The following is a 288,358-nucleotide window of genomic DNA, read 5'->3' as shown; positions in this document are numbered from 1 at the left end:
TTTCTTTGTCAAAAATACTACTTCCGGTTAGTCATAAGTTTCGGCAAGTTTTTTGAGATCATGCGTCCCCTTTGACGTTAATGGGGGCGGAATTTCCTTGTATGGGCCTTACGGACAATTCTACCGGAAGCGCGTGAGAGAGAGAGAGAGGGAGAGAGCGAAAGCAACAGGCTACGCCCATCAAAGCGCTGGCTTGTAGGATGGTGCACAGGTGATGTGCACATAACAATGTCACCAAAAAAGTGCGTTTTTGGTTGCCAGACCAAGACAGTCCTGCACAGATTCCCCAAAAACCCCGCGTTAAGGCAACAGTGGATGGAATTTGCTTTTCCGGATCAGCAACTGAGTTGCGCGGATGTTTATATTCGCTGCATTTCGGTGCCGACTGTTTCATAAACAAGGCCCAGCTCGACGCCGGATTTTCCCGATCGCCTAATGCTGAATGATGGAGCAGTCCCAACGTTAGAACCGCAGGCGGTGAGTAAGACTGCTTCAAATGTCTGTGTTTTTGCCTATGCTCATCAAGTAGCCCAAACATGATCACGTATAGTTAATTGATCAATGGAGCATGCGATGTGTAGTGCGTGTACATTTGTTTAGCTGGCCACTATATGTGTAACTTTATGTTTGTGTATTGTAAAAGCACTCCAAACAACAATACACAAAGAGGGGGGAAATATGTTGAACTAAATAAGCACGCTTCTTCATTCAAATGTGCTACTATTCCGTGTCTTTCTATGTAAACACTAGCCTGCGGTGCAAAACCGGTCCGCTTACTGTCTACACCAACCACGCGTAAACACACAAACACACGTGCACAACTGCACTTCCCACATGTACACCTTCAAAGACAAAAATACGACGATATAATTCAAGTATAAACATGTAAATAACACAAACCGCTAAGCATATTATATAGTTAGTGTATAACTTGTACCACATAGAGACGTCCTGCTCTAGTCGTTTTTGCTGCTGCTCCTGTTCAACTGCAGCCTCTGGGTCTGATTCCGGATCATAGATGTATGGCTGTATCTGATTAAAAGCCATATTTTTATTTTGAATAAAGTTTTTTTCCCGCTGTTAAGGATGACACAGCTTTACGACGCACTCGACTCAACACAATAGCAGCGGCGCGCACACGCACACGTCATTATTTAGCTCCGCTCACACAACACGCCCCCACCCGCTCGGCTTTTTTCGGAAAGACTCGGAACAGCGCATGTTTCTTATATAATTATTAAAAAAATAAAGACTTTTCGGAGATATGCAGGATGCAATGCTACTCTATAGGTACTCAAGATTGACATGACACTGACTGAGTGTTTCACCCCCCCTTTAACATCAAACAGATCGCACTTTATTCCCGCGCTGAACTCTCATCACAAACTTCCTTTCCGTCCACAGCATTACTTAATAAAACAAAATAACTGACTGTCAGCAACAGAAAACAGAAAATAATCCCCACACATGGGAGCTCAAGACTCAGTGCGAAAATACACAAAATGCAAACTTCGTTTGCAGGGAGCGCGCGCAACTCTTAAAGGGGCCACACTATATTTCTACTCGTTACAGCGTGCTTTAGTTTCATCATCATGAAAAGGTCAAAGCCATCAGGAGCTCAGTATCGTAAAAAGAAAAAAAGAGGAAATATAAAAAAGAAAGCGAAATATACAGGTATGTTAGCCTACTTATTGGTTACTTGTTACTAATCTGGTCTCTCTATCATAACGTTGAGCAAAACATTACACTGAATATTAGTACTGGACGGACCACACGCCATGCTCATTTCAGGTGCAGAACATTATAACAGTTCATTTGAATTTAAAAAAAAATGACATCAGGGATAGCTGTTTATGTAAATTGATCAAGTAGGCTAATACTGTCATAACCATGGGCGTCACTAGGCCATTTTTTGTGAACTTATGCCTCAGCCCCCCACCCCCACCCCCCCTAAAAAAATATGTGATTAACTTTTAAAACATATGAAACTGGCGCAAGGCTTCGGCTACGGATTCGTCCCGTCTTTTAGTCTTTGTGTAAGTGTTCTTCAATCCGCACCGGTGCCGAGTGACATGGTTTTCAAGCTATTGTTATCTAATTTTTTGCCCTTCAGAAAATCTTAAAATACACATATGTAGATCATAGAAATCAAAATGTTCTCGATTAATGCATTTACAATATGCTCATGCAATAAGGAAGTTATATTTGTTTTATAAGTTATAGGTTAAAGGGGGGGGGGGGGGGGGGGGTAACATATGAATCTTGCCTAGGGTGCCAGAAAGGCTAGAAACGGCCCTGCGTGTCAGTTTGTTTATTGTAAAACCACCCAAACATAAACCTAGCGTTCTCACAAAGCGTGCTTCGTCATTCAAATGCGCTAACGGTTACTCCATTGTTGTTCTATGTATAACGTTACACTAGTCTGACGTGCAAAAACGTTTTGCTTGCTACTGCTAAGGTTTAGTCACATACAATAGTCCATAAACCGAATCATGTCATCATAGACTGCGAGTAAAGACACACAAATGTTGACAGGCCACTAAATACAGTACATACCACAGAGACGGACATCCTGATGTTGTTCCTTCTCCTGTTCAATTTATTTCAGCCTCCGAATGATTCTGGATCATATATCTATTAGTTGAATCTGATTCATAGCCATGGTTTATTTAGGGTAGCTTTTTCTTCTCCACGCTTGCCTAGACTTTCAAAATAATTTTCAAAAGAATTATTATATAAAAATTAGGGCTGGGACTCGATTAAAAAAATTAATCTAATTAATTAGAGGCTTTGTAATTAATTAATCAAAATTAATTGCATTTTATTTTTATATGTTTGACCTGGAACAATGAGAAGTATTTTTTCACATGGATTTTTAGTATACCATTGAATAATGACTGAATACATAAGCTTAATCTACAAAATATTGGTTATTTATTTCAGTCCAGCAGACCAGCGCAATGTTTGCCATTAAGTGTAGCAAAAGCATGTTTGTGATATCTGAGGCTCGATGTGCTGCGGTGATACGCAGATTCCTTGTTGTATAGCGGCACACAACCATGCTCTTGACGACGCTTCCATTCTTTCGTTTATTAAAACAAAATTTCCCATCCACGGGGCCAAGCAAAGCGGTCTCATCAGCTTCTTCGTTCATGTTCACTATGGTTTGTTGCAAGCCTGCAGTCTCCCTCTCATTTACTGAAGCTTTCGCGCCTCGATCGCCCCCCGGTGACCGGTCCCAGTATAGCCGCCCCTCTGTGTTTTCTAATGGACGCGAGGCAAACTAAATAATAAAATTACACTTTAACATTTTTTCCCCAAAGTTAGTTTATGTCACTGAAGGCAGTTATCATCACGATGATTTCATTTCTGGTGTTCGTTTTAAAAATAAGTTTAGTTTGAGTTAGTTATTTGATGCTATAAAAACGGGGGGGGGGGGGTGACGTCATGATTGACAGCTGAGACTGACGGCTTCTCTGAGTGAAGTTGTCACTGAGGCACTAACGGACTATTGTCGAAATTTTTGGGAGCAGATTAGAGCTTTAGCTTTAATTTCTACATTTCCATAACTGTTTATTTCACACCAACATGATTAATTGTTCTGCATCTGCGAGAGTGTGGGCGGGCTTTTGATATCGCGACTGTACTTCCTGCTCTACTTCCTGCGCTCTACTCCGGTCCCGAAATCGCTACTGCGCAGACTCGGTCCCAAGATGTCAGCGCCGTGTACCTCCGCCTGAAAGCTTCAAATATGGCAAGCGGAAACGGATGATGTCGAGTCCATAGACAGTAAAAGAAATGGACGGAGCGATCCCATTGACTTCTACGGCGTTAAGTGATGTCAGTATAGGAGCACTCACTTCCTGATGGCTGAGCGAACTGCGCAGGCTCAGACTGAGCTTGACGACGTAGATGTGACGTGAGCCTCCTGTCTGACAGTTGTAGGTCTTCTAGTAGTTGTGGAAAGTGGAAGCTGAATCACGTTTAAATATTTTCTCCCATTGCTTTTGGCTCACTATCGGCTTCTCCCCATCCTTCTCCCTTGACTTTATCAGACTTTATGTCTCCACGTCCCCCCGACTGTCTCATAGACAGTAAAAGATTGCCTGCGAGCGTCTCCTCAGGTCTATACGGTAATTTCTCAACTGTGCGACAGAGTCGCGTTGGTTATGACGCAATCGTTAGCCTATTTTTACAAAAACAGCTTCTACGGGGCGATAGTGTAAGATACAAGGTAATGGAGCCTTTTATGCATTGTCGTGTTTCTTTAGAAATAAACAATGGACAAATGGAGTCTTTAAACGTCTCAGATGTAAAGTTATTCACTGTCAAAGTGACTCAAAAATGAATGGGAGTCAATGGGATGCTAACAGCAGGTGATGGCTTGGTTAGCAATGGCAGCCCCTAGGGGTGGAACGCTTTCCGAGCGCTAGATTACCCCCTTGGTCGAGTCGTCCATATTTTTTTTACGGTCTATGGTTTGTTGTTGTCGTGACGCGTGAGGTGAGCGGTAGTTGGTGTTCCAGTATAATCGGTCCGTCGAAACTCATTTATTGAAAAACGTTCCGCGGTGCAAAAATAAGTGCGGTTAAAATTGTTAGTTATTTTTTTGCGTAATTAATTAACGCGTTAAAGTCCCGTAGTTAATTAATCTTAATTAAAGTGTTAAAGTCCCGGCCCTAATAAAAATATCTATTTGATAGTATATGCAGCGTTTTTCCCCCGTTCTATCGAAAATAGCATTGAATATCGATGTGACAGGTTTTGACTCCACCCCTCAAAGAATCGGAATCGAGAATCGAAAAGAACCGGAATCGAAAATAAGAATCGGAATCAGAATTGTTCAAATCAAAACGATTCTCAACCCTAGGTATCATAGTGTCGAGTGGCGGCGCGCTGCATTTTAGCTGGGCGCCAACCCTCGTGTGATGCGGAAAAGAGAGAACACTCTTTTGTTGAGTTTTTTATTGGGTTCACTATAAGAGCGGTCGAGTGGAAGGGAGCGCACATTATAGCGTGCTCGCTGCTTGCACTCACAATGATAACATGTTCCCTCTCGGCCGGAACTCAAACGGCCAGTTGAGGGGAAGCTCTGAGCCTTTTGGAGGGTGGTCCGGCCTCGGAGAAACTTAGCCTTTCCCTCTTCCTTCTCTGCATATCAGGACTGCTTTTTCTGTTCAGGGTCCAGCATTACCTTTGGCTGGAGTCCCTGATGCTTGGATAAAAAATTGTGTTGCCTGACTTGGGCATTGCTCGCGTGCTGGGCATGGATGAGTGGCTGCCGGCACTGCCTTTAACTGCTGCTTATTCAGCATCCTTTGGCGACTCGAGGTAGCAGAACTGTTTGTACCGTTTCGCAAAAAGTGTTGCATGGCCTGGGATGCCTTTTGTGCCACTGCTCTGACAATCCATCCACAGGCTCTGCATGTGCCACGGCTGTGGCGCAACATTTATAACAATGCCGTTGCTCTTTTGTGAATAGCACAAAAATGATTCGCTGGTGTTTTCGCCAGAGAGCGCAGGGAAACAGGCGGGCTCTGTGCTCAGCCCAGTGGGCTCCGAACAGATTGCTTTAAACAGTTTGTCAGCAACACTGAGCAGCTCTGCCATTGGTTCATGCAGTTCCCACTGACCAGCCAATAATGTGCGAGTAAGTCTAAGCACTGTTGTGGCTGTTATGTCATTATTTTATAAAGGCTTCAGCATTTTTGAGTAAAGGAGTTTTCCCACTGCACCTAGCTAGACGTAATATGACTGACCGTTCGAAAGGGAACTAGGAAAAGTCATCAGACCCCTGATTTAATACTTTGAAGAATAGTTTCACACACCTTTTGCTTCATTTACACCCATTCACCTTTTTGTATATGTATGTTCTAACTCTGCATTGGGGAATATTTGCCCATTTTTACTTGCAGAATTGCTCAAGTTCAGTCAAATTCCTCGGTGAGTGGCAATGGAACGCTGTCTACAACTCGATTCACAAATTTTAATCCTGTGAAAGATACTGATAAGATTTTATTGGGAGAGTTAGTTGAGGATCTGAGCCGTGCACTGAGCAGACTCCCAAAGGAGCCCACGGTAAGATTTAACTTTAGTATGGTAATTATAGTAATCCAGATCGGTCTATACTTTCAGATACTGAACATAGCATAATTTGACTTCAATATTCATTTTACCTGTTATGTCTAGGGGAAAGAACACCGCTTGAAAGATCTGGGAGGAAATGGCTTGTGCCCTAAGGTGAGATGAATTTTCATTGACTTAAATACTTCAAATTGATTATAGTCTGTTATTTGGAAGCATTTATGAAATATTTTTCCAGCTTTTGTAATGCTAATAATTGAATTCAAAGAGCCCTGGTTTAACCTGTGATTTCAATATCTGTGCAGCATATGTTCTGCCAGGCTGAGGATCAACTGTTGAAGCTTTCTGGGCTTAATAAATATAATGATTTCCGTAAAGATGGGCGACTAATGCGGACATTAAATCAGTATAACCAGCACCATAAGGTAAGTTGAACTCTTGAATACCTACGTTCAACATCTTCATCTTGTCGGAGTTGAATAACCGTGATGTTTCCTGTCTCACAGAAAACCGGCAAACCTGTTGATGAAGACCAAGATGAAATCCTCGTGCATGACTTCTTGGTAGAGCTCAAGAAATGTGTCCAGAATGCTTACAGCAAAGCAAAGTAAAAATAAGTTATTAAAGATTGTATTTATTTTTTGTCTTTATTTTATTGTTTTGTTTACATTGACTGTAGCAATATTATTTGTTCATATTTTTTGTAGTGATACGAGCTGTTTAATTCAGCAAATTAAAAAAAGGATCTACAGTACCTATAGAGAGTCTTTATACTCTGAAAATCTTCACCTTTTGTCACATTACACCCTGGAAAAAAAGTTAATTATGTCTAACAGTTTTTTAAGTGTGTTCACATTATAACCCTCTTTATCAAAGTCAAAATAACATTTTAAAATGTAATAAATTGAAAACCTAGAATAACAGGGTTGGAAAAGTCATCAGACCCCTGATTTAATACTTCGAAGAATACTTTCACACACCTTTTGCTTCATTTACACCCATTCACCTTTTTGTATATGTATGTTCTAACTCTGCATTGGGGAATATTTGCTCATTTTTACTTGCAGAATTGCTCAAGTTCAGTCAAATTCCTCGGTGAGTGGCAATGGAACGCTGTCTACAACTGCATCCGCAGATTTTAATCCTGTGAACGATACTGATAGGACTTTATTGGGAGAGTTAGTTGAGGATCTGAGCCGTGTACTGAGCAGACTCCCAAAGGAGCCCACGGTAAGATTTAACTTTAGTATGGTAATTATAGTAATCCAGATCGGTCTATACTTTCAGATACTGAACATAGCATAATTTGACGTCAATATTCGTATTACCTGTTATGTCTAGGGGAAAGAACACCGCTTGAAAGATCTGGGAGGGAATGGCTTGTGCCCTAAGGTGAGATGAATGTTCATTGACTTCAACACTGCAAATTGATTATAGTCTCTAATGTGGAAGCATTTATGACATATTTTTCCAGCTTTTATAATGCTAATAATTGAATTCAAAGAGCCCTGGTTTAACCTGTGATTTCAATATCTGTGCAGCATATGTTCAGCCAGGCTGAGGATCAACTGTTGAAGCTTTCTGGGCTTAATAAATATAATGATTTCCGTAAAGATGGGCGACTAATGCGGACATTAAATCAGTATAACCAGCACCATAAGGTAAGTTGAACTCTTGAATACCTACGTTCAACATCTTCATCTTATCGGAGTTGAATAACCGTGATGTTTCCTGTCTCACAGAAAACCGGCAAACCTGTTGATGAAGACCAAAATGAAATCCTTGTGCATGACTTCTTGGGAGAGCTCAAGAAATGTGTTGAGAATGCTTACAGCAAAGCAAAGTAAAAATAAGTTATTTAAGATTGTATTTATTTTTTGTCTTTATTTTATTGTTTTGTTTACATTGACTGTAGCAATATTATTTGTTCATATTTTTTGTAGTGATACGAGCTGTTTAATTCAGCAAATTAAAAAAGGATCTACAGTACCTATAGAGAGTCTTTATACTCTGAAAATCTTCACCTTTTGTCACATTACACCCTGGAAAAAAAGTTAATTATGTCTAACAGTTTTTTAAGTGTGTTCACATTATAACCCTCTTTATCAAAGTCAAAATAACATTTTAAAATGTAATAAATTGAAAACCTAGAATAACAGGGTTGGAAAAGTCATCAGACCCCTGATTTAATACTTCGAAGAATACTTTCACACACCTTTTGCTTCATTTACACCCATTCACCTTTTTGTATATGTATGTTCTAACTCTGCATTGGGGAATATTTGCCCATTTTTACTTGCAGAATTGCTCAAGTTCAGTCAAATTCCTCGGTGAGTGGCAATGGAACGCTGTCTACAACTCGATTCACAAATTTTAATCCTGTGAAAGATACTGATAAGACTTTATTGGGAGAGTTAGTTGAGGATCTGAGCCGTGCACTGAGCAGACTCCCAAAGGAGCCCACGGTAAGATTTAACTTTAGTATGGTAATTATAGTAATCCAGATCGGTCTATACTTTCAGATACTGAACATAGCATAATTTGACGTCAATATTCGTATTACCTGTTATGTCTAGGGGAAAGAACACCGCTTGAAAGATCTGGGAGGGAATGGCTTGTGCCCTAAGGTGAGATGAATGTTCATTGACTTCAACACTGCAAATTGATTATAGTCTCTTATGTGGAAGCATTTATGAAATATTTTTCCAGCTTTTATAATGCTAATAATTAGGGCTGCACGTTTTCAAGTTTTTCATTAACCGTTAACCGAGGCCCTTAGCGGTTAATACTCGGTTAACCATAGTGTGCGTCAGGGTTATTTTTAGTTTATTAATTTGACGACCACCATCTCCGTAGTGAACGCGCCTATAGAGAGAAATGCACATCATGGATTACCTAATCAGAGAGTAGCCTATTTCTTTTCGTTTAAAATTGTTAAAAGACATTTCAAGTTTCTTAAGATCTATTTCATGTCTGCGAGGCGTACGCTGAATTTCGTTAAATTAGGATGAGATGCGCTCCAGTTCACGAGCAATGCAAGTGGCCGCGAGGGCGCCTGCATGATTAGGGCATTAGTAAAATATGCAGCGGAGAATGATTCACACAGCGTTTGACTCGCGCGGCTGAGCCTCTCCCGGCAGAGAGATCAAGCATCTGTGGACTCGTCCCTTCAGCTCTGGCCATCTTGCTTTCAGTCCGCGATTAGCTTTTTTTTGTTTTCTTCATTACAGTTAAAGTAACGTCTGCTTTTCTCTAGTCATTCACAAGTTTCTCACTTCAAACTTTCTTTCTTCTGATCCGTTATGCACAGCGCGCGCTGCTCCCGCTCTGCTTCTGCCCTAATGCGACTTATAGTCCAGTGCGACGTATGTTATTTTCCTCTTCATGACGCATTTTTTGACTGATGGCGACTCATACTCTGGAGCAACTTATAGCCTGAAAAATGCGGTAAGCACTGCATTGCAATACTTGCATTTTGCCCCGTCACTCTCAATTTTAAAGTGCTCCCACGCTTTCTTTGCCCGCTTCATTGCCCGCTTAGAAAGCTGGTCATGACTTCTTCTTGTGGATATTACAAATGTCTGGGAGCGCTCTGGCGGTCTCTAGGAGTGCAAAAATATATTACAACTAAATTCAAAGCACGTCATTGACGGCACTTAACCGAGCAAAATGTTTCACTCGGTTACGCAATTTTTAACGGTTAATCGGTTAACCATGGACACCACTAATAATAATTGAATTCAAAGAGCCCTGGTTTAACCTGTGATTTCAATATCTGTGCAGCATATGTTCAGCCAGGCTGAGGATCAACTGTTGAAGCTTTCTGTCCTTACTAAATATAATGATTTCCGTAAAGATGGGCGACTAATGCGGACATTAAATCAGTATAACCAGCACCATAAGGTAAGTTGAACTCTTGAATACCTACGTTCAACATCTTCATCTTATCGGAGTTGAATAACCGTGATGTTTCCTGTCTTACAGAAAACCTGCAAACCTGTTGATGAAGACCAAGATGAAATCCTCGTGCATGACTTCTTGGTAGAGCTCAAGAAATGTGTCCAGAATGCTTACAGCAAAGCAAAGTAAACAATAAGTTATTAAAGATTGTATTTATTTTTTTGTCTTTTTTTATTGGTTTCTTTACATTGACTGTAGCAGTATATAACTTTGTACCTGAAGAAAAAAATAATAATTCTAAAATATGATCTGATGTATTTTGTAAAGTACAGATTTTGTGCGGTATTTCTGTCAGTGGTTTAAACATTTTTTTTTTTTACTTGCAATAAAACTAAATGATTCGTTTTACTAATCCTGATCCTGATCCTGAGCATTACTAAGGATCTTTTTAGTGTATCTTAAATGGTTGGGTTTAAGAAAAATGCATTAAAAATAAAATTTACTATTATTATTATTATTATTATTATTATTATTATTATTATTATTATTATTATTATTATTATTATTATTGACTGTGCAGGATCTTGACTGATGGATTAGGTGACCTCACAATATAATAAAAGCAACTATAATATTAATTTATTAGGTGTCTTTATTTTATTGATGTATCCTATGCACAAAATAATAACTTTTATAATGCTTCTTAAAAAGGGTTATATAAAGAACTCTAAGGTTCTTGACTCAAATTTAAAGAACCCTTTATGCCAAAAAGGTTCTATTTTTTTCCATAGGCACACTGCACCAAGAACAAACCACATGGACAAACAACAGGTTACAGAGTGTCATTCCACAAGGAAAACATTCCTTGTGGAATGACACTCTGTAACCTGTTGTTTCTCCATGTTGTTTGTTCTTGGTGCAGTGTGCCTATGGAAAAAAATAGAACCTTTTTGGAGTAAAGGGTTCTTTAAACTTGAATAACCATTAGGGAATATTTGCCCATTTTTACTTGCAGTTCAGTCAAATTCCATGGTGAGCAGAAATGAACTGCTGTCTTCAAGTCCATCCACAGATTTTCTATCAGATTGAAGTCAGTGCTCTAAAGTTGACCTTCCTATCCTCAAGCCATTGGCAGCTTTTGGCAGTATGTTTAGGATCGTTGTCGTGTAGAAGGAAGGTAAATGACCTGCACATCTTCAGCTGTCTAGCAGAGGGATGCAAGTTTTCCTCAAGAATTTGGATATACTTGGCAGCATCCATATTCCTATCAATCCTGAAAAATCACTCAGTCCCTGCAGAAGGGAAACACCCCCACAACATAATGCTGCCACCACAGTAGATGTGGTGTGTTTTGGGTGGTATGTTGGGTTAGATTTTTTAACATAATGTTTACATACAGCTCAAAATAGTTAGACTTAATTTAATTTTTAGGGTGTAATGGGGTATGGGGGTCATTTGATGCCAAAACCATTGAAAATGGACAGACTAAAAGACACAAATAGATATTACAACTTGTAAACACAAAACACAATCTACAAATAGATTAAGTCCTCATGATCCGCAAATGTAAAACAAGAACTACAAATAGATACAAAGTCCTCAAACAACTGTGATCCACAAATATAAAGCATGGTCTACAAAAAGATTAAAAATCCACAAATAAACATGTCCTGATTCACAATAACAAATCAGTGACTTGTACTTGAAACCCAGAATTTGAATGAATGTTAAGTGACTATTTACAAAATAAATAGATGTATTTATTTATTTAATTAATATTTAATTAAATTAATTATTTAATCTATTTGTAGATCTTGTTTTACATTTGCGGATCATGAGGACTTTGTTTGTGGATTTTTTTTTTTTTAATCTATTGTGGATTGTGTTTTGTGTTTACAAGTTGTAATATCTATTTGTGACTTTTAGTCTGTCCATTTTCAATGGTTTTGGCATCAATTACCCCCATAGGGGTAATGTGACAAAAAGTGTCAGGGATTGTCACAGACTAAGATGGCTTTCTATAGGCACTGTGTGTGTGTGTGTGTGTGTATATATATATATATATATAGTGCCTGACAGAACCGTTTAAGGTTTTATTTAACATTTTCTTCTAAGAGTGTGTACAAAACTACAAAATTATGAAAAGGAGTCTTTATTAGATACGTATATCTGCAATCTTAATATTTAATGTGCATGCCCCCTACAAGACAAAAGATGCATTTTTGCTAGTTAACACACTGATTAATAATCATGCATGGAGCTATTAATATTTAATTTATTCATTCAATACATAATGTATGCTTGTTAAATATTTCATGATATGTTCACTGTTAATAAGGGATTAGTGTATTTTTTTATTTATTTTTTGTCTGCGTTCCAGAGGGCATATATCATATGCAAGGGATCACAGAGTCTTTGATACACCTTGATCAAATACTAGTATTTATAGTTCAATGGTGCTTTTTTTTCTTTAGTCTAGTTTTCACTGTACACTATATTGAACATACGCTATATTGCATAATAAACATTTTATTATGGTTTTCTATGGGATAAAAATATTGTGATAAAAAAAATGTGTTCATAACCTGATTTAATCTGCCTGCCTATACAAAGTATGCGTTATTAATACCTTTTTAATGTTAGCCTACTGTTAAGTTTCCTCGACTTCATAACGAGGATTGGAAACATTATTAAGCCTTATAAAGGCAGAAGAACGCTTACGGTGCCGGTGTCTGTTTCTGCAGGATACCGCCATCTAGTGGTAGCAGGTTTTCGTAGACAGCTGTGTGTGGATCGTGCAAGGCTAAACCGGCGAAATTAATGTCTCAAAATCCAAATGAATCAATTTTTGTATTCACAGTTATGACTCTATTTGTACAAAATGCTGCACATTCATGTATATCTGGATTTTGCACACAAGAGTGGTAAAGTATTTGTTCAAATGTAGAAATGCACATTTGGTATTTGTGCATGCATTAATAATGAGTACCAGGCGTATTCACTGGTTGTTGTTTGTGTGGGGGTTGTAAAATGCTTGAATATGCTAAATGAAAGTCTCAAAATCCAAATGAATGAAATGAGATCAACGCAGAAAAGACGCCAATTCGGGTGCGAACTACGGGGGAGCTTGGGGGAGCTCGGCTCCCCTAAACAAGACATGGGCTCCCCTGAAAACATGATTTGTGAGATTTTGGGGGGTCTCAAAAAATATTGGCACTGTGCTATATTGAGGTGCAATTTCAGTTTTGTGTAATGTAATCATCGTGGATTATTATATGTAAAATTGCTAAAAATATATAATTAATTCATGCATGACGGCGATTTAAATCTAATTCACTTCAATAAAGATAATGCATGCTGTTCTTGTCATGACCATCAAGGTGTGGTGGCGCTGCGGTGCAAATTCCACTCATGTTAGTTCCCATTTCAAGGGAACTCGAGCTGCGTCACTGCGGCGGGAACGCCTCTGCGTGATTGCGTCCTGAAGCACGTATGTAACCAACCAATGAGATGACGGAACGACATAGGCGGGTGACGTCATCAACCGGAGGCTCCGTGAACACAAACAGGAACTAGCTTCTGTGCCTTCAGTAGCGCTCTGTGTAACCATTGTCTGTCAGTTCGGTGTTTTTGTCTTGTAAAAAGAGAGTTTTTCACCTGCATTTCACAAAAAAAACAATATACTGACTACACACACATTTAAGTTAAAATGGCGAGCGAACAATCACTGCATGAGTTCCATAAGTGTGTTCATCCCTGCCCACGCTACATCACGGGTGGGGATACACACAGCATGTGTGTTGTTTGCCTGGGAGCGCAGCACGCTCAGGCAGCCCTCGAGGGGGCTGCTTGCGAGCGTTTACCATTAAGAATGCTGCGCTCCCGCCGGGCGCTCTTCGAGGAGGGCGCTTCGGCTCGCGTTTCCCGCGGCTCTGGTCCCGCGGTTGCCGAGGCACAGCGGCGGCTGCAGTCGTAGGGTTCGCAATTAGATCTGGCAGCGGGGTTAGAGACGGGCTCTGCCTTATCTCTGCCTTTACCTGCCAGATCCATTGCCTCTACTCAGGGTTTAGAAGCACGCGCTGCGGTTTCTTCCGCCCCGAGTGAAGCATCGATGCTGCAATTATCCAGCTCCGAGGAGGTGGATATTGTCAGTATCGACGCAGGTGGAAACGAGGATTCGCCACTTCGTTCCCCTGCTAGTGAGGAGTTGGTGGATGTGTTGAGCAGAGCAGTGGCCAGACTCAGTCTGGACTGGCCACTAGAAAGAGATCAGGAACGTCCATCTGTTAGAAGCAGATTAGATGAACGTTTCCTTCCCGCGCACTCTGCTCAACCACCACGTCGGGGCTTGCCGTTTTTTCCCGACCTCCACACTGAGGTGTCGAGGTCGTGGAATCATCCGGTTTCATCTAGAATTTTCAGTCCACAAACATCGACCTATAGTTATATAGTAGGGCTGAAAAGACATGGATATGGGTCGATGCAGAGGGTGGAGGAGACGCTTGCGAGCCATCTCTCTCCCGAATCGGCATCATCCATTAAAGCCCCGACATTGCCCACCAAGCCATTAAGAGCTACATCGGCTTTGGTGGGCAAAGCGTACTCGGCAGCAGGTCAGGCTGCGACATGCTTGCACACTATGGCTATAGTGCAAGCATACCAAGCTGACCTGCTAAAAGATCTGGGGGAAAGTGAGGAGATCGGAGCTGATGTCATCAGAGAGCTCCGGTCTTCAGCCGATCTTGCTCTCTGTGCCACCAAGGAGACGGCCAGATCTGTTGGCCGTTCTATGGCAGCCCTGGTGGCCACGGAGAGACACTTGTGGCTAAACCTCACTGACATTAAAGAGAAGGATTAGAGCTTTCTGCTGGATGCGCCGCTGTCTCCTGATGGTCTGTTCGGTGACGCCGTCACTACGGTCACCGACAGATTTCAGGAGGCCAAGAAACAGTCTGCGGCGCTCCAGCAGTTCCTTCCCCGTAAACCCCAGACTTCTGCTGCTGCTGGGCGGGAGCAGCAGAAGCCAAGTACCAGCTCCTCACACCGAGCGTAACAAAAACAGAGCGTTGCCACCCGTACCCCTCCACAAAAGGGGTACGACGCTCTCAGGCGCAGCCTTCGAAGGGTAAGGCGGATCTGAGTACAGTCATTATCTCCAAGAAGGCTGCGTCGAAAAGATCCTGACGCCATGGGAGTCAGGGTCGTGAGGGTGGTCCCCTCCGGAGGCAGGCGGTGTTCACCTCAGCATACGGTGCCCGCCTCCCTTCGGTGCCCTCACAGGGTTGATCTGCCAACCCTGCCGCAATGCCGGGGCACAGAGAGCCCTCTCACGAGGGTATTATTACAGTTGGGCCAGTCGTTCCCTGCCGATTCGCCGCTTCAGGGCGCTGCGCTCGCTGTGCAGACTACATCAGAGGCCAGCCTCGAGAGGCTGGTACCCTTAGTAGATTCTTTGGCAGAGTGGGAGAATCTTCCAAATGTATCTCGGTGGGTCCTGCGTATTATAAGAAAGGGGTACGCCATCCAGTTCAGATGTCGTCCACCCAGTTTCAATGGGGTTCTGCCCACAGTGGTGGGCCCCGAGCAGGCTCTGGCTATGTCTCTAGAAGTACAGACACTTTTGCAAAAGGGGGCTATAGAAAGGGTCCCTCCTCCTAGCAGGGAGTCAGGGTTTTACAGCCGGTACTTCATTGTGCCAAAGAAGGATGGGGGGCTGCGGCCCATTTTAGATCTGCGTGTTCTAAATCGAGCGGTAGCGAAACTTAGTTTCAAGATGCTTACACTCAAACAGATCGTGTCACAGATCAGGTCCGAGGACTGGTTTGTCATGATAGATCTAAAAGACGCATATTTCCATGTATCCATCCTTCCACAGCACAGGAAGTTCTTGAGGTTCGCTTTCGGGGGAGAACCGTACCAATATCGGGTTCTTCCGTTTGGCCTAGGTTTGCATGAGATTGAACACCAAGAAGAGTGTTCTTTTGCCATCTCAGAGAACTACTTATCTGGGGGTCGTGTGGGATTTGATCACCATGCGGGTTCGCCTATCAGAGCCTCGAGTGGGATCGATTCTCTCAGCGGTCAAAGGGGTGAAACTAGGTCAACCACTCACTTTCAAACAGTATCAGAGACTGTTGGGTCTGATGGCAGCGGCATCCAACGTGATTCCTTGCGGCCTGCTGTACATGAGACCGCTGCAGTGGTGGCTCAACACCAGGGGGTTTTCCCTGAAGGGAAATCTTTCTCGTATTATCAAGGTTACACAGCGTTGCCTTCGTGCATTGATTATATGGAGACAGCCTTGGTTCTTGGCTCAAGGCCCAGTGCTGGGAGTTTCTTGTCGTCGAGTCAATCTAACGACGGATGCTTCCCTCATGGGTTGGGGAGCGCTAATGAGTGGCCACTCGGCCCAGGGCCACTGGCAGGACCATCATCGCTCATGGCACATAAATTGTCTAGAGATGTTGGCGGTGTTTCAGGCCCTGAGACACTTCCTGTCAGAGCTCAGGGGCCATCATGTGTTGGTTCGCTCGGACAACACATCGATGGTCTCCTACATAAATCGCCAGGGGGGGTTGAGATCGTGCCCGTTATACAATCTGGCTCGTCAGCTCCTCCTGTGGACCCAGGGGAAACTGAGTTCTATCAGAGCAGTTTACATCCCGGGGTATTTAAATGTGGAAGCAGACAGCCTGTCGAGACAGGGGCCGAGGCCCGGGGAATGGAGACTCCACACCAAGGTCGTGGAGCTCCTGTGGGAGAACTTCGGCAGAGCGGAAGTAGATCTGTTCGCGTCATCAGAGACGTCTCACTGTCGCCTGTGGTTCTCCCTTACCTATCCAGCTCCGTTGGGGCTGGACGCCATGGTACAGGAGTGGCCGAGGCTGCCTCTGTACGCTTTTCCCCCGATTGCTCTGCTTCCGGGAGTTCTAGGGAGAGTACGGCAGGATGGGGTCCGTCTATTACTAGTGGCCCCGTTCTGGCCGGGCCGAGTTTGGTTCTCGGACCTAGTATCTCTCCTGGACGGCTCTCCTATGGAGATTCCGATCAGGGTGGACCTACTCTCTCAGGTGAAGGGGACAATCTTGCACCCTCGCCCGGAACTGTGGAAACTGGGCTTGGCCTCTGAGGGGGCACAGCTCATGAGTTCAGGTCTCTCTACTGAGGTTGTGGAGACCTACAGTCTAGAGCTCCCTCCACAAGAAAATTGTATGCCTTGAGGTGGAAACTCTTCACCTCTTGGTGTAGAAATCGCCAGTTGGGCCCAGTTAACTGCCCTGTGGCTGCAGTGCTGGAATTTCCGCAGGAAAGATTTTCTACAGGATTAGCTCCCTCCACGCTAAAGGTATACGTGGCGGCCCTAGCAGTGTACCACATGCCTCTGAGTGGTGTTTCATTTGGGCGACATCCACTTATTACTCGTTTCCTTCGTGGCACTTTGAGACTTAGGCCTCCGGTTCGCACCAGAGTGCCAGCATGGGACTTAGCCATTGTTTTGCAAGGCCTTTTTTTGGCACCTTTTGAGCCAATTGGAGAAGTTCCTGATAAATTTCTCACTCTTAAAGCAATATTTTGCTGGCTATTTTGTCTCTAAAAAGAATTTGAGACATTCAAGCACTTTCTGTGGCTCCCTCGTGCTTAGAATTTGCGCCCGGTATGGTTAAGGCTTTCTTATTTCCCAGAACAGGTTATATTCCTAAAGTCCCTACTAATGTTGTGGGGCCGGTTATACTGCAGGCTTTTTGTCCTCCTCCTTTTCGGACGTCAGATCAGGAAACACTTAATCTGCTCTGCCCAGTGTGGGCACTTGATGCTTATGTCCACAGAGTTGCCCTGTGGCGGAAAACTGAACAGCTTTTTGTTTGTTATGGGCCACCCTCTCGTGGGGGCCCGGCATCTAAGCAAAGAATGAGCAAGTGGGTGGTTGAAGCTATCTCACTTGCTTATGAGGCGGCCGGTCAGCCTTCTCCTATGGCTGTCAGCAGGGCCGTTTCTAGCCTTTCTGGCACCCTAGGCGAGATTCATATGTTACCCCATCCACCCCCCACCCCTCTGTTTTTTTTTTTAAAACTAGGCCTACAACTTATTAAGTAAATATGACTTCCTTATTTCATGGGCATATTGTACATGCATTAATCGAATAATGTAGCTAGGTTTATTATCACTGAGATCACAGATGTTGGGGGGTTCGGGGGCATGCTCCCCCGAGAAAATTTTGATTTCTATGATCTACATGTGTGTATTTTAAGATGTTCTGAAAGCCAAAAAATTAGATAACAATAGCTTGAAAACCATGTCACTCGGCGTCGCTGCCGATTGAAGAACACAGTGACACAAAGACCGGACGAAGCCGTAGCCGAAGCCTCGCACCAGTTTCATATGTTTTAAAGGTTAATCACATATTTTTTTAGGGGGGGCTGATGCATAAGTTCATAAAAAAGGGCCTAGTGACGCCCATGGTGACAGTGAACCTACTTGATCAATTTACACTAAACAGCTATCTCTGATGTAAAAAAAAAAAAATATTCAAATGAACTGCTATAATGTTCTGCACCTTAAATGAGCATGGTGTGTGGTCCTTCCAGTACTAATATTCAGTGTATTGCTTTGCTCAACGTTATGATAGAGCGACCAGCTTAGTAGAGAACAAGTAACCAAGTAGGCTAACATACCTATAAATAAATATATTTCGCTTTCTTTTTTTATATTTCCTCTTTTTTCTTTTTACAATACTGAGCCCCTGATGGCTTTGACCTTTTCATGATGATGAAACTAAAGCACGCTGTAACGAGTAGAAATATAGTGTGGCCCCTTTAAGAGTTGCGCGCGCTCCCTGCAAACGAAGTCTGCATTTTGTGTATGTGCGCACTGAGTCTTGAGCTCCCATGTGTGTGGATTATTTTGTTTTCTGTTGCTAACAGTCAGTTATTTTGTTTTATTAAGTAATGCTGTGGACGGAAAGGGAGTTTGTGATGAGAGTTCAGCGGGGAATAAAGTGCGATCTGTTTGATGTTAATCGCCTCTGTGTTTGCATCCACTCCAGTTAAACATTTTTGTTGTTTAAACACTCTGACACAAGCGCTACAACGCCACGGATGACGACGTTCCCTGCCGCCCTCTACATGATCTCATTTCATTACAACAGTGTCACTATCACCATGGCGACTTCACTCCAATAATCGCAACTAATCATAATGCCTTGAAATAGCAAAAGTACGAAATATTAATAATAAAATATATATGAAATAACTAAAAAATCTTGTTGGGGCGGGGGCTCACTGGCGCCCCCCAGCTGTTGGCGCCTTAGGCGACCGCCTAGTTTGCCTATGCCTAGAAACGGCACTGGCTGTCAGGGCCCACTCTACTAGGAGTATGGCGGCTTCTAAAGCTTTGTTATCAGGGGCCTCCCTGAGTGAAGTCTGTGATGTGGCAGGTTGGTCCTCGCCGCACACTTTTGTGAGGTTCTACGAGCTTGACCTCAATGCCACCCCTGGGGCACGGGTGCTCATTCATTAGCCAATGGTGGATGGGCATCTGGCTCGTATGGGGACGTGGGTATTGTTGTTCCCGCAGCGGTGAAGCAGCTCGAGTTCCCTTGAAATGGGAACGTCTCGGTTACGTACGTAACCTTAGTTCCCTGAATAGGGAACGAGATGCTGCGTCACCCGGTCATACTCCCTGGGTGCCCGTGAGCGCTTACTTCAGGCTTTTTCGAAGCGTTCCTGTTTGTGTTCACGGAGCCTTTTTAGTTTCCGGTCGATGACGTCACCCGCGTATGACGTTCCGTCATCTCATTGGTTGGTTACATACGTGCTTCAGGACGCAATCATGCAGAGGCGTTCCCGCAGCAGTGACGCAGCATCTCGTTCCCTATTCAGGGAACTAAGGTTACATATGTAACCAAAGCGTTTTTTGTACGAATCTTTGCGTTGACATGTACTGAACTGTTCAGTACGTGTCAACGCAAAGATTCATAGAAAAAGACATAAACGAATATCCACTTCTTGATCTTGGATTTCTGGACGAACAGCAAAGGAAGCTAAACCCAGGCCTCTGTGGTCGATTCTGTGTTAAGGCATGTTATTCCCAATTATGTGTTGTGGCTGGGTTGATATAGGTATGTGTGACTATCGATGTCTTAAGCCTAGTTGAAGGGAGGGATTATTGTATTCTTCTGTAGCCTGACGAGTAACTTTAATTGTTTTTAATGTGAACTCAAAGACAGCCGGATGCTTTGCTTATAGACTATTTGTGGGTGGCTTTTTGACCTATCAATTTGTGTTTTTTTCCGTTTATTAAAATCAAAGATGTTCTTCAATGATATACAAGTCTTCATACAAGTTGAAAGGCATTTGTTTGTGGATAATAAAACGTTCATGGATAATTGTGTGTGAATGTATTAATCATTTTGAGTCTAAATTCATCCCATAGATAAAATAAGTAAGTATATGTTGTCTAAGCTGTAAGAACACCCCAAAAGGTAGGCGCTTTTTGATTCATTTTTGAAAGTGTGTAATTCAGGCCGTGTGCTATAGAAACCTGCAGGCAGTTTGGGCTATTTCCACTAAATTCTAGAAAATAGTGGAAAAAAGAAGTTTGTCTGTCATGTTGTATGCAAGATTTATTCAAATCGATCTAAAGGATCTAAATGTAATTTTAAAGGGTTTCCTGTAAAATGACACCAACATTTTGAACCTACTGTATGTATGTATGGGAAGCTTTTCAATTTGGGTAGGCCAAATCCAGGCAGAAATTACCAGAGTAATTTAGTGTAAATACATTACTATGTCTTAAACAAATCCCACTCGACATGTGATGCATGTCTCCAGAAAGTAGAGTTGTAAAGTTCAGAAGTGTGTGATGTGATATAAAGTCAGAATTGCGAGATATATAGTCAGAATTGTGTGATACAAAGTCAAAATTGCGTGATATAAAGACAGAATTGTGAGATCAAGTCAAGTCAAGTCAACTTTATTTATATAGCACTTTTACAATGACGATTGTTTCAAAGCAGCTTCACAGTGTTAAACAGGACAATATTGCAACTAAATTTGATTCGGCTGTACAGTCGTTCTGGAGAAAGGTGATGTTATCAGCTTATTTTAATTATCATATAGAGAAAATGTAGGCAGATGAGTAATATAGTTGATACAGTTCATTTAGTAATTAATTTTATTTTGATATTTAGTTGAATAACTTAGATCGAAATTTTTGTAACCCCAACTGAGCAAGCCAAGCCGAAGGCGACAGTGGCAAGGAACCAAAACTCCATTAGGGCATGATGGAGAAAAATAAACCTTGGGAGAAACCAGACTCAGTCAGGGGGCCAGTTCTCCTCTGGCCTATTAACAAACAGTGTATGATTATTATTCTGGCAACCTTACAGGTCAGAAAGCATATTAAGCCCCGTTTCCACCAAAATTACCCTGAACATTTTGTACCAGGAACTTTTTTACAGGAACTGTAAAAAACTGGGGACTGTCAGTAAAAAACTGACATGTCTTGTCAACATGAGCGCGGCGCGCGCTGTCACGTCATGTAAGGACACACACTTAAAAGTAATCTGTCAGGTCGTTTACATGGTGAAAAGTAGTCTTTTAAAAAAAATAATAACGAGTATGGAAGAGATTCAAGCTGTGCTGCTTTTGCTGGTTATGTATAGGTTTCGACAGAAAAGAGCACTAATATGCAAATTCAGCAGCACTAGCATATTCAGAAAGCTTGTAAAGCTAGATTTAAAATGACAATGTATATTATTATCAGCTATTACGGACATTGCAATTCAGATGGCTGAGACGAACGCGCGCCATCAGACAGAGAGCAAGACCTCGCAAAAGACTTTTAAAAATGCAGGTTAAAATAAAATGCTGCGTGAGCTAAACCAATCAGCATGTTCAGCGCCCAAGTCCCGCCCTCGAAAGTTCCTGAACTTTGAAAAAGTACTACCTCGTGAGCAGGGCCGTTTGGAGGGGGAAATATTTACCCGGAACTTCATTTAGACCCTGGTTCCTGCGGTCTAAACACACCGAGTACCACCCAAAGTTCCTGGTTCCTGGGTAAAGTTCCTGTGGTGGAAACGGGGCTTTAGATCGGAATATTCTAAAGTTCGAGGTATCACGCAAGAGACGGGTTTATTGAGCATAACGTGCCGTTTAGGCAAATTCAGAGGAGACACCAATTGACATGGACTAAGCAGACACTCCAGGATGAGCTGGTCATGTCTGGGCACAGGTCCACCATCCGATCCGGACACAGCCTGGATCCGGCCGACTGCAGTAAACCTCGGGATAAACAGAGAGACTAACATTAGCGTAGATGCCACTCTTCTTATGATGTAACGAGTACATCAGGTGTTATGGGAAGTGTTCCCGGTTCCGGCTGACCTAGTTAAGGCAATTCTATTGTATTTTTGTAATTGCATTGTTCTATGTGTATGCCATAGTAAAGAGATGCATTTTTAGTCTAGATTTAAACTGACAGAGTGTGTCTGCTTCCTGAACAATGCTAGAAAGACTGTTCCAGAGTTTAGGAGCTAAATAGGAAAAGGATCGACGGCCTGCAGTTGATTTAGATATTCTAGGTATTATCAACTGGCCAGAGTTTTGAGACCGCAATAGACATGATGGGGTATAATGTGTTAAGAGCTCACTTAAGTACCGGGGAGCTAAACCATTTAGTGCTTTGTAAGTAATAAGCAAGATTTTAAAATGTATGCGATGTTTAATAGGGAGCCAGTGCAGTGTTGACAGAACTGGACTAATATGATCATACTTCCTGGTTCTAGTAAGAACTCGAGCTGCTGCATTTTGGACCAGTTGGAGTTTGTTTATTAAGCGAGCAGGGCAACCACCCAGTAGAGCATTACAATAATCTAGCCTTGAGCTCATGAACGCATGTACTAACTGTTCAGCATTTTGGATTATAAGCATGTGCTGTAATTTAGATATATTTTTAAGATGGTAGAATGCAGTTTTACAGATGCTAGAAATGTGGATTTTAAATGAAAGATTGGTATCAAAGAACACCCCCAGGTTCCTCAGAGACGATAAAGTCAGAATTGTGTGATATAAAGTCTTAGCCTGACAAGCCAGACCCACATCAAGATGTTTGGTCTGGAAACTCACCATTGACAGGGCTCAATCTGAGGGGCGGATAAACGGTTGTCTTTTAAACTCCCTCTGCACGCAATTGGATATCGCTACAACCAACCAGAGCAATGAAGGTGAAGCAGAGCTTGTTGACAGATTAAACTTTCACGTTTCAGAACACAACTCAGAACACATCTTCCCTTTTTAAGAATGACTTCAGTGCCGTTCTTTTCTCAGAGAAAAGCTTAACTCCAAGTCTTCCAGAGTCGCGGTCAAAGCTGATTCGAAAGACCGCCGTTCGCCAGCTTATGTGTTTACTAGAAGCACACAAGCGCAACTCGGCCGTCATTATGTTAAGCCCCGCCCACCGACTCTTTACACGATGAGATTTTCCCGACCAGAGTTTGACTTTTACAGCTCAGCAGATTAGATGTGCTGCCACTAGGGTGTGTCTAGATTTCTAGGCTAATAATGTCTGAATTGAGTGATATAAAGTCAGAATTGAGATATAAAGTCAGAATTGTGATATAAAGTAAGAATCGTGAGATATAAAGTCAGAATTGAGATATAAAGTCAGAATTGAGAGCTATAAAGTCAAAATTGTGATATAGAGTCAGAATTGAGTGATATAAAGTCAGAATTGTGAGATATAAAGTCAGAATTGTGAGATAAAAAGTCAGAATTGAGTGATATAAAGTCAGAATTGTGAGATATAAAGTCAGAATTGAGTGATATAAAGTCAGAATTGAGAGATAAAAAGTCAGAATTGTGAGATATAAAGTCAGAATTACAATTTAGAGTCAGATTTGCAATTTAAAGTCACAATTCAGAGAAAACAAGCTTCCATACAAACGCCCCTTGTTTCACATGTGCTTATAGCAGTAAAATGTAGACCCATGTCCCGTAGTGGGAGCTGAAGAGAACCTGTGGAGTGATATATACACTGCGTGGGGGCATGTATTATTCAAAGGCAATTCAAGAGCCAAGTGTGCACACGTCCCACAATCCAGCACGCTTAAAGGGGCGCGAATGATCAGATACCTGCGCCTATCAGCCACAGGGTCAACTCTATTACAGTTTTGGTGTCACGTAGCCTGGGCTTACTCTGGGTTAAAAAAAACAAAACAAAAAACAACGTTGTGTCTTTGTATATGGCAGGTGTATGTTAATGCAATTCCACTGACTCCTCACCAGTACAGTTGTACATTAATTGATTACAAAAATTATTTATTTATTTTTTTTCCAAGCTTAAAGATTGTTTTTTTTTTTAACATTTAAAATTGAAAGTTCATCAGAGTGGTCTAAGACCCTAGGACTTTTGTCGCACTTGAACCACAAACTCACAAAAAAGTAACAGATCCTTCCCTCACGGTTTAATTTGACCCCCTTTAGGAATTAATGGAATGTGAAGAATGCTTCAGTACATATAGCAAAACCTAAAAATGGTAAAACTTAAAAAAATATATATAAATTTTTTTTTTTATAATGTCTACATGTGTATCTGAATGCATACTGAAGAGAAACTGACCATCTAGAGCAAGAGTCATGAAATATCATCTTATATATATATATATAAATCCACAAGAGGTCGGCAAAGACACCCAATGTAATATTTTGAACTGATCTGCAAGGCAAGGATTTATTATAAAGTGTGAGGGAAGGATGAGTGTTAATAAAGTGAGATTTTATGCAAATTGTGAATAAAAACAGAATGCAATGATGTGGAAGTTTCAAATTTCAATATTTTATTCAGAATACAACATAGATGACATATCAAATGTTTAAACCGAAGAAATGTATCATTTTAAGGGGAAAATAAGTTGATTTTAAATTTCATGGCATCAACAAATCTCAAAAAGTTGGGACAAGGCCATGTTTACCACTGTGTGGCATCCCCTCTTCTTTTTATAACAGTCTGCAAACGTCTGGGGACTGAGTTGATCAAGTTTAGGAATAGGAATGTTGTCCCATTCTCATCTAATACAGGCTTCTAGTTGCTCAACTGTCTTACGTCTTCTTTGTCGCATCTTCCTCTTTATGATGCGCCAAATGTTTTCTATGGATAAAAGATCTGGACTTCAGGCTGGCCATTTCAGTTCCCAGATCCTTCTTCTACGCAGCCATGATGTTGTAATTGATGCAGTATGTGGGCTGGCATTGTCATGTTGGAAAATGCAAGGTCTTCCCTGAAAGAGATGACATCTGGGAGCATATGTTGTTCTAGAACTTGGATATACTTTTCAGCAGTGATGGTGTCTTTCCAGATGTGTAAGCTGCCCATGCCACACGCACTCATGCAACCCCATACCATCAGAGATCAACCTGGTCTCACAGAATTCCGTGAAATGAACACGGACCCTTAACTCAAAATCTGTGGTAGTTTCTTGGAATCGCTGAGAATTCCATGATGAGTCCTTGGAAGTGATGCCTATGTAAGACAATGACAAGCAGCATCCCTGGTCCACACACAGATTCCCTGTTCCAACACTTTATTTGTCAGTTTGATTCAGTCAGCATAATTTTATTTACATTATGTTCTTTTTACTTAGACACATTTTGAACGCGTAACTCAAACCCTTCCCCAAACCTACCCATTTGTGTATTATAAAAAACAGGATATAACAGGCAGATATGACTGCAGACACACTTTATTCAGAAACTACAAATATTCCAAGTGTTCCGAGGCCAAAGAAATGATTTGTGTGAAGAAAATGCATTAATGCTTTTCAAATATTGCTGCCGGAAGAAATGCCACGTCATCTTTGACAGCATTGGCTGTCGTATGTCTCGTGACCAATTGCGTTATTATGTCAGCTTTGATTGAAAAATGCCACTGGCTCTTGCGTGTCTCGTGACTGATGGCGTCATACTAAAGAGTCGTGTGGTTATTTGAATGAGAAATATGAATGAGTGTGTTTGTTCTGTTCACAAAGGGGCACGATCATCATTTCAATGACTAAAACGTTAAGATCAACTCTGTTATTCACATAAAGATATCGTATGACTTCAGAAGTCTTGGAATGCAACAAGAGTTAATACTTTTATACGTTTTTTTTTTTTTTTGGTCCGTTTTTGCAATAAATACATGTGACTGAGTTAAGGTGATTTTGAGTTAAGGGTCCACGTTCATTTCACGAAATTCTGTGAGATCAGTTTGCAGAGATAACAACTTGGGTTGTCCTTGTCCTCTTTAGTCCGGATGACATGGCGTTCCAGTTTTCCGAAAATAATTTACAATTTTAATTTGTCTGACCACAGAATAGTTTTCCACTTTACCACAGTCCATTTTAAAATGGCCCAGAGAAAACGCCTGCACTTCTGGATTATGTTTAGATGTGGCTTCTTTTTTGACCTATAGAGTTTTAGCCGGCAACAGCGAATGGCATGGTGGATTGTGTTCACGACAATGTTTTCTGGAAGTATTCCTGAGCCCATGTTGTGATTTCCATTACAGTAGCATTTCTGTATGTGATGCAGTGCCGTCTAAGGGCCCGAAGATCACGGGCATCCAGTATGGTTTTCCACCCTTGACCCTTACGCACAGAGATTGTTCCAGATTATCTGAATCTTTGGATGATATTATGTACTGTAGATAACGATGATAACTTTTTCTCTGAGAAACTCCTTCCTGATATCACTCCACTATTTTACTATTCTTCGCCGCAACATTGGGGGACTTGGGACTTCTGAAAAAGACATGGCCACTGGTGACAAATTGATCACAAGAATGGTGAGCAAAAATCCCAGAACCACACGGGGGAACCTAGTGAATGACCTGCAGAGAGCTGGGACCAAAGTAGCAAAGGCTACGATCAGTAACACACTACGCCGCCAGGGACTCAAATCCTGCAGTACCAGCCCTTACGAAAGGAAAATATATTTACCAATATATTTTCTTTAAATATATTTTAATATATGGAATAATATATTCATGGTATTATAAAATATATTATATATTCATGCAATATATTGCAAAATATACAAATTAATTGCAATATATTGGAAAATATAAATATTAAATCCCATATATGTAAATATATTGCATGATATTTTCAAATATATTGCAATATATTTTTGTTTCGTAAGGGAGACATGTCCCCCTGCTTAAGCCACTACATGTCCAGGCCCATCTGAAGTTTGCTAGAGAGCATTTGGATGATCCAGAAGAGGATTTGGAGAATGTCATATGGTCAGATGCAACCAACCTTTTTGGTTAATACTCAACTTGTCGTGTTTGGAGGAGAACGAATGCTGAGTTGCACCATACCTACTGTGAAGCATGGGGGTGGAAACATCATGCTTTGGGGCTGTTTTTCTGCAAAGGGACCAGGACGACTGATCCATGTAAAGGAAAGAATAATTGGGGCCATGTATTGTGAGATTTTGAGTAAAAAACATCTTCCAACTTCCATCAGCAAGGGCATTGAAGATGAAATGTGGCTGGGTCTTTCAGTATGACAATGATCCCAAACACACCGCCCGGGCAATGAAGGAGTGGCTTCTTAAGAAGCATTTCAAGATCCTGGAGTGGCCTAGCCACTCTCCAGATCTCAACCCCATAGAAAATTTTTTGAGGGAGTTGAAAATCTGTGTTGCCCAGTGACAGCCCCAAAACATCACTGCTCTAGAGGAGATCTGCATGGAGGAATGGGCCAAACTACCAGCAACAGTGTGTAAAAACCTTGTGGCGACTTACAGAAAACGTTTAACCTCTGTCATTGCCAACAAAGGGTATATAACAAGGTATTGAGATTAACTTTTGTTATTGACCAAATACTTATTTTCCACCTTGATTTTCAAAGAAATTCTCTAAAAAATCAGACAATGTGATGTTCTGGATTTTCTTTTTTCTTTTCTTTTTTGATTCTGATCTGATCCTGTCTCTGATAGTTGAAGTGTACCTATTATGAAAATTACATGCCTCTCTCATCTTTTTAAGTGGGAGAACTTGCACAATTGATGACTGACTAAATAGTTGTTTGCCCCACTGCATTTGTGTTATTTAACATTTCATTATTACAGGTGTGCGTTTTTATCCATTTTGAGGAATACTGAATCTGTTATTGTGCAAGTGAGATGAGTAAATTGATGTTCACATTTAGTCTAGAACTACAGGAGAGCTTTTTATTTGAAAAAGTAACTCAGATATTTTGTTTCTTAATTTTATAAAGTAATGTGTACTTTACTGAGTTACTTTACTGGTTACCTTGGAAAAATTAAATCTTATTACATACATAATTAAAAATCGTTCTTACATGCATTTAGTTTTATACTTTTGATCTGACGAAGCATGTCCTATAGCTTAACCTAATAGTTTTATAATAATTATCATTGTCAAAAAGACGTTTTTTGTCAGTCTAAAACTGTGCTGCAGTCTCACAAGTCAACAAGGAATCAAAATTGACAATTCTTATATTTTTTAATGGAATAGTGCAGTATTTATCATAAATTATTTATCCATGCATATCTTTCTTTTTTTAATGTGCCCTCATATCAATTATTTATCCATGCATCTTTCCATTCTTTTTGTAAATGTGCCCTCGTAATCTTAAATCAAAATAACTTTAAAATAGCCCCTCCCTCTTGCTGCAACATCATCTTTGATTATGCGTTTATGGGCAGGGCAACCTGTCACTCACATGAGATCCACCAATAGCAAACCTCAAGCATCCAATCAATTCCCAGTGGACAAAATCGAGTCCTGCTTTACATTTATTTTCTTATTGAAGCCCTTCACTGTGTGTTCAAGTCAGAAAAATTGCATCTAGGAGTTAAACGCATGTGAATGCCACCACATAGTCTTAAAGCTACACTGTGTGATATTTTCCACCATCTAGCGGTGTAAAGGTATATGACCGTCCAGCGAATAATAGTTTTTGTTCCTCTCAATTCTGATTTTGTTTGAACTCCAACGGTGGCTGATTTAGTCCAAGATTATCATGGTATTCGAACCCCTCACCCGTATGTATTTTAAATATACACTGTGTAACTTTTTTAGTTTATTCTTAGCTAAAAACACTTAGTTCTTTCAAAAATATATGTGCTCATTAATGTATATTTACTTCTTTCAAGTAATAAAGTATTCTCGTAAGTTTATAATATGCCATTGAAAACACATACGGGTGAGGGGTTCGAATGCCGGTCGCCATGTTGCCCCTCCATCTTGAAAGTACATTAGCCAAAGAGGGACATACCCGTAAATTCAAGCTTTGCTTTTCGCATTTTAACACTCGATGGCACCGTGTCGAATGTGAAGAAGGGGATTGCCATGTTAATCTTGGACTAAATCGGCCACCATAGGAGTTCAGACGAAATCAGAATTGAGAGGAACAGAAACTATTATTCACTGGATGGTCTTATACCTTTTCACCGCTAGATGGGGGAAAATATCATGCAGTGTAGCTTTAAGAAGAGTTTAAAAACTTTGCTGTATTTTTAGATAGACATAGTTAATTAAGAGAAGTTACACCGTCATCTTGCTCTAACGAAAGTGACTTTGACTTCCCAACTCGTAAATGCGAACTTCACAGGACCTGAACGCACCATGTCACAATATAGGGTGAATTCAGAGTGATTGGGAATCTTTTGGCCATTGAGATGACTTGGGAAAAGTTTCCTAATCAACCTGAATTCACCCAACCCAGACAGCAACACTTAGTGTTGCCCAGATCCGGCCCACATCTGGTAGCCTATGTGTGGAATAAATCTACATGCCATATGTGGCAAGGTTCTGGGCCGATGCTATGTTGCTGTCTAGTTAGGGAGGAAAAAACCTTCCAATTTCATGAATTTAGAAATAGTTTTAATTACTTTACATTTTTTACACATTATGGTTTTAAGTTAAACCAGGCTATATAGCCTCCATATACAGTATTGTTCAAAATAATAGCAGTACAATGTGACTAACCAGAATAATCAAGGTTTTTCGTATATTTTTTTATTGCTACGTGGCAAACAAGTTACCAGTAGGTTCAGTAGATTCTCAGAAAACAAATGAGACCCAGCATTCATGATATGCACGCTCTTAAGGCTGTGCAATTGGGCAATTAGTTGAATTAGTTGAAAGGGGTTTGTTCAAAAAATAGCAGTGTGGCATTCAATCACTGAGGTCATCAATTTTGTGAAGAAACAGGTGTGAATCAGGTGGCCCCTATTTAAGGATGAAGCCAACACTTGTTGAACATGCATTTGAAAGCTGAGGAAAATGGGTCGTTCAAGACATTGTTCAGAAGAACAGCGTACTTTGATTAAAAAGTTGATTAGAGAGGGGAAAACCTATAAAGAGGTGCAAAAATTGATAGGCTGTTCAGCTAAAATGATCTCCAATGCCTTAAAATGGAGAGCAAAACCAGAGAGACGTGGAAGAAAACGGAAGACAACCATCAAAATGGATAGAAGAATAACCAGAATGGCAAAGGCTCAGCCAATGATCACCTCCAGGATGATCAAAGACAGTCTGGAGTTACCTGTAAGTACTGTGACAGTTAGAAGACGTCTGTGTGAAGCTAATCTATTTTCAAGAATCCCCCGCAAAGTCCCTCTGTTAAAAAAAAGGCATGTGCAGAAGAGGTTACAATTTGCCAAAGAACACATCAACTGGCCTAAAGAGAAATGGAGGAACATTTTGTGGACTGATGAGAGTAAAATTGTTTTTTTTGGGTCCAAGGGCCACAGGCAGTTTGTGAGACGACCCCCAAACTCTGAATTCAAGCCACATACACAGTGAAGACAGTGAAGCATGGAGGTGCAAGCATCATGATATGGGCATGTTTCTCCTACTATGGTGTTGGGCCTATTTATCGCATACCAGGGATCATGGATCAGTTTGCATATGTTAAAATACTTGAAGAGGTCATGTTGCCCTATGCTGAAGAGGACATGCCCTCGAAACGGTTGTTTCAACAAGACAATGACCCAAAACACACTAGTAAACGGGCAAAGTCTTGGTTCCAAACCAACAAAATTAATGTTATGGAGTGGCCAGCCCAATCTCCAGACCTTAATCCAATTGAGAACTTGTGGGGTGATATCAAAAATGCTGTTTCTGAAGCAAAACCAAGAAATGTGAATGAATTGTGGAATGTTGTTAAAGAATCATGGAGTGGAATAACAGCTGAGAGGTGCCACAAGTTGGTTGACTCCATGCCACACAGATGTCAAGCAGTTTTAAAAAACTGTGGTCATACAACTAAATATTAGTTTAGTGATTCACAGGATTGCTAAATCCCAGAAAAAAAAAATGTTTGTACAAAATAGTTTTGAGTTTGTACAGTCAAAGGTAGACACTGCTATTTTTTTGAACACACCCCTTTCAACTAATTGCCCAATTGCACAGCCTTAAGAGCGTGCATATCATGAATGCTGGGTCTTGTTTGTTTTCTGACAATCTACTGAACCTACTGGTAACTTGTTTGCCACGTAGCAATAAAAAATATACTAAAAACCTTGATTATTCTGGTTAGTCACATTGTACTGCTATTATTTTGAACAAGACTGTATATGCCTACTTTATTGATACATAACCTTTTGTTTGTTTCAGTTAGACTGTTATGCCCTAGTATTCATAGGCTGCATCGCTGTTCCGTCTTGCATTGCGGCCGTGGAGCTGCTTGGACTTCTGCGCCGACCCCGGTGTGTCCACAGAAGTGCCCGGAAAATTTTATCTGCCTTCTGCATGGTGCTGCGGAAATCCTCATCATCTGAATCGTCATGGAGACCCATCATCTGGTCTTCAGCTGTCATGCCTCTTCGACGTCATCAGGACATTGCCGCTGGGAGAAATGTAAAACTTGGAGTGGACCACAGTGTGCTGCGGAGCTTACAGAGACTTCCACCATCAGCTCTGTTTTCTGTTCACCATCAGCTCTGTTTCTGTTCACCATCAGCTCTGTTTTCTGATCACCATCAGCTCTGTTTTCTGATCACCATCAGATCTGTTTTCTGTTCACCATCAGCTGTTTCTGTTCACCATCAGATCTGTTTTCTGTTCACCATCAGCTCTGTTTTCTGTTCACCATCAGCTCTGTTTTCTGTTCACCATCAGCTCTGTTTTCTGTTCACCATCAGCTCTGTTTTCTGTTCACCATCAGCTCTGTTTCCTGTTCACCATCAGCCCTGTTTCTGTTCACCATCAGCTCTGTTTTCTGTTCACCATCAGCTCTGTTTCTGTTCACCATCAGCTGTTTCTGTTCACCATCAGCTCTGTTTCTGTTCACCATCAGCTCTGTTTCTGTTCACCATCAGCTCTGTTTTCTGTTCACCATCAGCTCTGTTTCTGTTCACCATCAGCTCTGTTTTCTGTTCACCTTCAGCTCTGTTTCTGTTCACCATCAGCTGTTTCTGTTCACCATCAGCTCTGTTTCTGTTCACCATCAGCTCTGTTTTCTGTTCACCATCAGCTCTGTTTTCTGTTCACCATCAGTTCTGTTTCTGTTCATCAGCTCTGTTTTCTGTTCACCATCAGCCCTGTTTCTGATCACCATCAGCTCTGTTTCTGTTCACCATCTGCTCTGTTTTCTGTTCACCATCGGCTCTGTTTCTGTTCACCATCAGCTGTTTTCTGTTCACCATCTGCTCTGTTTTCTGTTCACCATCGACTCTGTTTCTGTTCACCATCAGCTCTGTTTTCTGTTCACCATCAGCTCTGTTTTCTGTTCACCTTCAGCTCTGTTTCTGTTCACCATCAGCTCTGTTTTCTGTTCACCATCAGCTCTGTTTCTGTTCACCATCAGCTCTGTTTCTGTTCACCATCAGCTCTGTTTTCTGTTCACCATCAGCTCTGTTTTCTGTTCACCGTCAGCTCTGTTTCTTTCACCATCAGCTCTGTTTCTTTCACCATCTGCTCTGTTTTCTGTTCACCATCAGCTCTGTTTTCTGTTCACCATCTGCTCTGTTTTCTGTTCACCATCGGCTCTGTTTCTGTTCACCATCGGCTCTGTTTCTGTTCACCATCAGCTGTTTTCTGTTCACCATCTGCTCTGTTTTCTGTTCACCATCGACTCTGTTTCTGTTCACCATCAGCTCTGTTTTCTGTTCACCATCAGCTCTGTTTCTGTTCACCATCAGCTCTGTTTTCTGTTCACCGTCAGCTCTGTTTCTTTCACCATCAGCTCTGTTTCTTTCACCATCAGCTCTGTTTTCTGTTCACCATCAGCACTGTTTCTGTTCAGTTTTTGTGTTGGTTTATTGTTAGTAGTAGGCTATTCTATATTTTTACTTATTCATTTTTTTTTGTGTGTGTGTTTTTTTCCCTTTGTTGCACTTTGAGATTCTTCGGAATGAAAAATGCATTATAAATAAAATCTATTGTTATTATTAGGCTATTATTATTATTCAAGAAAATGTGTTGATTATCATATATTCGAGAGAACAGCAAAATGTTGCTTTTTTAAATTTATTTTTAAATATAGTCAGTGGGGGTGAAGGTAGCCTAATTCATACAAATTAGCCACAAATTAGCCAAAACGTAAAATAGTTACGAATTCCCATGATGAAAGGGAGCCTGACATTGATGTATAGGCTACAAAGAGATTCTAATACAACGGAGTCCGTTGAAGACGCGCCCAAATTTCACCTCTGAAGGACGGCCTCAAGTTTCCCGGTAACAGTATCCCCTTGGATAACCCCGTGAGTTATCGCTTTGAGACACCGCGGGCAAATGCCTAAGGTGGCTTGGCGTGTGATGATGATAGGAACGGACTAATAAAGCACACCGGGTTCGCTGTCTGCCTCCGCATTGGCTACATTCTCATGTGTTGCTCCTGGCACTGTATGAATAATTAAAGCGCCGGTGTCTTAACTCTGCCATTCTCGTACGTAGAGTCGGAGTGTCGGCGAAAGAACAACCGCTTGTCCCGCAGAGGGAGAGGGGGTTCGCCACATCTTCCGGGCTGCATGGCCTCCACCCTCATTCTGTCAGATCTTCTTTGCTCTGAAACAAAAAACATGAATTCTCTCTCTCTCTCTCTCTCTCTCTCTCTCTCTCTCTCTCTCTCTCTCTCTCTCTCTCTCTCTCTCTCTCAGACACGCATGTCTAGCAAGTTCAAGTATGGGCTACTATAAAAAATAAAGGTAGTCCTTTAAAGCCATTTTTGAACATTCTAGAGAGTTTTATAACAAGCGTTTTTTTAATATATTTTTTTTATATTCTACGTATTGTCAGTTAGGCCAATTCCCATAATTATAAAATGCTAAATGATTCTTCTTGAAATTATAGGAAATGTTATTTATTTTACATAGGCATATTTCAACAAGGCCTAAAACAAAACGTCCCTGTAGCCTATAGGACTGATAGAAACTGTCGAGATAGCTACTCCAATCAGAGTTATTCAGTGATATTCCGGATTATACGAAACAAGTAAAATCAGGTGTGTTCAGGTGATTATTATAGAGTGTTTCGTGGGTTCCAAATTATTCCAAATGAAATCCTTTTAGAATGTTCGATTTGGGAAAAGGTGACATAGTGGCCTTACTTGACGCAACAGACTCATTCTTCGAACATTAACCTGTAACATGCCATAGGCTGCTCATTATGACACATGAGTTGCTGGCCTATAGGCCTCTACCTTTCAGCAGATCATCAATAATTCAGCCCCACCACTGGCCACATGCCTCTGCTCTGTGCTCAACTTAGATTGGTTTACATCGTTGTTTGAGGGTTATGATATATAAATTAAAAAAAGGTATTACTGCTCTTTATTATTCATGAGTGAATTTAACCCTCCTTCATAATCCCATTAGTTAACTACTTGAATTTGAACTGAGTGCAGTGCTATAATTTGGTTACTCTACGTATTTAATTGTTAGAAGAAAAACTTAATAAATAGCCTAAAAGTAGGCTAATTTTTGAATAGGCTTTTGAACTTAATACTTGATACATACTAAAACGAATTTGTGCAACATACATTTGTCATGCAATCACCCAGTTATTACAAAAAAAAAGAAAGAAAAATAACCGTATATTGATGCTACTTTTGAGCATTGGTAATTTTTATATCGGATGCATTTCCAAACGTTTGCGGGTTTTCCTTATTTTTATTTTTATTTATTTTTTAAAGGGAAAATAACTAGAAGACGTTTAAATAAAATAAAACACCCCACACAATTATTTTAAAATTACATAAAAATGTGAACTGTTCGGATCTAAAAATAAAACTATAGGCTATTAATTTAGTCAAACGGAAACGTGTTATCTAGGCTATATGTCACATTTATCAACCTTTTTACTTTTAATTTCACACCGAGACTTAAATAGTAATTGTCTAACTTCCTCAAGATGAAATCTATTTATAATTATCATTTTGTATACAGTAGGCTAACACATAAATCTGCAACGACATTTAGAAGGACTTCACAATTACTTCTTGAAACATGACAGTGAACTGGAATGATCATCGTCTTACCTGAAGCGCGTCTCTTCCTCCTTCCCTTGAGCCTGTAAGAAGCGTTTCCTGACTAACAACTCTCCCTTCAGCTCTCTGCCTGTTTTATACCAATATACAATTAATATTGCATCGTCATTACTTAATAATTTCAAATCCCTCTCTGCACAAAGCCGTGACAGACATTTATTATTAAGCGGTGGCTCAGGCTCATAAGTTGCCAACCAGAGTTAGAAAATAGAAAAAAAGACTTAAAGTTGGCGTTCATTTTTCTTTTTGTTCTCTTTAAATATCCTTTAAATTGTGTGGCGATTGTTCTATATTATTTCATTAATGTTTAATCACAATCGAACTGAAGCTCATTAATAAAACAACACAAGTCTTAAAAATTCATGATATTACAATGATTTTTGACGCTAGTGGCTTCCGTTGTGTGTATGTGTGTGTGTGTGTATATATATATATATATATATATATATATATATATATATATATATATATATATGCGCATGTTCATCCTACATAAACAATGTTCATCCTACATAAACAATATTATTCATATATATATATATATATATATATATATATATATATATATATATATATATATATATATATATATATATATATATAATATTATTTTTGAAATGTAAAAAACATTTCTTATAAAAAACGTGATATGAAACCAGACACGTTGTCCTTTTTTAAGTGTAATTAAAATAAAAAAAATAAAACGTCCACAGAAGTTTTGAAAAAAAAAGCAACAATTTATTAAATAACATTCAAAGTCACACATTGAATTTGTAAAGTGAGAGTGATTGCAGTGGCTACATTAATGCAAATCAAATAGCAGCATTCTTTACACCATCAGTTTTTGCATATTAGGATCACTTCAACTGATGATCGAAAAAATATAAATATAAAATATATTTCGTGACAGTTTGTGAGAACGTGATTTCCACCATTTATTCAGTCACATCTGACAAGACATTCAAACGAATATTACAAACGCTAGTACACAATTTCAAAGGACATTTTGTGATAACTTGTGCGCAAAATGTTTAGTAATATAAATAGGTCTTTAAATACCAAAAAACACACGTACACACTTCAAAATATATTTTCACGTGTGATAATACTGAAACAAAGTTTTCTTTAGTATCCGTTCAGTTAATCTCCTGGGGGAAAAAATGTATTCAAAGTTTTTAAGGATTAAACAGTATTGTAGTGCTAAATTAATAATTTTGTTTTACTAAAAGAATAAATAATTTACATTACTATGTCCATGTTTGCTTTATAACCATAACGCTGTGTAACCACAATCAGCTTCATAAAATAATTACACATTAAGTGCTGCATGTTTTTCATTAGTGTTAGCTCGTATGGATAAATACAAAGTAAAATGGACTCTGTAAAGTAAGATTAATCAATATAATTTCAAGATTTTTTTATATTTTTATTTTATTTTGTAGATTGTGACAGTGTGCGAATTATTGAAAGGGCTTTTGTGGGTTGATTTGGGCGTTGAGAAGTTTCTGTCAGCTCTCGGGTTGAGGTTTCTTGACCTCGCACAAACCAAAATGACTAGATGCTTTTAAAATGAAGGTTCCAAAAGGAGGGGTTCGCAGTGAATAGAATAGCCATTTTTGGTTCCCCAAAGAACCTTTCAATGAATAGTTCTTAATAGAACCCCTTTTTTTCATATAGTGTCATTTTAAATTTCTAAAGAACCTTTTGTGGAATAGAACGGTTCCTTGATGTAAAGAATTATAGGCTACTGAAACATAAAAATACATACTTTCAAGATCATCCTTTACACGGTGACTTTGTTAAGACTGTGTTGTGAATGGGAGTCAAGCCTTTATTGGGGGTACAGGTCCCCTGGAATAATTCGCACACTGTTTACATCGATTGGAGGCCGTATGAAATGTCTTTATGAAGGGTTATAACGATTAAGAGAAGATATTTAGATCCCTGTGGTGTTCCTAAAATGTCTCCTGTGCTCTAACAGCAGCACTAGTGTACTGCTGAATATTTCATCCGTTTCTGTTTTTGCCGTTGATTGCAGAACCAAACCCGAACCACGTTCTTCTTAAGATCCAACTTCTCCGCGATCGCCGCGATTTTCTCCGACGACGGTCGCGGCTGGATGGCGAAATACGCCTCGAGCGATCGCTTCTCCGGAGCCGCGATGGACGTTCGCTTTCGTTTCCTCTCGTTGCCGTTAAAAAGGTCTGGTTTCCCGTTTTTCTCCCGGTAAGCCGCTTCAGCCTCCTCCAGCCAGGCTTGAAGGACGGGTTTGAGGGCGATCATGTTGTTGTGGGAAAGGGTTAGGGACTCGAACCTGCAGATGGTGCTTTGGCTCAGCGAGCCGACCCCCGGGATCTTCAGGTTGGCGAGGGCAGAGCCCACATCCGCCTGGGTCACCCCGAGCTTTATCCTCCGCTGCTTGAACCGCTCCGCGAACGCCTCCAGCTCTCTGGGATCGGACTCCACGTCGTTGACGCACGCCATCCCGTTGTGGACCGACAGGGTGTGCGGGTGGCCCATGGCCATGGCTTGGTGTAAGTGGCCCATTTGCAGGTGGTGCTGGTGGGCTTGAGTGGTCATCACCGACGGATCCGGCGGCGCACCCATGCCGCTGACCGATAAACTCGAGGAAATGTGGTCGAGCAGATCCCCCTCCAGGGTCTGGTGGCTGAGGTGGTGGTGGTGATGGTGCGAGGGGAGGTTGGATGACGGGTGGGATATGGGCACTGTGGACGAAGAAGAGGTGCAGGGCACGCTGCTCATGGTATGGTAGGTGACGTCCGTCTTGAAAGGGTGACTCTTGCCGTGAGACACAAGGTCAGCCGCCGCCAGAGCTTCAGCGCGGGCCAGCAGACTCTCATCAAAGCCGCTGAATATATTGCCCTGGAGCTGCAGGGAAGAGCGCGCATATGGAAGTCAGTGGGGAATTGTGTCAACTCTGGATTAAAGAACATTCCCAAGTACCCTCCTCAAAGCACAGGTCATAAAAATTAATATGAAAGCAGCAGCTTTGCTTGGATAGGCATGTGGGTGAGAGAGAGAGGGAGTCAGAGGAAAGAAAAGAGAGGCTGGGGAGGGAGGGATGGAAGCTGGAGCAACTCAAAACACCTCAAAGTGACAGAATGGAGACGAATTTAGCGTGAGACGTACCTGCGGGGCAGGTAGGCACACCCGCCGCATGCCCTCGGAGCTCGGGTGCAGCGCAGGGTGCATGGAGAAGTGCTGCTTGCCGTTCATGGCCATCATCTTCGTTGCGCACCTTGCAGGTGAGTGGACCTGACATGGAGGCGACGCGGCGCTCTGGCTCGACGCTCCTCGTGTGTGCTGTTTCCATTGGCAGCGCCTCCCGGGCTCTTCTCCCCCCACCCCCCCAAACTCACACCGCCCTCCCGCCTCCACCTGTTCCTGTGTTCAACTTACAAGATGCGAGTCGGGACAGCGTGCTTCTGTAGCCTATATATATAATCAACGCTAGCCATTATTTCAATAGCCTTTTCGATATATATATATATATCGAATATTCGATATATATATATATATATATATATATATATATATATATATATATATATATATATATATATATATTTTTTTTTTTTTTTTAAACCATGACCATACCAAATTTATATATATAGCCCATTGTATAGGCTATACCTATTTGTATTGTTGATTACTTTTTTTCTATTTATTTGACAATAATAGGCTATATTGTCATTTATTTATTTCATATTATTCTACGCTACTTTATTTAAAATGGAATTAATAGGCTAATACAATTTTATTGTTAGCCATTATTATGTTATTTTCGTTTCGTACTTATTAAAGTGTTCCAAAATCATTAACAATGTTTAATGCGTTATATAACCTAGTATAATAATTACGTGTTTTTTTGTTTTTGTTTGTTTTTTTGTTTTCAAAATTCTAAATGGAAAACCAGATTTAGGCGGTTTGCTCTTTTTATTGAACAATACATAACTCTTAAATTGTATTCTATAATCTATATTAATTAGGCTCTGTTACATAATAAATAATGATTAGGTAGACCTATTCTTGGTTTTGTATTGTCAATATTGTATCCCATGAACTACATAATCTCACACTATCAAATGAAATGCATAATCAAAGAAAAATGTGTCTATTTTAGTTCGCAGGAAGTCCAATAAATATTAAATGTAGCCTATTAAAACAAACAATGAACTGCTGGATTTTTATTAACTAACATTATTAGCGATTAGTTAATGTATTGCTGAATGCTTATTGTTAATGTTAGTAAGCTATGTTAACTAATGGGAACTTATTGTAAATGTTACTGTAAAATGTTTAGTGTATTAGTAAAATAGGCTACTAAATTAATACAGCGCCAAAAAACTCCATATGATCACACTGGAAGGAAAGTCTATGCGAACTTTCACCTTGGCTGACCCCTAATCTTCACTGAGGAGAGCTGCTCTCACCTGCCCTGTCACCGGCTTGAGCCATAAGACACGAAAACACCAACAGCTCTATAAATATGGAGATTCATCAAGCTAAAGCTGCTTGATACCAAAGTCAAACGAATGATTTTCACATTTCATAGAAGAAATAGACTACAATACAAAAGTTGGACTAGTAAAACAAACAACAACACAAACTCTTAGAATATATTTTTGATTAAATGATTTTATCCGAGCACCACTGAATTGCCCAGCTCAAATTGGTTTGGTGATTAAATGAATGGCGTTGCAGTTGGCCACTGGAAGTAAACACCTGTTCTTCTTCTTCCGTGGCTGGTTGACGTGGCGACTTTGCCGGTGGCTGCAGAAAGAGAAGCCAGGCAGTGCAGTGACACAGATGCACCATCCGATCTCATCCACCTCTCCTGTTCCCCCAGACGCTCAATTATTTATCTGCTATGTGGCGGGCATCCATTACCTCTCTGGCATTTTCTCATTCATTACGCAGATTAACAGTGCATACTCTCTTTTTTTAAGTCTTGGCATAATTGTCAACAGTGTCGTTGTGCCAACTGTGTCATGATATTCCCTAATCTCGCTTATGATACCTTTTATGATAAAGTCATGCACCTATCCTTGCGAGGTAAAGTTTCAAGTCATGAATATTTTACAAGCATAACCTAAAAATGCCCCATTCATAGCCCATCAGTTCATCTTGATTTACATGAACGGTTACTTTTCCGCGTAGTGTTTGTGTAATCTTAAATTGAGCGTCAAAATAAATTGAATTGATTGTTCATTCTTTTTTATTTGTGTTTAAAAGCTTTTTTGAGACTCTAAATATGAAAAACTTTATATATACAATTGTAACCCTGTTACTTTTTCAGGGCACTTTACTACAAGACATATATACAAGACATGATGACCTAATAGATCAATCGGGTTTACCTTTCTGGATCTAATCAAACTATTGCTAAATTAAAATGTCAGTACTAAACTTAACCAAGTAGTTAAGCATAATATTAATTATTTCCTTAGAAAAAAAAAGTAATAGCCTAGTATTTTTTTAAAAAATATGATTAATATTTAAAGCTACACTACATGGGACATCTTATCAAAGCAAATATATACACCGATTAGGCATAACATTATGACAGGTGAAATGAATAACACTCATTATCTCTTCATTACAGCACCTGTTAGTGTGTGGGATATATTAGGCAGCAAGTTAACATTTTGTGCTCAAAGTTAAAGGGGTGGTTGCATGCGATTTCGCTTTGTTACCTTTATGTGTGTAATGTTGCTGCTTGAGCATAAACAGTATCTGCAAAGTTACAGCGCTGAAAGTTTAATGCAAACCGAGATATATTCTTTTAAAGTTATGGCAGTTTATTGCCTACAAAAACGGCCAGTTTGGACTACAACGAGCTTCTTCCTGGGTTGGTGACATCATAAACCCTTGCTAGTTAATGAAGATATGACTTCTGCCCGTAATGGGAAGGGCCGTGGCGTTTGCGGACAACCTGTGCTTGACACTTCAGCCAATAAAAATACAGGAAACTACATTTGGCCATCTGACCAATCTAAGACCATTGCGTTTTTCAGAGGGATGGGCTTCATAGAAGCAGGAAGCAAACGAGCCGCTCAAAGGACACAGGAGACAGCGGTGTGGAATAAAGGTCAAATAGAAGAAAAAAAAACAAGTATTAATTAATGTTATACTGCACCCCATAAACACAACCAAGACTAGAAAAAACCATGGAACCACCCCACCCACCCCCCTGCAAAAAAAATGGGCAAGAGTAAGGATTTGGGGAAGTTTGACAAGGGCCAAATTGTGATGGCTAGAGGACTGGGTCAGAGCATCTCCAAAACTGCAGCTCTTGTGGGCTGTTCCCGGTCTGCAGTGGTCAGTCTCTTTTAAAAGTGCTCCAGGGAAGTACAAGTGATGAACCGGCCACAGGGTCATGGGAGGCCAAGGCTCATTGATGCACGTGGGGAGCTAAGGCTGGCCTGTGCGGTCTGATCAAACAGATGAGCACACAGTGATAGCAGTTTGTTGTGTATGGGTCTGCATAGCCGCAGACCAGTCAGGGTGCCCATGCTGAGCCGCCAAATTTTGGCCACCATATATATATATATATATATATATATATATATATATATATATATATATATATATATATATATATATATATATATATATATATATATTGTCAACCAGTGATTTCCCGGACATTAGCTTTTTTTTATGCTCTATGTTCATTTTTTCGTAATGGTCGCAACAACAAACTTTCACCTTCATGCTAATCTAAAGCCCTTGCTATGTTTCTCTGTGTACAAATGACCTGACATGCATGCTTAGTAGACCTTTGTATTCAATTTACTATGAAAACAGTCCAACAACTCCAAAATATGATTCATTATTATAGGTTTCTCAGTGTGTATTAAGGCGAAGACAACATGCAGGAAGCTATTTTGTTGTAATGTGATAAAACAAAAATCATTAATTATATAACACCAACATAGTGTTGGCCCAGATCCATCACTCATCAGGTACGTGTTGAATGCATATGTACCCGATCTGGCCCAGCGCTATGTTGCTGTCTGGGATATATGTCTAAAGCTATGTGTGATGTTAATTTTATACAAGAAGAAGTTAATATTGAGTAACTAAAATTTTAGAAACAATAGAATTCTAAAAATAGAATCCAACTGTAGTGGCACAGCGCCATACATCAATGCATTTTCAAGAACGCTGTGCCAGGCCAGCTGTCTCAAACTGGAGGTTATAGCCTCATTAATGTTCGGTTGGGGTAGGGTTAGACATCTGTTTGGGGGGAGCTCAGTTGTAGTAAATTAGGGTCAGTGGTGGGCTCGGCAATTGGACATATATGCTATATTTCCAAAAGTATTGGGACATCCCTCCAAATCATTGTATTCAGTTGTTCCAATAAGTTCCATGGCCACAGGTGTATAAAATTGCCGTTGATTGCAACGGCAAGAACCTAGGCATGCAGATGCTACAAACATTTGTGAAAGAGTGGGTCGCTCTCAGGAGCTCAGTGAATTCAAGCATGTTACTGTGATAGGTTAGCCTGACAAGCCAGACCCACATCAAGATGTTTGGTCTGGAAACTCACCATAGACAGGTCTCAATCCGAGGGGTGGGATAAACAATTGTCTTTCAAACTCCCTCTGCACACAATTGGATACCGCTACAACCAACCAGAGCAACGTGAAGTGGCGCTAGTCAAAGATTAAACTTTCGCCTGTATTCGGTCGGCAAAACTCAGAACACATCTTCCCTTTTTAAGAATGACTTCAGTGCCGTTCTTTGTTCTTTTCTCAAGCTTAACTCCAAGTCTTCCAGAGTCACGGTCAAAGCTGATTCGAAAGACCGCCGTTCACCAGCTTCTGTGTTTACTAGAATGGCCGTCATTATGTTAAGCCCCGCCCACCGACTCTATACACAATGTGATTGGCCCGACCAGAGTTTGGTGTTTACAGCTCAGAAGGGTATTGAGAGTTGCTAGATGACACTCGCGGCAGATTAGATTTGCTGCCGCTAGGGTGCGTCAAAATTTTCAGGCTAGTGATAGGTTGCCACCATAATAATAAATGAATAAGCAATATGTCCATATGTGAAATTTCCTCACTACTAAATATTCTATGGTCGACTGTTAGTAACAATTTGAAACAGCGGGGTCGGCGCATGTTGAGGCACACAGTGAGAAGAAATCACCAACTTTCTGCTGAGACAATATCTACAGACCTCCAAACTTCATGTGGCCTTCAGATTAGCTCAAGAACAGTGCGTAGAGAGCAGAATGAGTGGCTAACTCAAGCCTTACATCACCAAGTGAAAAACAAAGTGTCGGATGCAGTGGAGTAAAGCACGCTGCCACTGGACTCTAGAGCAGTGTTTCCCAACCTTTTTTCAGTCATGGCACCTTTAGAAAATTTCATATCATGAAAAGGTTCTCTAAACGAGCTATTAACCTAATCATCTGATCAACTAATTAACTCTAAACACCTGCAAAAGATTCCTGAGGCTTTTAAAAACTCCTAGCCTAGTTCATTACTCAAAACTGCAATCATGGGTAAGACTGCCGACCCGACCCTGTCCAGAAGGCCATCATTGACACCCTCAAGCGAGAGGGTAAGACACAGAAAGAAATTTCTGAACGAATAGGCTGTTCCCAGAGTGCTGTATCAAGGCACCTTAGTGGGAAGTCTGTGGAAGTCTCCAATAATAATTATACAATAATTATTTAATGTAAGTTAATGCCTTAGCTAACATTATAAAACAGTTAGTTTCAGTCCTTGATTCTGATTGGTCAGCTGTTTTATTTATGATAAATCACATTAAAGGCCTATTAAATGCAGGCACTATGCATACAAAATTCAAAACATATTTTTATATAGCATATTTTTTCCAACATTATTCTCATATCTGTTTTACAGGGGGCAAGTTATGGGGGGAGGGGGGGATAACTTCGAACCTAACAATTGACTCGTATACTAAATAATTTTTTATATAAAAAATATAGGACTACTGTCACGGAGCAATCCAGGAATCATGCTTTTTTTTGGGGGGGGGGGGGTATCCCTGTAAAACAAGGTTAATCTTTGGTAAATCATGTGTTGTATTATTGTATTGCATTATAGTGTAACTTAATCATGGATAGATGGTTGCATGTACTTAGGGTGATAAGAAGTGGAAATGTGAGGAGGTAAAACTTTCCTCCTAGAATGGTACACTCCAGGGTGTGGCCTAGGTTATAAATGGCTGCTGGAGTTTGTACATTGAAGGCAGAGTGAAGTTGAGTCTAGAGGATCAGTTTTTCAGAAAAAGCTTTTGCTCAAGAACATTTGTTACTTAAACAATACTACTTGCAACTTGCCGACAAAGGACTTGTAGTTTTCCAACAGTTATTTTGTTATTTTCCTTTTTAAAAAAAAAAATGTTTGTACATAGTTCTTTGTTTTGACTTCGCTGTGGGATTTGCACTGTCTGCACAATAAATTCACCTCAACCGGGATTCCTGTCACCTTGGTTATAATGCCTCTGATCGCGAGTGCGATTGCTAACAACTACAAAGAACATATACAATATTAATACATTGTTTAAAAAAAACTCTGTAGAAGCTCACCGTTTTGTATTTAATAGTTTTCTGGTTGAGGTATGGTCCTATATGTCCATCAATTTACACTTATGATGATCTTCAATGGCTGTGCAAAGTTGCTGGATATTGGCAGGAACTGGAACACTCTGTTGTATACGCCGATCCAGAGCATCCCAAACATGCTCAAAGAGTGACATGTCTGGTGAGTATGCTGGCCATGCAAGAACTGGGATGTTTTTTAGCTTCCAGGAATTGTGTACAGATCCTTGCAACATGGGGCCATGCATTATCACACTGCAACATGAGGTGATGTTCATGGCACAACAATGTGCCTCAGGATCTCATCACAGTATCTCTGTGCATTCAAAATGCCATCAATGAAATGCACTTGACTTCGTTGTCCATAACATACAACTGTCCATACCATAACCCCACCACTACTATGGGCCACTTGATCCACAACAATGACATCAGCAAACCGCTCACCCACATGACCACCCACACGGCTCGCTTTGACAAGTCCGCCAAGGTGATGGCCTCCACTATCCAGTGGGCCAACCTCTCATTGGAAATGGCCTTTTTCCTTTCTGCTGACCTCTAAAACAAAGCTCAGAGCTTATAAAGCTCTATGTACGGTCGACATATATATGAAGTGCACGAATGGGACACAGCAATGCAAGGGCTGGGTCTCCCTCCTCCAGGGACAATGCTTGCAAGTTCACTCCCTGGTCTTTAAAGGAGTGGTGGCAACTTTGGGCACATATACAGGCTAGGGACCACAGAATCATGTGAACTCAAGGCATGATTCGCTGACCCAAAAATGCCTGCATTGTCTTTAGAGAGAGGGTCTTAAGCTCAACTGACTCAATGGGAGCTCTCTGTACACCAGAAAGAACCACAAAGAGGCTCAACCATCAAGACCTGCTCCTTGTCCACACTGAGAGACTAACTGGGAGGAAAGCACACTTGTGTAGGCCTTGTGGCCAGCTGTGTGCCCTTTCCGAGTGTCCCCTCTATCAGAGAATAGAACAACTGGAAGTGGGAGGACTCATGGGAGAAAAACAGCTCTACTGTGCATCCCCGAATCAACTCCAGATCAGCTAGACCACCTGGGGCTGGTGTCTCCATTCTCCCGGGTGCGTGAGCTGTTATAAGAGTGCATCGGACCCACGATTGAGCTCGCCCGGAAAGTGAACGGAAGCAACTTGAGCCACTGCTGACTCCAGATAACTCCACTCCTTGCTTCGTGCGAGTGGTACCAGAGGATCACCAGAGTGATAACAGATGTACAGCAGCGAGGACCATTGGGACCTAACCCAGAAAGAATAGCGTCCCAAAGTGCATCAAGGGTTTAGTGGGGTTTATGGGTTGTGTCACCTTCCTGCAGGGAGCTTGACGTGGTGGCCGGGATGAGGTCTCCGGTCATGCTGGAGCTTGTGTAGAAAGGGATCTTTGTTGATGTCCTTCATCTCAGCCAGGTCCAACCAGAGATGGTGCTCTTGGATCATTAATGTGGACATTGTCTTGTGCCATGAATTTGTTGCACAGAGGGCAAGGTCAGTTGCCGTGCACAGTTCCTGCATCAACCCTGGCTCAGAACTCCCTTGTACAGCTATTTGAGAGCTTTTGCCTGACGAACTTGCAGGATGGCCGTGGCATGTAGGCGGAGGCGGCCTGTCCAGCTGCACTGTAAGCCTTAGCAGCCAGGGCTGCTGTCATCTTACAGACCTTGAACTGGTGTTATAGGCCATTGTGCCAGGTGGCAGCACTTTGTGGGCATAAATTAACTGAAACTGAACACTCCACCTGTGGAATCTCCACGTAACACTTGGCAGCCCCGACATCAAGGGTAGAGAGATTGGAGGAGGCTGCAGAGTTGCTTTGAGCAGTAAAAGGTGCCTTTCTACGAACCTCTCTGAACCTCCTCATGCATTTGCGGGAAGAAAGGAGGAATGCAGCTTTGAACCGCGCGCCAGAATGGTTGCACAACAGGACCGATTATCTGTAATTGCTCCGGACAAGATGGAGGGTTCCACTCAAGTGGGATGCCTGCGGCAGGCTGGGCAAGCATGGCCAAAAACTCTGAATCCGTTTGGAAGTGAGCAGTCACCCCTGAGGGTGAAGCATCTCTAGGGGACAATAACCCACTCTCTGATGCAGCGATCCAGTGCATCCAGAAACACAACGACAGAAAGACATCTTTAAAAAAGATGCTCACTGCCTGTTCTTGTTCTTCCAGGACAACTGCTCTTACATGTCGAAGCACTGAAGGGGTGAAATGCTGCACTTCTCTGTGGACTGCTCTCTCATTAAGTGAATCAAAGCTGAATCCGTCCTTACGCCGGCAGGAGAGATCTTCTCAGAAATAAGCTATTTTTTGCAATGAAAATTGCTGTTTTTCACAACAGGAATCCACTTTATGGGTCCTGCACACTGTGCGATTTTTCAAAATCCTTTGCGAATGTTGCTTGTCAGACTGTACGAACATGATCGCCACTGTAAGCCATGTCACACTGTAAGATCTCAGTTGTCATTAATGTCAGACTGCACGATAGTGAAGGCGCGCTAAAAACGGACACGCAAGAAAACTTGTCTAGAGTTTTATATCATCAACGAATGACGCGTTCGGTGACGGTGAGCTGCATTACACTCGGGACTGAAATGCTGGCTACAAAGAAATCTCTAGCTCTCGTTTTGGTCATAGTTTGTCTTGAAAAAACAGAGATATTTGACAATCGTCGTAGGAGAAGTCACACTGCAGGATTGTGCGCCAAATCTTCTGACACTGACAGATTTTCATCTGAGGTAAAATTTGATCACAGTGGTCATTAAACGGCTGCCAATTAACATGTCAAACTAACGACCAAAGACGTCAGATTTTAGCCAAGGATCAGAGGAATCTTTTTGGATCTGCAAAATTTGTCAGTGTGCTGTGCACAGTGTGCACCCGGCTTTAGGTGAAGGATGAATGAGTGATCGCTGTTCACAACCGATAGGCTCTGAAGCAAAATATGACTTAGTGAGTGCGAGTCGGCCTTACATGCCCGTAGGGATAGGAGTTACCACCTGAAGGTGATTGGGCTACCAGACGAGTCCCAACTATGTCAGTATTGGCATAACATCGAACATGACTGACTGAATGGGAACAATTTTTTAAGCAAAAGGATAGCATTTAATGATTTATACTTTGAATAGTATAATAACACACATTTTTGGTTTTAATAATTGTATCGTGTGATTACCGCTTTATAAAAGCAAAGTACTTCAGTGCATGCTGTTGATAAACCAGATAAAAGTCTTGATGCAGATGAACAATAAAATAACATTTAATCAACTGTAGGAACCAAACATAGATACATAATTGAAATAATAACTTAAGACAAAGAGCAGACAAAGATTTAAATAAATAAAAAAATGACTAGAGGCTGAATGAAGGACAGGTGTAGGTAATTAGTCGACATGGTAACAAACAACGGTATCTATGGAAATAAACAAGATGACAATCACAAATCGGCAAATCACAGAAACTAAAGAAAATCAAAATAAAAGTCCTTGAACACATAGACACAGGGAATCGTGACAATGTGATTAGGTAATGCTTTAGGAGTATTTTTCATTCTTAGTTCATGTAAACTAATGTAGTAAACTGATGTTAAAAAATTAGTGTTCTGTAATATTTAGACTATTTCACATTTAAGGTAATTAAATAATCCATTGTTAATTACCATATGTAACCAAAATGGAAACAAAAATGTCAGGTCAGTACAGACATCCATATTTGAAATTTATACCTTTAATACCAAATATTTACCCTATAATATTTGCATTTTGGTGAATTATTATTGGTGAATAAGTACACTGACATTTTTTTTACATAAAATGAAATAAGAAAATAACATTCAAATTACTTATTAATTATTATAACATACAAAAAATTTTGTTGTAATGTTTTTTATTTTATGGTTTAATCAAAGTACAATAGGCCTACTTGTTTTTTTCATCCTCATTTTTCCTAATGTTTTAGTTGAGTCACTATTTGTGAATGTAACTTACAGTGCAAACTAATAAATAATTGTTTTTAAAAGCAGAAACAAAAACTTTTGAATTGAAAGGAGCATCCAAGTCATTATAACGTGTAGGTATATTGCAGACGAACCAAACAAACACATGTTAAACGAACTAAAGAGATGAGAACCAAATGGTGACTATGTGTCACTGGGCCTTGACAGCCAAATCACCTGACTGATGCTTCTGTATCATCAGGTCTCACATTGCATGCATGGAAAGATCAGCCTCACCGTGACTTCACAAGTCTCTAACTCTGATAGCCGTGCATCTGCCCACATCATCTCAAAGCCTCCCATTGTCATCTAAAAAAAATAACTCCCAGATTTATTATTTAACGGTTGCGATGGTATTTGCGGGCTTGTCATCAGCCGGCAACAACATGGCAGTGATTTCAGGTGACATGTTTTATTGATTTGGTTTTGGTGAGCTGTGACAGGAGTTTGCTCTTCTGCAGGCATTATAGCTCTGATCTGCGGAATGACCTCGCCGTTGTCGTCAGTATGTTTGCTCCATCCATTTCCATTCGTATCCAGGCTCAAAGCAGGCTCTGAGTGCTTGTCGCTCCAGCAGCAAGGGATGAGAGAATGACGAGCGGGTAAAGCTGGTGGTTGACGTGCCTTCCCACGGGGCAATCAACACTGCTTGCATTAAATCAAATAGACTCTGAGTGTTTTTCACTTGGCTTCCCAAAGTAAGGGGTGGCTGTGCATTATTCATGAGCATTTGAATATGTCAAAGCCACTGAAGCCAAATTAACTTTTACACTGTGTTGAAAGTTTGGGTAGGATGGGCGGGATTTGTTGCACAAATATAAGGCCTCGCCACACAACTCAAGGTTATGAGCGGCAGCTGAATAAAAATATTGTTCAAATATTTAGAATGCTGAATTGTTAAATGTGCAGAATTTTCCATTATTTACATCCTTCTTATTGAGTTGTGGCTCCAACAACAATTTTAACAAGTATAGCATTTGATTTTCAATGGTAGTTAAAAGTCAACTTTTAATAGTAGTTATTGCTTTCCTGTAGCTCAACCAGTAGAGCGTGGTGCTAGCAACGCCAAGGTCATGGGTTCGATTCCCAGGGAAAGCAAGAACTGAAAATAATGTTAAATCTGTACCTTGAATGCAATGTAAGTTGCTTTGGGTAAAAGTGTCTGCCAAATGCATAAATGTAAATGTTAAAGGGTTAGTTCACCCAAAAATGAAATGTATGCCATTCATGACTCACCCTAATGTTGTTCCACTTAGATACGCTCTCGGACTAAATATAAAATATCTTAAATTGTGTGTCTTACGGGTGTGGAACAACATTAGGGTGAGGAGTTAATGACAAATTTCATTTTTTGGTGAAATAACCCTTAAATGGTTGTTGTTTTTTTACATTAAGCAAAAGCATTAAGTAGCTATAATGAACAAATGTTACATGCATTACTCAATACATTAGATGGTTAAGTATCATTCATTAAAATGTGTCCAATATCCAGTGGAAAATGTACAGAATAGGGTATTGAAATGTGTAATAAGCTACAGTGCGCTCCACAAATATTGGCACCCTTAGTAAACATGAGCAAAACTGACAGTTTGTATTTATTACAGTTTTTTTAAAATCTGTTATTCATTCAAAACATTCACAACAAATTGGCACCTCTTCATTTAATATTTTGTGCAACCTCCCTTTGCCAAGATAACAGGTCTGCCTGGATCTTCTCCTATAATGCGTTATAAGGCTGATGAACATACGGCAAGAGATCTGAGACCAATCCTCCATCTAGAATCTCTTCAGATTCAGAGATATATGCTTGTGGACTCTCTTCTTCAGATCATCCCACAGGTTTTTATGGTCAGGGGGCTGTTACTTCAATGGCAAAACCTTCATTCTGTGGTCAGTGGACTGTTCTGTTGTTCATTTTGAGATGTGCTTTGGGTCATTGTCATGCTGAAAGATTCAACCACAGCCCAGTTTTAGCTTCCTGACAGTATCAGTCAAGTGGGGTGAATATAGACACACATCCACTTCCAGGTAGATTGTCATCATCTCCGGTTGATTTAAACTTCTTAATTATTGGCCACATAGTGGAAATGAGTATTCCAATAATTGACTCATCTTAGCCATTTCATGATTTGTGCTGCTCAACATCCTTTTATCACATATCATTGCTGTATCTGCAGGTGTTTCAGTGATGGATGACTGTAGGAATTTGGCCTTTGTCACTTCATATTTAAACCGGAAGTCATGACTTATCGCTTAAAGGGCAACTCCGGTGAGAAATGAGCCTGGGTAATTAACAGATGGTTACCGAGTAGATCGTTCTCTGGGATGCGTTTTCTAGAAAATTTAATGTAAAGAGTTTTATCTCTAAAAACAGATTAGCTTATAACGCTTGTCTATTGGGCACAGGTTAGTGAAATTAAATTGCTAGTTAATACCACTAACAAGGCTCAAAATAGCCTCACACTAACACAGTAGCATAATGAGGGTCCCTACAAAGTTCTCAATGCTTCAGTTTGCATGTAGGGACCATCATTATGCTACCGTGTTAGTGTGAGGCTATTTTGAGCCGTATTGGTGGTATTAACTCGTGATTTAATTTCACTGCCCTGTGCCCCATAGACAAGCGCTATAAACTAATTTTTAGAGATAAAATTCTTTACATTCGATTTTCATGAAAACGCATCTCAGAGAACCATCTACTCGGTAACCATCTGTTAATTACCCCTAGGTTAATTTCTCACCGGAGTTGTCCTTTAAAGGGATAGTTTAAAAAAAAAATATTATTCCTTACCCTCATGTCCTTTCAAACCCGTAAGACTTACGTTAATCTTCAGAACAGAAATTACGATTTTTTTGGATGAAATCTGAGAGCTTTCTTTACCTCTGTTGACAGCTACACAATAACCACTTTGACACTTCAAAACATTCCTAAAGGGATTTTAAAACGTATCCATATGAATTGAGCGGTTTAGTCCAAATTTTCGGACTTGCCTTGAGTTGCTGGCTGTATGTCTTTGCCTGCACCGCTGTTTGAGCCCTACTGAAGGGCAAGCACGTACATGTCCATTCAGACAACACAGTGAAAGTAGCGTACATCAACCATCAACACTCCTGCCAGATGTCGCAACTCACCTTCCACCTCCTCTTGTGGAGTCAGAAGTATCTGAGGCCACTTTGTGCAATTTACATCCCAGGAAACCTGAACTGGCTTCGGCATCTTCTGGGATAATGGAGACTCCATCCCCAGATGGTTCAGCTGTTTTGGGAACATGTTTGGATATGGATGGACTAGCACACAGCTAGCTGCGGGACCCACACAAATATGTTTCCCCCGGTGAGCCTTCTCACACAGCTCCTGTGCAAGATCAGGGAGCAGGTCCTTGTGGTCACCCCGCACTGGCCCGGCAGGACCTAGTTCTCCAAACGCATACTCCTTGCGACAGCACCTACCTGTGCTGAACCTTTGCAAAAAAAAGAAATTTGTTTGTTTTCTCGAGGTGGCAAGAACAAGAACAAAGTTTGTTATGGCCAGTACATTCATACTTCACGAGAAAAGCAGGTGCCAATCATCTGCGTTTCTCTGCATTAACCACGGCCACTTTAAATGTCTGACCAATCACAAACTAGTTCTCGGACACCCGCAAGAAACAAGTTCTGCTCAGGTGATGTGTCGAGAACAAGCTGCGAGAACTCCCAAACCAGGGCTGCGAGAACAAAATGACGTCATTATGTTCTCAGCCTTGGGAGCGAGAAATTTTTGCTCTGTTCTTGCGGAGTATGTTGCAGCCTTTAGGGAAGGGGCACCATAAGGCACGAAGACCCCACAAAAAAGAAGACCCCACAAAATACTTGATCGGGTCCGTGCTCTCCTTTCTCCAAGAAGTGTTGGAGAGAAGGCTGTCTCCATCCACCCTGAAGGTCTATGTGGCCGCAAGAGTGGCTCACCATAACTTGGTTGATTCAAAAACAGTTGGACAGCACGACCTGGTGCGCTGGTTCCTTAGAGGTGTGAGGAGATTAAATCCACCTAACCCTCTACAAGTACCCTCTTGGGACCTCGTAGTGGTCTTATCCGCCCTGCGCAAGGCTCCCCTTGAGCCTCTGCAGTCCGAAGAGCTGAATTTCTTGTCTATGAAGCCCTTGACTGCTCTGGCTTCTATCAAGAGGGTTGAGGACCTGCAGACATTTTCGGTTGATGAAGCGTACCTGGAATTTGGGCCAGCTAACTCTCATGTGATCCTGAGAACCCAGCCCGGTTATGTGCCCAAGGTACCCACCACTCCCTTCAGGGACCAGGTGATGAACCTGCAAACGCTGCCCTTTGAGGAGGCAGACCCAGCCTTGGCACTGCTTTGTCCAGTACGCGCCTGACTCAGTTCACAAAGGTTTGTAGAAGCATCTGCATGGCTAGGTACTTAATTTTATACACCTGTGGCCAATTTGAACACCTGCATTCAATGATTTAGAGGAGTGTCCCAATAGTTTTGACAATACAGTGTACTTTGGCGAAAACCATATTATTTAATTTATTCCACATTTAGATAGTGTGTTTACAAGTAAATGTTAAATTTGTTATCAATATTTTGAATGACTAAGTAGAAATGGCAGAAACAAAATTTCAAAAAGTTTTGCTCATGTTCACTATGTGAACATGGTAAAATCTGGTAACATCTTATGGTAAACTGCTGTGTAATTTCAGCTTTGCCGGATGTATGAGGAAAATACATTTCCAGAAAGATACCTGGCATACACTGATATATGGCAGTTAAGGGTGAACCAATGAAGTTTCACAAAACATAAGTTTACAGCTAAACACAAAAGTTTTGAACTCAAATATAGCGAGCTTAAAATTCAAATTATTAATAAAATTCATTTTTGTCAAGAAACCATCAGTGACAGACTGGCTTACATCTCATTTCAGTAATAGCATATCAACCCTGAAATTGTTTCTCCTATCAAACTGCATAATATTCTGTTGAAAATCTCACAAATGTTGGCTTCCTAGTGTAATAAGAGCTCAGACTCAGAAATGATACGTTATAGACGTTTTGTAGCTTCGCCCCTTTTCAGCACTGTGCTCATTGTGTTCCGTCTTCCAGTTTGTATTTCGACAGCAAGAAAGTTAGATCTTATATTTGTAAGATTTGTCAGTCTCCGAAAGCTTTCAGGCGATATCCCCCTCTGGTGCTCCGTGAGGGTTGAAGGAGTAGTATTTGGCAGAGAGGGAGGAAACACGTTTCTCTCTTGTCCATTGCTTGGCATGTACTTTGGATATAGAGGTTAATAAGTTGTTTTGAGTTGTTTCGAGGCCTTGAGTAGCCTAGAGACTATGCAACATTTTGCACAAATCACATATGCACTCGTCACTCTAGCCTTGTCCTGAGTCACTTTGTTTGAGTATATTCACAGCTTAGTGAGGCAGGCATTCCTTCAGCATGGCACAGTGTGTATTGAGTTACACAGAGCATCTACAAGACACAGCTTTGAAGTTCCACATCGAAAGGGAATGTCTCAGGTTGCCTATGCAAAACGGTTCCCTGAGAAACTGTCTCGTTGCCATGTCTTGCCTGCATGTCTCCTTCAGACAAAAGAGTTGATGGCGTGTAACTCAGGTGGCCTTTTATACTCACGGGCCCTCAACATCTCACAGACCTCCATCTGCCAATAAATATGGCCATGTGCCCCAAACCTGAATGATTTCATATGATGTTTTATATAGTTTAGTAAAAATAAATAAAAATAATGACATTAAAATGCAGATATGTTGTAAATTTGTCCTTTTATATTTCTGATAGTATTTCATATATACTCTTCTGTAATAACTCCACTATTGTCAGATGTGTAACTACGCACACACCCATCAGTCATACCATTATGACCATCTTCCTAATATTGTGTTGATCATGGCATGGGTTTCATTAGACCCCTGAAGGTGTGCTGTGGTATCTGGCACCAAGATGTTAGCAGCACATCCTCTAAGTCCTGTAAGTTCTGAGGTGGGACCTCCATCTGACTTGTTTGTTCAGCACATCCAAAAGATGCTCGATTGGATTGAGATCTAGGGAATTTGGAGGCCAAGTCTTCAAACCATTCCTGAACCATTTTTGCTTTGTGCCAGGGTGTAGTATCCTGCTGAAAAAGGCCACAGCCACCAGGGAATAATGTTTCCATGAAATGGTGAACATGGTCTGACACAATGCTAAGGTAGGTGGTACGTGTCAAAGCAACCTCCACATGGATGGCTGGACCGAAGGTTTCCCAGCAGAACATTACCCAAACACTGCATCCGCCGGCTTGCCTTCTTCCCCATAGTGCATCCTGGTGCCATGTTTTCTCAGGGAAAGTGATGCACATGCACCCGACCATCCATGCAATGTAAAAGAAAAGGTAATTCATCAGGCCACCTTCTTACATTGCTCCAAGGTTCAGTTCTGATGCTCATGTGCCCACTGTTGGCACTTTCGGCAGTGGACAGGGATCCACATGGGCCCCCTGACTGGGCTATACAGAACCATACATAAACTGCTATCACTGTGTATTCTGACACCTTTCTATCAGAACCAGCATTAACCTCGCGAGTAATTTGAGCTACAGTAGCGCATCTGTTTGATTGCTTCCCACGTGCATCAATGAGCCTTGGCCGCCAATGACCCTGTGGCCGGTTCTCCACTGTTCCTTCCTTGGAGCACTTTTGATAGATCCTGACCACTGCAGACCGGGAACAGCCCACAAGAGCTGCAGTTTTGGAGATGCTCTGACCCAGTCGTCTAGCCATCACAATTTGGCCCTTGTCAAACTCACTCAAATCCTAAGGCTTGCCCATTTTTCCTTCTTCTAACACATCAACTATGAAGACAAAATGTTAATTCGCTGCCTAATATATCCCATTCGGACATAGAGCAGGGTTTTTCAGCTGTTACTTCTTGGTTCTGAAGATGGACGGCAGTTTTAACATTTACCTCATCATAGGGAGGTTCAAAATGCAAACACTGAAGTCTATCATTTCCCAGGTTCGTTTCGATAGACCTGAAGGATGCTTATTTTCATATTCAGGTCGTTCGGCGACACAGGAAGTTCCTCAGGTTTGCCTTCGAGGGGAAGGTCTTTTAGTACAAAGTACTCCCCTTTGGCCTTGCTCTGAAGATAAGAAGATAATCATTCTCATATATGAAGAGCTAATCATTCATTTAACCTGTCAGTGGTCATAATATTATGCCTCGTAAATATTAAATTATGCATAAATTATCCCATTCTCTCCTACATTGCAAACAATTTCCTCATTTAAAGTCTCTTTGTAAACCTCAAGTGTTAAAACAATCACTTAATAAACAACCTAATATTAGAAGTCCGATAACAAAAGTCCGATAACATCCATTTCTTAAAAACACTAAATATTACTAAATGTTTTTTTTTTTTTTTTTTTGATTATGCAGCACCATCACAAAGAAAAACACACAAACAACTGTTTCAGAGGGGAATAATTCTTGGAATGGATCATGATTTTTTTTCTTCCTTTTTTCTCTCTTTTTTTTCACTGAGACTTCTTTTTCATTTTTTGTTTGTTGCGAATCGTTTTACTTTCAGCCAATTGAAACTCATTTTTTTTTTCTTTTTTTTTCTTGATATTCTTCTTGCTCACCCCCATTCCGTTATCTTTATTGATTAGCAAACATGCAACTGTTAGAAATTCATTTTACAAACAAAAAACTGAAAAATACATCCATAGATATTTAAATTTATAAACAGTAATAAAGTCAAAATCTATTTACGCTAAATGTATGACTTCGTACTAATGTGGTGTAGTAAAACGCTTGTACAAATGAGCAAAATCCATTCTTTAAATTCACACACGGTCCAGAGTCCTTCTATCAGACTTGTGTACAAAACCAACATTAAGACCTCCCAGACCTTAAATGAGCAACTGAGTTATCGAGAAATCATTGTGGAGGTTATGACAATAATATGTACAATCGATCGGGAAGAGCGGGCAAAAAGTAACGTGCTATTAACCGTCACATCAACAGCTTACATAGGAAAGTTTTACACTGGTCCTTCATTAAAAGGAACTATAAACTTATATCTTATTTTAGCAAAGTATGTAAATATGAACATTAAAAAAATATATATGCAAACATACATATATTTTCTTTCTTTTTTTCAAATGAACACACGCATACATATGCCAGCATGCTAAGGTTACAGAAACGGGTGTTTTCTCGACCCATTTCTGCAGGACCAGGCTTTTGAAATGAGTGGAGTGTCAAAAAACAAGAAAACTGATTCTTTTTTCAAAGCATTGTGTAATTATATAAGACTGTGTTTTTAAGTCATATGCTCACTTAAATAAGCCTCTAAGAGTTATGAATGCGATTCAATCATTCGACCGGCTAAAATAATGAAGAGAACAGTCATTACCACTGCAAACATTTACAAAATATACACAAAAAAGGAGGGGAAAAAAAGTGTCACAAATCTCATAAAACGTCAGGTGTACACTGACGATAAGGCGTAAATGAAGTGTAAATCAATATTGAATACATTCACAACACCTCTGTTCATATTCTACCTCAACTAACAATAATCATTTTCTCAGACCATCATCCAAAGCTCTTTTTGGTTTTGGAACATCACCTAGATGTGAGAAATAAATATGAACACGGACACACTGACCAAAATGAAGTGTGCCACATAAATCTTCTATAGAGTCCATATATATACAGGAAGTGGCACATTAATATTGAGAAGGAAAAATCCACCTGGGGATAAATATTGCCTAAACGTTAGAGAGCAGATACAAAAGTGTTTAGTTGTTTCGTTTTTTTAAATGTTTGACATCATGAGGGCATTTTGTTTCTTCCCAAAGGAAGAAATGCCTTTAATGGGAACGATGCCAAAAGTGTGCATCCATCGGGAGAAATTCTACCAAAGTGGCACAAAGTGCAGATGAAGTTTCATGTAAAATCATATTAAACTGTGAAAAGAAAGTGAAACAATTTAGGTATTTAAAAACAAAAAAAATTCACAGTAGTCACAAATGTTGTGAGTTACTGATATCTGCTCATGCACAGTGAAACGAAACGTTTCCCCGCGGAAACATTCCGCATTCAATCTCAGCAAAAGTGAGAGTTTGATTCATAAAGCAGAAATTTCAGAGTGACAGAAACACTGCGAGTCTCCACAGACGTCTCTCATATTCTCCTGTACGGAGAGCGCGGTTTGCCTTTTCCTTTTTCCACCTCTCAAAATACTGAAAACCGTCTTTAAAAAAGAAAAGAAAGACTCTTCGTCTTAATCAAATATACTTAAATTAGCTTTCACAAACAAAAACTATAAATGAGAGTCCTCGAACAAAAAGCGGTGCCGTTTGCCCTTCCTCATCGCCTCCATGAGCGGCTCTCGTATTCATCTTCTTCGTCATCATCTTCTTCCTCTTCCTCTGGAAGGAGAAACGGGCTGACTGGCTCCTGGAGAGGATGAGAAAAGATCAACAGCATTTGAGTTTCAACTTTCGTTTTTAGAAATGTAATATTCATGTTGGGTTTGAAAAACCTTCATACAGTTGAAGTGGAAAAAGTCATGTGGTGTAACCAAGTAAAAGGTAGTTCATCATATTTCCCTTTTATCTCGAGTAAATGTGCGTGCACTTTTGCTGGACTTTCATAATTAAAACACTATGTAGTTATGCCGTGCAATTACCGTCATTACATGGATGCCTGCAGCGTTGACCTCTTCCTTCGACTCTTCCTCTTCTGGTTCAGTGGACACAGATGGAGTTTTAGGTTTGTACCATGAGATCTGTAGAACTCGACCTTTGAACTTTGCTCCTTGGTTTGCAGCCTGAAAAAAAAGAGAGATTATTTAGTGTGGTTAAAGTTTTCTAATGTCTTAAAATAAATCTCAAATTGAAAACAAAAACAGCAGAATTAAAAAGCCACAGTACATTTTCTGCTTCACTGCGGGTCTTGAAGGTCATTATGACGCTGGAAGCATCATGGTCACGAAGACCCTCGATCTCGCCAAACCTCTATAAAACAAGACATATGGACTGATCAAACTAAGTACTAACTTAGACAGACAGATAGATGGATGACAGAGACCGATAGATGACACAAACAGACAGATAGATATACAGTCCCTGACAAAAGTCTTGTCGCTTATCTATTTTCTAGAAATACCTGATATTAACCTGACTTTTAATTAATTAATTGGTGTTAGAAATAGCTCATATGGAAAGCTAAAACCCTCCCAAATGATGTTTAATGCACTGAAATAAATTATATTCACAGAAAAAATATTTATCATTTAATCAAGACAGAAAAGTCAAATTTTGGCAAGACAAACGTTTTGTCGCCTATACAGAAATTGAACAAATTTACTGCAAATACAAAAATATGTCAGCAAATTAAGTTGTGGTGCTGTGAGATCCAAATTTAATATCTTGGATGCAGTCCTTCAAGCTCATGGAAGTCATACATGCGGTTTGGCAAGGATTCATACAATTTATTGATGAAGTCATCAGGAATAGCTAAGAAAGCAGTCTTGCATGCCTCCCAGAGTTCATCAATATTCTTTGGTTTCGTCTTCCATGCGTCCTCTTTCATCCTACCCCACATATGCTCAATGATGTTCATGTCTGGTGACTGGGCTGGCCAATCCTGGAGCATCTTGATCTTCTTCGCCTTGAGGAACTTTGATGTGGAGATGGAAGTATGCGATGGAGCACCGTCCTGCTGCAGAATTTGGCCTCTTTTATGGTTGGGAATATAAGAGGTAGCTAAGAGATCTTGGTATTTTAGACTATTGATGTTGCCTTCCACCCTGCAGATCTCTCACACTCCCTCCATACTGGATGTAACCCCAGACCATGATTTTTCCGCCACCAAACTTCACTGTTTTCTGGGTGAATCTCGGATCCATTCTGGCTCCAGTAGGTCTCCTGCAATATTTGCGGCGACTGTGGTGTAATTCAACAGAAGATTCATCTGAAAATCCACCTTCTGCCACTTTTCCTGCGTCCATCCTTTTAGCAGGCTGTGGGCCTTGGCAAATGCCACACGGTTTTTTAATTGTCTTTTGTTTAGTGCTGGCTTCTGGGCACTGATTCGACCATGGAGGCCATTTGGAGACAGAATCTGACAAACTGTTCTGGTTGACACAGGGACTTCAGGTGACCAGGTCTCGTGGAGCTCTGCTGCAGTGGAAAATGGGCTGGCCTTGGATTTTCGAGCCAACAAACGGTCCTCTTGAGCAGTTGTCTTGCGGGGTCTGCCTGACCTGGGCTTGTCAAAAACGTCTCCAGTCTCTTCAAATCTTTTTTTTATCCTCTGTACTTGACTGCTGAGACACATTGAAGGTGTCTGCCACATCAGCAGTGGATCTGGTCTTCAGCCTCTTGATAATCAAAACTTTAGTCTCTGGGTGAATCTTAGGCATGTTTGCAGAGGTCTAGTTGCAGTTGATGTGAAGGTCTAGCGTACTGGGGTTCTTTTTATACACACTTGAGACCTAATTGATCCATTATTAATCACAGGTGAAGCTCGTATGACAAGGTCACAACACTTATGTCTTTGCAAAAATTGACTCAATGGGCTTTACCAAGCTGTGAATATTAGAATACTTTTTGAAAGTTTAGTTTTTCAATGAAACATTATCACAAAAGCTGGTGGGATTAAAATGAGCCATTTCTTGTAAAAAAATCTTGATTAGAAATATATTTCAGCGGCACTTTAGGTCAATTTGTACACAAGCGACAAGACTTTTGTCAGGGACTGTACACATAATGACAATGTGAAAGAAGTTTGTATGAAATCTTTGCAAATTTATAAAACACATTTTTTTATTTACATGTACATAAGTATTCCCAGCCTTTGCCTTGACACAAAATGAAGCTCAGGTTCATCGTGTTTCCACTGATCATCCTTGAGATGTTTCTACAACTTGATTGGATTCCATCTGTGGTAAATTCAGTTGATTGGACATGATTTGGAAAGGCACACACCTGTCTATATAAGGTCCCACAGTTAACAGTGCATGTCAGAGCACAACCAAAGCCATGACGTCCAAGGAATTGTCTGTAGATCTCCGAGACAGGATTTAGTGATTCTCACACATAGACTAATTTGTGGCGGTGTGCCACAGTATCCACACCGGCCGCCACATATTAGTCATAATTTTTTTAAACGCTATTTAAAACATCTATGCAGCGTATTCGTTCAGCTGCATTTCTTTTCCCTGCTCTCCCTCCATCTCTCGTACGTCTCTCACACTCACACACGGTGCGTTGCATTCGATCGTAACAGAGTTGCGACATGCGTTCATCTGGATCACGGTGCTCTCAATTGTTTTAAACAAACCAGCGCTCTCAATACATTTGAATGGCTCAAGCGGACAGACAACAGCTTCACTATACAGGTATTTGCAGCAATTTTTGGACAGTACAGTATAGTGTGCATTGATTATTAAATCAACCGCATTTACAGTATAATTTTATTATGGAGTGATGGAGATGCAACATTGTTAACATTAATGCTATGCTCTTCTTGTATTTAGCCCTGAGGTATTCCTTACTATTATAGTCACGTGACCGTACAACTATTTTTCAATTAAATAAATGTTCTATATTTTAGTTTAATAATAATTTTTCAATATTTTGAGGAGCTCTTTTTGGTACTAAATACTATTTGTGCAATAATTATGGTCCATTAATGACCACTAAAATATTTTACAAGTAGTGTAGTAATTAAGGTTAAAATAGAGAATTCCAAAAAGGCAAATCATAGTCATTTTGTGGCTGGAAAAATAACTGCTTGGTTATTTTTAGGTTTTGCATTTGAATAGCCTACATGTTTAGATATGGTCAAACACTAGATTTCTGTAAATTTGAAATGTTAAAACTAAATCCTCTGGTCACCTGGCACTGCTCTTGACCTAGCCAATACCATTGCTATAGTTAAGCATGGTGGTGGCAGCATCATGTTGTGGGGATGTTTTTCAGCAGCAGGAACTGGGAGACTAGTAAGATTGTAGGGAAAGATGAATGCAGCAATGTGCAGAGACATCCTTAATGAAAACCTGCTTCAGCGCTCTCTGAACCTCAGACTGGGGTGAAGGTTCATCTTTCAACAAGACAACGACCCTAAGCACACAGCCAAGATAACAATGGAGTGGCTATGTGACAATTCTGTGAATGTCCTTGAGTGGCCCAGCCAGAGCCAAGGCTTGAACACGATTGAACATCTTTGGAGAGATCTGAAAATGGCTGTGCACCGACACTCCCCATCGTGATAGAGGTTGAGAGGTCCTGCAAAGAAGAACGGGAGAAACTGCCCAAAAATAGGTGTGCCAAGCTTACTCAAAAAGACTTAAGGCTGTAATTGTGCCAAAGTTGCTTCAACAAAGTATTGAGCAAAGGCTGTGAATACTTATGTACTTGTGAATTCTTTCGTTTTTTTTTATTATTTATTTATAAATTTGCAAAGATTGCAAACAAACTTCTTTCACGTTATCATTATGGGGTATTGTTTGTAGACTTGAGTGAAACAATAATATATTTGATCCATTTTGGAATGTGGCTGTAACATAACAGACAGACAAATAGATGACAGACAGACACAAAGATGACAGACAGACAGACAGACAGACAGACAAATAGATGACAGACAGACACAAAGATGACAGACAGACAGACAGACAAATAGATGACAGACAGACACAAAGATGACAGACAGACAGACAGACAGACAGACAAATAGATGACAGACACAAAGATGACAGACAGACAGACAAATAATGACAGACAGACACACAGACAGACAGACAGACACAGACAGACAAATAGATGACAGAAAGACAGACAAATAGATGACAGACAGACACAAAGATGACAGACAGACAGACAAATAGATGACAGACAGACACAAAGATGACAGACAGACAGACAGACAGACAAATAGATGACAGACAGACAGACAAATAGATGACAGACGGGGGGGGGGGGGATGGGGGGAGGAGAGAGAGAGAGAGAGAGAAAACCGAGCAGTTATGGTCCATAGGCCTCAATGAAGAGATGTGTTTTAAGCTGTTTTTAAAGGTTGCTAGAGATGATGCAGAGCGGATGGAATGAGGAAGCTTGTTCCAGAGTGAAGGAGCACCAACACAGAAAGCTCTATCACCAAACGTCCGTAGCCTGGACTTTGGGACAGCGAGCAGCGAGCAGACAGACAAATAGATGACAGACAGACAAATAGATGAAAGACAGACAAATAGATGACAGAAAGACAAATAGATGACAGAAAGACAAATAGATGAAAGACAGACAAATAGATGACATACACACAAATAGATGAAAGACAGACAGACAAATAGATGACAGACACACAAATAGATGACAGACAGACAGACAAATAGATGACAGACAGACAGACAAATCGATGGCAGAAAGACAGACAAATAGATGACAGACAGACAGACAAATAGATAACAGAAAGACAGACAAATAGATGACAGATAGACAAAAAGATGACAGACAGACAGACAGACAGACAGACAGACAGATAGATAGATAGATAGATGATAGACAGACAAGTCTTACCATGAAATGCGGCATGAGCTCCTCCTTCTCTTCCTGTGTGAAGCCAATAATAGAGAGGGCTCGAGGCCGGTGGTCTACCACCATGTGATTGCCTCCACCACGCCCCCTAAGGCTCCGCCCTCGGCCCCTCCCTCTGCCTCGAGTCGGTGCAGCTGGTGGTTTGCCCCGGCCCGCCGGAATCAGTCCCAGCCGTGTTGCCTACATGAGTTAAACACAGAGGGTGGATGCGTGAACAAAACTTATAACTAATAATACAGAGTTTAATAACATATAAACACAAACAGACACATACATACATACATGCAGTCCCTGACAAAAGTCTTGTCGCTTGTGTACAAATTGACCTAAAGTGCCACTGAAATATATTTCTAATCAAGATTTTTTTTACAAGAAATGGCTCATTTTAATCCCACCAGCTTTTGTGATAATGTTTCAGTGAAAAACTAAACTTTCAAAAAGTATTCTAATATTCACAGCTTGGTAAAGCCCATTGAGGTAATTTTTGCAAAGACATAAGTGTTGTGACCTTGTCATATGAGCTTCACCTGTGACTAATAATGGATCAATTAGGTCTCAAGTGTGTATAAAAAGAACCCCAGTACGCTAGACCTTCACATCAACTGCAACTAGACCTCTGCAAACATGCCTAAGATTCACCCAGAGACTAAAGTTTTGATTATCATGAGGCTGAAGACCAGATCCACTGCTGATGTGGCAGACACCTTCAATGTGTCTCAGCGTCAAGTACAGAGGATAAAAAAAAGATTTGAAGAGACTGGAGACGTTTTTGACAAGCCCAGGTCAGGCAGACCCCGCAAGACAACTGCTCGAGAGGACCGTTTGTTGGCTCGAAAATCCAAGGCCAGCCCATTTTCCACTGCAGCAGAGCTTTACGAGACCTGGTCACCTGAAGTCCCCGTGTCAACCCGAACAGTTTGTCGGATTCTGTCTCGAAATGGCCTCCATGGTCGAATCAGTGCCCAGAAGCCAACACTAAACAAAAGACAATTGAAAAACCGTGTGGCATTTGCCAAGGCCCACAGCCTGCTAAAAGGATGGACGCTGGAAAAGTGGCAGAAGGTGGATTTTTCAGATGAATCTTCTGTTGAATTACACCACAGTCGCCGTAAATATTGCAGGAGACCTACTGGAGCCAGAATGGATCCGAGATTCACCCAGAAAACAGTGAAGTTTGGTGGCGGAAAAATCATGGTCTGGGGTTACATCCAGTATGGGGGTGTGCGAGAGATCTGCAGGGTGGAAGGCAACATCAATAGTCTAAAATACCAAGAAATCTTAGCTACCTCTTATATTCCCAACCATAAAAGAGGCCAAATTCTGCAACAGGACGGTGCTCCATCGCATACTTCGATCTCCACATCAAAGTTCCTCAAGGCGAAGAAGATCAAGATGCTCCAGGATTGGCCAGCCCAGTCACCAGACATGAACATCATTGAGCATATGTGGGGTAGGATGAAAGAGGACGCATGGAAGACGAAACCAAAGAATATTGATGAACTCTGGGAGGCATGCAAGACTGCTTTCTTAGCTATTCCTGATGACTTCATCAATAAATTGTATGAATCCTTGCCAAACTGCATGGATGCAGTCCTTCAAGCTCATGGAAGTCATACAAGATATTAAATTTGGATCTCACAGCACCACAACTTAATTTGCTGACATATTTTTGTATTTGCAGTAAATTTGTTCAATTTCTGTATAGGCGACAAAACTTTTGTCTTGCCAAAATTTGACTTTCCGTCTTGATTAAATGATAAATATTTTTTCTGTGAACATTATTTATTTCAGTGCATTAAACATCATTTGGGAGGGTTTTAAGTTTTCATATGAGCTATTTCTAACACCAATTAATTAATTAAAAGTCAGGTTAATATCAGGTATTTCTAGAAAATAGATAAGCGACAAGACTTTTGTCAGGGACTCAATATATATATATATAGAGGAATGGGAATATTGAGCTCTTCTAAACTTCAAAAAAGACCTTGAAACTTGCCTAACCTCTACCCTGAGTTCAGATTAAAAAATGAAAAGCCAAAGAGTGACAAAAGCCACACCAAATGCAGATCATTTCTCTTTCATGCCCTGGACAGTCTTACACCCAGTGTAGTTTCGTCCATTAATTGTCTTCCCTCAATCTTTCTCTCATTTCTTTACATGGGAACTGCTCAAACTTTAATGGAATGAAAAGCATGAGCGTGAGGAGAGGGATGCGTGTTGTTTTGGGACTGCTCCTTGGGGTTTGGGAAGTGCTCTGAGTTAAATGTGCAAGAGATGAAGTGTAATGACATGCATATTTCACACCAGCTAATTTAAGCCCTGTTCCAGCCGTGATGTTTCTGTTGTCGCACTTGTTTTAGGAACGCTAATGTTAGGGCTGAGTGTGAGACTGTGTTTGAATGAAATGGATTATGCTGGTTCAGGTTGGGTACATCAGTATCTTTTGCTTAGGTAATAAAAAAGCTGCAAATAAGTATGGTGTCTTCGCAACTAGCACATATGACGTTTTATCTGGGACCAAGCAGAATTAAAAAAGTATTGAATATTTTAAAACAAGCCTCCCAAATAATCGACCCATCTGCAACTGTTTTGGAAAGTCCGTCCCGTTTTAGGATGATATGAGGGCCACACATCTATCGCTACTTCAGTTATGCCTGTCAGGTAATGGGGATATTGTTGGTACTATAAAAAGTTGAGAGGTCAAAATTTAAAAGAATACATTATTTTAAATGTACAATGTTTTATTTTATGTTATGTAAAATGTTATGTTTTGTATATTTTCATAACCCAGGGCGCTACAGTATGACTATTTCAGTGAAAAGGACTATGAAAAGGATTTAGGAGCAGCAGTGCGACCCGATCAGGCCCGCCTCTACACTGGTGCATCCTCAGCTTAAACCAGCAGCATACTGGCCAAACAGAGTTTACACTCTGGACAGCGTGGAGCGAGAACATGTTTTTGCAGCGGAGCAGTGAATAAATAGTGAATAAAAAAAAAAAAAGTAATTGTAATTTTGATTTCAGACAACAATTCAATAAACATGAAGTCAAGTCACCTTTATTTTACAAGTCCAATTGTTATAAAGCAGCTTCACAGTGATGACAGGAAAAAAATGCAACAGAATTTGATTCGGCTGTACAGCTGCTCTGGTGAAAACGGTGATGTTATCCAGTTAATTTCAATTATTATATAGAGTCAATTAGGGGTTGAACGACTTCCATTTTTTTAAAGTCGACATTTATGTGATGAAAGTCGAGTCGAGGTCGACTAGTCGCTGATGACCTCATTACTAAACAAATAACCATGAGCCTCGAGCTGAGACTCGAACTCGGGTCTTCTTGTGCACTGGACAGCTTTGGCATATGACACAGCGCTGCTCATAAGGTTATTGGACCTACATAACAGCTTTTGTATCAGTTCTTTTGTCTTATGGTCATTATATTTCTCACAGATTTCTGCTCGTTCTGAATAAGATACAGATAAAGTAGCACAATAAAGATTACATGTATATGAATGCATTAGTGAGTGATTGTGTGTGAATTAATTCTACCTGCCATCATCTCTCTACTGATAGTGAAGCTGTGAGTTTTAGTTATCAAGAAATATATGCTAGAACTTTTCAGTTTCTAAGCTATTTTATTGATAAATCACAGAACAGTCTTGACAATACATTTCTGCGCTACTGAATGGTTTTGAGGCGCGTGCGATCTCCGCGTGATCAGGCTATGTGTGTGTGTGTGTGTGTGTGTGTGCGTGCGCGTTCCAATGCAGTACGCAGTTTAGCGTGATGATTAACTTACGTGTACAATAAGCCTGCATTCTCCCAATCAATTTTGAGCATCCAGATGGTAATCAAACTTGTCTTGTGGATAGCTCACGGAGTATGCATTTATTTGTCATTGTTAACTGTTCAAAACAGAGCCTGCGTGTCAGGAAATTTTTTATCCTGTTGTCAAGCTTAAAGCGTCATGACAGAGCATTAAGGTCGACTAGTCGATTAGTCGGTGCAACCCCGAGCGTCAATGCAGGCAGATCAGTAATATAGCTGAAATTTAGGTGTCCCCAACTGGGCAATTGACTGAATGATTCAGTGTCAAAGACAGTGACTTGCTGTTGCCGCCCCCTAATGGCGGCCCCTCATTTTTAAAGTATAAATTTCAGTTATTTAAATCATTTAATATTTCTATATTCAAAAGTTTCTATTTAAAAAATCTCATAACACTGTTATCATGAATTTAAATGCATTCACTTCGGAGCCTCATTAAACACTTTAAATATACCGAAATGCCACCTTTTGGTTGTCCTATGCCACCTCTGCAGTGCAAAGAGGAATGTTGTTGATACTGATTTCATTTGATTGGTAACTTATTCTACCAGATTGTATCTTATTAATGTAACTCAATTTATAAATATACATTATGAATTTTACATAAAAGATTACATTTAATAAGGTAAAAGGTGGAAAAAAAAAGTAATTTTAAGGAGTCAAATTCAAGCGGTTGTGGATCAGCTTATTGATTCATGATTCAGGTACGCTGATTCACAACCGCTTGAATCTTTATTTGAGGTTTGAAAACAAACGCGGAAACATGACAATGCAGAATAAAGTCGTAGTTTGGGTTATTTTTGGACCAAAATGTATTTTCGATGCTTCAAGAGATTCGAACTAACTAACTGATGTCACATATGGACTACTTTGATGATGTTTTTATTCCCTTTCTGGACATGGACAGTATAGTGTGCCTAGTCTCAGATACGCTCTCGGACTAAATATAAAATATCTTAACATAATGGCTATGTTTATGCAACTGGCCGAAGATCAGTGACAGAAAATGTCCGCTTACCTCCACCTGTAACTGACCCAGCCTCCTCTTCAGGTCTGTTGTGTCTTCTCCTGACGTCAACTTCTTATGGAAGTCCAACTCTGCGTCAAGTAACTCTTTCTGTGCCTAGAGATAAAAAAGATGTTATACTTAAATTCAATAAGATCTTTTAAACTAAAATTGATGTAACTAGATTCTACATTTTAAACAAAAATAACATATTTTAGACTACGACCTGTGCTGTGCTACCAGAAGCTACTTGTAACAATTACACCAGCTATAAATGAATGGTCTTACATCAGTTTTTGACTTTGATTGTGGCGTGTTGGCAGTAGCTTGTGCGGTCGGGCTGATTTCATTCTTCAGCTGAGAGATCTTTCCTGTCAGTTCTTTAAGAGTCTTCATGATGTTTGCCCTCTCCTCTGGCTTCATCCCTCTGTTCTTTTCCAGGCGGTTTATCAGCACCTGCAGAAGGTGGTTCAGATTTAGGTCCATTAGACTGCCTGTACACAACCACTAGCAGTTCTATTACACACTTTTTATATCACATCATTCAACCAAGATTGAATCAGCACACGCACGATAACTTTAGAGCTGTCATGATTCCTTGATCAATTTCAAGTGCTCGACTGAAAAAATTGTACCCGTGTTGAAACGATTAACGGCAAAATACCAAAAGTGACGCATTCTACGGATGTGAACTGCATTAATCAGGGTTTCCACATCTTGGTTAACTTCAAATTCAATGACTGTCCAGGTCCAATATCCTCATATTCAAGAACTTAATTTGGGGACACATTTCAAGTGTGAGCAAGGTTACATCATGTTACCTTGTAAGATATTGTAACAGTTTTCACATATATTGGATTTTAACGACCCGTGGGAACCCTGATTATTAGACAGTTTTTTAAGGCTACACATTAAAAACAAAACAAAAATTCATAATATAGCATACTACTATTGTGGAAATACCAAAGGCTGCCATTCAGTTAAATAAATGTATCTGCGCTGCAGATTACAGGTTAGTGAAGAGTGACGCTTTATTGACGTACGTGCAGGTTACGCATTTGGTCCAGCGTCTCAGACTGGTTTATATATTTAAACAAGGATTTGAGTATGATGTAAAGTGTAACAATCTCCAGGCAATTGGCGCCCCCTGCAGGCATGTGATATTATACATAATGTACATAAGTTGGTTATTACATTATATTATATATTAGGGGTTTGACGAGAGACAGCTCACGAGACAAGCCCCGAGATTGAGTTCATGAGAACGAGATGAGAATTTTGCCCAATATTTTTAATAAATCCTTAATGACAATGTTCATCACAGGAAAATTAGTCTGCAGGTGAATTTTGTAATGTTTTAACTAATCATCTTGTAATGAATGTAATTTCAGTTCTACTTCCTGAGAATGAATCATCATAAGCATTAAAAGACCACAATATACAAGCAGTGTGAGTGGTTTTACTGACTGGCTTCTCCCCTTGTGGGCCAAACTGAAAAAACGGCCAAATATCAGCCACGGTAATATATAATGTGATTTGAATTGAAAATTTGAATTTACAGTAATGACTAAATAATTTTAAAAATGTGTGTGTGTGTTCAAACATTAACCTGGTGGTACATACTGTATATATTTATTTTACTTGAGTAATCCTTCCTACCTTCTGACATTCGATCTGTTTTTCAAGCATTTCTTGTTTCTTCTTCCTCATGTCTTGCTGTAGTTTCAACGCCTCCTGAAGGCCAGAGGTCAGAGGTCATGTTAGCTCACTCATAAGTAAATTCCAGACAGTGCCATCCTAGTAGGTGGATCTGCTGCTATCAGATTACAGCGGTGAGGAGGAGAAAGGAAATACTGACCTGCTTCTTTTTCAGAACCTCCTGAGCTTCCAGCGCTTTGCCCGTTTTTCCTAACGACTTGGATGCGGTTTTCAACACAGTGCGTGAGAACGGACCCTTCGGTAAATTCGAGGGTGGCGTCAAACCCTTGTAAAACAGAGAAATTCAAGCAATTTTAACATATATTCCATGTTTATGTGATTTTTTAATATATAGACACACACACACAAAGGTTTGGGCTCAAATGTTGCAAACTGACAACTTGAGATTTTAAATCCATGGTGGAAGGAATTAGTTCTCATAATAGAGTGCTTTTAAAGACACTTTGTGGTTGTTGCTGATTTATTTACACACTTGTGCCGTGGAACCGTTGTATAAACACTAGGGCTGTCCTCGACTAAGGATTTAGACATTCGAATCAGAATTGTCGAATCTCTCTATGGTCGACCGATAGTTGAATCATCTATGTGTGTGTGAATGGGTTGGGAGGGGCACGACACTTGTCAGCAGAAGGGTAAAACTATTTTTATTTTCCTTTACACACTGCACACAGAAACAAATTTTAATAAAGCGACCAAAACTGCCTGCCAACTGACAGACGAACTGACAATGGCTTTCTTATTTAGGTTTAACGTTAAATAGCCTAAAAGGTAATGTGGCGGATAAACATTCATAAACCGTTTTCTCATAACATGTTAAAGCCGCGATCGAAATACAGAACATCACACAAATATATAAAAGAACATTTTGATAAATACCCTAAAAAAAATACCTGCCTAGAGAGGAAAAGAACACTTTGAGTGTGTTTACAGGCACGTTCTGAAGCCGATTGTGCCTAAAGGGGGTGAAGGACGCAAAGCTTAGCCCCGCGCCTCAGGATCTCACACCGCCACCTGACTCGCACCGCAAGCTCAGTTTTGAATTGACTGACAAATGAGCTGCACGAAAGCGCTCTGTGGTGCGGTAGAATTTTAATCAACTTCCTTAGTGGCCGCGGACAGGCGCTGAATGCTGCTGCCGGTGTGTGTACACTCATTTAACGTGTTCTAATTTCAAATTGCACAACTACAAGTGTGATATTGCTCATATACACTCACCTAAAGGATTATTAGGAACACCGGTTCAATTTCTCATAAATGCAATTATCTAATCAACCAATAACAAGGCAGTTGCTTCCATGCATTTAAGGGTGAGATCCTGGTCAAGACGATCTCCTGAACTCCAAACTGAATGTCAGAATGGGAAAGAAAGGTCATTTAAGCAATTTTGAGCGTGGCATGGTTGTTGGTGCCAGACGGGCCGGTCTGAGTATTTCACAATCTGCTCAGTTACTGGGATTTTCACACACAACCATTTCTAGGGTTTACAAAGAATGGTGTGAAAAGGGAAAAAAACATCCAGTATGCGGCAGTCCTGTGGGCGAAAATGCCTTGTTGATGCTAGAGGTCAGAGGAGAATGGGCCGACTGATTCAAGCTGATAGAAGAGCAACTTTGACTGAAATAACCACTCGCTACAACCGAGGTATGCAGCAAAGCATTTGTGAAGCCACAACACGCACAACCTTGTGGCGGATGGGTTACAACAGCAGAAGACCCCACTGGGTACCACTCATCTCCACTACAAATAGGAAAAAGAGGCTACAATTTGCACAAGCTCACCAAAAAAAGACAGTTGAAGACTGGAAAAACGTTGCCTGGTCTGATGAGTCTCAATTTCTGTTGAGACATTCAGATGGTAGAGTCAGAATTTGGCATAAACAGAATGAGAACATGGACCATCATGCCTTGTTACCACTGTGCTGGCTGCTGGTGGTGGTGGTGTAATGGTGTGGGGGATGCTTTCTTGGCACACTTTAGGCCCCTTAGTGCCAATTGGGCATCGTTTAAATGCCACGGCCTACCTGAGCATTGTTTCTGACCATGTCCATCCCTTTATAACCACCATATACCCATCCTCTGATGGCTACTTCCAGCAGGATAATGCACCATATTACAAAGCTTGAATCATTTCAAATTGGTTTCTTGAACATGACAATGAGTTCACTGTACTAAAATGGCCCCCACAGTCACCAGATCTCAACCCAATAGAGCATCTTTGGGATGTGGTGGAACGGGAGCTTCGTGCCCTGGATGTTCATCCCACAAATCTCCATCAACTGCAAGATGCTATCCTATCAATATGGGCCAACATTTCTAAAGAATGCTTTCAGCACCTTGTTTAAACAAAGCCACGTAGAATTACGTCAGTTCGGGGGTCAAACACAGCATAAGTTGTGTAATGGTGCTCCTAATAATCCTTTAGGTGAGTGTATTCACTCCGAATTAAGGGATCCATGCATTCAGACCACTGACAGCAGCCTAATAAACACGCAGTTGTTTGTGTCACCAATATTAATCAAACAACAAAAGAGAAAATCACTTTTGTATATTTAACAATGATACATTGCATTCATTTAATTTAATTTATACAGTGAAGACTATGATGTGTTATTTTACATTTGATTTTTCCATTTCTGTACCTGAATATTGCTAGATTTAGGCCTAACAGGGAAAAAAGCAACGCTTATTTCATTTCCATCTTTTTTCACCATCACCAATAATTATTCATTCTTTACAAATAGAGCTATTCAAATCATCTGGTGAAATTATTTTCATATCGCAATATATAATTCAGACAAAAAATGTCTAATATAATGCAGCCCTACTCTAAATAGATGTGTGCAAAAATGTATGCGTTTCTTTTACCACTGATGGTTCTTGGCTCGGGCTGGTAGGTTCAGTGCTGCCCATGATGCCCGTGGCTCCTGTGGCAGTCTGGTGTTTGGGGAAGGTATTATTCAGCACGTAAGATGCTGCAGGGTGCTGCTTATTAATGACCTGCGGACAAAATATAATTTAGTCAAATATGTCATCTATGGATGAACAGTCAGTCACAGTATGGATATCATCAATCCTTTTTGAGTGAACAGTCTCTTAAAAACTTTTCTATTAGAAAAAAGGGAACTATAAATAGTAGAGCTGGGTGGTAAGAGCTCATTCTCCAAATTTTAGAAGAGCACCATAATGAAATAGCATCAGACACTCCTTCCAGACCTTGTGTGCTGTGGGCTGTTGTTGGCCAGGGTTTGTGTTCTGACTGAGTCCCTGCTCCTGTGTGTTGGATGTGGCCTCTCTATGCCAGTAGACTCTGATGAAGCGGTTATTCAGAACGGCTTCTGTGCTGGAGATGGCCCTCCGAGCCTCGTCATTAGCTGTATATTGGATCAATGCCGCCTCTGGGTCGCCTCCAAACACCACCTGTGGAAATGACAATAAAGCATGCAGTTTTACTTCAACACTCAATCAATCACTACAACTACACTCATTGACCAGTATAACAAATGCATTACATGACATAAATACAATTTAAAATGATAGTTCGTAATCTAATCTATACAGTTTATTACATTTTTAACAGCATGTTAGCATCAAGCTATTTGGCAAAGACAAGGTCAATAATCACAATCCATAAATTCTAAAATAATTATATAAAACATTTCAACTTGACAAGATAGAAAATGTAATATACAGTGCATCCGGAAAGTATTCACAGCGCTTCACTTTTTCACTGTTGTTATGTAACAGCCTTAATTCCAAAATGTATTCAATTCATTATTTTCCTCAAAATTCTACAAACAATACCCAATAATAGTGAAATTGTGAAAAGTTTGTTTGAAATCTTTGCAAATGTATTTTTTATTTTTTTTTAAAAAGAAGAAAAACAAATATTCACAGCCTTATCTCGATACTTTGTTGAAGCACGTTTGGCACCAATTACAGCCTTATGTCTTTTTGAGTATGGTGCTAAAAGCCTAGCACTTTGCAGGACCTCTCAAGCTCCATCAGGTTGGATGGGGAGCGTCAGAGCACAGCCATTTTCAGATCTCTCCAAAGATGTTCAATCGTGTTCAAGCCTTGGCTCTGGCTGGGCCACTCAAGGACATTCACAGAGTTGTCCCATAGCCACTCCATTGTTATCTTGGCTGTGTGCTTAGGGTCGTTGTCCTGTTGGAAGATGAACCTTCACCCCAGTCTGTGGTTCAGAGAGCGCTGAAGCAGGTTTTCATAAAGGATGTCTCTGCACATTGCTGCATTCATGTTTCCCTACAATCTTACTAGTCTCCCAGTTCCTGCTGCTGAAAAACATCCCCACAACATGATGCTGCCACCACCATGCTTAACTATAGGGATTGTATTGGCCTGGTGATGAGCGGTGCGTTTTCCTCCAGACATGACACCTGCCATTCAGGCCAAAGAGTTTATCTTTGGGTATTTATTTTCTCATGGTCTGAGAGTCCTTCAGGTGCCTTTTTGGCAAACTCTAGGCAGCTTTTCACTGAGGAGTAGCTTCCATCTGGCCACTCTACTATATAGGCATGTTGGTGAAGTTCTGCAGAGATGGTTGTTCTTCTGGTTGGTTTTCCTCACTCTACAGAGAAACGCTATAAGGTTCTTGGTCACCTTCCTGACTTACATCCTTCTTGCTCGATAGCTCAGTTTGGCCGGGTGGCCAGCTCTTTAGGTTCCAAACCTCTTCCATTTATGGAAGATGGAGGCCACTGTCCTCATTGGGATCTTGGGAAATGTTTCTGTACCCATCCCCAGATCTGTGTCTCGATACAATCCTGTCTCGGAGATCTACAGACAATTCCTTGGACGTCATGGCTTGGGTTGTGCTCTGACATGCACTGTTAGCTGTGGGACCTTATATAGACAGGTGTGTGCCTTTCCAAATCATGTCCAATCAACTGAATTTACCACAGGTGGAATCCAATCAAGCTGTAGAAACATCTCAAGGATGATCAGTGGAAGCAGGATGCCCCCGAGATCAATTGTGTGTCAAGGCAAGGCTGTGAATACTTATGTACAGTACATGTGATTTAAAAAAAAAGAAATTTTCAAAGATTTCAATTTTTTTTTATGTTGTCATTATTGTGTATTGTTTTTTGAATTTTGAGAAAATAATTGGATAAGGCTATAACAAAATGTGGAAAAAGTGAAGAGTTGTGAATACATTCCGGATGCACTGTACGTTCAGGTGACTCGTTCCAAAATATTCCACATAAACATGTTTCTGAATAAAAATGTTTTCTAATATATATATATATATATATATATATATATATATATATATATATATATATATATATATATATATATATATATATATATATATATATATATATATATACACACACACACACACACACACACAGAATGTTTACCTGAATGTTGACTATGGTTCCAAACTTGCTGAAGTGCTCATTGAGTTTGGTGATGTTGTTGAGCTCCCGGGGGATTTTGCGGACCTCTAGTTTGGTGTTGACATAATAAATCTTTTTCGGGAAGGTGGGTTTATGCTGGTTATTGAAATTTTGCCTGTAAAACAGACAAGACACCCTTATATCCTATCAATAAGGACATCCATCTGTACCATTGTAGTTTCCTTTGTGTTCCAAGAGATCAATATTTGTTAATAGACACTAAAAATAATGTAATTAAAATGTATAGTTATTAATGAACATTTAACAATACAAAGATTTCAGAATAAAGGTACTAAATAGCATAATGATCCATAATTGAATACATTTATAATAAAGTAAATTCAGTAAATATAATTTATAATTGAATATATAATATACAGTACCAGTCAAAAGTTTTTGAAGGTAGTCTCCTCTGCTCATCAACCCTGCATTTATTTGATCAAATACAGGGAAGAAAAAAACATTGTGAAATATTACAAATTAAAAGGTTTTTTATTTGAGTATACGTTCTGTAAAATAATTTTCTTTCAGAAAAAGAAAAAAGAAATACCCCAAACTTTTTAACAGTGGTGTATATTGTTAGAAAAGATCATAAAAGCTGTTTAAATAAATGCTGTTCTTTTTTACTTTTTATTCATCAAATAATCTTGAAAATATTCTCACACATTTAAAATAATTTATTTCTGAAACCTATATTCAAATATAAAATTACTGTGTTCAAATAAATGCAGGCTTGATGAGCATAAGGGACTTTATAAAAATATAAAAAAATAGTAATAGTACACCGTATGTGTGTAAAATATTCGATTGTATTCATGATTAAAAGTTACCAAGGGAGCAGTGTTCCAAGATTTTAGCATCAATTAATACATTAAAAATGCTGCATTAAAAATGGAAATAATAATCATAATAATTAGCATAATAATCAATAATGGACGCTTTTCACATTTCCAGGGTTCTCAGAAGTGGAAGTCATCATAGTCGTGTAAACGTCTATAGCAGTGAATGGGAGACAGCAGCAAATATACTTTTTGTATTCATATTTGGTCCAACAGCAAAAAAAATAAATAAAAATTGTCTTCATCTAAACATTTTCCCTTTTGCTTTTTCAGAAGGACCAGAAAGGTAATAAAAACATCATCAAAGTAGTCCATATGTGTCATAAGTGAGTTAAATAGAATCTCTTGAATCATCGAAAATAATTGAATCGATTCAAGATTTGGATCGTGTCAAACTGCTGAAATCACGTGACACTGGCGATACGAATCATGAATCAATACACTGATTTTTAATTGATCAAATCTTTGTTTGAGGATTGAAAACAAACCCGGAAGAGAAGACAATGCAGAATAAAGTCATAGTTTTTGTTATTTTGGGACCAAAATGTATTTTCAATGCTTCAAGAGATTCTAACTAACTAACTAACTGATGTCACATATGAACTACTTTGATGATGTTTTTATTCCCTTTCTGGTCCTTCTGTAAAGGGACAGTATACTGTGCATACATTTTTAATGGAGAGACAGAATCTCTCTGTCTAAATATAAAATATCTTAAACTGTGTTCTGAAGATGAACGGAGGTCTTACGGGTGTGGAACAACATTAGGGTGAGGAGTTAATGACATCAATTACATTTTTGGGTGAAATAACCATTTATTATTTCTTTTTTTATTTAGCCAAGGTAATATTGCACAAAGTATAGTTTTTTTAATGAAAATATTGAAAACTAGATTTGCTAGGTTGATAACGCAGCCCTGTGGAAACGCATCAGTCTGTGAAAAGGGTCCATTGAATACAATTATAATTAAAGTATAATAATACAAATTCAAAAGTGTAACACACCACATATGTGGGGAATTTTTAAAATACTACAGCTCATATACTTTCTTAAAAAGATTGCAAAATAAGATCTATAACAGCTTGAGTCGCTCATTACTCACTTGTCCATCCAGGGTTTTTTGGCCTGTGGGCCGTCTGCAGACGGCAGGCACCTCTTCCTGTTTTCCTGCTCAGAGCCGTACCTCATCTCGCTGCTCGACACACTCGGGACAGATGGCTCCGTCTGAATCACTATGTTAGCTGCTAAAAACACAATCAAATAGTTCAACACCAAGTTCAAACAGATGTTGTCATTATGAATAAATGTCAAATTCTCACACAAAATAGCCATTTGTTTGGTTGGAACTGATATTTTACATCTGATACCTCGTGAGTTCTGTCCGTCACCAGAGGTAAGGCCGATGAGGTTGGGTCTCTGCGTCTGGATGCGAGGGATGAAATGGCGGTACTGAGCTCTGCCTGGCCCGGTCAGCGCCGGGGATTCTGGGTTATAGGCCTCAGGGTCATAGCTGTCTGTATGTGACAGAACAAAGACATGTTAAAGCACATGCAGAGGATAAAAACACTACATGAAGGTTCTTTCCCCTTGATTAATTAAACATTTAGCACATGTTTGAGAGAACTGAATTCTCTTTGTTACTGAGACTGTTATTTACAGGATTCATCCATAAGCTCTGAGTGTAAAATGCAACAGCAGCACATCTACATGGCCAGAGTCTGTCACTGCAGCCTCAGAAATAAACATCCCTGATATCCTACACTGGGGACAAAATGGCTTTGAAATTATTTTCACACAGAAATTGCTATCAGTTTTCACAAATAGTTACAAAGAAACTGCACGTAACATTTAATTACACATTACATTTTAAAGTAGAAAAAATGAAATGGTATTTTCTCCATCTTTGTTGTTTTTACAACTTCAAAAAATAATGACATACTCAGAATAAATAACCTAACTCTATTTGTTTTTGGTTTACTGAACCAAATAAGAATAGACTTTTTAAGTGTTTTAAGCGTTTATGCGAGATTGAAATACTTGTGTGAATTTGTAACGTTTACAGATAAGCATACAATCGTCCGTTGAGGTAAATGCGTGTCTAGCGCATTAAATAGGGCCCTATGAAACCCGTTTTATTTTGAAATTTGTATTAAATGTAAAAATTATGTTTAACAATAATTACACGTTTATGGCCTATGATATACATTTTATTTTTCTTCTCAATTTTTTTTTTTATTTTTTTTTTTTTACCAAATTCCGTTTTAGGTTTCTGGATTCCATTTTAACAGTTTAATTAAATAAATGTTTCATCAAAAAGCATGTTCAAAATAATGAGATTTTTTATTTTTACCCCAGTAATTAAGTGTTGTGTATTTCAATTTTTCTGGCAGTCATATAAAGGCATACACATTTATTTCATTTTTTTAGTCATATGAAATTAAACCTTTTTTTGTCAAACAAAGCGCTGCACATCAGAGCTTTACTGTTAAAATTAAAACATGGAATAATTAAAAAAAAAGTTAACTATAGCTCATTTGTTATTTTTTTTATTTGTATTATAATAATAATTATTATTATTATTATTATAGGTGTTAGTATTATTATTATGACATTGAGATGTAGCTTAATTCTACCGTACAACAGTAACAAATTTCTAACACAATTTCTTCAAGTTAAACCAAACTTTTATTTTGACCGGTTGCCATGAAGATCTTTGAGTTTCTGTGTGGTTTATGATATGATTATATTTTTTTCTCAAACTAAATGATGAAGTGCTCACAACGTAGCTCTCAGAGCGGATTCATGCACTCGTCTTCATAGTGAGGCGGCAGAGGCCGAAAACTGTGCGTCACGAAGCATGTTTCAGTGTGTGTGGGAAATGAGACCATTCATTCACACAGAGACAGTCTTCCTGCGTTTTAATATTCACAGACACCAGTCTATATCACGATTTGATTTAAAGGGGTACTTCAGCGCTGGGAAGATGAATCTGTATTTAAACTGGGTCATCAATGTAGTAGAAATGTGAAATTATTTTTGAATTTGGTGTCTTCTAGACTGAGAAAAGACAGAAAATGTATTTTTGTCCCATGGGGATGAAAGACTACAATTCCCAGAATGCTTCGCTGCCCTGTGAGGCCATTCCCAACACCACCAACTTCATTACTGTGACTGAGTTAGAAGACACTACAATTAAAAACTGAACGTGTCTGTTCAATATAATGAGTGAGTCACCGCGCGAGTGTCACAGCCCTGAGCACTAACTGCACGAGTGATGAGAGCTGAGGTAATCACAACTACATTCGCGGCATACATTCACACAGGAGTTCAGTCTGGCACACGTTTCAGTTCATGCCTTTGCAAGCTTAACTTTCATAGAAATGAATTTGAGATGTTAAAAGACTTACATTGCTCACCATAGCTCCGTTTAAATGATCCTGTCTGCAAGCTGAGCTCTCCCTGCCAGCTGAGTGTTATCTCCCATCCCCCATGCGCAGATTCAAAAAATGCGGAAATAGCTCCCTCTGCTGGCTGTAGTCTTTAGCCTCTGGGCAAACATTCCTCCTATGATGCAAAAATCGTCATTTTGCATCATAGGAGGAATTTTTCCAGAAATAAAATGCATAAATCTCTCGTCTCAGGGAGATATGAGGGGGGAAAGCACAATAATTTGAATATTCTCCAGGGTTTCTACTGATACAAAGCCATATGCTAATCGCTGAAGTAACCCTTTAAGTTTACTGACCTGCTTTTTATTTATTCATCAAACATTTGAGAAATTCCGTAAAATTCTGCGTTCTACAGTAAATTCCATTTTCTGACCTGATTCCGCAGGGTAGGTTTATGATTTAGTTTGAAGTTCTTAACATAAAGCAAGTCTCGTGTTTGACAAGCTGGATCGTGCTCTAATCCGGAAGCAGCTCACTCCAAGTCCTGTTATTTTTCAGTTGTGTACGCATCATTAATGTACAAAGTTAACAATATTGTACACGTGCACCGAACTGAAAGTGCCGTACTGAAATACTAATACATGTACCAATAAAGCCCTACTAAAAGATGAACACACGACAAGACCAGAACCACCACCAACAGACAGGAAAGAGGCTTAGTTTATCAACTGCTTTCTTTAAAGGGCTCAGACTTTCTTCCCTGAGGCCGCTTATTGTGTAAATCACACTGATGATTTAAATTCAAATCCATTTCAGATGGACAGGAGAAACATTAGCTTGAGTATCTGTGCGTCAAAACCAGAAATATGACGTGACCCCTTAGCGACACACACATATAGACAGCATGCTTTAAGCACCACTGCTCAAGCTGAGAAGAGAGAAGCGCAGTGGCTTACATTCAGAGAGAGTGTATTGAGGGTGGAGAGAGGCAGAAGAGGAGGAAGAAGAGGAAAGAGGTGGTGGTGGTGGTGGTGGAGGAGGAGGAGGCGGTCCCACTCCAGGCAGGGCCAAAGGGGAAGAGGTGCTGGTTCTGGAGTGGGGTGGAGTGTCTATCCCAGTAGCTGGGATTAGAGGAGGCCCTAAAACAAGACAAGAGCAAACTCAGCCACACTAACAGCTAACTCTTGCACTTTAGGACAATCTTTTCGAGTTAACATGTCACTGTCGAGATTTAGCATAATTTTACAAATAATATTCGTAAAAACCAACAAATTAAATGAAGTTACCATATTTTCTAGAAGATAAGTCACATTTTTGTGTCATATTAAATGTGCAGGGTCTTATATTCCAAGCTACTTGTGTAATGTGTGCATGTAATGTGCATACATTTTGGATTAGCGCCAAATAAGAGGGGTAAGTGAGCCCAAGTTCATTTGAACAGTGCTTTTGCTGGCCGTTTCAGTATCACTTTAAATACATTTCTTTAGGCTTGGCTTTTATAATGAATGCCATGATAATTTATGTTTGCTTTATACTTATTTTTCATTCCTGTTCTGAAAACCGTTCAATTTTAAGGACTGGTTGTGGAGTAAAGGAAACTAAAATACATGTTTGTAGTGTTTGCAATGTTTGTAAATGTGAACATTTATTTACAGATATTTTACATTACTTCTCAATGACTTAAACATATGTAATGCATATAATAATATAAAGGCATGCATGTCTTTATTTCTCAACAATGTAATTTGGGCCTGGTGTGATTTATCTTCAGGTGTGACTTATTTTCAGGAAAATAATGTTAGATTTTAATGTTGATTGATAAACATTAAAATAAAGGAATTTATTCAATAAAAAAACTGAAATAAATTAGCTTTTTTTAAATTTATTCATAAACAAAATTGAAATTAAATATAAAAGGTATATTTTTAATAAAAGCAAATTAAACAAAACTAAATAAATGTAACATTCATAATTAGCTTATTGATTGAAAAATTAATTGATTCAAAAATGAATAATTCAAAATGAAGGAATTACTTAAAATTCACCCTTTTAAGTTTTAAAATCAATTAAAACACACAACAACAAAAAACTATCATATAATGAAACAAATATAATAGAGCAGCACGATTCTCCCTCGTTTCTGAACAGACAACTGTTTTTAAATTGTTCTGACAATGTTAATTGCTGCAGTCTCTTTACAAATGTTTAATTACTTCGAATGAATTATTTAAAAGAATCGGTTTGAATGAATGATTCAATGACTCGCTCATAGCTACAGGGTTGCCAACTTTTATGTTCAGGTTGGAGTGAGATTTTTTTTTTTTCGGAGGGGAGGGGGGGAGACTAGGGGGGGGTCCTATTTCAAACTTAATTTAGTATCAATTCATATGTAGTATATACATAATAAGGAAAATTAGTTTGTTTTAGCACTATTTGAAACATTTCTATTTGAAACGGTCAAATTATGTGCTCGCATTCATTAATATTCACTTGTGCTTATATAAGTATCATTATTCACTAAAAATATAAAAGTATATTAACGTTTTAAAATGTCACATTTAAAGAAATCTAGTGTTTGATCTAAATATTTATTCAAATGCAAGACCAGAAAACATTCTAGTTTTTGAAGAACTAGATTAGATATATGTATAGTCTATTTATTCTAACATTATGTTCAATGATGTTCAACACGCATACCTCTGTTAAAATCTCAAAAATTTAGCTGAAGGGTTTCATGACCCTTTAAAGAGCCATAAGGCACCTAATGGGTAATGGTATTACAAATTAACATTATTATTTTTTAAGCAACAAAATGACTCTAATTTACCTCTTTGAATTAGAATTCTCCATTTTAACATTAATTACTACACAGATTGAAATATAAATAATAAAAATATTAGAAGAAATATATTTTAAGTGGTCATTAATTGACTATAATTATTGCAAGTAGTTTTTAGTAGCCAACCAAAAGATCTCTTCAAAATATTAAATTATTGAGCTAAAATATAGAACACTTATTTGATTGAAAAATAGTTACGGTGTATGGTCACATTTGACCATCAATGGGTATTAGTTTGACCAACTAGTAAGGAATACCTGAGGGCTAAATAAGAATAAAATGTATGTCAACAATGTTGCATCTCTATCACTCTAAAACGATCCAGTGAATATGGCTGACTTAATAATCAATGCACACTAAGCTGTACTGTTTAATAAAACTTGCAGCAAACATCTGTAGAGTGAAACTGTTGTGTACCTTGTTTGTTGTGTGTTAAGCCATTCAAATGCATTGACACCGCGCTATTGATTGAGCGCTCCATGTACTACGTGACTGCACGCGCCGCCGGTAGATGAAAGCATGTTGCCACTCCGCTTTTCAACGCCTCTGACTTTAATTAGCGCCAAAATGCTAATTATTGTTTGAATTTCGCATTAAGACTTCATAATAATCATAATAATAATAATATTAAAAAAATCTATAGGCCTAGCTTTGTTTAATATAAAAAGCAGGTTTGGCAATTTGGCGTGAGATTAAGCTGGGCAGCGTGAGAGCGTGACACCGAGCCTGAAAGCGTGTGTGTCACGCCAAATGCGTGAGAGTTGGCAACCCTGTAGCTATGCAGGATAACTGCTCTCTCTCTCGATCAGCGGATCAGACTAGTCAAAGGTTTAACAGACAGGCCAATCATTGTCATTTAGGAATAATATTGAGAAGGTGTTTGAATCAAGAAGACGATTAATCGTGCAGCTCTACAATATAAATACAACAGATACAATGCTAACATAAGATGAAAAAAAATAAATACGCAACCATCATTTAGAGCAATTTATACCTATACAGTCAAAATCTGCTACAGGGTAATAATGGAACAACAGATTTAAAAAAAAGAAAAAAGATTTTTGTTATAAGAGATAAAAGCAATCTTTTCCTGGTAAAAAAAAATGAACATGATTTTTAAAAGTCAACAGCTGAATGTAACATTTGCTGTCAAGATAATGGTTAATGCGAGATGGAAATACTTTTTTACAGACAAGAATTAAAGGTGCAGTATGTAGGATTTTTGCAGTAAAATATCCAACAACCACCAGGCCAGTATTATAAATTTGGTTCACTTAAGTACTTACTATATCCCAAATGTTTCAAACTATTTGTAAATTGTAAGAAAATTACTATTTTAACCAAGGAGCCAGGACGTCTAAGTATAGCGTCTGAGGGAGACGCCTGTCAATTGCATCATATCGGTGTTACTCTCGGTTTACGGTTTTATTTGGTAGAAGTGCTTTACTCTTAGCAGTGTGAACCAGTGTCACAGCAGCCACTGAGCAAACGGACACAATAATGTTATAACATAATTTTCAATTTACTCAAATGTATCTAATTTGATAAACAGAGCTGCGCTACCTCATACTCATTACCGGAAAAGCGGAAATGGCGCCGGTGACTGTGTCCCGTCATAATAAAAGTCCCGGTGCTCACAAGCCGTGTGTTTGGGCAACCAGCGTCCTCGGTCTGCTTCATACTACAGTAACGTTAACTATCGCATCCATCAACATGATTTCTGCCCGAGTCCTATCCCGCTTCTTTTCCACCGGCTGTGAGATGAAGACAACATGTCCCAAGATACTACACTTAAAATTGGCGTCATCAAACTATGACTTTTTTTTTAATAGGCGGCCTCTAGTGGACGGATAAGTGACATCGTGTACATCGAACTTGAAAATGAAAGAGTATTTTGTTTTATTATTATTTTGGTTCTGGTTAATTTGAACTGAAGAGCATCATAAATTAATAGACGTATTAATAAACTATGGTGCATTTCCATACTCAGTAACATAAATAATAGACTATATAATCTGGGCACACCTGGTGGGATGTCCCCACCAAAGCGGAGACCAAACCTGCACCCTTGTGCATAACGAATGTCAGTATAAATTTGTTCTTCACTTGGTGAAAATGAATGGGAAGAATATGGGAACGGAGTAAAATACTGCACACTAAAGAGAATAAACGCCAATCCAATTTAAAAACTTTGCCGGGTTTCTGAACATTGCTCAACATGTGCTGGTTTTGACGGACATTTGTTTACACAAACTACGCATTCTGATTGACAATTTAAATATTTGCAATCATCTTGACTGATCTTTTTTCCATAATTTTGGTAATAGATGAGCTAAGATTTATCTTGAAATGAGTCGCTGTAGTCGTCCAATTTGACTCTTACATGCTGATGTAATATAAATTATAAGCTTGACAGGTGATTTTGATCAAAAATATAGCTTGATCACTATCTTCTCAGTTGTTAAAAGATCAAGGCAATAATCAAACTTTTAATTGTCCATTAAAAGATGATACATTATTTAATTTTTTTTACATTTAATTACCCCTTAGCAGATTGAGACATGCACACACACACACACACACACACACACACACACACACACACACACACACACACACACACACACACACACACACACACACACACACACACACACACACACACACGCACGAAAAACCTAGTCTAGCATGCTGAAATCGAAACGATGCTTACCTGGCATGGGGTAGATGCCTGGAGGCGGGGGCTGTCCGTGGGGAGGGGGGGGCATGGGCATGCCAGGAGGAGGTTCAGTCATTGGCGGCATGGGCATCCGTGGCAGGCCTGGTGGTGGTGGAAACGGGATCATGGTAGGAAGTGTGACGTCATCCACAATCAGAGGGTCATTACCGTGGTCAAAAGGACAGAGATCACCTCGTATACAAAAACCTTTCTCTGCAAACCAAAAGAAAAAAATAATCAAACACGGCAGTCGTTCTAGACGGTTCAAAAGCAGAAATATTGTCCTTGAGGTGGGACTACTTGTTAAGGTGGATGAACTTCTGGTTGTGTTACTGAGGTCGTTCTTCAGTGGAGTTTGCTCAACATAAACAGTGCTGTATGGATAGTCACGTCTCTCTCTCGTCAACGTCTCTTTAGATCAGTACACAATCAAGCTAACCATCTGCCCTGCAGTCACCCCTGTGGACATCCGCCAATTCCCACCAGTGTGAAAAATACCCCAGCTCCAGAAAGACAGGGTAGTAAATATAAACTCTGCAGCTATAATGCGTTCCCATAAGGCCATGCACTGACTTTGCTACACCACAGTCATTAGTGACAGTTTAGAAACAGACACCCTGAAGAGTACAAGGAGTCCTTCGAGAATATCAAGACACTGCAGTGTTTCTGAAGTGATACACATCATTTGACTTCCATTTTAGAGAAATGAAGTGGCTGCAAAATAGATTTGGACCAAGTATTGAACCACTAAAACACCTAACTAATGCCAAGTTCACATTAGGGCTGGTATTGTTGGGAATTTCACAATTCAATTCTATTTCGATTCTTGAGGCTTCGATTCGAATCGATATTGATTTTAGCTTCGATATCGATTCATTAATAAGTAAATACACACGTAATTAAGTACCTGAGTATATTTTTAAATAATATGTGCAGTATTGCTAATGTTTAAGAACAAATTGACCCCAGCATGTTTCCTCTCATGGTTTATTTAGCATAAACTGTACAATATTGTTCATGTGTTGAATACAAACAGGCGCTTTACTAAGACCTCTAAAGTGCATGTAACAGTCACTGTAAGTAGTAGAAAGTATATTTCTTTTTCCTGTACATTCAAGTTATAAAAGACAGAAGAACAAAATGTGCATTTCGCAATCAAATAGATACTTGAAGGAGAAACAAATGAAGGAGCCAGTTGTAAAAAGGCCATAACTCTAGCAGCTGCTGAAGAAACGTGCACTGATGATGGACTTTATAACCCTGTGTGCGAGCCATGTCTTGACAGTCGCGTAAGCTATTATGGCCTCGTGTTGTTTCCACTAGCGCAGAACATCTCATTGTTCCTTTTAATTAATAAAATAAATATAAAACAAAGGAGAAGCCTAAAAAAAGGCCCGAAGCCCGGCCCGCGTTTTAGGCATGACGTGAAAATTGGCCCGAAGCCCTAGGGGTGTAAAAAAGTCTGGGCCCGTCGGGCTCGGGCATAAATGCAGGGCTTTAGCGGCTGTGTGACGTTTCCGGTCTTTGCACACCAGAAACGTGTCTAATGCAGTGCTGCTGCTGCGAGGTCACATACAGGGAAAACCTATACTTCATGTTAAACATAAGTATATAACCTACTAATACAGCAAAGACAATGTCGGCAGTATTGACGGCAAAATAGGCTACAGAATATTTTGTTCTGTATTGACAGGTGCAATATTAAGATAATTTTTTTAAATGTTTTAATAACAATAATATCTGCATTTATGTAAACCTAGAAACTTTTTAAAATCTAAATGTAATTTATTAATATGCATGTGTGCCAAAATGACATACACATTTTTTCCTATTCTATTTTGCCTGGAAATGCTTCCAACACGCTTGCGTTTCGTGTGGAAAATAGGCGTTGGTTCTATTTCTAGCATGTAAACGTGTTCGGCACGGCTTGAGCTGCACGTCACGCAGGCAGTGTGCAAGCTCTAACCTGTTAACATGGGAGCTGAAATAAAAACGGACACGCTATAGAGCCAGTGTGTAGCCAGCCTAAGGGAGGAAGGCATATACAAATGCATTTCTCATGTGACGCACTTCCCTAAAATTCAAACAAGCGTTTATTGGAGATGTATTAAATAAATGCTTTGTTTATAATGAGGAGGACATTTTAATCTCTGAAATTTACAGGGTTTTTTAATAGTACAAAAACCTCTTATATGTCAAGCATAAACCTCAAAAATCAAGGCAAATTAAATTTTTCATGTCAGGACCCCTTTAAATGATAATTAAAAACACTTTATCAATAAATAAATAAAAATCAATAAACAGAAAAAATAAGAATGAAAGATATCATACATTTAAAGAAGAATGTTATGTATTGATCTGGTGGTGTAACTTGTGCTTTGGACAGAGTTCTGGTATTAAAAGCTGAATTGTCACTGCATATTAGGGAATGTATATCAGAAACAGGGTGTGTGACTTAACTGGAAAAGAGAGAAAGCCATGGGGAGGAGGAGTGTGTGTCTGAAGAGAAAAGTGCAGCACCCGTGACAAAAGTGCCGCTTGAAACGAGGTCTGCCACTGACTTTAGGGACGCACAATGCCTAATGTAATACACATTAAGGCCCGGTTTCACAGAAAAGGCTTAGATAAATAGTTAAATTAGAGGCTCATTTAAGAGGCTTTTACAAACATGCCTTAGGAAAAAACAGGAAAAAAAAACAGTACTGAAGTGAGACAAATGATCATCAATCAATGGCACTGACATATTTTAATATGGTGTTTTTATCTTTCATTATTCAAATCAATTGACTGATTGTTAGGCTGCATTAACTAGGTCAGCCAGAAGCGGGAACACTTCCCATAACACCTGATGTACTCGTTACATCATAAGAAGAGTGGCATCCACACTAATGTTAGCCTCTCTGTTTATCCCGAGGTTTACTGTAGTCGGCCAGATCCAGGCCGTGTCCGGATCGGATGGTGGACCTGTGGCCAGACATGACCAGCTCATCCTGGAGTGTCTGCTGAGCCCGTGTCAATTGGTGTCTCCTCTGAATTTGCCTCACCGAAATGTCATCCTCAATAAATCCGTCTCTTGCGTGATACCCAGTAATTTGGAATATCCTGATCTAATATTATTTCTGACCTGTAAGGTTGCCAGAATAATAATCTTACACGGTGTGTTAATAGGCCAGAGGAGAACTGGCACCCCGACTGAGTCTGGTTTCTCCCAAGGTTTATTTTTCTCCATCATGCCCTGATGGAGTTTTGGTTCCTTGCCACTGTCGCCTTTGGCTTGGCTTGCTCAGTTGGGGACACTAAAATTATCATCAAAGTTGTTCAACTAAATATACAAATAAAATTTGTTAGGTCTTATTTAATTCTATATACTATAATACTGATCTGCCAACATTGTCGCTATATGATAAATTAAAATAAGCTGATAACGTCACTGTTTTTCTCCAGAGCGACTGTACAGCCAAATCAAATTTTGTTGCAATATTATCCTGTTTGACACTGTGAAGCTGCTTTGACACAATTGTCATTGTAAAAGCGCTATATAAATAAAGTTGATTGATTGATATGAGAAACCGAACAGTATTTTTACCTCAAACACAACAGTATGTATAAAAGTCACGCCCGTGCCATCCCTTCCTGCAAGTGAGGTCAAATTACACAATATGGCGTAGAGATTCACGCAAGAGATCAGTTCCGCTGCTTGTATCCCATTGAGATTCGCCGTATCGTGTAATTTGACCTCACTTTCCGGAAGTGATGGTGCGGGCGTGGCTTTTGTACATAGTGTTGTATTTAAGGTTAAAAAATTATATAAATACTGTTTGGTTTCTCATACAAACCAAACGGTTCATGTCTCAAGACATCAATGTGTCACCATGAGCCACAGGCTTTAATATGTCTGTGTGTTTTATTCTCATAGTGACTCTCATAGAAATACACCCCATTTACATGCATTATACGAGCAACAGTTGGAGTTAAAAATCTTAATTTGTGTTCTACTGAAGAAACAAAGACACCCACATTTTGGATGACCTGGGGGTAAGCAGATAAACATCACATTTTCATTTTTGGGTGAACTATCGCTTTAATAGTCGACTAAACGCTGGTAGACTAGAAAGGGTTTAGTTGACCAACATTTGCAGTAATTTGTGGTAATTACAGGAAATCCAATCCAGTCATTAATCAACCTCAGATATGGCATATCTTTTGAAACACGCAAGTAGTACCCAACCAGGGTTGAAACGTTTCTAGAAACTTTCCAGAATTTTTTGAAAATGTCAGCCATCAGGACATTTTCAGCCCCTTTGCAACTCTAATACTAACTTTACTTGGCTGTTCGCTGTAATGTTAACCTAAATAAATATGCGCTATTATAAGGCAAATATTCAAATGCAGAGTGTGGACGCTATAAGCAGGATAATAACTTGTACAAAAATTCTGATAACAAAGGAAACATTCAAGTTAACAACATTAAACTTAAACTTAAAATACATTAAACTTAAAATACTCCTTAAATAGTAATTTATGGTCATGCAGACAAGGGTAAAACATCATTCGAAACTGGGTCTACTTTTATTTGTGTGAACTGGGTCCATCTGGAGGTGAACTGGAGTGCGTCACAAAAATGAACCGAAATTCAGCATTTAGGCAACTTGCCTCACAGACATGAAAATTATAAAAATAGATTTCTCTGATTATGTCTTCTGCATGAAAGGTGCATTTTTCTCATGTTAACTATACTCTGGAGATGAGTCAGCATTGTGAACTTAATCTTTGCAGCCCACACAAACTCAGAAAACACTAATTTATTAATAAATAATTAAAATGTCTCCTCACTATTTTTCCCCCCGACATATTCATAATTATTACTTTTAGGGATGCACGATATTATTGGTACGACAACGGAATCAGCTGATAAACGCTTAAACATAAAAATCGGCATCGGGAGATATGGAAAAATTATGCCGATATGATAACACGTGACGGGTGTCACGATTTCATTGTCGACAAAAAAGCCCCAGTTTGCAACCTCTGCTATGTGCAAATAAAAATGGCCCCGCAGGCACCACAAAAACATTGATTTATCTGTTAAACATCCACTACTCTCCTGTCTTCATTTGGAATGAAACTTTCAAGAAACTCAACTCGTGCAAATACAATTACGCGCACGTTAGGAGCATTCATATTGCAGACATGCGACCTTATTCACTGGTGGAAAACTCTGTTATTAAGCATTTGATTAGCGTGCTAGAACAACGCTACGAAATCCCAAGAAGAGCGCATCTCACAGCTACAGTGATTTCCTCCATCTAAAACTAGTTATCAATGTGGTATATGTTCAACTGTTCGGAAATAGTTTAAGACACTTATTTGTTAAGAGAAGACAATCGACATGGCTGTTTGACGTTTTAATCAGGATACTAAGAAAAAAGTCTTTCACTTGCCCCTTCAAAAAATCCACTTGTCCCAGACAAGCATTAATGGCAAGCCCTGGGCTTGCTATGGATTTTTATTCCCCCCCTTTAGAATACAATTGAGTGATCAAATTAATATAAGTGTGCTATTACTGGACTAAAGGCCTGAATCAGTGGTTTACAAACCTGGCCTGGAGGACCCCCAGCACTGCACATTTTGTATGTCTCCATCTAGCACGCCTGATTCAACTCAACAGCACATTAGTAGAGATGGCCAGACCTGGGTTGTGTCCAAAATTACCCCCTGTACTCTCTTTCACTATTCCCAACATTAATCCACTAATGGTTAGTTTCCACCGAGCAGTACAGCACAATACTGGACTGTAAACCCTGATCCGGCTGGTGTTTCCACCATCAACAGTTCCCTTACTTGTTAGGCATGGCGTATGCCGCTGGAAAGAAGTGATGGATTCTCACGCGAAGGACAAAGTGACAGTAAACAACAATGGAGGACAGCAAAAAAAAAACAATGCCACTATGTGTTGTCATTTTTTGTTGTTGTAGCATACACAAGTGACGAATCTGTCAGCCAATCAACGTTCGGCAGTGAGTCTAGCTCCACCCTTTAGTACCGGACTAAAGTGGTACGGTGCGGTTCGGTATGTTGGTACCATTCACAACATCTGATAATCGAACCGGAAATCATTGAGTACCGTACTCTACCGCTCTGCTCGGTGGAAACAAGCCATAACATAGCTCACTTGAAGGAGTGAATGAAAACGAGTGAGTGAAATCGGACCCTGAGGGCACCTGAAGGGCTGCTGCTTTTGCAAAGTCTGTGTTCACTGTTTAATAATCATTTGCCTAGCAAACTGCAGCTCAAGTAATAAATGAAAAGATTTCTCTTAAACATGCAAATATATTATGCTGTACCCACATTGGACCAGTGGTTTGGAAAATGGACGACTCAGCTGCGGGTGCCAACTTCTGGTCAGACGTGTGTCTCACAGTGCATTATGGGTATTTTCTAGCCGCTGATTGTAAATCAGTTGTACACTTGTTATTGTGGTACTTTCTGGGATTGAACGAGTGCACTCGATTACATCCACTGTGGTCCTGGACAGCACTGTCCCTTTAAATAGTGCTCTATTTAGAGGTATAAATGGCGATTTCGGAAACAGCCCTGAATTGACATATCGGTAAGTCCCTCCCCTCGAAAGCAGATGAGCCAATGGAGTATCAGTTCCACAGGGACCGGAACTTTTTTATTTATTTAACCTTTATTTATCCAGGTAAACTGTTTGAGAACCACTTCTCATTTACAAACATGACCTGGAACTCAGACATCTTTAGGTTTGTTTTCAAACCTCAAATAAAGATTCAAACGGTCATGAATCAGCGGATTGATTCATGATTCGGATCGCCAATGTCACGTGACTTCAGCAGTTTGGCACGCGATCTGAATCATGAATCAATACGCTGATTCATAACCGTTTGAATCTTTATTTGAGGTTTGAAAACGAACCCGGAAGAGAAGACAATGCTGAATAAAGTCGTAGTTTTTTTTATTTTTGGACCAAAATGTATTTTCGATGCTTCAAGAGATTCTAACTAACTAACTGATGTCACATATGGACTGCTCTGATGATGTTTTTATTCCCTTTCTGGACATGGACAGTATAGTGTGAATTCACTTAGATACACTGTCAGACTAAATATAAAATATCTTAAATTGTGTTCTGAAGATGAACAGAGGTCTTACGGGTGTGGAACGACATTAGGGTGAGTCATTAATGACATACTTTTAATTTCTGTGTGATATAACCCTTTAAGTAGGGATGTCCCGATCCGGTCATGTGATCGGAAATCGGACCCGATCACGTGTTTTCAGACTCGATCAGAATCGGACGTTAGCTCCCGATCAGGACTCGGATGTATATTCTCATTATTTTTTAACACATTAATAGTTATGTGGTGACACAGAGTTAGACCCTTTTAACTTCACACAGAAACAGCAACGCGTGTGGCATGACATCACTTTTGTTGTTTAAATCAAGCCTGCAGCACCCCTCTCAGAAACTGAAGCCTCCGCACCTCGCCTCACGTTGGCAGGTCCCAGTATAGCCGCACCTCTGTGTTTCCCAACCAGGGTGCTGAGCAGGGGTGCTGTGTAAAAGGTGCGCACTTGCACATTCATCACACATCACATTGTTCATCGCACATCTGATGACGCATCAATAATATGGGTTGTAACTCGAAAATAAGGCTTTATGTATGTTTCTGTCGATGGATACACGTGCTGGCTCCTCAGTGATACATTACAACAGCGCTAATAAAATGGTCTATCTGTGTAAACTTTGTTCAATGCATGCGAGTGCTGCCGTATGTTCGTATATCACCAGTTATCACCCCCCGTGAGAGACGCGAATGAGAACGCGCGCACTGTGAGAAGATCGGTCTCTGAGCACTCATCCGAAAGCGCACACTCATCTCACAGTGCACAAACATTGAGTTCTCTTTCAAGTCTTGCGCTTAAACGGTCAAACTCACACAAGAAGTATGTCAACATATTCATCTTCAAGAAGACAGTCTGTATATGCCTTAAGAGAACTTTATAAAGTCGAGAAAGACGACGCATATCCTTGCAGTAGGTCTTAACCCTCTTGGCGCCACGGTCGAGTTTACTCGACAAGATGCGTCACTGAATAAAACGGCCGATTTTGTCAAATAGGGTGTCAAATTTCATTTAACCTCCCCTCCACTAGATGGTAGACATGTCGTACTTCATCCCTGACTCATACAAACATCATAATTCTATACAAAATATACGAGCAAGAGCGCATTGAATCAGTGTAAACAAAAGCGGAGCTGACGTGCGAGTGAGCTGTTTTATCAGAGCATTGTCAATGTCAGCGAGTATTTGCATTAGATTATTATTACTATTATTATTTCTAATGGCATCAATAAAGCTTACCCGCAATGAAGTGTCGGGTCTTCTATTCGCGGACCCTGATTCTGAAGGGAAATATGAGATGACTGATTCTGAAAGTGAAACTAAACCTAACGTTACACTAAGCACAAATGCATTTGCCCAATGTAGATGGTCCTTTGTCCAATGTCAGTGGTGGGAATAATGTTTCCCGGGGTCCGAGTGTTCATCGCGAAGTTAGCAGGTGTGTTAGTGTTGGGAAAGAGGCGGCTGCGGGAGATTTTTGCCGTGCTCACCATGAAGCGCGTCTTCTCACCGCGCGCCTCTCCGCGATCGCGGCGACAGTATTTTGGTGGAGACTTTATCTAACGCCACTGGGTATGTTAGAAGAGGTCGAAGTATTCATAAGCAAGTTCGAGGGAAACGTGGAGGCAGGGTGGGGAGTCAAAATGACAAAAACAGTGGCCTTGGCTGTACACACTCGGCGGCCGCGCGAGGCAGATCTGGACGCGAGCAGACACGCTGTGACACGGGGCAGAGGGGCTATTATGCATAATATATAATATATAATATATATGTGCCCTAATATAGAATCAGAGTGCTTACAGTTCGTAGTAAATGGAAAATCTCTACAGCAAAATGCAAACCGCTACATGTATTCGGTTTGTTTCTACCATTTATTAGTAATGATTTACACAGTTTGTTTACTATTTACCTGAACATTCAGTATTGTGCAATATAGCACACAGAAGGTGAGGGACATTTTGGGGGGAAAGAAGTGCTGCATTTTATCATTTAAACATGTGGCTTTTCATGAAAATTCTATAATCCAAGATTACCCCCACGTTATGATGTCATAATATGCAAATTAGATGGGAAAATGTAATCTCTACATAAATTTAGGGTCCTCCTTAATATTTCTCTAATTTACAGAAAGTTTCTATCTTTTATCACTTTTAAGATATAGCCTTTTGAAATTAAGATGTCAAAATCGAACGTTTTAGGAAAAAACCTCTGGCGCCTAAAGGGCAGTAACCTTTACTGCTGTCTGTTTAATGTCAAACAAAAGATAAGGAAGGACATCACTCACTGCTCTTGATTGAATAGCTTTTGTAAGTTTAATAAGGATTAATCTTTAATTTAAACAGTTAAATATGGAGTTATTTTACATTTGATTAGTAGCTACTTTATTCAAATTCTCTACCTAAAAACGAATGTAAGACCTATAAAAACCTGAAAAGCATTTTATTTTATTTTATCAGTATCTTTGCTCAATAGTATTTATTTGTGCTGCTGCTTGTATTAAAGTTATTTGTTCTTATTTTCTTTATTTTTATTTGACAGGTGTCCTTTTTCCCCTGAACAAAGCAAATACTGAACCGTACTGAAACCATGAACCTAAAACCGTGATACAAACCGCCCCGTGAGCAATCTGTACTGTTACATCTCGTATGTGAGGGAGGGAGTGCCACAACATTTTGAAAATGTTCAAAGGGTGCCATGACTGAAAAAAGGTTGGGAAACACTGTTCTGATGGAAACGATGCAAACTAAATCAAATTACACTTTAAATATTTTTTTCCCCAAAGCTAGATTATGTAATTGTAGGCAGTTATCACGATGATTTCAATTCAAGTGTTTTAGTTAGTTATTTGATGCTATAAAAACGGTGGATGTCATGATTGACAGCTGAGATCGACGTCTCTGAGTGAAGTTTTTCGGGATTTTTGGGAGCAGATTGTTTAATTTAATTTAATTTAACTTAATTTCCATAACTGTTTATTTCACACAAACTTAATTAATTGTTCTGCATCTGTGAGAGTATGGGTGTGCTTTTGATATCGCCGTTGTACTTCCCGCTCTGCGCAACTCCGGTCCCGGGCTTTTTTATATTTACTGTTGCACTAAAATCCAAAAGTGAAGAATTTATGTTATTTATTACTTGATTGTTCAAGCTACCTCACAGAAAGCACTTTGTTTGTTAGAGTTGTTGGATGTTAAAATAAGGTGAATTAAATAAAAAATAAGGAACATCCTGGTTCGTTTTTTCGCTCTTTTTTATTCTTTTTTATGTATTATAGAAGGATCGGATCAGGAAGCAGTATCGGCAGATACTCAAAATCAAATGACTGACTCGAGGGCAAAAAAAAATGATTTGGACATCCCTACCTTTAAGTGTTGAATTTCTTAAACTTCGCTGTATTAAAAGTTATTGACATGTCAATGTTATTAATCACAATAAAACATGAGGAGAAAAAAAACGACAAAAAAAAACAAACAAAACAGACTAAAGCGTGAGCAGGTGATCCCAAATTCAGTTCTTTCACAGCTTATTGTGCTTGCAAGGTCAAATACACACACAATTATGTCAAAGTGCACATTGTTTGGAGTATTCACATAAGCACTGTCTGTTATGTGCTATGTTAACGGACGTGTCACAGTATATTCAAGTTCTGTAGTATATCTTAAGACATGTTAATAAAACTAGGCTACTGTACCTCAAAAACTGTACCTAAAAAGTGAATTTCATTTATATATTTTTTCTGTTGTATTTGTCCTATTGTTTATTCATTTACCAGTTGTATATTTAAACAAAACATTTCATCAAAGTAGTTTTTCTATTTTTCTCAGGGCTGCCTTGCTTTATTACAGAAGTCAATGCCATGCGTGTATACTTGCAGTCAGCTTAAATGACATTTGTTTTATAATATTGAGTTGAATAGAATGGGAAGAAAAAATACTAAATAAATGTCAAGGTTTACAATGAATTCAGTGAGATACAACAGTAAACTACAATCAAATATATGCGTATATTGAAATGAAATTCTAAATTCATAATCAAGAACTGATTTTTTAATCAAACCGTGATCTCAGGAATCGATTCATGTAAAAAGACAGCACAAGCACACTTTAAGTGAAACATCTCACAAAATGTTAGGCTTGGCATGCTTTTAAAAAAAGTAGTAATAGCTTCCAGTCTTCCTTTTGTCATCCGAGCATAAATCACACCAAACTGTGACAAAAGTGAACTGGGACTTACCGTCGTAGTCTCTGCAGCGGTGTTTGAGCGTGTTGCTCTTGTTGAACGTCTTGCCGTCTTTGTGGTTGTTGAAGTATGTGGACCAGCTCTCTGTAGTGCTGTCAGGCAGGTGAGCCGGTGCTACCACGGTTACGGCGTTGGGGACGGCGGGACTCCCTGAGGAGGGGAACTGGTGCTGAGGAAGGGGCAGAGGGAGCAGGGGGGGCGGGTGGGTCTGCTGGTGGTGTGGGTTACCCATGTGGGCAGAGGCTGGGTTGTAAGTCTCTGCGTCCTTCCGCTCCTGCTCAAATTTGGCTCTGTGCTCTGCTGAGATAAAGCAAAAGTGAAATGATTCATTTGTTTAAGACATGTTTGCAAAGAAAGAATTCTTGTCAATATTGTTGTTTGATTAACAACACAGTCAATGATAAATAAGAAGGTCCACAGTAATATATATATTTTTTAAATCTTATCAAATGTAACTTTAAAAAACAGGTGACAATGACAATCCTTCAATAAAAAATTGATTTAATGACTCCAAAAATGTCATGAGGCTTCTCTATTTTTTTTTTTTGCTTGGTTACAAACATATTTTCATATTCACACATTGCATATATAAGAGTCTTGATATATTATTATTGATTTTTTTTCAAGTTTTTAAATATATTTTAGATCCCGCATTCATGGGTCTATATATCACATAATAGTCGCTTTAACCCGCGGACATGGAAAACAACCCGCTGACAAAACGCAGACTTGGCAACACAGTGCGTTGCTTCGTTGCTCTGATTGGTTGTAGGTCTGTCCAATGGAGGTCTTTCCTGGTTGGGTTGAAACACGCCCCATAATCACAGCCCAATGGAGCAGTTTCAGACTCATATTCTGACTAGAATTGAGTATGACCACGTCAGACTAATTGCTCTATAGATTGGCCAGTCTTACAAAGATATAAACACTACGGTCAGTTTTAAGTGTGTAACCATTGTATATCGACATGAAATATCAATTCAAAATCACCTACATGCATTATAGCTACGTATTTATACTCAAAAACACTTTTACTCTCTATCACGGCGCTTGATGCCCAAGGGAACATCTGCCAATTCCACCAAGTGGCTGAAATGTATAATTTTATGAATTAATAATAAAATTACCTTTTTTAATGTTGGAATGTCCCGGGATAAGGATTGTTAGGGGATAGAAAATATCATTAACCTGATATAAAATCAATGGAAGTCTATGTAATGTCTTCACTGATATAGTGATACAAGCGTGTAGAGCTGGGTAACAATATCGATTCATCAATGCATTGCAACTATGTTTCTCAATTCAATATCGATTCATCTAATCCTATGAATCGAGTTAGCCCACCGTGCTAGTGGCGGCGCTGTGGGCAACACTCCAGCAAGAGGATTCAGCGCTGTACAAGACGCTCTTTACCAAAACAGCAGCTGCACTCCGTTCAAGCCTGCACCACTCTCATCAGCTGCTCAGTTGTTGTTCAGTGTTATTGCACCACAGAGTCAACACCGGCCGTGTTGGTGACATGCGTTCATCCAGCGGGAACGCGCACGGTCACGTAGATCACGGCGCTCTCAATAGTTGTAAAACAAACCAGCGCTCTCAATACATTTGAATGGCTTAAGTGGACAGACATCAGCTTTACTACACTATACAGTCAATTCCTTTTGAATCTGTGGGAAACACTTTGTAATGTTATAATATCAATGCACTTTGTTTTATGAGTATGCACATTTTGTGCTTCTGTTTACATTTCTTTTATAACTTTAATATATAGGAAAAAATAAATATACTTTCTACTACTTACAGTTATGTGCACTTTAGAGGTGTTAATAAAGCACCTGATTGCTTCAGGTGTGGTTTGTATTCAACACATGTACAATATTGTACAGTTTGTTCTGCTAAATAAACCATGACAGGAAACATGCTGGGGTCAATTTGCTCGTAAACATTGATAATACTGCACACATTATTGAAAAATATACTCAGGTACTTATATACTTGTGTATTTACTTATTAATGAATCGATATCGAAGCTAATAAATCAATATCGAACCAAATTGTGAAATTCCAAACAATACCCAGCCCTACAAACGTGTGTGTGTGTGTGTGTGTGTGTGTGTGTTCTGCCACTGCACGCCTCCACAAGTTCAGCCAGTTTTGGAAAGAATTGGTACAGCATATCTGTGTTTTATGAATATTAGGGGTGTGACGAGATTTCTCACCGAGTTGAAAAGCTGTCTCGCGTCTTATTGCCATGACTGAGTGTGAGGGTGATGTTAGGATAGAATATTCCACGGAAGCGTTTACATTACGCCTCCACGGCCGTTTTGGAGGATTTATTGTGCAACAGAAGCAAATGTCAAATCAAAGGTCTTATCTTTTAAAATGCGCATTCAGCAAAACTCCCTGTTCACAGAGTACGCACGAAAGTCAAAGTAAACCCGAGCTCGCATTCAAATGCGATTTCAATACGTTAGCCTAAAGTTTGAAAGTGTCTCCCTGAGGCATGCAAATCTCTCCCAATATGAAAACTATCCGTGTAGATAACCATCTCTTAGCTCTGTATCATGCTTGAAGTAAAATCTCTATTTGCACTTTGAATATTGAGTACTTTGATTATGGTTGGACTTGGTTGTCTGCATTTAATATCTATTATAAATATGTGGAAAGGAGTTCAATTTGGAGGTCAAATTCGGATTCATCTGTTTAGCGATCGCAGAGTAAAAGGCCGTTTAATTTGCCGGTGTTGCTTTTTGAGTAATTTTGTTCCTTTAAACTCGCCGAGTTTCAGTGAAACTACACACAGCAGTCGTTTACGTGAAGGCAACAATGGCTAGCGGAGGCGCAGAAGAACTTGAAAAGCCTCTCGCATCATTCACATCGCATGTATGGGAGCATTTTGGCTTCCCCGAGAAATATAATAATGACGGAAGGAGGGCGGTGGACAGAACTGTATCAGTAGGTAACGTTACTGTGGCAGCATGAGAGAGCCGTATACCAGTGGCATTACATCGAGCATGGGCATGGCTATCTGAAGCGACACCTGCTGATGCCCGGTTTCTAAGGTAAGGCCTGTATAAATATAAAGTAATGCATTGAATAAAACATTGTTTAAATGTAGTGTGTTTAAACATGATATCTATAAAAGAGTGTAGACCTACAAAGAGAATTGCAATGATGAGAAGCCATGTTCAGTACCAACTTTTGGATTTTAAATAAAAATAATGATTGTGTGTTAAACAGGCGTGAGGTCTTCTCTCTCCCCTGAGAATGTTGACATCCTAATCTAGTTTTTGTTTTTTTCATTATATGCTCATTATATGCCATTTTTACATCACAGGTTGTATTTCACATGTTACACTTTAACAACTGAGTAACATGTGATTTATTCAGCTGGTAATTTATTTTAGCCCTTTTTTTCTGATCCGAAAAATGATTTGATCCGTGACTAGTGATCCGTGATGTGATCCGAACCGTAAGTTGTGATCCGTTACACCACTAGATATGAAGGATGCAATACTACTCTATAGGAACATAAGACTAACATGAGACTGACAGAAACTATGTGACCCTTTAAAGGGTTAGTTCACCCAAAAATGAAAATTCTCTCATTAGTTACTCATCCTAATGTCGTTTGACACCGTAAGACCTCGTTCGTTCATCAAACGTTCATCTTCTGAACACAAATGAAGATATTTGTGTTGAAATCCGATGGCTCAGAAAGGCCTTCATTGAATGTCATTTCCTCTCTCAAGACCCATAAAGGCACTAAAGACGTCGTTACAAAGCCCATCTCACTACAGCGGCTCTACAATCATTTTATGAAGTGATGAGAAGTTTTTGTGCGCAAAATAAAAACTAAATAACGACTTATAAAGTGATGGGCCGATTTCAAAACAAAGATTCAAACAGTTATGAATCAGTGTATTGATTCATGATTCGCCTCGGTTTCACACAAATGAACAAGTATAAGCGAAAGTAATATGAAGGAAGTGATTTGGGTCGGTCAATACCTCTCCTCGGATTGTGCTCTCTTTCTCGGCTCTTTCCACGGCTGCTGCTGCGGCTACGACTCCTGCTGCGACTGTAGCTTCTGCCCCGCGAGCTTCCTCCTCGTCGCTCATGTCGCTCCCGGTATGATTCTCCGCTCTTCCCGTGGCGGTCCGGTTCCCGCCGCTTGCGGTCGTCTCTCCTGCGGTCATCTCTGACCCTGAGGTGGGACGTACAGACACTGTGAGTCACTGAGAAGAGTCCGCTTTGACATTGCCTCATGTCAGGTGTGAGAGTTTTGGACACCTACCATGGTAGTACTAGGGTATACTTAGAGCACCATGTACACCAAGATTCAAAATATATTTTTTTTTTTTAAAAGAAAACACTCATTCACCATTAAATATATCACACAGAATAAAATTATTTGTGACAGTGTCTGTCTTTACATCCATTGTCACATTTCACGTTTGCTATTCATTTTAACTTTGTAGAAGAAAGAATATAAAGAATCCTGAAACACCATTGTTTTAACCAAAAATATTAAAGGGGTGGTTGCATGCGATTTCACTTTTTTAACTTTAGTTAGTGTGTAATGTTGCTGCTTGAGCATAAACAGTATCTGCAAAGTTACAGCGCTGTAAGTTCAATGCGAACGGAGATATTGTCTTTTAAAGTTATGGCAGTTTATTGCCTACAAAAACGGCCAGTTTGGACTACAACAAGCTTCTTCCTGGGTTGGTGACATCATAAACCCTTGCTAGTTAATGCAGATACGACTTCTGCCCGTAATAGTAAGGGCCGTGGCATTTCCGGACAACCTGTGCTCGGCACTTCAGCCAATAAAAATACAGGGAACTACATTTGGCCATCTAACCAATCTAAGACCATTGCGTTTTTCAGAGGGATGGGCTTCAGAGAAGCAGGAAGCAAACGAGCCGTTCAAAGGACACAGGAGACAGCGGTGTGGAATAAAGGTCAAATAGAAGAAAAATATGGCGTAAAAAAAAAAAAAAAAGTATCAAGACATGTTATACTGCACCCCATAAACACAACCAAGCCTAGAAAAAAAACACAGAACCACCCCTTTAAGTTTGCACAACTGTTTTCAACATCGCTGACAAGAAATGTTACTTGGGAGCAATGAAAGATTTCTGAAGGATCATGTGACTGAAGAGTGAGGACTCAAGTTTTGATTCTAAAAAATTCAGCTGACAACACAGGAATAAATGACATTTTAAAATATATTCAGATAGAATGTTATTTCAAATTATATACTGAAGACATTTTGACCACCAGTCACAGGTGAAGCGAATATCGTTGATCATCTCCTAAGGCTACAGATTAAAGTATATTAATGATAAAGCAAAAAATCATTTCTCATAATTAGTGTGTTGGATGCATGAGAAATGGGTAGGATTAAAGAACTGAGCTATTTGACCAGGGCCAAATAGTTATTGCAAGGTGACTGGATAAGAATTTCTCTGAAAAGGCGAGATTTGTGACGCTCCCGGCTGGATCTCTGGGCAATGTGCTGCTGGGAAGTCCGGTCTTTCATGTGGACGCAAATTTGACACGTGCCACCTACCTAAACACTGTAGCAGGGTAGATACAATATATATATATATATATATATATATATATATATATATAGTTTTTTTTTTTGGTTTTTGTTTTGTTTATTATTATCAGGACCCACAAATATTCCCCCATTGCACTTTGATACATTATGTTCAACATTATGTATAGTCGTTGTATGATTCTATGTAATAAGATAATTAATGTAGTAATGTCATTGAAAAAAATGTTTCCCTCACGCATTACTCGCGCTTTCAATGCAGGCAGCATCTCTCCCCATGCTAGCTATGCCCTGCCTCTCCCGCTATTAATGCAGTAGCCTATGTAAGAATGAACCATCTGAAATGCTTTGAATAATCATACTACTAAAACTAAATGTCTGGTGATTTAAATGTTTGCGCTTTCACAAAGGAGTGCCGCTTTAAATGGTGTTTGCATTTTGACTTTGAGGAGTGGCGCTTTGAATAATGTTTGCGCTTTCACTTTGAGGAGCGCCGTTCCTGCAGCGCGCGCACTTCAGATGATCAATGCAATCGATCACAGTTCTATTCGCAAGAAAGTGTGTGAAAATGACCGTTCTCAAACTGTCAATGTTTAGCTCATCCAAGAATTTTAATTTTGCATTTACTCCCTCTACTGTTGTTTTTGCACATCACACGATCATTTGAATGTCCATATTTACTACAGTATGTGCGTCGTGTTAAATATATTCATCATATAAAGCCATTGTGTCTCTTCAGAAGACTTGAAGACTTCAGAAGATTTGGATTAGACTACTCGATTAATTATTTTGACCATGCATGTTTCCATCTTTTAAGTTTGAGAGGACTGGACTTTAAAAATGGAGTTATAGAAATCCATCAGGTTTCATGAAGAATATCTTCATTTGTGTTTCGGAAGTTAAAGGTCCCGTTCTTCGCGTGTTTTCGAAGCTTTGATTATGTTTACAGCGTGCAATATAGCATGAGTTCATGTTTCGCGTGTAAAAAAAAACAGTATTTTTCACACAATTGATTTATCTGTACAGCGCTGTTTCCTCTGTCCTAAAAACGGCCTGATGATTTTTCTTGTTCTATGAAGTCCCTCCTTCAAAAATACGTAACGAGTTCTGATTAGGCCAGCGCTTCCCGCGCTGTGATTGGACAGCAGCTTAGCACGTTGCACGGAAAGGTCCCGCCTCTTGGGGTAGATACGCGCGCTCAATGTTATTGCAAAAATGTCTATATTGCCTTATCAATTTGAGCCGGAATCAGACCCGGAGAATATCGAAGAGGATCGATTACAACCTGCACTGGAAAGACTTTTGCTGGATGTTTCAGAATGGTAAGCTGTCTATTCAGTAGTTTAAACTGATCATTACAAACATCAACAATCGATGGTGTCTGAATGAATTACTACACTTTTATATGCTAAGTTTTTCGGATTAGTTTCAATTACCATCTAACGTTAGTTAACAAAGCTAAAAAGCGTTGCACTTTGTGTCATGAGTTACATAAACTGTTAAACGGACCGACTTAAATAATAAAATACACTTACTGTTACCGGTTGTGGCTCATAAACAACGCCTTTTCCAGACAAAGAGGGAACTGCGTCATCTTTTAAGAATAATCTTTCTGCGTTAAATGCCGTTCCGGCATTAAACTGATTGAGATTGAGGAAGCAGTCCTCAGCAAAATGTGCTGCACATAGTTTTAAATTGTGATTATAATTTTCCGGAACCGAGTTAACCATAAACTGTAGCCGCTGATCTCTACGTACAGCGTCCGTGGGAAGGCCAAACAAAGGTGATTTGACTCCGGGATGAAAATAACAGCGTTTCAATGGCATGACGACAAACACACGCTTCCTATTCTCGACCTGCGAGAGCAAAAGGACAACGCCCCCAAATTTGCGTGTTCTTGTGGGCGGAGGGTTCGTCAACAAACGGTTTTAGTGGCGTCATTAAAGCAGGAAGTGCAGGGGTGTAGTCCAAACTGGCCGTTTGCTGTAGGCTTTGAAAGGGAACTTCTGTTAAATAAAAGATCGCAAACTTTGAGCTTTATAATTTTACAGGTATTATTTATGCTCCAACAGCAACATTACACACTAACTAAAGTTTGAAAGATGGAATCGCAAAGAACGGGACCTTTAAACAAAAAACAACATGATGGTGACTAGCTACATATGACAGAATTTACATTTGTGGTAGCCTTCATTTGTTTTTGTGTTTGGGTGAATTATACCTTATAAATAGTTCTACTACAACAAGTTGAGCCTTGGATGAATCAACTATATATAACGAATCATATCGTTTCCATCAACAATACATATCATCACATTTTCATATCACGATAAATCGTTTAACGATATATCTTTACACCCCTAGTTCATACCTTAGCGGGTCGGCGCTGTTTTGGCAGTACGCAGATGACTACATTAGGCATGTGGTCATAATGTTTGACTTATCAGTGTATATCATTTTTTAATAAAACTATAAATCGCCACAGTATTGTTTTGTTTGGTAGTTGCAAAAAAACCAACGTGCACTAAAAGTGACTGGGAACATCTGACCCACACAAAACAAAACCTAACCTTTATATGTAAAGTTATATGAAGAAAATCCACAAACACAAAACAGTAAAAAGGCTCTTGGAAACCAACCTTGATTCATTGAAATCTGAGCGGTTCCTTAATGGGCTTCTTCTTCTTCTGTTCTCCCTATCATCTTCAACATGACCAGTCTGAAAACAAATGTTATTGCATAAATATTAACACTATTTATTTATGGATTTACACAAGGAAGCTGTCATGATTATTAAAGTGTATAATGCACTATATATGCATGTCAACTGAATGTGAAAAAGTTTGATAAGAAAGCACTGGTAAAGCAACACAAATGTAAATAACATTATCTTCAGAAACAGAGCAAGAAGAACTGAATTAACCAAACATTTAAATTAAGTGTCCCTATTAAGGCATGAAGTGCCCCTATTATGGCATTTTGAAGGTTCTTATTTTTGTTTTTGGAGTCCTTAACAACAGGTTTACATGCACACAAGGTCAAAAAACACATTGTCTTATAATATGAATACAATTTTACCTTATTTACTTAACGACTCCTAAAGGATCAACAATTATTTTTTCCAAACCCTGTGATTTTGATTGGTCAGATGACCCAGTCGGTTGTGATTGGTCTACTGCGTGTAGTGAAACGCCTATCACCATTACTGGATTACGGCTTGTGAAAGTGTTGAAATTGTATAGTGTACAAACAGACACAGCATCAATGTCTAGCCAGAGTCCAACTAGGAAACGTCCAGAGTTGCTGATGAACCAGAAAGTCAATCGCAAACACAACTGGATCAGGACTTTTCTCAACGGCAAGTGCCAATGCAGTGTAAGGCACTTCATGCAGAATGGGAGTAAGAATGTCTGAGAAGTAACATGCTCTAATCTGATTCATCTTGCTGTCTGTCACCATTTTTTAGTTCAGTGTAACGCGTCACAGGCAAAGTAATTGCCAAATTTATTTAGGTGCATGTGTGGGAATTTTATTATGCCACACTCGTCAGTGCCATTTTCACTTTTCTGGTCATGAGTGTGAGGTAACGCAGCTCTGTTTATCATATCAGATACATTTAAATGTGTTTAAAATTATGTTATAGTAACATTATTTATGCGTTCATCAAGCGGCTACTGTGACTCTTGTTCACACTGCTAAGAGTAAAGCGTTTCTGCCAAATAAAACAACCGAAAACCAAGGTTAACGCAGATATGACAATTGACAGACGACTCCCTCACACATCCCGGTTCATTGGCTAAAAAGGCAATTTTCTAACGATTTACAAATTGTTGGAAACATTTGGATTTTTAAGTAATAATAATAATAATACATTTTATTACTTAACTAATACCTAATAAATTAAGTACTCAATTGAACAAAAATATATAACACTGGCCTAGTGTTTTTTTGGATATTTTACTGCAAAAATGTTACATGCTTTTGAGAGACAATAACTTAATACGGTGCACTTTTTAGATGTAAAACTTTTCAAGATGTTTTCATTCACTTAGATTTTTTACACCCTTCATGAAAGGTAATTTTCAAAAATACATAATAGGGGCATTTTAAAACACATTCAGTTGCAATAATAAGAAAAAAAGAAATAACCTGCACCCATATGCCCTTTTTCAGTGACAAAAAATACGTTTTACCTCTTCCTTCTCCTCAAGCTTCTGAACTGGTATTTTACTTTCTTCTTTAGCAGCTGGATTTCCCAAATAATTTTTGGTTGTTAGACATTCAAAGAGTTTATCAACAAACCCTGTAGTCTCTGTGAAACAAGCAGCACAATGTAAGAAAGGGTCTGAATTCACTAATATTATCACGGTTATTTAAAGAGAATATCAGAGATGTGAAGAATTTTAGCTGATACCTTTCTGAAGAAACACGTCCAACTGATCCGCACACAATGCTCGGAGTTCTTTCTCTGGTTTATCCTTCTTTACTAACGCCACAACATAGTTGGCCAGTGCAGATGGGTCAGCATCACATCTGTAAAAGATCTCAGGTTAATTTGTGTAAATGCAACCCTTCTATTTAATCCAAAAGTCAAGTACATCCATGCAGGTCAATACACAACAACAGAGTTGTTTACTAGCTAGTTTACTAAGATGCACTGAGTTCAAATGCATGCCACATTGGCAGCTAAAACAAGAACCACCAAGCAAACTCACACTGACTGTCTTCCAACTGATCATACATGCCAAGGCCCTAAAACTAAAATAACTCGTGCCTGATCCTGTTTTGGCCCAGTCTATGAAAACTATCAGGCTGTTTTGATGACCACCCCACTCTGCCAGCAAACCCTCTTAGCTTAGCTTCCTGCTAATTGATTCAAACTAGGATGTGTGTTAGATTTCTGAACACTATGAACTTATAAATAAACATAACACAAATGACCTGTCATAGACCCACACAATCAAAGGAAACGATATCGGTTCGCAGCGCGGATAAGTGATTTGAACCCCAGCTAATGTGTTAGCATGTTAGCAGCGCCAGTTAGCTGCACTGCTTAAAATGTCACTGTTTATCACTTACATGGGTTCTAGAAGTTTAGCCAGCCAGGATTTCAGAGCGTCAACATTATCTATGATCATCCTGACGCGCAAGTGATTAATACTGATAAAAGGCTGGATGTGAATGCGCAACTCCAACTAGCATCGTCTATAACCACACACTGGGCCTTCTGTAGTCACTGGCACGTCGGACAAGCTGCTAGAGGTTTTCGACAACGTCACGGGGAAACGTGACGACGAGACGGCGCCAGCCAATCACAGAGCTGCGATTACAGGCTACCCGTCGTTTCCCAGAGACCGACTCAGGCAAAATAATATACCGGTAAAACTGTTCAAAAATGTTGCATGTCGCAGTTCCAACGGTTACATTATTTTTAGGTTTTCGTTTACTTTTCTGTAGTCACTCTTTTAGTAACGTATGCTACTAAATGTAAATAATTATTACTTTAAAGCTGCTGTCAGTAACCATTTTCTGTTCAAGATTTACACAAATTATTTAATGAGAATGTACAACGTGAATCCATTTTGTGTTACCCTGAATCATTATTATAGGCCTTTATATTGGGACTATTTCAGACCGGTCTGGTAGGAACCACTGCGGAGGAGCACAGTCCCTGCATGACTCGCCATAGACATAAACCAAGGGGGTAATCTAGCGCTCGGAAAGCGTTCCACCCCTAGGGGCTGCCATTGCTAACCAAGCCATCACCTGCTGTTAGCATCCCATTGACTCCCATTCATTTTTGAGTCACTTTGACAGTGAATAACTTTACATCTGAGACGTTTAAAGACTCCATTTGTCCATTGTTTATTTCTAAAGAAACACGACAATGTATAAAAGGCTCCATTACCTTGTATCTTACACTATCGCCCCGCAGAAGCTGTTTTTGTAAAATTAGGCTAATGATTGCGTCATAACCAACGCGACCCTGTCGCACAGTTGAGAAATTACCGTATAGACCTGAGGAGACGCTCGCAGGCAATCTTTTACTGTCTATGAGACAGTCGGGGGGACGTGGAGACATGTCCTGGAGACTAGTCTGATAAAGTCAAGGGGGAAGAATGGGGAGAAGCCCATAGTGAGCCAAAAGCAACGGGAGAAAATATTTAAACAACGTGATTCAGCTTTCGCTTTCCACATCTACTAGAAGACCTACAGCTGTCAGACAGGAGGCTCACGTCACATCTACGTCGTCAAGCTCAGTCTGAGCCTGCGCAGTTCGCTCAGCCATCAGGAAGTGAGTGCCCCTAGGTTGACTTCATTATTTAGCCGTTGACGTCAATGGGGTCGCTGTGTCCATTTCTTTTACTGTCTATGACATAAACAGAGAAAAGTAGTTCCGGCTGTTCTTTCACAAGACGAAGTTCTGTTGCTAGGGCGCAAGTATTGAATTGTTGAATATTCGTAATTTTTCTGATTAAAAAAAAAAATACCACAAATTGCAAAAACATTTAATTTAATAAATTGTTGGCAGTGTAGTGTTAGGTAATTAATTTACACATAAACAAAATATAACATGCCTTCATCTCCCAAAAAATTTATTAATGAACTCAAGCCAAGACAAATTCACTACCCACCAGTGTTGGGCAAGCTACTTGGAAAATATAGTGAGCTACTCTACAATAAATTAAGCTTCACTACACTGAAGCTAACCCAATGGGAAATGTAGCAAGCTAAGCTACAGCAACTTGACAAAAGTAGTTTACTACATCTAAGCTACTTTTTATTTATTTAATTTTATATTGAACCCACTTCATTCCAATCAATGCTATTTCAGTTATCAATAAAAGTCAAGCATATAGACACACATTGTTTTTAGTTATACAAAAACTGTCCGAAATCAATTCGGCAACAAAAACATGTGATCCAAAATATTAACAAAACCAGGGGCCTATTACACAAAACTAGGATATGGGATTAAGCTGGGATATCTTGGTGATCTTGTCATTTTTATGCAAAATTTAGTACACAGCTGTCATGTAAACATACCCTGAAGGCAACTCATACCAAGAATGATAACGATAATGAAAGATAACTGCATATTAGTGGATAAATTGAGCCAGGATCACCAAAATATCCCGGCTTCATCCCTGATCCTAGTATTGTGCAATAGGCCCCTGGTGTCGAGAGTGTGTGTGTGTGTGTGTGTGTGTGTGTGTGTATGTTCATCTGTATGCGTATGATATGCATACACAACTGTGTGTTTGCATTTATACACAATTTAGACTTGGGCACTTTTGCAGGACAAACTGTAAGTTAATTTACAACTCAACTTGTACAAAAAAAAGTCCAGTCCAGAAAGTACAGTAGCAAAATAATTAAGCTCTGCTCCAAACAGTAGCTACAAACACGGCAAAAAACAAAAAAACAAAAAACAGCCTGTGTGTGTGTGTGTCTCCCACACACATGAAACAAGTTTCAATCATTCATTCATTCATTCATTCATTCATATCAAGAGGTGGCCAGGCTGGACCCCGATACTTTTAACAAGAGGTGTTTATTCAAGAGACACAATAGATTTTAAAACTTTGCTGTTTCTCTTTTGTCACCGCGCGGACGATGTGCGTGCAACAGAGAATTGAGCGCTAGGAGAAAAAAAACGGTCAACTAGATAGTGCGAATATGCACGCCGTCTTTACGTGCTCACTGCCAAAGGAGTACTTTGAAAGGCTCGCGCGCGTATCTGTGCGCGTCTGCGCGAGGCAGAAAGGAACGTAGAAAGTGAAGTATATCCGTGTTCTTATCAGTTGTGTTTCCAATTTGAGCTTGATCCTCAGAAATGCTTGGGAAAATGTAACGTTAGCTTGTTGTGAACGCTACCGCACTACTTGATCAGAAGAGCTTTGCTACTGAAAAGCTATTTCATTGAGAAAACAGCGACGCTACCACGCTACTGAAAAATGTAGTTAAGCTAGTAGTGACGCTACTGCCCAACACTGCTACCCACTCATTTTCCGCCAGTTCTTTATGTGAATTGGAATCTGTGCAAAGGATTGTGGGACACGAAGGATATACTTGATGCATCCTTCAAAGCTAAATGAAGGATGCAAAATGCAAAAGGCCAAGGATCCTTCAAATTGAGGCCCTTGAAGACACGGCAGCCGAGATATGCAGCCTTCATCCCTGTCTCAAATGGCACTCTTCATGCCCACAGTACTATAGGGTGTCCCATTTGTCATTTTAGGTTAAAGAGGGTTACCCGCAAAGCCAAGCCCACAAGCTCTGCAGCAGTACTTCTACCAACAGTGAAAGCAGAATTACAGGGCCTTACAGGGATGAAAAACAAAACTCTATACATTTTACGGAAGAACACATCTACTGTTCAATAAAGTATCTTCACGACCTGTTAATATGTTTTACTTTTACAACATTTCAAGTTTTTCAGTTCTCGCCATCTCTGAAAAACAAAGCCAATGTTGATTTTTCTGTTTTTGCCAGCAGACACTGCTCTGATCAGGGTTTTTTATTTTTATTCTGGAGGTTTCCGGAGGTTGGAGATTTCCATGTCAACCTTTCTTGCTCATTGTGCGAACTAACCTGTCGCTCTCACACCAGACACGTGTAGCCAGAGCAACATTATTCTACTTACAGATACAGACAGACACACACACAGGTGAGTGATGTTCAGTCTGTATGCAGATTCCCATGAAAAACATATAAACACTCATAATCATGGAGGATGATTATAATGGGGAATCAGGGTTTGACAAAAACAGGACTGATGATTTTTTGACTCATTATTTAAATTTTAAACGTAGTATCCTAGACGCCACCCATAGGATTATGAAGTGCAGCTTCGAAGTGTAAAGAAGCGTTGCCATCTTGGCAAAGCGCATCACACCCAGATAACAGAGGCATAATGCGGGTGGAGCATAGGTGAGGCGATGACTGGCTATAATTTTGTTTGTGGGAGTTTTCTAGCAGGATTTTTTTAATTAATTTTTTTGGTCACTATTTAATATTGAATATTTGGAAGTTTGTAATGTTTCTAATTAACACACACACATCACACATACATCAAAATCCCTAGTAACTAATAACCTTTAAGAATATAGCCTAGCCTACTATAAAATATATTATTTTTATTGTTATTATTTTATTGTTTGTTTGTGAAGGGATTTTTAGTGATTACATAAATGTTTGTGCTACAGACATAAATTACATTCTAAGTGTATCTTTTTACGGATGATTTTTTATTTTCTGTCTCTGAAATACCGTAGTCAAATCGTTTAAAACTACATTACCCATAATGCCAATGGCTTTCCGGCAGCGACGTTTCTGAACTGTGTCATCAGCCAGTGCAGCGTGGGCTTTACTCTTCAACAAATCTTGCTGAAGTTATTCAGGATGACGGTAAAATACATTTATTTTATGCCGGTTTTATGGTTCGCTCTCTTTACTTCATGCGGTTAAGATTACTGCCAATTTCATGATCTCAAACTCCCCCGAAAATGTATTGAACCGGTCCATTGAGCAGCATGGTGATCTTTAGCAACTAGCTTCATGATATGTGTCTCTTAGCTTTGTTCATGTTCTTTGAATCCAGATCAAAAAGTTGAAGCAAATGTGCGAGCCACACATTGAGCGATCTCAACAAGATCACTCTTTTGCCAGTTGGAATAAGTTGGCAGAGTAATATGAAGGAGTTGACAGCTGTCAATCAATCAGAGGTGCTGATGTGTAGCTCAGGACAGGAGTTATGCTCTAGTAAAGTGTATAGTTTAGCAAATTCCCATTTTGGTATCCGGAAGTGTAATTAATTGACACAATCTATAATATTTAACAGATCACAAGATGATGAAACTTTCATTCACATGAAATTTAAATGTAAGTTTATATATATATGGGTATATATATATATATATATATATATATATATATATATATATATATATATATATATATATATATATATATATATATATATATATATAAGTATGTACACACACACACCGTACCATGTTTAAAAACTATTTTTAATGTTTTTGAAAAGTCTCTTATCCTTATCAAGGCATTTGATCATACAAATTTTTATTATTGTGAAATATTACAATCTAAAATTATGGTTTTCTGTGTTAATAAACTTTAAAACATCATTTTTTTTTATCAGCATCATTATTCCAGTCTTTAGTGTCACCTGATCCTTCAGAAACCATTCTAATATGATGATACTATCAGTGTTGGAAACTGTTGTGCTGCTTAAATTTTTTTTTATAACCTGTGATGCTTTAAAAAAAAAAAAGAGTACAATACAATATACAATAAGAGTACAATATGCACTAAAAAAAAGGTTTTGGCTCAATGATTTTTTTTTCAGCAAGGATGTGTTAAAGTGATAAAAAAGTGGTAAAGATTTTTGTTAGAAAATATTTCTATTTTGAATAAATGCTGTTGTTTTTAACACAATTGTTTCCAACATTAACATTACATCAGCTTATAAGATTGATTTCTGAATGCTGAAAATCCATCTTTGATCACTGAAATAAATTACATTTTAAAATATCTTTTTTTTTTTTTTTAATTGTTTTATTTCACAATCCTGTTTTTGATGTGTTTTGGATTAAATAAATGCATCCTTGGTGAGCAGAAGAGACTTCTTTAAAGCTACACTGTGTAACTTTTTTAGTTTATTCTTAGCTAAAATCACTTAGTTCTTTCAAAAATATATGTGCTCATTAATGTATATTTACTTCTTTCAAGTAATAAAGGATTCTCGTAAGTTTAAAATATGCCATTGAAAATACATACGGGTGAGGGGTTCGAATGCCGGTCGCCATGTTGCCCCTCCATCTTGAAAGTACATTAGCCAGAGAGGGACATACCCGTAAATTCAAGCTTCGCCTTTCGCGTTTTAACACTCAATGGCACCGTGTCGAATGTGAAGAAGGGGATTGCCATGTTAATCTCTGACTAAATCAGCCACCGTAGGAGTTAAAACGAAATCAGAATTGAGAGAAACAGAAACTCTTATTCACTGGATGGTCATATACCTTTACACCGCTAGATGGGGGAAAATTAGTCTGGATGCCAGCCGAACTTAGCCCCGCCCAAAACTTTTTTAGGTCAGGCAGTTCGGTCTGGCCTCGCTCCATAGAGGAGTAATTATCCTTGAACAGAAACTGTTCGGACCAATGAAATCATCAGGGTGGGCTTTAGACGATGACGGACAGATGATAAACAGTAACGTAATCATGCACGTTATCAAAGGCGCTTTGATTATATTTGTTTAAATCCTAAACGGAGAGCTTGTTTGTATGCATTCACCTTCACTATTTCTCTCAGAAATGATGATCATGTTTGGTAAGTACTCTGTGTATCATTCAATTATGTTATTTTTTTACAACACCAGCAAAGATCGTTTATTCCAGCACGCATGCAGACAGGTTTGCCAATTTTTTACAACAAAACCCTCCAACTACTAGCCCTAAACAATAGGTTCTCGGGGGGTTCTCCGGGGGAAAAATGGTGTTTGAGGGGTAAAATGTGTGTTATTTTGGCATGGTTGCCTGCTAAAATTCACACTCATGGGTCTATATATCACATAATAGTCGCTTCAACCTGCGGACAAAAAGACGTGGACTTAATAGCAACACAGTGTAGTTGAGCTCCGTTGACTTTAGACAGTGCGTTGCTCCGTTGCTCTGATTGGTTGTAGGTCTATCCAATGGAGGTCTTTCCTGGTTCGGTTGAAACACACCCCATAATCACAGCCCAATGGAGCAGTTTCAGACTCATATTCTGACTAAAATTGAGTATGACCACGTCAAGCTAGGGGAAAATATCACACAGTGTAACTTTAAAGGCATTTAAAAAAATCTTACTGTTCTCAGACTTTTGGCTGGTGGTTATGTATGTTTTATGTATGTATCTTGTGTATGTATCTTACAAGATAGACACAAGATTGGGTTCACCCTCACACTCTGCCTTGACAATAAGACGCAAGACAGCTTTTCACCTCAGCGAGAAATCGTCACATTTTACTTTCGCGAGATCTCATTGCACCTCATATGTATGTATGTTTGTATGTATGTGTGAAGGGATATTTTTCTGTACATTTCATGTTAAAGTTAATTATGTCATTCCAGGAACGCAAAGGAACAGCAAAACTTGACTTTTTGAGGAAGATTGAGGAGGAGGTTCAGCAGAAATGGGAGAAGGAAAAGCTTTTTGAGTCGAACGCTCCAACTACCACTGGAGTAAATATGAAGTAAGTTTTTATATATTGCACTATCTCCTGAAGTTTTGCAGATTATATTCATCATGAATGTGTTATTGTCTGTCAACCCAGTAAGAACAAGTACATGGTCACGTTTCCCTACCCATACATGAATGGGAGGCTTCACCTCGGACATACGTTCTGCCTGTCCAAGTGTGAGGTGAGTTTGAAATCCATTCAAAGAACACATCACAGACATCATGTCTTACAATTTATGACTCACTTTTAATTTCTTGTGTAGTTTGCAATAGGTTTCCAGCGGCTGAAAGGAAAGCATTGTCTTTTCCCATTTGGGCTTCACTGCACTGGGATGCCCATCAAAGTGAGTAATTTAAACTCTTCCGCACCTCGGATCTGGACAGTAGTTTTGTAATCAGCATAAAGGCTTTATGTCTGTGTTTACCAGGCGTGTGCAGACAAGCTGAAGAGGGAAATGGAGCTGTACGGATTCCCGCCCCAATTTCCAGAGGAAGGTGAAGAGGAGGAAGAGCAAAAGACCACAGATGAGGTCATCATCAAGGACAAGGCAAAGGGAAAGAAGGTAAACGTGCTGCATATGTTATGAGGAAATTTAACATAAATGTTGTAGGCAGAGCAGATCCAACACTTGTGGGGGCCCTAACCAAAACTTTGTGAAAGGGCCCCTGTTAGTGCACTGTCATTGCCGATCTCTGTATCTGCCGGTAGCACTTTTAGCATAGCATAGCATACATCATTGAATCGGATTAGACCATTAGCATCGCTCTCAAAAATGACCAAAGACTTTATTTTTTCAAAGATAATATTTTTCCTAATTAAAACTTGACTAATCTGTAGTTACTTTGTGTAGTAAGACCAACGGAAAATTAAAAGTTTAGATTTTTATACCGATTTAGATAGGACCTATTTTTTTTCATTCCTGGGTAAGAATTATGGAACTTTGCGGTCGTACCATGGGTTCAGCGGCGCGATGATGTTACGCAGCGCCTGAAAGTAGTCCTCAGATAGGTAACTTCCGACCGGCACTAAGTTTGTGTCGTTGCAGCCGGCAAATTATATAGTGGATTTACTGTGCGATTAACCATATGGTTCTGTGTGTCGTAAAGAGCTGTGATAGTGAGTCGAAGGTGTATACTACTACCGTCATGTTTCACAGACCAACGAAAATCAATAAAAGAATCAGTGGTTGACTGCTCTGAACCATAGATATTAAAACACCGGTAGATTCAAACAAGAAACTGCGTGTTTGCTCAAAGCATTTGGGACCAGATGACTATTTGGAAAACATGGACAGTGTTACCACAGTACGGCATCTAAAGGATATGGCCAGACAGGGCGAAGTGTATCATCTCCAATGGCTGTAAGTGTTACATTATTATATTTTAGTTAGCTTGAACGACCAGATTGAAAAGCACTGCTGTTGTCTTTAGCCAACCTGTGAATGAAATCACTTAGGGTGCGTTCACACTTGTCATGTTTGGTTCGATTAAAACGAACCCTGGTGCGGTTGCTCGGTTAGTGCGGTTCATTTGAACATATGTGAACGCTGCCATCCGAACCCTGGTGCGCACCAAACAAGCGGACCGAGACCGCTAAAAAGATGGGTCCGCTTCCAAACGAACTCTGGTGCGGTTCGATAGATATATGAACGCAACACGGACCAAAGACATGTAAACGGACCAAAAACCGGACGTAATCAGGGCTCTACATAACGCCCATTTTGGGCGCATTTACGCCTAAAAATTACTGCGTGCGACTGTGAAAAAATATTTAGGCGCACCGGTGCGAGTGACCCGATCGATTCTCATGAATGGATGTGTTCAATCGGAATAAAAACTAAAACACTAAGTGAATCAACACTGAGAAACTGTTAGGCTATGTTTCCTACTGCAATCAACTGCTTTGCATGCTTTCAGTCAGCAGAAGAAGTGCAAAAACGTGTGCGACGGACTAGGCAGCACTTCGAACAACGATTGTTTACAACGATTGAAGTGAAACGTGTGTGACGACGCAGCCATGCGCACTTTACCAGACGCCTCGCGCAGTTTATTTACAGCCAAATCAAAATTAACTACCACAGGAGATACCACATTTGGATTATCATAAAGAAGCCCAGAAATTAGCGGATGCTTGGGGCATAAATGCCATCAAACAATAATGTATTAATACATTTAAAAAGCCCTTGAGTTAATCTTTATCACATTAGTATTTTTTTTTTAAACAGCATGTGTGAATCACACATGCTGTTTAAAAAAAATACTAAATGTATATAATGAGCGAGTATATCATGAAGATTTTTTCCAAACCGGGTTGTCATCTCATTCTGAATCATTGTACACACAAAATAAATTATTCCCGCTGCGGATTAGCACAATATCTGCGTGACTCACCACAAACAGAGAGAAGTAGATCCGGTAGCAATGTTCTTCCGCGAGACGCATGCGGTTCTGTTTATGAAACGCCAGAGCGCCAAAAGTTACAGCTTGCTAAAGCTCTGAGTATTGGCATGATTGCATGTGTGATACTGATCTCGTACAACAATCTAATAGACAAGTTGATATTAAGTAACAAACGTTTTAGCCACAACATTGTCTATTTGTGAAAATCAAAGCCACACCAGAACTGATTCGCATCTCCAAGCGATTCGATTCAAATGAATCTTGTGTTTTGAACTATTGACTGAATGACTTGCCGCCACCTACTGGCGGTTTTTATTTTCATATTTATACTTTGCATGGACTTTTTTATTTAAAATATTAAACTTTTAAAGTTTAATTTATACATATTTCTAAATTCAAAAACGTATATGTAAAACATTCATACAACATTAACTCATGCATTAAATGCATAGGTGTTTGATTGTATGAAGTCCAGTTCTGCTTTGTGTGTGTGTGTGTGTGTATTTGTGCTGTACTCTCAGAAGTTAATGATAATATTATGTCAGAATTATGTTGAATTTAAGAAATTGACAGATGATGCATACATTTAATAAGATTAGAAAACATTGCTCTTATAATGGTAAAAAGGACCCTGGACATTAAAGGACAAATATCGTCCTGTAATAGGAAAGTTATAATTGGAATGTGTTTAATCGATTAGAACGTGCTCCTAAATTTTTGACTGTGCTCCTAAATTTTTTTAATTAGGAGCACAAGTGCTCCTCAAGAAAAAAGTTAGCGTAGAGCCCTGGTAATGTCACAAGATGCGACGCATAATGCAGCTGATTTGACGACGCGGAAAGATCGGTGTATCCAAAATGAGTAACTTTAACGTTAGAGGGCAAACGTGAAGCAACGAGGAAGTGCCTAATCAATATTTGGTCAGACGAGCATGTTTCGAAAATGCTAATAAAAACGCACAAAAAGCATACCTGGCTCTTCTCATCAAAGTTCCTGTGCTGCCCATTATTATCAGGTACAGACGACAGAACGGCCGTCTCTGTTCTGCACAACGGAGGAAATCCTGCTGCTGTTTTGAATGTTTTGAACATTTTATGAGCTCTTCATGAGTTCTCAGCGGGTAAAAATAAAACCATATGTACACGCATAAAATGATCGCGTTTAATCCAGCACACAGCGTTGTTTTGAATGTTTTGAACATTTCATGAGCTCTTCATGAGTTTTCTGGTAAAAAATAATGCCATATGTACACGCATAAAATGCCCGCGCGTGTAATCCGCACACAGCATTGTTTTGAATGTTCGGTCGAGCTCCTATGTCATATAAGCCGACCAATCAGGTTGTGAGTGTCTCCCTGTGCCTTTGGTTCGGTAACTTTAGGTTCGCTGTTAAAAATGCCCGTGTGAACGCTAAGCGGACCAGGACTATTATGTTTTGTTTTTGTTTTTTGGTCCGGACCAAACTAACCGAACTACAAGTGTGAACACACCCTTAATGTGGGGGTTTTGCGCGGCTTTTTGGTTTATACAGTATATAACATTATTCGTTTTATTTTTAGCATTCTGGTGAGGTAGTGTATAGTTTGATTAATAGAATGTTTAATTGCCGGTCTTGTTTATCTACAGTTTCTATGGTACAAAATACTACTTTAGTGATGTTACATTCTGTTCCAAGGCTTCGGAGCGTGTCTCATGCATTGAAAATAATTTGGTGGCCACAGAAACAACGGAGAGCGCGCACTCTCTCTGTCTTCATAATTCTTCGCATTTTTCATTCACATATTACGTTAACAGTTAGTCAAAATCAAAAGATCGGCAGACTGAATCCATGTCGGACCATTTTTCCTTGAATTTTGACTCTTCTCTGACTCCCCAGTTTAAATCTGCTGTCTCTTCTGCCACAGTCTGTTCAGCCAGACTTTCTCTTTCACATTTCAAAAGTTCGTCTTCAGTGTAACTGTTATTCCGGTTCAAATAGATACGGTTCGCAAAGTAAATATCTTCTGAATCGTCTCTCACAAACGTCTCCATGGTTACAACGCACGCTCTCTGAGCAAGCAGATCGTCACGCTGTTTATGTTGACAGTAGAAGGCGCTGTGTAATATCATTGCGCCGCTACACCCATGACGGCCGCAAAGTTCCTACGCCGGAATGAGAAAGTAGTTCCTAGCTATAACAGTCTAAAAAAATAGAAACTTTTAATTTTTCATTGGTCTTAGTACACGATGTAACTATAGAAGAGTCAAGTTTTAAATAGGAAAAATATTGAAAGTCTTTGGTCATTTTTTTGATCACTGATGCTAATGGTCTAATCTGATTCAATGATGTATGCTAAGCTATGCTAAAAGTGCTACCGCCAGATACAGAGATCGGCTGAATGGATTCAAAAAGGGTAAAACTCAACTGTTTAACTCTAAGGGTCATGGGAAATGAGCCTATTTTCAAAAAAAGTGGAGTGTTCCTTTAAAAACCCCAACATTTAATAACAACCCCAAGTAATAGTTTCAATGGTTTTCAGATGCACTGCCAGTTTTATATTGCCTAGTGAAATGAAAAAATCAAGGAAACAAACCGCATGAAAACGTATACATATGTAAAGAGAAACCAGTTAAACCATGATAAATTGGCTGTAAGAACAATGAAGCAAAAATTAAACAAAATTTTCATTGACAGATAAATAAATTCTTATTTAATAGTAATTTTCTCTGGAACCATGTAGCTGTCAGAAAAACTAGAACACACAGATGAATTGGCTTTTTAAATGCGTCATTTACTAATAAAATTACAGCTTGATAAACCCAAATGTGGTCAAATATGGACAAACCTAACCGTTGGGTTAAATTTTTTAATAAATTTTTTAACAGTTGGGTTTTTCCATTTTGGGCTGCAACAACTAATCAATAAAATCGATAACAATCTATAATAAAAAAATCTCAGAGCACTGATGTTATTATCAATTAGTCGTGTCTGCCGCCTGTGCAGACGCCTTCACTCAGGTCAAATTACAGCACAGAGAAACTAATTTCAAGCTCTAAGATCCAAGCGGCCAAAACATGAGGATTCTTCATTTTAAGCTTCGAGCGAATGCATTTTAGCCATGTAATGGCTTGTCCTGTCAGATGCTTTAAGCATAGATCGTAAAAAAATATGGATGACTCGACATCATCCATTTCCGCTTGCCCGATTTGAAGCTTTCAGGCGGCCTGCACGGCGCTGACATCTTGGGACCGAGTCTGCGCAGTAGAGATTTCGGGATCGGAGTTGTGCAGTAGAGAGCAGGAAGTAGAGGAAGAAGTCGTGATATCCAAAGCCCGCACACACTCTCACAGATGCAGAACAATGAATGATCTTGGTTATGGAAATGTAGAAATTAAAGCTAAAGCTCCAATCTGCTCCCAAAAATCCTGAAAAAAAGACTGTTAGTGCTTCAGTGACAACTTTACTCAGAGAAGCCGTCAGTCTCAGCTGTCATTCACGACCTCACCCCCCCACCCCCCGTTTTTATAGCATCAGATAACTAACTTGAACTAAACTTATTTTAAAAACGAACACTTGAAATGAAATCGTGATGATAACTGCCTTCAATGACACTAACTTTGGGGGAAAAATATTTGAAGTGTAATTTTATTGTTTAGTTTGCCTCACGTCCTTTAGAAAACACAGAGGGGCGGCTATACTGGGACCGGTCACCGGGGGGCGATCGAGGCGCGAAAGCTTCAGTATCTGAGAGGGAGACTGCAGGCGTGGCTTTGACAGATACGCGTGTCGTTTAATGTGCGATCTGTTTCCTCAGTGCAAAACTTTCATTTTATGGTTATATCCTTAAAGGTCCCATTCTTCGCGTGTTTTCGAAGCTTTGATTATGTTTACAGTGTGCAATATAACATGAGTTCATGTTTCGCGTGTAAATACGTAACGAGTTCTGATTAGGCCAGCGCTTCCTGTGTTGTGATTGGACAGCAGCTTAGCGCACTTTGCCCAGAAAGCTCCCGCCTCTTACCATAACGGGGAGATGCAAGAGCTCAATGCGCACTCTTCTCCACGTGGGAGAGCAACGAGACCACGCCCCCTTTTTTGCGTGTTCCTGTGGGCGGAGGGTTAGTCAACAAACGGTTCTAGTGACGTCATTACATCCCTGCACTTCCTGCCGTAGTCCAAACCGGCCGTTCGCTGTAGGCTTTGAAAGGGAACTTCTGTTAAATAAAAGATCTCGCTTGGCATTGAACTTTGAGCTTTATAATTTTACAGGTATTATTTATGCTCTAACAGCAACATTACACACTAACTAAAGTTTGGAAGATGGAATGGTGAAGAACAGGACCTTTAACTCTGTGTTACAAATTCACACAAGTATTTCCATTTTACATAAAGGCTCGTTGTGACAGACTAAAAAGAAGGAACACAGTTGAGGGAGGAAGACAAATAATATTTTGCGCAAAAATATTAGTTTTGCTGAAATATGTTTTGTTAGATGTTAAATTTAGGTCTAAATGTCAACATGTAACTCAAGAGTGCTAACGGTAAAGGAATAACAGTGTGTAATTGAATATAAATGTAAGACTTCTCGTACATTTTCAGGATAAAGAAATGACAGTAACAGGTTACTGTGTCTGTGAATGTGTGTTACTGCTCCTCTTATCTTTTTGTTTTTATTTTTCTTTTACAATTTATTTTTCAAACATGTTAATTGTGTTAACAACATGTTAGTGTCATGCTAATTGTGTTAGCATTATGCTAAAAACATGGCAGCAGTGTAGGGTAACAACCGGGTCTGAAGTTTTGCCATTGCAAGCACCACTCACATTTCTTCAGGAAATGTACATATTAGTTTGTAGTGTTGTCTTCTTTTTTTTTAATATAGGAATTTAAACTGTCCTGCTTTATAGCTCTTTTGACATATATTCATCAATAGATATGTTTTTATAGCATAGTTTTCATAGGATAGAATTGGGCAGAATGTGGAATTGTGTTTTGTCAATAGACAAAAAAAAAAAAAGGAAAATAAATGCATAACCGAAGAAAGAATCGACCAATTAATCGATTTGGTACAATGTTGCTGTCCTAACAATGAAAGAAAAAAAATTGTAAATTTTTCATAATCAAGGTAAATTGTTTAATAAATCAAGGATTTGATTTTAGGTCAAATCATTACAGCCCTAGTAAATACTTTCATGTTTATTTTATATAGTGTTGAGTAAGTGGTGGTTCGGGGCCCTACGCAACTTGCGTAGCTTTTGTATAGGGAGGATCAGGTTTGGTTGTAGGGTTGATCCATGAATGATCAATACTGTACTTAATGAAAGTTATTACAGCTTTCTTTTTCCAATGTCATACCATTGGCAGAGCAAAGCCGTAGCAAAGTCTGGAAGCTCCAAGTTCCAGTGGGACATCATGAAGTCTCTGGGGCTGCGGGACGATGACATTGTCAAGTTTGCAGAAGCTGAACATTGGCTGGATTATTTCCCTCCTCTTGCTGTAGAAGACTTGAAGAAGATGGGTCTAAAGGTAGTGACAGCTCACCTGAACCCTTGTCATTCTGCCCATTACTTTGTACTTTGCCATTTCAGCGCAAAATGCAGCGTGTTTTGACATTGTGTCTGTAAATTAAGTGACCTTTTTGATTAATGCTGTAGGTCGATTGGCGTCGTTCCTTCATTACGACCGATGTGAACCCCTTCTACGACTCTTTTGTGAGGTGGCAGTTCATCACTCTGAAAGAGAGAAAAAAGATCAAGTTTGGGAAAAGGTATGGTAAAATATTGACTATGACTTAAGTATTCAATTTGTTCATTACTGCAACTAGGGAAGCGTGCAACAACTAATTTAATTAAAGGTGCAGCATGTAAGTTGTTCACTTTACTAAAGCAAACAACGATCGCCAATATTTTGAAATTGCACTGCAGTACCTATTTTGACCACTAGCTCTCAATCCTACATACCGCACCTTTAAACATTTAAACAGAAATGTTGCAACTGACTAGTGTAAACAGTGTGTTTCTATTGATTTTATGCAATTAAAAATGACATTTGCACCATTTAAGATTGAATGTACCTGAAAATGTCAAATGGTGTAATTGCCAAAGAAGGATAAATATTTTATCCACCTAGTTGGCATGTAAGCGTACGCCAATGTTTCCCATACATTTATATAAATGTATTGTATAGTCAAATGTTTTTTTTTGTTCTTTTTTTTTTTTGGTCATTATTCATCTTAGGGTTTCAACCTTTTGAGAGTGACATTCAAGAACTTTTCAAGGGTTTTTAAGTGTTTCACAATTTTTCCAGCATTTCAAAGCTCTACAAATCATCACATTAAAAATAGCATTCAAATTGGAAAATATTTAAAGCTTAATATTTATATATTTAAAGTTTAAAGGTGTAGAACACTTTGTGGCAAACAAGCAATTTTATTTAAAAAAGGTATGAAATTACAACTATACTATAATCAGTAGATGGCGGCAGAGGAGCACTTATTATAACAATTTCCACTCCTTAAAGGGATAGTTCACCCAAAAATGAAAATTAGCCCATGATTTACTAACCCTCAAGTCATCCTTGGTCAGCGATTCTCAAAGTGTGGGGCGCGCCCCACTGGTGGGGAATAGAGACATGACAAGTGGGGCGCAACAAATGGGAGGAAATGTGTTAAAGGGGGGGTGAAATGCTGTTTCATGCATACTGATCTTTTTACACTGTTAAAGACTTGGAATCCCATACTAAACATAGACAAAGTTTCAAAAGTTAAGGTGGACGTTTGATGGGAGTATTTCTTTGTCAAAAATACTACTTCCGGTTAGTCATAAGTTTCGGCAAGTTTTTTGAGATCATGCGTCCCCATTGACGTTAGTGGGGGCGGAATTTCCTTGTATGGGCCTTAAAGACAATTCTACCGGAAGCGCGTGAGAGAGAGAGAGGGAGAGAGAGAGCAACAGCCTACGCCCATCAAAGCGCTGGCTTGTAGGATGCTAAACAGGTGATATAACCAGTAGCTACTGACTTACCCACTGATAGGCCGGCGGTCGATCTGTATTAGCACTTTCCTCACGCGACGGGCAAATCACTTTCCTCACTGAGCGACTCACTTTCCTCACGCGGCAGGCGAATCACTTTCCTCACTGAGCGAATCACTTTCCTCACAGAGCGACTCACTTTCCTCACGCGGCGGGCGAATCACTTTCCTCACTGAGCGAATCACTTTCCTCACAGAGCGAATCACTTTCCTCACGCGGCGGGCGAATCACTTTCCTCACTGAGCGAATCACTTTCCTCACAGAGCGAATCACTTTCCTCACGCGGCGGGCGAATCACTTTCCTCACTGAGCGAATCACTTTCCTCACAGAGCGAATCACTTTCCTCACGCGGCGGGCGAATCACTTTCCTCACGCGGCGGGCGAATCACTTTCCTCACGCGGCGGGCGAATCACTTTCCTCACTGAGCGAATCACTTTCCTCACTGAGCGAATCACTTTCCTCACTGAGCGAATCACTTTCCTCACGCGGCGGGCGAATCACTTTCCTCACTGAGCGAATCACTTTCCTCACTGAGCGAATCACTTTCCTCACGCGGCGGGCGAATCACTTTCCTCACTGAGCGAATCACTTTCCTCACGCGACGGGCGAATCACTTTCCTCACGCGGCGGGCGAATCACTTTCCTCACTGAGCGAATCACTTTCCTCACAGAGCGACTCACTTTCCTCACTGCAGCGCGCTGCTGCACACGTCATTATTTAGCTCCACTCACACGACACGCCCCCACCCGCTCGGCTTTTTTCGGAAAGACTCGGAACAGCGCATCTTTCTTATATAATTATTAAAAAAATAAAGACTTTTCGGAGATATGCAGGATGCAATGCTACTCTATAGGTACTCAAGATTGACATGACACTGACTGAAACTGAGTGTTTCACCCCCCCTTTAATTTTTTGTGCCCATCTCTATTAACCTTTTGAGCGGTCCCACATGGGATTTTAATTTCTATGCCCCTGAGAGTACTGACACACATATGGGATTTAGAATGTCCAGTGACGTGACACAACTGCCAGATTCAAACTGTGGGACGCTTCGGCTGGCACGTGCTCAGCTCTTGACATGCATCATGTAGTGTTTTCAACCACTTACTGTTTATTTTAGGTTTAATTTAAAGGTCCCGTTCTTCGCGTTTTTATCTTTCAAACTTTAGTGAGTGTGAAATGTTGCTGTTGGAGCATAAATAATACCTGTAAAATGATAAAGCTCAAAGTTCAATGGCAATCGAGCTCTTTTATTTAACAGAAGTTCCCTTTCAAAGCCTACAGCGAACGGCCGGTTTGGACTACAGCAGGAAGTGCAGGGATGTAATGACATCACTAGAACCGTTTGTTGACTAACCCTCCGTCCACATGAACACACAAAAAAGGGGGCGTGGTCTTGTTGCTCTCCCACGTGGAGAAGAGTGCGCATTGAGCTCTTGCATCTCCCCGTTATGGTAAGAGGCGGGACCTTTCCGGGCAAAGTGCACTAAGCTGCTGTCCAATCACAACACAGGAAGCGCTGGCCTAATCAGAACTCGTTACGTGTTTCTGAAGGAGGGACTTCATAGAACAACATCAGGCCGTTTTTAGGACCGAGGAAACAGCGCTGTACAGATAAGTAAATTGTGTGAAAAATACAGTTTTTTTACACGTGAAACATGAACTCATGTTATATTGCACACTGTAAACATAATCAAAGCTTCAAAAACACGCGAAGAACGAGACCTTTAATAGGTAACATTTAAATACACAAGTACTAGTAAAACAATACATTTAGAGTTTGTAAATACACACTGGTGTCTATGGAAGCAGCAATAACAATCCATTCAAATATAATTGGCTGACATGTTTTATTCATATCAGATACACATAGTGTAAGTAACTATAAAGTTTGCTCGATTCTTCTCCCAGTTCACTTACTTATTCCAGGAGAAGCTGATGAATATACGTGCTGTAAATCTGATTGACAGGACTCTGAACTGCAGTGCATTTGTTCAAACGGTTCAAACGTGGCAGCGCCCATCTCACATTATAGATCAAAATCAAGATCATTTATAAAGGTTTTTAAAGGCCCACTGAAGTGCCTTGAAACGCGCCGCATTATTCAATGTGTTAACATAATTTCCCCTGAAACGGCTTCAGCTGTTAGGAGCTCCTCCCCTTTTTTGAAACAGCCAATAGCGTTTCGTTAATATACAGTTTGACTAGAGCGCAAGAGCGGACCTTTCTGTTTGGTAAAGCCAGTTTCCTCTAACTCTGTTTATCATCATAATCTCCTCCATATCGGTTTGAAATGCAGCGTTCTGTGCAGAATTCAAATGGGTCGATATGTTTGTTGTCTGCGCCGACTCGCGCATATGATCCGCGCTGCGCTGTCGTGTCTGGAGTCTAAATTTAGACCTGAGCCGCTGGTGTGTGTGCGCTGCTGTGGTGCGTGAAACTAACGTGAAAACAGACTTTATTCGCCTCAAATGAAAGCATATTTACACTGAATCATTTCCTATCACATATATAGTGTGCTATGTGCCTTTCACCATGTAGAAATTAGTAAATGTGTGTTAACAACTGACCGATTTCAGCCGCAGCTTCGGCAGTATAGGGGGCGGGGTTTAGATTCTAGAGAGCATTTTGATTGGACAGAAGATTTGACGAGAGTGAAGTCTGCGATGATGTCACCAAAATCTGAGATTCGTTTTAACGGAAGTGGGAGACTGTACATTTTGAATGCTTATATCTCCTAAATGCAAATTGTCATAGTTTTGGAACATACCAGCTTATTCATAACTTTAAGGCGAACACAGTCATACTAAAAGCTAAAAAACTTAAATTTTGATTTCAGTGGACCTTTAAATGGAAAGACACACCCACAATTGGTTTATTAGATAGTTGATGACATGGTAAGCAAGTTTGTCAATATTTGGAATAAAAAAGAAAAAAACTTAATAAAAGCGATACATCTGTCATTCAGCGCTATTTTGGTTGTGGTGAGTCACGTGATAAACATGACGCGTTGCTATAGAAACATTAAGGTGAAACGTTCTAAAATAACATTGCCTTACAAAAAAAAAAAACTCACACTGGGAGTCAGCTAAAATATTTTGACTGTACACATGAAAGGTTTAAATGTGATGTTAATAAAATAAATGTTAACAGGCAAACTTAAAGCCTAGATAATTACCTTTTTGTTGGGGCGATTGGGGACAGGTGGGGCTCAGAGCCCTTCCCTACCTCCAAAGTGGGGAATGGCCGAAAAAGTTTGAGAAACGCTGTCCTAGGTGTACATGACATTCTTCTCTCAGATGAATACAATCGGAGTTATATAAAGTCCTGGGTGAATGTTTTAATATATGGAAAAAAAACTAGGAAGTCACAAAGTTTCATGAAAAACTTTAATTATCCAGAAAAAAAGTAAAGAGTGCTCCTTTTATAATCACGGTAGCTGTCGGTCAGTTCAATGTGATACAATTAAAGAGCAATGGTAGTCTACATTTAATAAGAGCAGAATATTGACATTTTCCCTATACAAAGTTTTTTGCACATTACTGTTGTTAATAAAAGTACATTTTATCTGCATATCAATTCACAAACCTTTGTTTGAATACCATTAAGACATTAAGCACGAGGTTGGTTTCTCCCAAGTTTTTTTTTTCTCCATTCTGGCCCTAAAGGGGTTTTGGTTCCTTTCCACTGTCGCCTTTGGCTTTTGGCTTGCTCAGTTTGGGACACCTAAATTTCAGCTATATTACTGATCTGCCTGCATTGACAGTATATGATAATTAAAATGAGCTGGATAACATCACTGTTTTCACCAAAGCGGCTGTACAGCCGAATCAAATTCTGTTGCATTATTTTCCTGTTATCACTGTGAAGCTGTTTGATGAATGGCTCCTTGAACGGTGGTTACCACACCATGACATTTCAGGATTTTGACGTGACTCACATGATTACCCAAATGAATTACATTATTCAGAACAACAGGGTTCTGTTTACTTTTATTTATTGTTCTAATGTAAGATTTGCCAAACTAGCTGAAATGGTGTTTTATGGAGAAGTTCGCTGTAGTAAGATTCGACAAGGAAGGAAGGAAGAGGACAAGGGGTCGGCTTTGGACTGCTGACGTCTTTTATTATTAAACTCAAAACAACAACGCGCACACTTCAGTGTGACTCTTTTCTTCATTCCCTCAATAACAGTTTAACTTCCGGGTTACATTCCTTCCGGTATCCGGGCAACTCAGAGTCTCAGGGGGTGCGTCAGCAGTCCGTCTCTCTCTCCCCTGCTTCTGATTCCGCCAGCGTTTTAATCTCTCTCCACGCCCATTACTGGAACAAGAGACAGGTGTTATCAATCTGCGTCCAACCCACTCACTTACCGCTCGTCCCGCGGCTCTCTCTCCCGCTGCAGACCTCGCTGAACCACGCCCCCCTTGCCACATTCACCTTTTTTAAACGAAATAAATTATTTGGTACAAAGTTTTTCCGGTTACACCACATTGACATTTTTGCGATTATCTCCCAAATATTCTTTAAAAATTTATTTTAATTTAGACTTGGGTCATCAAAAAGAGAATGCATGCAAGTAATTTAACAGTTGAACCCTTTTAAAGTAAATTAAACTATATGGACTGAAATAATTTGCGCCAGCTCATTGACACATATCGGAATTGTATCGTGGCATGTTTTGAGGTATTGGCAAATATTGTATCACTGGCTAAGAGAATCAAAAAAAGTGTGCGCATAATCATTTTGTATTAAATAAATTTTGTTCTTATAGATATACCATTTACTCACCGAAAGATGGGCAGCCCTGCATGGACCATGACAGACAGACCGGAGAGGTGAGAACTAATTTTATTGGGGGTTTGTATTTGGATGGATATGTGTGTCTTATAGTTATGATTTGTCTCACAGGGAGTTGGTCCTCAAGAGTACACCCTTATTAAGATGAAGATTATGGAACCTTACCCAGCAAAACTGAGGTAAAATTCCATGTTCTACGATTTTGAATGATTGCCATATATACTCCAAATAAGGGCATAGAAAAAAAAACAAGGTACTTGATCATCTTTTTTTATGTTTTCAGTGCTCTTAAAGACAAGAACATTTTTCTGGTTGCTGCGACTCTGAGGCCTGAAACCATGTTTGGTCAAACAAATTGCTGGGTTCGGCCAGATATGAAGTACATCATATTTGAGACGGCCAGCGGTGACCTGTTCATCAGCACACAGCGGTCAGCCAGGAACATGTCCTACCAGGGCTTTACCAAAGAGAACGGAGTGGTTCCTGTCCTCATGAACATCATGGGACAGGTCTGTGTCCCTAAAGCACATACTGCTTATGTTTTAATAAAGTTAGCCCATTTGACTTTGACATTACAGCATAAATTAACAAAACAGGATGGGAAAGCAATGACTTGCCCAGTAAGAAGGAAATAGAATATAAAATCAAAAATGTAGGAGTAATATTTAATTTAAATGAAAAAATATGGTAGTTTTTATTGTACTACTTTATTATTATTATTTGTAGTAGTAGCATTATTGGAATTTTAGTAATCGATATTGTTTTATAAAAGTGAGAATCGTTTAAAATCAAGACATCTATATTTTTTACACAGCCCTACAAGTTAGCCTATTCTAGTTCAGCCAAATAAACAATATAATGCCGTTTTAAAATAGCATCATATGATCTCTTTAATATTATACATTTTAATATAATTATGATAATAAAAGTTTGATGTTTCTATTAATATTATTATATTGTGGCCACTTATCTATATACATGACTATTAATAATTAAAATATATAATTCTACATAGATCAGTGGTCATTATATGTTTTTATTATATTTATATTAATATTTTAGACTATAACAGTATTGTTAACATTACTTAATATAAAAAAAGAAGAAACTACATACAAACCCGATTCCCAAAACAAGTTGGGACACTGTACAAATTGTGAATAAAAAAGGAATGCAATAATTTACAAATCTCATAAACGTATATATTATTCACAATAAAATATAGATGACCTATCAAATTTTGAAAGTGAGACATTTTGAAATGTCATGCCAAATATTGGCTCATTTTGGAAAGCTACACATTCCAAAAAATTGGGACAGGTAGCAATAAGAGGCCGGAAAAATTAAATGTACATATAAGGAACAGCTGGAGGACCTATTTGCAATTTATTAGGTCAATTGGCAACATGATTGGGTATAAAAAGAGCCTCTCAGAGTGGCAGTGTCTCTCAGAAGTCAAGATGGGCAGAGGATCACCAATTCCTCCAATGATGCGACGAAAGAGTTTCCTCTGAGAAACTCTGAGAAAGAGGAAAATTGCAAATAGTTTGAAGTTATCATCATCAACAGTGCATGATATCCAAAGGTTCAGAGAATTTGGAACAATGTGTGTAAGGGTCAAGACCGGAAAACCATACTGGATGCCCCTGATCTTCCGCCCTTAGACGGCACTGCATCAAATACAGGAATGCTACTGTAATGGAAATCACAACATGGGCTCAGGAATACTTCCAGAAAACATTGTCGGTGAACACAATCCTCCGTGCCATTTACTGTTGCTAGCTAAAACTCTATAGGTCAAAAAAGAAGCCATATCTAAACATGATCCAGAAGTGCAGGCGTTTTCTCTTGGCCAAGGCTCATTTAAAATGGACTGTGGTAAAGTGGAAAACTGTTCTGTGGTCAGACCAATCAAAATTTGAAGTTCTTTTTGGAAAACTGGGACGCCATGTCATCCGGACTAAAGAGGACAAGGACAACCCAAGTTGTTATCAGCGCTCAGTTCAGAAGCCTGCATCTCTGATGGTGTGGGGTTGCATGAGTGTGTGTGACATGGGCAGCTTACACATCTGGAAAGACACCATCAGTGCTGAAAGGTATATCCAAGTTCTAGAACAACATGTGCTCCCATCCAGATGTCGTCTCTTTCAGGGAAGACCTTGTATTTTCCAGCATGACAATGCCAGACCACATACGGCATCAATTACAACATCATGGCTGCGTAGAAGAAGGATCCGGGTACTGAAATGGCCAGCCTGCAGTCCAGATCTTTCACCCATAGAAAACATATGGCGCATCATAAAGAGGAAGATGCGACAAAGAAGACCTAAGAGAGCTGAGCAACAAGAAGCCTGTATTAGACAAGAATGGGACAACATTCCTAAACTTAAGGAACTTGTCTCCTCAGCCCCCAGACGTTTGCAGACTGTTATAAAAAAGAAGGGGGGATGCCACACACATGGCCTTGTCCCAACTTTTTTCAGATGTGTTGATGCTAACTTATTATCCCTTAACTGTACATTTTCTCAGTTTAAACATTTGATATGTCATCTATGTTGTATTCTGAATAAAATATTGAAATTTGAAACTTCCACATCATTAAATTCAGTTTTTATTCAAAATGTGTACAGTGTCCCAACTTTTTTGGAATCGGGTTTGTAAAAGCTAAGTAAAAAAAATGAATCGAGTTGGTGTATGTATGACAGTTTATGCTGTTTTCTCACTCTCTCTCCCATCTTTCAGGACATCCTCGGCTGTGCATTGAACGCCCCCCTCACCTCATACAAGACCATTTATGCCCTGCCAATGCTCACCATTAAAGAAGACAAAGGTACCCGACGGCACCCCATAATATCGTCCCATCACATTACCTCCGCATAGACGAGATGCATCTCTGAACAGGCCGCAGGGCAATGCCGCATGTTTGTAATGGCTGAAGTGAAAGCGACATTAGTCATTGCGGAGTACAGCGTAGCTCGGAGAAATGGAATATGGAAATGACCGTAATGGATGTTCCCTCAGGCTGCACGGACCACATTACTCCCATCACAAACTGCTCCTCGCCTAATGTGATTCGACAGTTCTTCTTTTTCTTATTCCCTGGGCTCCTGTTTTCACGCTGAAAGTGCCTTTCCCAAATTGATACGTTAGAAATGTTAATATTGATCTTTGTTGTTCGCCTCTGAATATAAAAGGCATTCTCTGGGGGAGGGGATGTGACGTGGAGCATTTAGAGTAAGTTATCTCACTATGGGAGGTCGTTGAAATGAATTTGTCGTTACAGGCACCGGAGTTGTCACCAGTGTGCCGTCAGACGCGCCTGATGATATCGCCGCTCTGAGGGACATTAAAAAGAAGCAGGTGTTGTATTTGTTCAGTGGCATTTCATTTTTTTTTTGTTGATTCAGTTGTCTTTGATTTACGTTAGCGAGGGAAATTCCCAAACAGATTTTTCAGATAAGATGAATGTCCCTAATACAAAAATGCTTGAACCTTTTTTTTTTTTTTTTTTTTTTTTGTAGGCTTTGAGAGAGAAGTATGGGATTCAAGATTTTATGGTCCTGCCGTTTGAGCCGGTAAGCAGCATTTTTTTTTTTTTTTTAAGTTGACCTGAAACTTTGTGGTAGTCTTTTCTTTGAGACGTGAAAAAGCTTCTCAAACAATGCTGTCTGTTTGAAATTAATTGGATAATTGGTCTGCTGTGGCTGTTTTTGCGATATGTCATTTGTAATAAAACACTGCAGTATTCCATAAAAAAATATAGTCCATTTTGATTTCATACACTGCAAAAAAATATTTCCTTACTTAGTATTTTTGTCTTGTTTCTAGTCCAAACATCTATAAATTCTTAAAACAAGAAGTATTTACTAGACAAGCAAAAGTAATTGTCTTGTTTTGGGAAAAAATAACTGAAAATGAAGAGTTTTTGCTTAAAATAAGCCAAATTATCTGCCAATGTTGTAAGCAAAGTAATCTATTTTCTGTTTGAATTAAGATCATTTTGCTTACTCCATTGGCAGATTATTTGGTTTATTTTAAGCAAGAACTCTTCATTTTCAGTTATTTTTTCCCAAAACAAGACAATAATTTTTACTGGTCTAGTAAATACTTTGCAGTGTAGTTAATTTAAAGACCACATTCAAGGCACAAAAATAAGAAAAGCCCAATGGCAGTATGGGAGACTTCCAGAGCTGCGTTTGCGTCCAAAAAGATTTGTAATACTAGTGGATCATAAAGACCATTTTGCCAATGGATTATATAATCTACTTGGGTTTACAGTACTTTTACAGTACCAGTCCTGCGGCCCAGATTCATAAAACATGCTTGTTAAAACTTTGAAACATTACAGTAATCAGTAAAATGTTAGAACTTGTTAATGTTGTTAATGCAAGTTTTTCATAGCATGTCTGAAGTTCTGGCCTGAGTGTGGTGGTTGTAACTTTAAAGCTCTTTGAGGAGATGCTGTTTAAATTAGGGATGCACAATATATTGGCCACCTTATCTGTATAGGCCTATATATGTTCAGTTTTAAAGGGTTAGTTCACCCAAAAATGAAATGTATGTCATTAATGACTCACCCTAATGTCGTTCCATACCCGTAAGACCTCGGTTCATCTTCAGAACACAGTTTAAGATATTTCATATTAAGTCAGAGAGCGTTTCTAATGCTGCGTGTACACCGCACGCGAATGATGCGAATAAATCACGCTATTCGCGCGAAGTTGGACGCGTGAACATTTTGAATCCATTCACTTCATTCGTGCGTCAAATTCGCTTCATTCACGTGTGACATTCACTACACAACAGACGCGAATTCGCGTCATGGGAGGGGTTTCTGCTAGTCATTTTGACTGGGTCACTTGACTTCTTTTCTTTAAAAAATACTACTGTTAATGTGTGACAAAACGTAGTTTGAAGACTTTTTCAGGCGATAATATTGTTGTTTAATGCTCAAATCTGTGTTTTTTTTATACAAAAAGTGCTCATTCGCGTGTGACATTCACTACACAACAGACGCGAATTCGCGTCATGGGAGGGGGTTCTGCCAGGCAGCGGCAGTCGGCAGAAAGACTATCCGAGTTAAGGCTGCTCTCACCGGGGTTGATGAGCGCTGAGCTCCGATGATCGCCTGGGTCTCACACCTCCGAAAACACCAGATCAAATTTTCAAATAGGAGCTCTCTTAATAAATAAATCACATATTTGAGCTTTAAACAACTACATTCTCGCCTGAAAAACTATTAAAAGTACATTTTGTGACACAATAGAGTAGTATTTTTAAATTACTCTGGCCTCGGGGTTCCCCTATGGGTTTCCCATCCGTCACTTCACCATGTGACAGCAGTAATCAGGCTCCTCATTGGTTAACGCGGCGCGAATATCCGCCAAAGTTCAGATTTTTCAACTTGAGCGATTCGCGTGTTTTGCGCGGTTCGCGCGAATCACGCGTGCAAAACGCTCAATTCGCGTGATCATTGCCGCTTCATTCGCGCGAATCGCGCCATTCGCACCGCCTCATTCGCGCGAATCGCGCCGCAGAATGCCTATTCGCGTCTCTGCATTGACTTAACATGTAAATCACTCGCGCGAATCGCGTCATTCGCGTGCGGTGTGAACGCAGCATTAGTGTATGCACACTTTACTGTCCAGGTCTAGAAAGGGAATAAAAACATCATCAGAGCAGTCCATATGTGACATCAGTTAGTTAATTAGAATCTCTTGAAGCGTCGAAAATAAATTTTGCTTCAAAAATAACAACTAACCCTTTAATGTTATCGGTATCGGCCTAATAAGAAAATTGGGTCGATATATTAGGGTGCTTTTACACTGGCACTTTTGGTGCGCTCCCGGGTTCGATTGACGTCAGAGTTCGGTTGGTTTGGATGATGTGAACTAGGGCTGCACGATTAATCGAAATCGAACCGCAATCGCGATTTGGCTTGTGTGCGGTTATGAAAGCTCAAAGGCTGCGATTTTAATTAAATAAATAAATGCCCAGTGTGTTAGCGAAGAGCTGCTCTGTGATAAACGCTGCTCCGTCTGAAAGTTGCTCATAACGTGCGTTTGAAAAAGCAACACGAGTCAAACATCTTCACAAACTAGTGAAGCGTTCATAAACCTGTTCAACAAAAGACGTTTAATAACATGTTTTACCTCAGTTCATATCGTCAGTCGAGTGTGTGTGAGCTGATGTGGCTTCTCATCAGAGGCAGACGATGCGTTATTTTATAGTATTCTATGCCAATCAGCACTGCATTATAATACACTTTATTATTATGAAAATACCCTTGACGGCTTGAAGAACTCAAATACTCCATATTTTGCTGCAGTCGTGTTTATTGTCGTCATGTTTAATCAAAGCTTCTCTATGTTCTGTTTACACAGCGTTAGCTTCACATCATGGATTTCCTGAAAACTAACGTCAATTACTTCTCTGACGCAAATGTGGCGTTTTCCGCTCGAGGGCGGCCTCTGGCTTTCAGTATGAATTAAAAACATTTGGCTAATCAATAAAAAAAAAAAAAAAAAAAAAAAAAAATATATATATATTACAATAACTTCTTAGGCTTAGACCTTTCTAATTTTTTTTAGTCATAGGCTGTCTGCATATTAATAGGTAACCCAGCATTTTTTTTTTTTTTTGTAAAATAAGTTTTCTTTAAAATATTACAAAATAATAATAATAATTAGTATTAGTATTATATTGTTATATTTATTCTGACATACTCTTTTTTATTTGTAATTATGAAAATGTTATTGTAATGGTAATATTTCTTATTTTTACAAATATTTTTAGCAGTAATAATAATCATAATAATTATTATTAGTCACGTTAATATAAAAACACAGTTATATACACACGCTTTTCATTTGTAAAAAATAATAATAACAATAATCGCATTTTAAATCGCAATCGCAATTTTACCCAGAATAATCGCAATTATATATTTTCCCCAAATCGTGCAGCCCTAATGTGAACGCGGTCTTCTGAACTCAGGTGCGCCCCGCGAACCGTACCCGAGTCCGCTTAAAGAGGTGGTCTGGGGTTCGGTTCATGTGAACTCTGCTACGGTTCGCTGCTGATGTGGACACAAATCGTACTAAATCGCGGAAGTGAACTGCTATTAATGACATGATTTGATAAAAATGTGTGTTTTGTGTGTGTTTCACTCATTTACCTGATGAGCGTCACTGACATACTGCTAGCAGAGAGCTGTAGATCTCAATTCTGCTCATCTTCTGCGTTCTTTAGAGCATTTGCAGTGCATTCGCAGTAGGGGTTGCACTGACTAGTCGACTTTAATGCTCCGTGACGCTTTAAGCTTGACGTCGACTAGTCGCTGGCCTATAGAGGGCGCAACAGGATAAGCAATTCCTGACACGCAGGCTCTGTTTTGAACAGTTAAAAATGACAAATAAATGCATACTCCAAGAGCTATCCACAAGACAAGTTTGATTACCATCTGGATGCTCAGATCGGGAGAATGCAGGCTTATTGTACACGTAATTTAATCATCGCGCTAAACTGCGTACTGCATTGCAACGCACACACACACATAGCCTGATCTCGCAGAGATCGAGCGCGCCTCACACACAACCATTCTTGAGCGCAGAAAGGTATTATTATCAACACTGTTCTGTGATTTATCAATAAAATAGCTTAGAAACTGAAAAGTTCTAGCATATATTTCTTGATAACTAAAACTCACAGCTTCACTATCAGTAGAGAGACGCTGGCAGGTAGAATTAATTCACACACAATCACTCACTAATACATGTAATCTTTATTGTGCTACTTTATCTGTATCTTATTCAGAACGAGCAGAAATCTGTGAGAAATATAACGACCATAAGACAAAAGAACTGATACAAAAGCTGTTATGTAGGACCAATAACCTTATGAGCAGCGCGGTGTCATATGACAAAGCTGTCCTGTGCACAAGAAGACCCGAGTTCAAGTCTCAGCTCAAAGCTTTTGTTCATTAATGACGACATCAGCGACTAGTCGACGTCGACTCAACTTTCATCACATAAATGTCTACTTAAAAAAAATGGAAGTCATTCAACCCCTAATTTGCGGCAGATATACAAAAGTGCCATTACGTACAGAAGCTTTGGTAACAAAACCAACGTTTAAAAAACAAAAATATAAATGTGACAGGAGCGACACTATGCTTTTCGCCGTCTTCACGCTGGCTGTCGTTACTAAGCAACCGAGTAAACAGCTGCTGCTTTGATGACGCAAACGAACCCTGGTTCAGACCCAAATAATATAATATGAACACAGTCCAGTGGGGACAGGGGGAGGGGGGAGCAATCGAACTCTGGTTCGGTCCATGCAATCGAACCAAATGTGAAAGCACCCTAAAAGTCGATAAATAATGGATTGTTTCCTTCAGCCAAAACACTTCAGATGTGCACCGTTCACCATGATGGTTTCGAATTGCTTGACATATGATTGGAATCACTTCAAAAAAGAAAAATATGGTTACACGTGCATCGCAAGTCTCATATAGGTTACATAATTATAATGTTATTAATGTTAAAATTATACAGTTGTGTGCTTGGAACATGGCATGTATCTGCCAATATATTGGTTATTGGCTTTCAATTATAAAGAATTATAAAGCACATTTTATCATCCGCGTCGCATTGGAATGGCTCGTGCAAATCTTAACACTTTTGGAGCGCGCTGGATAACTCGCCTACAGTGATTCGCGCGCCACTTAAACAACTGGGCTTCAGTCACTCATATTGCACAGACGATTGATCCATTATAAAAGCAGGAAGAAGCGATACGCAAGAAAAGGTGCAGGTACGCTGGCGGGTAAAATGTAGAAGTGCTACCGCTGAGTACCGCCCCACTTCAAACACTGAAGCCAACATAACACAAAATTATTAGCACATATTTAGGACACATTTACTTGCGGTTACACAGGAATCTATTTGGTTAGCAGTTTACTTGCACTTTCTTTTCTTATATCGACAAAGTAACTAAAAAAAGTGGTTGGATTTGCATGGAAAGGAAACTAGAAGCTATTGATTACTTTATACAAAAGCAATTTGCCTTGCTATGCCTGTTAAACTCATTCATGGATTCAAGGAATTTTTCTTTTCTTTTCTTTTTTTCTCACAATGTTCCTAAATTCTGAAATGTCTAAAGTGGCTTATGACTTTGTTCTACCAGGTACCCATCATTGAGATTCCAGGGTATGGGAACCTGTCGGCTCCTTTGATTTGTGATGAACTGAAGATCCAAAGCCAGAATGACAGAGAGAAACTGGCCGAGGCCAAAGAGAAGGTCTACCTAAAGGGCTTTTACGAGGGGGTGAGACCAACACCAGCAGCTCTCAAATTCCCAATTTTCCTCCATAACATAGTGCCTTGGTGGAATGCATGTAGGAGACATCTTATGAAATGCGTGAGTAGGGCTGGGATAAACGGATTCTTTTTTTAAACGATTAATCTTGCAATTATTTTTCCGATGCATCGATTAATCTAACGATTCATTTCCCCTGTCCGATTCGATTTCGATTACCGATTATCTCCCCATTAATTGCCTAATAGCAATTTATACATGTTGATTTAATTATCTGAATGCAAAAACTAATTCCTTAACATTGCAATATGTTTATTGCTCTTAAAATTCCAAAGTAAAAGAGTATACAAGAACAATGCATTCAATAAAACCTTGAAAACATAAGTACGTACACACACACACACACACACACACACACACACACACACAAATAAGTATAAACCAACAACAAAGAAACACAATATATGATTTTACTATGTATGCAACTCAGACTAATAATAATAATAATAATAATAATAATAGATTTTATTTATAATGCACTTTTCATTCCGAAGAATCTCAAAGTGCAACAAAGGGGGGGGGGGGGGGGGGGGAATAACAACAAAAAATGAATAACAAGTAAAAATATAGAATACTACAAACAATCAACCAACACAGAAAACAGAACAGAAACAGAGCTGATGGTGAACAGAAACAGAGCTGATGGTGAACAGAAACAGAGCTGATGGTGGACAGAAAACAGCTGATGGTGGAAGTCTCTGTTAGCTCCGCAGCACACTGTTAGCTCCGCAGCACACTGTGGTCCACTCCATGTTTCAGATTTCTCCCAGCGGCAGTGTCCCGATGACATCGCCGAGGCACGACAGCTGAAGACCAGATGATGGGTCTTCTTCATGATGATTCAAATGATGGGGATCGCTGCAGCACCATGCAGGAGGCAGAACATTCCTCCGGGCACTTCTGTGGACACACCGGGGCCGGCGCAGATGTCCAAGCCGCTCCACGGTCGCAATGCAGGACGGAACAGCGGCGCAGCCGAGAAGCAGAACATCCCAACATCATGCCGGACGCCGACGACGAGAGCCCGGATGACGCTAGCCCGGTGCAAACTTCAGCCACCATGCAGCCCAAGCCCAAGGGAGACCACCAGTGAGCAGTCGCAGCGAACAACATCAAATGTCCTCCAAACCAGAAACCAACCGCAGCAATTCAAACGTAAACATTAGAGAAGCGGTTGAAAACGGCGAAACGACGAACAACGACCTCTCAGTGGCTGCCAGCAATCAGCAACAGTCCCAATTGTAGCTCTGACTGTTAGACTAGTCACAAACATAAGGAAATAAAATAAAATGTAAATCTAATAGTACATTAACATGATTTGTTGTGGGTGGAGAAGCGGCGAACAGACAACGCCAGCGTCCTCTCCCCCACGTTGCCTAGCAACACTACAGGCTACAGGCTACAGGCTATGCCCATCGATTAATTATCAACAAGTTGGCTAATCAAATCCGGGGACACACTGAAGCGTGCCATGAGCGTCTCGGCTGCGTGGCGTGTCCGTTTTTGTTTCGGCTCAGCTCACATGTTAACAGGTTGGAGTTTGCACACTGCCTGTGACGCGCGGAAAACTCGTGCATGCTAGAAATAGAAGAGCACCTATTTTTCACGTGTGTTGGGAGCGTCTCCAGGCAAAATAGAATAGGAAAAGATGTTTATATATCATATTAATATTAATACATATTAATAAATGACATTTTCATGTTTGAAATTCTCTATGTTAACATAAATGCAGATATAGGCCTAATTGTAATAATAAAAAACGACAATTATCGATTTTGAAATATAGCAACTGTCAATACAGAACGAAATATTCTGTAGCCTATTTTGCCCTCAATACCATAGATATGTGGTCAATAGGCCACTGCCGATGTTATCTTTGCTGTATCAGTAGGCTATTTATGTTTAACATTAAGTATAGGGCTTCCCTCCTCATCAATAGCAGCAGCAGTGCTGCGTCAGACACACTTCTAGTGTGCAAAGGCAGAGAAAACGTCACGCAGCCGCCCCACGGCTGACAGGCAACAGAAACGCCACGCGCAGTCGCGGCATGACAGTGAAAACAGTTACATGTGGAGTGTATTACGGGCGCCAATATTCTGTTTAAAACCAGAATAGTCCTGGGATGAAACTGTGCTCACTTAGAGGATGGATACTCTCGGTCACGATAAGACATAACATTTTTTACATTTAAAACCGCTTATTATGGCCAATGTGTCCGATGCTTTCACTTGATGCAAACGTTTGTTTTTGTGATTAAAATACATAAAATATTACCAAAACATATGTTTTCCTATGTGCAGTAATTTGTTTATGTAGCCGTGACAAAACGCGTTCATGCGCGCTAGAGTTTAGATTCTCTGCCCGAACCTGACCCGAACCGACCCGCGGGCCGGGTCGGGCTGAGATTTCCCTGCACTATCCTCGGGTCGGGTTGGGCCGGGCCCGTGATTAAGCGTTTGTTTTTTTTAATCATTAGCCTACTTTACTAGTCTAATTGGGTGGGCAGAAAGCTATGCTATAATCAGAAATTATATATATTTATTTAGCAAAGTAAGAACTAATACAACAACTAAGAAACAAATGTGTAGGCTACAAAGTTGCACAAGTCAGGATTAGTGTAAAAATGCGTGTTAAACTCACAGCTCGAGCAGTGATGGAGCAGAAACGCTCTGTGTCAAGAGCTGCTCGCGTGAACACTGCACTTTGCTTAATTAAATATCTTCGAATCGTTTAGTTTAAAAGTGGTCATTTCAAGCTTTCTATACGCATACTTCTCATGTCTGTGAGGCAAGTAGCTGCTGAGTTTCGGTTTATTTATGAGACGCGCGCTCCAGTTCATGAGCAATGAAAGCAATCACTCCCACGACTTCACCTCACGATTATACTCTGCTATTTGCTTTTTATTTATTAAATCCAGCCAATTGGCCTAAGAAACCTTTTTTAAAATTAAGATACAATTTAAACAAAACGAAATAAATGCTTACTACAAAACAAAACTTAATATTAAACTATAACCACCAAAATCATTTCTGACCCACTCGCATCTTTTCACTCATCATAATCAGATGAAATGTAAAAATAATATTTAAACATAAATATGAAGGAAAAAACACATTGTTTAATGGCAACAACAAAGTAAGCTACTGATAAATGTCTGAGCTGGATTTGAGCAAACATCAGTTTACCGGTGAGCGGATCATGAGCGCGCGCCTGCGGATTATTGAGCGGAGTCAAGTCAACTTTATTTATAGCCTATAGCGCTTTTACAATGATTGTTTCAAAGCAGCTTCAAAGTGTTAAACATGAAAATATTGCAACAAAATGTTATTCGGCTGTACAGTCGCTGTGGAGAAAACTGAAAACTAAATGCAGTTTTATCATGAGCCTCACCAGTCCGCTTCGCTGCGCTTTGCTCATTACAGGCTCGTTCTCGTCAAAACAGAGAACGGGCCGGGCCAGGCTCGGACACAACGTGCACGGGCTCGGGTAGGGTCGGGCTTGATTTTTTTGAGCCCAATCTAACCTCTAATGAGTGCTAGTTGCTCCGTGCGCGCCGCGGGCCAACCCGCAAGCCTTGCACTTCTGAAAGTCTGAGGAGCCACTCGTGTTGCTACCATAGATATACATAATAAATAATATACTTATATTAATTAGTTGCTACTACACTCCGGTGCCGCCATCTTTATTTTGAGTCTGACGGATCGACGCGCATATTTTGCGTCGACGTATTTTTTGTCCCAGCCCTATACGTGAGGGATAATCCACAGCTAGCTGTGTATGAAATTATTTTAATGAACGACGTGGAGGCAAATAACCACCCGACGTGAAGCGGAGTGTATTAAAATTGTTTAATGCACAGTTAGTCATAGATTATCCCACCTATGCAATGGTCTTTTGCCAGCATCAACAAGTTAAAGCGGTCATCTCTATATTTGACTGGAAGGGTTAAAATGGTGGTTATTTTCATCAGCTACGACTCGTCAGATCTAACGTTATGTTAACTTTAAATCAGACACAGAGATAAATGCTGTAAGGTTACATTTATTTGATTGAATTATAACATTTATTTGAATGAATTAACCTATTGAGAGAGAGATGCTTGTGTGAATTACCTGATTCTTTACAGCATCTCGTTAAATTACTTAAAAAACAGTGACGTTATCACCTCCTTGCTGAGTAAAATACTGTAGCGATTTAGTGGCTGCGAAGTAGCCCCTTCTCCAAATTCACACGCAAGCTATGCAACACATGCTCCTCCCATCACATGAGTGTTTACGCCCCTTACTGCTGATTGGTTACAGTTGTGTTTTGGTGCTCGTTCCGGTCCACTTTCAACAGTTTTTCTCAGAAGTCTCTCACTGCAACTTTAATATAGAACAGTGATTATACTGATTTGGAAAGACCGTTGACCTTTAAACTGTTTTATTGCACACCTTCCAGCCAATCAGAATTGAGTATTCAGACAGACCCTGGTATAAGCTTGTTTTAAATGCTAACGGGTGGTATCTAAAGGCTTGTTTTCTTTAGATATCTGCTAGACGACTTTTTTGTTCATGTTTGACAACTTCATGCCGTCTTGTATAGTTGCACTTCTGAACAACTTTACTGAACTTTGTTTGGCTAGATCATGTTAGTGGAGGGTTTCAAGGGACAGAAGGTCCAGGATGTGAAGAAGCCCATTCAGAAGATGATGGTGGAGAAGGTTAGTGGACTACATCATAAAGCCTGACATATGAAGAAATAATCAACATTGAAGAATGTTGAAGAATATGAAGAAAATTAACATTGAGCATTTTATCCTTTTTAGGGTGTTATTTTGTCACATCACTTATTGAAATGAACTGCACTAACAAAGCAATCGCGTCAGGGTTCGTTTTAATCCAAGACAAGTGTGAACACACCCTTAGACAAAATCTAAAAAAGTGTGAATGTGTTTTTTGTTGTGTATCATACTTGATAAAACGGTGACTTTTCTTGATGCATCAAGCTTTTATGCCTCATATAGTATGATATAGAAGAATATGAAGCTCATATCTGAAGAGGAGAGAAAATGCCTGTTTTTTTTGTTTTTGTTTTTCAAGGCCCAAACTGAGCAAAAATATACAATATGGTGTGGTTGCCGATAAGTAAGATCACATTCTGATAACTGATATTGTAAATCAAAGAGATCTTTATAACTTTATAGTATGCAAATTACATAAAATGCATATACACTCCTGAACAAAGACGAGGGGATTCATTGCAAGTTTTACACATTTCGCACTTGTGGATCATAACCGGGTTGTTAGTGCTGCTTCAAAATGCCAAAAGAAGAAACAGGAGCAAGAGACAAAAAATAGAGAGTAGGCAATTTATTCAAAACTGCATTTAAACTGAAACAGGCCGTTCATCAGCTGATCAAAAGTTTAAGACCATTGCCATGAAAGCCATATTTTTGTGCAGATTTGACCTTTTTATGGCTTTGTCCTTCAAGCAGTCATACTGTCAAGATCTCCTGATGGCAAAGGCATAAAGGCTTTCTCTCTTTGAACGTGGCAGGATTGTCAAGCAGCACAAGCAAGGCCTTTCACAATGCGCCATCGCTGCTGAGGTTGGACGCAGTAAGACAGTCATTTTACATTTCTTAAAAAATCCTGAGAGTTATGGGACAAAAAAGTCAAGTGGTAGACCCGAAAAGATTTCAACTGCACTGAACTGCAGGATTCGACGGGTTGTCCGTGAAGACACAGGTCGATCCTCAACCCATATTAAGGCCCTTACTGATGCTGACTGCAGCCCAATAACCATAAGACGTCATCTGCTAGAGAAGGGCTTCAAGAACAAAAAAACGTCTTCAAAGGCCACGTCTCCTCAAACGACACAAACTTGCCCATTTAGAATTTGAAAGAGAGCACTAAACATGGGACATTGAAAAGTGGAAGAAAGTTTTATTCTCTGACGAGAAGAAATTTAACCTGGACGGTCCTGATGGCTTCCAGCATTATTGGCATGACAAGAAGATCCCACCTGAGATGTTTTCTACGCGGCACAGTGGAGGAGGCTCCATCATGATCTGGGGTGCTTTTTCCTTCAATGGGAAAATGGAGCTTCAGGTTGTGCAGGGGCGTCAAACGGCGACTGGCTATGGGGATCTGTTGCAGCGGGCATCCCTCTTGACCGAGGGCTTCTGTCTGTGCGGTAATGACTGGGTCTTTCAACAAGACAACGTTGCAATTTATAAAGCCCGCCTAACGAAGGACTTCTTCCAGGAGAATAACGTTGCTCTTTTGGACCATCCTGCGTGTTCCCCTGATCTAAATCCCATTGAGAACATTTGGGGATGGATGGCAACGGAAGTTTACAAAAATGGACATCAGTTCCAGACCGTGGATGCCCTTCTTGAAGCCATCTTCACCACATAGAGCAACGTTCCCACGAGCCTCCTGGAAACAGTCGCATCAAGCATGCCGAAACGAGTTTTGGAAGTGATCAACAAGAACGGTGGGGCTACTCACTACTGAGTCCTTTTTTGACACTTTTAGTACTGTTGTGTGTTTATTTATGGGCTGTGGTCTTAAACTTTTGATCAGCTGATGAACGGCCTGTTTGAGTTTAAATGCAGTTTTCAATAAATTGCCTACTCTCTATTTTTTGTCTCTTGCTCCCGTTTCTTCTTTTGTCATTTTAAATCAGCACTTAAAACCCGGTTATGATCCACAAGTGCAAAATGTGTAAAACTTGCAATGAATCCCCTGGTCTTAAGATTTTGTTCAGGAGTGTAGAGTATATCAGCTGTCACTCTATATCTCCCAATAATATATTTTTAATATATTTTAGCCATTAATTATTAAAGATTTTAATTAAATTCATTAAAATGCATTCAGCATTAAAGACTATTGCTGGGAAAATGATTAATTGCGATTTAATCTCATCAAAAATAAGTTTGTGTTTACATAATATGTGTGTATTGTGTATAGACGTGCCGATTTTCGATAATGCAATTTATCACGATAATGAATATGCACAATATTGTTATCGTGGGCACTTTAAGATATCGTAAATAATAATTTATTAACAATTAATAATTTTTTATAATGCACTCAAGAATACTTTGCCCATCAACCGTATAAATGCTCAACACCGCTGTATTCTGCGTCAAAGGGAAGCGTTCAGGTGTAAATGAGAAGCACATGAACGAGTGAAGGAGACGCGCTAATGAAGTGCCGCTCAGTGACAGCAGAGGGCGCTGATGAACTGCAGAATGCATCTGTTACCCCGGAAACCCCGCAAACAAAAAGAAACCCATCCGTTTTTTGTAATCTCAATGTTGTTCATCACAGCACCAAATACTTAATACTTAAAGACTTAATAGGCTATTTATTTTCAAACTTAAACATTATTTTTTAATCTGGACTACAACATGCCCTAATGATTAGAACTGTTCTGATTATTTGTTATTGTTCAGTAAAACTTTGAGGCATACGACTTCATTAGTTAACATGTTAATTCATTATTACCAAACTGACAATGAAAAATACTTATAAAGAATTAATCATTCTAAGTAATGTTAATTTCTTAGTTACTGTTTAATAACATTAAAATCAAAATAACTTTTTTAATGAACCTAAGATAAAACTAACAATGATCAGTATTTCTTAACTAACATTACCAAAAACTTTATACTTTCTGTACCAAATGTAGCTATTGCTCAATATTAGTTAAAGCATTAAATAATGAGACATTATTGTAATTTGTACGCCTACCTGTTGTTCTTTATAGCCTAATTCTTTTGCAATTTAATCTGTTTGAAAATTGTACTTCTACAGCTCTGAAAAAAATCAAGAGACCTCTTAACATTGATTTCTTATTGATTTCTTTTTTTTTTTTTTTTCCAGAGCTGTATATATTTTTGGTGCATTATTTAAACGTTCAGTTATTTTTGTTATTACAAAAATAGTTCTTAAAGCTGTTATGCTATGGCAACACTTTTTTTTGCAACTTATTTCAATATCGTCATAATATCGAATATCGTGATAAAACTTCATCAATTAATCGCAACATGAAAAATTGATATCGGCACATGCCTAATTGTGTATAATTAATTATGCATATATAAATACACACACATGCATGTATATATCTAATAAATATTTGCAAGTATATACTGTGTATATATTTATATAATTGCATGCATTTGTGCATTTAAATAAACATATTAAATTATACACAGTACACACACATTTATAATGTTAACAAAGTTTTATTTCGGATGCGATTAATCGTGATTAATCGATTGCCCAGCACACTTAAAAATATAACTGCTTTTAATTTAAGTGAGCTTAAAACAATATTAAGAAAAAAACATGGTACAATTATTGTAGATTTCATTGTGTAGGGCAAAACGTTTAATGCAATGCAATGCAATACAAATGATTGAGAGATGAACAAATAAACGTTCATAAAAAACCTGATGGGTGTTTGATACTCACATTTTAACATAAATTCTCTTAAAGATGATGTATAGATAATCAAATAAACCCAAGTTGCTTCAGTTCAGTAAGTGTTTATCTTGATATATTACCAACAATATACAGTTATTGTTTCCTTTATAAAACATAAGTTAAGATTCACAACAAAAAGACATTAGGAATGAAACTAAAACATCAACTTGCTGAAAAAGTATAATCAATTTTCAATTTTGTCCATGTTGATAATTTAGAGGACTTTGAACTTTGCGTATCAAATATGATGCAGTAGGTAGGCTTCATTGAATGTTATATCGGGAATCGTATTTAAACGAACTTCGTCTAACCCAATTTTGTTCTCATTTATTTAGGGTGAAGCGCTGATTTACATGGAGCCAGAGAAGCAGGTGTTATCTCGGTCTGCAGACGAGTGTGTTGTGGCGCTGTGCGATCAATGGTTAGTGCAGAAAACACTCATACAGATACTACGAAATGATGTTCACATCTCAGAACCACTGATAACGTCCACTTCTGTCTTGTATTCGCTTCCTGTTCAATAAAAGAATGCCTTGTCCTTGTAATCTTGTGTGAAATTAGTCCTTTTTTATCGCTTTGCCTTGCCTTTGCGGAGTCCCTGATCGATTTGACTCGTCAGACAGTGACTGGGGTCTTTATCTGGCAGGTATCTGGATTATGGCAATGCGGAATGGAAAAAGCAAGCCACGGGCGCCCTGGAGACTCTGGAGACGTAAGTCTCGCGCTTTGGGCCATTGGGGAGATTGCAGTGGAAAATTGTCAAGTTGCTATGGCTTGCCATTCTTGTGGAGAAGCTGTGCTAATGTGTGAATATTGATGTTATCGCTTTGCTCTCCAGGTTTTGTGATGAAACCAGGAAGAACTTTGAAGCAACGTTGGCTTGGCTTCAGGAGCATGCCTGTTCCAGAACGTACGGGCTTGGTACGTTGTAGCTCTGTTGCAAGCTTTTCCCGTATCCTGTCTGATTTTTCTTTTGGAATGAATAGTTGTAATAGTTAGGCAAAGTGCACACAGTTTTCTTTGCACACTTCCTTTTGAAATCACCTCAGATGGCCGCCTTTGTGTGATGCTTATCTTAATAAAAGTCTTTTTGTAAGGACAAGGCCCATCCATATTTCTTTTGTAATACTCTTATTTGTCGCTCCTCCCTTGCCCCCGAACCACTCAGCGATAGCATCAGCAATTTTCTTGCTGTTCCTCAGAGAGAACCTTTGATTTTGGAGTTCTTTTATGTGTTTGGTTCCCATAGGAACTCGGTTGCCATGGGACGAACAATGGCTCATTGAGTCCCTGTCGGACTCCACCATCTATATGGCCTACTACACCGTGGCGCATCTCCTCCAGGGAGGGGTCCTCAACGGACAAGGACCCTCCCCGCTGGGAATCAGGTATTATTTGCTCTTCCAGAAAAGGCTTGAAAGTTTAAAAGACCATTCCATCCAACAGATTTACATAATGCAAGGTTTTGTAGGCTAAACATCACTAAAGCATGGGAGAATGAGGAAAGGGAGATGATGGGGAAAAGATGAAAATGTGAAATATTTTAGACTGATCGTTTGGAGTCTAGTTTTATATGTAAATCATATCCATATTCCAGGTTTATCCAGCTTATGCCATGAGATTTTAGCACTGGCATAAGCTAGCACCCCTTAGTATAATTAAAGATTAAAACGGAGTGCTGCAGGAGTGATGTATTTTTGTTGTCCAAACCTCTGAGTCTGCATTTTAGCAAATTCTGGATTGTCCTGAAGTCAGCGGGTTTTTTAAACCAGTTTTTTGATATTAAATGTCTTAAAAGTGCCCTAGAATGAGTTAAAAACAATATGTTAAATTGTTCTTTGATATCTAGATAGAGGGTATGTGGCTTATTTAAGGGCAAAAATTGTCCAGATACAGTTTTACAGGTCTGTTTACAACCGTATAAATTGTCCCTAGGATGATAGTCTCTCTAAGAAACTTTCACATTAATCAGCAATTGTTTAACAATTGTTAAACAATCAATAAGTGAATAAATCACTACTTACTGCTTGCAGGAATATAGTTGCCTATGGAAGTAAAACTGTGCCTCTGGATTTTGAATTCTAATTTTTAGCACTGAATTTTTTTACATCGAATTTTTAACACTGAATTTTATTTTGCATCTAAATCAGACTTTGAATTTTAAAAGCCATCGAATTTCTAGCTCTGTTTTTTTGCCTATGACATTTTTTCAATGTTTTAAAAAAATTCAGTGTAAAAAGAAATTCAACGTCTCAAAAAATTCAGTGTAAAAAAATTCAACGTCTCAAAAGATTCAGTGTAAAAAAAAATGAATGTCTCAAAAGATTCAGTGTAAAAATATTCAGTCAACATCTGGGTAACCAAGGAGAAGCAATCGATCCCTGTATCAAATCATCCAACATCCAGCCAATCATTTACGCTCCATTGGTCATGAGTAAACTCACCGAAGCGCCATCGTGTGTGTTCTGAGCCATGCTGCTGAGCTCTGGAGCTCACCTGAAGTGAACTTCCCCGCCTTCCTGTTTCAGCGTCACGTGACCAATGGAGCGTAAATGATTGGCTGGATGTTGGATGATTTGATACAGGGATCGATTGCTTCTCCTTGGTTACCCGGATGTTGACTCTGAATATTTTTACACTGAAATTTTTGAGACGTTGAATTATTTTACACTGAATCTTTTGAGACATTAATTTTTTTTTACACTGAATCTTTTGAGACGTTGAATTTTTTTACACTGAATCTTTTGAGACGTTGAATTTGTTTACACTGAATTTTTTGAGACGTTGAATTTTTACTGAATTTTTTTAAAACATTGAAAAAATGTCATAGGCAAAAAAAAACAGTGCTAGAAATTCGATGGCTTTTAAAATTCAAAGTCTGATTTAGATGCAAAAAAATGTGTTAAAAATTTGATGTAAAAAAAATCAGTGCTAAAAATTAGAATTCAAAATCCAGTGGCACAGTTTTACTTCCATAGTTGCCCCTTTCTTCAGTTTAAGACGTTGAGTTAAGCTTGCTTGAAATGGGCCGAACAAACGAACGATCTTGAGTTAAAATGTTGTGGTATCCGATTATAAACATCAACCATGACTGTTGACATTTTTTATCTGTGGGAAGGGTAGAAAAGTCCTCATCTCCTGCACAGTCTGAAACATGACGTGTGTGTCCATGAGAGCTGCCGTTTTCGCTGTCCTCGAGTGTCGCTTGTTTACCTGCAGTCCTGATGATTCGGCTCCGTCAGTTCCGCCTGACAAGGAACATGTGGACATATGCAAATGTTGGGGCGAACATATAAATGATCCCCAGCGTTTTCGTCACCGGTGCCGTTATGTTGAGAATCACTTATTTTTCCGTGGTGTTTTTCCACGCACGAGATTTACATATGAAGGAGGAGGCAATGCTGTTTGAGACTCACAGTATGTGATTTCCATGTACTGAACTCTTATTATTTCACTATGGTAAGGTTAATTTAATTTTTCTTTTTCGGGCACCTTTAAATAAGGTCTGAGGTGAACACAAGCTCAAGATACTACTATATAAAATACATCAGTAATACCCCCTTGTGTTTTTTTTAAGTACTTTCTTTACTTGGACGTGGCTAAATAGGAATACAGAGGAGCTGAACATGAAATCTCATCTACTCACTAGTCAACTTTCACTCTTGCAGTTATTCTAACTCAAACGTTCACGGAAAATGTAAATAAATTTCTAAATAAAGAATTAAAGGGATAGTTCACTCAAAAGAAAATTAGATGTTTATCTGCTTACCTCCAGGGCATCAAAGATGTAGGTGTGTTTGTTTCATCAGTAGAACACAAATGAAGATTTTTAACTCCAACCGTTGCTCGTATAATGCATGTCAAAGTCAATGTTTTTTTTGGTTTTTTTTTTTTCTCTCGCTGTGTCGCTATGAGAGTAAAAAACACACAGACATACAAATCCATATTAAACCCTGCAGCTCCTGGTGACACATTGATGTCTTAAGACACGAAACACCGATCAGTATTTGTTTATTTTTTACCTCATATCAGACTAGGTCTCATCTAGTATTCCCCAGCGCCATTACTTCCGTCGAAGAAGTTAAAAACCCGGCGCGATCATATAATTATTTACATAGATGCCTCATTAGTGCCTGCTTGGATCCGTCGAATGAGCCATCTACGGAAATGTTTGTATGATCGCGCCGGGTTTTTGACCTTTTTCGACGGAAGTCTTGGATTCCCTGGGGGCAAGCAGAAAAACATAATATTTTTATTTTTGGGTGAACAATCCCTTTAATGGTGGTGATGTTGAAGTCATGCGACCGTGCTGTAGTTCATCTATAGCAGAGGCTAAAACTAACTTTTTGCCACATCTGCCATCGTGTATTACACTAAATATTAGAGATATCAGTAAAAATTCACAATTCTCTTTTCTAATTTCGGTATTTCAGCTAAAACTACTAATATAAACCTAAGAATTTTAAGGCAAAAAAAAAGTCACTTTAAAAACTTATATTAAAAGCATCATTCAATGCACATTTTTCATAAGTTGGCATGATTCTTCAGGGTCTTTATGTAAAGTCTGAAACATACTTTGGTTAAAATTCCTCAATGTTTGTGTAAAAAAATCACCCTTACCTCCTCAAATCAGCTCTGTACACAGCCACCGGTTTCAGTGCATGTCTCTTTAAATGATAATGAGCTACTTCTCTGTTCTGTGGGATGTGAAGTTCTGCCTTGGCAAACAGTGTACAGCTGACTGTGGGTGGAAATATGCTAATATGCAGTTGGTCAGCGTTCGGGGGCCGAGCATGAGCAATATGATATCATATTGCTCAGAAAATTAAAACGGCTTGATTGAGAATGTTTTTGAGGATTAATAAAGAGGAGTTTTTAAGATTGTAGGGTGGTTGTGTCCCCACACTGCAGAGACACATTTATATGCAAACCATATAAAAGTTAATTTTGCATCCGATGACCCCTTTAAAAATGTACTGGCTAATCCAAGCTTTATAATGGCAGTAACAGGCAGCCCAAAATTTGAAGCCCTAAATTTTAGATCCATCAATTACAAAAGTAATCCTCATGGCTCCGGGGGGTTAATAAAGGCCTTCTGAAGCGAGTCAACCACCTTTCATATTCAACTTACGGAAAAAGTGTAACTGGCGCAATGTAGCTAGATGTTGAAGCTAGATATTTAACTTTAAAATGTGTTAAATATGGATATTTGTCTTACACAAACTAATCAATTCACTTCAGAAGGCCTTTATTAACCCCCTGGAGCTGTGTGGAGCACTTTTATAGTGGATGGATGCACTTTTATGGCTTCGTATTTTGGGCTGCCATTCACTTCCATTATAAAGCTTGGATTAGCCAGGACATTTTTTTTTATTTAATTTAACTCTGATTGTATTAATCTGAAAGAAGAATGTCATGCACACCTAAGATCACTTGAGGCTGAGAAAATCATGGGGTCATTTTCATTTTTGAGTGAACTATCCCTTTAGGTAGGGTTTCCCTTTACCTAAGTAGACCTGGAAATATTTATCAAACCTGAGGCTGATACCAGTTATCTGAAAAGATTTGTACAAATAAAACAAACACTTTATTTAAAAAATGTTAATCAATTTGACAGCACTAATAAAAATATTACCTGCCAACTAGTGTTAATTTCAGGCCCTGGTTTATAGCCATTACTTTAAAAAAATACTTCTGCCAATTGTATTTTCCGTTCACAGTTTATAAAAGTTGAGTTCATTTTTTAAAGATTAAAACATACAGGAAGCACAAACTTTAGTTGTTCACAAAGCTTATTTTCTGCAATACTCCAAAAGCCAATGGAAAATTCCTGTTGGGTTTTTGTTGAGGGAATGAGGGTGATACCAAACTGCAGTGCTCTATATAATAAAGTAAGGAATAAAGCTGTAGTATAATGGAAAACAATTTGTTCAATTGAGCCAAATTAGAAATTTTGTAATAATTTAAAAGGTAAACTTTACTTATAGTTTTAATATATAATTTAGTTTGCATAAAACGCTCACTTTGAATCAAATTCAGAAATATCTGAACACGTTCATTGTTACTTGAGTAAAAATAGTAATTCAAAAAATGATACAGAAGAGCTCATTTCCTTCCCCCAGACCCGAGCAGATGACGAGAGAGGTGTGGGATTACATCTTCTTCAAAACAACACCTTTCCCAAAGACGGACATCCCGAAGGAGCAGCTGCTGAAGCTCAGGAGGGAGTTTGAGTTCTGGTACCCTGTGGACGTGAGAGTATCGGGGAAGGACCTGGTGCCAAACCACCTCTCCTACTACCTCTACAATCACGTAGCCATGTGGCCCAATGACAGGTACAATGGAGTATAAACCTTAAAACCGTATAAATCTGTTGTAGAGAAAAAGAAATGTAAAGTATATCTTTCATGTTTATCTCAACTTACCTTACATTTTGCAGTGCTCATTTTTTATTTTTTCACATTAAACAGATTATAAATGAATAGATAAAGATAGATAGATGATGGATGGACTAATGGATGGATGGGCAGATAGATAGATGGTTGGATAGAAGGATGGATAGATGATGGATGGACATAGACGGACGGATGGATGGATGGATGGATGGATGGATGGACAGATAGATAGATGGTTGGATAGAAGGATGGATAGATGATGGATGGACATAGACGGACGGACAGACGGATAGATAGATGGATGGATGGATGGATGGATGGATGGACAGATAGATAGATGGACGGATAGATAGATGGACAGACAGATAGATAGATGGATGGACATAGACGGATAGATGGATGGATGGATGGACGGACAGACAGACGGATAGATAGATGGATAGATGGACAGATAGATAGATGGACGGAGTGATGGATGGATGGATGGACAGATGGAGTGATGGCTGGACAGATGGAGTGATGGATGGATGGACTGATGGACGGATAGATGGATGGATGGATGGATGGACTGAGTGATGGATGGATGGACTGATGGAGTGATGGATGGATGGATGGATGGACGGACGGACGGACGGACTGACGGACGGATGGATGGATGGACAGATGGAGAGATGAGTGATGGATGGATGGATGGATGGATGGTTGGATAGACGGATGGTTGGATGGATGGGTGGACGGACAGACAGACCAACGGAAGAAGGGCTAGATCGACTGGACAATTAGATGATGATGATGGAATGATAGACAGATGGATGAATGGATGGACAGACAGATAGATTGGATAATGGATAGATGATGGATGGACAGATGGTTAGACAGACAGATGGATGGATGGATGAATAGATGGATGGATGGATGGATGGATGGATGGATGGGTGGAATGATAGACGGATAAATAGATAGATTAGCTGCAAAATTTCAACTGTTTATTTAAGTTTGTAATCTAACAGGGTTTTGCATTGCTACACATTTTCAAGCTTTTGCACTTGCAAAATTGTTTATTAATTTTTTTAATAGTGAAAAATGGCCTCAAGCTGTACGTGCCAACGGTCATCTTTTGCTAAACTCTGAAAAGGTGAGCTGATTTTCCTCTGTTTTCTTGTGCTTCAGGACGTGCGCTGACTGCTCTTACTGTAGCTTTCATAGAATGGCTTTAGCTTCAGTGATCAGCTTTATATACACTTATACAGTATTCTAATATTTAATAATATTTTAAATTGAAATAAAAATGAAAAATATCAAATAAAAGCCAATGTTAGTCCGTTTAGTTAGTGCTTTTGTAATTAGTATTATTTTTTGGTTGCTGTAATATTGCTCCTCTTGCTCTTATTTTTTAATCCACACTGCTTGAGTTTTGAACTCTGTTCTCTGTTTCTGAACGTGTGTGTTGTGGTTGGTTCTCTTCAGTGATCTAATTAGCTGTGTTTATATCACCAGATGTCCAAATCCACTGGCAACTTTCTCACTCTGAGTCAAGCCATTGCCAAATTTTCAGCAGATGGTGAGTCCTTCATAAATACCGGCTCATTGGAAGGCCAAACGCTTAACATGCGGCCAGACTCTTACCTTCCCTTATTTAGAGCCAGAATCAGGAATAGATTTAATCCTCATGCATGTAAGGGTTTGTGTAGCTCAGCGTATGTCATTAATGAGCTCTTTTAAGTGACCTGTAATGGGCCTCATTCAGTCCATCCCAATCTGTCTGTGTCTTAGGTATGCGTTTGGCTCTGGCTGACGCTGGGGACACGGTGGAGGACGCTAACTTCGTTGAGGCCATGGCAGATGCGGGGATTCTGCGGCTCTTTACATGGGTGGAATGGGTGAAAGAGATGATCGCCAATCAGAACAGCCTGAGGACCGGACCAGCGGACACGTTCAATGACAGAGTGTTTATTAGGTAACACCGGTTTTAGAAAAATTCACAGGCAGGAGGTCTATTCACACTATGGCACTTCATGAGTGCTTTACTGTTTCATTTGAGGGAAAACTATTATCATATCATATAAACGCACAGAAACTCCAGTCTTCACGGCAACCCGTCAAAATAAAAGTTTGGTTTAATTTGAAGACATTTTGACAGAAATATATTACTGTTGTACAGTAGAATTTAGCTACGTCTTAATGTAGTAGTAATACTAACACTAATAATAATAATAATACAAAACGGACAAGTTGAACAACCGAACTTTGGCAGATATTCTTTAACCAATCAGGAGCTTGCTCTAGTAGTGACAACGAGGACAGAATCAAATGTGGATTACCGGAGCGGCACGATACATCTTCATACTTTACAGAAACAGTAATAAAAAGGATCTTGTTTGGAAGAAAGTGAGTGAGGAAATATGAATGAACGAATAAATGAGGGCTGTCAAACGATTAAAATATTTAATCGCGATTAATCGCATGACTGTCATGAGTTAAGTCTCGTTTAATTGCACATTTTTATGTTGTAAATGTATCTTAAGTTAAGTTTGAATAAAGTTTTTAATAATCAACATGGGTATATGGACAAATATGCATGCTTTATGCAAATGTATTTATTATTAGTGAAACCATACTTATTTAATAATGATCAATAATACAGCATGAAGACTAGACATGTATCAAAGGTCACAGATGTTAATCAAAGAACTTGTTCATGTCTCTTAAGCCTAAGCTTAAAAATTCAGAATAAGCAGTGATTTCTCTCATTTTATGAATATAAATAAAGGGAGTTTTACTGGCAGTTTAGTTCAGAACAGGGCACAGCTCGTATGAAAAATTGGTAATGTGAAAGCTGTCGTGAGGACCTGGGAGCGCGACAGTACCACACCATACCTGAAGGAGGTCCATATTCCACCAGCAGGAATATAGTGCGGCCCCTTTAAGAGATGCGCGTTCACTATTGAACTGCAGTTATTTTGTGTGTGTGCGCCGAACTCTGCCACGAATCACGTGAACAGTGTGAAGAACACAGACTCGGGAGTGCTCTTGTTCAGAAAAGTAACCCTGCGTATTAGTTTTAGCTGATTGTAATGTATTTAGTTCAATAAAACACGTGCTGTAAGCTTGCAGTGCATCGCGCTCGGACTGCAGAGAATGTGCTCAGTGAAAAAACACACTTTTCTTTTGACCTGGAGTCTAATAAAAGTAAAGCAGAAAATATGGTATCTTATTTAGGCTATAACTGCACTTGTTTCAGAGTAATGTTATTGTTAACCCCTTTCCCTCTATTAATGTTTGCTGCTGCATCCTTTACGTCTATGGCTGATCTCAATTACTCCAACTACGGATCATGGATTAAACAGAAAATGCGTGCTGAGTTAATCACGCATTAATAAAATTAGCGCTGTTAAAATGAATTTGCGTTAATTTTGACCGCCCTAATATATATATTTATATATAGCTTATATATTTTATATATAATATATATATATAGCTCATTCGCTATATTTTAAATCCATTTCAGCGATTTCGCAACGAGACTGGAGCGCCTGGCAGAAGCCCCTTCATGACCTAAATGTGTGTCGATTGTGAAGTGAATGTCATGAGAATGAAGAGAGTAAACTGAAAATGTTCAAACTACGAGCAGATAGCAAGATTTATTCACGCAAGTTGCGTTTGGTGTAAACGCACAGTAAGTTTCATGATTTTTTAATTATTTAGACATGCTTTTTGATTACTAATTTATTTTTTATCATTAAAAAAAATTAATGGAAAAAAACAGAATTTGGTTAGAAATAAAACTAATGCCCTTTTTGGCATAATAATAATAATAACAATAATAATAATAATAATAATAATAATAATGTACTGTTGAAGTAATGGATAAATACATATAAAAAATGGTGAGAGTTAAACTATACTGTTCAAAAGTTTTGGGTGTTTTCTGAAATATATTAATATTTGTATTCAGCAAGGACATGTTAAATGAATCAATAGTGACAATAAAGTAATCTATAATTTTGTAGATTTCTATTTCAAGTATGTGCTTTTCTTTAGAACTTTCCTTTAAGAAAATGTAAGGGTGGATCGCCTACAGTGGTTCTGACTGCAGGGTTGCCGAACGACTAAAGAAATGTTATCAGTGTGATGGTAGAAAACTGTACATTTCTTGTCTATAACCACCCACTGCAACTTATACCAACAACGGAAATAAGCACAGTTACAATAGCAAAATATGTGGGAGAGCGTTGCTTTAATGTGACTATATTGTATTGCAATAGGGAGCTCTTCAAAGTCAATACCAAATCAAAACTAGTTAGCAAATCATTTATAATTGAAAGAATTTAATGACAAAATCCGGTTATGGTTACACTTAAAATAGTTACAAAATAGATGAATGAGATGATAAAACTTATACCATTAATCGTACCCAGCATGTGTAGAATGTTACCTGAGAGATAGAGAGATAGAAAGATAGAAAGAGAGAGAAAAAGAGAGAGCAAAGAGAAGAGCCAAAGAAGGCCCTAGAAGAGACAGCCAGAGCAAAAGACAGCGTCAGAGGAAAAAGACCCCCAGAGAAAAAGACCCCCGAGCAAAAGTTGCAATCTTCTTTTATCCAATCCTTGACCATGTGACTGAAACCTTGAGACATTCAAACTGACCAGTCAGACCAAACTTCCCCCACTGTACTACAGGTGTGCACCATTTGGCCTACAGGCCCTCAACATCTCTTTGTCTTTAGGAATCCCAAACAGCCCCACTGATAAGAGAGAGGGGGGTGGAACACAGTAAAACAAATGTCTTTGTTCAAAGAAAAATATCAAATATCTTTGATTATTTTGGATTCTTTCAAAAAGAATCCTGAAGAAATGTATCATGATTGCCACAAAAATATCGACGATCATATAATAATAAAGCAGTGTTGGGCAAGCTACTTGGAATATGTAGTGAGCTAAGCTACCAGTTACTCTACATTAAATTAAGCTTCACTACACTGAAGCTAACCCAATGGGAAATGTAGCAAGCTAAGCTACAGCAACTTGAAAAAAGTAGTTTACTATATCTAAGCTACTTTTTATTTATTTAATTTTATATTGAATCCACTTCATTCCAATCAATGCTATTTCAGTGATCAATAAAAGTCAAGCATATAGACACATTTTTTTTTGTTATACAAAAACATGTGATCCATAATATTATAAAAAACCAGGGGCCTATTGCACAAAACTAGGATATGGGATTAAGCTGGGATATCTTGGTGATCTTGTCATTTTTATGCAAAATTTAGTACACAGCTGTCATGTAAACATACCCTGAAGGCAAACTCATACCAAGAATGATAACGATAATGAAAGATAACTGCATATTAGTGGAAAAATTGAGCCAGGATCGATCACCAAAATATCCCGGCTTCATCCCTGATCCTAGTATTGTGCAATAGGCCCCTGGTGTCGAGAGTGTGTGTGTGTGTGTTCATCTGTATGTGTATGATATGCATACACAACTGTGTGTTTGCATTTATGCTCAATTTAGACTTTTAAAGTTTTAAAGATAAAGTTAATTTACAACTCAACTTGTACAAAAAAAGTCCAGTCCAGAAAGTACAGTAGCAAAATAATTAAGCCCTGCTCCAAACAGTACCAACATGGCAAAAAAAACAAAACAGTGTGTGTGTGTGTGTGTGTGTGTGTCCGTCCGTGTGTGTCCGTCCGTGTGTGTCCGTGTGTGTCTGTGTGTGTGTGTCCGTGTGTGTGTGTGTGTCCGTGTGTGTGTGTGTGTCCGTGTGTGTGTGTGTGTCCGTGTGTGTGTGTGTGTCCGTGTGTGTGTGTGTGTGTCCGTGTGTGTGTGTGTGTCCGTGTGTGTGTGTGTGTCCGTGTGTGTGTGTGTCCGTGTGTGTGTGTGTCCGTGTGTGTCCCAAACACACGAGAAACAAGTTTCATTCATATCAAGAGGTGGCCAGGCTGGACCCTGATACTTTTAAGAGCTGTTTATTCAAGAGACACAATAGATTTTAAAACTTTGCCGTTTCTCTTTTGTCACCGCGCGGACGTTGCGCGTGCAACAGCGAATTGAGCGCTAGGAAGAAAAAAAAACGTCAACCGGATGTGACTCTGCACGCGCCTATCCCGTCTTTACGCGCTCACTGCCAAATGAGTACTTTGAAAGGCTCGCGCGCGCATCTGTGCGCGTCTGCGCGAGGCAGAAAGGAAAGTAGAAAGTGAAGTATATCCGCGTTCTTATCAGTTGTGTTTCCAATTTGAGCTTGATCCTCAGAAATGCTTGGGGAAATGTAACGTTAGCTTGTGTGGACGCTACCGCACTACTTGACCAACAGAAGAGCTTCGCTACTGAAAAGCTATTTCATTGAGAAAACAGCGACGCTACCACCACGCTACTGAAAAATGTAGTTAAGCTAGTAGCGTCACTACTTGTAGCGACGCTACTGCCCAACACTGTAATAAAGTACATGATTGTTAAATCAGATTTATTTTTAAAGCAGTAAATCAGCATATTATGTTTTCTGAAGGATGATATCATGTGACACATGAAAATTCAGCTTTGATCACAGAAATAAATTACATTTGACTATATGTTCAATTCTTTTAAATTGTAGTAATATTTTACAGTATTAAGGCTTCAACATACTCCGCAAGAACAGAGAAAAAAGTTCTCGCTCCCCGGACTGCGAGAACAAAATGGCATTTCTTTGCTCTTGCAGAGTATGTTCCAAGCTTTAGGGTTTGTACTGTATTATTGATTCAATAAATTCAGCCTTAATGAGTATGGGAAACGTCTTTCAAAAACATTTTGAAGTCTTACAGACCCTAAACTTCTCTCATTTAATTATTTCATCTTTTCTTTTCATTCATTTCTGCTTTTAGAATAGCATAGAGCCATTTTCATCTGGATAAAATGGCCTTGTTTAAATTGAATCACGATCTGTGTCTGTCTGCAGTGAAATGAATTCCGGCATCATTAAAACAGAGCAGCACTATGAGAGAATGATGTACAAGGAGGCGCTGAAGAGCGGCTTTTTTGAGTTCCAGGTAACGGGTGCAAAATGACGTTCTTCACATCAACATCTAAATACATCTTGTGAATGTGGGGTGGAGTCATTTAGAGCATTTACGTCTGCAGTAGCAATATTCATTAAAAAGGACAATATACATTGAAGGTTTCCTGACAAATCTCATGGAATGACACTGTGTAAATTTAGTGATATATATATATATATATGTATAATAAACAAGTTCTTGATTGTTTGAAGGCCACCAAGGATAAGTACAGAGAGCTGGCCATCGAAGGCATGCACAGGGACCTTGTGTTCCTGTTCATTGAGAACCAAACGCTCCTGCTGGCTCCGATCTGCCCCCATCTGTGTGAACACACCTGGGCCCTGCTGGGGAAGGTGAGACCTCGTCTCTGAAGGATTAACACTTCATCAAAAATACAGTCAGGACAATAATAATGTCAAATCGTTTCTATGCCAAATAGGGATGTCAGTTACATAAATTCCCATGATCGATCGTCATTTAAATTAAAAATCGATTAATCGTTAGCCTAATACTGCAATATGCGTCTACAGCAGTGGCTTATAGCCGACAGCATGACAGGGTGTGCGAATGATGCTCAAAACAACATGTTCCTCACCAAATGAATGATAATGATAGCCCTCCACCTATCGACCAATCACGAAGTCCGAAGTGTTTCTGCATCCGGGTTGCCAGATCTGCTCTAGTTACCACAGCTACAAACGTTCCTGCTGATCCTGCAGCCTATCTGGCAACCTTGAGTCAAGGGGGGAGGGGGATACATCGCTCTAGTCATTTGAAAGTGATTGTAGTACCAGTTTTGGCCACAATCTTACATACACTTCCTTTAATGTTATGTAATGTGACAGTCCCAATCAAAGCTAATGTTAGTCGTTCTTTGCTGTTTGAGCTGCGTGAGCTGAAGCTGAAAAATGAACACGGGTACTCTGAAGCTCTTTGCTAGCACGTTATAGGCCTGTCAACGAATATTCTAATTCCAATATATATTCGAATAGTTTTAAAAAAAAAATAACTTTGAGGTTGAAAATTAATATTCGGGGGAAAAAAAGCAGAGGTGGACAGTAACTAAGTACATTTACTTGAGTACTGTACTTTAATACACTTTTTGAGTATCTGTACTCTACTGGAGTATTATTTTTTCTGGAAACTTATGACTTTTACTTCACTACATTTGAAAGACAAATATCGTACTTTTTACTCCACTACATTTCTATCAAGGTCGAAAGTCGTTTCTGTAGCAGCTCTGAAAGTCAGAGGATGATTTTTTCCATCTTTAAAAGGTTTTGTTGTTGTTGTTGTTTCAGACAGTCTGTCGGGAATTACTCTTATAGGGTCATATACATTTCCCCAACTTTTTTTGAACACTGATCTGTTCATAGCAAAATGGAAGAAGACGGTTCTTAGGCTCAAGTGTGTGCACGCACCCATAGCCATACTTTGAAAGTATGTTTCAGTTTAAAAAAAAAATCAAGATTAGTTTAGTTGGCATACACTTGGTGCATGTCTTATAAAATATAAAAAATATAAACATCTGGGAGAAAGCGTGCTAAAGTTGGGAGAATATCAGAAGTGTATCAGTGTATTGGATCCGTGCATTCGGCCTTAAAGTGACAGCAGCTTTGTAAAGAGCTTTGTAATTTATATACAAGTATTTAAATGAGTTTAAGTGAGTCATATGCTAATATGTCAGATGGAGCATCACTGAATGACTTAAACCATAACAGTGTGCATTTATACAACAATAATAAAATAATGCATTGACATAAAAAAGGAAATTTACTTTTATACTTAAGTACTTTTGAAAACTAATACTTCTGTACTTTTACTTGAGTAAAAATCAGTTTTTACAACTTTCACTTGTAACGGATTAATATTTAACCAGTAGTACTTTTACTTTTACTCAAGTAATAGAGTTGTGTACTTTGTCCACCTCTGAAAAAAAGTGGGAAAAAAAGCCTGTGGTAGTAAAGGCGTGGCTGTCTGCTTTGCGAGTGGGCGTGCTAGCGTGCCTCACCCACTGCGTGTGTACCATTGTATGGTGTAATGGTGTACTGTACCATTTATGTGTTAAAAAAAAAAAAAAAAGTAAAATCTTAATTTAGGCAAAAATTCCAACTTTGGTAAGCTTTTACCTTTGCTGCTTTTTTATTGTTGTTATTATTAATAATAATATTATATCATTACTTCCATTTGTCTATTTAAATTTAGATTTTTCATTTTTATTAAACTTTTTTAAAATGAAAGCGTGTGCAATTCCATTAGAGCAGGAACAAAGATACATCTTTAACTCTCACTTTTTCTGTCCTTATAGAGCAGTTCTGTAATGAAGGCTCACTGGCCCACAGCCGGCCCAGTGGACGAGATCTTGATTCGATCCTCACAGTATCTGATGGACACGGCTCATGACCTCCGCCTTCGCCTGAAAGCGTACACAAACCCAGTCAAGGGCAAGGTATGGACTTCACCGCAATTATATATATATATATATATATATATATATATACACATATATATTATATATATATATATATATATATATATATATATATATATATATATATATATATATATATATATATATATATATATATATATATATATATATATATGTGTATATATATATATATATATATGTATATATATATATATATATATATATATATATATATATATAGTCTTATTGTTGTCTTGTCATCTTAAGTTCTTTTAAGATCTCCTGGGCCATTCGGAGTGAAATGTTCATAACCACAGGGTAAAATTACCCTTACAATATTCATGCCAAATTGGCATGCAAAACAACAGCTTGTTGTCAAGTTGACAATGAAGGAACCAGAATGGAAATTAATCTTTGTTTTGGCAAATTTTTGCATATTGCAGTGAAACTTGGGTATCTTAAAAGTTGGGTAGGCAAAATTTGTATCCAAATTTGTTTAAACTTTCTTTATATATCAATACATAATTAAAATGTAAGTACTCTGAAATAGAACGTATAAAAATTGAGTGTGTGTAGACCTCTCACGACTGTTTTAAAGACAGCTCATTATTTCCATTCACTCCACCTTCTCCCGTCTGGGCTCTTTCCAAAGCCACGCCCCCAAGACACATGAACGACCGCTCGGCTGGAAGACGCATTATTGACCTGAGACGAGCGGAGTGCATGTAGTACATCATGTCAGAATCACATGCAATAAAAAATCTAACTTTATCAGTATGAATATAAACACATAAGATGTCTTTTAGTACTCACTATCAAGCTAGAATACCGATACTGGTAAAGTTTAAAATATATTTTTGTTTGATTCGGTAAAAAGCGTTATATTTATAAGGCAAAGCTAAAAACGGGTAGCATTGATACATGTTTTTCCAATAACATCAGTTATACTGTAGATGAATTTTGTGTATGATTCATTACATATACTGTGTTTGGCATGTAAGAGTTTCCATGATGAAAGCATTGTTGATTAGCAGTAGCTAAAGCTAACTTAGTTCTAAAAAAAAGTTCCTGGATGCGGTGTACTAGCTTTTACACACATTTCGTTATCTAAAGTTGAATTTTGCCAAATTCAACACGACAGCGATCAACTTGAGCTAAGCATATTGAGTATTTATCATCTCTACTAATGGCTAAGTGTATAACATTGTAATTTTATGCTAAGTAATGTTATGTTAGCTATATTTGGCAGCTACATGTGCTAGTGATACATGCTTCATGAAAACATAAACCAAAAAAATGTATAATCAAAATGAAAGATTACCTTTCCAGCAGAAATACAGCCAGCAATGAGTCATTTTTCCGTCCCTTGAGGTCCCTCAGTTCTCGCCATCTTTGGAAAGCCACGCCGATATTTACTCACCTTTCATTTCTTTGTTTATCCAAAGACTTTTTGTGCATTGTACTTTTCTTGTACTGTCTTCCTTTTTTGCATTGTTTTCCTTTGCTAACAGCAAAAGCTGGCACTGTGAATTTTGAATGCTTTTGCTCTTCTTAGGGGTGCACGCATGCGGGCAGATTGTCGCCCAAGCCAATCACTTGTTTCTACCCAGACTAAAATAATGAGCAGTGTTTATTGCAGATAAAAGTTTTTCAGAGTACTTACTTTTTAATTATGTATTGACATATAAAGAAAGTTTAAACAAATTGGGACAAAAGTGTTTTAGATAATTCTTACCTACCCTACCTTTAAGGACGTAACACGCCGAGGCGACATCAAAGGACTATCAGCAATAGTTAGAGTTTCTAGGCCAGAGTGAGAGGAAATAAATCCATACCAAGAGGTGGCAGTAGTCTGTATTCGTTACACAAAAAGGCAAACCAAAATTAGTGTAACTACGGATATACAAATACGGATATATATTTGTGCCATCTTGACTTTAACCACTTTTATTTTTATTTTCGTTTATTTGTTCGCTGAGCTGAACAGCCAATCAGTGATCTTTCTCTCACCAACAGCTCTGACCTCAAATCAGCATACTCAAATCAGCAGCCATTACAACTTCCTTGGCAGCAAGCGCGCGCTCCAGTGAGAACGGCTGTGACGTAAGCCGCGTTCTCGACATATCCAGCAGCCCGAGTTCACTCGTCTACCTTACTCTAGTATTCTCTGTCCGCCGCGGTAACAAGAGAAGAGGAAGAAGAAGAGTGAGGTAAAACTCAGTCTGTCTGCGGCGCTTCTTCAGCACGGCGCCGGTGGTATAGTGACGAGAGCTTCAGCTTGAGTTTGTTTACCTACTTTAGTATTCTCTGTCCGCGGCGGTTCTGGAGTTTTCAAAGCTGCCATGTTCGTTGTTTTAATGTCCTTCCACCTCTCGGGCATGCGTGAATTCAATGACGCGGCAAATAAAAATTCATGGGGAAAATGTAGGCCTATTATTAAATCGATCCTCTGAGTTACGGATCGATCTTTAGAAATTAATATGAAAATCGATTCAGAATTGGTGAATCGATTTTTTTTTCAACACAGCCCTAGTGCTGACAGACACTCAACGACGGCCCAAGATTGCCCGACCGTTGGCTTTGTGTAGTTGTCAAAATGGACTATATTTGCCTATTTGCATTCTTTTGATCACTCAAAAATCATATTTATACTGTTGTGACTCTTTTAATAATGCTAAAGGGGCCCCTATTATGCTATATTAAAGGCTCCTAATTTTATTTTGGAGGTCTCCAAACAGGTTTACATGCATCAAAGATGTGTGGTCTGTGTGGGTCCTAACACCCCAGTGTAGTGATGGGGACACTATACTGACAAAGAGCACCGTCTTTCAGATGAGATGTTAAACCGAGGTCCCGACTCTCCGTGGTCATTAAAAATCCCAGGATGTCTTTTGATAAAGAGTAGAGGTGTAACCCTGGCATCCTGGCCAAATTTGCCCATTGGCCCCTGTCCATCATGGCCTCCTAATAATCCCCATATCCTGATTGGCTTCATCCCTCTGTCTCCTCTCCACCAATCAGCTGGTGTGTGGTGAGCGTTCTGGCGCAATATGGCTGCCGTCGCATCATCCAGGTGGATGCTGCACATTGGTGGTGGTTGAGGAGATTCCCCCCTTCTATGTAAAAGGCTTTGAGTGCCTATAAAAGCACCATATAAAGGTAATGAATTAAAGATTAAAAAAAAAAAACCACTTTCATTTTATTATAATATACACTGCACATAACCACATTGTTCAATGATTCAATCTCTCTAAACCCCTCCTTTCCACGAGCCTACTCGGCCCTGACTGGCCAGACGTTGTGATTGGTCTACTGCGTACAATGCCTGTCGAATCTAAACACCCATTACCATAAACTTCAGCTTCGGAGGGCTCCTAAAGCTTGAGCAGGACATTTCTCATTGATACCCTCTCATTTTCAGGTTTTATGAGATATTGCAGCTGTAATTCTTCACCATCAGCATTAACAAGTGTATGTCCCTCAACAAACCGTTGTGTATATTTCTAATTTACTGCAGTGCACATGCGGGACCTGAATCAATAACAGCACATCAGTAGTCAACTGATGTAACAAACGTTTGTAAAACAAATCTTTCTCCATTCTTTGTCCTTACTCAAAGTAGTAAGAACGACAGACATTTTGCATTAATAGACATGGTTTTAGGGAATATCGGCTGAGGAGAAGTATTGCCAAAACCGTAATAATGTGAACAATCCAGTTAGCCGGAGACCTACACTATATAAAACACAAAACTGCACATTTTGAACACCCAGAAGAAAACATACATCAATAATTAATACCTACAGGTTGTGATTCTGAGGAGCAAGTTGGTCCACATAAAGTGCTGCCACAAAGATTTGAAAAGCAATTGTCAAAAGGTTATACTGATGTTGTATCGCTGTAGGGATTTTCACCACTTGCTCTTCACATCCTCATCCTTTGGAAGTGTTTACTAAGAAAATTTGCTTTTGCAGAGCAGAAAACAGCGTCTTCTCGACATGTAAACAACACAAACCAGCTACAGTGTTTGAGGGTCAAAGTTGATGTTCACGAGCAGCCAATAAAGACCTTTATCATTACTCAAAGTAGTAGGAACAACAGGGAATCTGCATCAGTGGACACAGGTTTAGGTAATAGTGGCCCACAGCTGATTAGCAGAAATACACTCACCTAAAGGATTATTAGGAACACCATAATAATAATACTGTGTTTGACCCCCTTTCGCCTTCAGAACTGCCTTAATTCTATATGGCATTAATTCAACAAGGAGCTGAAAGCATTCTTAGAAATGTTGGCCCATATTGATAGGATAGCATCTTGCAGTTGATCGAGATTTGTGGGATGCACATCCAGGGCACGAAGCTCCCGTTCCACCACATCCCAAAGATGCTCTATTGGGTTGAGATCTGGTGACTGTGGGGGCCATTTTAGTACAGTGAACTCATTGTCATGTTCAAGAAACCAATTTGAAATGATTCGAGCTTTGTGACATGGTGCATTATCCTGCTGGAAGTAGCCATCAGAGGATGGGTACATGGTGGTCATAAAGGGATGGACATGGTCAGAAACAATGCCCAGGTAGGTGGTGGCATTTAAACGATGCCCAATTGGCATTAAGGGGCCTAACGTGCCAGGAAAACATCCCCCACACCATTACACCACCACCACCAGCCTGCACAGTGGTAACAAGGCATGATGGATCCCTGTTCTCATTCTGTTTACGCCAAATTCTAACTCTACCATCTGAATGTCTCAACAGAAATCGAGACCCATCAGACCAGCAACATTTTTCCACTCCTCAACTGTCCAATTTTGATGAGCTTGTGCAAATTGTAGCCTCTTTTTCCTATTTGTAGTGGAGATGAGTGGTGCCCGGTGGGGTCTTCTGCTGTTGTAACCCATCCGCCACAAGGTTGTGCGTGTTGTGGCTTCGCAAATGCTTTGCTGCATACCTCGGTTGTAGCGAGTGGTTATTTCAGTCAAAGTTGCTCTTCTATCAGCTTGAATCAGTCGGCCCATTTCTCCTCTGACCTCTAGCATCAACAAGGCAGGACTGCCGCATAATGGATGTTTTTCCCTTTTCACACCATTCTTTGTAAACCCTAGAAATGGTTGTGTGTGAAAATCCCAGTAACTGAGCAGATTGTAAAATACTCAGACCGGCCCGTCTGGCACCAACAACCATGCCACGCGTTTAAAATTGCTTAAATCACCTTTTTCCCATTTTGACATTCGGTTTGGAGTTCAGGAGATTGTCTTGACCAGGACCACACCCCTAAATGCATTGAAGCAGCTGCCATGTGATTGGTTGATTAGATAATTGCATTAATGAGAAATTGAACCGGTGTTCCTAATAATCCTTTAGGTGAGTGTATTCATAAAACAGTAATTACATGCAAATGTATTACCACGTAGACTGGAATTTCTGACGACTCATTTGGGCGGTTCAGACTTGATTCTTTCTTTGGGAAAACAATAACTTTATTTATTGTGCACTTTCAACTGTACAACTTTGCAGGCTTTAAATTCACGGACAGCTTCATTACACACACTGCATGAAAGAGAATATTCAAAAAAGTGTAATGGGGCACTTTAAATCACAGCATATCTGCCATTGCTGTGCTGTAATTGCTGCTTGCAGCTATATTTATAGTAATTATGATGATAATACTCAATTTGAACCGCTCTGTTTTCATGAAGTTTTCAGTTTTCATCGGTATGGTGAGAACTCCCCAAACTTTGCACTCATGAATAGTGAGTGGCTGTTTTCATGAACTGAATTTGTAGTTGCATAGCAGCTAGTGGTTAACTGTGATATTCTAAACCTCAGCCCTGCTACCCCGGCATTAAACTTTCAGCAATTCTATTAGTTATGAAGACTTAGAATTTACAGTAGCTTCCTGTTGGGTTTGTACTTGAAAGTAGTCGTATATTTCATTAAATTCCTTGTAACATTAAACCGTTAGACAGAGATCCTTCACTGAAACAGAATTGACCTCAAGAATGAGTCCAGGCGACAGCTGTCACGTAGAGTGAGCTCAGAGCTGTCCCAGACCTCCCCTGGCAGAAGAGTAGTGCATTATCCCTCGCTTTTATCATGGGACGCTTCCCCCACAGTCTGTTTCTACCTATGCCGGTCCTTACGTAAGCGTTATGAGTCAAGGCTCTGAGGAAAAAGGCTTTTCTCAGTCCTGTTGTTGAGACCATGTGGTAATGGATGTCACTTTGGATAAGGAGTTGTTGTGCTGATGTGTTTTAGACTTTGAAAGAAGCTATAATGGGAGTGAATGCAAAAAAAAAAATGGATTTACTTTATTCCAGTCAAGATTTTATATGTAGTGCATACACTGCCAAAATAATTATCTAAATAGCCAAATGCTTAAGAGTCAATGATTGGATCATTATTGCAGTGATTATTATGTCTCTAGCATGTTCTATGTTTGGTAACAGTTCTGATAACCTTGGAAGAGTGCAGCACTCCTTAAAGTCTCCTCCAGCACATCCCAAAGACTTGCAGTGAATTTAAGCAACCATTTTTTCACAATTTGAGCTGATGAATCTTGACATTGTTATCCTGGAATATGACCATGATGTGTCTTCTCCTATGTGCTTGTTTGAGAAATTAAAAGCTACACACTCCATCAGTGACGGTAAGAAGAGCCAAACGTATAACATGCTAGAAATGCAATAATCACTACTATAATGATCCAATCATTGACTTTTAAGCATTTGCCTATTTAAATCCAAACAGTGACCGGGCAGTGTATATTATTTATGTTGTTATTATTACTTAAAATGTTTGTAGAACATCAGTTCTTCAGAATTCTTGACATATAATAAGATTCAAGCTTTATTTTTTTCATGTGTTGTGCGATGGGCTTTAAACCATCTTATCTTCAATTTGTTTAAGTTTGCTTTTTTTGTCAACCACAGAAGGGGGACAGCAAACCACCAGCTAAACCCACACACTGCACCATCTATGTAGCGAAGACCTACCCACCCTGGCAGCACAGCGCCCTCTCTCTGCTGGGAAAACATTACAAGGTACAAACACATCTCAGCACACTCACATATCGAAGTGTGCAAATTGAGACAAGTTTCACATATTTCATAGGGCTGGTCTTTGACACACATTTCTAATTTCATATTGATTTGATTCCGATTGACTAGCCCTTGCTTAGTTTAGATTCTGATTTAGTATCAGATCAAACTGTGCTCATTTTTCTTAAGGAAAAAAAATTCTCAGTCTCTATAAACTTTATAGTCAGTCGGTACATTGCTGTATTATTAAAGGTAACAACTTAAAATTTCACATTCAAAGAAATCTAGTATTTGACCATGTATTAAAATGTAAAATCTACAAATAACTAAGCAGTTATGATCTGCTAGCCTAGAAATCTAGACGCACCTAGCGGCAGCAAATTTAATCTGCCCGCAAGTGTCGTCTAGGAACTCTCAATACCCTTCTGAGCTGTATTCCCCTCACAATCTGGACGGGACAACCACATCGTGTATAGAGTCGGTGGGCGGGGCCATAATGACGACGGCCGAGTTGCGTTTGCGTGCTTCTAGTAAACACCGAAACTGGCGAACGGCGGCGGTCTTTTGAATCAGCTATGACCGCGATTTTGGAAGACTTGGAGTTAAGCTTTTCTCTGAGAAAAGAACAAAGAACGGCACTGAAGTCATTCTTAAAAAGGGAAGATGTGTTTGGAGTTTAGCCGACCGGATACGGCGAATGTTTAATCTATCAACAAGCTCTGTTTCACCTTCGTTGCTCTGGTTGGTTGTAGCGCTATCCTATCACGCGCAGAGGGAGTTTGAAAGACAACCGTTTATCCCGCCCCTCGGATTGAGCCCTGTCTATGGTGAGTTTCCAGACCAAACATCTTGATGTGGGTCTGGCTTGTCAGGCTAATGATCTGCAATACTTTGAGCAATTTGACTATTATTTATTAAAGAGCCATACAGGCACTTTGTGGGTAATTTCATGACAAATTAAAATGCTGCATTTTTTCAAAAAAATTATTATTATTTTTCCATCCCTAAAATGACTCTGATTTGCCTATTTGCATTGAAATTCTCTATTTTACCATAATTACTACACTAATTGTAATATAAATATTAGAAGAAAAATATTTTAAATGGTCATTAATGGACCAAAATTATTGCACAAATAGTATTCAGTAGGCTACCAAAAGATCTCAAAAGGACCTCAAAATATTCAATAAATATTACTGTCATTACTCTGCTGTCATTGAGCGTGCACTTCATTCAGCGTGTGCCTCTCATTCACTCGTTCATTCATGTGCTAATGCACGTTAGGCTTGTTTACATCTGAGCTTGTGTCCCTTTGGCGCAGAATACAGATTGAGCAATTGAGCATTTTATATGGTTGATGGGCAAAGTATTCTTAAATTCATTATAAAAAAATTGATAATTGAAGTGCCCACGATAAAAGTACCGTGTATATTCATTACTGTGACTGTGATATATCTCATTAGCGAAAATCAGCACATGTCTACTTTATAACTTGCAATTGTGAGTTTATATCTCACAATTCTGAGAAAAGAAGTCAAAATTGTGAGATGTCACAATTATATTTTTAGTGGTTTTATTCTGTGGCGAAAACAAGCAGAGTTACTAGTAGGGATGCGCGGTATACCGGTACTGGAAAAATACCGGTATATATTTTATTTAAAACGGTACGATATCATGATTTGGCACATTTCGGTATATGCTGCTTTTCCGAAGTTCACGGCTAGATGGCAGCGCTCTACCCAAACTGACCCGAAACAACCGGCAAATGTGACAACAACATAGACGAACAAAATCGATAAAGCAGTCGAATCTCACTCAAGATGCCCAAAACGAATTAATAAAGAGAGGAGTAGAAGAGACATTTGTAATGACTTTGCTTATAAAACTGATGAAGAACCATCAAACCTAGCCAAGAAGCATCTGTCACTATCCTGACTTTAAGGGTGCACACTTGTCATGTTTGGTTCGATTAAAACGAACCCTGGTGCGGTTGCTCGGTTAGTGCGGTTCATTTGAACATATGTGAACGCTGCCATCCGAACCCTGGTGCGCACCAAACAAGCGGACCGAGACCGCTAAAAAGATGGGTCTCGGTCCGCTTCCAAACGAACTCTGGTGCGGTTCGATAGATATATGAACGCAACACGGACCAAAGACATGTAAACGGACCAAAAACCGGACGTGATGTCACAAGATGCCACGCATAATGCAGCTGATTTGACGACGCGGAAAGATCGGTGTATCCAAAATGAGTAACTTTAACGTTAGAGGGCAAACGTGAAGCAACGAGGAAGTGCCTAATCAATATTTGGTCAGACGAGCATGTTTCGAAAATGCTAGAAGAAACGCACAAAAAGCATACCTGGCTCTTCTCATCAAAGTTCCTGTGCTGCCCATTATTAGCAGGTACAGATGACAGAACGGCCGTCTCTGTTCTGCACAACGGAGGAAATCCTGCTGCTGTTTTGAATGTTTTGAACATTTTATGCGCTCTTCATGAGTTCTCAGCAGGTAAAAATAAAACCATATGTACACGCATAAAATGATCGCGTTTAATCCAGCACACAGCGTTGTTTTGAACATTTCATGAGCTCTTCATGATTTCTCTGGTAAAAAATAATGCCATATGTACACGCATAAAATGCCTGCGCGTGTAATCCGCACACAGCATTGTTTTGAATGTTCGGTAAGCGAGCTCCTACGTCATATAAGCCGACCAATCAGGTTGTGAGTGTCTCCCTGTGCCTTTGGTTCGGTAACTTTAGGTTCGCTGTTAAAAATGCCCGTGTGAACGCTAAGCGGACCAGGACTATATGTTTTGTTTTTGTTTTTTGGTCCGGACCAAACGAACCAAACTAACCGAACTACAAGTGTGAACGCACCCTAAGACTTCTTAAGAGATCGACAGGTCAGTGAATCATTCAAACCATCTCATTTAGACATTTATTTTCTTTTTACACTGATCAACGCACACACACAGCCTAACATAAGATCGAATATCACAATCTCCAGCGTTCGTTTCAACCAATGACATTTAGATCTCATTATATTTGCACGCGTACTATTGCACTATTTACATTCACGTTAGACACAACCGCCTGTGTTTATGTGAATACTCACTAAAGACGGACATTTGTACATAATTCTGTGTATTTGACTGTTTAAGGAAACTTAATGTGTAATGTGCGAGCGTGACCAAGTGACGTGTGTGTGTGTGTGTGTGTGTGTGTGTGTGTGTGTGTGTGTGTGTGTGTGTGTGTGTGCGTGTCGTATGAGCTCATATCTCCTGTTATTACGAAATGCTATAAAATCTCTTGCGTGTTCAAATGATTTCCGTTCTCCATCCCGAGACGAGCGTGAAATGTTGAATCGGATTATGCAGATTGCTTTAGTGTAGTGCGATGTCTTTTGAAACCAGAACCAATTAGCTAATTTTGAGAGATTTTTGCTGAAATTATTTCTCACAAGAAAGTTTTCAAATGACTGATTTGATGTGATAAGCTTTGCTGATTAATTTACTAATAAACATTTGTGGTAATTTCCCACTTTATAAACATAATTGTTCTCATTCGCGTGCAATATACCCGCGCTAATATCAGACCTTGTGGTATCGATTTAATATCGGTACTTCGGTATTAGATTGTGGTACCGAAGCCAAAATTGTGGTATCGAGCCATCCCTAGTTACTAGACAATAAATGGCTTTTCTCATGTAAATGTAATGTTACGACATTGTTTATGCTTTCTGAAGTTAAGACACTGATCGATTACATGAGACATGATACATTTCAGTAGGTTCTACTGGTTCTTTCAACATACCTTCTGATGTCCGTTCATATTTATTTAATGCTGTAACTGGTAGTACAATAATAGGTTCATACCACATAATTTATTATTTGACTTTTGTTAATAAAATGACAGAATTTGAAAGTTCAGACTTCGTTTCTTTTCAAAAGTAACCAATCACAATGTTTTTTAAGATTTTAAGATGGTAGGGATGCTACACATATTTTTTTGTCGTTTTGTTTAAACATCAATAGAAAACAGCATATATATATATATATATATATATATATATATATATATATATATATATATATATATATATATATATATATATATATATAAATTAGGGCCGGGACTAAAAAAATTAATCTAATTAATTAGAGGCTTTGTAATTAATCGAAATTAATCGCATTTTAATTGCATATATAATATTTGACCTGAGAACAATAAGAAGCATTTTTAGTATGCCATTGAATAATGACTGAATACATAAGATTAATCAACAAAATATTGTTTATTTATTTCAGTCCAGCAGACCAGCGCAATGTTTGCCATTAAGTGTAGCAAAAGCATATTTGTGATATCTGAGGCTCGATGTGCTGCGGTGATACCCAAATTCCTTGTTGTATAGCTTACACACTTCTATGCTCTTGACGACGCTTCCATTCTTTCGTTTTTTAAAACAAAATTTCCAATCCACGGGGCCAAGCAAAGCAGTCTCATCAGCTTCTTCGTTCATGTTCACTCATGCCCTGCGTCTCAATCAGCTCCCTAGTTCACTAGTCAGGGCACTGATCAGGACATAAGTCAATAGGCTGACTCCCTGATCAGTGCCCTGACAACTGAACTAGGGAGCTGATTGAGACGCACCCATGGTTTGTTGTTGTCGTGACTCCGGAGCGCTAGTTGGTGTTCCAGTATAATCGGTCCGTCAAAACTCATTCATTGAAAAACGTTCCGCGGTGCAAAAATAAGTGTGGTTAATTTTTATTTCATTTTTTTGCGTAATTAATTAACGCGTTAAAGTCACGTAATAATATTTATTATATTATTATATTTTTATATATTATTATATACATTTTTTTAATATTATTATATACAAAATAATATTTTTATTTTATTTTTTTATATATAATTAATCTTAATTAACGCATTAAAGTCCCGGCCCTAAAATATATATATATATATATATATATATATATATATATATATATATATATATATATATATATATATATATATATATATATATATATATATATATATATATATATATATATATATATATATATATATAAAATTATTTTATTTTTATACGAAAGCAGACGTTGAATATTAGGTGTGTTGCATATGTCATTTGTATGCTGAATAGGGATATGCAGCCATTTGAGCATTTCTCTGGTACTATTTTAAATTCCACTGTTAAATTTCTAGTGTTAAATCTTGATCTGAGCGGTGAATTATTTCTTTCCCATTGTCATTTTCCAGAGCAACAGTGGAGCTCTACCTGACAATAAGGTCATCGCCATGGAGCTGGGTGCCATGCCAGAGCTGAAAAAATACATGAAGAGAGTGATGCCCTTTGTAGCCATGATAAAGGTAGAAGAGAAGTTTGGTACTTGAACACAATCTGGAAAAAATGTACATTTGTTTTACATTCAGTCAAACAATTCACATCCCTTGTAGAAATAATACTAGTATGTATTAAATGATCTGCTAGAATCTTGTTTCAACATTGCTTTTTGTGAGATACAAGTGAAACGAGCTATAAATGAAAATATGAATTATATATTGTTACTTTTTTATGTTAATGAGCCATTTTTGAAACAAATACATTAAATTGATGAAACATTACAGTAAAGACATTTTTAATTTTTAATGTTACAAAAGATTTCTATATAAAATAAATGCTTTTCTTTCGAACTTTCTATTCATCAAAGAATCCTGAAAACGTTTTGTATGGTTTCCATGAAAATATTAAGTTTTCAACACTGATAAAAATCAAAAATGTTTCTTGAGCAAAAAATCATCCTGAATACATGCTAGTTGAGTTGCTTAGGGCCAGTTTTATTGCATATTATGACACACTTCTACAATATAAAGGTCATGTATTGTACTGTTTCTGTTTTCTGTGTTTCCAGGATAGTCTAGAGAAAAAGGGGCCCAGGGTTCTCGATCTAGAGCTGGAGTTTGACGAGCGTGCCGTCCTACTCGAGAACATCGTTTATTTGACAAACTCACTTGAGGTAATGGCGCACAACTACTTAAAAAGCAAACTAAATGTCCTGTTAGTAAAAAACGAAGGATAGAAATAAAGAAAGACCGTCACTTTTGAACGCCTGAAGACATCATAAAAACTGTATTAACCTTATTTATAGCTTAATTAATGTCCATGGTCTTATTGTATAAGTCTCATTAGTGCACAAATCTCTAAACTAAAATAACTCAAATAATGCCTCAAATAACTTTTCACTTCTGCTGATGTAATGAAGTCTGTCTGGGCAGGGCAAATCACAGTCCAGAAAGTACCTGCTGAATAAAAACATGCTCCACCTTACCTAATTTCCTTTTGAAAATGGTCTTTTACACAAGAAATTATTTGCATTTTTCTTTTTTTTTTGTAACCAAAACCAAACCGCAGTGTTGAATGCAGTAAACTCTATTATTAGTCGTCTCATCTGATTGTTAGTTGTTTCTCTCTAACCCCTCTTTCCCTCTCCGTCTCCTTCATCAGTTGGATCAGATAGACGTTGCATTTGCCTCTGAAGCGGATGACAAAGTGAAGGAGGACTGTTGCCCTGGGAAACCACTCTGTGTCTTCAGATCTGAGGTGATGATGAGAGTCCACTGAGGCCCTGTCATAGCTGCAGCACAAAAGTCTCTCTCTCTCTCTCTCTCTCTCTCTCTCTCTCTCTCTCTCTCTCTCTCTCTCTCTCTCTCTCTCTCTCTCTCTCTCTCTCTCTCTCTCTCTCTCTCTCTCTTCTCTCTCTCTCTCTCTCTCTCTCTCTCTCTCTCTCTTCTCTCTCTCTCTCTCTCTCTCTCTCTCTCTCTCTCTCTCTCTCTCTCTCAATGGTCTGGCCAGTGCTCCATGCAGCAAGAGACAGGCTAATTTTAGAAGCATGCTGTGCATGGGTAATGCTTCTTAGATTCAGCTCAATGTGGTGTAGTCTAGTGTAGTTTACAGGCTTTGAGTTTTCTGAAATGTTGCAGTGCTGACACATTTTCATACAGCATTTGATATTTGGTGTTCTGACAATCATGAAAAAACATTAAATGTTAAAGAATTATAATAGTATTACACACAAACACACGTGCTTTCATATCTATATGTGTGTGTGTGTGTGTACAGGTCCTTCTCAAAACATTAGCATATTGTGATAAAGTTCATTATTTTCCATAATGTAATGATAAAAATTAAACTTTCATGTATTTTCGATTCATTGCAAGCCAACAGAAATATGTCAGGTATTTTATTGTTTTAATACTGATGATTTTGGCATACAGCTCATGAAAATTAGCATATCTTGAAAAGGTTCTTTAAACGAGCTATTAACCTAATCATCTGAATCAACTAATTAACTCTAAACACCTGCAAAAGATTCCTGAGGCTTTTAAAAACTCCTAGCCTGGTTCATTACTCAAAACCGCAATCATGGGTAAGACTGCCGACCCGACCCTGTCCAGAAGGCCATCATTGACACCCTCAAGCGAGGGTGAGACACAGAAAGAAATTTCTGAACGAATAGGCTGTTCCCAGAGTGCTGTATCAAGGCACCTCAGTGGGAAGTCTGTGGGAAGGAAAATGTGTGGCAAAAAACGCTGCACAATGAGAAGAGGTGACCGGACCCTGAGGAAGATTGTGGAGAAGGACCGATTCCAGACCTTGGGGGACCTGCGAAAGCAGTGGACTGAGTCTGGAGTAGAAACATTCAGAGCCACCGTGCACAGGCGTGTGCAGGAAATGGGCTACAGGTGCTGCATTCCCCAGGTCAAGCCACTTTTGAGCTACAGAGAAGCAGCACTGGACTGTTGCTCAGTGGTCCAAAGTACTTTTTTCGGATGAAAGCAAATTTTACATGTAATTCGGAAAAAGGTTCCCTGGTCTGATGAGTGTCGATTTCTGTTGAGACATTCAGATGGTAGAGTCAGAATGTGGCGTAAACAGAATGAGAACATGGATCCATCATGCCTTGTTACCATAGTGCAGGCTGGTGGTGGTGTAATGGTGTGGGGGATGTTTTCTTGGCACACTTTAGGCACCTTAGTACCAATTGGGCATTGTATAAATGCCATGATGGGATGCACATCAGGGCACGAAGCTCCCGTTCCACCACATCCCAAAGATGCTCTATTGGGTTGAGATCTGGTGACCGTGGGGGCCATTTTAGTACAGTGAACTCATTGTCATGTTCAAGAAACCAATTTGAAATGATTCAAGCTTTGTGACATGGTGCATTATCCTGCTGGAAGTAGCCATCAGAGGATGGGTACATGGTGATCATAAAGGGATGGACATGGTCAGAAACAATGCTCAGGTAGGCGGTGGCATTTAAACGATGCCCAATTGGCACTAAGGGGCCTAAAGTGTGCCAAGAAAACATCCCCCACACCATTACACCACCACCACCAGCCTGCACAGTGGTAACAAGGCATGATGGATCCAGGTTCTTATTCTGTTTACGCCAAATTCTGTCTCTACGATCTGAATGTCTCAACAGAAATCAAGACTCATCAGACCAGGCAACGTTTTTCCAGGCTTCAACTGTCCAATTTTGGTGAGCTTGTGCAAATTGTAGCCTCTTTTTCCTATTTGTAGTGGAGATGAGTGGTACCCGGTGGGGTCTTCTGCTGTTGTAGCCCATACGCCTCAAGGTTGTGCGTGTTGTGGCTTCACAAATGCTTTGCTGCATACTTTGGTTGTATCGAGCGGTTATTTCAGTCAAAGTTGCTCTTCTATCAGCTTGAATCAGTCGGCCCATTCTCCTCTGACCTCTAGCATCAACAAGGCATTTTCGACCACAGGATTGCCGCATACTGGATGTTTTTCCCTTTTTACACCATTGTCTTCTTCTTCTTCTTCTTTCGGCTGTTCCCTTCAGGGGTCGCCACAGCGAATCATCTGCCTCCATCTATTTCTATCCTCTGTATCCTCTTCTCTCAGAGCGACTACCTTCATGTCCTCCTTCACTACATCCATAAACCTCCTCTTTGGTCTTCCTCTTGACCTCCTGTCTGGCAGCTCTAACCTCAGCATTCTTTTACCGATGTATTCACTCTCCCTCCTCTGAACATGTCCAAACCATCTCAACCTGGCCTCTCTAACTTTTACACCTTTGTAAACCTTTGAAATGGTTGTGTGAAAATCCCAAATTGTGAAATACAGCCTTTCTGGCACCAACAACCATGCCACGCTCAAAATTGCTTAAATCACCTTTTTCCCATTTTGACATTCAGTTTGGAGTTCAGGAGATTGTCTTGACCAGGACCACACCTTTAAATGCATTGAAACAACTGCCATGTGATTGGTTGATTAGATAATTCCATTAAAGGGGGGGTGAAACACTCAGTTTCAGTCAATCTCATGTCAATCTTGAGTACCTATAGAGTAGTATTGCATCCTTCATATCTCCGAAAAGTCTTTAGTTTTATCATATTTATAAAAGAAATATGGGCTGTACCGAGTCTTTCCGGAAAAAACCGAGCGCCTGGAGGCGTATCGTGTGGGCGGAGCTAAAGAATGACAAGCGCGCAAAGCGGTGACGTCCTCAAGCGTGGAGAAACCCATCTATCTCAGCTAATACAGATAATGATCCACAATCAAATCTGAGGCTGAAATAAACTGAACAGGAGAAACGGCAACATCAGGACGTCCGTCTCTGTGGTATGTAAGTTACTGTATTTAATGGCCTCTCCACATTTCTGTGTCTTTACTCGCAGTGTATGAGGACATGATTCGGTTTATGGACTATTGTATGCGACTAGACCTTAGAAGTAGCAAGCAGAACGGTTTTGCACGTCAGACTAGTGTAACGTTATACAGAACAACAATGGAGTAACCGTTAGTGCATTTGAATGACGAAGCACGCGATCGTATCGTTTACTGATGTTTACTCATGCGACGGTAGCCAATAGCAGAGACATTTGAAGTTGATTTACTCACCGGCATCTTCCAAAGCAGGACCGCTCTGTCAAAAACACACTTCTTTGGTATGATTTGGTGAAGTCCTGTGACAGCAGTGACCGTGGAAATCCACTTTGCGACGCGACTGAAGCGATGCCTTGAAGCTTCCCGTCATTTCTGCGTTCAAATCGGTTCAAATGCAGCGCTGCCTTCCCGGGGCGCGACATAAGTGTTCACAGACGACTGGATCTGCACCTGAGAGACTGTTTACAGCGTGCATTTCCTCTCTCTCCCTCTAGTTACGCGCGCGGCCGCGCGCGCACCCTTCCGGGAGAAGAGCCCGTACAGCCCATACAAGGACCTTCCGCTCTATTTAACGTCAATTAGACCCATACTCGAAAAAAACTCGCCGAAACTTGTGAGAAACCGGAAGGAGTATTTTTAACACAGAAATACTCCATCAAACGTCCAACATTAGTTTTTGAAACTTTGTCTATGTTTAGGATGGGAATCCAAGTCTTTAAAGGTGTAAAAAGCTCAGTATGCATGAAACAGCATTTCACCGCCCCTTTAATGAGAAATTGAACAGATTTTCTTAATAATCCTTTAGGTGAGTATATACACATGTATGTACGTGCATGCATGCCCGTCATTCACGCAGAACATGCAGGAGTAATATATTTAAATAGTATTTTGCAGTTTAATATTCACATACACTAGTATATATTCGCTTAGATATATAAGCATATATATATATTATATTAGCGACTTAACGCAGCAGCAGGTACCGGATATACTCGGGAGTCGGTACTACCGGTACTACAGAAATGCTGATATCGTCACATTTTTTAAAATGTTTAAATAAAGGTACCAGTACTTGTGCCATCCCTAATATATATATTTTAGTATGTGATTAAAAAAAACAAAAAAAACAATATATATTAATCATAGGCAACTGAAATACATTGGTCAAAAGGTTTGGGGTATCCTGTATAAGTGCCATATAAATAATGTAATATTTATAAATGCATAGCCTTCACCTCCATTTCTTCCGTAGACTGGCGTGTCAGTCTCGCTGGTGAACCCTCAGCCTGCCAACGGTTTGTTCTCCACCAAGATTGACATCCTTCAGGGAGACAGCAAAGACAACATCATCCGCAGACTGTCCCGAGTCAACAGAGCCATCAAGGGTAAAGCTTATTTACATTCGCTATAGCAAAGGTTTTAATAAAACTGTTGAGATCTTCAAGGCAGTAGGCCACAAGCAACATTTTTAAGTATCTAAATACAACGAGGCCACATTATGTAAATGTGATTTCACCAAGTACAACATATTTTTTGATTCTGGAACATTTCAATCAACAAATCAGATTTAAAGGACAAGTTTGAGCCATAGACTGTAAAAAAAAAAAAAGATGGACAACGCACCTTCACTCTCTTCCATAGTTTTAAGTGAAGCCTCCAGTGTCCAAATATGGTGCTGACATCTTGGGTCTTGCGTCTGCGCAGTAGTGAGGGCAAAGAGGAGCTGTGATATCAAGGACCTGCCCACACTCTGCCTAATCAATCACACACCCCTGTACTTTTGGGAAATAAACAGTTATAGATTAATGTAGAAATAAAAGTTAAGGCTTCAATCTCCCCCCTAAGTTCCTGAAAAATCAATATCAATTATTAAAGAATGAACACTTAAACTAACATCAGTGTGATTAAAAACTGCCTAAAATGACAAACCATCTTTGGGAGAAAAAAAATATTTTAAGTGTATTTTGATTGTTTAGTTTGTCTATTCTCATTACATGGAGACGAGGGGTTTATGACCTATACTGCGTCCAGCCTCCACAAGACGCTTTGTCTTCATTTTTTAGGAGTGGTGTAGCACACTTGGTTTAATCCTCATCCTTCCCTCAGGTCATTTTGAACCGTAACTCTTTTTTTAATTTAAATTTTATTTTTTATTATTATCAGTTGTCCAAGACCCTAGGACTTTTATTTCACTTGCTTCACCACAAACGCTTAAATAAATTGACTGTTTTCGGACCCCCTTTAGGAATGAATGGAATGCAATGAATGCTTCAGTACATGTAGCAAAAGCTAAAAATGCTAAAACTTTACCAGAAAATATATAAAATGTGTGTATCTGAATGCACACTGAAGAAAAACTGACTTTAGGATAGCAAAACAGCTTATTTGCTTCAGATAGAGCTAAAAATCCATCTAGTGGCAAAAGTCATGAAATATCATCTTATATAATTTTTTCCACAAGAGGTTAGCAAAGTCTAACACCCAATCTAAGATATTTTGAGCTGAATTAAATTGATTATGCATGAAATTGTGAGTTAAAAAATGTATAAAGAATGTGCTCAAATGACTATTGATTCATTATTTATGGATAAAATCTAGTAATTTAAATGTAAATAAAATGAAAAATAACAAAACTCTTAAAAAAAAATCTTAAGTAGAAAAAGTATTATCAAAATGAAATTAAATAAGCTTTCTGGACAAATAAAACATTAAGTATAATTTAAGGGCTTCGGGTCATTTTGACCCGCGAGGGAAGGATTTGTTACTAAGTGTAAAAGGGGGAAGGAGGAGGGTTAAACTTACAACCAGGGTTAATGCTTCTACATCAGTGTTTTTCACCAATCATTTCCTTCTGATTTAAGGGATAACTAATGGGTAGGGGTAGGTTTAGGGGTAGGGATAGGACTACATTTTTGACAGGAATGTTCCATATGTCAGGAACATGTCTGTCTTGGCAAAATCATGGTGACCGTATGCTACATTGCTGTTAATGTTGCTATTGTTTTGTAATTACGCTGTTGTAAAAATTGCAGATTTATCCAAAGTGAAGCTGATGCGTTTCGAGGACCCTGTACTTGGACCCCGGAGAATCCCAGTTTTGGGGAAGGAAGAGGAAGGTAAACTGCCCATCTCCAACAGCTCAGTCTTCCACATCAACCTGCAAGAAAACAAAGTTCATGTGAGCGATAACGGCCTGAAAATGGACATTGGGGACACTTTAATCTACCTGGTCTAGTGACATCTGACATCTCTTGTTTGACTATCTGACATGCATCAATGAACAGTATTGTTCACAATGAATGCTGAGGCGCTAGTTCATCTAGCATTACCTGGCATTTAGTCTCAGTGCATCAAGTTATCTCCCGTTTCAGCATTTGGTAACTGTTTTGTTTAAGGATCTACTGTGTCTACAACATACATATTGTATTCATATTCATTTTTCTAGCCTTTTAAGTAGTAAAAGTCCAAGAGCAGCTGTACACTCAAAATACCCTTATTCTGACTGCTGACATTTGTAAGATTCATGCCATACTTTGAGGCCCATGCATATGGCATTTGAAGGTATCATAATGTTTATTCCTGTCGGTTTTATTTGTATCGTTTTCATCCGTCCTGTATTTTAAATTATTTGCATATTTCAACCACATTAGTCCAATGTAGGGTATCTTGAAAAGACATATTCAGGTCAAGATGTGAACAAACAGTCTTCTCTCTTTAAAACCTTTAATAAGAAAGCAGTTCTCTCTTCCTTTTCCCTGTCAAATAATATGTATTCAATGAACTTAATAAATACGGAAATAAAATTTACATTGGATTTCTTGAATGTCTCTGAATACAAAACCCTCCTCAAGCATGTCTTCAAGTGGCGTGACCTTGTTTGACCATGCGTGACCGTGCATTTGAATGGTTTATGTACAATGCATCCGGAGAGTATTCCCAGTGCTTCACTTTTTCCCCATTTTGTTATGTTACAGCCTTATTCCAAAATGGATTTGGAAGAATTTAGTTTGAAATCTTAGCAAATTTCTAAAAAAAAAATAATTGTACAGTATTCACAGCCTTTGCCATGACACTCAAAATCAAGCTCAGGTTCATCCTGTTTCCAGTGCTCATCCATAAGATGTTTCTACAACTTGATTGGAATCCATCTGTGGTAAATTCAGTTGATTAGACATGATTTGGAAAGGCACACAACTTTCTATATAAGGACTCAAATTTAACAGTGCATGTCAGAGCACAATCCAGCCATTAAGTTCAAGGAATTGTCTGTAGATCTCTGAGACAGGATTGTATCGAGGGACAGATCTGGGGAAGCGGACAGGAACATTTATGCAGCATTGAAGATCCCAATGAGGACAATGACTTTAATCATCTGTAAATGGAAGAAGTTTGAAACCACCGCGACTCTTCTTAGAGTTGGCTGCCCGGCCAAACTGAGCGATCAGAGGAGAAGGGCTTTAGTCAGGGAGGTGAACAGAATCCGAATGGTCACTCTGATTGAGTTCCAGCATTTCTCTGTGGAGAGAAGAGTACTTAAGAACAACCATCTCTGCAGCTCTCCACCAATCAGACCTGTATGGTAGAGTTGCCAGGTGGAAGACACTCCTCAGTTAAAGGCACATGACAGGCCAACTGGAGTTTGCCAAAAAGGCACCTGAAGGACTCTTAGACCAAAAGAAACAAAATTCTCTGATCTGATGAAACAAAGATTAAACTCTTTGTCCTGAATGGCAGGTGTTATGTCTGGAGCAAACCAGGCACTGATCATCATCAGGCCAATACAATCTCTACAGTGAAGCATGGTGGTGGCGGCAGCATCATGCAGTGGGGATATTTTTCAGTGACAGGAAATGGGAAACTAGTCAGGATCGAAGGAAAGATAAATGCAGCAATATACAGAGACATCCTAGATGAAAACCTTCTTCAGAGTTCTCTGGACCTCAGACTGGGGTGAAGGTTCATCTTCTAAACAGGGCAACAACCCTAAGCACACACCCAAGATAACAAAGTAGTGGCTACAGAATGACTCCGTTAATGTCCTTGAGTGGCCAAACCAGTGCCCAGAGATCTGAAAATGATCGAGCATGAGAAGTCCTGCAAAGAAGAATTGGAGAAACTGCCCAAAAATAGGTGTGCCAAGCTTGTAGCATCATACTCAAAAAGACTTGAAGCTTTATTTGGTGCCAAAAGTGTTTTAACAAAGTATTGAGCAAAGGCTACAAATACTTTGTACATGATTTTTTTTAAATGTATTTATTTAATACATGTGCAAAGATGTTGTCATTATGGGGTGTTGTTTGTAGAATTGAGAGAAATGATAAATCATTTAATCCGTTTTGGAATTAGGCTGTAACATAAAATGTGGAAAAAGTGAAATGTGAATAGTTTTGCGGATGCGCTGTAATACAGTACACTACCATACATGTTTTCATATCACTTGAAATCAATGTGTTTGTTGACTGCTGCATTAGTGGAGAACAGCAGTATGTTTGCAGATGAGGCTGAGTGGCCGCTAACTTTAGTAGTCCCTTAAGCAGTTTAAAACAATGTGACAAACACACACACAAGACAGACCCAGCTGTTTAGTGTCACCATCTATTTGCATTAGTTAATATCCATTTGTTGAGTACATTTGTAGCATTAAATAAGGTTAATAAAAGTATATTTTTCATAGTTAATATTAATACTTACTAATACGTTTTCTTACATTAGTTAATGCACAATGAATTAACTTGAATGATTGTGGTATAATTATTATAGGCCTATTCATATTTTTTTTATATTTTAAAACTTACAATTACTTACAAAAATGTCAACAAAATAAAACATAATTATTCAAAGAAATCAAAATGGAAGAAAGGGTTAAAACTTAACACAATCATGCTGTTCAAACTGTATAGAAATGGTTTTGCTCCTTTTGTACATTGCATTTACTTTAATAAAAAATATGAAAAAACTTATCATACGTAATTACAATAAATATCACATACTTAAACATTTTTACTCAAGTAATGTTCCAAACAGTGACTAAATTTAACATTTTCTGGCAAGTTATCTGTATGTTTATCCAAGTACGGCTTTCAAGTACTTTATCCACCACTGTGGATGGGACTATTGATTTGAAAATTATATGCAGATGATGTTATGCATGGTAAAACTAGGTGGAGGTGCATGTACGCACACTTCCGCTGACTGGGTTTTATAAGGGGGATTTTCCGCAAGTCCTGGCGGATGCATGGTTTTATAAATCTAAAAATGGATAATAATCTAACAGAACATTTTCTACATGAGGTCCCATGTGTTGTACATAATTAATGCTGAGGATAACAATTAAAGAGCTAGAAAAGCAGAAAAAAAATAGAAAACACTTGTATAATCAAAATAAAAAAGAGGAATTTAATTCTTTGTAAATGTCTGTTCTGACTGCATTGCGGTTTGAGAGTCCTTGTAAGGTTCGTTTTCATGAGCAAACTTTGCGTATTCGGTATAGAGTGGTGCAGGTGTGACGTCACTTTGTAGGCCAATCAGCAGTTAGCATCACACTGGTTCCCTCAACAAAAACCCGATAGGATTTGCCCATAGGCTTTTGGATTATAGCAAAGAATAAGTGATTGACAAAAGCTTATGATACTTGCACGTTTTGACCATCAAAGTAATTATCACAGATGAACATAACTTTTCAATCAATCAATCAACTTTATTTATATAGCGCTTTTACAATCACGATTGTATCAAAGCAGCTTCACAGTGTCAAACAGGATAATATTGCAACAAAATTAGATTTGGCTGTACAGTCGTACTGGAGAAAACAGTGATGTTATCAGCTTATTTTAATTTATCATATAGCGCCAATGTTGGCAGATCAGTATTATAGTTTATAGAATTAAATAAAACCTAAATCATCAATTTTGGTTGTATAATTAGTTGAATAACTTTAATCATAATTGTAGTGTCCCCAACTGAGCAAGCCAAGCCAAAGGCGACAGTGGCAAGGAACCAAAACTCCATCAGGGCATGATGGAGAAAAATAAACCTTGGGAGAAACCAGACTCAGTCGGGGTGCCAGTTCTCCTCTGGCCTATTAACACACAGTGTATGATTATTATTCTGGCAACCTTACAGGTCAGAAATCATATTAGATCGGGATATTCAAAATTTCAGGGTATCACGGAAGAGACGGGTTTATTTAGGATGGTGAGTCGATTACACAAGAGTATGAATACATGAAAGATAGGAATTATTGCGCCGAAGACGGGTTTTGAGCATGTCGTGCCGGTGAGGCAAATTCGGAGGAGACACCATTCGACACGGCTCAGCAGACACTCCAGGATGAGCTGGTCATGTCCAGGCGCAGGTCCACCATCCAATCCGGACACGGCCCGGATCCGGGATAAACCTCGGGATAAACAGAGAGACTAACATTAGTGTGGTTGCCACTCATTTTATGATGTAACGAGTACATCAGGTGTTATGGGAAGTATTCCCGGTTCCGGCTGACCTAGTTAATGCAGCCTAACAATCAGTCAATTGATTTGAATAATGAAAGTTAAAAATGTTCTATGTATATGCCATAGTAAAGAGATGTGTTTTTAGTCTAGATTTAAACTGACAGAGTGTGTCTGCTTCCCGAACAATGCTAGGAAGACTGTTCCAGAGTTTAGGTGCTAAATAGGAAAAGGATCGACCGCCTGCAGTTGATTTAGATATTCTAGGTATTATCAACTGGCCAGAGTTTTGAGACCGCAATAGACGTGATGGAGTATAATGTGTTAAGAGCTCGCTTAAGTACCGGGGAGCTAAACCATTTAGTGCTTTGTAAGTAATAAGCAAGATTTTAAAATGTATGCGATGTTTAATAGGGAGCCAGTGCAATGTTGACAGAACTGGACTAATATGATCATACTTCCTGGTTCTAGTAAGAACTCGAGCTGCTGCGTTTTGGACCAGCTGGAGTTTGTTTATTAAGCGAGCAGGGCAACCACCCAGTAGAGCATTACAATAATCTAGCCTTGAGCTCATGAGCGCATGTACTAACTGTTCAGCATTTTGCATTGAAAGCATGTGCCGTAATTTAGATATATTTTTAAGATGATAAAATGCGGTTTTACAGATGCTAGAAACGTGGCTTTCAAATGAAAGATTGGTATCAAAGAGGACACACAGGTTCCTCACTGATGACGAGGGCTTGACAGAGCAGTCATCAAGAGTTAGACAGTATTCTCGGTTACTACTTGTGGAGCTTTTCTGTCCAATAATTAAAAATTCAGTTTTATAGTGCAGGAAATTACTATTCATCCAATTTTTTATATCAGCTATGCATTCCGTTAATCTTGTAAATTGGTATGTTTTGTCAGGGCGTGAGGAAATATAGAGCTGAGTATCGTCAGCATAACAATGAAAACAAACGCCATGTTTCCATGTTACGCATATACAGGGTGAAGAGCAGCGGTCCTAACACTGAGCCTTGCGATGCCCCATACTGAACTTGTGTTTGGTGTGACATCTTTTATTAATGTTGAAGCCTAAATGCAGTCTCTAGAAGTAAAAAGCTAAAGGTAGGCTATAAGTGAACTTCACCACAGTCACACGACTTCAATGTCACCATCTTCCAACAACTCTTTCAGCTTTTTATCTCAAAACATTTTCCCAGAATGTTTGAATTAGAATAGTTTATAAGTGCTGAATTATAAGCACAACAGGGCTGTAAAAGTGGACTGATCTTATCAGTTTGGCATGATGGCGTTTAATCCCCTTCGCCTCGACTGCCTCTGTAGTCCAAGTTAGCAACCGCCATTTTCAAGAAACATAAGAGCTTATAAAAAAAATCACGAGTAGGGTAATACTGATTTTATATCGTAGATTAAAACATGAAAGCGATTTCAGCTTGTGTTCACCACAGACCTTATTTCAGACATTTAAACAAAACTCCATTAAAAAAAGCCTATTGATTTTGGGACGAGGGAACCGGAAGTTCTGAAATGCTAACTCCGGTCCGCGTTTTGGGCCTACGAAGTGATGTCATACCTGCACCACTCTCTAGAAACGCCCTAGAGTTGCGTCAACGGAAGTCTAAAATGCAGCATGTCACTCACTGATAACCGAGAATGGGCAAAGAGGCGGGACGTGGGTGGACTAACAGACACCAGACAAACGGCTAGTAATGATAGCAGCAGCTATCCACCTGTCACTCAAATGGCCACGCCCATAATTATTCTGAACTTTAAGGTGTAATATTATTTAAACGGATAAGTTATAAAAAAAAGAATTTGTCATGAAGAGCAAAATTAGATATTTAGATATATAGATCTAAATCTATATCTATATTTAGATATTTAAAAACTAATTTTGTAGCAGGCTGTAAAAAAAATTCTGCTGTTAAGTTTTTGGGCATTTTAACATGGGGGATCTTTGGGATTGACACCCTTTGGCACCCTGTCTATGAAGCCAGTCAATGAATAGCAGTTAAAGGGTTAGTCACCCAAACATGAAAATTTAGTCATTAATTTCTTACCCTAATGTCGTTTTACACCCGTAAGACCTCCGTTTATCTTCAGAACATAAATGAAGATATTTGTGTTGAAATCCGATGGCTCAGAAAAGCCTTCATTGACACCAGTCATTTCCTCTCTCAAGACTATATAAATTCAGTCCATTTACAAAGCCCATCTCACTACAGTGGCTCTACAATCATTTTATGAAGCGACGAGAATAGTTTTTGTGCGCAAAAAAACCTAAATAACATGTATAGTGATACATCGGTTCATGATTCGGATCGCCAATGTCACGTGATTTCAGCAGTTTGACACGCGATCCGAATCATGAATCAATACACTGATTCATAACTGTTCGAATCTTTGTTTTGAAATCGGCCCATCACTAAATAAGCCATTACTTCATTTTTTTGCGCACAAAATTATTCTTGTCGCTTCATAAAATGATTGTAGAGCCACTGTAGTGAGATGGGCTTTGTAACGACGTCTTTAGTGCCTTTATGGTAGACTAGAAATCTAGACGCACCCTGGCAGCAAATCTAATCTGCCCGCGAGTGTCGTCTAGCAACTCTCAATACACTTCTGAGCTGTAAACGCCAAACTCTGGTCGGGCCAATCACATTGTGTATAGAGTCGGTGGGCGGGGCTTAACATAATGACGGCAGAGTTGCGCTTGCGTGTTTCTAGTAAACACAGAAACTGGCGAACGGCGGTCTTTTGAATCAGCTTTGACCGCGACTCTGGAAGACTTGGAGTTAAGCTGGAGTAAACGGCACTGAAGTCATTCTTAAGATGGGAAGATGTGTTATGAGTTTTGCCGACCGGATGTGGCGAAAGTTTAATCTTTCAACTAGCTCTGGTTGGTTGTAGCGCTATCCAATTGCGTGCACGCCGTGCAGAGGGAGTTTGAAAGACAACCGTTTATCTCGCCCCTCGGACTGACTCAATGGTGAGTTTCCAGACCAAACATCTTGATGTGGGTCTGGCTTGTCAGGCTACCTTTATGGGTCTTGAGAGAGGAAATGACATTGCTGTCAATGAAGGCCTTTCTGAGCCATCGAAGTTCAACACAAATATCTTCATTTGTGTTCTGAAGATGAACGGAGGTCTTACGGTGTCAAACGACATGAGGGTAAGTAATTAATGACAGAATTTTCATTTTTGTGTGAACTAAAACGTTAAGTCTCTTCGGTATTGGATTTAGGAGAGAGTCCGGAAGGTTGCCGATCGTTCCGGTTTGAAATAATAGATTATCTGTGGTTAGTAACAATAAATAACTATTGGCTGCATTGATATAACCATATTGGATGATCACTAATCTGAAAGTCCCTCAATGTCTCAGCCCTGGTGACAAAAGTGACAAAAGATAAAGAAAAGTTGCACAAAAAAAGAAGTTTTTGGACACAAATAGCCCTGTTTTCTGAGAATGTGCCAACTCTATGAGGGATAACTTTATTTTCCGGCCAAGCCGGTCGTAGCAGATATGAAGACGGCTCAATTTTACAGTCGGATGCAAGTGGAGGCGAGATCCGCCACAAAGAAACACGTTCAGATAAACGATTACATGCACTTCAGCAGACTTGGCTGGCAAACATATAAGCGAGGCGTTCTGCATATGACGGCTACATGCAATGTTTCATTAGTGGATGTGACAGTGTGCACGAGCTGCAGAAGGAAGTGATGCGAGACTTTAACCTCAAGAGGACGTGCTATTCTGCACTGCTGCTCTTGGGGTGAATTTATGTAACATCTATTTCACACAGGCTGGATCACTGGTAAGCTTTTGTTGCATATTTGAGGTGTCATTTGCGAGGTTTTGTTTAATATTTTTGTTTGTGTTAATCGTAGGCTCCAGTGGGATATCTGTGAGTAGGCCTGCAGTCCCAAAAATGCATAATTATGTGTTGTATAATTGTATTTGAGGGGATTTTTTGAACTGTATCAGCTATTGTGTGTTGTGTGAATGCACTTGCGAGGTGTTTTCATTTGTGTGTGGGTCTCCTGTGCGTGTGTATATGTGTGTGTGAAGGCTTATCAGCCCACAGCAGCTTTCTGTCAGGGCCTCTTGGACATACGGCTATCAGAATGAACACGCCACTGTCACCATAGGAAACTCACTCCTGTCTTTTCCCTTAGTCTGTTGTCATCGTGAGGGATTGTTCTGAGCCACATTCACCATGTAAGTGTTCACCCTCATTAGTATGCATTTCATTTGTTTAATGTCACAATGCTGTAAAAACTTTCAGGTCAGGTGGGGACTCCCCTTTTGCTGCCTTTATAGGATTGTGTATCCGTGTTTTTGGTCTGAAGCAGCTTTTTTGTATCGCCTTCAGATTCGGATGGACTCTCAAGGTGGGAAAGACGTTGAAGCAAACCTAACAGGAAGTGCGACGATGGAGCTTCCCGTCCTGACTCAACCTGGCCTCGGGGAGACCACGACGACGGTGACCACCATCACACAAACTGGGGGAGACTGGAGCACAGGCCTGTTTGACGTCTGTGGTGACCGGAGCACATGTAAGAGGAAGGGCTTGAGAGAGCATTGAGTGAGATGAAGTTTACAATAAATATTGTCTCATTGTGAGATATACCAAGTCAAATTGTGATGAGAAACAAAGTTTCAATGTGACATGTAAAGCAACGTTTATAACTAATATATTGAATATAAAACACTGCAAGACATTGTGAGTCTCGTTGTGTTTATGAAAACTACGACAAACAGAGTTTAAAGAGCAATATACACCGATCAGGCATAACATTATGACAGGTGAAGTGAATAATCTTTATTACTAAATTCTAATATGATATGAATCTAAATTCATATCTTTATTACGTCACCTCTTGGTCCGCAAAGTTGATGTGGTAGAAGCATGAAAAATAGGCAAACCAAAGGATTTGAGCGAGTTCGACAAGGGCCAAATTGTGATGGCAAGACGACTGGGTCAGAGCATCTCCAAAACTGAAGCTCTTGTGGGGTGTTCCTGGTCTGCAGTGTTCAGTATCTATCAAAAGTGGACCAAGGAAGGAACAGTGGCGAACCGGCGACAGGGTCATAGGCTCATTGATAAACGTGGGGAGCGAAGGCTGGCCTGTGTGGTCCGAGCTACTGGAGCTCAAATTGCTCCAGAAGTTAATCCTGGTTCTGAAAGAAAGGTGTCAGAATAGACTCCACTTCCGAAAGTGCCAATAGTGGGCACGTGAACATCAGAACTGGACCACAGAGCAATGGAAGAAAGTGGCCGGGATCCATTTTACTTATCTAGTAAATGCATCTTGATTTGATCATTTTTAGATATGTTTGGACTGGAAACAAAAAAAGCTAAATGCTAAATAAGAAGGGCATTTTTGCAATGAAGGATCTGCTACTAACATCTTGGTGTTAGATACCACCGCACACCTTTAGGGGTCTAGTGGAGTACATGCCTCGACTAGTCAGGGCTGATTTGGCAGCAAAAGAGGGGACCAACACAACATTATGTCATAATGTTATGCCTGATTGGAGTATAATCATATATCTACATTATGTTATGTAAGGTAACATTTTGAGATATAAAGTGAAAATTGGAAGAGATGTAATTTTAAATACTGCCAGATTTAAACTCATTTGGCAAGTTATAAAGTTGCATTGTGCCGTGACGCAAAATTTTGAGGTAAAGTCGCAACTAAGAGAAACAAAGACTTTAAGCAAGTCTTGCTTAAAGACTTACACGCACTTTGTAACGTATAAAGTTGTACTGACATATGAAGTAACATTTTGAAATATTAGGTAAAAATTGCAAGATATATAAGTTGGAAAATACAAGAAACAAAGTGGCAATTATGAAAAATGGTCACATAGAAAGACATTGTAAGTGGCAATTTCACACCAAAATTACTTTGTAATATATTATCATTTTATTACATATGAAGAAACATTTTGAAATATAAAGTCAAAATCTTAATTAAAAAATCTTAATTAGACACAAAAGTTAATTACACAAAACATACACATGAAATAAATGAAATTAATATGGTTTTCTCCAAAATATGTAAGGCAAAATGATTGGCATCATTACAAATTCTAACTGAAAATGTAACTTATGCTGCGTTCACACCGCACGCGAATGACGCGAATAAATCGCGCTATTCGCGCGAAGTTGGACGCGTGAACATTTTGAATCCATTCGCTTCATTCGCGCATCAAATTCGCTTCTTTCGCGTGTGACATTCACTACACAACAGACGCGAATTCGCGTCATGGGAGGGGGTTCTGCTAGTCATTTTGACTGGGTCACTTGACTTCTTTTCTGTAAAAAATACTACTGTTAATGTGTTTACAAAACGTAGTTTGAAGACTTTTTCAGGCGATATTGTTGAATATTGTTGAATATTGTTGTTTAATGCTCAAATCTGTGTTTTTTTTATACAAAAAGTGCTCATTCGCGTGTGACATTCACTACACAACAGACGCGAATTCGCGTCATGGGAGGGGGTTCTGCCAGGCAGCGGCAGTCGGCAGAAAGACTATCCGAGGTAAGGCTGCTCTCACCGGGGTTGATGAGCGCTGAGCTCCGGTGATCGCCCGGGTCTCACACCTCCGAAAACACCAGATCAAATTTTCAAATAGGAGCTCTCTTAATAAATAAATCACATATTTGAGCTTTAAACAACTACATTCTCGCCTGAAAAACTATTAAAAGTACACTTTGTGACACAATAGAGTAGTATTTTTAAATTACTCTGGCCTCGGGGTTCCCCTATGGGTTTCCCATCCGTCACTTCACCACGTGACCGCAGTAAGCAGGCTCCTCATTGGTTAACGCGACGCGAATATCCGCCAAAGTTCAGATTTTTCAACTTGAGCGATTCGCGTGTTTCGCGCGAATCACGCGTGCAAAACGCTCAATTCGCGTGATCATTGCCGCTTCATTCGCGCGAATCGCGCCATTCGCGCCGCCTCATTCGCGCGAATCGCGCCGCAGAATGCCTATTCGCGTCTCTGCATTGACTTAACATGTAAATCACTCGCGCGAATCGCGTCATTCGCGTGCGGTGTGAACGCAGCATTACAGTTGTGGTCAGAATTATTGGCAATCTTGGCAAAACTGATCAAAGATGGCTGTAAAAATAAATCTGCATTGTTGATCCTTTTGATCTTTCATTAAAATGAGCAAAAATCGAACCTTTCATTGAAGTAGAACAATTGAAACCGAGGGGAAAATCACATTATGAAATAGATGCTTTTCTCCAAAACACATTGGCCACAATTATTGGCACCCCTAGAATTGTCTAGGAGTAAAATATCTCTGAAGTATATTCCCATTCATTTATAAAAAAAATTGCCACCAGGGTGAATAGAGACATGAAATTGTCTAACTATGACTTCTTGTTTCACAAGAGTGTAAATATGAGGAAACACAAAGGCCAAATTCCCATAATCATCATCACAACGAGTGAAACCAAAGAATATAGTTCTGATGTGCAGCAAAAGATTGTTGAGCTTCACAAAATAGAAAGTGGCTTTAAGAAAACAGCTAAAGCATTGAAAATCCCCATTTCCACCATCAGGGCAATAATTAAGAAGCTCCAATACACTAAAGATGTTCTGAATCTGCCTGAAAGAGGAAGTGTGTGTATTGTCCTAATGCACGGCGTGGAGGAGAGTTTGAGTGGATGAAGACTCTCCAAGATCACAGAGATTAGTTGAGTCTTGGGGTCAGAAAGACAAAAAACAATTGATCAAACACCCCCTACATCACCACATGTTGTTTGGGAGGGATTCAGTAAAAATCCTTTTTGCTCATCCAAAAACAACCTCCAGCATATTCAGCTGTCAGACACGACTGGATCTTCAGACGGGACCTGGTTCTGTGGTCAGATCAAACTCTAAAAAGAGCTTTTTGGCCGCAAACACCCCAGATGGGTTTGGTGCAAACAGGGATAAAAAGTACCCCATGACCAAGGTTAAATATACAGCTGGATCTTTAATGTTGTGGGACTATTTTTTAGCTGGAGGTCCTGGACATCTTGTTCAGATTCATGGTATCGTGGATTCTAGCACATACAAACAGAAACAAATTTAAAACGTCTGCTAGAAGTCTTGGATCTTCCATCAGGACAACGATCAAAAGCAAACATCAAAATCAACACACAAATGTGTCACCGAACACAAAATGAAGCTTCTGCCATGACCAGAGAAGAGCTTGGGAATCTGAAGGATCTGGGGAGGTTCTGTATGGAGGAATGATCTCAGATCTCCTGTCAGGTGTTCTCCAAACTCATCAGGCATAACAGAAGAACACTCAGAAGTGTTCTCTTGGCAAAGAGGTTGCACAACGTATTTAATAAACGGGTGCCAATAATTATGGTCAACGTGTTTTGGAGAAAAGCATTTATTTCATAATGTCATTTACCCCTCGATTTCAATTATTTTCTTCAATCACAGGTTCGATTATTTAAAAAAAAAAAAAGATCAAAAGATAAATAATGCAGATTTATTTTTTTATAGAAATGATTATATTTAGCAGGGGTAAAGAAAATTCCTATGCTTTTGGTATGTTTTTAAGTTCATATCAGTAATCAGAAACACTTAAGTGATAAGTCATAACTTCCTGTTCAAATATGAGTATTCCTACAGTCGTCCATCACTGAAAGACCTAAGAATAATATTTTAATTGTTATAGCCTAGTACTCATTTCCACAATCTGGGCAATAATTAAAAGGTTTAAATCAGCTGGAGATGGTAACAATCTACCTGGAAGGGGACGTGTATATTGGCCCCACACAGACTCAGGAGGATAGTTTGAGTCGCCCACTGTAAGGATCAAAGTTGGAGAATTGAAGATGCTAGTAGGCTCTTGGGGTCAGAAAGTCTCTAAAACTATATTCAGACCTCACCTATAAACCACAACTCATTTGGGAAGGTTGCAAAAAAAAAAAATAGTATTTGGTGACATCAAACCTCAATCTCATGCACCTACTGACGGGGCTTTATGACCAAAGATGAACCCAAAATAAAGCTTTGAGAAACACCAGAGGTGGGATTTGCATAGACATAGCGATGTAGAAAAGTACCTCATCTCCACTGTGAAGAATGGTGCTGGATCTTTAATGCTGTGGGGCTCATTTTCTTTCAAAGACCCTGACCAACTTGTCAGGATACACGGTATCATAAACTCCATCAAGTAACGGCAGATATTAAATCAACACCTGTCTGATCTTGAAATTAACTAATTATTTTTTTATATTTCTTCATGATTAAATTTATAATAACAAAATGTCTTCTAAAATATTTTACTTTGTTTTGTGTTACAGTAGCAAATTAGTTTGCCACAGTTGAATGTAATTCAATTTGTCCAAAAGATATGCACTTTCCTTCTGAAAATACAAATTATGTATATTACAAGTCGCATAAATGTCTTAAAAACTCTTATGGGTCAAGCTTAGTATGTGCTCTGTCATGTACATTGGTGCGAATAGTAAATGGTGCGATGGTACCTATTGTAACTGCAAGTTTTAGTCTTCTTTTTATGGAAGACAATAGAACTGTATGGTAAAAAGTTTTGTAATTTGGCACACATATAGAGGTCAATCCAAATATTCACCACAGCAAATTTGGAGTCTCTAATTCAGTCCCTCTAGCGCCACCAACTGTCCAAAGTTTCACTTACATATATGCTAATAACATTTGCACCAAAAAAGTTAAAAACAACCTTTTCAAACTCCTAGACATTCATGAAAGTCCAATTTGCATGAAAATTGCCACAGATCATCAGGTTTTTTGATAAAACCAACCGCGCTAACAAATTTGATGAAGAGCACGCCAAATCACTGCAACACTTTAGCTTATTTAGACCAAACTTGGTACATGTCATCCCAAACAAGACCTGAGGCTACATGCCGCATTTTGGAACAATGCCACCTACTGGTCAGAAGATATGAATAAAAAAATGGCTATTTTTGCTTATAACTTCTGGACGGTTTGCCCAAATTATAAAACTGATCTTTTTAAAGTCAGTGCATTATGCAGAGTCAAATGATCCAATTTTCCCATATTGACTTTTTGAATTTTGACCTAAAATGCTGTATTTTAAGAACACAAAACTCAGTATGTGTCATGCGGACCATGCCCTAAAAATACTCAAAAAGTTTAGAAACTGTGTCAGTCACCTTGTGGTCAAAAGTTATAATGAAATTTCCCAAAATCCTGATTAAACTTTTGATTAATTTTACCGATATTAATCCAACTGGTCTTGATAGATTTACTTTTTCGAACTCCTGCTAGTCGGTTGGTCTAATTTTCACCAAAATTGGTTCAGATCATCTTCAGACCATGATGGCAAAACAGTATCAAAAGCTTTTTGATAGACCTAACTGTTCTCGAGTAATGCATCAACAAATTTGTTGGCATGAGGATAAGCTGATTTTGACGCTCCAACTCTGCAACGCTTTGGCATATTTACAACAATTTTTTGTGTGTCATTGTCATCTCACACTGACTACACCATAATGCTGTGAACCAAATGTGAATTGAGCATCAAAATTGCATCTACCGCGTCTAGTGTGACACCTGAACATTTTGAATCAATTCGCGCATCCGCAGCGAATTGAACGCGTGTGGAGCGTTTGAAGCGAAATAGATGAGAAATATGTCATAAAACTCCACTCTGCCTCTTCATTTTCAATGAAAAAAATATTAAGCATTAACAGGCACACAAATGTGGTTCAGCCAGCGCACTAACGTTACCTGAATTACCTGAATCTTGACTGCATGTATATTTTTATATCCTTAAAAAACAAAGTTACGAAACTTCACTTTGCCCTCAGTCAGTCAAAATTATTTGGTAGGCAACAATAGATTCATTAGACCAAAGGTCACCCATTAGATGATGTTCACAAGATGAGTTATATCTGTATTATTTTATACCTCTACATAGACATCCGAGCCAGCGGCAAATGCAAGAAGGACTAGCCGAGGAAAGGCTCCTCTCGCCAAGTTTAACGAGCACTCAGCGCCCCGTGATCGCCTGTATCTCACAACTCCAAAAACGCAAGATTAATTTTTTAAATAGGCGCTGTCTTTATAAATAAACCACATATTTTAGCTTTAAACAACTACATTATCAACTGAAAAGCATTAAAACTACATTTAGTGACAAAAGAATAGTATTTTTTAATTGTGCAGGGTTTCTCATCACGTCTCTTGTGACAGCAGCAAGGAGGCTCCTCATTGGTTAAAGCGGCGCGAATTGACGGCAAAGTTCAAATTTTTCAACTTGGGAGTTGACTGGAATTCGCTTCAAACGCGTGAATGCACAAAAAAGCACCACTCGTGCAAATCACGCAATTCGCTTCAAATTCGCACTATTCGCGCGAATGAGGCAGAATCGCATCCATCGCGCCACAGCGCCTCCGGATGTGTCAACCCGCCTTTCCATGGAAATAATTCGCTCCAGACACTCTATTGGCGTTCGGTGTGAACGTACCACAATCATTTGATAACAGCGCCACCTATTGGTCAAAAAGTGATAAGCAAGTTAATTATATTACAGTGATTGGATTTGTGATTTTTCAGCCATTTTGACTCAAATAAAAAGCTCCAAGCCATGCTTTTATGTCATATTGTTCTTGTTTTGCTTGGCCCCCCGATAATTGCTGCTTGCAGCTATATTTACTGTTGTTTTCCTAATCTAGTGGTTTGTGTACTGTTTTACAGTCATTAAAAGTTAATGGCAATCCTTAATGATTATAAATTGTTTATGATTTTCCATTAATAAAAAGTAAACCTGGGAATAAAGCAAAATTCTACTTTTTTTACAAGGACATTTTTTTTCAAAGCCATATTTATCAGAATTAAATCCTTTTTTCAGGCAGTCAGTATAAGCAGGGTTAAACTGATTGCAGATGAGCACTGACGCTGCTCGTTTCAAAGCATCTCTCCCTCTTCTGTGCAGTTCTGATGGGTGCGTTTGTGCCGTGTTGTTTGGACCTGAGTCTGGCTCATCAGTATGGAGAATGTGTGTGTCTGCCTCTGCTGCCTGGCTCCACATTCGCCATGAGGGTGGGCATCAGAGAGCGTTTTAAAATCAGGGTAAGGATTCAGCAGTAATGTAAATAATGTGGCATGCTGGAAGTTTTGGTGTTTTTGGTGACTAAAAATGTCAAAAATGAACAGGATTCTGAAGTCGATTTAATCTGTTTAGTATGCCATTTAATCTGTTAAATATGTTAAAAAAATAAAACTGTATATAAAAAACTTTATGCCAGAATATCAATTCTACCAACATTTTACTTTTTTGTAATTAAAATTAAAATGACTCATTATCTATTCAAGTTAATAATTTTATGAATTCCAAGCTTACTGTGACACGTTTGAAATTATGTAGTGATTTAGGATTAGCAACAATAATTTGCTACAATAATTACCTTTTCAAATTGATTGAAAAAATATAGAAAGTTTACCGTAAACCCCAAAGTATACTTGTTTTTTTTACCTGTATATGGTGCTCACAGTAAACTTTTTGTTTCGTAACTGAGCTTTTTGTGACTCTTTGTTTCAAATCCACATCACTTGAAGACATGTGACCAGTAGAAGATCGATATGGCGTAAGATAAAGTCAAATAGATTGTATTTTTTATACCTTTTGAATGAATTAATGTTGAATTTATGTTTATAAAAAAGACACTGCAAAGTGTGATGTAGCGCGATCCAATCAGTGAAGAGCTTATTGACACATCCGGTTTGACAGGTTATCAAACTGGGCACCCGTCATCCTCAAGTAGAGCTGGATGCGGCTGTCATTCAGACGCAGTTCCTGGAGAAAACTGTGAAATTCACAGAGATACAGAGCAGTAATGGTTGTTATCTGTATATATGTTATCTGTTATATATGTTAACATGTTTGATGATGGAAAAAAATGGCAGAATTTTTTTTGCTCTTCATGAAAACACACCTCATCGCACAGTTTTTATCCGCGCGAGTAACGCAATGTGAATATTTGCTTCACTTTTGATTCACACACACCATTAGGCCACCATTAGATGTTGTTTTAGCAATGGTATTATGACCATATGTGATTATTTCTCTTTATTAGAATATAACGAAAAAAATACAGGAAAGTTGTATGCGGTATTAAAAAACAGAAAAAAGCCTGGCGTCTACAGGCTAAAACGGCAAGTATTTAGTGACCTCCCCTTACACTTGAGCAATAGCAGGAACCTGAAAGGCCAATAAAACTTTCAAAATGATGAGAAGGTCCAGGAGGTCGCATTTTTTACACTTTGCATTTTGTGTACATATTTCCTGTAAGAGACCGAAAAATAAATATGGAAGGTCAACATTGCTAAAACAACAAACTTGGTGGTGGCCTAAAGACTTTTGCACAGTACTGTAGGTCACTGTGATACGAACAACCTAAAATGTGTGAAGATTGTCTGAAAGGTAAGAAGGTGCAAAATTATGGAGCGCTTTATAAGTAAGGAGTAACATTGTATAATGTAAATGGTAATGGACAGGAAGCCAGTGCAGTTGAAAAAGAACAGGAGTAATATGATCAGAGGTACATGAGTGGGTAACAATCCTGGCTGCTGAATTCTAATTTAACTGTAGTCTGTGAAGTTTTCAGGAATACCAAATAAAAGAAAATTACAATAATCAATCTGAGATTAGGCATGAAAAAGTACTGTAGTGCTGTGGTGAGAAAGTGAAGAACAGAATCTTGCAAATTAATTAAATGAAGAAAAAAAGTGCAAATAGCCCATCTTGTTGGCAAAGGGTAATTACACTAACTCCACCCACAAACGTCTGGTTGGGCCAGAGAATAATTACAGAAGACAGTAACGATAGTGTAGGGGTAATGCATGTGGCAAAAGTTTTGATGCAAATATACCCAAGTTTGAATCCATCTTTGGCCAATCTCATTCTACTCCCTTTTCCCATTACATATCAGAATGGAAAGGTATTTATTTTCTACAAAATGTTTTGAAAATACTCAAAAAGTGAAAATAAAAGTATGTTTAGGGTTAGGGGTGGGTGTAGGGATGAGGGTGTTGTTGTCCCAATAAGGCGGCATCAGTTTAATAATTTTAATAAATATAATAATTTACACTCTATGTTATTATTGCATACCAATTAATGTACAACAAGGGGGAAATAGTATCTGCCACTAGTTACAGGTGCTGGTCATATAATTAGAATATCATCAAAAAGTTGATTTACTGTATTTCCCTAATTCCGTTCAAAAAGTCAAACTTGTTTTTTATTTTCATTCAATACACAAACTGATAAATTTCAAGCGTTTATTTCTTTTAACTTTGATGATTATAACTGACAACTAAGGAAAATCCCAAATTCAGTATATCAGAAAATTTGAATATTACTTTGAGACCAATACAAAGAAATTTTTTTTTTTTTTAGAAATCTTGACCAACTGAAAAGTATGAACATGAAAAATATGAGCATCTACAGCACTCAATATTTAGTTGGGGTTCCTTTTGCCTGAATTACTGCAGCAGTGTGGCGTGGCATGGAGTCGATCAGTCTGTGGCACTGCTCAGGTGTTATGAGAGCACAGGTTGCTCTGATAGTGGCCTTCAGCTCTACTGCATTGTTGGGTCTGGCATATCGCATCTTTCTCTTCACAATACCCCATAAATTGTCTATGGGGTTAAGGTCAGGCGAGTTTGCTGGCCAATTAGGTACAGGGATAACATGGTCCTTAAACCAGGTACTGGTTGCTTTGGCACTGTGTGCAGATGCCAAGTCCTGTTGGAAAATCTGCATCTCCATAAAGATGGTCAGCAGAAGGATGCATGAACTGCTCTAAAACTTCCTGGTATACGGCTGCGTTGACCTTGGACCTCAGCAGTCCTTTTTGTACTTAGCCCAGGCGAAATGCTTTTGACCCTGTCTGTTCTTCAAGAGTGGCTTGACATAAGGAATGCGACAGCTGAAACCCATGTCTTGCATACGTCTGTGCGTAGTGGTTCTTGAAGCACTGACTCCAGCTGCAGTCCACTCTTTGTGAATCTCCCCCACATTTTTGAATGGGTTTTGTTACACAATCCTCTCCATGGTGCTGTTATCTCTACTGCCTATCCACTTTTTTCTACTACATATTTTCCGTCCCTTCGCCTCTCTATTCATGTGGTTGGACACAGAGCTCTCTGAACAGCCATCCTCTTTTGCAATGACCTTTTGTGTCTTGCCCTCTTTGTGCAAGGTGTCAGTTGTCGTCTTTTGGACAACTGTCAAATCAGCAGTCTTCCCTATGATTGTGTAGCCTACAGAACTAGACTGAGAGACCATTAAAAGCTTTTGTAGAGGTTTTGAGTTCATTAGATGATTAGAGTGTGGCACCAGGTGTCTTCAATATTGAACCTTTTCACAATATTCACATTTTCTGAGATACTGAATTTTGGATTTTCCTTAACTGTCAATTATAACCATCAAAATGAAAAGATATAAACATTGGAAATATATCAGTCTGTGTGTAATGAATGAATATAATATAAAAGTTTCAATTTTTGAATGGAATATTCTTTTTGATGATATTCTAATTATATGACCAGCACCAGATGTATAAATTGCATCTAACTATTTACACGTATTGCAAAGAGATAGGGTAAATACAATTTATCGCTGCCTTTTTAGTTTGGCTCACGCCCCATTGGATTACATGGAGGGTCGGGTTTATAAAATACTGCAGTCAGCCACCAGGGGGCAATCGAAACGCATCACTTTTCAGGTCTTGTGCGGCACACTTGGTTCGCGCTTGTTATGCTATCAAATGGAGTAGAGTTTGAAAAGCTACTCGTTTCAACTGTATACGTAAAAAAAGTTTGTGCTTTAACCAACAACTCAACTCAGATAGACTGGAGTTTCCACTGAACAATGGATTACTGTGAAAAAGGTGTTTTACAGTCTTTCCTCTAGGAATACATATTTATCTTTGATTTATTGAGTCATATCCTTCTTGTGCTAAGAAGTAAAACACATCCAGTATTTGACAGTTAGATGAAGATTCCTTAAATGAAATTCCATAACTAGATTCCTTGACTCAGAGGGGGGTGTTAAATCAATATCAGGGAAATGTATCCTTACTTAGAAATCTACAAACCCTGCTTTGCCTGGCTATATTAAATTAAGAATACATTACATTGTGCTGTGTGTGTCTCTAGGGCAGCGTGTGTGAGGACTGGACTACGGTATATTGCTGCTACCCTTTGGCTCTCTGTCAAATGATCAGAGAGATGAAGAAAAGACTGAAGACGCAGATCTACACCGTTTCTACCATGCTGGAGAGCTCCTGAGATGCTGTGTGTGTGTCTGTGTGTGCGTCTGTGTGTGTGTGTGTACATGGCTCCGATTTTCTTCTCATCCGTGTTTTTGTGATGCTAAAAGACTGAGGGGCCGTCTCAGCTGTCAGGATGTTTATTACCCGGGGTCCTGAACTTCACGCAGGGTTAGACATATCAGTACTCTCTGCTTGAAGATTGATGCCGCTGACATTTCAAACTGACGGAGAGATGGAGTGACAGATGGGTGGAGAGACGGATGAGTGGAGAAGAGGTTCCTGATGATTTCTGGGGCTGTGTATGCTTTCAGATTGCTCTCTCATGGTATATAAAACAAATGTGGGTTTTTCTATATGAAAATTGAGTTTGGATTGGCACTTTTTAAAATCATATTTCAAACTCAGAGTCAAAACTAATTAGACATCTCATTTCTTGCTTTATCCAAAATAAAATGTTTACAAAAATCTGCCAAATTTTGTGAGATTTACTTGTAGATTTGATTTTACATATTCTATATTTATTACAGTATTACAGTGAAAAAAACGATTTTGTCTTATTTTCAGGTTCTAGAGTGTATAAGAAATACGGTGTGTAAGAGTGCAATGTTTGAAGATCACGAGTGTCAAAAGAATCAAAGAAAATCTTACCGTCGAAAGCCTTGTGCACACCGGGACAATGATCATGCCCAGCGGATGTCCCGTTGATGCCAAGGCTCAGTGCTGCCCTCCGATGTCTGGTAGAGCAAAGAAAAAAACCGTACTGCGCATGTGTTGAACACGATCATCCGCGCACATCCGTGGTGTAGTATACTTTGAAAGACGCGCGGACAGGGCTGCATGCATGAATCATCCGGGAGAGTGAAGTATACACGGGGCTTTAAAGGGTTTGTTAACCCAAAAATGAAAATTAGCCCATGATTAACTCACCCTCAAGTCATTCTAGGTGTATATGAAATTCTTCTTTCAGACGAATACAATCAGTTATATTAAAAAAGTCCTGGCTAATCCAAGCTTTATAATGGCAAGGTTTGTTGCTCTGTTTTTGAAGTCCATAAAAATGAATCTGTCCGTAAAATAACATGCTCCACGTGGCTATGGGAGAACACGTAACCCAACCCCATCCCTAAACCTACCCATTTGTGTATTATATGATATAAACACAAGATATAACAGGCAGATACGACTGCATGCACAATTTATTCAAAAAGTACAAAATATTCCAAGTGTTCCGAGGCCAAACGATTAATTTTTTTTTATGAAGACAAGGCCGACTGTACTATTATTTTCCGGTTCAAGTTTTGTATTGTTGAGAAGTGGGTAGGTTTAGGGTAGAAGTTGGGTTAGTTAGTTGCTTTAAAATATAAGAGTAGGGAAGCTTGCGCTTCTAGTAAACACAGAAACTGGCGAACGGCAGTCTTTCGAATCAGCTTTGGCCGCGACTCTGGAAGACTTGGAGTTAAGCTTTTCTCTGAGAAAAGAACAAAGAACGGCACTGAAGTCATTCTTAAAAAGGGAAGATGTGTGCTGAGTTTTGCCGACCGGATACAGCGAATGTTTAATCTATCAACGAGCTCTGTTTCACCTTCGTTGCTCTGGTTGGTTGTAGCGCTATCCTATCGCGTGCAGAGGGAGTTTGAAAGACAACCGTTTATCCCGCCCCTCGGATTGAGCCCTGTCTATGGTGAGTTTCCAGACCAAACATCTTGATGTGGGTCTGGCTTGTCAGGCTACTTCCCTACTATATAGTAGGTGAAAAACAGTACAGTCCCTGACAAAAGTCTTGTCGCTTGTGTACAAATTGACCTAAAGAGCGGCTGAAATATATTTCTAATCAAGATTTTTTTACAAGAAATGGCTCATTTTAATCCCACCAGCTTTTGTGATAATGTTTCAGTGAAAAACTAAACTTTCAAAAAGTATTCTAATATTCACAGCTTGGTAAAGCCCATTGAGTCAATTTTTGCAAAGACATAAGTGTTGTCACCTTGTCATATGAGCTTCACCTGTGACTAATAATGGATCAATTAGGTCTCAAGTGTGTTTAAAAAGAACCCCAGTACGCTAGACCTTCACATCAACTGCAACTAGACCTCTGCAAACATGCCTAAGATTCACCCAGAGACTAAGGTTTTGATTATCAAGAGGCTGAAGACCAGATCCACTGCTGATGTGGCAGACACCTTCAATGTGTCTCAGCGTCAAGTACAGAGGATAAAAAAAAGATTTAAAGAGACTGGAGACGTTTTTGACAAGCCCAGGTCAGGCAGACCCCGCAAGACAACTGCTCGAGAGGACCGTTTGTTGGCTCGAAAATCCAAGGCCAGCCCATTTTCCACTGCAGCAGAGCTCCACGAGACCTGGTCACCTGAAGTCCCTGTGTCAACCAGAATAGTTTGTCGGATTCTGTCTCGAAATGGCCTCCATGGTCGAATCAGTGCCCAGAAGCCAGCACTAAACAAAAGACAATTGAAAAACCGTGTGGCATTTGCCAAGGCCCACAGCCTGCTAAAAGGATGGACGCTGGAAAAGTGGCAGAAGGTGGATTTTTCAGATGAATCTTCTGTTGAATTACACCACAGTCGCCGCAAATTTTGCAGGAGACCTACTAGTGCCCGAATGGATCCGAGATTCACCCAGAAAACAGTGAAGTTTGGTGGCGGAAAAATCATGGTCTGGGGTTACATCCAGTATGGGGGTGTGCGAGAGATCTGCAGGGTGGAAGGCAACATCAATAGTCTAAAATACCAAGAAATCTTAGCTACCTCTTATATTCCCAACCATAAAAGAGGCCAAATTCTGCAGCAGGACGGTGCTCCATCGCATACTTCCATCTCCACATCAAAGTTCCTCAAGGCGAAGAAGATCAAGATGCTCCAGGATTGGCCAGCCCAGTCACCAGACATGAACATCATTGAGCATATGTGGGGTAGGATGAAAGAGGACGCATGGAAGACGAAACCAAAGAATATTGATGAACATGCAAGACTGCTTTCTTAGCTATTCCTGATGACTTCATCAATAAATTGTATGAATCCTTGCCAAACCGCATGGATGCAGTCCTTCAAGCTCATGGAAGTCATACAAGATATTAAATTTGGATCTCACAGCACCACAACTTAATTTGCTGACATATTTTTGTATTTGCAGTAAATTTGTTCAATTTCCGTATAGGCGACAAAACTTTTGTCTTGCCAAAATTTTACCTTTCTGTGTTGATTAAATGATAAATATTTTTTCTGTGAACATTATTTATTTCAGTGCATTAAACATCATTTGGGAGGGTTTTAGCTTTTCATATGAGCTATTTCTAACACCAATTAATTAATTAAAAGTCAGGTTAATATTAGGTATTTCTAGAAAATAGATAAGCGACAAGACTTTTGTCAGGGACTGTATGTGACAAGAGTATGACTGAATACACAGTACTCATAAACGAGTAGGCAAAAAGTACCCGGATGACTTCTGAAGTGTGCATACAATGGACACTTTACTATCCCATGAGGCCACAGGAGAGGATTTGTGAATGGAAGTGAAGTGATGCAACTGACCATGCTTGGTCACACGACAACATGCAAGTGCAGTACGTCCAGAATATATTCATACGACACACACTCATACTATACAGAACACTTTTTAGCAGTCAAAGTAAGAGAGTATGAGGTTTTGGATGCAACCTATGAGTGAAACGGATTATTGTGCAAGAACCAAGAGTAATGGGATTGTAGACGTGTTGATTAGATGGTTGTGGTTTGCAATCAGTGGATCTCATATGAGTGCCAGTTTTGATTAAAGATTAAGGGCATATGAATATTAAAATAAGTATTGATGTGCTTAAATACTTTTCCATTTCAAATATGAATTGTCAGTGATTGCGTGATGTCTCTAATGATAGCCTACTTATACTGCGGGACAGTTGAATGCTTGAATCGGATTGGTTGACGAACGCTCTAAGGTGTGCAGAAAAATGCTGCGTTCCAGGAAGGTAAGTCACGACTTCAAACCACGATTCGACTTTGTAGCTTTCCAGGCAAAGTCACGCCAAACTTCCTGAGCGTCAGGAAATGCGGTAGCTAGGTAAACAAAGCACGGTGGACCTTACGGTGCTTATGCTCACTTACAATCATTTCTATCGCCAAAGGTGCTTACACCTCGCTTATTTGAGGGAAACAGAGGAGAAAAAAATGACACATAAGACATACAAAGCTGTTATACCTTTTATTTTACGTTATTTGTATATTTGGAAATGTATTTGGTATTACTTTATTCTTGCACTCAATGGACTGAAAACTAGCTAACGCTATAAAAGCTGCAGATAATTATAACATTTGTGGATAAATATTGTTAGAGCAATACCTTATTTTAATAAATGATTTGTTTTTTTTAACATATGACTTCCATAAGCAGCACATCCGTAGAGGCGGCCATTGTAGTTTTGCGGGTTATGTGATATCAGAACTCCTAACTGGGAGTACATCGATCTAGTACGAGTTCACGGGTGGGAAGTCACAGGTTTGAGCCCGTTCCAGTGCACGGGTAGAAGGTTGGAAAAAACACGGGTTACAGGTTGCCTGGAACGCGGCATCAGGCCCCGGTTAGACAGAACGTGTTTTTGCAGGGAGAGGCGCCTTTTTAAAATTGGTTTCTACCAACAGTTGAGCATTTTGCAGTGCACTGTTCTTTTCTAAATTAAAAAAAACATCAACCCAAAAAAAGCAGTGCAGTGTGTCTGGCATTTTTAAACCAGACGCCTCCTGTTTTGAAAATTCCCTCTCCAAAAAACCATTAAAGGGGGGGTGAAATGCTGTTTCATGCATACTGAGCTTTTTACACTGTTAAAGACTTGGATTCCCATCCTAAACATAGACAAAGTTTCAAAAACTAATGTTGGACGTTTGATGGAGTATTTCTGTGTAAAAAATACTCCTTCCGGTTTCTCACAAGTTTCGGAGAGTTTTTTTCGAGTATGGATCGGTTTGACGTTAATAGAACGGAAGGTCCTTGTATGGGCCGTACGGGCTCTTCTCCCGGTAGGGTGCGCGCGAGCGTGACTAGAGCGAGAGATGAAATGCACGCCCGTAAACACTGCTCTCAAGCTGCAGATCTAGTCGTCCGTGAACACTTCTGTCGGTTATAGTCCGCGCCGCGCTCCACTTTGACATTAAGCGACTTCAACGCTTCAGCACTGCATTCCGGGAAGGCAGCGCAGCATTTGAACCAATTTGAACGCAGAAATGACGGGAAGCTTCACAACATCGCATCGCAAAGTGGATCTCCACACTCCAAGAAGTGTGTTTTTGACGGAGCGGTCCCAGCGATAAAGGTTCTGCTTTGGAAGCCGTTGAGTAAAACTGCTTCAAATGTCTGTGCTGTTGGCTATCGTCACGTGAGTAAACATCAGTAAACGACACGATCGCGTGCTTCGTCATTCAAATGCGCTGACGGACTCCATTGTTGTTCTATGTATAACGTTACACTAGTCTGACGTGCAAAACCATTTTGCTTGCACCTGCTAAGGTTTAATCACATACAATAGTCCATAAATCGAATCATGTCCTCATAATCTCCGAGTAAAGACACACAAATGTTGACAGGCCACTAAATACAGTACATACCACAGAGACGGACGTCCTGCTGTTGCTGTTTCTATTTCAGCCTCTGAATTAGATTCTGGATCATATATCTATTAGCTGAGATCGATAGCAAGGGTTTCTCCACGCTTGAGGACGTCACCGCTTTGCGCATTCGTCATTCTTTAGCTCCACCCACACGATATGCCTCCAGGCGCTCGGTTTTTTCCGGAAAGACTCGGTACAGCCTATATTTCTTTTATAAATATAATAAAACTAAAGACTTTTCGGAGATATGAAGGATGCAATACTACTCTATAGGTACTCAAGATTGACATGAGATTGACTGAAACTGAGTGTTTCACCCCCCCTTTAACCCAAAAAAAAAAAATTGTTGTTGTGCGCCTAATCGGGCCTTAGTCTGCGATCAGTTTATGAAGCCTCCTTTACTCTGTTAGCTCTAAAATGACGTTTTAAAATTAACAACAGAGGTGTGGTTTAAGATGCGTACAAATTTGGCCTACACACGAGTATTTTAAGGACAAAAACCTGACAAATGTCTTGAAATACAACATCTGAAAAATATCTTGATGCGTGATAACAGTAGTATAAGCAAAATAATTGACTCCAGTCTGTTGGATTATTAGAAAATAATGCACATTGAGGTGGTAAACGAAGTGGCTGTTATACTTTGTGCTTTATTTATGAATAATGTAATGGTCCATCGTAACTTGTTCCACAATTATAACATTATATAATATTATTAAAAAATAGTGCATTGTTAAAAAAAAAACAATAAAACAAGCAGTTTTTGTCACCAATAACATTTTTGGACAAATGATAGAAATGTTTAATATATATTTATTTAACCCAAGACATGGTATAACTTGATTAATATTCACTGGAGAAACAAAAAGTGTCTAGAAACCCTTCCTATAGAAATAATTTAAATCATGATTTTCAAAGATTGTATGTCATCTAAAAGCAATCAATACTTCCTGTTCTTCTGGTTCGAAAAATGTGTGTGCAATTGTGAGCATTTCTGTAGAGGGCACTGTTGTCACACACACACACACACACGCACACACACAGTCCTGAGGTGAAGTAAGGAGAGTGTGTGTCTTTGTATAAGACGACAGGTGTATGGTTGCCGTCAAGGGTTTTCTGTGAGGGCCCCTGGGGGACACGAGACCGCTGGAGCCGTGAGCACTGCAGATACACAACCAGAGAAGTGAAAAATGAGGACAGGAGCTGTGAGGAAAGTTTCAAGAAGCTGTTTCTCAACATAAATGTATGGCTTGCTTGGATATTTAATCATGCGATCGCATCCAGGCCTGAAATCCAAAATAAGCCTTAAATCAAAGAGATTCTTTCTGCAAATCATGTCGGAATGATCATGTTTTTACACCATGTAGAAATTGGGTCAATGAAATCTATTAATTGTTTTAAAATGCACAAAAAATGCTATTCAGACATATGACTTGAATACACCTATGATGAACATGTTTTACATTTCAATTCAGAGTCATCAATATTTAGTTTGGAGGCACAGTAAAAAAAGGTTTCCTGATATTATAATGGGAAAAAAAACTCTTGTTAAAAGTATTAAATTGAAGTTTGAAATAATATTTATTATCATGTTTTAGAAAAAATAATTCAATTAAAATGTTATGTATTCATCAAAACATCATATTAATCAAAACAGTACTTCGATACTTGTGTCCATCAAATAAAATCATTTGCAGCCAAAATGCTGAAACATTCAAAAACAGTATATATCTTCATCTTCTCTTTATATGACTAGGCAAGTTTGTTTAGGTTGTAAAATTATATTTATAAAAATAAATTAAAAAAAAACTGTTGAAAATGTTTTTTTTAATTGATGGTTACACCACATGGCATTTCAGGGTCATTAAATTCAAACTGTTCTTGAGTATGAAAACCATTATGAGATCCATATGAAGTCATGTTTTTTTAATGCATTAAACTTTCTGAATTAATAGATAAGTATTATAATGTATTTTAGCAGTGGTTACAATTATTCATGAGACCATACCGTGCATTATAAGGCATAACTAACTCAGTATCAAGTAAAAAATAAATCAAATACAAATGAAGCATCAATTACACAACTAATGTGCTCTTTATTTTATGGTATGAGCACTTAAAATCCTCTAGTGAAATATAACATTTTCATTTTTTGCACATTGCGTTGCAATCATGATTTCCCAGCTCATAAGCAGCAACTTCCCAGGAGGATCCGAGAGCATCCGTGACACTTTTTGGAGCATATAAGCCCTGGAGAGATGTTGTCTTGCTGTGACGTGTTTCAGTGTTTGCGTGTGCATCTCCTTAGCAGCCACGAGTCCACAGCAACAGCTCGGGCACCTGGGGAAGAAACCATGGACGGCCAGTTAGATGTTTGTGTGCCTGAAGCTTAATTCTGTACAGCTAAAGACAAACATCTTGTTCAGCATACAGTTGATGTGTGTCACTGCCGAGGGAGGCGTTAGAGGATCACCTATTTAAGTCAGCAGTCCTTTAACTTTACTTTGGATCAGAACTAAATTCTGCGGGGTGCCATTTTGTGGGTTTTATCTCGTTCCTTCAGGGTCTCATCTTTACTCATGTTGTATGTCTTTGATCTCCCAGCACTGATGTGTGAGCTCTTATCGGGGTGTCTCTTGCAGTGTGGTGACATGCAAGTCCCGTGGAACATTTTACCTCCTTGTGGTGCCTCTGTTTTGAAGTCTGCTGAATAGACAATGCTGTATACTGATTAATGGTTTGCTTCTATGTTACAACAATGTTTTTATTTTGTTTTTTTTGTAGGCTTTGACAATTATGTTGTCCATACAAAGACTAAATAGCTTACTATTTTTGAACACACACACACGCACGCACGCACGCACGCAAGCGCACACACACACACACACACACACACACACACACACACTTCTAGGGTTATCTCTCATCATGGGACCCACCCGGTGTCTCTGAGCACCGTCATTCATCTTCAGAACACAAATGAAGATATTTTTGTTGAAAGCTGATGGCTGAGAAAGGCTTCAGAAAGCCCTCCATTGGCATTCAGTACATTCCCACTCATTAAAAACATCGATACAAAGTCCATCTCACTACAGTGGCTGTGCAAAAATTTTACGAAGCGTCGAGAACAGTTTTTGTGTGCAATTTTTTTTTTCGAAAGAATGATTTTATCCGCCAAGTTACTGTCTTCCGTGTAGGTCTCGGACGTGAACTCACGCAATGGCGGTGCTCCTCCTCTTCCGGTTCATGAATCTGAATGGCGGAGCTGCGTCAAATTGCTCATGCATGTGTCGAGTTCACATCAATAACTTGGTGGAGTAAGTCGTTATTTATATTTTTGTGCACACAATAACTATTTTAGCCGCATTGTAAAATTATTGTCCAGCCATTGTAGTGAGATGGACTTTGTATCAACGTCTTTATTGCCTTTATGGGTCTTGTGTGTGGGAATGTACTGAATGCCAATGGAGTTCTTTCTGAAGCCTTTCTCACCCATCAGCTTTCAAAAAAAATATCTTCCTTTGTGTTCTGAAGATGAATGAAGGTCTTACGACATGAGGGTGAGTAATTAATGAAATAATTTTCATTTTTGGGTGAACTAACCCTTTAAATTGGTCAAGAAATGTATGCTATATAGTTCCGACAGAATGGTGTCAGAATACACAGATCATCGCTGCAGACCAGTCAGAACCAGACCAGCAGAACCAGAGTGCCCATGCTAACCCCTGTCCACCGCTGAAAGCATCAGAACTGAACCACGGAGCAATGGAAGAAGTTGGCCTGTTCTGATGAATCACGTTTTCTTTTACATCACGTGGATGCCCGTTTGTATGTGCGTCACCTACCTGGGGAACACATGGCACCAAGATGCACTCTGGGAAGAAGGCAGCCGGCAGAGGCAGTGTGATGCTTTGGGTAATGTTCTGCTGGGAAACTTTGAGTCGTCACCTTTATTTATATAGCGATTTTTACAGTCGCTCTGGAGAAAACGGTGCTGTCATCCAGCTAATTTCATGTACCACCTACCTAAGCATTTTTGCAGACCATGTACACCCTTTCATGGAAACGGTATTCCCTGGTGGCTTTAGCCTCTTTCTGCAGGATAATGTGCCCTGCCACAAAGCAAAAATTGTTCAGGAATGGTTTGAAGAAATGGCCTCCAAACTCTTCTGATCTCAAACTAATCGAGCATCTGTGGTATGTGCTGGACAAACAAGTCTGATCCAAAAGGCCCCACTTCGCAACTTACGGCCGTTTCACACCGCAAGCGTGAGCAGCGCGTATTTTTTTCAGCGCCTATGTTAATCAATGAGTGCCTTCACACCGGGAGCAGGAGCAGCACGTGAGCGTCAAGCAGGAGCGTCACGTGAGCAGCCGTGAAGCGGGGGTTTCGGCTGCGAGCCTATTTTTGCTGCGCTGCTGACGCTTCTGACGCTCAATTAAAGTGAAAGCACACTTTTAAAGGACAAAATAAATGTAATTTCACACAAAAAGTGCCTAAAATGCACACAGGAATCACGTGTAGTGTATTTGAACAATAACTGGAGTATGTCAGAAAAGAAAACAAAGAATAAAAAATATCTGTGGAAGATTTTAGCAATTTAAACTTGTTTTGATTATCCAGTTTGGGTGAGAGTATGGTTATGATTATAAAAAATAAAGTAAACTAGCCAGAAAATATAACAAACTTTCGTTTAGCTTAGTATTTAATACTCAGACAGGTAAAGGCTCTCGGTCTGCAGCTGCAGTCACGGTTTAAAGCGAAAGCACACTTTTGATGGACAAAATAAATATAATATCACAAAAGCATTCAAAATGCACACAAGAAGCACATGTGGTGTGTTTTAACAATACTGGAGGATGTCATTAAAGAAACCGAAGAATAAAAGTCATCTGTAGAAGATTTACCCATTTAAACTTGTTTTAATTATTCAGTTTGGGTGAAAGTATTATAAAAAGTAAAGTAAACTAGCCAGAAAATATAATAAACTTTATGTTTAGTTTAGTATTTAATACTCAGACAGGTATAGGCTCTATCATTGTGGGAGCCGCTGCTGTGACGCTGCACCAACGCTTCCAGCGTGAATACTCTCGCGCGTCTGCAGCTGCAGTCACGGTGTAGTTACGCTGAAGTGCTGCTCACGCTTGCGGTGTGAAACAGGCGTTACAGGACTTAAAGAATCTGCTGCTAACATCTTGGTGCCAAATACCACAGCGCATCTTCAGAGATCTAGAGAGTGGTTGAGCCACTGCCAAGCAAATCTCCTGTTGATAACATGACTCAGTGCTGCCCTCTGATGTCTGGTAGAATTTTTTTTTTTTTTTTTTACTGTGCAGGTGTCGAATTTGTTGTCTGGCTATCACCAGACCAAGCTCAATTTAAAATTGAACATTGGTCTGGGGAGTCTGCTCTGTATGTTCTACTGCCCAAGATCAACGGGCATTATTTGAATAACTCTGTACGCAATTGGATAGTCATTCAACCAATCAGACCACAAGAGGCGTAATCAACGGGAAACGACCCATCATTTCTCTATCTGTCATCTGTGATTGGTTCCCGCAAAAGTGTAACAGAAGCAGTAGGAATGAATGTACAGGTTTCCAGACTGTTCGACAGTTGCCGGCCGAAATCAAATCACCGGCAGATCAGGCTGGGTTTACCCAGTCTATCGAACTTGCCCATTGATTGAGTATACTGTGAAAGCTGTGTGGACACAACTGCGTGCCGAACTGGAGTTTAATCGAGGCATGACCCAGTAGGGTTTCCCGTTTGTCATTTTAGATTTAGAAGGGCACTCATGAGCATCCCCTTTGCTGTCGATATTCGCCACAGCAGACTACATGTCAGTCAAAGTGTGTTACATCATCAAAGTGCGGACTCGTAGGAAGACCTTGAGTGTTCAGGGGGCGGTTTAGGACAGGGCAATATTATCATCAATGTGAGTTTGAGGAGGAACTAGCTAAACAATGCAGTTAGGTTCTTCTATTCAGTCAAGGTCATCAGTGATAGGGATGTTGTCTCTGAAAGCCCCACTGCTCATCTTGATAAGGAATGATTTCTGATAAAAACCCAATGAAGCTGCCACGAGAGATTCTCATATCTTAAACACAGTACGATATTAACTGTTAATTTTTTTTTTACAAGATAATGTTCTTAACTTCAGCTGTGATGCTCCAGTATTCCAGGAAAATGATTGCAGATGCAGCTGATGGGCTTGCGAGGTGAATTATGGGTATTATTTCTCTGCATCACAGTGCCCTAGTGACCTTCCTTTGGACGCTATGTATCAAGCTCACTGAAAATAGAGCTCTGAAAGAAAAAACCACAGTGGTTAGTGACGGAACAAGACAAACAATGATAGCATATAATAGATCATGAGGAAACACACACACAGGGGGAAACAGAAGACAGCCCCTATTTTTCATCCACTTAACAACAAGAAATCTAGATTTAGCACCAAATAATACACAAAATGTTCACATACAGTAATAATACGTGAAAATAAAACAGCGTTTTGGGGTTATGGAAACAACAGTTACCATGGTAAATACACAATACTACCCAGGTTTGACCCCCCTACTGAAGGCTTGATGCTCTACAGGACATCTTAATAATATGAAGATTGTGGCATTACATTTAAAGTAGATTTGTTTGTCTTACATCATATTTATAGTCATTTTCTTTTACATGTAGTTTGACATGTTCCTCATTATAAACAATCACATGCTGTTCTGTTGAGTTTAGGAATGCAATGTTTGATTGCACCCAAATTCTCTCTTATCATCATAAACAACATAACGCAGAAAACCTGCAAGTAAGAGATTAATTTTGTTATATAGACTATCTGAAGTTTTTGTAAAAGTGTAGAACTCACATTAGACTGAAGTCATGTACCGTTTCTGTGTTCTTTAATCGATTTCTAAATGTAATAGCTATATTCCCAGTTTGAATATATCTATATTCCCAGTGTTTCCAGTCAGCACTGGTCAGTATCTATCAAAAGTGGTCCAAGGAAACGTCTCCATGCCTTGAACAGTGGTGAACCGGTGACAGGTTCATGGACGTTCACTGATGCACATGGGGAGCAAAGGCTCAAGAAGTTAATGCTGGTTCAGATACTTGAGCTCTGACACAGATCATCACAGTTTGTTGCATATAGGCTCAATCCAATTGAGCATCTGTGGGATGTGCTGAACAAACAAGTCCGATCCATTGGGCCCTCACCTCGCAACTTACAGGACTTAAAGGATCTGCTGGTAACATCTTGGTGCCAGATACCTCATCACAACAGCAGGGGTCTAGTGGAGTCCAGGCCTTGATGAGTCAGGGCTGTTTGGGCAGCAAAAGGGGATCAACCCAATGTTAGGAAGGTGGTCATAATGTTATGTCTGTTCAGTGTATAAAAAAACTAAACAAAAAAACAATCACGATTTTGTGCAGCAAAAACGTACAAATTGGATAACATTACAAATGGTCAAACTCTTTAAAGTACACTACATGTCAATGTTATTTAAGGGTTCAGACAATAATGAAAAGGTGAGCTTAGAAAGTAATCTCCTTACAGGTCGGTGGTCCGTTTGAAGCTCTCTTCTTCTGTGAAAGCCAGCCTTGCTTTGAAGTTTCCTCAACCCGGCATCTCAATCCATGCACCATGGGTGATCCAGTGAATATTTCAGCGCATATCAGTTGCTTCTCTTCACGATATGCTTCAAATATCAAGGTTGAACATCCCTCTGAAGTGAAATGGAGACTTTTAAGATTTTTCAAGTCCTTGTGGAAAGAGGATGAAGTTTACTCTAAAGGTCAAGGAACATTCATATCACCATGGTAGGTTCTCAAAGCTTGAGTCACTTTCCCTGACAATGACTTTTAATATGCCACGATTAAATCCCATGGCCACAGCTCACAATGCGTCTTTAAAAAGAAAGACAGTAATGAAACAGCGTGGCATTATTAATTCTGTCCTGGAAGCGTTCATCTGAAATGCACACAACACTTGCCTGAAAAAATTGCATGGTCTAAAAATAGGGCTTTAGGGGTGCATACAAAAGAAATAGACATATTTTATAAATGACATGCGAGTCAGGCTACAATAGAAGGTCCCGAGACATGAGCGAGTGGCCATCAGTCAACTCTCCAGCATTGATGTGAAAACAGAAATGGGTTAGAAGAGAGAGAGAGAGAGAGAGAGAGAGAGAGAGAGAGAGAGAGAGAGAGAGAGAGAGAGAGAGAGAGAGAGAGAGAGAGAGAGAGAGAGAGAGAGAGAGAGAGAGAGAATGCAGTGAAAACTGACAGTTTGAAGCGAAAGAAAAGTGCGGTTGGAATAATAAAGTGAAAAAAGAACAATAATAGTCAGCAAGAAACAGAGAATCATGGATGGTACAAGAAACTCAAGAGGGAGTGTGAGGGTAAGGTTGAGATAAAAGTTTTGAGCAAAAGATGAGAAAGCAAAAGAGTGCTTACCTATACAGAACTCACCCCCATGATGCTTTAGTGTGTTGTGGGCACACATACTGATTTTGCAGAGTTAGATGCAGAACATATTTGATTGATCCTGAAACAACAATCCTGTCCGAGAATGTAGTCCTAACCCTAATCCTACTACTAAACCTAACCCTACTCGTACCTTATAAACTTGAATAACATGTAGAAGCACTTAACCAGCCCTTTAGCGTGATAACTCGTCGTATCTGCATATTCAAGTGATCGCTATGCTAAAGTGGCATACATACAGTATATATATGCTGACCCCCTCCTGGCGGACCCGCTCCGGGACCCCCAGGAGCAGAGCGATCGCGGGAAATGCATACAGATGCAGCCTTGGCCACGTCTGCATCATGGTGTCCTGCCCAAACGGAGCTGGATGCGTGAGAGAGAACCACTGTGGACAGTGGGACGTCTCTCAAGACGTGAACAGATTCACTGCCACTGGGCCGAATCTCTTGCACATGGCTTCCACCACCTCTGTGTGGAGACGCCACTCCCAGGGCCTCAGCCCCTGCCTCGACAGGACGTCTGCTCCCTGGTTCTGCTCCCCGGGGATATGCATCGCTCTGAGAGACGACAGCTTTCTCTGAGACCACAGAATGCTGCGATGCGCCAATCTGCATAGAGGGCACAACCTCAGACCCCCCTGATGATTTAGATACGCGACCACTGCCGTGTTGTCCGAATGTATCAGGACAGAGACAGGAGAGACAGGTCTTTCCTAAGATCTATAATGTCCTCCGGAGAGGGACCCTCCCCCTGGCTCGTCCAACTCCTGGAGGAGGTCGGCCTGGTATGCCTGGATGGTTTTATTTGTGTACACAGTACACTCACAATAAAAACAAAACAAAACAAGAAATCAAGAAAAAAACAAGATATGCTTTCTGTGTCTCAGTCTCCATGAACCAAATCTGTAAATCTGTCATTAATTTTAATAAAAACATTTAATACACACTAAACGATACCCAACCAAGCGGCGATCTCTCTTGAAGCCAATACGGAAGTAATGTAAACTGCAATTCATCGACTGGCCACTAGAAGCAGGCTCCAAAACAGAGCAGAATCTCATTGAGCCCCATGTTAAAATTCCCAACTTTACAGCAGAAAAAAACATGTTTACAGCCTGGTACATACTGTGGTTTTGGCCTATACGGCTAATTTTGACCTTCATGACAACTGTGACAACTTCAGGTCCAAATCTTCAAGATTGTGTAACCCTGTAGGCATTTTTGAGGAAAAGTTGTTATACCACATTTTTAGAAAGTTCAATGTCTCCTGAATAAGGATCCACCATATAACATTAAAATAAGGGTCCCATTTTCTTGTAATTGTTAATTGAGACAATAGGTGTATTAGCTGAAACACTATAGGTGGATAGGGTAAAATTTTTAAGTTATAGATATCACCATAAAACTTTTACAGTTTTTCACTTACATAGAGACAAACATTTTTTGTATTACAAGTTTTCTGAAATGTAATCTTTGCATATGCAAATGATGCATTATCTATTTAAATTTGCTCATTTGCATAATCTAAACTTTTATATCGGAATGGAAATCCACAGACTCGAATAGACAAAGTGTAGTGAAATGAACAATTGTGCTTTGTATTGTTGTGCATGTTCTTTGCACTGATCTGAAGGAATACAAGTTAAGGAAGCAAAATAACACAAAGTCTCAATTGACAAGTGCATTAAAAAACAACACCAGGGTTTTTGGTTGTACTTAAAGTTAGTGCCATGCATTATGCAGGGGTTAATAGTGCATTCGGATCGCCAATGTCACATGATTTCAGCAGTTTGGCAGTTTGACACGCGATCCGAATCATTGATCGATTCACTGATTCATGACCGTTTGAATCTTTATTTAAGGAATGAACGCAAACAAGGAAGAGTAGACAATGCTGAATAAAGTCGTAGTTTTTGTTATTTTTGGACCCAAATGTATTTTGGATGCTTCAAGAGATTCTAATTAACCCACTGATGTCACATATGGATTACTTTGATGATGTTTTTATTCCCTTTCTGGACATGGACAGTATAGTGTGCATACACTTAGATACGCTGTCGGACTAAATATAAAATATCTTAAACTGTGTGTGAAGATGAACAGAGGTTTTACGAGTGTAGAACGACATTAGGGTGAGTCATTAATGACATCAATTTCATTTTTGGGTGAACTAACCCTTTAACAAACTATTGGATAAGACAAAGAACAGCCCTTTAGAAGATCTTGTGCCACTGCTTGCTGCTTGCTTCTGAAGAATTTCAAGCAGTCACAGAAGCCTACATTAAAAGCAACAACAGTCCAAGCTTCATGTTTTGGTGGAGCTACATGAAGATGGTTTCAACATTCTAGCAAATGTTGCCTTATTTTATGCGGTATCACCACATCAACTTTGCTCGATAGGGGACCATCTACCTGAACAAGATGCATTAACTTCCACAGCCTGTGAAAAAGGAGTTTTAGGCTGGAAACTTTGTAGCCAAGCACTCTTTACATCGCTTCAACCAAGTGGATCCCAATCATAGTCAGGGGTGGCTAGGCTGTATTGGAAATAAGGGAGGAGGAATTGTTGGTATCACGAAGACATCTTCAGCTCTTGGCAGATGGGCTCTGTCTTTCAACTTCCAATCCCATCTTGCCCATGAGACAAAAGTTGTCTTTGACTTTTGTCTGGATACAGATGATGACTACAATGAAACCACAAAAGGCAGAATGAAACCGGACACAATAGATGAAGATGCTTTGCTTGCAGTATTGCAGATATTTGGTCTCTTTTCGCCTAACCTGCCCCAGACAATGCAAAACATTGCAAACAACAACTTTGCCACCCAGGATATTAAAGATGAGCTGTTGACAGCTAGCCTGGTTAAAACCAGACCATTCGCAGTAGTAACTGAGTTATGGTCTGGCAAAGTTTCATAGATAAATCATTTCCAAAGTGACGTCACCAACAGATGATGACGAATGCAGAGCAACGGAGAAACATCTGACGATGTAGGAAGATGTAGCCGTGGCTTCTGACGACTTTTGCCATTGTTGTAAAAAAAAATATGACAAAAGCTGTTGTCCACCACCACTACATCAACTTTTTAGCAAAATTTGGAAAACCTAATAGCATCTCAGACCAACTGAAACATCTCGGATTGACGGTCGAAAAGAAACCATCAAGCTCTGATCGTATCTGCGCCCGTTGTAAGGCATTTGTCTCGGTTTTAACGAAAAGGAAAAGTTTAAATCGCTTAAACAGACCCAATAGCTGGTTAGAATGAGTGATGTTCCACGGTGGCATCCATCTTTGTAATGTACAAAATCTGCTTCACCGTCGCTGCGCTGTCGTCATCATGTAAAGCAACGTTTCTGATTGGTCCGCGATTTCGACAGATTAGAAATGGCCTTGAATGGGCTCTGTGCCAGACTACTTCTAGAGCAAATCTAAATTTGCCGGAAGTTGTCTGGGTTTTCCTAGGCTAGTTGACAGCTACACAGAAAGAGCAAAGTCAACTGGATACATTTGTAGAGAACAGGATGTTGTCATCTGAGGGGAGAAGAGTCACTTTCAGGGATAAACAAAAACAACAAAAAAAGTATTTCCAGTAAACAAGAGTTCTAGCAGCCATTTAAACATTAAAAACTGTCCCTTTCATATTAATGTTATTTTTTTCATTGTTTACATATTTAAATATTCTGAGAATGCAAAGTTTAGTTCTAATGATTAATGTTTTAACTGCAATAAATGCATTAAAAAGTTTTTTTGTTTTGTTTGTTAAAACATTTTTTGGCAGCCATTTTGTTTTTATTGTTTATGCCAAAACAGTAATGTTTACAACTTGTTATACGGCAGAAATGGATTCAGCACCTAAAAATCATACAGAAACATGAAGTACTTTTCCTCAAAAATGCCTACTGCATCTTATGCAGGGCTATTTATCTATTTTTGTACTTGACTGGTGAATTTGTTTTATAACTCATTCGTTATATTAAGCCTTAAAGTTCTGCATAATTAAGACGTGATTACTTTGAGTGACAGGTGAATAGCCATTTATTCACTGTCTATAGTCATTTTGTCACCTAAGCTCCGCCCACATCCCGCCTTTTTGCCCATTTTCTGTTATCCGGGAGTGACACACTTAGACTCGCTCGCAAGATGGCAACGCCCAGCTCGCCCCTACTTTAAGCTTTAGAATGGCTTATCGGAATCCTATGGGTGACGTCACGTCCACACGGAGATGCGTTTAGCTGTATACATAACAATTTTGTATCGTATCCGGCGTTTTGGGAACATGGGTCCCAGAGTGGATAAATCTGAAACCGTCATTCTTGTATTTTCGTGTGTACAGCCAATCCGTATATTAATCTGTATATACAGCTACGTGCTCTGGGTATGCGCACATCACTACATATATATGTATGCGCATATACACTACATAATTTTGAGCCGGTTTTAAGCGGTTTTGTGTGTACGTAAATATTTCTTGAGATAAAAAAAAAAGATTTGATAGGGAAAACCCTGGCTTCGTGTGGATGTGGCCTACGCATATCGGTGATCGGACAGGGAGTGATTGTGAGGGACCAACTCTAAAAAGCAAACACAAATGAGAACGACTGAGGAACACAACTGAAACATATGAACTAATGATGGCGGTAACCAGGGAGACAGGCGAGTGGCGGGAAACTGAACAAAGGAACATGTGACAAATGAAAACAACCTGAAAGTCCATGGACAAAACTAAAAAAAAAATTAATAAGCAAAAAATTAGTATGTGACTAAATAATGACATGACGAGCCAAGGGAAACACAAAACTGACCGAATAAATTGGTTGTCAAGATGCACATGCACTAAATTTGTAGCAAACTACTAGACTACTACTACTCTGTTATGTTACATGTATTTAACCAGGTAGATATAAGAGGGCTATTTCAAAGCCTGTTATATGTGATACACTTCCTGCTTCCAGTTGGTGATGATCGTGACTCACATGAGCAATCAAACATTTCAAGTTTGATCTGAATCACTCAATGCACGCAGAAGATATGAAACATTTCCTGTTTTCCTTTTTTTTACAGCCATAATCATTCTGTTATGATTCACATTCAAAATTATATGTGATTTTATTTCAATAACATTGCCAACACTACAAAGACTGCTTTCTAATTACTTCTTTTTGGGGAGCTTTTAGTCCTACTGTATCAAACGCACCACCAAATAACAATACATTTACCTTTGTTTGCTTGTTTCCTTTCAAACACAAAGGCAGTTTCTTGACAAAAATAGGTTTATTTCAGCAATTACAGCAGGAAGGCTGAAACGCTAAGATAATTCCTCTGTCACATATAATTATTGTATTAAAATAACAGACCCCAAGCACTACCATGGCATAAGTTTGATTCCCTCTCCAACAATTACATTTATTATGTTTGTAGCTGGACGTTGAACAGGTCAGGCCTTTCTCAGAGAGTTGGAGCCAGGCTTCAAAAGCACATGGAAATCAGCTTGACAGGCATTTGTAATTGAAGCTGCTTGTAAGAGGAGTGAAGAGCCAACTACTTACTCGCATGAAATTAGCCTCAGCGCCGCAGTTACGCAACCACACAACATGGTCACCAGCAGACAGTTTTTTTTTTGTGTAATGATTTATGACTGAGATTCCCGTTACCTGTATGGACACCAATGAGGTGGAAAATTACTGTGCCAAGTTTTTCAGATTGATGCGGAGCAACTATGGAGCATTGAAGTAATATTCCAATAATAAGTCTGAAAAGTTTAGCAGTTTAGTGTTAAGTTTTACACGGCCCATATAAACTGAATAGCCCATTCATACCTATGGCCTATTTTTTTCACACCTTCAAAGCCACTGAAAGATTTGAGCACAGTCACAATGTAAATTCATCTGACTAAAGATGACTGAAAATACACATACTCTTTCAACCATTTAGCACACTTTTAAAGTCAATAAACATTAAAACAAAATACTGCCATCTTCATCTGGACCATAATCCAGTATGAGGACTCCCAGATCAGCACTTAACTCTAACATTCAGCATTGCTGCCAGTCGAGACTTTCAATTGTATCGTCCAAAGCACTTTTCTCCAAAACCCTCTCCATCTGTGTTAGCCAGACGCTTGTGAATAATTCAGCGTGATGCACGAGTCCTTGCCAGTGTGTAAATGTGCTTTTCTCCCCATCGCAGACTCTGTCTTTAGCCTCTCCAGGACCGGCACCGCAGGACGTCTCTACAACACAGATAACAACCAATGAGCTCGCAGTGTGTAGGCGACATCCGTGCTTTTAATAAGCATGACGCTCTGAACCAGTTGGCAGAGACGCTGGCTATAGCGAGTTCGCAATGTGTGAAAGATGTAAAAATTACACACCTATGCAGACCAAGGATAGACCTTTTTTACATTCAGAGGCTAAATGCAATACACCTTTTTTTTTCTCAGTCTCACAAACAGACCTGAAGCATGTTGTCTGGATAGCGATGCCCTACTACAAAGCAAAGGTTTCTACAAAGCCCTACTACAAAGAAATACTCATAATTAATAACTCACAGAGCATGTTCATTTCTGTGTTAAATATTTAGGTGCTGCCATAACCGATGAGTAACTTAGAAAGGACATGTAGGGGGTGGAGAGACAGGCCATGCATAAATATAACCTCTACAGATGCAGTGTTTATGGAAGTCATACGTTACAAACCAAATCGTTTATTAAAATAAGGTATTGCTCTAGTGTTACTTATCTGCAAATGTTATGAATTATCAGCATCTTTTATAGCGTTAGCTAGTTTTCACTCCATTGAGTGCAAGAATAAATGAATACAAATACATTTCCAAATATAAAAATAATGTAAAATAAAAAGTATAACAGCTTCTCTTGTCTTATGTGCTGTTTTTTCTCTCCTCTGTTTCCCTCAAATAAGCAAGGTTTAAGCACCTTTCGCAAAATAAATTATTTTAAGTGAGCATAAGGTCCGCCGGGTTTTGTTTACCTAGCTACCGCATTTCCAGACGCTCAGGCAGTTTAGCGTGACTTTGCCTGGAAAGCTACAAAGTCGTGAGTCGTGGTTTGAAGTCGTGATTTACAGGCTCAAAAAAACCTACCTTTTGGAGCTTGGAAGGATTAGTTTGAGCAGATGTTTTATACCATCGCCGTTGCTCATGTTTGCCATCTCAAACATATTCTAAAAACTATCATTTTCAAAATCTTCCAAATTAAAACTTTGATTGCTGACAGCTTCTTAACCAGATCCACCAAGTGACAGTGACCCTACAATTTGTGCACAAAAAGAATGGGAAAACAGGCATTTATATATATATTTTTTTCATGTTATATAATTTATAATGAATTGATTGAGGAATACTAAGAATGTTAATGTCTTACTTTAAAATATAAATGAGGAGGAGGGTATTGAATGATAGGCCTGAGGTATGCATTTAAGGGTTTTGTATTATTATTATTATTATTATTATTATTATTGTTATTATTATTTGTTTTTATTTTTTAAAAAAACGATTAGAAAAGCTGTATATGCCATCAGGCCAGTAGTTGGCAGTGTGAAAAACCACACGGCCTATAGATTGAACATGTAATAGACATGCGCATGACATCACACGTTTTCACAAAATTATATTTTTGAGACCATTACGGTATTGTTTTTAAAAATTTGCACCTTGAAACCAAAAATATGTGGTCAATCAATCAATCAATCAATCAACTTTATTTATATAGCGCTTTTACAATCACGATTGTGTCAAAGCAGCTTCACAGTGTCAAACAGGATAATATTGCGACAAAATTAGATTTGGCTGTACAGTCGTACTGGAGAAAACAGTGATGTTATCAGCTTATTTTAATTTATCATATAGCGCCAATGTTGGCAGATCAGTATTTAAGTTTATAGAATTAAATAAGACCTAATTCATACATTTTATTTGTATAATAAGTTGAATAACTTTAATCATATTTTTAGTGTCCCCAACTGAGCAAGCCAAGCCAAAGGCGACATGTAAATAAACAGCCAAAAAGCATTAAAAGTTTTCCAATTTTAGTTCAAAACGGTTATAAACGGCACTTTAACCTACTAATTTGTTCTGCATTTCTTCACTAACCATTATTCTAGGCTGTTTAAGATTTTCTTATTGGCTCTTCCAATATGAATTTAGATTTCCTCTATTCTATTCTATTCTATTCTATTCTATTCTATTCTATTCTATTCTATTCTATTCTATTCTATTCTATTCTATTCTATTCTATTCTATTCTATTCTAAATTCCTGTTGTCTCCTTTTAACTTGAAGCTATCTAAAAAAATTATTGACACATCTTACCCAACGTTCTCTTATACTGTTAGCCTAGAGCTTCAAAATCAACCATTTGCATGAGTTGTAATTGCCTAACCTGGCACACTGTACTAATCTGAATGTCATTAAGCAGATTCCCTGTGTCCTTATTCTTATCTCTTGAAACACATGAGGCAGAGAAGTAAATCTGCTTGTTTAGGGGAAGAATGGCCTCATGGCAAGCCAAATGGAAGGGCTGATGGGCCACATTCCCATAATGGACTAGCGAGGTAGTGAGGGGTGTAACCACACTGCTATGTATAAATGCTTGGTTGCCCAAGAGCAGCCAAGTGTTGCGATTTCACAGAGTCACAAACTTGTGGCATATCTGGAGTTATTCTGACAAATTCTTATGCTGGCAGCTGACCTACCATTATCCATTCAGCCACAGCCAGCTCCCTGCAGGTGCAGCGGTGCTATAAGGCTTTTGTCACTAAAACTGGAGCGTTTAGGTGCTGTGAATGTTATAGAAAAACTGGGGAAAAGGAAGACGGTTCAGATGTGAAAGACCCTTTTTTTCCACCTCAAGCTTTTTTCTAAAAGCTAGTGGACTGGCCAGCTCAGAAAAAAGCTGTGGATTTCATCCTGAGCAAAGATAAGCTAGGACATAAAAAAAATAGCTGAGATTCCCTTTCTCCAGGAGACCCTTCCTTGAGGTTAATGAATTGTGAGTTGCTTTGGAGGAAAAGGCTAGCTGAATTGAAATTTCTTCCCATAATGAAATACGGCCAGGCATTTGAAAAATCAGTCAGAACCAACATAATTTGACATGGCTGCATTCAAAAATATGTTTTATGAATAATATATTTTGATATTTGTAAATACTTTAAAGGTTTTATGCTCTAAGACTCAAAATTATAATGTTTAATTGCTTAAATATTTAACCTAAAAAATAATCCACATCCATAAAATGGAAGTCAATGGAAACAGAGCCCCTGAGTTTGCTCCAGCGCTAGCTCCAGCCCCTGAGTCCGTCCCAGTGTTGGTTACAGCCCCTGAATCCACCCCAATGTTGGCTCTAGTCCATGAGTTGGCCACAGAGTCCATTCCAGTCCATGAGTCCACCCCAGAATCCCTGCCCCTGAGCCACCCCAGCGTTGGCTCCAGCACCTGATTCCACCCCAGCGTTGGCTCCAGCACCTGAGTCTACCCCAGCATTGGCTCCAGCACCTGAGTCCACCCCAGCGTTGGCTCCAGCACCTGAGTCCACCCCAGCGTTGGCTCCAGCACCTGATTCCACCCCAGCGTTGGCTCCAGCACCTGATTCCACCCCAGTGTTGGCTCCAGCACCTGATTCCACCCCAGCCTTGGCTCCAGCACCTGAGTCCGCCCCAGCATTGGCTCCAGCACCTGAGTCTGCACAAGCATTGGCTCCAGCACCTGCGTCCACCCCTTCATTGGCTACAGCACCTAAGTCCGCCCCAGTGTTGGCTTCAGCCCCTGAGTCCACCCCTGCATTGGTTATGGCCCCTGAGTCCACCCCAGCGTTGGTTCCGTCCCCTGAGTCTGCCCCAGTGTTGGCTCCAGCCCCTGAATCTGCCCCAACACCGGTTCTAGCTCCTGAGTCCACTCCAGAGGCCGTTCCAGTCCATTAGTCTGCCCCAGAATCTCTTACAGTCCATGAGTCTGCCCCAGCATCAGTTTCAGCCCTTGAGTCTGCCCAAGCATCGGCTCCATTCCCTGAGTCCGGTCCAGAGTCCGTTCCAGTCCATGAGTTCACCTCAGAGTCTTCCCCAACATTGGCACCAGCCCCTGAGTCTGCCCCACTGTCAGCTGCAGCTCCTGAGTTCGCACCAGCTCCAGCCCCTGAGTCCGCATCAGCTCCAGCCCCTAAATTCGCATCAGCTCCAGCCCAAGAGTCTGCCCCACTGTCAGCTCCAGCTCCTGAGTTCACATCAGCTCCAGCCCCTGAGTCTGCATCAGCTCCAGCCCCTGAGTCTGCCCCACTGTCAGCTCCAGCCCCTGAGTCTGCATAAGCTCCAGCCCCTGAGTCTGCCCCACTGTCAGCTCCAGCCCCTGAGTCTGCATCAGCTCCAGCCCCTGAGTCTGTCCCACTGTCAGCTCCAGCCCCTGAGTCCGCATCAGCTCCAGCCCCTGAGTCTGCATCAGCTCCAGCCCCTGAGTCTGGATCAGCTCCAGCCCCTGAGTCTGCATCAGCTCCAGCCCCTGAGTCTGTCCCACTGTCAGCTCCAGCCCCTGAGTCCGCATCAGCTCCAGCCCCTGAGTCTGCATCAGATCCAGCCCCTGAGTCTGCATCAGCTCCAGCCCCTGAGTCTGCATCAGCTCCAGCCCCGGAGTCTGCATCAGCTCCAGCCCCTGAGTCTGCCCCATTGTCAGCTCCAGCCAGCGCTGCCGACACCTCCCCAGGCTCCCTCAACTACTGGCACCTCCCTGGCTTCCTTTAATGTCAGTAACACTCAAGAGGCTTCTTGTCCCATCTAATCTACCTTGGCCACCCTCTTCTCCTGCCCCTCATCAGCCTCCCTCTTCTGCTGGACATACTATGGCATGTAATGTCATGTCTACGTACAGTTTTGATTCAGGTTTCATTGTATTTTGTTTTCTGTTTGCTGTTAGTTTGTTAATTGGTTGCGTTCTCCTCCTTCTCCAAATCCACAGTTCAGGTGTTTCTGGTTAGTTTCTCCTTTTGTTTGCTCTCTGTATTTAAACCCTCAGTTTTAGTAAGTTCCTTGTTCTGAATTGTTTAAAGGCGCAGTAAGTGATTTTTCAAAAAGGTGCAGTAAGTGATTTTTGGTTGAAAAGTTGCCGGACCAATCACCACAACAAACATGTAGCCAATTATTGGGTGTGTGATGGTGGAGGAGAGAGAGAGAGAGGGAGCAAGAGGGAGATTTGAAGAAAGTCTGTTGAAAGTGAGATAAGACCCAAAACAAAAGAAAAAATCTCAAAGTACTATCACTGGAAAAAGAAGGGTTCGAATCAGGCAAGAGCTTTAGGATTTTTTAATTTTAGAAAAGATTTCCAGCACTGGAGAGACCTTCCGGAAAAGCCTGGAAATGGATGCCAATGTTGTGTTTTTTCTGCTCCATATCATGAGTAACATTGGTTTCTATGGTTTCACAGAAGCAAGACATTTTGTTGTTGCAATGCTAGCTTAGTAACAGGACAGTTTTGAGTGCCATTGTTTGTCTGGAGCGGTGCTGCTGGTGACTAACAACCGACTCTTGCTTGTATTTACTCCTGTGTACCACATGTCATTTTTTTGCTTCCTTGTCATTTGTTCATCTTCACTTTATATTTTTATGAAGTATTGTTTTGTTTTGCTTCTGCTATGATAAATAGACGTTTACTCTTGCATTGCGTGTGTAACGGAGGCCAGATAGTAAGAGCTGTGCAATTTTATGTTAGGTGTTAGCGTCTTGTAAACGCGCCCACCTCGTATAAGGACGATTTGGGTTCAAGACTATCTCAGAGTTGGCACAAAAGTGTTTGTGAGTTTTGGAGGCGAAGTAATGAAGAGAGGGGTGGCTTTCTTTGGGTTGATTTCAAATATCAACATAGTTCAACAATGATTTTGGGGGATCACATACTGCACCTTTAACATAATTTCTAATTTGGTTGTGTTTCATTCTTCTAGGTATCACTGTAAGTTTCGAATTAAAGACAGTTTCAAGGATTTCTTGTTTTCATGCGCTATTTACTACAGCCAACCATTACAATCAGAGAGTTGGCAACACATAGTAATAATAATACTCCCATAACATGTATTAATAGATCATTAAAAAATAACATTAGTTAATGCATGCTAATGGTAATGAAGCCTTGATTCATTTAAATAAAAGTTATCTTCATTACCTCAAAACACTTCCCCAATGATTACCAGTGCAGAATAGTAGTGTACCATCTCTGTTTACACTGTGACACAGTCATAAATATTTTGTATGTCTTGCAGCTGCTTCCCCGTCCTCATCACTGCAGGCTGGTTTGTTTGATAGTCCAAGCGTGCAAATGTCAGCTTCAAACAAATCACCTGTGATGTGTAATGCGTCAGCCTGTAAAAAAGTAATACTCTCATTCTGATTTCTGGCAGGAAGTTTTTAAGAATAACTGAATTACAAAAAATCACTCTATGGGCATTATAGGCCGATTTATTAATATATTACCCTGTTGCTTAAAATAGTTTAAGAACGTTGTTTATCTAAATGTAATGAAATTTAGACATTTGAAGTGTGATTTAAATGTCTAAATAATTGGTGCCACTATAGTTTTCATGAAAAGATTGTTGAGAGCTCACACACACTTTAAATTCATAGAGCCCTTTTTAAGCAAACACTGCAATACACTCCATAAATATCAGATACTCTAGCTTGCATGGAAAATAATGAAATATTTCCTCAGATGAAAGGTTACGGCACCACATATCTTTGCCCGGAACGTGCTTTTATGACCATTTGGAAAATAAGGAACTGATGACATATCATCAGAGACATCATTAAGACAACATCTAAAGCACTCAGAAAAATGATGTCCCAATGGAGGTACCCCGCGGAAAAATAGATTTTCCAGTGACAGCTGAAAATAAGCACGCATGGAGATTAATAATCATTTAGTACAGCCTAGTTGGAGACTTGACATCTTCAATGAGTCTTTTACTGAGAGGCCCACAAAACAATTTCTCACTTGAATGATTTCATAGTAATAGCAGATATGAATGTAGGGAGGAAAAAGAGGCAAACCATCTTAGCAGTCGGTTAGAATGCAATAACAGTCAACTAGGGAGATAATTGCAAGATGGATGTTAGAATGCACAAGGGTTAATGTCAGCCATTTGTTAGATTCTGTCTCAGTAAAATGGCTCCCTACTGGCTGATCTCAGGGATTTCTGCTGTTTCACACACTGCAAGCTGCCCATATAAGATGCAAATATTGCAATACCATCTAAATATGTATGTATAGGAATATGATTCATTTGTTGAGATGTTGTAAACTAATTTAAATTCTAAAGACACTCAACACTGGTGGTTTGTTTGTGAGTCTTACCATGTAATAGCCTGAATGCCAGCCGAACTCAGTCCCGTCCACAACATTTGAGCTCCGGCGGCTTGGTCTGGACTCGATCCATAGAGGAGTAATTATGCAGGAACAGAAACTGTTCAGACCAATGAAATCATCAGGGCGGGCTTTAGACGATGATGGACAGATGATCAACAGTAACGTAATCATGCACGTCATCAAAGGGGTTTGGATTATATTTGTTCGAATCCTAAACGGAGAGCTTGTTTGTATGCATTCACCTTCACTATTTCTCTCTGAAATGATGATCATGTTGGGTAAGTACTCTGTGTATCCTTACCTTAAATTCTTTTTTTTTTTTTTTTTACAACACCGGCAGAGATTGTTTATTCCAGCGTGCCTGCAGAAAGGTTTGCCAAGTTTTTACAAAAAAAAACGCTCCAACTACTAGCCCTAAACAATATCTTCTTGGCGGGGTTCTCCAGGAAAAAATGGTGTTTGGGGGGTAAAATGTGTGATATTTTGGCACGGTTGCCTGCTAAAATTCGCATACATGGGTCTATATGTCACAACATAATAAAGTCGCTTCAACAAGCGGACATGGAAAACAACCTGCAGAAATAAAACGTGGACTTGGCAACACAGTGCAGTTGAGCTCTGTTGACATTTTACAACTAACATTATGCGTCGCTTCATTGCTCTGATTGGTTGTAGCTCTATCCAATTGATGTCTTTCCTGGTTGGGTTGAAACACGCCCCATAATCACAGCCCAATGGAGCAGTTTCAGACTCATATTCTGACTAGAATTGAGTATGACCACGTCAGGCTAACCATGTACTGCTCTTTTCTTCATATAAAAGGTTAAGCGATATCAGCACCACTTCAGAATGTGCTAACAGAAACACCAAACAGAATTTGTCTCATATGCTTATCAATTTGATCAGAAATACAGTAAAAACAAGCTGTATTTTCAGCAGCAACCCTTCAGAAATCATTCTAATATGCTGATTTGCTACTCATGAAACATTTCAGATTATTATCAATGTTATTAATGTTGTCTGTGATGCATAATGTTTTTTGATACATTAACATTACATTATATATATATATATCAACTAAACTAAACAAGCCGATCTTTAATCTGAAGAAGCCACTTTTTTTGTAGAAAAAAGTAGTGGTCACACTAGTTTAAGGTCCAATTCTCACTATTAACTAAGCGAAACACAACAAGCAAAAACACTGTTTTCTCATGCATCTGTCAATTTTCTCTAGTTCCCTTTCGAAAGGGAACTCGAGCTGCGTCAGCTGACGCTATGGGGAACGCCTCCAGCGTGACCGGTGTCTGAGCTACTATCAAATCACAGCAATCCTATTGACCAGCGACAGCCTATGATGTCATCAAGGTGCGACCAGGAAGTATATAAGGGCGTCTTGCAAACATTACACCAGCTTCTTCGTCTTCAGGGACTGTTTTTGTCTGAATGCTTCAAGTCTAAGGTAATCCAAATTCATTTATTTTCTGCCTGGGATTAAGAGCATGCACAATCAAGCTCTTGTGGAGTCATTTATTCGATTGTGTGTAATGTGAGCGATGTTTTCAATCCAAGATCGCTCCGTTCTCGTCTAGCGCTCTTCCTGAGGGAAGAGCGTTTTTGCATCTGAGATTAGTGATGTGGTCCCCGCTCAAGCCGAGGCTGAGCGTGGATGCACGTCGCAGTCCCTCGGATGGGGTCGCCGATCGCCGCGAGGGGATGTTTCCCTCCGGCGATCTAGCGACTGACGAGATTAATCACGAATGCTCGTAGGGATGGCTGGTGAGAAGGGAAATAAATTTCTCGGCCATCCTGACTGTGTATGCTGAGCCGATGGCTGTTATGAGCGCGCTGCATGCTGGCTGCGGCCGTCATGCTGGCTGCGGCCGTCATGCGGGCGCATTAAAGGTGAGATCGCTCGTTTAAACGGAACGGTTAATATAAAACCGTCCTGGTTTCTATAAAACCGTCGGGTCAGTTGAGCTTTTCCATTCCTTCCTGATCTCCTGACTGAGATCGTGAGGGTATAGAAGAACCCATATTCAGTGTATTCACGGACATCAGCGGGTGGTAAACGCTGATGTTTGGAGGATGGGTGGATATGGGTATGTGTTCTCGCCCCGGATTGCCGTTAAGAATAATCTAGAAAGATCCGGGTAGGCGGGGACACTAAGAGCTCCAACCCTGCCATCTGAGCTTCTTTCAACTATGTTTAAAGAAGTGTAGATGGCGGGGCATACACGGCAGCGGGTCAGCCTGCTGCTACTTTTACACCATGTCGGTGTTGCAAGTGTACTGGGAAGACCTGCTGAGGGATCTCAATCAGGGAAAATACCCTGACGCGCTGTGCAGCTGTGCGCCATATCAGCGATAGCAGGGCCTGAGGGCCAGTGTCGCAGAAGCGCGGGTGGTGGTGTCCAAGGACCCGCACACCGCGGAGAGCCGGGTCCCAGGCAGGCGGGAGACATCACGGTCTACGGACCAGTGACGGGGGCCTGAGTGCCAACATCGCCTCTCATGCTCCCCGCGGTTAAAGGCGGGGCGCAAAGAGGTGGACTCCCACAGAAGAGGAATAGTATCACAACGCTGTTGGCGTGAATGAAATATCCCTCCCTTAGGTGGGTGAGTTAAGAATTACATCTAATTTACTGCTCTTCTTCATTGTCTCCCCAGGCACTTCTTACATCCGGCCCTGGGTGGGGCCATGACAATGATACTCTAGACCCCGCCTGGCTGGGCTGTGAGAAGCGCACCCTCAGGCGGTTGCGCTCCTAAGCATGCATACTGTGAGTAAAACTTATGCGTGGATATCGTCGCGCAGGAGGCGAGCTGGTAAGTCCCCCTTGTGAGGGAAACATTTATTATTTATGTTGTGTGAGACTTCATGCTCCCCGCCGAGGGTTTGGGGATCACGGTATCGATGGAGGACACCATAGGGCCCTGTAGTTCCCCTGTCCGGTGGCTAGAACGATTTTTTAGATGCCATTATGTGGTATGTTTAGAGCTAGCTTTGCTAGGAGAGAATAGCCGCCATTGTATGTACAGCTGTGCAAACAGTTTTTGCCTTCTCTCTGTGTGATGAAGCAGTATTGAGGCAACCGCTCATTCTTGTGGGAATGTGCTGTTGTTTTAGGCGAGTGTGTTCTCCTGGTCAAACAGGAAGCTCTTAGCCACCCCAGGGTAAAGCGGTCAACTTTGCCCCTCGTGGAATTTCATAGACGGGAGGGTGAATTTAGGCTGACGCACGAACTACAGATTTATGTCTAGCCTCGCAGGGCTTGGACGGAGTATTATTGAGGTTTTTTCGCTCCCCCGAGCCGCGTATAATACTCTTATGTAGGCTGGCCCTCTCCGGGCCGCCGCATCTGTTTGCCTAGCTTTTCGGGATGGGGGGCATTTCTTTCCAAAGAAGGAAAGTAATTATCGCCCGAGGCCCTCGGTTTGAATAATGCAGGGCATTTTCTTTCGCATCCCTAGTCAGCCTCCTCTTACATTAGAGTCGTCCGGCCAAGGCCCGCCCCCTTCTCTGCGTTTTGGGGTTTTTAGTAATGCAGGTTGGTGTTAAGCAGAATGAACAGCGACTTAGCCAGTGGTCGTGGGGCGGGGTTTGGCGTCCCACGCTTGTACGCGGGTGGGCTATTTTTTTGCGAAAATCCCGCTTTCCAGAGCTTGTTGTGGCCGCCACCTTCTGGCGGCCCCTGGCCCCATCCTGGAGGATGTTGGGCCGGTGGGTAGCATATTTGTGAATATTTTTTGCCCTCTGCTCTGTGTCTTCTGCTCCACCTTTTAGGGCTCGGGTTGAGCTGCACTCGCAACCTGCGTGCTTCGTGATGGTTCGGTCAGATGCTCCCCTGGAAGCCGAAGCATTGCCATGGCTGACGCCCTAGCGTGAACGGTAGGCCGCTGCATGAAGGAAGAGCGGCCGCCCCGACGCAGGTGACGTAAGTTGTACTCCCCTCGCTTTGAGGGTCTAGGTACTTTCTGCTGAGTACACTGCTTTTGGCAATGTGTTTAGGCTATGTCTGTAGGCACTGCCGGATGGGACTGCGTCATCGCATGGAGGACCCCGTGAGCCTCTGGGATGAAGCCAGCCCCGGGAGGGGCAGCCAGCTTGGGCAGTCCTGGTAGTGGACTCTGAGCAGGAGGCCTCAGCAGGCCTCCTTGCGGGTGAGTCACGACATCGGGCCAATGTGCGCCTGGGAGGAATATCCCCGATGATGTCGGCTTCAGCAGTACCTCGTCAACAAACAGGCCCATCATGGCCCCCCTGGTGTGAGTCCCCAGGTGGTAATTGGATGTCTAGGTCTTCGTCAGCCAAGCAGACAGCCACTGTCAGCCCGACTTGGAGCGGCCAGCATTCATCCAACCTGCCAGCGAGCATTCGTCGCTGGCATGGCTACAAGCCCGGTTAGTAGGCCTCCCTAGGCCTCCCTGAGGCCTTGCTGGGCTTCCCTTGAGGGGGTATTCCCGTGCTTCAGGTGTTAGACGGCAGGTAGTAGGTCTCACCAGGCCTCCCTGAGGGCCTGCTGTGGTAGCAGTAAGCCTCGTCTGGCTTCCCCCAAGGGGTTGTTCCTGGGCTTCAGTCCCTGGATGACAGGTAGTAGGCCTCGCGGGGTCTCCCTGAGGGCCTGCTGGGATGCAGCAGGCCTTATCTAGCTTCCCCTGAGGGGGTACTCCAGGGAACTACCGCTGGATAACAGGTAGTAGGCCTCTTCAGGCCTCCCTGAGGGCCTGCTGAGGTACAGCAGGTCTCCTCTGGCCTCCCCTAAAGGGGGTGTTCCTGGGCTCCAGTCACCAGATGGCAGGTAGCAGGCCTCACCAGGCCTCCCGGAGGGCCTGCTGGCTTCCCCTGAGGGGGTGGTCCAGGGCCTCGGCCACTGGGTGACAGGGATTAGGCCTCGCTAGGCCTCCCGGAGGGTGAACCCCGGTTCCCGGTTCCTATGACAGTGAGCATGGTTGCTAGCCAGGGCGGCTAGCATTGTCTGCTATCAGGTAGCAGGCCTAACCAGGCCTCCCTGAGGTCGTTCCCCGGCCTTTGTGCCGGACTACGAGTAGCCTGGCAAGTAGTAGGCCCTGCGGGGCCTCCCTGGGGGAACGAGTTCCTTTGACGGAGACACATAACTGGCTCAAGCTGACAGCTAGTGGTTCCTGCCATCAGGCTTCGGTCCTAGCCGGCAGCACCTGATGGCGGGCGCATACTCTAGCACGACGAGTTTACACTGCTGCTATGCGGTCCCTACAGGACAGGGACGTGCATAGGTTGCCTACAGCATGGTACCTACCAGGCAGGCTTAAGAGCTCCCCTCTTATGAGGGTTGTCTGTGAGCTTACGGCCGCCTGGGCCTGGTCAGTTGGTCGTAGGCCACTGGGGGCCTCCCTGTGAGATCAGCCTGTAGGCCTTCTCAGGCCTCCTGAGCACCCCTGTAATGTATGTGCTCGGTAGATCCTTGGATCGAGCAGCTGACTCCCCTCGCTAGCAAGGGTCGGAAAGCACTACGCTGAGCGCTGTTCTCCAGGATAGCCCGTCTCTGAGGTCCGGCCTGAGGCGGACACTGCCAGTTCGCAGTCCCTCAGCTGGATGGCTCTCCAGCCGCGAGTTTCCAGAGGCTCTGTTGTTAACAGACTGGGCTGGCAGACGGAAGCGTCCCGCATAGTGACGCTAGGTCAAGCCTCCCTGGTGGCATTCAGTGAAGTTCTTCCCGAATAGTGACTGGCTGGGGCGCCTTCGGGTCCCCTAGCCACATTCCCTTAAAGGAACCCCTTCTGTCGAACAGGTTGGTTCCAGGCCTTTGAGCGGCCGGGGTAGGGTACATGAAGGTGCCCCAAGGCCATGGCTTGGGCTATGACCGTAGGGAATGCTGTCACTGACAGCCTAAATGTGACCTGAGGGGGAGTGGTTCAGGCATTTCAGTTGAATTTGCTTGTCCTGACAGTTGCCATGGCCAGTAGGCATGCACTCCCCTCGGCATGGCAGCGTGGGTATATCGTTCCCCATAGCGTCAGCTGACGCAGCTCGAGTTCCCTTTCGAAAGGGAACGTCCCGGGTTACGACTGTAACCTTAGTTCCCTGAGAACAGGGAACGAGACGTGCCAGCTGACGCTATGGGGAACGATATACCCACTTTTGCCATGCCTCGGGGCCTGCCTGCGAACAGTCCCTTCAGACGAAGAAGCTTGTGTCATGTTTGCAAGGCGCCCTTATATACTTCCTGGTCGCACCTTGATGACATCATAGGCTGTCGCCGGTCAATAGGATTGCTGTGATTTGATAGTAGCTCAGACACCGGTCACGCTGGAGGCGTTCCCCATAGCGTCAGCTGACGCAGCGTCTCGTTCCCTGTTCTCAGGGAACTACGGTTACAGTCGTAACCGGGGACATTTTTTGGCCTAATAAAATCTGGCAAAACAACTACCAAGGAAAACTAGCCTATGGGCTAATTTGAATACATTTACATTCATGGATGTTGACTAATCTACACTGTCCCTTTTGGATATAAATAAATGCATACAAAAATAAAAATTGTAAGATTTTGGCATTTCTGGCTTTTTATAAAGTTTTTTTTTTTTTTTCAGAATTACAGAAAGAAAACATCCAAAATACACTACAATACAATATTATTAATATAAATACAATATTTAATGCAATATTAAGTGTATCTTTTATAGCACTTTATCTATTTGTGATAAAAGGAGATATCCAAAGTCCCCTCTGTAAGGACCTTGATTCTAATATGAAAAAAAAAAGTTTTCCAATGTTCAGATTTTTGTGCTATACATGTATGCAAATTAGTGTAACACTTTAGTTTAGGGTCCAATTCTAACTATCAACTAGTTGCTTGCATTATTAGTATGCATACAATGATATTGGCTGATGATTAGTACTTATAAAGCACATATCAATGCCTCATTCTAAATGACCATATTCTACATCCCTTAATCTAACCTAATACCTATGCATGGTAATAAGCAAATGGTTAATAGTGAGAATTGGACCCTAAACTAAAGTGTGACTAAAGTACTGTAGTTATCTACATCTCACCAGTAACAAAACTGAATAAGTAAATTAATTATAAATACAACAAAACTGTAATATAATACACAGTTCAGCATGCAGTTCTGTTCTGTCTGTCTGTCTCTGAAAAAAAGTTTTAATTAGGTTATTGATATAACTTCATACAATGATTTAATATGTTTTTAGTACTTTTCATTGATTTAGGTGTAAATCTTACTTATACTGATGAGGAATTACTAAGTGCACCGACAAAGGCATTGCACTCAACATTTGTAATATTAGAGGTTTCATATAAAATGCATATTGACGTTCATTATAGGTGATGCATAAGCAAATTACACCTGCTTCTCTCCTTCAACTATCATTATTTGATGAACACATTAGGTCTCAATTTCCAGCTCTGTTGTGCACAAGATCCCTTGCTCAATAATTCATCAGGACTATGGAAAGCAGCTGGACTGCCCCAGCCTTTCCTCAATACTTATCCTCCACAGTTCTCCCTCCTGTTCTTTACAAGACCATTGGGAATTTCATATGAGAGGGACTATGGAGGAGCTACAAGAGCAACCAGGCACCTTGATTGAGGGCAAGCCCAAAAAGGTGAGGTTTAAGCTGGCCTCGTCGTACAGCGGCCGGGTCCTGAAGCACGTGTATGAAGATGGACAGGAGCTGGATAGTCCAGAGGAGCAGTACCCGCACAGCTTCATCCACAACAAGATGGAGATGGGACATCTGTGTGGCTTAGAAGACATACAGGACCAGAGTTTCTTCCCTCCGGCAGGCCTGATTGCCCAGAGGATAAATGTTTATCGAGGAGGGACGGGATGCGATTCCCTGGCCTGTGATCTTCCACAGGATAATAAAGTAAGAAAACTGCACTAAAACTGTTATTTTACTTTATCTGTAGATGATGTAGTTACACATGGCACATACCAGTACATGATGCATCCTTACAAGTAACTAACCATAAACCAAACCCTAACCAAAATAACAACCCTAAAGGAATGTAGTTAACTATATTACTCAGTATTTTTTGAGTATTTTCTCCGTAGCACCATAACCTTAAAATGCACTTCTGCTAACACTTTAGTTTAGTCTTCTTGTTACATATGACATACTTAGTAAATTATGCAAAATTACAAGCAACTAACCCTAAACCAAACCCTATTCCAACCCATATACCCTATAGTTATTACATGTTGTTAGCTGATATTACTCAGTACGTAGATGTATAATTACACTGTAACTGTCACAAGCACACCTTAAAATAAACTGCAACCACAACTTTTTTTCTTTTTTTCATGCATTAAAATTCTCTTAGCTATTTCAGGGGATTGGGCATAAAGTAAAAATGTCAGAAAGATACTGTCCTGATGTCATAAAAAAAATCATAAAAATAATTAAATTATTGAAAAGAAAACAAAGTATTTTGGCATAATGTAGTAGTATCAAAATAACATAATTTTGATAATAAAAATATATTCACTGAAAAAATAACTAAATTATATATATATATATATATATATATATATATATATATATATATATATATATATATATATATATATATATTACAGTGCTGACTGTATTGTCTCCAAATCATTGAATTCAGGGGTTTCAATCACTCTTATGGTCACACGTGTATAAAATCAAGCACCTAGGCATGCAGATGCTTCTACAAACATTAATAATAATAATAAAAAAAAGGTTGCTCTTTCAGGAGCTCAGTGAATTCAATAAGTGCAATAAGTCCATTTGTGAAATTTCCTCACTACTAAATATTCTACGGTCAACTGCTTGTGGTATTATAACAAAGTGATTCTGATTGGTCAGTCACGCATTCCAGCAGTATTTTATTCCCAGAAAACAACCCCTAAAATGAACAACACACCGCTCATCCGGGTACTACGAGTTATCTTGACCGGTACTACTCTGGTTCAACCCCTAAAATGAATAACACACCGCTCATCCGGGATCTACGAGTTATCTTGACCGGTACTACTTTTATGCTTAACGCTGTCGTTGACTGCCTGGCGCCATTTTATGACTGTTAAAACTTATCCGCCATGGGTCCAACCTTCAAGGATTTACTTTATAAAGTTTTAAATATGGATATTTTTCCTACACAAACACATTGATTTGAAACAGAAGGCTCTATTAATCCATCAGAGCTGTGTGGAGCACGTTATTTGACGGACAGCTGCATTTTTTATTGATTTCAAAAACCGATCTACAACTACTGCTTGGATTAACATTAGCCAGGACTTTTAAAGATAACTCTGATTGTTCCGGCTAATCTTGTTTTCTTTCTTTTCAATTTGTTTAGCCCTTTGAGGTAAGCGGTGGAGTCTCTTCCGATACACACGTTTACTAAGCACGCACAGAGATGCATTCATAACGATAAAGGGTCGCGGTTAATTGATTACAATATCTGGTTTACTTTCCAGCAAAACAAACTTTAAACTTTCAAAGACAATAAACGTTCATCTGTTCAAACACACGATTGAAGAAACTGTTGCTCTCCACACTCTCACCTGTCTACTCAATGACTCTCAGTTTCTATTAAGACCTGCAGTGACGCATGTGTCAAAGAGGAGGAGCAAGTCCAATCACGTGGACAGGTTAGGCCAATTATTAAACAGAAAATATAAAATTAAATAAATTAAACAAATCCCTTTTTTTTAAATCTAGATTTTCCAAATAGGGCTCCTACACAGATTGTATTTGTCTGAAAGAAGAACGTCATATACACCTATGATGGGCTAATTTTCATTTTTGGGTGGACAAATCTTAAGCAATAGATAAAGGCTTGAAGCAGTTTGTAACTGTTTTTATTCATGGAAGCTTTGCGTAAGAGCTAATAAAATATTTAAACTCATCACAATATTTTGTGTCTAAATTAAGAGACTAGTAGCCGTGTAATAAGCGGGATTATGTACATCTAGCCGGTTGTTATCGCAGAATAAGATAAGGACAAAACCTGAAAAGCATTTTTTATTTTATCAGTATCTTTGCTTAATAGTATTTATTTGTTTCTGCTGCTTGTATTTAAGTTATTTGCTCTTATTTACCTGAATTTTATTAGTCCTTTATTCCCTTAACATAGCAAATACCGAAACATACTGAAACCGTGAACCTAAAACCGTGATACAAACCGACCCATGAGCAAAATTTTTTTTTTGTGCCATGACTGAAAAAAGGTTGGGAAACACTGAGCTAATGTATTCATTCGCAGTGTTTTTATTGACAAGGCTTTTTATGCTTGTAGAATCTGCGAACTCACACCTAGTTAATTTGCTGCCTTTTATGGCTACAATACGCCTTTTTTCGCCAACTGGCAACCCTGAGTGTCAAAATACCATTGGGTAATTTCGCAGTCGGCTGGATCCATAGACTGTAAAAAAATATGGACATAGAGTCCGTGACGTCACCCATTGGATTCTGAAGAGCAGTTTTGAAGTGCAAAGTAGAGACGAGCTGGCCGTTGCCATACTGGCAGCGCGTCATAGCGAGTCACTCCCAGATAACAGAAAAAGAGGTGGGACATTTGTGGAGCCGAGGTGACGCGATGACTAACAGATAGCGAATAAATGGCTATCTACCTGTCAAAGTGGCCACAGGCTTAATTATGCAGAACTTTAAGGCTTATATAATGTAAACGAATGAGTTATAAAAAAATTCAGTTTTCATGAAAAATAGGCGTAAAATTACGGCAAAAATAGTCGTATAGACCAACACCACAATTTGTACCAGGCTGTAAACATGTGTTTTTCTGCTGTAAAGTTGAGAATTTTAACATGGGGCTCAATGATATTTTCCTCCCTTCTGGAGCCTGTCCCTAGTGGCCAGTTTAGGAATTGCAGTTAAAGTCACTTCCGTATTGGCTTCAAGAGAAACTGGGGTAGGTTGCCGCTTGGCTGGATCACAGTCAGACCAAAACAAAAACAGACAATCTGACATGGAACGCACATTTCAGTAAAATACGCTGTAAAATTGTTTTTAGGAGAAGTATGATATTCACTTATTCAAGTATTTGAACTGTTTTCTAAATCTTGCCAAACCCTAATGAAATGTGTTAAAGAAATGTGAGGAAATGTTTTGTTCACTAATGTTATCATTGCTTTCAAATTAGACCTTTCTGTTTACAATTCACGATTATAGGTGTTTCCAATGATTCCGATTTGCAGTTTTTGCTACTTTTAAACAGTTTCCTTGAAATTAACAAAGGTTTTCCTTTGAATCCAAGAATATTATCTATATTTTTTCCCCCAATTTAAAAAAAATGCCCTGTTCATAGTAATCGTTGTTTTATTCCTATGGAACATTCTTTGAATCTGACAACAGTAATTAAGTTGGCAACTAAGTTTAGAAACCGGTCAGTTGTTGTAGGCGAAACACAGTGTGTGTTATTGTCCTTCTCATTATGTTTAGTTAGTTTGATTCTGGCACTGAAAAATGAATGCTGTAAAACATTTCCTGCAATCAGATTTTATGCCACACTGTTACTAATTCATAGTTCCCAGATCTAATAATAGACCCAGACGCCAGCTTCTAAACATAGGCATGCAATTACATCCCATCCGCACGGGCATTCTCAGCTTTCCATTGTGAACTGTTTTGTTTCTCTGCCTCAAATCTGAAAAAGTAAAGAACATCATTCAAATATAGACTGATCAAACTTAAAAAATATGGATCCTTAAGTAAGATTGAAAGCTAACTTGCTTTTTTTGCATAGTTCTATGAAGCATATATTTTCATTAAAAAGTCAACTGTGACATGCCGTTGAAAGACAAAGCTGCCAAAGATCTTCCCTTGCGTGTCAACATGTCAAAAAACCTTACAGGATCTTTATCATGTTATTCATCACAAGATCCCGATCCCCGACATTTAATCTAATCCAATTTATCAAAGGCTCATAATTTTAAAAAGCAGTCATGGTACAGCGGGTAGTGCACAGGCTCATGACGCATAAAGGGCGGTTGGCCTATGGGGACACAGGTCTCAGTCTGGCCTGCGTCCTAATCCTATTCCTCATCTCTGTCCCAGTGGTTTTCTTTTTCTCTTGACTTGACTTTAAAAAGTATATTGAAGTCAAATAGATTCAGAGTATAATATAGCTGCAAGCAGCAATTAATGGGGTCAAGCACAGAAAGGAACAATGAGACATGCAAACATGGCTGGGAGCTTTAGAAAAACTGTAACAATAAGTCATTAAAGATTATTTTAAGTAAAAATGGCTGAAGAATCACAACTCCAATCAATGTAATATGATTAACTTGCTTTACTGTAGACCAATAGGTGTAAATCCAAGCATTGCAGAGATACAACCTTGCACCGTGTCATTAAATTTGGTGATGCATTATTAGAGAGCATTTTGGTCAATCAAAAAGCTTTTAATACATTTTTGCCTGCATGATCTGAATATTACCAGAGCCAATTTTAATGAAAATCGGACCAACGGTCAAAGAGAAGTTTGGAAAATCAGCATGACAGACAGCAAGTTTGACTGAATATGGCATCATTAATACCAATTCACAAGATTAAGGGAATGCCTAGCTGATATAAAAACTGGATGAATAGTAATTTCCTCCAAGTTTATTCAGAAAAAAACTTTATTCAGAATTTTTAAAATTATTATTAGACAACAAAACTCCACAAGGTTAAACCTAGAATACTGTCTAACACTTGATGACTGCTCTGTCAAGCCCTCGTCGTCAGTGAGGTACCCGGTGTGCTCTTTGATACCAATCTCTCATTTGAAAGCCACATTTCTAGCATCTGTAAAACTACCATCTTAAAATATATATCTAAATTACGGCACATGCTTTCAATGCAAAATGCTGAACAGTTAGTACATGCGTTCATGAGCTCAAGGCTAGATTATTGTAATGCTCTACTGGGTGGTTGCCCTGCTCGCTTAATAAACAAACTCCAGCTGGTCCAAAACGCAGCAGCTCGAGTTCTTACTAGAACCAGGAAGTATGATCATATTAGTCCAGTTCTGTCAACATTGCACTGGCTCCCTATTAAACATCACATACATATTAAAATTTTGCTTATTACTTATAAAGCACTAAATGGTTTAGCTCCCCGGTACTTAAGCGAGCTCTTAACACATTATACTCCATCACGTCTATTGCGGTCTCAAAACTCTGGCCAGTTGATAATACCTAGAATATCTAAATCAACTGCAGGCGGTCGATCCTATTTAGCACCTAAACTCTGGAACAGTCCTCCTAGCACGGGAAGCAGACACACTCTGTCAGTTTAAATCTAGACTAAAACACATCTCTTTACTATGGCATACACATAGAACATTTTAAAATAATCCAGTAAGGTGTCCATTTGTATTAAGTATTTCTTACTTTTTTATTACATAGTAATAAACACTATTATGTAAATTTGATCCATATACTATATTAACTATATCCTATATCCTATGAAACAAGTACTGTTAATTAATTATATACCATATAAGTTTAACCCTCAGGGTCGACAAAGCAAAATTGACTTATGGGCATACAGATAAAAAACAATAAATCTTTTGAAAAATTCTACGTTTGTCAGTGTCCAAATACAATCAAAACAAAATAAAGAAAACAAACAGGGTTTGCTTTCTGCCGTCTGAGAACCTTTTCTGGAGCACATCTCAAAAATGATACGAAACTTTGCGAATAATTGCTACACAGACATGAGCAATATATCTTTATAAACATTTAAGTGTCTCCTTTTTAATTACTTCAAGACATTTCAAAGACTGTAATAGTAGCATTATGCTACATGTTCAAAAAAACTACTGTAGTATCATGGTACTTTTTTGGAATCTTCTGCTTAGTGATTCTGTGTTTGTTTTCACAGGCACCTGTATTAGATTTCGGAAAGATTATTATCTACACCAGCAACCTGAAGATTATCCGAGCTCCTCACAAAAGGAGAGAGTCTGGAAGGAGTCCTCACCGCAGCCAGGAAAGAAAAGAAAGTTCACCAGGACGCGAGTCCCGAAGCAAAGGGAGACACAGAACAACACGTTCCCATGCAGAGGAACCAGACATAATGACTGAACAAAAGGTATCCACAGTCTGAAGTTCAGTAGACCGTTAATACTCTTGACTCAATGCGCTTTACTTCTGTTCTAGACAGACTGTAATTAGTCTGCTCATGTTATGGTTGCTTATACTTGGGATTAGGACAAACTGCTAACCCTGACTCATCCCGATATAAGCATGAATGATATCTCAAATCTTTCTAAATATTGAGGAGATGTATTTTAAGATGATTAGATAAAAAAATCTGTCAATGATTTGTCAGACATTACACTGTAAACTCTAACGCTCAAAATACTTAATTGGGTTGAGTAGGACAAACTTAAATTAAACTAATTAGTTTAGTTAAATGAAATGTTATGAGTATTTATAAAGTTTTTGAGTTCTCAGGACTGAGATATTTCAAGTAAACTGAACTGTTTCATTGTTTTGAGTTGTATGAAGTAATTAAATTGAATTAAGACTAACTTATGTTTAACTGACACTGGGCTGGGATTTTTTATTTCCCAGCATGCTTTGCCCTTGACACTAGAAAGGCAGAGTACATGCTAAAAGTTACTTATGTCGTGAATAATGTTTTGTTATGCTAATTTAGAAGGGTTTTTGTTAATGAGTTCATGGTGACAAATGGTGCATGCTGCTCTGGTGTGAGAGAAGGTAAGTTACATGTTTTAAGTTGCTGTACTCATTCATTAAGTGCTATAACATGCTATCGTTATTATGTTAGCAAATTAGCAAGTTGGCATTTTCTGAATTAGATTGTTATAGCTAGCAAAATATTTCTTAACTTAAAAAAATATATCATTCAACTTTTTTGAGTTCTAACAACCTATTAGGTTTTACAGTAAAGTGAGTAATAATTTTATTTGCAAGAACTCAAAAAATAAGGTAAATGTTTTATGTTAATTGCTATCAAAAATTACAAGTTAGCTAACTCAGTACTTTAAGTTAGGAGCAATTCACATGCATGAGTACTACAAACTCAAAACTTGATAATTCTGCTAAGTCTACTTAAAATTGGGAACATCATAACTCAAAAACATAACTGATTACCAATTTTTTTTTTTTTTTTTTTTTTTTTTTTTTTTTAGTTAGCCCAACTTCTTTGGGGTTTACAGAGTACCATAGACTTGGGGACAAAACATCACTTATGATGGCAACACATATTATAGTATTAAAAGCTATAGACACCACTGTCTGAACACTGCTTTTAACACTTTGTTCATCGATCTGTAGTTTGTAGTTCTGTATATTTGTTGTAGTTGCTCAGAGGTACATTGTACTTTTATAACTCATAAAATTCATATTCACAAAGAAATGATTAAAACATTTGCAGAATGTTATCTGCTGAAAACAGTCCGTCATGAATAATGACTCTTTCTCTGAAACGCCTTTGAAAATAATGAACCATGACATCCTTGTACATTTCTCTTTCATAAATATTTCGCTTTACTCAATCTTTCTGTTTTGTCTTTCAAAATGTAGTATAATATTAAGACATAAGCTACACCCACTGCAACATTACGTTACATATGAACATCAGGACCAATAATACACTTTAGTACTCCACAGGACGATAGAGTTATCTACAAACGTTTCTATCATTTAGCTAGTTATAATAAGATGAAAAGATTCTCTAAGATAATGCACTTAAGTGTGAACTGAATGTAATGTTTTCAGATACTTAGTTGCATGTTAATTACAATCAAATAAAATGTAATATAATTATAATTGTATTAAACACAATTCACAACTGTCAAACATACTGACAAGAATTTATGATAAACTAAAATATACTTCAATGTATTTTCTGTTGAAACTTCTGTGTCATGTATTTAAACAAATTTGTAATTACACATTTGTAATAATTAAGTTGCAATTTTGTACAATTAACACACTACAGTTACAATTATAATCAAGCACTATGCATGTGCTTTCAAGGGTTAATTCACCAATTTTTTTTTAATTCTGTCATTAATTTCTCTCCCTCATGTTGTTCCAAACCCATAAGACCTTTATTCATTTCCAGAACATAAATTAAGATATTTTTGATGAAATCTGAGAGCTCTCTGATCCCCCATAGACAGAAATGTGATTAACATTAAAATTCCATTCAATGACAGTCAATTTGGGTCCAATATTGTTTGGGCCCCAGGGTTCTTCAAAATATTTTGTTCTGCAGAAGAAGGAATTAAATACACGAGTAAATGATGAAAAAAAAAACCTATATAACATGAAAGAGCAACAAGCTGCAAGCTTGTAATGTAGTGTGCACTTGGCTTTATCATTTTGCTTGTTTGTGCACCATGCTGATTTGCAGTTGGTTTACTTGTTTTGTTTGTGCAGCAGGCAGCAGTCTCATGTGAACAGTGTGGAGGTTCAGGTTGTGCGCCGTGCTCCCTCTGTCATGGAAGCAAACTGTCCATGCTGGCCAACCGCTTCAATGAGTCAATCAGAGAGCTGCGCTGTCCGGCGTGCAACCCCCACGGCCTAGAGCGCTGCCAGTCCTGCACACACTAACACATCTACTGATGCCAAGCTGTGTCGGATGGAGATCAGACCCTTTGAGGTGTGAACGAAAGTGCATTTTGGATTAGTGTGTAAATATAAGAGTTTGAGGGTGGAATGAGCTGCTGGAAAGAACTGCAATGAACTGCAAACTCCAATGCTACACCACTGGATACAACTTTTGATAATGTAGTAGTTTTTTTTATTTATTAACATTAAAGTGAAACCCAAAAATGAAAATTATCCCATCATTTACTCACCCTCAAGTCATCCTAAGTTTATATGACATTCTTCTTTAAGACGAATACAGTTGGAGAATTTCCTAGTTCTTCCAAGCATTATAAATGGCAGTGAACGCAGCCCAAAATTTGAAGACCAAAAAAGTGCAGAACGATCCAATATAAAAGTAATGCACATGACTCCAGTTAACTCCAGTTAATAAAGGCCTTCTGAAGCAAAGTGATAGGTTTTTGTAACACAAATATCCATATTTAACACATTATAAAGTTAAATATCTAGCTTCCGGCGGACCACCTTCTGTATTCTTACAAAAAAACAAAAAAAACAAGTGGAGTGACAATGATATCAGACGTAACTTAAGTGTTTTGAACTGTGAGAGGCTTTTACACTTTCTTTCTAAGTTTAATACACTCTTAAAAAAGGGTTTGTTGGAGTTCCATATAGAACCATAAGTTTCTTTACTCAACTATAATTTACTCAATTATCTACTCAATAAATGTTATGCTAAAAAGGTTCTATAATGACAAGAAAGAACTCTTTTGTCACAAAGGTACTTTAGGCTATTATTCGTTCACATATTACATTATTCTGCAACATTTTTTTAGTTGTAATTAAATTATTGTTTATTAAACTGTTGTAGTAACTTAATATCCCATTTTAATCAAGCTGATTTTTGGAGGAGAAAAACTGAAATGGCACTCTTCGTGTGATATTGATTAACTACATAAATTTAGATAAATATACACTCACCTAAAGGATTATTTGTAACACCATACTAATACTGCGTTTGACCCCCTTTTGCCTTCAGAACTGCCTTAATTCTACGTGGCTTTGTTTAAACAAGGTGCTGAAAGCATTCTTTAGAAATGTTGGCCCATATTGATAGGATAGCATCTTGCAGTTGATGGAGATTTGTGGGATGCACATCCAGGGTACAAAGCAACCGTTCCACCACATCCCAAAGATGCTCTACTGGGTTGAGATCTGGTGACTGTGGGGGCCATTTTAGTACAGTGAACTCATTGTCATGTTCAAGAAACCAATTTGAAATGATTCAAGCTTTGTGACATGGTGCATTATCCTGATGGAAGTAGCCATCAGAGGATGGGAACATGGTCAGAAACAATGCTCAGGTAGGCCGTGGCATTTAAACGATGCCCAATTGGCACTAAGGGGCCTAACGTGCCAAGAAAACATCCCCCACACCATTACACCACCACCATCAGCCAGCACAGTGGTAACAAGGCATGATGGATCCATGTTCTCATTCTGTTTACAGCAAATTCTGTCTCTACAGAAATTGAGACTCATCAGACCAGGCAACATTTCCAGTCTTCAACTGTCCAATTTTGAACTTGTGCAATTGTAGCCTCTTTTTCCTATTTTTAGTGGAGATGAGTGGTACCCGGTGGGGTCTTCTGCTGTTATAGCCTATCTGCCTCACGGTTGTGCGTGTTGTGGCTTCACAAATGCTTTTCTACATACCTCGGTTGTAACGAGTGGTTATTTCAGTCAAAGTTGCTCTTCTATCAGCTTGAATCAGTCGGCAAATTCTCCTCTGATCTCTAGCATCAACAAGGCATTTTCGCCCACAGGACTGCCGCATACTGGATTTTTTTTCCTTTTCACGCCATTCTTTGTAAACCCTAGAAATGGTTGTGTGTGAAAATCCAAGTAACTGAGCAGATTGTGAAAAACTCAGACTGGCCAGTATGGCACCAACAACCATGCCACACTCGAAATTGCTTAAATCCCCTTTGTTTCCCCATTCTGGCATTCAGTTTGGAGTTCAGGAGATTGTCTTGACCAGGACCAAACCCCTAAATGCATTGAAGCTACTGCCATGTGATTGGTTGATTAAATAATTGCATTAATGAGAAATCAAACAGGTGTTCCTAATAATCCTTTAGGTGAGTGTATACATTTTCCAACCCCCATATCTTGAATTTTGTGATGCATTTGAATACACTGAATAATTCAGAGAAATGTTTGTCAATAATATGAAATATTTAATCAGGAAAGGACAAAACAAATGATAATGAACTAACCCCTAAAAGGTTACATATAAAACCTTTTTCCTGGTTACAAGAATTCTAAAAGGTTCTTTTGATTGAACCCTTAAAAAGGATCCTAAATAGAACCTTTTTGGGGTTTCCAAATACGTTGCGCTGATAGAACCTTTTAAGGTTCTATATAGAACCTTTTCTTCTAAGAGTGTCAGGAAGGCGGTCTGCCAGAAGCTAGATATTATACTTTATAACGTGTTGAATAAAGTGTTGAATATGGATATTTTTCTTACATAAACACATGGCTTCGTTCAGGCCTTTATAAACCCCCGAAGCCATTTTGGACGGATGCCCTTTTTTGGTCTTCGAATTTTGGACTGCCATTTCCTGCTATTTTAATGCTTGAAGAATCACCCTAAAAAACATATTACAAATGTTTTGAAAGCAGAAACATAACTGAAAGAGTCATGACCACATGCAGGACAGAACTGTTGGGTTCATCATTTTGATTTGAAATCGAATTATTGTTCATTATGTAGTTATTACTGTTGTATTAAAGGCCTAGTTGTTGTATAAAGATCAACATTGCAAAAAACTGTTGACAGGCAGCAGTGCCTAGCTACACATATCTTTGATTTGCCATGCATTAGATCCTTTGGTATGCATATTAAAATGAACTGTACTTACAAAAATGTACATGACTCAAGGGTCACTATTGTTCCTTATTGCTATTTAGGAATTCTGTCATAGTTCTTAAAGCTTTGAGCTTTTGTTTTTCAGAGAGATTCCATGCTGCACAGCACAAAGCCCTAATCAATAAAGACTCTAGTCTCCAGTTCTGATAACAACACACATATCGACAGATTTCACATCACTTCACTAAATAAAAAATAATATATAGGAGTTTGCAGGATGAGCTTTTTAAATCTTTTCAGATGTTTCTTCTACTCTATGGTAAACATTATTGTGCATTATTTTGCTATAAATATACATCTTCAATTTGCTATTTGAATTTTCTATGTGAATGCAATTTCAATCAAAAAGTCATGACAAAAAATATGGATTTTTCAGATTATGTCTTCATATGGGGCAAGATTCTCTCTAAGGCTATCTATTCTAAAATCTATTCATCAGTCCCATCCATATTTTAACCTGTGTACCGCATTTTAGCTCGTCTGAGAAATAATGCTACTGTTTGTGACAAAACCTGGTACATCCGAATGAAATGTCTGGTCAACAAACTGTAATATTTTGTCTTGTCGGAGATATTTATAACTGGTCTAAACGTTTTGGCTACTGTATTGGATCCCTTTCAGATGGGCATGATTGCTGTCTTGAATACCTGGATACCAGCATCTACTGAAGTCACTGCAATTCCCTCATATCCCAGTTGACCTTAATCGTGCATATGGTTGACAACTTCAGAATAGGAAAATAAGGGACACTCAAAATATTTGTGCAGTACCACACAGTGTATGTAATTTCAGTGTCTGCAGTTAAGTGTGTGTATAAAAGGTTCTCACACATTTGATTTGCTTTACCTATTAATACACAATTTAATCCTAAAAGGAACTGTAACGTCATAATAAATAAGGCTATTCTCACAAAAATGCGTATAAATAGTACGAGTGTGCAATGTCGTGGAATGTATACACCAAAACTCATTTTGGTGTGTCTATGGCACGCTGTTTTTCGCGTGCATATGACACGTATTTTATGGCGTATTATACATACGAACCCCCCACCCCACCATCCTAAACCTACCCAAGTGCGTGTCATATATACGCCCCACCACCCTAAACCTACCCAAGAGCGTGTCATATATACGCCATAAAGTGCGTATCATATGCACGCGAAAAACAGCGTATCATAAGCACGCCAAAATGAGTTTTGGCGTATACATTCCACGACATTGCACACTCGTACTATTTATACGCATTTATGTGTGATCTGGTTGAATAAATAACGACAAACAATAAATGTCAATTTTTACACTCAAACCATCTAAAGCTTTTGTAGAAGTTACCATTCAAAAGTTTGGGGTCAGTAAGAATTGGTTTTAAATTAGTAGTTTTATTAAAAATAATAATTTGTAAGAAATTAATCGTTTTATCCAGCAAGAATGCATTAAATGTTTCAAAAGTGACAGTAAAATTTTTTTAATGTTACAAAAGCTTTCTATTTCAGATTAATGGTGCTAACTTCTATTCATCAAAGAATCCTGAAAAAAATGTGCACAGCTGTTTTCAACATGGATTTCTCAATACAGTATGACCATGAATATCATAATAATTTGTTTGCAATATAATCTACAAATGCATACACCAGCATACTTCCTACCATATTTAAAGGCATTTTACTCGCATACACCTAGGGTTCGTGGAACAAACCACGAAAAAGCTGTGGTGTCCCGTGGCAAGAAGTTTTAGCAAAGGATAAATGTATTTTCAGCCCTTGCATTAGCTCTACTGCTAGATATACCATATATACCCGAATATAAGATGACCCTGAATATAAGACAACCCGCCAATTTTCCAGACTTATCTTTGGGGAATTTTTTTTAAATATATATATATATATATATATATATATATATATATATATATATATATTTTAAATAGTTTTCTGCAGAAAATTATTTTATTTGAAAATTCTACTGACAATTCATTGAAAAAACAAACACACATTTTAACACGATTCATTACAGGGCTCGACATTAAGCATGTTAATGTGCTTGTCCTTCGGATAAGTAAATCGGTCATTCACTCGGGACAGTTGGCAACCCTAATTGTGCAGCGGACTCGCTCTCTCGACAGGCTACGCTCTGTGGGGAGTGGAGACTCTATTCCCAGGTGGTTTAGCTGATTTTTAGTTGATTTGGAGAGACAGAAATAGATCTGTTCGCTTCCCAGGAATCCTCCCACTGTCCCCTTTATTCCCAGAAGGGCTGTCAATTTTTATATCCGATATCCGAATATGCATTCGAACATGACGTGACATATCCGTAATAAGTATAAATAAACTGTCTGGTTTTTAAAGTGCCATGTAGTGCATTTTTTTTTTTACCTGCTACAGCTCCTCCCAAGGCTACAGCTCCGCACAGGGCTACAGCTCCTGCCAAGGCTACAGCTGCTCCCAAGGCTCCAGCTCCGCCCAAGGCTCCTGACCTGCCATGGCCGGCCTCGGCTCCTGACCCACCATGGCCACCGGACGTCCTAGGTGTTACATCTTAGGTGCGAGGACGCGCCTACCAGGAGGGGGAGGCAATGTCACATGTCACGCCTGTTCCTGGACTCCGTTTCCCTTGATCTTCCCTGTTCCGCACCTGATTGCACTTCCTCGTTATCTCTCCCACTATCCCCAGATTCCCTGTACCTGGTCCTCGTCATCTACACGCCTTTATAGTAAACTCACTCCCTGCACTCCTTGTCCTTCATTATTGTTATGTCAGTCGTGTTTCGTGTCCTGTCTCTATTACTTGTTGAATAAAGCCTGTTGTGTTTGGAAGTCCTGGATCTCCTCATCTCTGCTGCACTACACCCGACCGTGACACTAACATCACTAGTATCAGGTATTGTTTCTGCTGCTGTGTGGAGTTTTCACATTGATACACCTTAGTTGAATTGCCGTCTTTGTTTTGCTTTGTGTATTAGCATAAAAGTCTGCACATATATCTTTGGTTCCTCTCGTTGTATTTTTCTGCCAAGCTGTGACAATTATACAGTATTTTATATTTGCACTGAATGCAAGGTGTTTAGCTTTTTTATTTCACTTTATTAAAACTTAAAAATGAAATATGGTTAAAGAGTACAGTTGAATACTGGCAAGCACTTATGTTACAATAAAATATACTTTAATGTAATTTGGGTTGAAAAATTATTAAAATAAATTTGGAACGTGTAAGGAAATTGCTATTAATAATATAACATGTTATATTATTCCTTAAATTTTTTTTTTTTTTTTTTATAAACTAGGGTATTTCTTTTTCATAAGGGTTAGACTCATAACATTTCAGCTTCCTGTAAGCCCGATCTGCCATCTTCAAAAAAAACAAATCTCTTGAAATTCCGCCTTTTAGTCAACGTTTCAGTGAAATGCTAGGTTTGTTCACAATAAAGCTAAAAATCATCCCTCCCCTACACACAACAACAAGAGAAAAAAAGAGAGATGAATATAAGCCTGTCAGGTAGCACTTTGCTTTGAAGAAGTGGATTTTCTCAAACCATCCAAGCCAAACTTTATCTAGTTAGGTAGCAAAAGAGTGTACAAAATGTCAACAGCCATGAGCGGGGGTGAACGAGTCTGCAGCTAATGTTTTGACAGCTCTCTGTGATGTCAAAGACTTGTGCTGTGTCGAGGATCAGAGATGCTACTCCACTTTTTGCTTAATTGTTTGAACTTGACAGGGCAGAGGTGGTAGTTGTTTTGTTGGTCAAAAGCCTCTGGTCTAGATGAGACATCATGTTGTTCATTACAGGAAAGCATTTCAAGAAATGATTGGCAGTTCCCTTTCGGGGAACTCGAGCTGCGTCGAAACGCTGTGAGAACGCCTCTGCTTTAATGCGTCGTGAAGCGCCTGTAGAACCATTCCATCGGAAAAAAGATCGATCGTCGGCGTGATGACGTCATCGACCGGAAGCTATAAAGCGTCCGTGAAAACAAACAGGAACTAGCTTCTGAGCCTTCAGCAAGCGATCTGTGTGAACCTGTCTGTCTATTTGGTGTTTTTGTCTGTCTATATCCAGAGATTTTCCACCCTTTTGTTAAATATTGCAGTATATATTAACAAACAAAGAGAAAATAAAATAGATAGAGTAAAATGGCGAGTGAAAGCAGCTTTAAGAGGTGTGTTCATCCCTGCCCACGCTACATCACGAGCGGGGATACACACTCTCTTTGTGTAGCCTGCTTGGGAGCGCAGCATGCCCAGGCAGCCCTCGAGGGGGCTGCTTGCGAGCACTGTGAGCGTATGCCACTGAGAACGCTGCGCTCCCGCCGGGCACTCTTCGAGGAGGGTGCCTCGGCTCGTGTTCCCCGCGGCTCTGGTCCCGCTTCCGCCGAGGCGGAGCGAAGGCTGCAGTCGTGGGGATCACAATTGGATGTTGCAGAGGGGTTAGAGACGGGCGCTGCCTTATCTCTGCCCTCACCTGCACCATCCAGCGGCTCTTCTCGGGGTATGGAAGCACGCATGGCGGTTTCTTCCCCCCCGAGAGAGTCGCCGGTGCTCCAACTATCCAGCTCCGAGGAGGTGGACGTTGAGAGCATCGCGACTGAAGATTCGCCACCTCAGTCCCCTGCGAGTGAGGAGCTCGTTGAGGTTTTAACGCAAGCTGTGGCCAGACTAAATATTGACTGGCCCATAGAAAGATCTGAGGCAGGAAGAAGAAAGTCTAGTAAATTAGATGAAAGATTCCTGCCCGCTCGCGCTTCAGAACCTCAGCGACGGGGCCTGCCGTTCTTCCATGATTTGCACACCGAGGTGGCAAAGTCATGGAGGAGACCGGCATCATACCGTGTGTTCAGCCCTCAGACTTCGGTCTACAGCAACATCATGGGGCGATGCCAAAGGTAGAAGAGACGCTCGCGAGCCATCCCTCGCCTTCCTCGGCATCGTCCCTGAAGGCCCCGACTTTGCCCACCAGACCATTAAAAACAACGTCGGCACTGGTGGGCAAAGCGTACTCGGCGGCAGGTCAGGCTGCTGCATGCCTGCATACTATGGATATTATAAATGAGCTCAGAACATCAGCTGATCTTGCTCTCCGGGCCACCAAGGAGACGGCCAGATGTGTTGGCCGCTCTATGGCAGCCTTGGTGGCTACGGAGAGGCATTTATGGCTCAACCCCACTGAAATCAAGGAGAGGGAGAAAAGCTTCCTGCTCGACGCGCCGCTGTCTCCTGGTGGCCTCTTCGGTGACGCAGTACACACTGTCACTGAGAGGTTCCAGGAGTCAAAGAAGCAAGCTGCGGCGCTAAAGCAGTTTCTCCCTCTCCGGGTCCAGGTCCCTGGGGCTGCCGCTGACATCAGGCAGCCCAAGCCGAGTACGAGCTCCGCTCACAGGGCGCAACAAAAGCAGAGCGTCGCCGCTCGAGCTCCCCCTCAGCGCGGGGACGAGGGGCGGCGCTCTCAGGCGAGGCCTTCGAGGGGCAGGGCTGATCTGCGGACAGTCCTGATCGCCAAGAAGGCCTCGTCGAAGCGTTCCTGACGCCAGAAGCACCAGGACGCTGAGGGTGGTTCCCCCGTAGGGAAGCGGTGTTTACCCCTGCCAACGGTACCCGCTTCCCTACGGCACCCTCGGGGGGCCGCGCTGCCAACCCCGCCGCAATGCCGGGGCGCAGTCGGTCTCCGCGGGCCACCCGAGGGTGGTCCGCACCCCCTTCGGGGGGCCCCCGAGCAGTCAAGTCAGTCGTTCCCTGCCGGTCCGCCGCTTCAGGGCACTGTGCTTGTTGCTCAAAATACACCAGAGGCCAGCCTCGAGAGGCTGGTTCCCTTAGTAGATTTTCTAGACGAGTGGAAACGTCTATCAAATATATCTCATTGGGTCCTGCAGATAATAGAAAAGGGGTACGCCATTCAGTTCAGAAGTCGGCCACCTCCTTTCTGCGGTGTCCTACCTACAGAGGTGGGCCCGGAGCAGGCTCTGGTAATGGCACAGGAAGTAGAGACACTCCTGCAAAAAGGGGCTATAGAGAGGGTTCCCCCTCCCAGCAGGGAGTCTGGCTTTTACAGCCGTTACTTCATCGTGCCGAAGAAGGATGGGGGCTTACGCCCGATATTAGATCTGCGGCTATTGAATCGCTCGGTGGCCAAGCTCAAATTCAAGATGCTTACACTCAGACAGATTGTAGCGCAGGTCAAATCGGAGGATTGGTTTGTCACCATAGACCTCAAAGATGCGTATTTTCATGTCTCCATCCTTCCACATCACAGGAAGTTCCTGAGGTTTGCCTTCGGGGGAGAGGCATACCAATATCGTGTACTTCCCTTCGGTCTAGCACTGTCACCCCGCACGTTCACCAAGTGTGTGGATGCAGCTCTGGCGCCGCTGCGTCTACAGGGCATCCGCATACTGAACTATATCGACGACTGGCTGATTCTAGCGAATACAGAGCAGATGGCGGTTCAGCATCGAGATGCTGTTCTCGCCCACATGTCGAAGCTGGGGTTGAGGCTGAACGCCAAGAAGAGTGTGCTTTCTCCGGCTCAGAGAACCACTTTTCTAGGTGTGAACTGGGATTCGGTAATTATGCGGGCGCAATTATCGCCAACACGCATAGCATCGGTCCTGGCAGCCGTCAAAGAACAGAAGCTAGGCCGGGCCGTCACTGTGAAACAGTTCCAGAAACTGTTAGGTCTCATGGCAGCAGCGTCCAACGTGATACCTTTTGGCCTACTGTACATGAGGCCACTGCAGTGGTGGCTCAAAACGAAAGGGTTTTCCCCGAGGGGAAATCCGCTCCGCAGGATCAAAGTCACGCGGCGATGCCTACGTGCTCTGGTCATGTGGAAAAACCCGGGGTTTTTATCTCAGGGTCCCGTGTTGGGGGCTCATGTTCGTCGCGTAACGCTAACGACAGACGCCTCTCTCACGGGCTGGGGGGGGCGACCATGAGTGGTCGCTCGTCCCAGGGTCTATGGCAGGAACATCAGCGGCACTGGCACATAAATCGGCTAGAGATGCTCGCAGTGTTTCTTGCATTGAAACAGTTCCTGCCCGACCTCAGGGGCCACCATGTGTTAGTCAGGACAGACAACACGTCGGTGGTCGCCTACATAAATCACCAGGGGGGTCTGAGGTCCCGTCCTTTGGACAAATTGGCACATCGGATCCTCCTGTGGGCCCAGGGGAAATTGCTGTCAATCAGAGCAGTATATATCCCTGGGGTCCTAAATCAGGAAGCAGACAGCCTGTCGAGACAGGGGCCGAGGCCCGGGGAATGGAGACTCCACCCAGAGGTGGTGGAGCTCCTATGGAAGGTTTATGGGAAAGCGGAAATAGACCTATTTGCTTCGGCGGAGAATTCCCACTGCCCGCAGTGGTTTTCTCCTGCCATGGTACAGGAGTGGCCGAGGCTACCTCTGTACGCCTTCCCCCCGATTGTCCTGCCTCCAGGAGTTCTGGAGAGGGTACGCCGGGACGGGGCCCAGGTACTTCTAGTGGCTCCGTACTGGCCGACCCGAGTATGGTTCTCGGACCTGATATCTCTCCTGGAAGGCTCTCCGATGGAGATTCCGACCAGGAGGGATCTACTCTCTCAGGCGGGCGGGAGATTCCTGCACCCACGCCCGCAGATGTGGAAACTGTGGGCCTGGCCTCTGAGGGGGATAGGCTCATAGAGGAAGGTCTCTCGGCCGAGGTCGTAGAGACCATCCTTCACTCCAGAGCTCCGTCCACGAGGAAACTGTACGCTCTGAAATGGAAACTTTTCTCAGCATGGTGCAGAGAACGCCAGTGGGACCCAGTTAACTGCCCGGTTGGTACAGTGCTGGAGTTTCTGCAGGCAAGGTTCTCGGCAGGGTTGACCCCCTCCACAATAAAGGTGTACGTGGCGGCCTTGGGTGCCTTCCACGTCCCTTTCGGTGGAGTGTCTTTGGGAAGACACCCTCTGATTACACGTTTCCTCCGTGGCACTTTAAGGTTGAGGCCTGTGATGCACTCGAGGGTCCCAGCATGGGACTTAGCCATTGTTTTACGGGGCTTGTCCGAGCCTCCATTCGAACCCTTGGAGGAGGTTTCGGATAAGTTCCTTACCCTCAAGACGGTATTTTTGTTGGCTATTTCATCTCTAAAGAGAATAAGAGATATTCAGTCCCTGTCTGTAGGGCCCTCATGTTTAGAGTTTGCGCCTGGGATGGTGAAAGCATTTCTGCATCCCAGGCCGGGTTATGTCCCCAAGGTTCCTACGAGCCCACGGGGCCCCATCACTCTTCAGGCGTTCTGTCCTCCTCCTTTCACGACGTCAGACCAGGAAAGATTGAATCTGCTGTGCCCTGTCAGGGCGTTAGATACTTATGTCCACAGAGCTGCCCTGTGGAGGAAAACTGATCAGCTGTTTGTCTGTTTCGGGCCCCCTAAGAAAGGGGCCCCAGTATCTAAGCAGAGGATGAGCAAGTGGGTGGTCGAGGCCATCTCACTTGCTTATGAGGCGGCCGGGCAGCCGTCTCCACTGGCTGTCCGGGCGCATTCAACCAGGGGTATGGCTGCTTCAAAAGCACTTTTGTCGGGGGCTTCCCTCCACGATATTTGTAACGCGGCCGGATGGTCATCTCCTTTAACCTTTGTCAGGTTCTATGAACTAGACCTGGCATCTACAGTTGGGGCACAGGTACTTTCGTAACCGTGTGCGCTTCGGCTTCACACATACGAGACACTTGGTCCTATGGCGATGTGGGTATAAGCGTTCTCACAGCGTTTCGACGCAGCTCGAGTTCCCCGAAAGGGAACGTCTCAGGTTACGTATGTAACCCTAGTTCCCTGAGGGAACGAGACGCTGCGTCGCTCTGCCATACTCCCGGCGTGTCCGTGATCACTTACTTCAGGCTTTATCAGAAGTTAGTTCCTGTTTGTTTTCACGGACGCTTTATAGCTTCCTGTCGATGACGTCATCACGCCGACGATCAATCTTTTTTCCGATGGAATGGTTCTACAGGCGCTTCACGACGCATTAACGCAGAGGCGTTCTCACAGCGTTTCGACGCAGCGTCTCGTTCCCTCAGGGAACTAGGGTTACATACGTAACCTGAGACGTTTTCTGTCCACAGACCTGCATAGTTGAACAACAGCTGTTAAATGGGTAGGTCAAAATATGATTTTTAGAGAGAAGCAAAACTGTTCATTTAACTTACATCAAGTTAAAGGCTCCATATCTTACTTCTGTGATATTCTAAACAGTCAAAAACTAAATGGAACTTTATGTGTTATTGTAATGCTTCACACAAGGCTGTAGTGAGCATTGACAAATCTTTGACTAAACAGAATAAGATCTACACCACATCTCAGCTTATAGAAATCAGGTTTTGGAAATAAACACGCCATTTATTTTCTCCATAGGGAATTTGATTTTAATGATCACCTATGAACCTTTAAAGATAGAGATACTGTGAGTTCTGTGGTTGCTAATCGATGGTAAATTATTTTGCCGAAGCCATCAGCCCTCGTTATTTTAATGTATTTTTAAATGATTGTTTCATAAATTAATTGATGGTTAGTGTCACTATTATGTTCTGATAGTTTCTGTTTTTAACGACCTTCAGTTTGTTTTCATCTATCACGTGTCTTTGGTCACGGCCATTATTAGTTAATTTGTGCCATCTGTGTTGTATTAATCATATTGTTTGCTACTTAAGTTTGCTTTCATTCTCTTTCTGCTCACCGTTATGTGTAGTTGTGTTTGCACTGTCTGTCTGTCTACCTTTCATCAGTAAACTTAATTGTTTGGAATATTATTCTGCTTCCTTCGTCTTCTTGCCTGCATACAACAGTGACAGATGAGCGAGCAAAGTTCATCAGCGTTCATCATAATTTTTTTATTTATCTGAGGGAGATTTTTCAGCTTGCCATCATTAGCTCCCTTGACGAGGAGACCCTGAGGATCTTGCGGAGGAGAAACTCCCCAAAGAATCTGACCAGGGGTGTGAGCCAGTGCCATCAGAGGGAACGAAAAACAGCGGACTGGCTGATGGACTTTGATGGGGCCTTGTTGATTCCCACCCTGTCCCACCTGGTTGTTTTGCATTATAAGAATTGTTTGAACTTTGATATGCCTGTCTGTTCGGATTTACCACTGTTTAAACACAGCACAGAGGATATTATAGACTGGGAATTCACTTTTTCAATGAGCTGTATTAACTGTGTGTTCCTGACTATGGCCTTCTCAAGACTCCTAGCTACGCCACTTCAGAACTCAGCCAGTCCTCCAGCACTATCGCTGCCGGTGGTTTGCAGGCCTGCATCATCTCCATGGAAGCCCTGCTATGACGTCAACCTGCAGGTCATGCAAACACCAGCAACATCTGCAAATGAAGATTATATGGTTCTGCCTCCAGCCTCTGATCTCTTTGCTACATCTTGGCTATCAACCTGGCAGCTTAGTCTTGACTGCTACCACATTTGGTTCCCTCGTCCTGCTGGCTCCCCCTTGGTAAGTCATCAAAAACGTTCGCCATGGACTTGCGTGCTATCCGCTGCAGTATGTCCCTTCACCCCTTCATCAATAAACTTAGTTTAATATTATTCTGCTGCCTTCGTCTTCTTGCCTGCATACAAGAGTGAAAGTGAGAAACTACATTACCCATGATGTTTTACAGACCATTCCACCAGTGAGAGACATGCAGAGAAAATTCTGTCTATAATAATTGCTTGTTTTGCAATAACCCTAAGACATATTGTTCCAGATATAAAGATATAAAACTTTAAAATTAATAATTTCTCAATTTTCAATTCACTTATGTAATTTGATGTTAAAAGGTTAGTTCACCGAAAAATGAAAATTCTGTCAATAATTACTTACCCTAATGTCGCTCCAAACCCGTAAGACCTCTGTTCATCTTCAGAACACAGTTTAAGATATTTTATATTTAGACCAAGAGCTTTCTGTTCCTCCATTGAATGTATGTACGGTGTACTGTCCCTTTCCGGAAAGGGAATAAAAACATTATCAAAGTAGTCCATCTGGGACATTAGTTAGTTAATTAGAATCTCCTTAAGCATCAAAAATAAATTTTGGTCGTAAAAAATATAAAAAAAACTACGACTTTATTCAGCATTGTCTTCTCTTCCGGGTTTGTTTTCAGTCCTCAAATAAAGATTAGAATAGTTATGAATCAGCCTATTGATTCATGATTCGGATCGCCAATGTCTCGTGATTTTGACAGTTTGACACGCGATCTGAATCATGAATCAATACGCATATTGGAACTCTGTTCCGAAGATAAACCAAGGTCTTATGGGTGTCGAACGACATTAGGGTAAGTATGACAGAATTTTCTTTTTTCGGTGAACTAACCCTTAAAGTAGGCTAAACACTTGTGTTCCTGTCTTTTTATGAAATGTTCAAATTTAAAATGATTTTTTAACTTCTTTTCATGTTCAATGGTGTTTTTGGTCACTAAAAGACCTTTAAGTGAAGACTTCTGTAAAGATTGGTGTTTGGATATTTCTTAATACAAAGAGACCAATAATATTTTACATGTGGCAACTGTTGTTTATATAAATGTTTTATTTGGAATTTGATAGGCAGAAATATCCATATTCAGGGTCTGAAAATGAAATTGGAACACCTGTTTTTAGACCACAATATTTAAAAAAAAAAAAATGTACATGTAGGCCTCCGTTTGCAGCCAATACGGCATACATTTGTTTGCACAGTGTCTAGAAGGATTTTGAGCCAATCCTCTCCCAGAACAGCTAGCTTATTTTTTTTTTATGTATTGAAATTCATGCTGGTCTAAGTTAGTATTTTACCAGATTTACCAGATTTAGTGCACTGTTTGTTTCCAACACTGCAAGTGCAATTAATTCAGTAATGTTTGCGCTGATTAAAGTATGTCCACATCCTTCCCTGACATTGCTGTATACGTTTCTGAACTTCAGAACCAGAGGTTGGGGTGGTCTGACAAATTTCCCAGCACTGATGTGAGCAGCTAGACACCGTCATAGCCTTCTAAAGCCCCCTTTTCATTTCAGCATAGAGCAGCGTGACTAGCATTCACATAATGAGAGCCCTGCAGCTGGAGTTCCAGTCATTAAATGAAATGACAACCCCCTACTCTGAACACACAAAGCTCTCCTGCCTCGCTTCCTTTTGTGAAGACAATTAACGTAAACTGCAGCCATGTGTGCTATTGTGTACAACACAATTTCATTATTCATTCATTTATTTGTTTAGAAATTTATGCCTACTTTAGTCATTGGAGCGCAAGAGTGTAAACTAGCACTACATGGTGACTTGCTCGATTTTTAGCATCGCACACTTCACTAAGACTAAAAAGTTTTTCCATGAAGTTCTCCAGAGTTAGTATTTGAAAGTTTTAATTGCCTGTTTCTTGCTTCCTCTACTAAGATTTAGGAAGTCTGCTGGTCATTTCCTTTTGCCTGCTGTCGTCATGGAGACACTGAGATCAGGTTGACTTTGCCTCTGGCTGGTCTTGTTATTTTGGTGGGTCATCATGAGCCTAATTACTGACGAGTTCAATCGACTAGTGCTCAACCTCTACAATCGACTATGAGCTTTAACTTAGAGCAACAAATGTTTGAAGGATTAGCAATGAAACTATGTTTTGTTTTGTATAATGCTGATTAAGTTCAGTTTAGAATAATGTGGTTTAACATATTAATTAGTCTCAGAGACCTAATTAAGGTAATAAATAGCAGTTTCAGTTCAGAGTAGATGAAGTCCATTGGTCCATTTCAAATTGTGAAATGTCACACAATTAACCAAGCAGAAAACACATGTTCAATGTGCAGTTATGAGAGGAGATTTTGGACCAATGGGATTTCACTATGCAGGGCTATGAAGAATGACACAGCTTAATCACAAACTTGTCACTTACTGAGGTTGTAGCTTATTAGGATAAAAATAAAATAAAAATAAAACTGTGGAAGAGATACATAGAGTAATATAAGGTCCATCTTGGAGAAAACTGCAGAACGATCAAACTTACACTCAACTAAAGGATTATTAGGAACACCATACTAATACTGTTTGCCTAAATTCTACGTGGCTTTGTTTAAACAAGGTGCTGAAAGCATTCTTTAGAAATGTTGGGCCATATTGTTAGGATAGCATCTTGCAGTTAATGGAGATTTGTGGGATGCACATCCAGGGCACGAAGCTCCCGTTCCATCACATCCCAAAGATGCTCTATTGGGTTGAGATCTGGTGACTGTGGGGGCAATTTTAGCACAGTGAACTCATTGTCATGTTCAAGAAACAAATTTGAAATTATTCAAGCTTTGTGACATGGTGCATTATCCTGCTGGAAGTAGCCATCAGGGGATGGGTACATGGTAGTCATAAAGGGATGGACATGGTCAGAAACAATGCTCAGGTAGGCTGTGGCATTTAAATGATGCCCAATTGGCACTAAGGGGCCTAAAGTGTGCCAAGAAATCATCCCCCACACCATTACACCACCATCAGCAGCAGCCTGCACAGTGGTGACAAGGCATGATGGATCTATATTCTCATTCTTTTTACGCCAATGTCGCAACAGAAATCGACACTCATTAGACAAGGCAACCTTTTTCCAGTCTTCAACTGTCCAATTTTGGTGAGCTTGTGCAAATTGTAGCCTCTTTTTCCTATTTTTAGTGGAGATGAGTGGTACCCGGTGGGGTCTTCTGCTGTTTTAGCCCAACTGCCTAAAAGTTGTGCGTGTTGTAGCTTCATAAACACTTTGCTGCATACCTCTGTTGTAACGAGTGGTTATTTCAGTCAAAGTTGCTCTTCTATCAGCTTGAATCAGTCGGCCCATTCTCCTCGGACCTCTAGCATCAACAAGGCATTTTCGCCCACAGGACTGCCGCATACTGGATGTTTTCCCCTTTTCACACCATTCTTTGTGAAGTCTAAGTCTAGAAATGGTTGTGTGTGAAAATCCCAGAACACTTCCTGTTCCTTTCAAAACAACAGATATGACGCGAGGTTCGTGTGTGCACAAAAGTATAAATGTGTACAACCTTAACAGCATCCATGATCAACCAAACTCTAAACATAGGGCTCTCACATGACGTAAGAATTTCCGGGCGCATAATGTGACGTTTGAGGACCTAAAACCCAGTTTCTCCTAGTTCACACGGCAACACATAACCGGCGTTTTCAGAAATCTCCACTTTGGCCAGAATTTTTAGAAATAATCATTTTCTGGGATAAAACCGGCGTTATCGTGTAAATGACAGGACAAAACGCAGGGAAATATCTGCGTTTTCTCCGTGTAAACGGGGCCTGAGTCTTTACTAGTAGGTTACACCAGGATCTTCACTTTATAATTAACACATTTTGTATGTCTCCCTCATCTATCACACCTGATTCAACTCATGAGCTCATTAGTAGAGACTGCAAAACCTGAAATAGGGAGACATGCAAAATCTGCAGGGCTGGTGTTACTCCAAGACAGGTTTGAAACAATAACCATGTATTTTACAACACATATCTGTTGTGATTCTTTTTGAGTGGGGGTCATTTTTGAGGATTCTTTAGCTAACTAAAGTCTCTGACATCATGACACCTTCACTTCTGGGGACTCCAATTAGGTTGCAGTTCTGGAAAATGGTGGTGCTGGAGACCAAATGTTTCTGATAGTTCACACCTAATTCTTCACCTTAATTCTTAATTATTTTGCAGTTAGCATGTGTTGTTTCTTCGCCATCTGTTTTTGTCTGACCCTGCTGAGCATTTCCTCTAGATCAACTTGATGTGGGGTACCAAAAGGCTTTAAATGTGCAAAAGGGAACAAAAAGGTGACATAATGGTTGATTAATTAGTTTGGTCTTTTTAAAAGGGCTATTGGTAGAGTGACGACAGAGGAGTCGCTCAAAATGCTGAACAGTTAGTACATGTGTTCATGAGCTCAAGGCTAGATTATTGTAATGCTCTACTGGGTGGTTGCCCTGCTCGCTTAATAAACAAACTCCAACTGGTCCAAAACGCGGCAGCTCGGGTTCTTACTAGAACCAGGAAGTATGATCATATTAGTCCAGTTCTGTCAACACTGCACTGGCTCCCTATTAGACATTGCATACATTTTAAATTTTTGCTTATTACTTACAATGTACTAAATGGTTTAGCTCCCCAGTACTTAAGCGAGCTCTTAACACATTATACTCCATTACGTGTATTGCGGTCTCAAAACTCTGGCCACTTGATAATACCTAGAATATCTAAATCAACTGCAGGCGGTTGATCCTTTTCCTATTTAGCACCTAAACTCTGGAACATTCTTCCTAGCATTGTTCGGGAGGCAGACACACTCTGTCAGTTTAAATCAAGACTAAAACACATCTCTTTACTATGGCATACACATAGAACATTTTTTTAACTTTCATTATTCAAATCAATTGACTGATTGTTAGGCTGCATTGACTAGGTCAGCCGGAACCGGGAACACTTCCCATAACACCTGATGTACTCGTTACATCATAAGAAGAGTGGCATCTACGCTAATTTTGATCTCTCTGTTTGTCCTGAGGTTTACTGCAGTAGGCCGGATCCAGGCCGTGTCCGGATCGGATGGTGGACCTGTGCCCAGACATGACCAGCTCATCCTGGAGTGTCTGCTGAGTCCTCGTCAACTGGTGTCTCCTCTGAATTTGCCTCACAGGCACGTCATCCTCAATAAACCCGTTTCCAGCGCAATAACGCCGATCTTTCAAGTATTCATCTTCTTGTGTAATCGACGCGCCATCCTAAAAGAACCCGTCTCTTGCGTGATACCAAGATTTAGAATATTCCTATCTAATATGATTTATGATTTGCAGGGTTGGCAGAATAATAATTATACACTGTTTTATATTAGGCCAGAGGAGAACTGGCATCCCGAGTCTGGTTTCTCCCAAGGTTTATTTTTCTCCATCATGCCCTGATGGAATTTTGGTTCCTTGCCACTGTTGCCTTTGGCTTGGCTTGCTCAGTTGGGGACACTAAAATTATGATCCAAGTTATTCAACTAAATATACAAATTAAATTGATTAATTAGGTCTATATAAATAAAGTTGATTGATTGATTAAGAAGTGAGAAGCTGCACTGTTTTTTCTTTGATGTGTTTGTGAAATACATTTTCTTAGAGAGTACAGATATCCATATATAAACAATACAAGTTGTCAAATTAAGTTTGTCACGAGCTTCACTTTAACTTCAATTTTTTTTAATACTTTTGAATTATAAAGTTGTAAATAAGTCATTTTCAAATTATTCCAAATTAACCTTGGATAATAAACTAGTAAATAAGTCATTTTCAAATTATTCCAAATTAACCTTGGATAATAAACTAAAGCATGAACTACTGTTTTTGTTCACTGAATACCTTTAAAATTAAAGGTATGGCGATTTGTAGTTTTGAACACAGTGTAGTTTAATAGATTTACATTTTACATTTTATGCATTTGGTAGACGCTTTTATCCAAAACGACTTACATTGCATTCAAGGTACACATTTTACATTTTTGTCAATTCTCAATTCTTGCTCTCCCTGGGAATCGAACCCATGACCTTGGCTAACGCCATACTCTACTTTTTGAGCTACAGGAAAGCTATTCATATATTCTTACAGTAGATATTATATAGATACATAGATATATATTAGATACTTATATTCTTAGTAGATTACATGTAAAGTTTGTTTTACGGGGTTTACTGTAAAATAAGGTAACCTGAACAGAAAATATGATAGCCCATGTACATACCTGTTGTGGCCCATCAGAGCCCTAGATAACACTTATATGGGTCCCATCATCAGTCCATATGGGCAGACCCGTGTAGGCCCCAAATGAGTGCTACCTGGGATACCTATATGGGCCTGGTATGAGCCCATCAGAAGACTAATCAACCCATCTTGGCTAACCCATGTGGGGCCTCCATGGAAACTGGGAACAAAATTAGCTGTAGTCCAGGTGGGCCCCAGATATCAGCCCATGTGCAACCCATTTGGGCCTCACATGGGTGTAATGGCTGGGGAGGGATTGCTCTACGTGTTACAGTAGCTCTAAATACATCAACATTTCCTATTTCCTGTTCCACCTGGAGCATTGGAACTTTTCTCAGTGTGCACATGTGTCAATTTTTAGAATATATGAATATGAAAATTTAGACCCTGTTCACCCATGCATGGGTACAGAGTGATAAAGTAGACACATTTTCCAAACCTCTATTGTGTATGTGTGGGTAGTAGTTTATACCGGAGATGACAGCATGGCTACTGTGAAGTTAATTATATGATCTATTATTGAACTCAAATGAGTACGCCTTATGACAACGGAATGTATTACAGTTCCACTCAATATTGTCTGTTATAGTTCATTCTTTGTTGTCATTGTGTGTCACAGAATTGTTTGTGGAGGCATCCAAAATGATTGAATAATGGAGTCATGATACATGCACTTCTGCAATGCAATCAAGTGAGGAAGTGAGTTTTGTTATTATTTTTGCTGAAATAAGAGACATTAAAAATCAACTCTCCAGTACACATGGATTTGAGGGTAAGATCCACCCTCCTACGTACTTCCGCTCAATCTTCATTTTCCTTTATAACTCTGTCTGGGATTGTGGTATATTCTCAGTTTTTCTCTGATCAAATTTTAACCGGTCCAATCAGCAAACAGAGGGAGGTCTGAAAACGATGACGTTGGTGTCGTCCGCTACTGTCTTATGGTTTGAGATTACATACATCACGACCAAACGTTAGCGATTAGCTATGGCAAATCTAGAGTGGCTCTGGGCTGATCCAATAGTTTTAAACTTCAACAGAGTATCCACCTTCAAGGAAGTTAATGCTTGTCAATGGAGAGTGGCCAGACTCTCTGTACAAATGAAATGTACGAGAGTCTGGTAGGACCAGGCTAGGAGAAGACACCTTTCTTATGAACAGCCTGCTAAATAATTGCTAAATTGCTATTAATTAACTACAAAATATACAACTTACATAATTAGATATTTTTATTTAAATCGTTTTTAGATAAATAATCTATTTGAGCTCATAGTTATTCAATATTAATCATATAAAGCATACTACAGTATCATATTTGATACACACATTTCTAAGGCCTCTAAACATGATCAAAACATAGCTGAAAATCCTGGTGTACACAATTTACCACATCCATCAGTTTGATAGTTTATACTTTATAAACTGTGTTTACTATTCCCATGTGGATAAACATGTCCTCACTAATGTTAATAAACAATCTTATTTTATTTTTATTGATATAAAAAAATCTAGCCACCCTAGTTACCCTATATTTAAAAAAAAAAAAGAGTCCTCTAAACTAATGCTGACTGTGTTTGTGTATGCAGCTAATGGGTCCTGCACACTGTGCGATTTTTCAAAATCCTTTGCGAATGTCCCTTGTCAGACTGTACAAACATGATCCCCGATGTAAGCCATGTCACACTGTAAGATCTCAGTTGCCATTAATGTCAGACTGCACGATAGTGAAGGCGTGCTAAAAACGGACGCGCGCAAGAAAACTTGTCCGGAGTTTTCATTAATGAATGCCGCGTTCGGTAACAGTGAGCTGCATTACACGCGGGACTGAAATGCTGGCAATAAAGAAATCTCTAGCTCTCGTTTTGGTCATAGTTTGTCTTGAAAAACTGAGATATTTGACTTTCGTCGTAGAAGAAGTCACACTGCAGGATTGTGTGCCAAATCTTCTGACACTTACAGAATTTCGTCTGAGGTAAAATTTGATCGCAGCGCTCATTAATCGGCTGCCGGTGAACATGTCAAACTAACGACCAAAGACGTCAGATTTTAACCTAGGATCTGAGGAATCTTTTAGGATTTGCTAAATTTGTCTCAGACGGCCAAATCGTGGCCAAAATCGCACAGTGTGCACCCGGCTTTAGGTACACTATGGCCGCATACGAAGTTGTATACTTCCATACTATATAGTGAAACACATCTTGTGTTGAAAGATAAACCTAATCAGTTGATTTACTCTTGTGAAGTATCCATCTACACACAATTATGCATTTGAAATAAGATATTGGTAAGTCTTTATTCTGAAATAACTTTAATAATAGTATAGTTTGACTAACTTAAAATCAGCCAATTAGCAGGTGCTGCGTAACAACATGTAAATAGGAAAATGTTGCTGTTATTTTGTCACTTATTGAGCAGTAGGCTAGATGGAGCCATTTACCTCCAGTCTTTGTGCTAAGCTAGGGTAGCGGCGATGGCAAGCACAGAGATGGGAATGGTATTTATGGACTTATCTAACTCTGGGAGATACAGTGAATAGGGTTTGAAAAGTCGGGGGGAGCCTTTAACAAGAAGCTTATGCTGTTGTTCTACATATCGGTTTCAAAAAGCATTTTAGGTATAGGATTGCGGTATGGTTTAGGAGCCTTAAATCTAAATTGGTGCACCTGGAGTTGATAGCATTGAAAATGTCTGGGCAAGAAGAACATCTTAACCATCAAGACATGAGAATTGCATTCTTAATCAGGTACAGAAGATTTCAGGTGATCAATTTCACTTCTTGTATTCACAATGAACTGCTCCCCTCTGGTAGAAGATACAGAGTCCTAATGTATAAATTAGACGGATATAAGTATTCCTTTGTACTTTAATCTGTGCGAATGTTGAATAAGTGTTTATCATTTTAATTGTTATTTAGCCGCTGAGGAAGTGTTAGCACAAACGCAGAAGGAGTCAGATTACACGCATCGTGATGAGCTGAATGAGCTCTCGTGATGAGAGCTGAGATCAACGCGTCCACACTCGCGGAAGTAGTTATCAGCGCGTGTTCAGACTGGTGCATTTTCAGTTCATGCCTTTGAAAGATTAACTTTCATAGGAATTCACTTGAGAAGATAAAATACTCACTTTGCTCCGCCGGCCGCATTGTTTCCATGAATGCCTGAGCCGAGCTGAGCTGTGCGAGCTGTGCGACCCCATCCCCCATGTGCGAGTTGAAAACATGCGGAAATAGCTCCCTCTGCTGGCTGTAGTCTTTAGCGTCTGGCCATACATTTTACAGATAACCAAATCGATGATTTTTGCCTCACTGGAGTAATTTTTCCAGAAATAAAATGCATAAATCTCTCGTCTCAGGGGGATATGTGAGGGGAGAGCATGATCATTCGAATTTACTCCGGGGTTTCTACTGATAAAAAGCCATATGCTAATCGCTGAAGTAACCCCTGTTTAACATGTATTCTGACTGTAATTCATGATTAATTCAAGTAGTTTAAACTAAACATTTAGTTGTCAGTTAGCTATTTTTGTGAGCTCATCTAAGGTGAGGACTATTTATGCCTTTTGAAGCTTTTACATGCTTTTAATGAGATTTAAAGGCTCAGATTTGTTCTAAAGAGAAAAAAGTAAAAAACAGTGATACAGAACATATATTTATTATTTATATATTTTTTATATAAAATGTATTATGTATTTGATTTGTTATTTAAATTAGCCTAATTTTGTCTTTAAATTGCTCAGATGATTGGATGAGAAATCTATGTCAGCACTAAGAGCACAGAGTGAAAGCTGCAGTGCAGAGACATGAAGCAGTGAGCTGTTTCTATATATGTAGTCTGAATCCTCCTTTGTCTCCTGCTGTGTCTCACTGCAGAGCTTGTGTGTGTGGTCAACCATTCTGTTCCTAGAGTGGTGAAACCAGGCCTTATTAATGCTGTCCTGAACTACTTCACTGCCTCCAGTCCAACATTGTATAATACCCACATTCACCATGCCATAATCTTTTCATAAACCATTCGTCTTGATGTCTTATATGACAATAGACAACATAGATCACGGTGTTGTCTTTAAAATAAGGCATTCCAGAGCCTTACGTGCACCAGTTGTTGAACAGTTGGTCATTATATACTTTGAGCCTGTCAAGTAAGCAGGGATTCTTTGCAGAAGTTTCACCTGAACTTCACTGTTTTATTCACTTTGTAATCCTAATCATTGAGGTTCCCTCAGATTTATGGAGGGTGATATCAGAAGAGACAGGCTATACGAAATAGAGTGGATCTTTTCCTCAATTTGGTCGGGAGGAGAAGCGGTGTGTAACAAATTGTTTCATCATCCAAAAACTGCCCCGTTGCTCCCCCACACACTTTCCCCCAGTCTAATCCATTTTCCTGTGTCCTCATCGCTCATATATTCTGCTTAGTGAGGTTTGAAATCCAATGGAATGCTGAGCCTTCATGGATGTATTTGGGTCAATGCTAAGTTCATTGTAAAAGGAACTGTTATTAATGGGGTGGTTGATTAGGATTTAACCTTTTTAAATTTAGTTAGTGTTATGTTGCAGTTTGAGAATAAACAACATCTGCAAAGTTATGACGTTCAAAGCAAAGGAAACTGCCTTTACATGAACATATATCTAAATGACATTCTATTCTTAATCTGTAGGGTTTAATATGGAGTTGGCCCAACCTTTATGGACCTTGTTTTGTGCACTGGTGTGCAGTCATGATGGAACAGGAAGGGGTGATCCCCAAATAGTTCCCACAAATTTGGGAGCATGTGTCACATGCCAGTCCTGTTTCGTGTGGCCCTTGTGGTGTTTTTTATTTTGGGCATGTGCCTTTTGTCTAGATCCCACTCCCCTTGTTATTTCATTATGGGTTTAAATTTGCCCCACATGTGTTCCCTCATTTCCCCGCTTGATTTGTCCCCTTTATAAGCTCCTGGTGTTTGTCAGTCCTTGTCGGATCATTGTATTGTCGACGTCTCCCGAACAACAGAATGATCTGACCAAGAGAGAAATCAGCAGGAGGAGTTTTTTGTTTCGTTCCCCGTGGACTATGGAACTTAGCAGACACTTACAGATGATGTGGCAGGTATTCGTCAGCAGGTCTTCAACCTCTCAGTCCGAACGAGATAGAAGGAATGGGGAGTCCTGAATTCTGGGAGATCGGCTAGACTCCAGTTATCATAGGACTATGGTCCCTGTTCCAGTGTACCAAGCTTATGGTGGTCTCAAAGCGGAGGAGGAGAAGGAAGGGACCATCTGTGCCTGCTCTGGTTGTCCGTGCTCCGGTAGACCCAGTTCCGGTGGATCTAGTTCCTGTGGTCTGTGTTCAGGTTGTCCCTGTACTCTAAGCAGAGGAGGAGAAGGAAGGGATCATCCATGCCTGCTCCGGTGGTCCTGAGTGTTCCAGATGCACCGCCCAGGCTGCCTAAACTTGGCGGGCCACCCGCCCTGGTCTGTCCCTCCCATCCCTCCCTCCCGGGTCTGTCCCTCCCATCCCTCCCTCCCGGGTCTGTCCCTCTCATCCCTCCCTCCCTCCCTGGTCTGTGCCTCCCGTCCCTCCCTCCCTGGTCTGTCCCTCCCGTCCCTCCCTCCCTTGTCCCTCCCGTCCCTCCCTGGTCTGTCCCTCCCGTCCCTCCCTCCCTCCCTGGTCCCTCCCGTCCCTCCCTCCCTGGTCCCTCCCGTCCCTCCCTGGTCCCTCCCTCCCGGGTCCCTCCCTCCCTTTGTTTGATGAAGAAGTTTATGAGCCCTGTGATCGAGAAAATCATTCTGGTTGTCGCTTCTCCCTCATTCTCTCCTCTCCGTCATGTGGACTGACAGCGGAGCTTAAATATGCAAATCTTATCCAATCCTAGCCATGGACGTTTACTTCCAAGTCTCCAGTGCTGCACGCCTATCAGAACCCATTGTTTTGGCGAGAGCAAGGCAAGGCAAGGCAAGGCAAGTTTATTTATTTAGCACATTTCATACACATTGGCAATTCAAAGTGCTTTACATAGAAAGGAATTAAAATAGGGCTAAAAAATGCATAAGAAAAAGAATACAATGTAAAGAGAATTAAAAATAATAAAATGATGATAACCAAAGAAAAGAACAGGTAAACTAAAACAGTTATAAAAAATTATTTAAAAAATGATGCATAGATAAGGTGCAATCAGTCGGACGTACAATGGCACAGTGCTCATTCAGTAAATGCACAGCTAAACAGATGTGTTTTGAGTCTGGATTTGAATGTGGCTACTGTTGGAGCACATCTGATCTGTTCAGGAAGCCGATTCCAACTACGGCTGGCATAATAGCTAAAAGCAGACTCTCCTTGCTTTGAGTGAACTCTTGGTATTTCTAACTGACTTGATCCTGCTGATCTGAGTGATCTGTTGGGTTTGTATTTAATCAGCATATCTGCGATGTATTGAGGTCCTAGGTCATTGAGTGATTTATAAACAAGTAGTAGAACTTTAAAATCGATCCTAGATGTAACTGGAAGCCAGTGTAAAGACCTGAGGACTGGTGTGATATGGTCATATTTTCTGGTTCTGCTCAGAATCCTGGCAGCAGCGTTCTGTATGAGCTGCAGCTGTCTAATGGTCTTTTTGGGAAGGCCAGTGAGAAGTCCATTACAATAGTCCACCCTACTGGTGATGAAAGCGTGAACCAGTTTCTCTAAGTCTTGCCTGGAGACAAAACATCTAATCCTTGCAATATTTTTCAGATGATAGTATACTGATTTAGTTATTGCTTTGACATGACTACTGAAACTCAGGTCTGACTCCAAAATCACTCCAAGATTCCTGACTTGATTTTTTGTTATCAGACCTTTAGCCTCAAGATATGCGTTCACCTTGAGAATTTCATCTTTGTTTCCAAATGTAATGATTTCAGTTTTGTCTTTGTTTAACTGAAGATAGTTTGGGCACATCCAGTTGTTAACTTCATCAATGCATTTGCACAGCGAGTCAATGGGGCTGAAGTCATTAGGTGACAGTGCTAAGTAGAGCTGGGTGTCGTCAGCATAGCTGTGGTAAGCAATATTGTTCTTTTTCATTATTTGGCTCAGTGGCAGCATATACAGGTTAAACAGGAGAGGTGCTAGAACTGACCCTTGTGGGACTCCGCATGTCATGGACGTCCACTCAGACTTATGGTCTCCTATACTCACATAATAACCTCTCCCTTCTAAGTATGATCTGAACCATCTGAGGACCATCCCAGAAAGCCCGACCCAGTTTTCCAGCCTGTCTAGAAGTATGTTGTGGTCAACAGTGTCGAATGCAGCACTGAGATCGAGTAGAACCAGAATTGATGTTTTGCCTGTATCAGTATTTAAGCGAATATCATTTATAATCTTTATGAGCGCTGTCTCTGTGCTGTGATGCGGTCGGAAACCAGATTGAAAATTGTCAAAGAATCCGTTTGAGTTTAAGAATTTGTTTAGTTGATTGAAAACAACTTTTTCGATGATTTTGCCTATGAAGGGGAGATTTGAGATTGGTCTGTAGTTGCTCAGTATGGAGTTATCTAGATTTCTCTTTTTCAGAAGAGGCTTAACTATTGCAGTTTTAAGGGCGGTTGGAAAAGTCCCATAGAGAAGTGAGGAGTTCACCACTTCTAGGAGATCTGCTTCCAAACAGTTAAACACACTTTTGAAAAAATAAGTGGGGAGTGCGTCAAGGGCGCAGGTTGATGTTTTAAGATGCTGTACTGTGTCTTCTAAAATTTTACCGTCAATTGTTTCGAAATCAGACATAGTAATTTTCTGAGGGATTGGTCTGATCTGACTGACCCCAGAGCAACTAGAGGATGTGCTGATCGCCTTTCTGATATTTTTGATTTTCTCTGAGAAGGAAGCAAACTCACTGCATTTGCTGTCTGAGAGCATTTCTCTGGGAATGTGACTCGGGGGGTTTGTTAGTCTGTCTACAGTAGCAAAAAGAGTGCGCGTGTTGTTTATGTGTTTGTTTATAATATTTGAGAAGAAGGTCTGTCTAGCTTTGCCTAGTTCAACATTGAAAGAATGAAGGCTGTCTTTATAGATGTTATAATGGACTACAAGTTTTGTCTTCCGCCACTTTCGTTCAGATTTTCTGCATTGTCTTTTCATTATTTGAACTGCTGTTGAGTTTCTCCATGGTGCCTTTTGTTTGCCACTCTTTTTCCTGACTTTCAGCGGGGCAATATCATCAATTACACTCTTAACTTTTGAGTTAAAGGAGTCAAGGAGAAAATCAACAGAGTCTGCAGATATGCTTGGTTTTAGAGATAAAGCCTTCATAAACAGCACATTAGTGTTCTCATTCATCTCTTTTTGACAGAGACAGATCTAGCTTCAATGGCAGGAGAGATTGATATGTCAAAGAAAATACAGAAATGATCAGACAGTGCCACATCCTTAATAACAATCGATGAAATGTTTAGACCCTTACTGATAAGTACATCTAGAGTGTGTCCACGATTGTGTGTGGGTCCATTTACATGCTGTGTCAAATCAAAAGTGTTAAGAACAGTCATGAGCTCTTTTGTTGTACTGGATTCAATATTATCTATGTGAATGTTAAAACCCCCAGCAATAGCAAAACAGTCAAACTCTGAGGAAATTATTGATAACAGTTCTGTAAATTCCTCAATAAAGGCTGGAGAGTACTTTGGAGGCCTGTAAACAATGATAAGCAGGATGCATGGAGAACCTTTTAACACAATACCCAGATATTCTAGAGACAAATAATCACCAAATGATACTTGCTTACATTGATAGAAATCTTTAAAAAGAGCAACAACACCCCCACCTCTCCTAACTGCTCTGCAAACACTCATAAAAGTAAAGTTAGGAGGGGCTGCTTCATTGAGGACTGTTGCACTACAGTTTTCCTCTAACCACGTTTCATTTAGAAGCAAAAAATCAAGGTTGTTTGTGGTTATTAAGTCGCTGACAAGGAATGATTTGTTCTTAAGTGAACAGATGTTTAAAAGTGCTAACTTAACAGTATTAATTTTTTCACCCACATTAGTCTCAGTTTGACAGGTAACAGGCAGCAGATAATATTGGTTTGTTAAATGGCCTGACAGGGCCTTAGACTTTCTTTCACGTAACAGAACAGAGATAGAGAAAGAGGCAGGCACACTGGGTTCCCACTTGTTTTGTAAACATTTGATAAAGGTACTGTTATCATAGCGGGGACCCAAAACACATCACTGAGAGCTGGAATCAGTTGTTTTTGGTTCACCTACAACAGATGGAGGAGGGTGTGGGCCCTGGCGTTGTGACCGAAGAAATCTCACAGGAGGAGGGGGAGCTGGGCCCACAGGCTTTGGTGGTTGTGGGGCTCGACGCTTTTTGGTTGATATCTGGGGGCTCGCAGCAATTGAGTGTGATAGTCTAGTTCCAACAAAAATCAGTTCCTCCCTTTTCTCTGAGAAGCCCAGATGCGGGGATGCTGGAGAGAGGAATGACATGTCCGGTGAGAGGGGCTGTTGCTCTGGTGTTATCGGAAGTTGAAGTATGTTGTCCTGGCTTTGCTGTCCATTTTCAAGAAAGTCATCTTTGGGTGCTGAATCTTGAAGCAGTTCTAATCCTTCACAGTCTGTCTGTAGTGAGCTCTGTGGGCAGGGCTCAGCTGGGAGTGTGTCCATGAGCAATTGTTGTGGCTGTGTGGAGTTCTCATTGTCCTTGTGGGATGTGTCAGCAGAGTGTCCATTCAGGAGCTGAAATGAAGTCCTGTGGTCATCCATACTCTGTATCAGGTTGAGTGGGTTAAAACACACAGCTGAAGGATGATGAAGGGAAAAATAAATATTGTCCTTTAGCACTCTTGCACCAAGTTTGTTTGGGTGGTGGCCATTTGATGTAAACAGTTGTCTCTGACTCCAGAAGAGATTGAAGTTATCAATGAAGTTCACTCCATTCATGTTACAGGTTTTTTGCAGCCATGTATTAAGCCCAAGCAACCGTGAGAATCTATTTGTTCCTCTTGCTGGCAGTGGTCCACTGATGAACGGCTGAACTTTCAGTTTTCTAAGTGTTTCAAAAAGTTCATTGAAGTCCGACTTCATGAGTTCTGACTGCTCTCTCTGAATATCGTTCTTCCCCACATGAATGATTAGTTGATTTGCAGTCTTATGTTTCATCAGAATGTTCTCAATTTCCCTGTTTACATCAGAAATGGTTGCTTGTGGAAGGCAGCATGTAGTTGTATCTCTGCTGCGAATGTTTCTGACTGTAGAGTCACCCACTATCAGATTCCTTGGCTCGGCTGTGCTCTGAGCTGAGGGCCGCTGTCTGCTCGACCTTGAGCGCCTGTTAGCATTAGTGTTAGCTGCGGGCTGATGCAATCTGTGTTCGATCATATTCATCACGTTTGGGGATTCCTCACCCACATTCATTAATACTTCAAATCTGTTTTCGAGATGTATCGATGGTGGTCGAAAACTAGTGTTTGCAATCCTTGTGTCTGGGGTAGAGCATGCAACGGCAGCAATATATGAAGCTCGTGACAATCTGATGTCTCGAGTGCGTTTGGGTCTTGCCCCCTGTTTGTGCCATCGATCAGTGTGTCGATCAGTTTCTTGCTTCTCTATTTGTTGAGTAGCACTAAATTTATGGGACTCGCCGGCTGTGTGCAGAGGGCGTTCGTGATGAAGCTCTGCTGTGTGATTAGTCCGGTTTGGTGGTTCCGCAAATAACTTTGTTTCAAGAACTGCAATCCTTTGTAAAAGTCTGTGGCAGTTTGTGCAGCAAGAAGATTCCTTAGCTAGAGGAGGCATTTTCTTATCCTTTCGATAGTAGGCAGCTGTGTTTTCCCTTCCGGAATGTAAGCTGATGGCAGCGAGAGGCTGGTCAGATGAAATGTTCCACTTTTTTGTAGTAATCCAGTCAACAGAGTTTCTAGTTTTATCGTTGAAGTCAAGCTTTGTTGTTAGAGCACTGTGTTGATTTGCTGAAGTTAAAATTATGAGATAAAATATAGAAGCGATAGAGCAAAGCGCGGAGCAGTAAGCAAGAGCGTCCGAACAGTAGCGAAGCAGGAAGTGTAGAAAATAACCTATTTATTATGTTTTTGAATGTTAAACCACACGAACATCATTAGTTGACCTCAGACAACAGTATAAAAAAATTAAAAAAGCCAGTTCATGACACCTTTAAACTGGAGATGCACCGATGAAATAGCAAGGGATCGGATCTGGTTTTCCTTTTTCCTTATGATCAGGCCAGACCTTCGCCAATGACAAAGTTGCTCACTTATCTCATTATCTCCACTTAAATACTGCTTGTACTGGGCATAATTTTAGTCATACACACCACTGATCTATAGAGCCCACAAGCTGCTTCTCAGTCTCAAACAGCTTGTGAGTCACACAAGTACCAAAATGAGCGGCTCACTGCGCTTCGGTCAAATAAACAAAACTATAAAATGTACATAAATCCTACCCCCGGCTACACAAAACAAAAGGGGTGAAGCCATGTTGAGAAGATGACAAGATAAGTTATAACGTAAACCGTTCCTGAACTTTTCGGTGTGTGTCTGCGTGAGGTAAAAATCTAACTTTGTGGAGCTGAGCAACATAGAGCTCTTGAAGCTTCGCCCTTTTCTTGAAAGGGGCCTGGGAAAAGGAACACACACAAAAATGGTGCCTTTTTGTTCCCCCTCAAAAAGTGACAATTTTTCCATGCTATACAAATGATCTGTGGGTATTTTTAGCTAAAACTTAACATACACACTCTGGGGACATATGATACTTATTTTACATTCTGTAAAAAGGGGCATTAAAGGACCCCTTTAAAGTAAAAAAAAAATAACACTTACATTTGCAATGGTGTTGATATTCAGGAAAGCAGCACTTTTGTTCATATGATATTAATTAACTTTATCACATGATGTAAACATAAAAGATAAAATCTCATACAGAGATATACACAACATTTTACAGTTATTTAATCAAAATATTTATAGAAAATTCTATAAGACTTTTCACAAATGCATTTAGAGTTTTTTTTTTTTTTTTTCAATTGCTAAATCATTAACCCCTTTTTCTGAACCAAATGCTTAGTTGTCAACTATCTATTTTGGCAAAAAAAAGTTCAGTAAGTTAGACAATAATTGCAAATCCCATGCACTCTTTTTGATAAATCTAAACACATTTTGCACTGTTATGCACTTGTGTTGGAAAATGAAAAACATGTGGCAAAAGTTACACAGAACTACAACACAATTGTCTCAAAATTGTTCACACTTATTTCTGATGATGTGATCAACAAAATGTTCAAAATATAAGCCAGGTTAGAGTGCACAGGTGACCTGAATGTTGATACGAACAATGGATGGAAACAATTGGAGGAAGTATGTAATAGGAGGTATATGTGTAAGAGGTGGTGGATGATGAGGATGAGGACGAGAAAGAGAGTGCTGTCATGGTTTGATGCGGCACATCAGAGGGTTTTTGCTTTTGCCTGGCGGGAGACATCCTTGCCTGTGATGTTTGTTGATTAAAATCAATGTCACATTTGCAATCTTATGTGGATTTTCGAGGAAAAAAAAAATGCATTTTTGCTTGTATATTATCAACATATAAAACAAAAACTCACATGTTTTTGAATCGAAGTCTGAGTGTATGGTCTTTATTTGTGAGTCACACTGTTGGTCTTAGTGGTCAAGTGACCGGACCCCTTAAATGTAACTTTTTTTTTCTTTTTCAGTTAAATCATTGTAATACATTTTTGTTTAATAATATATATTTATTTATTTTATTTTGAGAGTGTTTTGTGGTACTAATTAACATTTATGCAGTAATTAATATCCGTTTTTCACCTAAACAAAATAAATAATAATTATTACATACAAAAATAAATGGTAACACTTTACATGAAGGGGTGTGCATAAGACTTACATGACACCTTCATAATCATGACATGACATGTCGTGAATATGAAGGAGTTTTTATGTATGTTTATGACAACTGTCATTAAGTGTCATTCACTTAATTATGTCAATTATTGTGGCAAGGGGGGCGTGGTTCAGCGAGGTCTGCAGCGGGAGAGAGAGCCGCGGGACGAGCGGTAAGTGGATGGGTTGGATGCAGATTGATAACACCTGTATCTCGTTTCAGTAATGGGCGCGGGGAGAATATAAAACGCCCGGGGAAACGGAAGCAGACGAGAGAGAGACGGACCCACGATCAAGCTGGAGAGTACCAAATACCTGTGAGTATCAAGGGGGGGTACATATCAGGCCTTGGTGGATTCAGGATGTAACCAAACCTCTATCCATCAAAGCCTGATGCAGCCGGGGGCATTGGATACAAGTGTCTTGGGTCACTTGATACAACCGATCTTTTAGGATGACAAAATATGGGTAGGTGAGGGGCAGGGCAGGTTGGAGAGACTGGCCGTCGATGGAACGGACCTGTCGAAAGGCATGTTTTAGGGTCTCATCCTGAGACTGCTCCAGAGGAAAGTCATCGCGGTCTGAGAGAATCAGTCTCTCGATCGCGCTCGTTTCCTCTGGAGCCGCCTCCCGCGGTCCCGTCTCAGTCTCTCCAACCTGCCCTGCCCCTCACCTACCCATATTTTGCCATCCTAAAAGATCGGTTGTATCGAGTGACCCAAGACACTCAGACCAAAATGGATACAACCCAATTGTTAGTTCCCAAGAGCCGCCGGGAAATGCTTTTCCGGGCGGCTCACTCCAATCCTATGGCGGGCCATTTGGGACAGGCGGCCACACTAAATCGCCTCATGACCCGATTCTTTTGTCCAGGCATTCATGACAACGTGCGCAGGTGGTGCGCGTCTTGTCCGGAATGTCAGTTGGTGAAACCACTGGCCGCCCCAAAAGCGCCTTTGCACCCTCTTCCGTTAATGCAGGTCCCCTTCGAAAGAATTGGGATGGACCTCATAGGGCCATTAGAGCGATCAGCGCGTGGGCATCGTTTTGCTTTAGTCATAGTGGACTATGCAACACGATACCCAGAGGCAGTGGCCCTCCGCAACATTTCCGCGAAAAGTGTTGCGGACGCACTGTTTCAACTTATCTCCCGGGTGGGGGTTCCGAAGGAAATCCTCACTGACAAAAGGCACAGCATTTATGTCACGTACACTATGCAAACTATATGGGTTGCTGGGCATTAAATCGATTCGAACGAGCGTCTATCACCCACAAACGGACGGCTTGGTCGAACGATTTAATCGCACTCTTAAAACCATGATCCGTAAGTTCGTTCAGGAAGACGACAAAAATTGGGACAGGTGGTTAGAGCCCTTGTTTTTCGCCGTGAGAGAGGTCCCGCAAGCCTCCACGGGGTTTTCCCCCTTCGAGCTTCTTTACGGACGCCAGCCGCAGGGGGTGCTGGATGTCCTGCGAGAAACTTGGGAGGAGGGGCCATCTTCGGCCAAAAATGAAATTCAGTATGTGCTGGACTTGCGAACAAAACTCCACACATTGGGGCGGCTATCTAGAGAGAGTTTGTTGCAAGCCCAGGACCGCCAGAGCCGGCTGTATAACAGGGGAACTAAACTGCGCAAATTCACGCCGGGAGAGAAGGTATTTGTATTGCTCCCCACGTCGAGCTCAAAATTGATGGCTAAGTGGCAGGGACCGTTTGAGGTCGCACGACAAGTCGGGGATCTCGATTATGAAGTTATACGGTCCGATATGAGCGGGGCTCGTCAGATTTACCAACTCAACCTCCTTAAAAAATGGAATGAGGTCGAATCAGTGATGTTGGCGACGGTGGTCGGGGGGGAGGATGATCTCGGGCCAGAGGCGAACATCAAACCCCAATCTCTCGCGATGGCCCCCGGGGGAGATCACCTCTCGCCGTCCCAACTCGCTGATTTGTCAAAATTACAGGCTGAGTTTGCCGACATGTTCTCGCCCCTACCGGGCCGTACTAATCTTATTCAGCACCATATCGAGACCGAGCCGGGCGTGGTAGTTCGCAGCCGGCCGTATCGCTTGCCTGAGCACAAAAAAAAGGTGGTTCAGGATGAATTGGGTGCGATGCTCGACATGGGGGTAATAGAAGAATCCAGCAGTGACTGGGCGAGCCATATAGTTTTAGTTCCGAAAACCGACGGCTCTGTCCGGTTCTGCGTGGATTATCGCAAGGTGAACGCTGTATCGAAATTTGACGCGTATCCAATGCCGTGGGTTGATGAGTTGCTTGATCGGCTGGGCACGGCTCGCTTTTACTCGACATTGGACTTAACGAAGGGCTACTGGCAGATCCCCTTGTCTCCATTATCCAAAGAAAAGACAGCTTTTACCACGCCATTTGGATTACACCAATTTGTTACCCTTCCTTTTCGGTTTGTTCGGGGCTCCCGCTACCTTTCAGCGCCTCATGGACAGGATTCTGCATCCCCATGCGACATATGCTGCTGCCTACCTGGACCACATTGTGATATACAGTAACGATTGGCAGCGGCATATGCAGCATGTAAGGGCGGTCCTGAGGTCGCTGAGAGGAGCGGGGCTCACGGCCAACCCGAAGAAGTTTGCAATTGGGCGGGTGGAAGTAAAGTATCTGGGCTTCCACTTGGGTCATGGACAGGTGTGTCCCCAAATTTATAAGACTGCCGCGATTGCAACCTGCCCGCGACCCAAGACCAAAAAGGAGGTTAGGTAGTTCTTGGGGCTATTATCGGGATATTATCGGCGGTTTATACCTAATTATTCGGACCTCACTAGCCCTCTGACTGACTTGACTAGAAAGTGGGTACCAGATACGGTCCAGTGGACAGACGGGCCGCTATTACACTCCCCTGACTTCTCTCTCCCTTTTCTGTTGCAGACTGACGCGTCGGACAGGGGGCTGGGCGCAGTCCTATCCCAGGAGGTGGAGGGGGGAGAGCGGCCGGTGCTGTACATTAGCTGTAAGCTCTTGAAGAGGGAGGCTAAGTACAGCACCATAGAAAAAGAGTGCCTGGCCATCAAGTGGGCCGTTCTCACCCTCCGCTACTACCTCCTGGGGCGGGAGTTCACCCTCTGTTCGAATCACGCTCCTCTCCAGTGGCTCCACCGCATGAAGGATACCAACGCGCGGATCACCCGTTGGTATCTAGCTCTTCAGCCTTTTAAATTCAAGGTGGTCCACAGGCCGGGTGTTCAGATGGCTGTGGCCGACTTCCTCTCTAGGAATGGGGGGGGGGGTTAAGTGAATGGGTTGGACGCAGATTGATAACACCTGTATCTCGTTTCAGTAATGGCCGCGGGGAGAATATAAAACGCCCGGGGAAACGGAAGCAGACGAGAGTGAGACGGACTGCTGACACACCCACCTGAGAGACTGAGTTTACCGGAAGCCGGAAAGGCCGCAACCCGGAAGTGAAGCTGTTCCTGAGTGTTTATGAGAAAGATACACACTGGAGTGTGGACATTGTGTTTTGAGTAATAATTATAATAAAAGTTGTCAGCAGTCCTCCCTACCCCCGTGTCCTCTTCCTTCCATCCACAAACTTTGTTACAGTCATTTTTAATGCAAAGATGACATTATTTGAGATGTCTTTGATATGACAACTTGACATAAACCAATACATCATAACCTGTCAGTGTCATAGTCATGAAAATTTGACATTACCAAGACAACATAACCTGTCATCAACATGACATAGCAGATTATAAGAAACTACTCAAACTTAAGAAACTACTCTTTACGGGTTAACATTACATGAAACTGTCATGTACTTGATTTGACGTTGGCAGTCATGCCATTAATGTCATGATTTTTTTTAATAAATTGAATTTGTCATTAACATGTCATTAAGTGTCAATACTCTCTCAAATTATTTCATAACATTGTCATGAATATTTTTCTTGACCTAAACTACAGTGGTACAAGTTGACTTGGTCATTAATATGTCATTAAGTGTCATTACTCTATCAAATTATTTTATAACAGTGTCATGAAGATTTTTCTTGACCTGAAATATGGCATCATAGAGGAAATCGTAGTGATTCATTGAAAACTCAGCTCAAAAGGATAGAGTGGCGCCCACAGACATATATGTCATCACATGATGTCTATGGTGGAATTACTGGTTTGGTGTATGCTTTGACGGACATTGGGTGACGGACATTACATGCATGTTCTTAAGCCGATTATGCCTAATAAGCCGACAATGAACATGGTCATGTAAACGCGGTAACCCGTTTTCTTTTATCGGGGTAATGTCATAAACGGCGTAAGCATAAACCGGTCGGAACAGGTAGTTTTTTGACTCTTACCTCGATTTCGCGCTGCATGTAAATGCATAACCTGCTTTCTGTCGGCTTATTGAAGTGCGCATGTGTGATAGGTGACAAAAACGCAAATTTAGAGCAGATTTAAACGCATCCAGACAGAGCAAGCTAGCGTTTTGCATGAAATAAGGACATATATCACAAACGCAGACTCGTTTAAGACACAGAAAATTGTAAAGATGTGTTATTCTCATCACATGCAGCAGAAGTAGAAGAGGTTCAGTCAAAACGCTTCATAACTGCATAAGGGATAATATGAGCCGTAAATCTCCCGCTGACACGGTGCACGCTTTATTTAACATCACAACTGACGTACCATTTGAAAAACTCATAGTCAGATATACGGACATTATTATTTTTGACGGCACTACAAGGAAATAACCCGGTTTATAAATAGTCATGTAAACGCGGTTTACTTACGTTGTCCGTTTACTGGTTTGCATGTAAACAGGGAAAACTGGTTATTTCAATAAGCTGATTTTTTGGAGTTATCGGCTTACTGGTGTGCATGTAAACGCACCCATTGACCGAACCTCAGTCAGGTTAGTTTGTTCAGGTATTTCATATAAGTTTAGTTTGCAGTAAGAAAAAACCTTACAACAACATTATTTTGGGTTTGTTAAACTTTATTTAAACTTCCACTCACTCTTTATGAATAGTTTGAGTTTATCTTACCATATTTGTTCATCTGTTTGTTATGGCCGAGTCCCGTGAGCTGGTGCACCGGTCAAACAGGGTTTGGTCGGAAACATTGGACCTATATATACTGTTCCGGCCCGAGCTCTAGCTGCAACCATTCCTTGTTCAGTCTGGGGTGGGGTTCCAAAGAATATTCCTCTTATTTTTATAAATCGGATGATCATTTATAAAGTGAAGTCATTTGGCAAAGTGCTATTTTTCGGTGTTTGTTTATGTGTGTATATGATGTGTTATGTTTATTTTGTGCAATGGCAATTATTTGTGTACGTGTTTTCCCCTTTTTTAATTAATTGGTGCTGGTCACCAGAGTATAAATTTAATGAATGAATGAATGAGGCAATTATATAGCGCTTTCAAATGTACTACTGTACACCCAAAGCGCTTCACACTCATGTCAGGGGTCTCTCCTCAACCACCACCAGTCATGCCTTGTGTTTGTAGGATTCATTGGTGTTCTGTGAGAGAATAGGTCTTAAAAATCAAATTATTTCTCGAACGCCTATTCATATTTTTAAGACATTTGTTAAAATGGTCTATTATCTGACCTTCTATAGGAGCTTCTAAAAGGCGGATTCGAACAATGGGCCGATTTGTGTCAAAATGTGATGTTATCTTACCCCTACACTATTGCCACGCTATTGACATAATTACGTTCTGTTTTGTCTTCACCTGTGCTCATTCATCCCTGATTAGTTTATCATCTCCACCTGTGTCTAATAGTTCCCTCCTTCAATCTGTGTATTTATACTCAATGTTCTGTTCAGTCCTTGTCAGTTATTGTTGGTCTACACGTGTCTTTGAAGGTCTAACATGAACTCTGACTTTTTGAATTAACGACTGTGTTGTATCTTCATCTACTGCGTTGTGCACTTACTACATCCTCAACTTATAACAGCTATACGATTTAGTCATTTTTATTTTATTTTTTGTAATCTTGTCTGACACAACCAGACATTTAGTAAACAATGCAGATATTTGTACTTGCAGTTATTCTCAATTGTTTACACACAAATACTGGTACTTGAGACACAATGACCACAACATGTGACTCATGCACCAACCCCCCTGGACCAGTTCTGCTTAACTACAAGCAGTTCCTGCAGTTCTAAAACACACTTATTTCAAAACACTACCTGCATTTATGCAAAAAATCTTGTTTTCACAAGGAACATACTGCCATTCAAATATGCACACTAGCTCACCACGGGCAAACACCTGTCCCACAGTTTTACAATCAGCAAACAGAGCTTTAGCATTAAAAAGGGCAACAGGTAAACTCTTCTGTTTTGAAGAAATGGATGCCAATGTTGGATTTTATGTTTTTTTTTTTTGTTTTTTTTTTTACTGTACCTGTATTCAGTAAATTCTTCTGTTGTTTTGTATGTGCAACTTTGTGTTGGCTGTGTACACTCACCTAAAGGATTATTAGGAACATCATACTGTGTTTGGCCCTTCTTTCGCCTTCACAACTGCCTTAATTCTACGTGGCATTGATTCAACAAGGTGCTGAAAGCATTCTTTAGAAATGTTGGCCCATATTGATAGGATAGCATCTTGCAGTTGTTGGAGATTTGTGGGATGCACATCAGTGTTTCCCACACATAGATTAATCTGTGGCGGAGTGCCACATAATCAACAATGGCTGCCACATATTTGCGTTTCATAATTTTTTTTTTTTACGCTATTTTAAACACGCACATATTCGTTCAGCTACATTTCCATTCCCTGCTCTTCCTCCATCTCTCTCTCTCTCTCTCTCTCTCTCTCTCTCTCTCTCTCTCTCTCGCTCACACACACACACACACACACACACACACACACGCACACACACACACTCACTCATTCACTCATTCACTCACTCACACTCGGAATTCAAACAACAAATGGCGTTTTAGCGCACTTAGTGTGGCATTACAGTTAAAATCAGAGCTGACTTCCAGTTTAAGCGATGACAGCGTAGGCCGCAAACTGGGAGAGATCTGTTGAAATCCTTCCTAAATTCGACTAGGCCATCTTTAAAGGGGGGTTGAAACACTCAGTCAAGTTTCAGTCAATTTCATGTCAATGTCAACAGCTTCATGTGCTCTTGATACATGCTTCATGAAAACATAAACCAAAAAAAATTATAATCAAAATGAAAGATTACCTGTCCAGCAGAAATACAGCCAGCAATGAGTCGTTTTTCAAGTCCCTCAGTTCTCACCATCGTTAAAAAGCCACGCAGATATTTACTCGCGTTTGATTTCTTTGTTTATCCAAAGACTTTCTGTGCATTGCCTTTTCTCGTACTGTCTTCCTTTTTTTTGCATTGTTTGCCTTCGCTGACTGTAAAACCCAGCACTGTGAATTTTGAATGCTCTTTCTCTGCCATTATTTTGCCTAGGTTTCTTGCCTCTTGAACTGCTCAAATTAAACGAACGCGCATGTAGGCAGATCCTGTAGCAAAAGCAGTGGTTGCCATGGTAGCGAGAGAGCGTGACAGTCGCCCAAGCCAATCATTTGTTTCGTCCCGAACTAAAATAATGTATTTACTGCAGATTAAAAAGTCTAGAGTCACTCGGTTTTTATATTCTCCTTTTCAGAGAACTTACATTTTAATTATGTATTGACATATAAAGAAACTTTAAACAAATTTGGACAAAAGTGTTTTAGATCAGTCCGTCCTACCCTGCCTTTAACTAATTGATTAACTAATATGTAATTGAGGTTATGGGTTTTTAATTAATTTTGAATTAGTTACAGTTTTTCTCGATTGCTTAAACACTATAACCAGGCTTTTGAACTAAAATTTCAGAACCATAACGCCATTTATCAAAAAGCACACCCATTTCACTAAACTATAAACACTATTCCCTGTTTTGACACATGAGTCAGATTTGTTGAACTGTCACTGCAAAACTCTACACACAAATCCCTTAATTTCTCATTGCCTAGACCATGTGGTCATTTAGAAAGCACTAGAATTCAATATTGTTCACTCAAGTCAGCATAGTTTCAGCTCAATTAGCACACAATTACCCAGGTGAAAACACTAAGAGTCAAAATTGAACACACATCAATCAGAACTTTCAAAATACATAAAAGTGCCAGAGTCAGATCATTTGAGCTTTGGAAAAATGGATCCACAAAGAAATGAAGGAAGAGGTCGAGGAGGGAGAGGAAGAGGACATGGTGAAGGAGGAGGAAGAGGAAGAGGAAGAGGATGTGGTGAAGAAGGAGGGAGAGGAAGAGGACGTGGTGAAGGAGGAGGGAGAGGAAGAGGACATGGTGAAGGAGGAGGAGGAGGAAGAGGAAGAGGACGTGGTGAATGAGGAGGGAAAGGAAGAGGACGTGGTGAAGGAGGAGAAAGAGGAAGAGGACATGGTGAAGGAGGAGGAAGAGGAAGAGGACGTGGTGAAGGAGGAGGAAGAGGATGTGGTGAAGGAGGAGGAAGAGGATGTGGTGAAGGAGGAGTAAGAGGATGTGGTGAAGGAGGAGGGAGAGGAAGAGGATGTGGTAAAGGAGGAGGAAGAGGAGTAAGAAGAGGAACAGAAGGACGTGGTGAAGGACAAGGTAGACGAGGTGGAGGAGCAGGAGGAGGAGGAATGGCAAGGAGACAAGCAGTCTCGGATGA

The 288,358-nt window shown here is 40.0% G+C and overlaps 6 protein-coding genes and 1 non-coding gene across 15 annotated transcripts in view; 5 read left to right on the top strand and 2 right to left on the bottom strand.

The window, feature by feature from the left end:
• The window catches only part of il13 (interleukin 13), a 35,969-nt gene extending 25,567 nt beyond the window's left edge, over positions 1-10,402 (top strand). The window contains exons 9-20 of the mRNA XM_067424268.1: positions 5,916-6,078; positions 6,190-6,240; positions 6,390-6,509; positions 6,591-6,691; positions 7,152-7,314; positions 7,426-7,476; positions 7,626-7,745; positions 7,827-7,927; positions 8,387-8,549; positions 8,661-8,711; positions 9,868-9,987; positions 10,069-10,402. Coding sequence (XP_067280369.1) covers positions 5,916-6,078; positions 6,190-6,240; positions 6,390-6,509; positions 6,591-6,691; positions 7,152-7,314; positions 7,426-7,476; positions 7,626-7,745; positions 7,827-7,927; positions 8,387-8,549; positions 8,661-8,711; positions 9,868-9,987; positions 10,069-10,173 — 1,309 coding nt within the window. The 3' untranslated portion in view covers positions 10,174-10,402. The remainder of the gene's footprint in view (positions 1-5,915; positions 6,079-6,189; positions 6,241-6,389; positions 6,510-6,590; positions 6,692-7,151; positions 7,315-7,425; positions 7,477-7,625; positions 7,746-7,826; positions 7,928-8,386; positions 8,550-8,660; positions 8,712-9,867; positions 9,988-10,068) is intronic.
• A 26,938-nt stretch (positions 10,403-37,340) lies between these two features.
• On the bottom strand, positions 37,341-38,728 carry pou4f3 (POU class 4 homeobox 3). Its single transcript, XM_067423920.1, has 2 exons — positions 38,633-38,728; positions 37,341-38,371 (listed from the first exon to the last, which is right to left on the bottom strand). The coding sequence occupies exons 1-2, from the start codon at positions 38,726-38,728 to the stop codon at positions 37,469-37,471; spliced, it is 999 nt and encodes a 332-aa protein (XP_067280021.1). The 3' UTR covers positions 37,341-37,468.
• An 11,400-nt stretch (positions 38,729-50,128) lies between these two features.
• Positions 50,129-50,203, top strand: trnaa-agc (transfer RNA alanine (anticodon AGC)). The gene has a single exon. It is a non-coding gene; the product is annotated as a tRNA-Ala (tRNA).
• Positions 50,204-57,214: 7,011 nt separating this feature from the next.
• Positions 57,215-107,696, bottom strand: rbm27 (RNA binding motif protein 27). 7 transcript variants are annotated; one of them, XM_067423185.1, is made up of 22 exons: positions 107,504-107,696; positions 106,839-106,957; positions 106,618-106,736; positions 105,064-105,143; positions 100,869-101,065; positions 96,853-97,158; positions 85,468-85,686; positions 80,872-81,054; positions 77,894-78,040; positions 77,629-77,770; positions 76,071-76,112; positions 75,649-75,802; positions 73,478-73,681; positions 73,130-73,261; positions 70,405-70,530; positions 70,206-70,280; positions 68,835-69,002; positions 68,559-68,663; positions 63,696-63,893; positions 59,046-59,129; positions 58,802-58,942; positions 57,215-58,569 (listed from the first exon to the last, which is right to left on the bottom strand). In XM_067423185.1, the coding sequence occupies exons 1-22, from the start codon at positions 107,560-107,562 to the stop codon at positions 58,480-58,482; spliced, it is 3,090 nt and encodes a 1,029-aa protein (XP_067279286.1). In that variant the 5' UTR covers positions 107,563-107,696; the 3' UTR covers positions 57,215-58,479. The 7 variants fall into 7 exon arrangements, with proteins under 7 accessions (XP_067279286.1, XP_067279289.1, XP_067279287.1 ...); XM_067423188.1 differs by having other exon boundaries at positions 58,811-58,942; XM_067423186.1 differs by having other exon boundaries at positions 77,629-77,767.
• Positions 107,697-111,738: 4,042 nt separating this feature from the next.
• lars1b (leucyl-tRNA synthetase 1b) lies at positions 111,739-183,171 on the top strand. Its single transcript, XM_067423397.1, has 32 exons — positions 111,739-111,835; positions 114,568-114,689; positions 114,771-114,858; positions 114,940-115,020; positions 115,105-115,239; positions 122,420-122,581; positions 122,710-122,822; positions 128,863-128,926; positions 129,000-129,067; positions 129,172-129,397; positions 131,631-131,718; positions 132,172-132,248; positions 132,410-132,463; positions 138,075-138,215; positions 142,891-142,968; positions 147,082-147,167; positions 147,393-147,458; positions 147,585-147,667; positions 147,996-148,134; positions 152,869-153,081; positions 154,219-154,276; positions 154,639-154,702; positions 154,915-155,098; positions 160,082-160,172; positions 160,394-160,534; positions 162,490-162,630; positions 169,546-169,656; positions 174,927-175,037; positions 175,580-175,684; positions 176,173-176,268; positions 180,617-180,749; positions 182,397-183,171. Exons 1-32 carry the CDS (start codon positions 111,830-111,832, stop codon positions 182,597-182,599), a joined length of 3,528 nt encoding a protein of 1,175 aa, XP_067279498.1. The 5' UTR covers positions 111,739-111,829; the 3' UTR covers positions 182,600-183,171.
• A 7,187-nt stretch (positions 183,172-190,358) lies between these two features.
• plac8l1 (PLAC8 like 1) lies at positions 190,359-203,596 on the top strand. Of its 3 annotated transcripts, XM_067424063.1 has the most exons (6): positions 190,359-190,630; positions 190,704-190,720; positions 190,885-191,034; positions 191,189-191,372; positions 198,788-198,924; positions 203,014-203,596. In XM_067424063.1, the coding sequence occupies exons 4-6, from the start codon at positions 191,195-191,197 to the stop codon at positions 203,143-203,145; spliced, it is 447 nt and encodes a 148-aa protein (XP_067280164.1). In that variant the 5' UTR covers positions 190,359-190,630; positions 190,704-190,720; positions 190,885-191,034; positions 191,189-191,194; the 3' UTR covers positions 203,146-203,596. The 3 variants fall into 3 exon arrangements, with proteins under 3 accessions (XP_067280164.1, XP_067280162.1, XP_067280163.1); XM_067424061.1 differs by lacking the exon at positions 190,704-190,720 and having other exon boundaries at positions 190,992-191,034; XM_067424062.1 differs by lacking the exon at positions 190,704-190,720.
• A 34,546-nt stretch (positions 203,597-238,142) lies between these two features.
• LOC137045881 (glutaredoxin domain-containing cysteine-rich protein 2) lies at positions 238,143-247,159 on the top strand. Its single transcript, XM_067422834.1, has 3 exons — positions 238,143-238,460; positions 244,455-244,664; positions 246,986-247,159. Exons 1-3 carry the CDS (start codon positions 238,143-238,145, stop codon positions 247,157-247,159), a joined length of 702 nt encoding a protein of 233 aa, XP_067278935.1.
• The last annotated feature ends 41,199 nt before the right edge of the window (positions 247,160-288,358 follow it).

The sequence above is a fragment of the Pseudorasbora parva genome, chromosome 18 (assembly GCF_024679245.1).
Source record: "Pseudorasbora parva isolate DD20220531a chromosome 18, ASM2467924v1, whole genome shotgun sequence".
Classification (NCBI taxonomy): Eukaryota; Metazoa; Chordata; class Actinopteri; order Cypriniformes; family Gobionidae; genus Pseudorasbora; species Pseudorasbora parva.
The sequence above is the reverse complement of the archived record's forward strand: the minus strand, read 5'-3'. Positions and strand labels throughout refer to the sequence as shown.

What these genes read in the sequence shown, in the direction of transcription:
- rbm27 (XM_067423185.1), bottom strand. Translation starts at nt 107,562, where the DNA reads ATGATCATAGATAATGTTGACGCTCTGAAATCCTGGCTGGCTAAACTT. An exon ending in CCTTCAAAAACTTTTGACTG is followed by an intron (nt 75,803 to 76,070) that starts GTACTGTATATT and finishes TCTGTTTTACAG; the next exon opens with GCAAAATTTCAATAACCAGC. An exon ending in TGGGTCAGTTACAGGTGGAG is followed by an intron (nt 63,894 to 68,558) that starts GTAAGCGGACAT and finishes TAACTCATGTAG; the next exon opens with GCAACACGGCTGGGACTGAT.
- plac8l1 (XM_067424061.1), top strand. Translation starts at nt 191,195, where the DNA reads ATGGACTCTCAAGGTGGGAAAGACGTTGAAGCAAACCTAACAGGAAGT. An exon ending in CTGTGGTGACCGGAGCACAT is followed by an intron (nt 191,373 to 198,787) that starts GTAAGAGGAAGG and finishes TCTTCTGTGCAG; the next exon opens with TTCTGATGGGTGCGTTTGTG. An exon ending in GAGAGCGTTTTAAAATCAGG is followed by an intron (nt 198,925 to 203,013) that starts GTAAGGATTCAG and finishes GTGTGTCTCTAG; the next exon opens with GGCAGCGTGTGTGAGGACTG.
- LOC137045881 (XM_067422834.1), top strand. Translation starts at nt 238,143, where the DNA reads ATGGAGGAGCTACAAGAGCAACCAGGCACCTTGATTGAGGGCAAGCCC. An exon ending in ATCTTCCACAGGATAATAAA is followed by an intron (nt 238,461 to 244,454) that starts GTAAGAAAACTG and finishes TTGTTTTCACAG; the next exon opens with GCACCTGTATTAGATTTCGG. An exon ending in ACATAATGACTGAACAAAAG is followed by an intron (nt 244,665 to 246,985) that starts GTATCCACAGTC and finishes TTGTTTGTGCAG; the next exon opens with CAGGCAGCAGTCTCATGTGA.
- pou4f3 (XM_067423920.1), bottom strand. Translation starts at nt 38,728, where the DNA reads ATGATGGCCATGAACGGCAAGCAGCACTTCTCCATGCACCCTGCGCTG. An exon ending in TGTGCCTACCTGCCCCGCAG is followed by an intron (nt 38,372 to 38,632) that starts GTACGTCTCACG and finishes TCTTCCCTGCAG; the next exon opens with CTCCAGGGCAATATATTCAG.
- lars1b (XM_067423397.1), top strand. An exon ending in CACCATTAAAGAAGACAAAG is followed by an intron (nt 131,719 to 132,171) that starts GTACCCGACGGC and finishes TTGTCGTTACAG; the next exon opens with GCACCGGAGTTGTCACCAGT. An exon ending in CCTTTGTAGCCATGATAAAG is followed by an intron (nt 175,038 to 175,579) that starts GTAGAAGAGAAG and finishes CTGTGTTTCCAG; the next exon opens with GATAGTCTAGAGAAAAAGGG.